The sequence below is a fragment of the Engraulis encrasicolus genome, chromosome 10 (genome assembly GCF_034702125.1).
Source record: "Engraulis encrasicolus isolate BLACKSEA-1 chromosome 10, IST_EnEncr_1.0, whole genome shotgun sequence".
NCBI classification, from domain to species: Eukaryota; Metazoa; Chordata; class Actinopteri; order Clupeiformes; family Engraulidae; genus Engraulis; species Engraulis encrasicolus.
Window position 1 is genome coordinate 17609815 of NC_085866.1, and position 207500 is coordinate 17817314.

Below are 207500 nucleotides of genomic sequence, written 5' to 3' on the forward strand. Positions count from 1 at the left end.
TGTTCTGTTTGACCTGACAGAGTGTTGAACTTTAATATCGTATCACAATTCCTTTACATTGTATCTCAATTGACATATTACATCACCAATATTAGAAAGATCAGCCGCTGAAGAAGGCTTAGGCCTAAACGTCTGTCTGTCTGCCATGCTAACCCAGTATTAAAACTGCAAGAAACTGATCCGGGAGTGCAGCTTTTTTTACAATACGAATACTGGATAGGGGAAATGCTCCCCTTGAGGGAAATGTAGCTTATATCCACGTCGAAGTACATAGGCCCTATGTTTAGTTTAAATCACAATTGTCAACAGTGGCAGTGACATTGACAGTGACATGATCAATTAACTCACCACAGAAATAATTTGAAGTAGTTACTTTTTTAACAAAAACATATTCATTAAAATGCCCCCTTTCTTACCAACCATTTTGCTTCATGTGCTTTTATGTGCTTCATGTTCTTTAATGTGTGGAAATAAAAGACAAACAAAATGTCAAAGAGATTCAAAATGTCAAAGAGATTCACATTTATATACGGATGTCCAAGTAGAGATTCAATGTTAAAACAGCTCCTTTTGGAGAGCTGTCTCTAATCCCACTGTTTGTTGTTCTTTTGTAAGTCCTTATCTAGGCCTATAAGAAGAATAAAGAAAAATATGAGTGTTGATATCTAACAGTACACTTGGTCTATTCAATTGGAATTTCAGTTGGACCACATTTCAAACCCAAAAAGTTAAGTTGGGCAGCACATATTCAGCCATCACTAACACATTGTAAAGACACTTTTCAAGCACTTCAAACATATTCAAGTCAAGTCAGGTTGGTTTTATTGTCAATTTCTTTACATGCACTGGTCATACAAAGAATTTGAAATTACATTTCTTTCTTTCCCATGCAGACATAGACGAATCTAAGGACATAGACAGTATAGACATAGACAGTACTCATACATGGACATAAGACATACTGTATGGGCATAGACAGTGCTCATACAGACATTTAAAGTGCAAGACTGGACAACAGAAGACTTGTAGAGAACATACATTAAGAGGAGGTATTTGTTGTGCTTTTTCTTAAAGTCCTTTATAGCGTTCTGACATAGTAATAGTAGCATTTTGAAGAAAAATAAATATTAAAATAGGTCTATCAAGTACACCAGCAGCGAGTGTGTGTGTGTGTGTGTGTGTTTAGTGCAGGTAGAAAGTGCGGTGTGCGTCTGTGTGTATGAGTTGTGTGTCAGTGTGTGTATGTTTGGGTTTAGTGCAGTGTGTGTGTGTGTGTGTGTGTGTGTGTGTGTGTGTGTATGTGTGTGTGTGTGTGTGTGTGTGTGTGTGTGTGTGTGTGTGTGTGGGTGGGTGTGTGTGTGTGTGTGTGTGTGTGTGTGTGTGTGTGTGTGTGTGTGTGTGTGTGGGTGTGTGTGTGTGTGTGTGTGTGTGTGTGTGTGTGTGTGTGTGTGTGTGTGTGTGGTTAGTGCAGGTAGAAAGTGCGGTGTGCGTCTCTGTGTATGTATGTGTGTGTGTGAGTTGTGTGTCAGTGTGTGTATGTTTGGGTTTAGTGCAGTGTGTGTGTGTGTGTGTGTGTGTGTGTGTGTGTGTGTATGTGTGTGTGTGTGTGTGTGTGTGTGTGTGTGTGTGTGTGTGTGTGTGGTGTGTGTGTGTGTGTGTGTGTGTGTGTGTGTGTGTGTGTGTGTGTGTGTGTGTGTGTGTGTGTGTGTGTGTGTGTGTGTGAGAGAGAGAGTTAGTGCAGGTCGAAAGTTCAGTCACAAATATAGTAGTGCAGGTGGAATGTTCAGTCGCAGATATGGTGGTGGGGATGAGGGGGGGGTTGTCAGTGGCCTGGCTGGCTAGAGGCTGACAATGGAAGGAGAGTGGGTTGAGTGTTCAGTATCTTGATTGCTTGGTGCATTGAGCTGCTTGCAAGCCTGGTGGTACGGGAACGGAGGCGCCAGTACCTCTTTCCAGAGGGCAGGAGGCTGCACAGTTTGTGTACAGGGTGTTGTAACTATATTGTTCTAACCTTAAACTTAATGGGACACTGTGTGAGATTTTTAGTTGTTTATTTCCAGATGCATGCTTCCCATTCATTAATGTTACCTTTTTCATGAATACTTACCACCACCTTAAAATTGTAAGTAGGCCTATTCATTATGACTGAAAAAATTACACTTTTCTAACATGAAAAGGGGAATCTTCTCCATGGTCCGCCATTTTGAATTTCCAGAAATAGCTGCAAAATTAGCTGCAAAAATGACTGTACTTGGACCATAATAGAAAATATTTGTTTATTACTTCGTAAACTTTCATTAAAAGATCAAATTTGGCAATAGGCAGCCCAGTTTCAATTCGCAACATAGTTGCAGTACCTTTTTTGACCATTTCCTGAACAGTGTACCTTTAACATTTAATTTTCAATGTACAAGACATGCAAGAGATTCACAAGAAAATTGTTTGTTGTACTGTAGTAGCCCATCAAAATTGCTGTATAAATGTAAATGTAGGCTACATATTATGTGAATGTGTATTGCAACAGCTGGGGGCCACATTTGGGCCGTGTCTGGGCCGCATGTGGCCCTCTGGCCTCCAATTGAAGAGGCCTGGTTTATACCCTATGGTCCTGATAACTGATGTGTTTTTAATCATTATTAAGGAGACAAAAAGAAAACCTTACACAAATATTAAAACATATAGCTTAGTATACTCGTGTAGGGCAATTAAATAGATCCCTATCATAAATTCAGAGAGATTCTAAGGTCTACTCCTATATCATTGATTAGCCTAAACCCCTTCCATCAGTGAGTTAACTAATAATAATAATAATAATACATTTTATTTTTGAGCGCCTTTCAAAATACCCAAGGACACTTTACAATCAAAAACAAATACATAACAGTAGAGAAAGTATAACAAAGCTTCAGTGAATTAACAATAGGAGAGTAATAAAAATGCAAGAATAAAATAGAAATAAAAGTAACTTACAATAAAATAAATGTTTTTTAAAATAAGAAAAAAGAAGTAGAATGCATTTGAAAATAAAATTAAAATGAGTGGGAAAAATAATATGTAAAATAAAATAAAAAAATAGACTGATAATTAAAATAAGTGGAAGTGCCTGTCAGTGAAGTTAAAAAGCAGAAGAGAAAAGGTGTGTCTTTAGCTTAGATTTGAAAGTAGATAGTGAAGAGCATTGACGAAGTGAAAGTGGAAGAGAATTCCAAAGTTTGGGGCCAACAACACTGAATGCCCTGTCGCCCATGGTGCGCAGGTGTGTGGAGGGAACAGTAAGGAGGAGTGAGTCAGTGGATCGTAGTGTGCGGGTGGGATTGTATGGGGTGAGGAGACTTGTGATGTAGGAGGGTGCAAGGTTGTGCTGGGCCTTGTATACGAGGAGGAGAATTTTGAAATGGATACGTGAATGGATAGGAAACCAGTGTAATTGATAGAGGATAGGGGTAATGTGATGCCAGGGTCTGGTGTGTGTAAGTAATCTAGCTGCTGAGTTTTGAATGTATTGTAGACGGTTTATCAATTTAGTGGGGAGACCAATGAGTAGGGCATTGCAATAATCTAATCTGGAGGTTACGAAAGAGTGAATGAGGGTCTCAGCAGAGGTAGGGGTGAGAGAGGGGCGGAGTCTGGAGATGGTTTTAAGGTGGAAAAATGCAGTTTTGGTGAGGTGTTTAATATGGGATTCAAAGGAGAGCGAAGAGTCGATGATGACGCCCAGATTTTTTACTTCAGAGGAAGTGGAGGTAAAATAGTCAGGGATAGAGAACTGAGAAAGGTTTATCTTTCTAAGTAATGATGGGGTGGCGATGATGATGGCTTCGGTTTTGCTTTGATTAAGTTTAAGAAAATTTTGGGTCATCCAATTACTAATTTCATTGAGGCAAGTTGTTAAGTTAGCAAGGGGGAGTGGATGGGAGGGTTTAGTGTGTATGTAGATTTGGGTGTCATCTGCATAACAATGGAAATTTAGGCCATGTTTTCAGAGAATGTTACCAAGGGGAAGAATATAGATGATGAAGAGTAGGGGGCCTAAAACTGAGCCTTGTGGAACACCATGTGTGAGGAGTGAACTTGGAGACCGGAAATCACCAATAGAGACAAACTGCTCTCTTCCAGTTAGATAGGACCTGAACCATGAGAGTGCAGTACCATTGATGCCCAGTAGGGTTTCCAGCCTTGTGAGAAGGACGTTGTGGCAGACTGTGTCAAAAGCAGCTGTTAAATCAAGTAGCAGGAGGATACTGAAATGGCCTGAATCCGCAGCTAATAAAAGGTCGTTTACGACCTTGACTAGTGCAGTTTCAGTGCTATGCTTAGCCCTGAACCCAGACTGCAGTTCCTCCCATAGGCTAAATGATGTCATGTGTTCTTGAAGCTGTAAGGCCACAGTACGCTCTAGCAGCTTGGAGATGAAGGGAAGGTTTGAGATGGGACGGTAGTTTTTAAAATCATCCGCTGCAGCTCCAGCTTTTTTGAGGATAGGCGTGATGGCTGCAATCTTTAGGGAGTTTGGAACTATGCCTGTCAGGAGAGAAGTGTTAATCATGTTGGTAAGGAGGGGACTGAGAACTGGTAGAGAGGCCTTGACAAGAGAGGAGGGCATAGGGTCAAGGAGACAGGTGGTAGGCCTGGCCTTCGTGGCAAGATCACAGACAGTTTCAATATTAACGGGAGAGAAGGAGGAAAATAGTTGTGGAGGTGGCTGAAGAGAAGGGCTGTCATTTAGAGTGGGGGAGGGGAGAGACTGTAGTTGAATGTAAATGGTGTTAATTTTGTTATTAAAATAATTCAAGAACTCACAGCAGAGATCAGTTGAAGGGGTAAGTGGGAAGGGTTGAGATGGTTTGATAATATTGCTAATAGTGGAGAAGAGTGCTCTGGGATTGCCCTGGCCTGTACTGATAATAGAGCTGTAATACGAGGACTTGGCCTTGTTTAGGGCTTCCTTGTATGCCAGGACATGGTCCTTATAAGCAAGCGCATGAACAGTAAGCCCAGTCTTTTTACTGAGACGCTCAAGCCTACGGCCAGCTGCCTTCATTTCCCTAAGCTCAGAATTAAACCAAGGAGCTGAGTGAGAAAAGGAGACAACACGCGTTTTCAGGGGGGCAAGTTTGTCAAGTGTAGAGGAGAGATTAGAGTTATATGATGACACAAGTTCATCAGAGCACAGGCTGGGAGGCAGCACTAACAGCTGAGATTGTAAAAGCTCTGTTAACTCAGTTATGTTGATGTTTTTAGTATTACGGTATGTGATGGAGCGAAGGGGACGGCGGTGGTGCTGAGGAACAGGGATAGCAAGATGGAAAAGAACAGCTATGTGATCAGAGATTGACAGATTTTTAGGCACAATGTTATATGGTGATGTACCACTGGAGCACACAAGATCTAGTGTGTGACCTTTAGAGTGTGTAGGGAAATGTATGTACTACCAAGTTTACCTGAGGGAAATATTTACGTTTTGCTCAAATTTCTTTTATCATCTGGTAAAAACAAACAAACAGATTTACAATCTGGTTACTGTATGCATGCAAAACATGTAAAGCAAATGATTTGTTGGAGAGATATTAGGCTTCTGTTGTTATGGTAATTAGGATTGAGGGGAACTATGCCCCCTGGGGGTGTTTTACAAAAATGGTATAGTTAGGCCTATATAAACACATATTTCTAATAAACAACACATGCTCTGAAGCCACAGACTTCACTGTTCATACAGTATTATGGTATTCTGCTTAACAATGTTTACACTTATTTAGGCCGGCTTATGTCTGAGAATTAGACTGAAAATTCCAATGGCAAGGAAGAATGGCTACAAGCTGTCATTTGTACCATCAACTGTGGCTATTTTTAACAAATAACTGATTATAATAACAGAGAGTAGATAAGCTCTATGTGCTCCTCGATAGTATTTTAGCAGTAGTATTCTGTTGATTTTAACATTTTAAACAGTAACACAGTGCTTCGTAATTCAGCCTAGGAAGCTCTGTGTACTGCTCTAGCAATAAATAATATGGTAAATTTGAATAGTCTCTTAATTTTTAACTGAGTAATGAGATTTAATTTTATTCCACAGGTTTTATCTATCTTTTATCTACACACCCATATTTATGTATTTATTCTTTATTGTGTTGACTGTGATGTGTGTTTATCTTGTGTGTCCTTGTGCGTCCTTATGCCACCACCAAAGCAAATGATCCATTTTATGTAAGTTTAATGGACAATAAAGAATTCTAAGTCTAAGTCTTACCATGTGAATCTGTTCTCTTCCAGTATGTTATCTCCGTCGCCTTTTCTGGTGTAATTAGTATCGTATATACCCTTCTAGTATCATGGTGCTTTGCAGAGACCAAAAGTAATGCTGGCTTGGTGGCGTGAGGCCTGCCGTGACTTAAAAGACGCATGAGCTTGGGTAACAGAAAAGGAAAACAGCAGCACAGCATTTTTATGACACGGAAGCACAAGGTACAAGCCTCTGCAAAAATACTGTCAACTCAACTCACGCAATTCAGTCTCCCTCTCTCTCTCATTTTGTATTATCTTGAATCAGCTTCTTAACTTTTCCATCTCTATTCAGTGTGTTGTCATTACATCATGGATAACGGTGTGTTTTCTGAGCCCAATTTCTTGATAAAAGACACCGACTGTGGCGGACTTCTTTTTCTGTGATCAGCCAAAGGGAGCACTGAGGCAGACAACACACGTCACAATTAGCCCAATGAAATGACTGAAGAGAAACAGACCGACAGACGGGAAAGGCAGCTGCTTTTCTGGGCCCTCTCCTCAGAAGTGTTTGCTGCAACAGCCAGGCATGGCTTACTGGTGACACTATCCACAACACCTTCCACTGACAGAAAGACAGATGGGGAGATTACAAAATGACACTACAAATTGCAGGGGCATGACAATTGTTTGGTAGTGAAAATGCTGATGCAATAGAAGACCAATACATGCTGCTGAGAGATGGAATGTGAAATAATGGCAGTGTATGATACTGCTTTGTAGCCCAACAGGCCAGACCATTCATTTGAAATGACCTAATGTGGTCTGGTAAAAACAGGCTACTGCTTTGCACCGCTAGTGGCCACTTTATGAGCAGATTTGCTTCTCAGGTCATTGCTCAGTCCACTATTTGTGGTGATTGTCCTGCTTCTCCCATCTTAATGTTAGTGTTATGTCTCTGTCTGGCCACTGGGTTGTTGATGTGTGTGTGTGTGTGTCTCTCTTTTTGTCTCTGCTCAGCACTGCTAGGCTCAGCAGGGGCGGAGGGATTCGCCTGGCAACTCACTGTACAAAGCAGCCTGTGTTGCCCTGGCAACCCCCACAGCCAGTCAGAGTGGGCAGTGTGTTTGAGGGGGGAGGAGTTGAGAGGGAGTCAAGAAGAGAAAGCTGCAGAGAGAGAGAGAGAGAGAGAGAGAGAGAGAGAGAGAGAGAGAGAGAGAGAGAGAGAGAGAGAGAGAGAGAGAGAGAGAGAGAGAGATGGAGCTAAGAATGGTGAGAGGGTGGAGAAACACTGGTGACCTTTCACTAGTCTTTCAATGGTCACTGTAGAGCAGTCATTCTCAAATTGTGGGCCGGGGCCCACTGGTGGGCCCTGAAGGTATTCCAAGTGGGCCTTGAAATAATTTTCTAAAAATCAATATCACACGTTTGTGTGTGTTGCTATTGGTTTATTTGGGTTTTATTTTGTATTGGATTAAAGGTGGGCCTCGAACCTGTGTGAAAATTTCAAGTGGGCCCCAAGTTGGAAAAGATTGGGGACCCCTGCTGTAGAGTAACCGTTAGAATAAGAGGAAGGCTGTGCAGGAAAGACATCAGTCAGACTTTTGCATTTTTGGAACATGAGCTATCAATGAAATACACCAACTGTGTCATCATTTTATTCAATAAACAACACACATGTTAAAGTTGCAAAAAATGTAGGTATGGCATCCATTGCCAAATAGGGTAGTGAATGACACTAGGCACCTTACTTAAAATAAGTGGCACAAAAAGACGCAAATAACTATTTGTGCATCCAGTGACACATTCAGTTGACATATTTGAACCACTGAACTGTCTGATTTATTTTGGGAGCAAACAAACAAATGTTTGGGGCAGCCATGGCCTAGTGGTTAAGGAGATGGGAAGAGGGTTGCAGGTTCGAATCCCACTATTTCACTCCATGGCTGAGGTGCCCTTGAGCAAGGCACCTAACCCCACACTGCTCCAGGGACTGTAACCAATACCCTGTGCTGATAATACTGTAACTGTAAGTCGCTTTGGATAAAAAGCATCAGCTAAGTGTAATGTAATGTAATTACATTTACAGCTGACCACGGAAAAAATAACCACTAAGGTGGAGGCAGTGAAGCTGCAGTTGTAGCCTACTATTATTGGCACCAGAGTGTGCAGTATAAACACTTCTACAGCACTGATCAGTACAAACTTGCAGCACCCCCTATTGATTGTAGGTAGAACTACACTAAGAAGAGTCCTGAGGAATAAGGGCAGGGCTGGAGGGAAGAAGCAAGACTAAAGCCTGGGTTATGCTCCGAACTAGGCTGTCTGCATGTGGGACGGGTGCGTGTGTGTGTGTTTTGTCTCTAAGAGAGCGAGCAAGAAAGACAGAGAGAGTGTGTGTAATTATGTGTGTGTGTGGGGGGGGGGTGTCTCTAAGAGAGCGAGCAAGAAAGAGAGAGAGTGTGTGTAATTATGTGTGTGTGTGGGGGGGGTTGTCTAAGAGAGCGAGCAAGAAAGAGAGAGAGTGTGTGTAATTATGTGTGTGTGTGGGGGGGGTTGTCTAAGAGAGCGAGCGAGAAAGAGAGAGAGTGTGTGTATTTATGTGTATGTGTGTGTGTGGGGGGGGAGGGATTGGGGGTTTGTACGAAAGTGTAAAATAAAGAATTTGTATGGGTTAGGAACCTGAAGGCCATGATGATGTAAGAGAGATCAGTAACTGAGTGTGGCAACCAGAAGGACAAATGACACAACAGTGCATGGCTCAGGGCTAGGTGGCAGCTATATCAGATTACCCTAGCTGAGAGGTGAAAGGTAATATGAACCTCTGTGTGTGTGTGTGTGCGTGTGTGTGCGTGCGTGTATGCGCGTGTGTGTGCGTGTGTGTGTGTGTGTGTGTGCGTGTGTGCGTGCGTGCGTGCGTGCGTGCGTGCGTGCGTGTGTGTGTATGTGTGTGTTCGTGTCCGTGCGTGCACTGTGCGTGTGTGTTCGTGTGTGTGTGTGTGTGTGTGTGTGTGTGTGTGTCTGCGTGCATGCATTTGTGTGTACTATGTGTGTGGTCCCTAACATAAGACCATAAATAGGTTATTCACAGTATACAGTACTACTGTATACTGTGAATAACCTATCTATGGTCTTGTGTTATTATTCACACACCCGACAGAAACAAAAATGTGTGCACACACACACACACACACACGCACACACACACACACACACACACACACACACACACACACACACACACACACACACACACACACACACACACACACACACACACACACACACCCACACACACACACACACACACACACACACACACACACACACACACACACACACACACACACACACACACACACACAAACACACACACACACACACACACTGTCTGAAGCCTGAATGTCTGATCATTTACCCAAAATATCTGCATTCCAGCGGCAACATCCAAATTGGCGCGGCTGCTTAAGAGGCCAGGGCCGGCTAATCTCTATCAAGCCAGAAATGCTTTGCTGTCGAGAGAGCAGAGAGAGCAGAGGACCAGACCCAATTCACCCCACCACATCACACGCTCCGCCCAGCGCCAGATCTTCACTTCCTCCCACAGTCCCAAATGTCATGACCAAATCCATAATTGGGAGTATGACATGAATACATTGCTCTGCCCCAGTAACCGCCCAGGGAGCTGCACCACTTAAGCCTGTGCAAGAAAACATGGTAAGACTTCATCAGGACAGATCAGGACACATATCCACAGTACAATGACATATAATAATAATGGCTTATAATAATAACAAATAACTTAGCTATGCTGCATGATAGTAATTCATACTTAATATGCTTGTCCTTGTCTAGGATGTTTCAAGGTTTTCCAGAGAACCACAGACATGCACATCAATGTAGCCAATGCTGAAATGCATACCATACACACTTCAAATCTCTCTCGGTCACTCTGTCTCTCTGTCTCTGTCTCTGTCTCTCTCTCTCTCTCTCTCTCTCCCATAGAAATGAACTCCCTTTAGCCATGTATCATGCACACTTGCAGGCAGCTTTGTCCAGATGCTGCAGTGCACAGGTCATAGGCATGAGCCCAGGCCACTGTTTGACTGTGCAGGATATCCGTCCATGTGTAACGGGACAGCAGCAAATTGTGGGCCCTCTGCGCAATCAGCTCCAAGTGACGCCCCAGCCATATATCTACAGAAATCGCTCTGTGTGGGCCCCCTATACACATGGGGCCCTGGTGTCCCAGCCAGGGTTGCCAGATGAGGCTGACGATTTCCAGCCCAAAAAATGCTCAAAACCTGCCTGGAAGCACTAAATCCCGCCCAATTCTATTGATTTCTATGGGCAAAATTGGGCAGGTTTTCCTGCAAAATGCCATTTTGACCCGCACACGGCCATCCTAAGCAGCCCATTTGGGCGGGAAACAGCCCAATCTGGCGACCCCTGCATGGGTAGGGCTGGAGGGAGAGCAGCGGCAGCATGAGGCAATAATCTTCACATGTCTCCATGTGCACCAGAAGAACCCAATAGCAGAGTTTATTCATGTGTACCCAAAAAAATCAGAAAGTGGATGGATGAGTCTGTTATAGGCCTAGTTTCCATTTGACTATTCATAATGGAGTAGCAGTATGATACAACATTACATACGCTCAGCAGTTATTTTCATCCATATCGATTTACAGATATTTAGTTACAGGGTTTTGGTTACTGTCCCTGTGGGGAAATGAATCCAAAACTATTCAGAGAATGGGTAAATTAATCCGTTATACTTGTCATTTTACTCTGCTGTCTTACAAAGTCAAAGCGCAGTAACTACGTCGACATTGAAACAGAGGAAAATGCCTTCAAAGCCTAGGAAAGGGTGGATACTGTAAATTGCAAATTTCACGTAACAATTTCTGTAAAACAAGACACATTTAGGATAGGGCTTTGTCACAAGATACAGGAGGTGCACTGAAGACCATTTTCAGTCTAAACTCAATTTTGTCAAAAAATATGTAGTTAGTGTAGGCCTACTTTGCCTTTGAATGGCATTATGGAGGATGATACTACATTACATTACGCTCAGCAGTCACTTTCATTCAAATCGATTTACTGATATTTAGTTACAGGGTATTGGTTACTGTCCCTGTGGGGAAATGTAGGGTCTCCTCTCTATGCGGTATGTACTGTGGTGTCTCTTTACTGTTCCTCTCTTTATGGGTAGGATCAGGGCCGTCGTTAGGCCTATTTTAGGGGGGCTTTAGCCCACCCTTTAAGGATTTTGAAAAAAAAAAGTTATTTTTTTTTTTTTTTAACATTTTTCCAAAAACAAATGCAGTAAAGCACTGAATACAAACCAATGCCACTTATATCCAACTGCACAGCAATAAAAGCAGGGTGCACAGCAATATGTTATGCGGGGGGGAAACAGGTAGAGGATTGTGCTTTGTGACTAACAACACCTTGAGAAAAGTGTAATTACTTACGGATGAAATCTTCAGACCCAAAGTACCAATTTTCACTCACAATACCCGTGTAATAAATCAATTTGACAATGTCTTGAAATTATAGTTGAGCTTTAATATTTGTCTTAACAGTTTGAAAACACACATGAACTGATTAAAATAGCTACTAATGGAGTAAAAATGACCAAATATCTGCCGGGGATGCATAGTTTTCCAAGTAAGGAACCTGTTTGAATGAATCGCTTCCTGACCACTGCTTCTCCTGGAGACGCGCAGTTAATAACTCCTTAAAGTTCCTAGTACTTGTGTAAATTGTGCTCTCGGCATTTTTATTTAATAATTTTAACTTCCGTACATAATATTCATCAGTTGAAACATTTTGAAATGTTTTGTTTAGCTTACATATAAAGAATGTTCATTAAAATGTGAATTAAAAAAATAAATCACTGTAACTAGTGTTTAAAAATCGGTATGGTGCTCTTAAAATAATTGTTCAAGAAGACGCTTTTGCACACCTCTGTAGGAGGGCAGGTGCGTAGGATATTATCCCAGTGGGGTTGTCATTCAAGTGTAAAGAAATCCTGCATACTGTCCATTCCACCAACAAACTTTAATACAACATGAAGAAGGTCGGTTGACCGAAACAATGTATTAATGTTTGTTGGTGGAATGGACAGTGTGCGGGATTTCTTTGCTCTTAAAATAATATATTCATAGACAAAACCTTAGCAGGTGAGCTGAAAAAATTTGGTGCGTGCTGCGCGCACATTTTTTTCCTCTGGGGCTAAGCCCCCCCTGTCTCTCAAACCTAGTGACAGATCTGGGTAGGATGCAAAGCTACAGCTGCGATGACCTTGGACCTGTCATTGCACCATTGTGTATGGGGACTTGGTCATGAGGACCATCACCGTTGGTATATTTTAACTTGCCCCTCTAAAAAAGAAATGTGTTGCATCTATTTTCTGTGCATATTGTGTAGATCTGGACATATTTTTTGCATGATGTTGCGACTCGACAAACAGACAAAAGCTGAGGAGCACAGAGCATGTGGGGAGCAGGGAGAGGCTGAGAAAAAGACATCTTGAAACTCCTGAGTACACTGTACTTGAATAACCTTCAGTTTACCGTGTGGGGAATCCTAGACCTTCTTCAGAGGAACCTAAAAGTTCTCAGAGGGAGAGGTTGGGAGAAGAAGAGGAAGACATTGGTTTTGGGAAGAACCTGAGGTTTTCTTGAAAGTTCTTCAAGGAACCCAAGAATCCAAAGCTTCTTTTAGGAACCTTCGATTGCCACTAACCCCTAAAGGTTCTCTGAGGAACTAATTGGGATTCTCCCCAGAACTTTTAGGTTCTCCAGATAACTTCTAGGGTTCCACAGTGCCACTGAAATTCAGAGGAAGTGCACAATTGTTTACACTAGAGCGTGGAATGCAGCAGCACGGGACACACACAGGCCTGACCTTCACCTGCAGGCACAATGGGTCCAATATGCAGAGACCTGGACAGAGCTCTGGCCTACTTGGCTCCAATATGTGGGGATTTTGGAATCAGCAGGGCTCATCTCTCTAGCATTACCACAAGGAAATGAGCATCATTGTTGGCACGCATGGCAGACCCGCAGTGGCTTGCATGCAAGTTGTAGGCGACCTGTAGGAAAATCACCACAGTCAAATCACTCAGCAATTTTTTATTTACTTATTTTTGCACTATGGGACCAACAGAAACGTGCATTTAGACAAAGGTTTTAATACTTAAAATGGCAAGCAATATTTCCATTAATATTCAGTAGGGCATATTTTTCCTCTACAGTAAGAGTTTGCTGATGCTATAAGACCTCTCAGAAGTTTCAGAAGTCCATATTAAGGTGGGGCACTGTGGCGCAGTGCTTGGATGTGGCTTGGATGCCCAAGGGCATGCCCTAGGCACCCAGGGTTCAAATCCGGCCTGGGTCGTTTGCCGTCCCTACCCCGTCTCTCTCTCCACACTCGCTTCCTCGCGCTCTTCACTGTCCTGTCTGAAATAAAGGCGAAAAAGCCCATAAAAAATACATTAAAAAAAGAAGTCCATACAAAATGCCTTCAGTTCACCACTGGCAATGCCCCTGGCCAACACCAAAAGCCTACCATTGGCTTTTTAAATGTGTTCACACTGTAGAATACTCACCCTCGCACACACATACTGTACACTTAAAATACAAACATCACAAATAATGAATACAAACACAGCATCGAAAATGTATTCTCATGCTAGTCATGTGGAATACAGTAGGTCTTGTTGATGGTCTTGAAAGGACATGCAGCAGAAAATACAGTATATACATAAAATGTAGCAGTCAATTTTCCCTCTTTTGCTTCTGGTGAAATCGTTGCAGATACAGGTACATTACGTTTCACAGAACGAATTACATGCAATCAAGTAGTTTTTGAATACATCATCATACACCAATCAGGTTTGGGCACATTAGTCATGATGCTGTTTAGTAAGGCAGGTCATTGGATTACTCTCCCACTGGACATTTGGCCATTGTTTTCCCATTTACCCTTCATTAGAGGTCACCCATGTCTGTGTCCATGTGTCCTCTATCTCTCACACACAAGCACAAGCACACACTCTCACTCTCTCTCCCTAACACACACACACTCTCACTCTCTCTCCCTAATACACACACACTCTCACTCTCTCTCCCTAACACACACACACTCTCACTCTCTCTCCCTAATACACACCTTTGTCCTTAAGTTTCTCTGGCCTGCCTGAGTTTTCTTTTTGTGTCATTGTGGTTTCGTTCACCATGTATATAATATGAAATGCAACAACATAAAAAACAACAACATAATATGGTAACATTAGACAATAATTGAATCTTTAGAATGACTTGATTATTTTCCCCATCAGTTTTATTTTCCTCATTATTTTACTTTCTTATTTTATTAGTTCATATATATATATTTTTTTACAGGCCTGAGTGTTCTGAGACCATGGTGTATGGTGATATTTTATGATGTATAATAACATGGTGATATAATATTATTATTATGAATTATTATTCAGCAAATGATTTTCATACTTGCATAAACAATGCATATTTTTATTATTATTGTTATTATTGTTGTTATTATTATAATTATTATAATTATTATTATTAGGCCTATTATTAGGCCTATTATTATTATTATTATTTTTATTATTTATTCAACAACTGATTTCCATACAGCAGTGAAACTGGAAGTAATAGTTGATATAGAATATCCATGACATCATAGATCAGGCAAGGTTCAATTCAATGGTTCTTTTATTAAGTAACAGCATCAAACAACAACAAGTGATGTCATAATGGTGAGTAGAACTCAACTGAGTGAAAAGTGGAATTCTTGCTCACTCTGCCTGGCGTTTGTTTAGGTCAGTTGATAACAATTTTATTGCTGCTCTCATGTGGTTTTTCTGTTTCTTGTCCTGCTGCTTGACAGCAGGGCAAGACAGAAATGCAAAACTCTCGAAGAAACTTACAAAAAAAGTTAACAGATACACCTTGGCTCAAATATGGAGAAAACTGAACTCTTTAGGAATAAATGTGGCTGAAGATAAACTTAGGAAGGATGAACAATCCATGAGGAATCTCCGGATGCTCCTCATAACAGAACTTGCGATGGCTGAGCTTTACAAGACAGGAACTGAACTAAAAGGAAAAAGGAAGAAAAAATCTGATGCAGACGCTGAGAACGGAAATGTGACCAATGGTGTCCAAACCATCACTGCAGAAGGAGAGCTGGAGGAAGGAAAGATTGTCATCACTCCTCAGGGTGAGCAGAAGACCTATCACTCAAGATTACAAGATATTTATAGTCATGTTCGCATTAAAAAAATTCATAAGCAATGAAAAGGGGTTTGTTTAGCTCAAAAGTCCTAAAAAGTAAAAACTGAAGAATGAAATGTAAAACATGTAGAAAAAGTCTCCAAGGTGAAAAATGAATAAATCCATAAATAAATAAACTGACTCACTGACAACAACAAACAAACAAAGTAAATTAAAAAAAAAAAACGTCAGTGAAAGAATCAGCACTGACTAATTGCATTTCATACCACATCACGTCTTCCAGGACTGCGTGTGGCGCTTGCTGAGACAGAGGTACAACAGCTGGTGGACATGGACACAATGGCAATAGGAAGTACGTACAACAGAACTCCTCTCAGTAAAGCAGATCTAGATTAGAATGGAGTACACTAAGTACAGTAGTACTTAAGCAGTCACATGTTGTGCATTTTCTTTATTTCATACTGTGTATGTGCTACTACTTCAGAAATGCTGCTCTTTTTGGCCAATGCTTAATTGAAATGTGATGACCCTGGTAAAAATAAAGGATGAATAAAAAACCTAAAATAATAATAATTAAAGGAAAAAATTCAATTGAAATCACTAAATTATCCCTTTTAATATCCAGATGTGGAAAACGGTGCAGGAGAACGTGCTGGGGCTCTGGGGGTTGAGAAGCAGGCAGGAGAGACCATACGCCGGGCAGATGGTCCCGTTCTGCTTCGCCTCCCTGCTGCCCCTAAGAAGAAGTTCTCCTCCATCCCCACCAGGAGGAACGCCTGCTCCACTCCCATCAACAGATACTACACCATCCCCAGGAGCTGGCAGGACCAGTGGGCAGACATCAGCAACAGCGGCTTGTAGGCGAATACAGGAACTGATCAACTGGCTTTGGACTCGGACTTCGATTAACTGGATATAGATTTGGATATGGACTTGGCTGACACACGATGAACTGGTTTTGGACTTGGGACTTCGATGATCTGGATATGGATTTGAATATGGACTTGGCGGACACATGATCGACTGGCTTTGGACTCGGATTTGGATTAACTGGACATGAATGTGGATATGGACTTGACAAATGATTAACTGGTTTTGGACTTGGGACTTTGATTAATGGATTTGAATATGGACTTGGCTGACACATGATGAACTGGTTTTGGACTTCGATTAACTGGATATGATTTGGGATTGGATGAACTGGGTGTAGACTTTTGGATTTTGAATATTTGCATTTAATAAAATAATAATAATAATAAAAAAATAACAATATTTTGAAGTTCATGGGTCTTGTGTTCATTGAAAGAGCTGACAGGTGCCCCAGTGACAAATGTCAGTCACATTGGATGAGGATGAAGTCAATTCAGGTCAAGTCTGGTTTATTTATAGACCCTATTTCATACACAATGAGGCAGCCCAATGTGCTTTACAAGTAATAATGAAGATAGAACAATGTAAATATAGGATTAAGACAAATCGACGGCGATGCTGTGGAGAGAGTGAGCAGCACCAAGTTCCTTGGAGTGCACATCAGCGACGACCTCTCTTGGACCACCAACACTACATCACTGGCGAAGAAGGCCCATCAGCGTCTCTACTTCCTGCGCAAACTAAAGAAGGCAAGTGCTACACCCTCCATCATGACAACATTCTACAGAGGAACCATAGAGAGCGTCGTGTCCAACTGCATCACAGTGTGGGGAGGAAGCTGCACGGAGAAAAACAGGAAGACACTCCAGCGTGTTGTGAACACAGCGAAGAAGATCATTGGAGTACCACTCCCCTCCCTGCAGGACATTTACACCACACGCCTCACCCGGAAAGCACTGATGATCATCAAAGACACAAGCCACCCTGCACACAAACTGTTCAGCCTCCTGCCCTCTGGAAAGAGGTACAGGCGCCTCCGTTCCCGTACCACCAGGCTGGCGAGCAGCACAATGCACCAAGCGATCAAGATGCTGAACACTCAACCCACTCTCCCTCCACTGTCAGCCTCTAGCCAGCAAGGCCACTGACCCCCCCCCCCCATCCCCCACCACCATATCTGCGACTGAACATTCCACCTGCACTACTATACTTGTGACTGAACTTTCAACCTGCACTAACTCAAAACATGCACACACACACACACACACACACACACACACACACACACATACACACACACACAAGCACACTGCACTTTCTGCACTAAACCCAAACATAAACACACTGACACACACACACACACAGACACACGAACACACACACAGACGCACACCGCACCTTCTACCTGCACTAAACACATACACACACACACACACACACACACACACACACACACACACACACACACACACACACACACACACACACACACACACAAACACACACACACACACACACACACACACACACACACACACACACACACACACACACACACACACACTGCTGCTGGTGTACTTGACAAACCTTTTTAATATTTATTTTTCTTCAAAATGCTACTATTACCATGTCTAGAACGCTATAAAGGACTTTTTTAGGAAAAGCACAAAAGCACAACAATACCTCTTAATGTATGTCCTCTACAAGTCTTCTGTTGTCCAGTCTTGCACTTTAAATGTCTGTATGAGCACTGTCTATGTCCATACTGTCTTAAGTCCATGTATAAGTACTGTCTATGTCTATACTGTCTATGTCCTTACCTAGATTAGTCTATGTCTGTATGGGAAAGCAAGAAATGTAATTTCAAATTCTTTGTATGACCAGTGCATGTAAAGAAATTGACAATAAAACCTACTTGACCTTGAACTTGAAATGACAAAATGGCAAAAACAATATTAAAAAAATGTAAAAAACCAAAAAAAACGGAAATAACCGTAGTAGTAATAACAAATTAGATTAAGATTGGATATAAACATGGATAAAGGGGGTGCGGTTCTAATGTGCAAGGGTAGGAGCAAGGAAGCTGGATCTAACAAGAAGCGTCATTTTGTTTCCTTTCCGGTATCCACCTTATGTCGGGTGAACGCCCCTTTAGGAGACCTTCGGTTAGGAGACCTGAGGTTGAGAATCAATGAAGTCCCCTTAGCGCTGTAGATGGCGGTAGCGCACGTCTTGCGCAAACACCTCAAAAAGAGAAGAAGAAGTGGGGGACAACGCCCCCTTAGGAGACCCAACTTGAGCACACGCTTTTGCATTGAGTGGGCGTGTTTTGCGATATCTTGGTCTAATTCAGTATTTTTGGTAGGAGGTTCCAGAGTCTGACTGCATAGGCCTACAAGCTTCCTCTCTCCCTACATTGATATGTTTTTCTATATCTGTGCTCTCTATTGTCATTCCCCCTACCAGTCACCCTCCCCTTGCTTCTGAATTCCCTCAGGACTTCTGTGCACATACAAAATGGTGATGAAGGCGAGGCATGTGGTGGTGGTGACATGTGCTTCTTTCTCTGTGTCTCTCTTTATTTCCCTCTGTGCAGTGATATAACATTCATGCGTTTTCTTCCCAATTCTTCAAATGAAAACTGGCATTGACGGGTAATGTGTTCAAGGTCTTGTGAGAAATCTTGTATGCAGTGTAGGCTATGACCGGCCTGCCCTGTTGTGTTTCCTCTTGTCTCGTAAACTATCCTGCTTTATGCTCTATCCACATGATTAAATCATTTGATCATTTTATAATATTGCTATTTTTGAGTAATTCCACTTCTTTCCTGTTACGTCATAAACAGGTTAAGCTTCAATGTTCATTTCTCTTTTCCTTTTGCTACTCTGTCACCCCTTGTTTATTTATCATAATTAGTCCACACGTTTTCTCTAGTTTGTAAGCACATACAGTATATTCACATGTTGTGTCCTTCTCATTTATCTGCCTGTGTCTTATAGTGCTCGGGTGTGGTAGTGGAGGCGGCGTATGAACAGCTAGGAGCCTCTTTATTGCTCATATGCACCAAGGGATCAAACATGCACGACAGCTGGTCAAACAACATGCACTCATCAGCCTCTCCAAAGGCACACACACACACACACACGCACACACGCACGCACACACACACACACACACACACACACACACACACACACACACACACACACACACACACACACACACACACACACACACACACAGACAGAGAGAGAGAGAGAGAGAGAGAGTGAGAGAGAGAGAGAGAGAGAGAGAGAGAGAGAGAGAGAGAGAGAGAGAGAGAGAGAGAGAGTACTGTACAGAGGCGTTTTCCCGAGTGGCTTTAACAGTGCCCTTGTATCTGGCCCAGAGGTCATGGTCATTTAAAATTTTAAACACCCTGTAACCAAGGTGACTAAAAAGCCTACGCAAGACAATAGCACTACACGGCACAATATTTGAGCTCTCAACTCTTTGTTGTCACTGGCCCATTAGTGTTTTAATGATTAAAAAACAAACCGATTTTGCATAGGCTTATAACAAGCAGGGGTGAATTCAAGACGCATCCAGTATTGACATCATGATGGCAATTGTGTACAGAAGAGCAGGAGAATGGATCAACCCACATCTGGGAGGGAAGATGAGGAGTAGTAAGAAAGTGTGATATTAGGGGAATCAGTGAAAAAGTGACCATGGCAATTCGACTTGGAATTCAAGTCTAAAGAAATCCCCCACACTTTCCATTCCACCAACAAACTTCTTTACCTGAAGAAGGTCGGATGACCGAAACGTATCAAAGTTTGTTGGTGGAATGGACAGTGTGCAGTTTTTCTTTACACTTGAATGACAACCGCACTGGAATAACATCCTACGCACCTGCCCAACTACAGAGGTGTGCAAAAGCGTCTTTGTTGAACAATTCGACTTGGAATAGCAGCAGGAATAGGAACAAACAGGCCTGCTTCTGCAAAGGAGTGGCAACAGGTCGAGAGTGAATATGACTGCAGAGTCGAGGCGCATAAGAGAAAACAGGATGCTTCTTACCCCACACCTTGTGATCAGCCAGTGTGGGAGCCTGAGAGAGACAGAGGGAGACAGAGAAGGGACAGACACACACATACAGTATATACATACACTGTCAAGTAGGCACAAACAGGCTTCTGACAACTCCCTCCACTTCCATTATCACCACTTCTTTGACATCAAAGCAAGTGGCATCTCTGAATGAACATCCTGGCATAGTAGTCAATCAGAGGTAACTAAAAGAGTGGCAGATGGCTTGTGTGAATCCATGTGTTACCCTGTGTGCAGTATGCTCTCCAATCCAATCTGTGACACAACCCTAAAGTTTTTAATTGTCTTGACTGCCCCCTTGTGGCTCATGCTCTTTTTTTTCTTTCTTACATCCAGTGTGTGTATGTGTTGGCTAAGATGGAACGTCTTACAGGAAGACATTTAACATGAGACATGAGACATTTAATTCAGAATGAACTCAATTATGTTCTGAATAAAATGAATTCCGCTTTGAAAACACCATGTGAACACATCACAATTCAGAATTAAATGAAAGTGCAATGTAAACTTGGCAGAACTATTCTGCTTCTGAATTAAAGTAAGAGGAGTAGTAAGTGTGAGATTAATTCGGAATTAACAATATTATGTAAACGTGGTCTATGAGGTGGTGGATGCATGTCAAACTACTTTCTCCTGTCCTTTCCTGTAGCTTCTGGTCTTGGTGTTGTGCCAGCTCTGTGGAGAAAAAAATAGGTTTTTTTTTTGCTTCAAACAGTTCTATTTTACATTTCTATTACACCCGTTCCTGGGTCTGGTGGACCCGTTGCATTTGGGGGGCTTATCAATAACTAAACGGTTTGACACAATACTGATCAGAAGTTAAACGGAGAATGCAGAGGGTGTAATATGTGGGAATAAAGTGCAGATATTGTTGGGTCCAATATGTGCTTTGAGTGGGGGACTAGTGACGGGTAGTTCTTTGGCATAAAAAGCGCGCTACGTGACGTTCCTCAGTCAGCTAACCCAATCTGATGCACATGAACCTTCAGTAATGAGAGGACTATTGGACTGGACCATCAATTAGAGAAGCACTCAAAACATCTCATTAGGCACCATGTCTATGTCAGCAATTACTAGTCATCATGGGCAAGAAAACATGTACAACTACACTTGCGTATTCAATGGCATCATGGATTAAAACGAGAGACCTAATGGATAAGGGAGCAATAGCAACAGAATAAAGATGATAAGAAAGCGTACAAAGAGGGATTAGGCTGCCCTTCCATCTCGCCCCATTCCACAGTGATTTGTTTGTTCAGGGGGTGGCCTCTTTGTGCCTGCATGCTGCCAGCCCAAACTCCCTCCCTGGCCCACAGATCTCCCTCCCACAGATCTTAATGAGCTGCATTCCACCATACTGGCCAAGCAGAAGAACAACAGTCAGCACTTTCAGTTGCTTTTAATTTTTTTCCCACCTTTGATTATCAAACATTGTTTATAACCATTGAATGGGATTCACTGAGATGACAAGAACACAATTAAAAAGCAGGAACACAGTGAAATAAAATGTGGTTACCACAAAGGCATGGATGACATTACAAAGAAGGGAAAGATTAAAAAAACAGTCTGCTTTCAACAGCTTAGACGTAATCAACAGTGACATGGAAAAGGAAAGGTCAAGGTTGCTTGAGGTGAAGAAATTGTGTGACAGGCTAGGCATCAACAACATGAAATCTCAGAGCGATAGACACAGAAACGATCAAAATTGAGCAGATTGATGCAGTGTACACGCATTTCTAACCAGAATCTGTCAGTGTGCATGTGTGCTGCTCATATTTGCTTGTTTCTGCGCCCTCACAAACACGGTGAAAGTTCAGGAAAACCATCGGGGTGAATGAAAAACATTTCCTGCACCTGTCCTGCACTTCTCCATCACTCCAAGACACTGCTTCAGAAGTGATTTATCCCAAGCACTTATATCGATAACAAAAGATAACGCACTGGAAAAATGTATCTATTCAAAGCAATGAAACTCAAAAGAACATTTTTTTTAAGTTCTAAAGAGGAATCACTTTACTGACAAGAAGGCTGAGGGTTACTGGAGGTGAAGCATAGAGAATCTCAAGATGAGAGGAGCACTTCTGTGGAGACACCTCACAGCATTTCATATTATATACATGGTGAACGAAACCACAATGACACAAAAAGAAAACTCAGGCAGACCAGAGAAACTTAAGGACAAAGGTGTGTGTGTGTGTGTGTGTGTGTGTGTGTGTGTGTGTGTGTGTGTGTGTGTGTGTGTGTGTGTGTGTGTGTGTGTGTGTGTGTGTGTGTGCGTGTGTGTGTGTGCAACAGTCTGTCTGAGAGTGTTTGTGGAAGTCATCATACAGTGGACAGTAGACTCAAGCTTTTGATGGAGCAAAAAGCAAAAACAAAGTTCAGACTTTCCAAAGTGTGAGAGCCTACAATTAAAAAACGCTCAAGGCCTCCCTGAAACAGTTATTAATAGTGTTATTGCCCTGTGTTGAAGCAATGGCCAGTAGAAAAGGTACTTGCGCCCTTGAGGAAAACAACAGGTGTAATGCTTCAAATGTAAAGGACAAATACACTGTCTGGGACATTTTACAAAATTCTACTAATCACATCCGATTCAATGAGAAACTCAATTTCCACATTGGCTGTTGGCACATTGACTTGAGAACTTTTCCCCCACCCAGTTACCTATAGGGATCTTTATATTAGCACGGTAGGAACGCTCAGACATCTCCATGAAAGTAGTCTTTGGAACACGGGATGTCTGCTATTAGTTTGCTTCCTGGTACGTGAGCTTTGCACTTTGACATGACAGAGGCAATGCAGTTACTTCTACTAGAAGTCCAGTCTGTCAACATCCAGGCTACAATTCCAGACGACTTGCCTTGCCATTTTAGTTCATATGAGAAGTTACTGTTATTGTTCTAATGAGGACTCTCCGTTTGTGTTATTAACCATGTGTGTTTGCGAAAGACACAGAGATGGCCCCGTTTCGCTACCCCTCTCAGCAGCTGCTCACTCCACTGACGGCCCAGTTGAAGAAACTTGATCATGGAAAACCGTACCAAACAAGTTCTGTCAACCTTTATTAACATGTATGAAGTCTAGAACCTAGGTTCCAGTGTAAAAATGGCTTATGAAGCATCATACGTGCCTATGACCACCAAAAAGCAATATAAAGAAATGGGTGGGGAGAAATAAGCTGCACAATGTTTAGCACTTTCCTTCTCTGTAAATACATATCAGTTGCATCATTCTTGCACAGAATGACACAAAACGGTCTAAGCAGTGTCCCAACGGTCAGCTCCTTAGAGGATAGAGACATGGCTCCGTTCATTACGATGAAAATGGATGTCAAGCGAATTGAGAATCCTATGTCAGACAAGGATACAAAGGACAAAAATAAAGTAAAACAAATCTACAAAAAAAATCAAGGGAACATTATAAAAAAAACAAAAGCAAAAAACATGGTTTAAAATGAAAATATTTCTAATATACAGATCTCCTGCCCCTCATTCAGGTCCTAGATATTTCTTTTCATTAGCTTTTTTTTCCTTCTTAGTCTTATTTTTTTTTTTAACTTAAGATTTTGCTTTCTTGTCTGAAGAGGTCACAGGCTTCCCTGGCAGTCTGGTCTCCAACATGTAATTTATACATCTCAAGGGATTCTTCTCCACGTTCCATCCCTCACCCAAACGTCTAAAGCTCTACCATACCCTATCCCATCCTTACCCCCTCCTATAGACTACACCCTCCCCTTCCCTTCCCATCCCATCCCTCCTCGTCCCTTCCCTTCCCTGCGGCATCCACAGTCCCTACTGGATGTTGGAGGCCGCTGTAGTGGGCTGGCCCCCTCCTACAGGTCACACCGCTGTGCCGCAGCGGTTCTGGAAGAGCTGCTCGATGACGGAGCTGTCGGCCAGCGTGGACACATCGCCCAGGTCGCGCTCGTTGCAGGCGATCTTACGCAGCACGCGCCGCATGATCTTACCTGCCAGAGAAGAGGATTAGATTAGACTCTCTATTGCCCCATAAGGATATTTGTTTTCATATCAGACAGGTCAGTTCCATCAGGATCAGCATTAGTCAGATCGCATATACAAGTACATACATACAGTATAGACACCAGTTACATGTACACATAATCATCCTCATCCATCCACATACTGTATATTATCCATATACTCCTCTCCTCCACAAACTTTTACCATCCCCTCTCATTAACCCAGCTATGCCACCACACATACATTACTCCACATCAAACACATAGATTCACTCATTAGGTAAGATTAGGTAAAGAGCAGGTAAGAGACCACCAGGGGAGAGCAGAGAACAGGTTTTTCAGTAACAAGACCTACTCGAAATAAGACTACTAGAAAGTCCTATATCAACACTCCATTTGCCAATTATAAATTCATACCCACACACATTTCTTCAGTAGACAATGTGAACTTTTTTAAAGTCATTCAATTTACCTGATCTTGTTTTGGGAAGGCCTGGTGCGTTCTGGATGTAATCAGGCGTAGCAATGGCACCGATCTTTTCTCTCACTGTAGGAGAGAAACCACATCAGACCTCAGAGAAAGCTTACAGCAGCAATCTGCATTGTCCTACACAACTTGTTGGAAGACTTGTTGCTTGTTTGTCTGTCTGTCAGCAGGATAACTCAAAAAGTTATGAACGGATTTGGAAGAAACACTGTGGAGTTACTGGAAATGACAAAAGGAACAAGTTTAAACTTTGGTGGTGATCTGGATCACGATCCGTAAAAAAAATAAAATCTTCATTGCGGGACAGGGCAAATTTTGACATTCCAGTTTCTAACTCCACAATAAGGGCGCGATCACACAGAACGCGGATTTTACAGTAGGAGGCGGATGTATTCTATTGTTTGTCAATGAAAATGAGCGGATTACGCGTCTGATATCAGCGCAAGGCGGGTTGCGGATTCTCCGCCTCTCCGCACCGGGCGGATCGAGTTGAAAAAAGTTCAACTCAAGGCGGAAAACCCGCGGCGGATTTCCAGATGTTCGATAGGAGACCGTTATCAACATTCACATCAGATTCCCTATCCAACGTTAGGAGAGCAAGGAAAGAGCTCGTCTTCTATTAATTTTACATAGATGAATGGACAAAGCATTTTGTGTATGTTTTCACATCATTTAATGACACAACACCATCGGTTAGGCTACGTTGCGAGTGACAGTTGTCGTTACGTTGCCTAGTCACCGCATTCGAATAGGCAGTGGATCCGCGCTTGGGTGTGGTCAGTTCTGATTAATCAGCTGGACGCGCATCGCGGATTGTAGGCAGAAACCCGCGTCCGGTGTGATCGCGCCCTAAGAAGGGGGAAACACTTGAAAAAAAAAAATAGGGTGTAACAGTCAAATGTCCTTCCTTGGCGGAGGTCTGCACTCTCTGAGTGCATTTCTAGTTGTTACTATAGATCATATTACAACCCCTGGCAAAAAGTATGGAATCAGCTGTTGATGTTCATTCAGTCGTTATAATGTTGTAGAAAGAACAGCGGATTACAGACAAAACAAAAAACTGAAGTCATTTCAAAGGTAATTACCTGGCTTTAAGAAACACTAAAGAAAAACAGCTGTTATGGAATCACTAAATTCCGAAGAAAAAAAATATGTAGGAGAGCTGGTGCAACAAAGTTCTTGAAGTGTTCTTTTGTTTGTTTGTTTTTCACGATTCCACATTTGTTCCTTGGAATTGAGTTTTTCCATATTTTTTACCTTATGCATGCTGTACAAAAGTTACCATTACTTCCTAACACAATCGTTTTTTCTTTCTTTCTTTTAGCCTTAGAGCCATACAGTTGCCTTTTGAAATGACTTCAGTTTTGTGTCATGTCTGTGATCTGCATTTTTCTACAAAATTAAAAGCAACTGAAATAACATCCTCCAAAACAGGTGATTGATTCCATACTTTATTTTGCCAGGGATTGAATTATTACAATAATCAGCAATTCAATAGCAGTTAGAGGCAATTCTAAATTACAATAGCAAATGCATTTCGGAGGGAGCCTCTCTGTATAGCAGACGACTCTGAAAACTCTAACTCCAAATCTAATGCATCATCAATAAGGATGATGATCAGTGGATGCCTCATTTGTCACAGTGCTTGAAGTCTCGACAGGTCTCGGTCAGATCTATTACTACATTTACCACATCCCTATGATCCCAGGGTTGCTAGACATGATTGAAAACAATAAACCACCCAAGCGCTCTGTAGACCCGGGATGTCAAACTCAGGCCCGGGGTACAGATCTGGCCCGCAGTGTCATTTTATTTGCCCAATTTTAGTCTTTTTTAAAAATGTAAATTTGAGTTCGGCCCATGACTTTGTTTCAGATTTTTATTTTGAACTTGTTACACTCCACCACCATGGGCACCTGACCTTGCTGCTTGAGCTCGAGTTAGAGTTTTCAGAGTTGTCTAACAGTTATATATTTATACATTATATATATTTTTTAAACTCCAAATCTAATGCATTGTGGATAAGGATGATGTACTGACCTTACTGCTTGAACTCGAGTTAGAGTTTTCAGAGTTGTCCAACAGTTATATATTTCAAAACTCCAAATCTAATGCATTGTGGATAAGGATGATGTCCTGACCTTGCTGCTTGAGCTGGGCCTCCAGCGTGTGGTTGTAGCTGACTCCATCTCTGAGTGTGACGAAGCAGTAGAGGCTCTCGCCCTTGACGGGGTGCGGCCTGCCCACCACTGCCGCCTCCGCCACGGCTTCATGGGCCACCAGCGCCGACTCCACTTCCGCCGTACTCAACAGGTGGCCTTGAAATCATGAGAGACGTCATATGTAGAGACAGAATATGTCTGTAATGTACAGTGGAATGTAGAATACCATCTGTTTGGAAGGTGCTCAGTGAACGAAAATTTGACAAACAACTACTAAACTACACACAGTCCAATCACTCAAGCTTCAGATGGTTCAGAATCAAGGCGTCAGTTCGAGTAAAAATGCAAGGATAATGCACACACCTCAGACGGTCTAAAGAAAGGCCCAAGACGTCACTGATGAATGGATTTATAAATGGGAGCTCATCAGTGTGTGTATCACCCTTGCAATTCAACTACTAACTACCTCACAATCGGTACCAAGAGCAAAGACAACTTCAGCACAGCTCACCGGACACATTGAGCATGTCGTCTATCCTCCCGGTGATCCAGTAGTATCCATCCTTATCCCTCCGGCACCCTGGAAGAACAATTAGGAAGTCTGTCAGTCCTGTCTCCACTGTAAAATTTGAGTGGTATATCCTGCTGTATTTTTTTAAAGGATTTTTCTTTTTTTTGTGTGTTTTTCGACTTTATTTGATAGGAAAGTGTGAGAGGTGGACAGGAAGCGAATTGGGAGAGACGGGGAGGGGTTGGCAAAGGACCCGGGCCGGGAATCGAACCCGAGTCAGCTGCATAGCAGGCGAGTGCCCTACCGGTTGGCCCTGCCCTATGAAATGATGTTAAGACATGTGCTACTGGGGTGGTCCCTGTACAAAAGCAAGAGTAAAAAAAAGAAGCTCACCGTCTCCTGTGACGTAGTAGCCAGGGAATTTCTTGAAGTAGGTGGTCTCAAACCTGGCCTGGTTCCCATACACCGTCCTCATCACACCAGGCCATGGCTGTTTGAACACCTGTGGGAAGGGTTTAGGGAATTTTGAACCGGAACCTACAGTATAACAGTGTTGTGATGGTTACATACTGTGTACATAATCAGATAAATGAGAAGACGAGGCACAAAGGTAATGGTAATGTACTGTAGAAGGATACAATGGATACAATGGATACAAGGAAACAAGGGAACAAGGGTAGCTTATTATCACACGCATAGAGCCACTTCTGTGAAGCATGCAGCAAATTGAATTGGCCTGTACAAAAAGTGTGCGGGGGGGGGGGGGGGTTCAACTATTAAGCGTTCTATGAGTTCATAATTCTGAAAGAATCTTTTCCTCAGTCTTTATGTCCTTGCCTTAAGACAGCAGAGACTCCTTACAGACTTTAGTTTCTAAACAGTCCATGGTTAGGATGGGATTTGGGCTTAGGACTTCACTCTCCTTGTGTATAAATCCTTCAGAGGTGCACAGATACACGGCTCAGCAGACTCTTTGTAATGCATTAGTCGCACAATATGGAGTTTCCATCCCATGTTGTAATGCACAATGTTAAGACACTGATGCTGATGCATAGAGGGATTTCAGAATGGGTGTTGAAACTCTGAATTTCCTCAACAGGTTTACGAAATACAATCGTAGTTGGGATTTTTTTTTTTTGATGTTTGTTGTCCAAGACAAGTCATTACTGAAATGTACCCCAAGGCATCTTAAACTTTCTAAAATCTCTACAGGATGATCAGATTGCAGTTGGGAGTGGAGTTCTCCTTTTGTTTTCGGTAGGCCACCATCATTTCTATGGTTTTCCTGACGTTTAGTGCCAAATAGTTGACCTGGCACCACTGTGTTATGTCCCTCCACTTGTTTCAGGCATTCATGTCCATTATTGTTCCTGATCAGGCCCACAACCACAGTGCCATCAGCAAACTTTATAATGGACGTCTGACTGCAAATGCAGGACACACTTTTCGGACACATGCTGCGGATCCGAGAATCGGTACAAGCACACAATTATAGCAGTGTGTGCATTGGCAAAATCACTCCTAAAAGGCATTACACTTGAAACTCACAGAGTGGTACACAATGCTCACTGACATACTCACACAATACCAGTTCAAGATATGAGAGTACGTAGACTTACTAGGTAACCCTCATTTGGTCCCTCCAGCTCCTCACCCGACTCATTCAGAATGGCAGGAACTACACCAAAGAATGGAAATGTCTGTAAGGGGGAAACAAATAGCTGTTACACCACTGGGTCCATATCTGGGTGGTCATTAAAACATTCTTAGGAACATATTCTTAGCTGAACTGCGCAGTGCGCTCACTATTCAAAATAACATGTATTAGAGATTACGTTTAATTCAGCATATTCTCTTTTTTTTGTTGATGAAGTCACTTTCCGCTCATAAATCAGGAATCTCTTCCAGGAGGGGAAAGACTCACCGCTGATCCCGGCTTCATGGGTGTGGCTGCAGGAAGTGGTGTCAACACGTGTCCACCCTACAACACACACAAAACATTTGGGTCATCATATTTTTAGATCAGCACCCCCCAAGTCATAGTGATTTATCATCTCTTACACACATATTGGCCCAAATATAAGACGATGCTAAATAAGATGATCCCCTTTTTGCAAGTTCAAGTTTTTTAAAGACCAAAATTTAGTTTCTGTGCTTTGAGAAAATCGTCCATGACCACTTTATAATAGAGCACAGAGATGGCTACTCAGCAGAGATTCCTGGCATTTCATTGTTCACTTGGAGACAGGCACCACTCTCTTGCAGAGATGATCATTGAATGGCTTTTGTTGACAACAGCATACAAAACATACAGGTGGTTCGTCTAACTGGCATTATTTTCTGTGCATCAGTTTTAAATGGCAGAGTCAGGTGGCCAGCGAAAGCAAAGGGAGCAAAAGCAGAAGCGTGAGTAAAAGCAGAGCGATGAGTCACAATTGAAAGGTGCTTTTTTCCGACTCGTGCTGTCCGTCAGCTCTGCGTTGACATTGACAGCTGACAGACGTCTGATTAGCTTTAATAAATTAACGAGGATAGAATCTATACATTTTATGTGGAAAAGACTATTTCTTGACCTCTCCATTATTGAGCGTTGTGGCATAATTGTAAAGGTCGATGTCCGAATCATTCAGGTTGTTGTCGCCATTTTGTTTAGTCCGCAAACACAAGATGATCTTCCTATTTAAAGTGTTATACTTAGAACAAATCTATTACATTTGGGCAAATGCTGTTTTATAATATAAAATATTCCATAGAATCTAAATAATGAAACACCTTCAATAATGAGGACACATGGAATACAACTGGGACAAAACAAAAAGTATGTTGTCTGTGTGTTGGGGAAGAGAGAGACTTATGGACAGAGAAGAACAGACAGGGGGGAGAGCAAAAGAGAGAGAGAGAGAGAGAGAGAGAGAGAGAGAGAGAGAGAGAGAGAGAGAGAGAGAGAGAGAGAGAGATGATGTCCCCCTAAATAGTGTGCCCATTTCTAACCGTTTCTGTCTGCCAGAAGGTATCCACCACAGGGCACCTCCTCTCCCCGACCACGTTGTAGTACCACTGCCACGCCTCAGGGTTGATGGGCTCACCCACCGTGCCCAGAACCTTCAGGGAGTCTCGCTTGCATCTGTGGAACACACAAAACAAAACTCTGGACTCAAGAACATTAAGGCCCTGTACTTTTAGAACTCAATGCCCTTTTTACACACACAGAAACTAGGGGTGTGCAAAATAATCGTCATATCGATGCATCGTGATACTTACTCTCACGATACAATGCATCGATTCATGACAAGGTATCGTGATACTTATTTTCTCAATATACTGCATGGATTCATGACAATTGATTATTTGATAACAATAAAATTCGATTTGCCACGGGTTATATTGTTCAGTAGAGAATAGGTGATATTTCTGTTGTGATGTAAGCTCTCTCCCAGATGATAGAATGCTTAAATAGAATGAACTGACTTAAGAAAGCTACACAGCAACTGACAAATAAACTGTATTTTACACATTTACTGAAGTAAATATCGCAATGCATCACAGTAGTACATGAATCGCAATGCATCGTGATAGAATCGCATCGTGGCATGTGTATCGTGATGCGCATCGAATCGTGAACCCTTTGCCAATACCCACCCCTAACAGAAACACATACACACACATTCAAATGCATACAAACAGGCATACAAACAAATGACAAAGTTAGAAACATTGCCTCTTTCCTGAACTCACTTCTGCACAGGCTCACTGCCGTACTTCATGAGGAGGCGGATGGCAGTTGGGGCGGTGTAGAACTTGGTGACGTGGTACTTGTCCACAATCTCCCACATGCGGCTCACCTCTGGGTAGGTGGGTAGACCCTCAAACTGGGTTGGGGAAAATGAAAAGGTAAAGCCACATGTCATGTACAGCTGGGGTATGTCTGTTCCATTTTAAACTACTTTTAACTTTTGTACAACAGACGAGAGAAATTGTCTTTGGCATTTTTGTTTTCCGTGAAATCACCTTTTACCATGTTCACCAACACAAACGTAGATCTCATACACACATTCATATGTTTAAAATGGGACTTGCCCCCCTCCCTCCCTCCCTCCCTCACCAAAACGCTGGTGGCCCCGTTGGCCAGAGGGCCGTAGGTGATGTAAGAGTGGCCTGTAATCCAGCCGATGTCCGCCGTGCACCAGTAGACGTCAGACGGCTGATAGTCGAACACCAGCTTGAAGGTGGTGGCCGTGTATAGCATGTAGCCACTCACTGTATGCAGCACGCCCTGATGAGACGAGGGCCAATACAGAGAGACAGACAGAGAGAGAGAAAAGAACGGAGAGGAAGATCAACTTAAGGTTGGAATAGGGGATGATGGTAAAGGATGGAAGAACTAACATGACATTATGTTTGAAAGCTGCGACTGTACAACTATGAAATGGCAGAAATAGGGGGCAGCAAACGGGAAGGCAGGTCCAACACTATAAGGCCAGAGGTATAATTAGCATAAATCCCAAATAAGGACAGAATGGCTACTGGAATAAGCTGCAGCACATCAGTACGTACATTCCATAAGTTTCTTTACAAAAAAAAGCTTAAAATCTTAAACTAAAACCATGCAATTACTCGGAAGAAGACCTATTGAGGCAGTCAGACTTACAAGAGTAGAGTTTTGGGGTGGGTTTGGGAGAAAGTGTGATTGAGTGGAAGGTGATAAAAGAGTGGGGTGTCTGAAGCTAAGCTGGTGTAATATGGAGGAAAAAGGGGGTGCGTAATACTTTTGGTTTCCCTGTGGAGCCACTTGTGTAAAGGATAAAGAGGGGGTCCTCTGAGTCACACCACTCGGGCTCACACTCATCCGACACTCCACACATCAGCGTGTGCCAACACAGATCCACCTCCGGATTCCAAGACACCTACAACGCAATGGAGACACAGAAACAGAGAGTTCACAAGAACACCACACTTTCAACATCTCCACACAGAATTAACCAGCCGGGGGTTATTGTGTGTGTTCGGCTGTGACAGAGAGAGATATAGAGTGTGAGTGACAATGGCCATGCATATGCTTGGAACACCAAGAAAATGTACGGCTGTACATTTTCAGCGACAACAAGACTTGATTTCCAAAGCAAAAACTGAACAAAGGAAATATTTCTGATCTGTTATTGATGGCATGCTCATTGATGGCCAACACCCATCTGCTAATTCTATGTCTGCCCAGGAGGGCACAAGGAGAACGACTGAAAGAACAGTCCCTGGAAAACGCAAACTGTGCAGCTATGATCAATGCTACCCAACTACTACTCGATCTAACCAGAAAGAGTGTTCTGATTATATTCTCCATTGTCTAGCCGAGCCAACTTTAAGTACCAGAGGAAAGGAAAAACATTAAAACAGAGAGAGTGAGGGAGAGAGACGTACATGCTCAGATAAGACAACGGTAACTAACAATGACAAAAAAAAATGCAGAAACATATGGTGAATGTCTACACACTGCAGGTTAGGTTTTGTTCAGAGGGCGAGTGAGAAAGAAAAGATCATGCTCAGATCAGACAAAGCACAGTAACTAATGATAAATAAGTTGCAGTAATACTGCATTGGTAAATGTCCACTACTCGTTTCAGACAGAAGACGCCAACTAAGGGGTACCTCATGCAACTTCCTAATTGTTACACTTTTGCGTCCCAGAGAAATAAACGACCATAAAATCCTTGCAATAACAGAACATGCATAATTTTAAATTAACATGTCGCCCATCATCAACCTTACAGTAGATATAGGCAACTATTGTTTATTAAATTGCATAATTGTACAGTTAATATCAAAACCTGTAAAGCACTTTGTGACTGTTTTGTCTGTGAAAGGCGCTATACCAATAATCTTACTTACTTACACTGTGAATGGCACATTTCAGAGGTGCTCATATGTTTACATACCCCAACATACCCTACGCTTTCTTGGCGATTTCTCACAAAATATGAAGAATTACACAAAACCTTTTTTTCACTCATTGCTAGTGACTGGCATAAGACATTTATTAGCAATTTTCTGTGTTCACGCTTTCAAAAGCATGATCACAACCCAAACTACCCAAATGGCCCTGTTCAAAAGTTTACATACCCTAGTTTCTGATGCTGAATATGGCCCTGTTTAACATCAGGGACCGCTCTAAATTGTTTGTGGTAGTTGTGGATAAGGCTCTTAATGTTCTCAGATGACAAAACAGCACATTCTTCCTGGCAGAATGGTTGTTTCCTATAATATTTTGGGTGTCTTGCTGGAACCTCACATTTGAGGTTTCCCCTGAATGGCTCAATGATGTTGAGATCAGGAGAGTGAAACGGTCGCTCAAAAACTTCATTTTATTCTTTCTGAAGCTAATGACGGGTTGATTTGGCTTTCTGTGTTGAAATATTGTCATGTTGGCATGTCCAAACAATGGACCATGTGCAGTTTCAAGGCTGATGTGTGTCAAGTTTCCTCCAGTATTTTTCACAGGGCAATGTATTCATCATTCTGTGAGTATGGACCAAAAGTATAGTGTATTTGTAACTCAAATGTCCCCATTGACATCAGTAGTCCATGACCATGTTTCACAGAAGGGATGGTGTAACTTTCATCATAGGCTCTGTTGACTGTTCTCCAAATGGTACTGTTAATAGTGGCTGAAAAAAGTTCCATATTGAGCTCATTTTTCCAAATGACTTTGTCACAAGCATTCTGATGCTTCTCACTATGCTATTTGGTGTATCATATGCGAAATAACATGTCTGCATTTTTGTAGTAATGGCTTTCTCCTGGCAACCGCCAACATCTTTCCTCAAGTGCCTCTTTGCTGTACAGTTTAAAACATTTTTTCATGTTGTCCTATATTTCACCTGAAGTTATTTTTTGGTTGTCCTATGCCTCCTGAACAATGTCCCTTGCAACGATCATTGCAGTGCAATGATTCCCTTGCCCAATGGCTTGATTCCAACCAAACCCTCTCATATTGCATTTCTGAATTGAAATTCCAACATTGCCAACATGACAATATTTTGACACAGAAAGCCAAATCAACCCGTCATTAGCTTCAGAAAGAATAAAATGAAGGTTTTTGAGCGACCATCTCACTCATCTCAACATCATTGAGCCACTCAGGGGAAACCTCAAATATGAGGTTCCAGCAAGACACCTTAAGATATTATAGGAAACAACCATTCTGCCAGGAAGAATGTGCTGTTTTGTCATCTGAGAATATTAAGAGCCTTATCCACAACTACCACAAACAATTTAGAGCGGTCCTTGATGTTAAACAGGGCCATATTCAGCATCAGAAACTAGGGTATGTAAACTTTTGAACAGGGTCATTTGGGTAGTTTGGATTGTGATCATGCTTTTGAAAGAGTAAACACAGAATATTGCTAATAAATGTCTTAAGCCAGTCACTAGCAATGAGTGAAAAAAAAGGTTTTGTGTAATCCTTCATATTTTGTGAGAAATCGCAGAGAAAGCGTATATTCTGCTGGGGTATGTAAACATATGAGCACCACTGTATAGTATGATCACACATATGCGCTGCATTCCCATTCAATTTACATTTGATTAGATCACTTGGCACTGACGTGGCACAGGGTTCACCCTAGTTGCCATCTTCTTTCTGAAGCGAGTAGTGGACATTTACCAATGCAGCATTATTGCAATTTATTAGTCCAAAATTTCTAAAGATGAAAATGTAGTGATTCAGTGGAATCATCCCTAAATCCAAGACAGAGACAACAAAACAAGACCAGAAAGCTCTTATTCACTAAAAAGTGTTGCTGACACAGGCTGGATGGTTTGTAAAAAATGCACTGGCCATGGATATAGAGCATTGCAGAGCAACAGAGTAGGGGTCAAGTGGGACTCTAATCATATTATAATCTTGATTGAGAGGATGATCAGCATTATTACATCATTCATATAAATACTAATAATACAAAAATATTCACAAGTCAGGGTTTGGGACCAGTGTGGTAAAAGAAAGGTGGTATTTTAACATCACACTTTGGTCCTGTATAGGACATGCATGACACTAACTATGCTTGGGCTGTGTCAAATAATCAGTTTGTAAAGTAGAGTAGAGAACAGAGCTAGTGAGGGTAACCAGCCATGATGCTCTGGAGACCAGACGGGACAGGTGTTACAGGACAGACAAGAAAACAAGACACTCAGTGAGACTGAGAGAGCCAAACATTGTGTGAGCTGTCTGTGAGCCCGATGTTGTGAAAATATATACTAGGGGTGGGAATTAACACAATAACAATTAATATCAATGAAATTAACTGATTAATAAAAATATGAACTCATTTTATTCATGTAACAATTGCAGAGCACAGAACTAGCAAGTGTTCTACAAGCCTCTACTACGGTCTGGCTGTTTTAGATCCTACTGCTACCTTCCCATACACTTAATATAACTTCTTGTAAAGTTTAGTTTTTCATTTCCTTTATGTACACTGACATTGACTCAGCTGGCTTAGCAGAAATTTAATTTTAAACCATTTCATCCTGGCAACATTAACTACTGGTCTGTTCACCACTAGACATCTCCCCTGCTCTGCTCAGGCTTCCTGCACCGTTGACACCCAAAGACTGCTCATCCCCATGACAACACAAACTTCCTCTAACTAACAAAATACAGTTCCTGTACACCGTAGCATTTTCAGATGTGGAGAAATGACTGTTTATTAGGCAAGTGCCAAGACTAACGTTTCCACGCTGTCATGTTTTCTTCAGAGTCTGTTGAACTCTGCTGAAACGTTTTGGCACTTGTCCAATAACACAGTCATTTTTCCACATCTGAAGATGCTCTGGTGACTCTTCCTCGCCTGCTATTACTAGTCCTTTCCCGTGGCGCATCAGATTGTGAAGTACAGGAGCACGGAGGATATCTCCCGTTTCTACAGTTCCTGTACATTTTGTGCTACATAATTGCTTACTGCCAAGTTGCTGTCATTTCAAATAAAACAAAAAAATTAATAAGTAAATTAAATAAAACAATTTGATGAAAATATAGACAATTAAAAAATAGATTAATTGATAATATTTAAGTTGTGTATTTCTCCCACCCCTAATACATAAATATACACAACATAAGACAAGAAAATAACACAGTGGAAGAACAGGGTCTATGTGAAATACCTGTGCAGCGGGGCGGACCCTCGTTACTCTTTCTTTCTGTTTCTCCTGCTAGAAAAGGGGTTAATGGAAAGGTTATTTCAACACAAAACTGGAAAAAGGGGGGGAGAAAGAGGGTCACATGGTAACAATTTAAAATGCAGGATCTAACACATAGCACCAGTTTGCATGCTGACACACGTCCTCAGTGATATCAGACCATGTGGTCTCGAGTACCAGGGAGAGCGTCTGTGAACATGTGAAGGGTCTATGGCATCAAACCCCCCAGTCTTAAATGTTACCCGTCATGTCAGGGGTGTATTGCAACCAAACAATAACCCAAATTAAGGTGAAAACAGAAGGCTTGCATACAGAAACAGAACAAGAAAAGAGTCACAAGTCACAAAATAAAACAACACATATAAAAATAAAGAAACATGTATATGTACATTTAGGGAAAAGGTTGTTACAGAAGTTAGTTTGGTGGCAAAGAAAACAAAATGGGCAAAAAAAGGCCAACGAAATAGTGTTAAACAACAAACGTGGAGCCCGAGAGAAGAGAATGTGGAAGGAGGCGAGGGGGCAGGCTCTCACCTGGAGGTCTGGGCAGGGTCGCTTGGCAGGCGGGGACTGGGAGCCAGGAGACGCAGCCTCGTCTTTACACAGGTGCTTGAGCATAATGCACTTTTTCAGACAAACACCCCTGTGTGTGTGCATGCATGCAGATTGGAGTGGGTGGGCGAGGTTGGGAATTAAAAGGGAGAGACGAATGAAAATTAATTTGTCACTTCAAAAGCTCAACAAGTGCCATAGATAATGATTTTGCAACGTGTTGCGCAATATCTTGCAAACTACATCAGACTGTTATGTAGGGTATGGTAAGTGGAGTGTCTGCATAGCTCTTACTTGTCCCTGCATTTCTGCAGAGCATCATCCGCAATCACCTTCAGGTTGATCAGCTTATCTCCTCTATAAAAGCCATCTGAGAATGGAAGAGGACGGGACACCCAACAAGGAGAAACAATATTAGTACATATACAACCAATCACACCTACTGTACAAAGCAAAACATAAGATGCATGTGAGATGCATGTAAGATGCATGTGCAGTGTGAGGTCCTAAACATTCAGCAGCGGGAAAACTGTTTGACACGCAATGCAGAGTTAATGTGTAGTCAGCGGCCTGCAGTAAAGGAGGGCAGTAATGAGGCATGACCACCCTTCAGTCAAAACCAAAGCCCCTCAACTAAATGGGGTTTGATGCTAAGCAGATTAGCTGCTCACCAAATCCACACTGTGGTGAGGAGTGCAGTTTGAGGAGTGAGCTCCCAAAATCGGATCACCTTCAAAGTTTAGATCAAAGCTTTTTTGATAATTACTGTCAAAATATTAATTCACAGCAACTACTCAGACAAGATGGACAGTGGCCATTAGATGAGCCCTTTTAACCTTCGGACAAAACAAAATCAAGGTCAAATGTCAAAATGATTATTTTTGTCAGAACTCTAATTTACTAAAAAAATAACACCAATATTTCCTTTTTCTTTCTGTATGACACAATCCTATCAGTTGGAATAAATAAAATGTTCTGTGCTGGTTGTGGCATTCCCTTCTGATTATTGTTACTTACCAGCAGTGATGAGCAATGAACATTGCGAGTCCATGATTCTCTCACACAGGGACTCTGCAGAAAATCCAGCAAACTGAACCGCAAAAACACACACACACACACACCTCAAGGTTTTGCCTCATTCCTCATATTCTACCGGAAAAATGATCAATTCTGTCGGGTTGCATCTACTTTTGAGCCAAGTGTTAATATGCCTGGCTCTCACCAGATCTGTGTAATTCAGAACAGCTTCCCCAAGGGCAGCTTCAAGAGGTCTACTCAAAGGTCTCGTGAGCATCACTATTTGGGGAGCTTTGACTAGGAATGAAGTCGACTAATCAGGATCGCCTGGTGGCATTGCCGTTGACGTTATCCTGAAGCGATTGTTTCTGGCAATGGCGCCTTGCGGAACTTGTGAAGAACAGATCTTGCGAGAGCCAGGTTCATTTCACTGTTGTACACCGCTGTAGATTTAAGAGGCCACTTACCACAATGGAGTGCACTGCTCCAATGCGGGCACAGGCCAGCATAGCCACAACCAGCTCCACCACCATGGGCATGTAGATGGACACGCGGTCCCCCTTCTTCACACCTGTGGGATGACCAGGATAGGGAAATACGTCAGGCAGGTCATGTCAGAAATATTTTACCAACAACAATTAAAAAAAAAAAAAAAAAGTTATGTTTAAGCATATCCAATCACAATACAGTAGCACTATGTTACAGGCTCCAGGTTACTTGTAGCATTTTAATGGCAGTGAACTATTTTGTTGTGCTAGTTTGGAAAAACATGACAAATCACATCACCCCTCTACACACAAACCTTGGGACTTGAGGACATTGGCAAACTTGCAGACTTGCTGCAGAAGCTCTCTGTATGTTATTTTCATCTCATCTCCAGGCTCATTCCCTTCCCTGTTGACAAATACAAATATTCACAATATCTATGAGCAGACGGTCAACGATACATATTTGGATTATTATCACAATGTTGTATCATGTAAAAACAGCTTTATTTTCAACTGCCTGTGGCAAAAGTTCGTTTTTTTTACTTTTTATAATACTTTCTACAGTATATTTTTTTCTTATCTTTTCTCTTCAGCACATGAAGGAAAGTTCTTCATAATACTGTGCTAGACGAATCATATTGCTATAGCTATTTCTTTAATGTTGTTGTTGATAAATCTGGGTGCTAATTTTCTAATATAATAGGCAAGTGTTACAGGCAAGTACTGTAGAACACGTTCTGTGACATTTCTGACATTGTGCTGTTTAGCAGGGAGGAGACAACAATGATTTACTACTGGCTTATTGCGGGTGCGGTTTTGCAACACGGGTGAAGCAATCGCTTTAACTGGAAGCTCCCTGGTGCATTTGTCTAGAAATTTATGTGGCTCTTGGCAGCGAGTCCAGAGCAGAGGTTGGCTATGCCCAGAGTCATCCAGGACCTCCCTCTATTTCTAGAGCAATGCAGGACTCACAATAAGCCAAGAGTTACCTAGATACCAACATAATAACCTGGGTATTGTACAAGTCATTTAAAATGAAAAAGTCTTAAAACATTGTATGTGTGCCCTTTACACACACAAGTACATACAACAACAACAACAAAACACATTCAAATACGATACCCATTGACGCATAAACTGAAACTCCAAACGATGCAACAAAATGTAGGAATGCATTGCATCAATTGCTGCATTTGGGAGCAGCACTGCCAACTATTATTTGGATATGAATAATATAAGCTACCTTTATATGCCTAGGCATTGCATACTACTGGTAGAAACACCTAGACATACGTACACCCAATTGCATGGTAGCTGGTAGCGGTCAGTAAAGCACAGGGTAGCACACTCAACATCAAATGAAGAGCTTTGTTGCAAAATTATGTATATCTATTTTGGAACATTTTGGGAAATTGATATTTTTGTATTGGGCATTCCATTGCATTGTATTGCAAAATGCATATTATATAGGTCTTAAAAGTATGTTATCAAGTATTTGCATGGCAAGAATTCACACATAGATGATAGGACTTCTGAACAGTCATTTCCAATAATACAATGCAAAAGTAAAAAAAAATAGTGAATACATCATTTTGCAACGAAACACTTCAAATGTAGATCTTCTGCATCAACATCCAGCAGGCCACCAGAGTCTACAGCTTTATAACCCAAGTCTTGCCATGGGGAAGGGATGTCTTGATGGAGTAACTTCAGCCGTTACAAGGAGATGTCGTAATCTCTCTCACCAACACAAAGCCTCCTTTGATTGGTTGCCTGGACCGCTGCTGCTGCTGTAACAGCAATTGCATTTTCAGGGCAGCAGAATACATGGGCGTAGTGCAGAGGACACATGCTTCCCTGTGTTCCAAACACAGAGCAAGGCCTGTTTTAACCAAGCTCAATTCTGTTTCGTGCATTCTACTAATGACAATTGGTTGAAATAAACAATGCCCTTTGGGATGTTGCAACACACACAAGAATTAAGGCAAAGAATGTCATGGCATCCCAAGCACAAATTTCTACCCTCACCACCCATATCAGCTGTTTACACAGCAACACTGCTCCTGATGGCCTAACTGCCCAATACCAGAGCGAGCGTGGGGGAAGCAGCCAAAAGCTGTCACCCAACCACCACCACCACCACCACCACCACCACACACACACAAACACACACACACACACTTAGTTCCACACATAAAAGACAGGAGCACAGGCAAAGGTGCCAGTATATTTCTATGACTTCTGCCTAAGAGCAGATTAGCTGCCTTATGTCCAATCAGAACAGCAAAAGAAAGCCCAAATGCCCATTCAGTTGCGGCATAATACAGACAAAACAGTGACTTTAGGATGCAACTCAGTCTAGCTTTTAGCACGCATGTCACATGAGAAAATGATTCACCCTAGCTGGCATAACTATTTAAATTGCTCCTTAGAGGTCCAGGCAGTGTGTATCATTTTGTTCAAAATTTGTGCTGTTCAGTGTCATCATTTAAATGTGTGCTCATGCCACCACTGATACCTTATCTAAATCACTAGTGGGGAGGAGTGTACAACAATCAGTGGCTTCTGTCCCCTATCAAATTGCCTGCTTTAGTCAATCGACACCACTGACTATCAGCACAGTGGCTCAATTGAGGAAAGAGAGCGCATCCACAAAGTAATAAGTAATGCTGTCTTATCTAAAAAAAAAAATGGTGTGAGGGTTTAAGTCTACAAGCACTGATTCAGGAAGAGTCAAAACTATAATAAGACTAGAATATATTTTTGAATAAGCCAACGTGTAAGATGAAGGCATCTAATTAAAATGACAACAGGGGTAGTTACATCTGAAATGTGGCATAGTGTAGAGAGTAGAGACTGCCACCTAATGCCATGTCTTGTTTGGTGATGCAAAAAATCCTGTGCTGCAGCACAGTACCTTTGGTGTGATGTTTAAATATAAGAAAACTTATAAAAAAAATGAATGAACGAGATCATCAAGACAATCAATAGGCCTATGGCAATCTAATCTACAATGGTGTGTAAGGTGCAGTGAAGATAAATGACCAGGCAAACAGGTGATTATGAAATCTAAACTGAGCTGGCAGGAAGAATAAAACAACACCTTCAGTCAAGTCCAAAGTCCATAAAGGAAATGACACAATGCCTTAAAATATTTGCTTCTTGCACACATACCAGTAAAAAGCGATTCTGTCGCCCAGTTTCTTCTCGTGCACATTGCGATCCAGCACATTGTAGCAGATATTGGTAGTGGCCCCTTCCATGCATTTGATGAATATCTCTCCCTTAGTGACATCGAAGTTGTAGTTCAGAAACTGCCCTGTATGCTTTGTCTTCCAGAAGAAGTCTTTAGCAATGTCACCCCAGAACTCTATAAAACAAACAAACAAATAATAATAATAATAATTTTAGCCATAATATACAACATCTTTCCCATTCTCATTGGTAAGACAAATGTCGCTAATAGAAACCCATTACTTCCACGTCAATGTATTTTTGTTGTTTTATACCAGTGGCTGGCTGACAGAACTACAAGCTTCATTTGACATACCATTAACTTCGAGCCTGTTAATATTGCCACTGTGTGCCTGACCTGCTGTAAGTTATTATTTATTACACCACATTTATAACGGCACGGCGGGTGAAGAAGCGCCGAAAAAATATGATAATACGGAAGGGTGCAAATGAATGAACCTCGAATGACATGGGGGACCCTTCCATGTCATTGCAAGGGGACTAGCTGGCTAGTTAACTCAGCCTTGGGACTGAGTGAAAGTTCTTGCCCCGAATGGATGAAAATAGAAACCTACCGTCAGGGTTCTCAATCGAATTCACATACATGTCCTTGTATTTCTCAAATGTGGCTACATGAGCCTCTTTCTTCAAATCTCCGCTCGCATGAAATACATCTTCCCCTGGTGCTTTGTCCGGGATCATCTTGTTTATCTGGGGACAGCTATGAGTTCACCTCTGTCAAGTCTGTGGGAACAAAACCGTAATAAGCAGACTTGCCAAATCAATTTCCCGGATAACCGGTATATGTCCCACGGAGATTTGATAACTTTATCTGCTTTTCATTGATTATGTTCTAATTGCTTAGCATGCCAATGGGTAAGGTCGCAATAGGGCTATTCAGTTAGCCACTACTTCACTAGCAAGGAACTGTCAGCTAACTTGCAGCGTCTCTCTAGGTTTGCTGATTAAACTCAACACAACTTCCTTCCACCAAGTAATTTAAGTTTTTATTAATGATAATGTTTGGGTGCATGTACCTCCATCTCTAGTAATACGTAGCTTCATGCACATGGTCAACAGGGAAGACAATGCATTGAACATCTGTTAGCAAGCCAGTCGCCAATTACGACCCCTATGTTATGGCTAGCACTCGGCTGTCAAAAAGCGCGAGATCAGGCCGTTAGCAAAAACCTTACGCTCTATACATTGATCATGATCAAACTCCCACCTTTTCAGTTTAACTGCAGGTACCTAACACTGTGCACCAGGATAACCATCGAACCCCTAACTCAACTCGGTTTCAATGCTCAAAACGCTCTTTTCTCTTCCGTCTGATTTACAAGACAACAACACTTGCAGCAGCAGCACTGCTAGACGAACACAGACCAGTAACCTACATGCTCGCTCCACCCATATTTTTCATCCGTAAACTCTCAGTGGCCCCGATGGAACAAAAAGTGACCAATTGGCTGAGTGAAAAAAATGACGCAATCAAAACGTCATACCTCACAAGCGCAAAGACTCGGAGAAATGTCAGATTACTAAATAAAATTTCCACTATGCAATGGCTTTTTCTCCATAAGTAGACCTATGACTTTAACCATACAGTGCCTTGATCATACAACAGGGCTGAAATAGATGTAGTAGGCCTAGGCCAGGGGTTGGCAATTATTTTGGACTAAGGGACACATTGGGTTTTATTAGGCCTATATAGCCTATTAGCCAAAGGGCCGCAGATGTCTTGCATTGGCCTACTTCCATTATGTGAATATAGTGATAATAGTAATAATAATGATGATGATGATGATGATGATGATGATGATGATGATGATACTAATAATACTACTACTACGACTACTAATAATAATAATAAGGATGTATGCCATATACACATCCGACTTCAATTACCACACAAAGACCTGCCACATGCAAAAATTCTCAGATGATACAGCTATTGTGGGGTGCATCAATGATTGCCAGGAAGGAGAGTAGGGTACTGGTGGATAACTTTTTCAGATGGTGCCAAAACACAGCTGCAGCTGAATTCCACCAAAACCAAGTAGATGGTGACTGACTTCAGAAGGACCACCCCACCGTTGGCGGCGGTCTCTATCGAGGGGGAGACAGTGAGACAGTCAGCACCATACAAGTACCTAGGAGTACAGCTGGACATAAACTGGACTGGGCTGCTAACTCAGCTGCACTCTACAGGAAAGGTCAGAGCAGGCTCTTCTTCCTCAGGAAGATGAGATCCTCCAAGGTCTGCAACAGACTCCTACTGATATTTACCAGTCTGCCATGGCTAGTGTCCTGTCCTATAGTATTGCCTGCTTGGGTAGTAGAATTAGGGAAAAGGATGCTGGATGCCTAGACAGGCTGGTGAGGAAAGCTGGGTCTGTGGTGGGCATGGAACGGGAGGCTCTCACTACAACTGTTGAGAAGAGGACCCTGAGCAGACTGGACTCCATACTTGACAATGACAGTCTCCCCCTGCACCTGTTTCTGGCCAATCAGAGAAGTTTGTTCAGACTACAGACTGTGCTATCCCCTGCCGGACAGACAGACTATGGAAGTCCTTTGTCCAAAGGGCCATCCAGCTCTTCAACACCAAACAGAAGCATACACTGAAAGAGATCATCATCGGTGACTGGAGTGCATAAACGACCCATAAGGCAATTGTGCAGAGACATGGATGGCTGTACAGTACTCAATGAGTGCTATATGTTTACTGCAATGTGCAATATGTATTTTTTGTATTGAGTGTATGTTTTAATATTTGTGTATTTATGCAAGCTGTGTGTGTGTGTGTGTGTGTGTGTGTGTGTGTGTGTGTGTGTGTGTGTGTGTGTGTGTGTGTGTGTGTGTGTGTGTGTGTGTGTGTGTGTGAGAGAGAGAGTGATAGAGAGAGAGAGAGAGAGAGAGAGAGAGAGAGAGAGAGAGAGAGAGAGAGAGAGAGAAAGAGAGAGAGAGAGAGAGAGAGAGAGAGAGAGGGAGAGAGAGAGAGAGAGAGAGAGAGAGAGAACTGATAAGAGGCTATTTGCTGTACTTTAATGTGTGCTATGTTTACTGCAATGTACAATAATGTATATTAGGTGTTAGTGTATGTCAGAGAGTCAGAGTGTACTTTATTATCCCCAGGGAAATTTGTCTTGGGCTTCACTTTATTATTAACACCATACAGCCTTAGTCGTCTTAAAAAGTACATCTATGTGGACCTGCCATGTAAGTGCACTGTCCATAAAGACACCAAGGTATTTGTGGGAGGAAACCTGCATATGGGGGTGTCATGTATCAGTACTGGGCTTGTGTTGGAGACTGCTCTTGTGTCAAATATAATTTCCTGAGTTTTACTGACATTGACAACAAGATGGTGGGCACCACACCAGTCCACAAACTGTTTTATCTCTGAGTGGTATGATGCTGTATCCTGATCTTTGTATAGTAGCCCCAGGATTGCAGTGTCGTCTGAGAATTTGACAATGTTGTTGTATGTAGTACAGTATGTAGTTGTATGTCTGTATTTGTGAATTTATGTAAGCTGTCAGACACCTCAATTTCCCCCGGGATTAATAAAAGTCAAGTCAAGTCAAGTCAAGTCAAGTAGGTTTATTGTCAATTTCTTTACATGCACTGGTCATACAAAGAATTTGAAATTACTTTTCTTGCTTTCCCATACAGACATAGACTAATCTAGGTAAGGACATAGACAGTACTTATACATGGACTTAAGACAGTATGGACATAGACAGTGCTCATACAGACATTTAAAGTGCAAGACTGGACAACAGAAGACTTGTAGAGGACATACATTAAGAGGTATTTGTTGTGCTTTTGTGCTTTTCCTAAAAAAGTCCTTTATAGCGTTCTGACATGGTAATAGTAGCATTTTGAAGAAAAATAAATATTAAAAGGTCTGTCAAGTACACCAGCAGCAGTGTGTGTGTGTGTGTGTGTGTGTGTGTGTGTGTGTGTGTGTGTGTGTGTGTGTGTGTGTGTGTGTGTGTGTGTGTGTGTGTGTGTATGTGTTTAGTGCAGGTAGAAGGTGCGTTGTGCGTCTTGTGTGTGTGTTCGTGTGTCTGTGTGTGTGTGTGTGTGTGTGTGTGTGTCAGTGTGTGTATGTTTGGGTTAGTGCAGAAAGTGCAGTGTGCTTGTGTGTGTGTGTGTGTGTGTGTGTGTGTGTGTGTGTGTGTGTGTGTGTGTGTGTGTGTGTGTGTGTGTGTGTGTGTGTGTGTGTGTGTGTGTGTGTGTGTGTGTGCATGTTGTGAGTTAGTGCAGGTTGAAAGTTCAGTCACAAGTATAGTACTGCAGGTGGAATGTTCAGTCGCAGATATGGTGGTGGGGGATGGGGGGGGGGTTGTCAGTGGCCTTGCTGGCTAGAGGCTGACATTGGAGGGAGAGTGGGTTGAGTGTTCAGCATCTTGATCGCTTGGTGCATTGTGCTGCTCGCCAGCCTGGTGGTACGGGAACGGAGGCGCCTGTACCTCTTTCCAGAGGGCAGGAGGCTGAACAGTTTGTGTGCAGGGTGGCTTGTGTCTTTGATGATCATCAGTGCTTTCCGGGTGAGGCGTGTGGTGTAAATGTCCTGCAGGGAGGGGAGTGGTACTCCAATGATCTTCTTCGCTGTGTTCACAACACGCTGGAGTGTCTTCCTGTTTTTCTCCGTGCAGCTTCCTCCCCACACTGTGATGCAGTTGGACACGACGCTCTCTATGGTTCCTCTGTAGAATGTTGTCATGATGGAGGGTGTAGCACTTGCCTTCTTTAGTTTGCGCAGGAAGTAGTAAAAGTACTCTACTCTACCTTTTTGCCTTTATTCCTGCATATCGTAATTAAATTAATTCAGATGAATGATAATATAGCCGACATACTTGATTAACCTTAAACCACTAATTTGCCCTGTTGGAGGTGAGAAAGTCACTTTGGATTTGAATGTTGTCTTTTTGTTTAAAGCCCTGCAGGCCAGGGGAAATGGCTCAGAGGGCTGCATATGGCCCCTGGGCCTGACTTAGCCCACCTTTGGCCTAGGCTATAAGTAGTGAAGGGCAAATTAAGTTTGTTGAAAGTCTCAACGTTTTAGGCACATTAATTTTTGAAGAATTGGATTAGTACTTGAAGTTTTAGTGGTAGGGGGGGGACCTCTCCTGGTGAGAAGCCATGACTACAACTGAGACACCAAGTGAAAACATCAACCCCACTCAAAGATTTGAGTAGAGAAACTTTATTGATCCCCGCAGAGAAATTAAGGCGTCAAGTAGCTTACATAAATACACATAATGCACACACAGACATTTCAAGACACATTACATTACATTACATTGCACTTAGCTAACGCTTTCATTTTTCATTCAAAGCGACTTACAGTTATTATTTTTCAGGGTATTGGTTACAGTCCCTGGAGCAATGTGGGGTTAGGTGCCTTGCTCAAGGGCACTTCAGCCATGGATGGGGATGTAGGGAGAGGTCAGGGTAGATTCGAACCTGCAACCCCTAGATTGAAAGACCAACTCTCTAACCACTAGGCCACGGCTGCCCCGACACATAACACAGGTAAGTCAGGGAGGGAAAATAAAAACTGGAAACTGGAAATAATAATAATAATTTTACAAAATAATAAATAAATATTAAAAAATAACACTTAAAAATTCATTATGTGAGTTGAGGTAGACAAGAGGTTACATGACCAAGAATGAGTGTTGACAGATAAGTCTGAGATACCTATAGTATTCTGCCCTACAATCTATGAACGCAGTAACTCTGAAAACGGCAAACTGAGAAAAAAGGCTTCAAAGTTTCCCATATGGCGCGACATCTGTGTTGTCGGTAAATTGGTGGTGACACTTCCTGGTAATGCTTGTTTAGGATAGAAATTTAATGCACACAAAAAAAAACAAAAAAACAACATTTATGTGTCTTTTTGCCACAATAAACAGAGTTACTGCGTTCTTGGCTGGTATTACTGCCACAAAATGGAGTTACTGCAGGAGTTACTGCGTTCTTGGCTAGTATTACTGTCTACTCCCAAACCAGTCCCATTGGAACGTGCAGCAGTAACTCGCCGACTTACTGCGTTTTTGTTTTGTACGACATAACCTTTAATACAACAAGCAGTAACTTTTTTTTGGTCATTTTTGCACTTTCAAAATGAGTTTTCTCCAAAACGGGACGGTGTTGGACCACCATTTTTTGACACAAGACAAATGAGGTAGTTTAAAACCCATTTCTGATATAAAAAAAAAATCGACCATTTTGAGACTGCGTTCTTGTTTTGCACGGCAGTATTGTGATGTAGACTTGTATTGTAAAGTAGAGTTCATGTAGAGTAGACAGAACTAAGGCACAAATATTATTCAACGAAGAACATAAATGCCCTTAAGAAGACAAAGGATTGTTGAAATAGGCTGTGCTACTTTCATTCTAATAGTAGTCTTTAAGTAGGCTACTCATTAATGCCGGCCACTGCAACACAATGTAATACCACCCCCTCATTCTGTACTACACACTTCTCATGAAACATGCCATCATGATGAGGCATCAGAAAACACTTCTGGCTATTGGGTTTCTTTGCATGCTGTAAAATTCAAAGAAAGGGCTTTCCAGGACAGTGATCACAGTTACTTTGCCTGCATGCAGCCATACATCACAAATCAACTGGTACCAAAGTACAACACCTTTACACTGTCAGAACAGACTAAATGAAACCAAGAGCAAATAACAAAAACAGACATTAAAATGCAAGTATATTGTAGAAAGGCCGGATAGATTTGTTTAATTTGGCTGACCAGCAGCTTTGCAAAACAACTTTGTTATCACATTCTTCTTGCACACAGCCTTGGAGGTCTGAAGGAAACGCATAGGGGCGCGCCTGGACATCCTCTTCTGCTTGATGTGCTTGCTGCCCTCAGCCCCCTCCTGTGTTTTCTGCAGTGGTTCCTTCAACAGGTCAGGTACTGGAGGCTGGATGATGGGCAGAAGGTTGAAGCAAGGGATGGCCTTGTAAACCCTCAGCTACAGAGGAAAATAAATAAAAGACAAAAAAAATCAATGAAGTGCTGTTGCCATACATCACAAAAACATTTAACAGATGTTCTCCAAGAAGGTTGAGGAAATCAACCCATTTCAAACTAGAAGCACCCAGAGAGTGCAAACCTCCGCCAAGGCCATGGGGTTACATCCATTTTTTTTCCATTTCAAGTGCTTCTGCCTTATTTTTGTAGAGTAAGAAACAGAAATGCCAAAACTTGCCCTATCTCGCAATTGTGAAGAATGTTTTTAAGAATTCATGGTCACCACCAAAATGTAATAATTCCTTCCTTTTGCCTTGAACTTCTTGAATATCTGAACCTCTAAGGTTTGTGTGCTCTTTAGTCCAAGGTATTGTACATGTAGAGTCAAGAATGAGAGAAAATTCTCTGATTTAAATGTCAGGACAAGAGGAAAAAAACCATGCAAAACTAAAAACGAAAAAAAAAAAGTGGCATAATCCATTTCATCGTTCAAGCCTGGAAATACCATTCATGAACATGAATTTCAGCATGAAATTTAAGCAACCACTTTACAATGATGTCAACAGTTTCATCTTTCGACACAACCCTTGTTTTTTTAGTGCAGTGAAGTGTAAAGAGGTAATGAGAGTACATGTAGGTGTCAGTACAAGTATAAGGATATCACTTTCATCATTAGTCTTGTTGACAACTTCATGATTTGCACATCTTAACAAGCTTAGACATCATAGAGTCCAGAACATCTCAGGCGAAAGGTTCAGACTATGGAATACTGTACCTGTTCACGGCTGCTGAAGGAAGACTGGAGGTCTGGAGGGTAGGTGGGTAGATGATGCCTCACTTTGGGCTTGTACGTTTGTCCCAAAATGATGCTCTCCTTCAAAAGTCCCACATTTAAAGAGCGTAAGACAAAACAAACAAACAGGGGGGAAAAAACTACATTTTGCCCCTTTGCCACATTGAATGCCCAATACTTCAGTCAATATTACACTAAACTTACTCAAGCCAAACTGGTCAGTAACACATGTGCCACCCCCATTTTTGATAGAGCATTTGCTGTGTTATCTAATTAGATTTTTTGGAATCTACATGGATGAGAAGCATGACAAATAATGGATTTAACTACTATCAGCAGAAACAACTGTGATGAGAATTGGTGATGGATTTTCACAAAGTGGCTGTATACCTCTGAACAGCACCAAGACAACTTCACAACTTTGGACATTTGAAATGCATCCTGATTCGATGCGTTACATACTGTAGCTGTTGCTGTGGCTGGGTGTAATGTTTGATTGGACTGTTCATTAGGCTTACATCTGCAGGCCGCCAGACTTAATGCTTCAGATGCATGTTTCCCAGTTGAATGGCGTGAACCTACTGTACCTGCTTTCCCTTCACAGCCCACTTCTTCCAGGTCTGTTCAATCTGCTCATCAGTGTATTTGGCAATGCGCGGGTCTGTGGTCACCAGTTCCAGGTTATCAGCAGCACTTGAAGACGCTTGCTTCCTTTGCAAACTTAGGGCGTGCAAAATACGCCTGGTACAGCTACATTAGGGATTGAGATGGGCAACGATTATAAATATTTTTTAGCATTTACAGAGCAAATTTAACAAAGAAAAAACATTCACATCTGTCTAGAGCAGTGTTTCTCAACGGGGGTGGTACAGCCCCCCAGGGGGCGTTGGGGAGCTCTAGGGGGGCGTTCAGAAGGATACAGCTGATAGGGGCGGTGCTTAGTTGCCATTGGGGGGTTTTAGTCTTTTGAATTTTTAATACTAAGGGGGGTGTTGTCAGGCTTATGATGAGGTCAAGGGGGCGTTGGGAGGCTTGTGATGATGACAAGGGGGCGTTTGCTCAAAAAAGGTTGAGAACCACTGGTCTAGAGGACATGTGTGTTCAGGATTAGCAAAGTTACATGAAAACTGGAAATCATTCCTTGCATTCATTCCTCAAATGGCAAGTTCATACCTTGTTGGCAAGTGTACAACTATTAGTGTGTCATTTTCATGTACTGTATTGTATGTCCATGGAGACTTACTGCCAGTGTGGTCGGCTACCCCGATTGAGCACCTTCAGCGTTTGGGAAGAGCCTATCCGGCGTAGATCTATGGGCAGGTCCCAGGGGAATGCCATTGGGTTACCCACACGCCATTGTGCCTGCCCAAATGTACCTGAAAAGTGTTACATTTTTAAAAGTGAAGCTTCAACGTTAGTTACACAATTCAATCTGATTGCTTACATTGTCAACTGTACATTAAAGGGAGAGTGAGGTAAGTATAGGGTAAGTTGTGCCACCCTCTGTATCTACAGTAGGTAACCTGTAACAAGTAAATGTTACTTGTGTAGGCCTACCTTTTGAGTACTTTTCATGATCATGCTTTTTATATTGTTTTGTCTGAACAGTTATAGATAATTTTTAAACATGTCAAGTTAGTGCTTAAGTAAACAATATTATGAGTCTATACAATTTGCATGATGTTGGCTCAAAACTGAAGAGAAATGCATTTTTTTCCAAATGGTGTGGTAGGGGTAATTTGTGCCATATGGCATTTTACTGACATTGCCCCCAATGTGCCATGGTCATCCCACTGAATCTACCCCACTCTATGTAGACTACATTTCATTTCTTTGGCAGGGCAAAAACAGACAGGCCAAACCCCGAAGAGTTTTCGACCAGTTCTGTTGCTGACCAGACAGGACCATTGCAGGAGGAGCCAACTCATGCCAAAAGTCTTGAAGCTGATCCAGACCCAGGAGAGCCACCCACTTCAGCAGAAGCAAATCCAGAGCATTCATCAAGTGACAAAATCTTTGGTCCTCCATTTGGGTTACGTATCTCCAGTATAGCCATGTATCCATTTACGAAAGCACCAGCAAGAAAGGTCAATTCAAAAAGAAAGAAAGTAAAATTACTACAAGTAATTACTGACACACCTAAGAATAGGACACACGAGAGGGCACAGGAAGAAAAAGAAGATAAAATGGCTGAACAGGAAAACAAGAGTTCAAAAGAGTTCATGAAGCAATAGGGCTTGGTTAAGAAACATCTTGCCATTTAAAAAAAAAACCTTAAAATAAACAATATGTGAGAAATTTTGTAAGTGTGAAAAAGTATTACCGTTTCTGACACCAAACGTTTTTGCATCACTAATCAGTGACACAATTTACCCCAAAGCATTCTGGTCAATTGCTCAACTTACCCCACATGTGCGGCAAGTTGTGCCAAAGTACCCCATTTTTTCAGATAACTATAGACTTAATAAATTGACTTTTGATGTGAGATATAAATATATTTCTTAAACACTGTATCTCACATCCAAGCAATGTTTCCAGAGATGCACGACATCCTGAAATATGTGTCGTCCATGTATTAGATGGAATCATAACTATCACAGCCTCTGGCATTATTTACCCCACTCTCTCTGAATCCAAAGCAATTTACAGTATAATAATATAACTTAACAGTGTGATATTAACAGAGGCCTACAGAATTATTACAGGGTATCTGCACATTTTTCATCACCCAATTTAATGCTTTTTAATACCATTTTTAATACCTCCAACATTAAAATTAATACCACTACACGGGTGTGCGTGTGTGTGTTAGTTACATGGTATAATATTGCTATTGTTATTACATTGCTATAATGTAATGTAATACATACATTCACACTGATAACTGTTATTTTATTCGCATTGCCTGCTCTCTAGTCACTTTCTGCAACAGATGCAGATCCAGAGGTTTCTGTATGTTGCGGGAGTTTTCATGAAATCGGCCCCTTCCTTAGATAATTTATTATAATTTCAAATCAAGTAGCCAGCATCTGTGTAACTCCATGTGCTAAAATATTCTTTCAGTTGATCTGGCTGCTGCATAGGTGGGCCCAAACTCTATTACCCTAGTCATTTTTGTGCTTAATTTAACCATAGAGCTGACAACAAAAAAGAGTGAGCTGGCGCGCACACACACACTACCCATTAGTTTAAAACATCATTAACCAAAAGTCATCCAAAACTGAAACAATTACAAAATTGTGTATATTTGAAAAGTTTGATGACATTTCATGAAATACCTTAAATATAAAAAATAAAAATATACCAACAATTCATCTTTTATAATGGATAAATAGTGATAAATAGTAGAGTGCAGTGCACCTTAGTCTAGGAGAGATAACACCTGTGGCGTCAAAAGGGTTAAAAAGGACCGACTGCTCAGCTCTGGACTGCTCCTCCTGTTTGTTCCCCCCAGCTACATCAGAGACAGTAGCTATTAGTACGCGTTCTACTTTCAGTTTAGCAAGTCGTTCTTCAGAGTGGGAGCAAAGGAACAGCAGCAGTGGAACTTAATATGAATTTCACAAACATTTCCCTAACCGCGTACACGCGGCGACTGGAATAGCGATGCGAACACCACGCGGTTACCGATTTGGACGATCCTCGCATACCCACATTGCAACATTTAGCCTCGTAGAAAACACTCCGTTACTCGCCCGATTTATGCTACATTTTACACGCATTTCCACCTCTTGCAACTTCACAACACCCGTGCTCACTTCGGATTGCATAAGCATCTGACAGCATCAAATAATACGCCACGAAGCTCGAGGACACTTTGAAGTAGCATATTGTATGAATGCATTCATCATGCATTCATGAAATTATAGGCCTATGCGTTAGCAAACACAAACCTAAACGAGAGGGCATGGCTAACATTAGGAGAAGGAGCATTATAGAGCACAAGCAGGCTAGATGACGAGATACAAAGTTTGAAAACAAAGCAGTCATTTTAAGACTTACGCTTTCGACGAGTAAACTGGTACCACAGATATAGCTTCCACGCTGCATATTAGTTGATGGAATTTAACAAGTTTCACTTTCAACTGTACTGCGGTCAGTCACACGCACTGTGGTGGATGGGATTTAGCCTACTTTTAGTCAGCCATCGCCATCATCCAGTAGGGGGATCCGAACGATAGGGTCTGCTACCCAGGCAGGCGGGCCTTTCACTATCGAGTGTATTGTTTACCCCAGGCATGACTGACAGTCTCGAAACCTTGTTGCCGCCTTATAGTTATGAAACAATGTTTTTACGGAAGACTGTCCAGGCTATTTTAATTACTAAATTGTGTCTGGGTGAAATTTAATGCCAGGCCTTTTCATATTTAATGCCACACCTCAAAAAATAGCTAAATGTAATGCTTTTCACGGCCTTAAATCACATGTTCTAAATTTAATGCTTTTTAATACTTTTTAATGCACCGCGGGGACCCTGTATTAGAGTTTGAAGACTTATATCGTTCATAACTTCGCAAAAACCTACGTACACCTCCCAAGTATGTCCGATCATGAACTGTTCAGTCATGGTCACAAAATCAGCAGTGATTAACATTCCTTGAATTATTATTCCTAGAACACACACCCACGTAGCCTCCAGCGATGGTCCACACACGCACATTACAATCTAATCCCGCTGTAACAATGAGATGGAAGCGTTCCACATACTCCACGCTGACGACGCTCTTCACATGGCAGCGCCAGGAGCTTAGCAGAGGAGGAGGGAGCAGGGACACAGTCCAGCCGTCAATCACCTGCTAACAGGAACATGCAGACATCAGCATCACCAATTAGCAAATCATTCCATATGAGGATGATAATCATAATAGCACACAGGGATGCATTATATTGTTACCGTTGACATATAGATATAAACGTCATTGATGATTACGTTGATACTGAAATACTTATCCTAAATACTTATCCTACTGTAAATACTTATACGCTGAAAATGCGTTTGACAATGCATTTTGTATTTTGCATCTGACAAAAGAGTGAAATAAACTCTCTTTCTGCGCCTGTCTGTCTGTCTGTCTGTCTGTCTATCTGTCTGCCTGCCTGTCTGTCTGTCTAGCTGTCTGCCTGTCTGTCTGTCTGTCTGTCTGTCTGTCTGTCTGCCTGCCTGTCTGTCTGTCTGTCTGTCTGTTTATCTGTCTGTCTGCCTGCCTGTCTGTCTGCCCGTCTCTCTGTCTGTCAAGCTGCCCTGATCTCCATCTCCGATCCTTGCCTCTTGTGTAGTCTGTGCCTGTATCCTGCGTGGGCCCTCCAGCCTGCAGTATTTGGGGATGAGGCTGGGTAGGATGAGGCCTCTCTTTGGCTGTGCCGGGGCCTCCTGACCCCCCTGCATGCAGTAGCAGTACTCTGCAATGTCCCATAGCTGCAGAGGACAGAGAAAACATTGACTGCCAAAGGGACCATGGAAAAATGCACAGTAGACATACAGCATGAATTGAATTTCTGTATTAGTAAAGTTACATTAAAATACACGAATTCCATCAAGTTTGATAAAATGTAACTTATATTTTGTATTTTTGTGTTTCATGCAACGTCAAAAAGCTTTTTAACCATTTTTAACCAACTCTCGTTGCCCCTAAAAATGTCAAATGTACGATGGCAATAACAAGTGTAATATTAAGTATTTACTTTCAACTACACAAGGTTTAAGTGTGCTTGTTACTCATCATCATTCCATCACTTTAAAACAGATTCAGAATGGATTATTTCAGAATGGAATTTATCACATGTGATATTGTTGTATAGAAAGAGACAGATTCTGAACCCCCTCTGGCATGTCTACCTAACTTTTGGCGAATCATTCTAAAATTGGAAAAAAAAAGTTGTCAGCAGTAGTCAGGAGTACCGGTATATAGTCTTTAGGCACCATGAAATTTCCTGTAAAACAGCAATATATTTATGAAAAATGTCGGTTACACCAATCGACACAAACTTGTAACTGTGCCTGTATCAATTGGTGTAACGAGTATTTTCCATCTTACTTTCTTGATTTTAGTGCCAGTTTCTTCTGCTAAGCAATATTAACGTTTAATTTTGCGTACGTATGTGAGGTTCGCTTTCAAACTTGCTGTTGTTGTGAAGTAGCAACAAGATAGGTTATATCGGTACCACAATTGTTGGTACAGTATATCACAAAAGTGAATACACCCTCACAGTTTTTGCAGATTTTTGAGTATATCTTTTCATAGGAAAGCACTACAGAAATTTCACTTTGACACAATGATTAGTGACCTTTTAACAACTTATTTAACCACTTAAATTTCCTTTTCACTCAGAAAAAAACAAAATACAGCCATTCATGTTTTTAACATGTACTCACAAAAGTGAGTACACCCCAGATGAAAATCCGGTAGAGAAGGGGCTGTGTTGGCTCGAATCGTCTCGAAATGAATCAAAATGAAAAGGGATGAAAAGGGAGGTCGTCAGTGTGCGTTTCAACCTTTCTTTGCATTGAACTTTTACATTTCGAGTCTGCATCTGGCTTAAATAGATTGGTGTTTGATTTGAATGTAATCCTATGGAGAATATCATGATCTGCTTCAGTACTAACAGTACATGTTGACATTCATGTTTCTTTTAGGTGTATTTCAGATTGCCAATGTTGACAACATTCATGCATCCCCAAACCATGTCAGTCCCACTACCATGCTTGGCTATTGAGAGGATACACTTTTTTTTTTGTAAAACTCACTTGTTTACCACCTCACATGCTTGACACCATCTAAAGCAAATTTGTCTATCTTGGTCTCAAGAGAGATGAACAGACCAAGGATATGGATCACTGGAACCATGTTGTGTGATCTGAAGAGACCAAGATAAACAAATTTGCTTTAGATGGTGTCAAGCATGTGTGGTGGTAAACAAGTGAGTTTTACAAAAAAAGTGTATCCTATCAAAAGCCAAGCATGGTAGTGGGACTGACATGGTTTGGGGATGCATGGCTGCTGTCAACATTGGTAATCTGAAATACACCTAAAAGAAACATGCATGTCAACATGCACTGTTACTACTGAAGCAGATCATGATATTCTCCATAGGATTGCATTCAAATCTCACACCAATCTATTTAAGCCAGATGCAGAGTCAAAATGTAAAAGTTCAATGCAAAAAAAGGTTGAAACGCACACTGATGACCTCCCTTTTCATCCCTTTTCTTTTTCTTTTCTTTCGTTTCATTTCAAGACGATTCGAGCAAACACAGCCCCTTTTCTACCGGATTTTCATCTGGGGTGTACTCACTTTTGTGAGTACATGTTCAAACATTAATGGCTGTATTTTGTTTTTTTCTGAGTGAACAAGAAATTTAACCGGTTAAATAAGTTGTTAAAAGGTCACTAATCACCGTGTCAAAGTGACATTTCTGTAATGCGTTCCTATGAAAAGATATACTCACAAATCTGCAAAAACTGTGAGGGGTGTATTCACTTTCGTGATATACTGTACCTTAACTAGCAAGCTGACTGTTTTTAAGTTGACATTTCCATATGGTGCAGTCACATGTTTAACAGGGTATGTAATATTAATGTGGTAGGTAGGATATGTATAATAGGTCTTATTAGGTCTTCTGATGGAGACCTATCAAAGTTTGTGATCTTGATGTTGTCTGGGTGGGGCTTTTAAAAAAAAAGAAAACTTGTTACAATAGTCGTTCATTTTATAGGGTTTTGTAACATGACATGACACAAACACATCCGACCATGCTTTAAAAAATGTCAAATTATCTGCATTTAGAGTACAGTTACTAAGCTTGTCCTGTACCGTAGCACCTGCATTAATCAGAGATTTCTCTGTGTAATATATTTTTCTGGCATGTGATCTTTTTACGCAAATGAACAAAATGTGTTCTCAAATGTGCGTTGAACCACATTGACGATGTGTCACTCCCTTGACACAATTCCCCAAGTCAGAAATAATGTTTAAATTGTATTACGTTTTCAGCTTTTCACCAAGATATATTGTATTGATGATGGTAGAGTTTGAACGCTGTGCAAAGTCTTTTCCTGCACATCTCAAAGATTCTCAATGAGGTTGAGGTCTGGCCTCTGTAGTAGCCAATCCCTGTGTAAAAATGACGCCTATGCTCCCTCCAGGTAAGAGGGTGTCCAGGCCCTACCGCTGCTCCAATGGTGGGGCACTTTCCTGCTACACCGGCGACACGGGTTTGAGTAGGGCTGAAAGATCGAATCGAAAAACTCGAAAATCGCAATCTCAGACAACCCGATTTTGGGATCGTCAAAGCCAGAAAAATCGTGCTCCTAAACTGATCCATGTTTTGTTTAGTCAATAATTGCATGCTTTGCCTATTGCCCCTGCTTTGTGGTGTAGAAAACACAAGATAGCTCTGATAGACCGGCTCTGTATGAGCTACCAATCAGAAAGCTCCATGCTGCGCGTGAACAAACAGAGCCCCATGCACTGGAACCTAATTTAAAGAAAGGGAAAAATCGTAGTGGAAATCGAAATCGCAATATCTGTCAGAGAAATCGCAATTTTATTTTTTTCTTAAAATCTTTCAGCCCTAGGTTTGAGCATAGATGGGTTTGAGGCCTGCCCAGGTCCTTTGCCGAATCCTCCCCATCTCGCTCCCCATTCGCTTCCTGTCCACCTCTTGTACTGTCCTATCTTCAACCTTTAAGAGTGTGGGTTTTTGAACATTCTATAAAAAGAATGTGTTCTATAACAATGCAAGATTCTAAAATTCCAAATTGTATTGAATGACGCCCAGAATTCTATAGAACTTTCATTGTCCGAACATTCCTGTCACACCGGTGTGACGGTACACTCTTAAAGGTTAATAAAGTCAAAACAACCCAAAACATTTTTTTAAAGGTGTCCAGATGTGCTCTGCTTACCATGATGTATCCCTGGGTGTCGCCGGTGAGCAGCATCTGGTCCTCCAGGTCGGTGGACATGGAGCTGATGGAGGTGCCCTCGCCATGCACCGCTCGAAACTTGCCCAGGAGCCCTCCCTGGTGGTGGATGGACCAGGCGTAGATGTGGCCGTCTGCTGCGCTGGTCAGGAGGATGGCCGTGTCAGGACTCCTCTCTCGCGTACCCAAGAAAAGAGCCTGGGGAGATGAGGCATTAATAACAGGACTATAAACAGGAGCCCTGAATTAAGGAATGGCTATATTGGGAGATATGTATATGCACAGCATGTACCGATACTCTGTGTGTGTGTGTGTGTGTGTGTGTGTGTGTGTGTGTGTGTGTGTGTGTGTGTGTGTGTGTGTGTGTGTGTGTGTGTGTGTGTGTGTGTGTGTGTGTGACATCATTTGCATATCACAAGAGGACACTTTTGGCCTTTGACCTGTTCATGGAGGAATTCTACTGTACTGTAAAAAAAAAACCCTGAAATACCATCCTCTAACATCTGCCATTGAAAGCTGTGGCTATAAATGTGTCCTAATTGTTCTTGTCTTTGGCAGTCTATGCCATGTGCACAGGCTGGCGGTCAGTGGACCTAACATCAGTGGACTAAGTAAAAGAAGGGCCAGACAGGTAGCTAAATACTGCTCAATATCAGCTGTGATAGGGAGCATGTTCATCTGGAAGAGCAAGATGTTTGTTGGTCAAATAGTTGTTGGATTATTCATCACATTTGGTTCCTATCGATATTAACTTGTAATATGGAATCAAATAAAGTACATAAAATGTGTGTGTGTGTGTGTGTGTGTGTGTGTGTGTGTGTGTGTGTGTGTGTGTGTGGTATGAAGATTAAGATTGACACCTTCTCCACAGCAAGCCTTGGCCTCTCCAAATCCTCAGCATTAATGGTTCCTGGCTTAGTCTTCTTGTCCTTTGATTTGGTTTTGAGTGATTTACTGGACCTGTTGTTCTCCAATGAAGACTTGAGACAAACAAAATATCATCTATCACATACTGGACGGTTATACACCTACATGTGAGTTTCAACTTCTAACAGCACACTGACAGATTAGCATAAGTAAGTGAAGATTTCAGGAACCATTTCAAATTGGTGAGACCTTTTCCATCATATTTTATATCCATTTTTGTTGCATGGTTATTATTGCTGAACAGAGGGGATTAAAATGGCCCTATTCAAGTTAATGCAACAGTTGGCAATATACCGTACAGTAGCTCAACTGCTTTCACATCATGCGTGACGCATCAACTTTTTCATGAGCATCGTTTTACATCTATTTAAAAGCAAAGCCCCTGTGAGGGTCTGGATCCTATTCGAAGATGGATTATGACTCCATGGGCCTCTGGGTGTTACTCTGGGTGTTACTAGTTTGCAAAAAGATTCAGGGTTTCAGTTTTCAGATTTCAGATGTTAGAAACCCGATATTGCCGGGGGTTCGGGGGTATATCCCCCTGGGAAAATGAGAAGACACACGTGGTAAAAGGGGCCCAGTAGGCCCGTGCAGTGACCCACCCTTGGTCCTATTGCTACTGACCTGTGTCACCTCGGTCTGGCTGCTGCTTCTCTGACCTGCCTGATGGAAAGGGGAGTGACGCTGGAGTTCACTGTGGCCCTCAGTGTCACCCGTGTCTTCCTCCTCCTCATCATCATCCTCCTCATCAGACTGCATGCTGCCCAGAGTCATGCGAGACTCACAAGCCTCAAAGTTATGGCTGAGGTCAATAACCTGTGGAGGTTGAAGTTTACAGTGACAGTTGAAGTTGAGTTCCCACATTTCTAAGAATTTATTCAAATTTAAGTCCTATGTTCCATGGCGGGGAGAAATGGAATGTTGTCTTAGTTTACTTGGAAATGTGGGAACAAAGAGTTGTGGAACATAGGGCCTATATTTGAATAATTTCTATAAAATGGAGAGCAAGAAACGCAATTTCTAATTCTTTGTATGACCAGTGCATGTAAAGAAATTGACAATAAAACTTGACTTGACTTGACTTGACTTGAAAATGCGGTAACACGGAGCAGCAGGAATAAGCTGTGGGACCAATGGACTGTGGGACCAATGGGCTGTGGGAACATTGAGATGTCCCCATATACAGTACTGTATGTGTAGCAACAATAGCATATCAATGCAATACAGAGCTGTTGTAATCAAAACTTGGACATCAGAGCTTCACATTAGCGTTTTTTGCTCAGCGGCCACAGTGGCTAGTGGTTTTACCAAGTCATTAGCCACTCAGGCTTTCTACTAGCCACAGTTTTTTTCCACAATTATTTTCCTTACCATGGTAAACCAAGAGGATTAGTGACATAAACACATTATTTCATTTCTAAATGTAAATCGGACACATAATAAGTGAAGATACTTTTCCCTTTGAGCTTAAATACAAACAGCTGATGCACAAGGGGCAAACAACAGAATATAGACTATTGTGATGTCTCATAACCACGAATCGTCTACCTGCCTCACTAGTAGCTGGGGAAAGCACATCTACTACTAGCCACAGGCAGGTTTTACCAGCATTTGGCTAGTTGGCAGGTGGGGGTCATCCCTATGTTCCCCAGGTCCTATGTTCCCCTCTACCAGGGAACATAGGACCCTTTTTTCAAAAAAGGGTTCTATGTTCCCCACTGCTTCAAAGTAGACTGCTGCCACATGGCAAAGTGGAGGTTGTTGTTGCACCTCTTAGGTTAGGTTTAGGGACAGTTTTGGTCAGGGCACGAATTGAAAACTCAGAAACATTGCATTACGACAGGTTAGGTTTAGGGATAGTTTTGGGAAGGGCCCAATTTGAAAACCCTTTCTCATACAAAGACCGGGGAACATAGGACCCGGGGAACAAAGGTACGCTCCCGGCAGGTGCCAATGGTTGCCCTGGTTGTGTTACCTCACCCTGTTTGGCATGAGTGGCCGCGGGCTCTCAGAGGCATTGAAGCGACAGAAGGCCCGTCCAGAGTCTATGTTCCACACAATGATGTCACCACTGTATGAGGCGGTGACCAGCATCTTGCCCCCATGAGCGTGCATGGAGTAGATGTCTTCAGCATGGTACTGGTTCCACACGCGATACTCCATCTCCATGTCCTCTTTGATATCTCTGCCGAAGACGTAAAGTAAAGGACAAAAGAGTATTCTTTCTCAAATGTGAAAGGCTGAAGATGATTTTTTGAAAAAAGGTTCGCACACTCCTTTGGATTTTCTTCTTCTTTAAATGATTATTTTTTTTAATTATTTTTTCTTCTTTTTATTCATTCATTCATGGTATCCGAGGAAGTCAGAGAGGTCGAAACGTCATTGCCATTGAATGAATGAATAAAAAGAAGAAAAAATAATTTAAAGAAGAAAAAAATCCAAAGGAGTGTGCGAACCTTTTTTCAAAAAATGTGTAATCTTTTTGTTCAGCACCCGGGATTGTGCACAAGGAACTCTCTATAAAAGGCTGAAGATGAGGAATGCTATAGCAGTCAGGATCCTCATCCTCATTCATTCAGGTCTCCTTCATTCATGTTATCCAAGGGGTTTAGTTGTAAGCAACTGGACTACTTAGTGGTTGAAAGCTTCATTTCTACTCCAATGGATTTTCCTCAGTTTCTGGCTGATGTAAGTGGGAACACCAGTATTTAGACCGGCCCTTTCAGCACTTGACAAGAGTCAAATGTCAAGGTGTGAATGTTAGTTCCCGAGGTCACACCTGTCTAGAGAAAACTGCTCTTGTATTGGAGAAGGAACAAAATACAAGTAAGTCCAGTTGCTTACATACAATACGGAAAAGAGATACATGCTGAACGTAGGTGAGAGCGTATGTTCACTGTGTCTGTGGTTTTGTCTGTGGTTCTTGTTGTTGTATTTCATGCCTGATATGTTGATTGGATTTGCACTAAAATTTCGGAGATGTTTGGAAATGAACCATTGCAAAAATGAGTAGATTATGTTAACGGTCTTGAGAGTAGTCTGGTGTTTCATGGATCTGTTTACTTTTTATTCACAAAAATAAACATACAAAGTGTAAGTGAAAGTACTTAGAGAAATATATCTACTCACAAATACCACATTACTCTTTTGCTCCATCCCGATATATAGATCCTTTGGTTTATGTATAGGATTCCCGTCACCTGGCATGAAACATAAAGACAATGCAAACGGTAAATGAAATGAGATCGTCTGATGTTGACTAGGCAACCAGCAGGATGTGATGTTACCTCATTTTCGTAACGTAGGGGCAGCGTCAGTAGCAGGGCTCCATTGTTGAAGTTCCACAAGCGAATAGTTCCATCCTTGGAGCCGGTGATGAGGCGCCTCATAGGCCCATCGAAGGACATGGCGGTCACTTCCACCGCCCTCTCTGGGGATGTCTGGAACTGCATGACCTTTTCGCCTGTCATGATATCCCAAACACTGATGACACCATTATGACACCCGCTTACCACCTTAAAAGCAGACAGATGAAATGATCAAAGGTCAACCACACATGTAATTCAATGTACTGTATTGATGCCCTTACTGTAGAGTACACAATGTTTTGAAAAAAATGCATGTTTCTGTGAATAACATATTTGAACTAAATTATTGCTCAAATTATCGGATGGTGATCAGTGTTTTGGACATTCTGACCTGTTTGAAGTTGGAGTTGTAGAGAGCAGTACACAGGGAGTGCTCATGGGACGTCTTCATTTTGTCAATGGAGTCCACGTCATCTACCACTCCATGGAGAACACCAATCTGTGTTGGAAAAATATCACATTGTACACCAAAACAGCTACTGTACAATATGCTGTCAACGAGACTAATTTCCTCCCAGAAGACCCCAAAAAGACATTAGTGTAAATTGACTGGAGGTTTACAGATGGTAAGGTCAGGCTAAGTAAACATTGTCCAGTAAACTTTTCCCCAGTCAAAACTCCTGAACATTAGGGAATACAGCTCTGTGGAAGAAATGCAAGCATTAGCAGGTGACTGCATGAAACATAGAACTCTTATTCAATAAAGTCCTGAATTAAGAATGCAAACAGTAAAAGGAGGCAACTTCATTGTTTTCTCCACATAGGCGGGGGATGCGGGGGGGGGGGGGGGGGGGTGCATGGAATAGACACACCAAAGCAAGAGGCCACAAGTGGAAGAAAAGGACAGGAGGTACTAGTTTGACTTGGACCGTAAGTTTTAATCTCTTTAACTAGGTATGCCACATATGGAAATCCAGCCCGGTGATCCTTATTGGCCTGTTTCCAACTCGTTGAAGCTCCCCAAATAGGGCGGAGCAGGGCATTCAGATACAGGATGTTCAGAAACAGGACATGCAGAAACAGGACATGGGCCAAGTTTACATGATGTAATTCAGAATTAAATAGTTCTGTCGAGTTTACGTTGCACTTTCATTTAATTCCTAACTGTGGAGTGTTTACATGATGTATTCAAAGCAGAATTACTATTCATTCAGAATTGAAATGAGTTAATTCTGAATTAAATGTCCCATGTAAACGAGGCCATACAGGCCATTGTTTCCGGCGACTGCGTGAATGTGAACGTATTCAATTCATTTCCAAAAGGAATGCAATGCAGTGAGTCGTCGTTGGAGTTGTGGTGCAGCAATTCAGACAGCTGCGCTACGTCAAGAAGATCCCAAAACTTGACAAACACTGTAGAAAGACAGGACATTCGACCTACAGACATTCCCCGTCTTGCTTTGCGGAACCACATATACGTATATGCCAAGAGCCAAGCATCATGTTCAAATCAGAACATTTTGTCAGTGCCGTAAGATAATTCTACTCAATGTTGGACTTATTCTACCAAATACTGTAGTGTGAATGGTAAAATATTTTCACTGATAAAGATTATGATCTTTTTGGAGCATATTCAGAATATATTGACTTAATTCCTCTCACCAGGAAGGTGCTCATGACTAGCGTGTGTGTGTCTGGATTGTAATGGGAATTGAAGATTGGGAAGCGGCCCATGGGCATGTTCCTGGAGTGGATACTCTGGAGGCACGCACAGTCCTGCAGGTCCCACACGCGGACATTCTATCAAGTAAAAAGAAACACGCACACACGCAGACACCAACAACAACAACACCAACAACAAAGGAAGAAATAATTACTGTAATAACTGATCTTATTTTTTTAGCGAAACAGTAAGTCAAGACTTTTAGCAAGTTTTCAAGCCTTTTGGCAAGGCTTTCATCGTGTATGACCTAAACATTTTATATCCACATTTGTTGTCGCTTGGCGTCATAAAAATGCTTAGATGAATAGATTCAGGTGAAGTGAATTACCTTGTCTTTGGAGATGCTGATGATCTTGTTAATTTTGCCATTGACAAAAATATTAGTGACAGCCGCAGAGTGACCCTTCATTTGGCAGGTGGCACAGTTGGTGACATATGGGTTCCAAACCCTAACAATTCGGTCAAAGCCTCCGGTCACTGAAAGAGAAGGTAATTTAGTGGTTTAGGAGTTCGTACAACTTTGTTGTGCTTATTCCTCATTCCAAGGAGCATCTTCAGTTCTGCAACATTTTGGAAATGGTATATGAGTTAATACACTTATTTTGGCCTTTCCCTTCCCTTCAGAACTTGAAAAAGAGGTTACATTTTTAAAGTGTGAGAGAGTAATAACACCTTACTAGAAACAGAGCTAACTGAGTAGAACGGAAGATGCTGAAGAGTCAAACGTTTTAAAGTGCAAAGAAGTCAAGCTGCTTACAGCTAAGCTCCGTGGGTAACATGCCCTGCCTGTGTGAAAGAGAATCTTCACAGACCTAGGCTAGGCCCTACTGTATAATTTCATGATTTCTGAACTAGACTGTATGTTGAACTGAAAGTAATTTTTTATTATTCTTTGCAAGTTAAGCTTGGAGAAACTTGAGTTATATATTCTGCAATTAATGAATAAGTCCGCATCTTAGTCAGCATATTAATTGCAAGCTAGGAGTTAAACATTGCATGTCTGTCAACTGTGTAGAGTAGTATTAACAATTTAAAATTACTTGGCACGGCAGATGAATTTTTCAATTCTGCATCTTGGTACAATTCTGCATTTTTTTAATGTTCTCCCCATTTGGCCAGTCAGGGGCCTCCTGGCACGCCTCTAGGTTATCCTTACAGCAAACTCCCGAATGAGTCGCAGCTGTGCTAGCAAGTGAGCTATGATTCACAATGCCCACTACACCCTATAATGCCCACTACACCCCAGACAAGACGAGGGAAATTATAGTGGACTTTAGAAAACATCCTCCTCCCCTACAGCCTCTGCACATTAAAGGGACAGAGGTGGTGAGGGCTGAAAGTCATAAATTCCTAGGCATGCAAGTAACATCAAACCTGAGCTGGAGTCTGAACACCACATCCATCGTGAAAAAAGCCCAGCAAAGGCTGTACTTTATTAGGATGCTTAGGAAGGCTGGACTGAATTACCACCCTCTTACCCAGGCCTACAGAGGACTTGTAGAGAGCATCCTCACAACAGGCATCACTGTCTGGTATGGCAACATCACTCAGGCTGAAAGGAAGTCTTTGCAACGAATAATCAAGACTGCAGAGAGGATTATAGGCACAGCACTTCCCTCCATGGACTCCATATATGTACAGCACAGCCATAGGAAAGCAGAGAGATTCATTAAAGACCAACTCCATCCAGCTAACTCTCTGTTCAAACACAAGAACTGCACATACAAACTGAGACACAGTAGAGCGGACAGCATTCCTACCAGAAAAGCAAGGTTTTTCAACAGTTTCTTCCCAGCAACAGTGAGACTGATGGCAAAAAAGAACATTTGATCCACCTTTTTTATTATTCTTTTGACCTCTTTGATTTTTATCACTTTTTAATGTATTTTGTCTTCCTATTTTTCTATTTAATTCTATTTATTGACTCAGATGGCCTGCACAAGAGCTCCTATGTGCTTGGACTACTAGTTTATGCACAAATGGCAAATAAAGTACTTTGAACTTTGAACTTTGAACTTTTGAATGCTCTCTGGTAGCACACTGCCATCGTGGACTGCCAGACTGGATTGTACGTCAACCAACTGCTGCCTCATCAAATAGCAAGAAAGGATATAACACATATGCAGAAGCAGAGGTAGTTTAGAGTGCAAAGCCAACTACTACACAATGTGGTAGCAGCTTACCATAGCTTCCACTCACCTATGATGTTAAACTCTGCAGAGTAATCAAAACATAGGATCCCCTTTCTCAGCTGAAATGCAGAGTTGCTAAAGAAAATGCAAAAACACACACAATACTGTATATGTAACCTTGGGGGTTCACATCAAACTTTGTCCTCTCATCCAATCCTGTGGCCTCTGTTCTCTTGCCTTAGTGACGCACCCCCTCTGTAGAGAAAACAATCAAACTTCCCCACTGTCAAACCTGCACAGAGGCTTTCTCCCATTCAACATTACAATAGCAAAAGAGAGAACGGTGATGTTGAGTTATGTTTTTGCAAGATATTGAATAAAAACACGGATCATCAATGACTTTGATCCCCGCGTGACAAATACCAAAGGCCACAGGAAAGGATGAGAGGATGACTTTTTCACCCTTGATAAAACACAGCCCAACAACCCCACCTCTGTCCCTTGGCTTTCTCTGTTTGGGTCTTTTAAATCATGTTGTGCAAAAGAATGCCCAAAAAAAGCTGCTTTATAGTATTCTACAGTGCATCAAAATTGCATTTTTTTGTGCTTTGTTTATGTTCTCTCTCTCTCTCTCTCTCTCTCTCTCTCTCTCTCTCTCTCTCTCTCTCTCTCTCTCTCTCTCTCTGTGCGTGTGTGCGTATGTGTGAACATGGCTACCGTAAAAAAGGCTACAAGAGATACAGATATGCTGTGAAAGGAGCCACATATTAGACATACTAGACTTTGGCCTTGGGTGAATGGGGAATGCTGGTCAGCACCATGGCAGTATTGTCGGATGCACAGCAGGTGGCGACAGCATTCAGCTCTGGTAAGAAGCGGATCTGATGGCACCACTCATTGTGCAGGGCCTGTTCCCAAGAAAGACCAACGTTCACAAAAAAGGGGAAACATAACAAGTTAAGTGACAAATCTGAGCGTACTGGAAGTTATATAACGCGATCCAGTGCACCTTGTAAACCAAAGGAGATAAAAGAAAACAAACCCAGTACAAAGCTCTAAAAAATCTCTCACTCTTGAGCTCTCTTTAACATATAGAAAAAAACCCTACATAAATATGCACTCACCACTTTAAAACAGAGGTAGCATTTAGACGTATTCTTCAGCAGAGCTGGCACGGCAAGTCGAGTCCTTCCGCCTAACAGAGTGGAGAACACATCTCAGTTCCTTCTGACTGGCACTTTCTTAATAAAACATGTACACACACGCACACGCACGCACACGCACACGCACACACACACACACACACACACACACACACACACACACACACACACACACACACACACACACACACACACACACACACACACACACACACACACGGTCTGTATAACACATGGGAAGTGGAGCTACCTGGCTTTATAGACTTGATGGCTCCACTGTTGAACAGCCCGTAGTGAAGCACGTCATGGGAGATGAAAACTAAGATGGCACCATCCACATCCCCCACAGAGAAGATGGCTTTGGTCCCATCCGTCCTAAAGGGCAGTCATTATATTACACATGCCTACTGTATGCAACACTACGTCAAAGATGACCTCCCTTTATTCAACACTGCTTGGCATAGATATCCGCACGACAGTAGAATTGACCTTCAAATGATGTGAAAGATGCAATGTACAGAGAACAATGTATTGTTCATTTAAAAATGTTAATGTTACCATTTTAAATACATGTATATGCTGTTTATATTTTCTTACTGTTCCAATCACATGACCTACCAGTAGTCCATGACCACCACGTAGCCCTCGAGGCCCGTGAGGGAGAATACAATGTCACATTTGTTAGCGCTGATATCAAAGAACTCTGAGAAGAAAGATAAACACCAATACAGTCAGTCAGATGGACACAGATACGGTTAGTTAGTCAGTCAGTCAGTCAGGAAGACAGAGGGAGAGAGAGAGGGAGAGAGAGAGAGGGAGAGAGACAGAGACAGAGACAGAGACAGAGCGAGTCAACGAATTAACCTCTCTGAAAGAAAGACCTGACGTGACAACTCTGGTAAGGTGGGAAACTTCACTGTGTACGAACGAACACACGCACGCACGCACGCACGCACGCACAAACGCAAACAAACACACAAATACACACACACACCAACATCTCGTCCAGTGGAGGCCAGAGCCAGCAGGTTCAGGTTGCTGAGGCAGATCATGTCAGTCACCCAGACGGGCTGTGAATGAGGAACCAGCTGTGTCCGCTTCATGTGGTCCAGCTGGGGGACGGAAAGAGAACAGAAAGAGAAAGAGAAGCATCACTCCAACACATTACATTTCAGCTAGGGATGCCACAAACCGCACCGAAAACCGAAACCGTACAATTCACACACATACCGAACCGAATCGTACAACCCATCGCAAACCGCAATTCATGTACTGCCCAGAAAAATATGTAAAACATATTCTAGACAGATCTAGAACAGATTCTAGGAGTATCTTATCCAGTCTCTCTGATTAAAACATTAGCGTATAAGACCAAATCAGAGGATGACACAATTAAAATCACACCATTTTCACATTATAAGCCTATACAAACCATATGTAGGATATTTAGTGATAAGTCCGATTCTATTAGCCAGTGCACCATTTATCATGAACTAAAAAAAAAGAACCGTAGAGAACCGAAAACCGTGACCTTGACACCGTGATATGAACCGAACCGTGAATTTTGTGAACCGTACCACCCCTAATTTCAGCACATACAACATTGCACACATAGCCTCATAATGCACACCGTTCCACCAGTGGAATGCTGAAATAGTCCTTGTAAAGACTTAACTGCCATAGCACCACCAGAGATTCTTTAAGTATAGAGATATGCTAATGTAATAGGTTACTATGGGCACCTAGCGTGACCAGGTTCTGGTCTGCCTAAAGGGGCGTGACATAATACTCCTAGCATTGACTAGAACAGTCCTTAGGTCTGCCTAAAGGGGGATTCCCCCCCCTCCTTGCAATTACGGAACCCGGAAACAATGGGCCAATGGAACCTCTCTCTCTACTCTCTCTGGTACTACTGGACATTACACAGAGCCTTTAGCGATGCACTACAACTTCTGTTATCACCACATTTAGAATGGGCCATGTCTCAAAGAGTTTTAGGTATGCATTCTTGGACAACAGCCTCAAATTCACGGGCACCACAAGTTCTGGGGAATATGCGTGGGATAGACGGGAGGTTTTAATTTTTGGACCTGAGAGAGCATGCTGAGGATAGGGGGATGGAGTTAGTGGAGTAGAGTAAGTCATGAAGGTCAAGATGTAATCTGTATGTGATGGTGAGAATTTCTAAATTCTGTATTGAAAAAGAAGCCAATGGAGGGAGCTGAGAATGGAGGTAATGTGAAAGTATCTTGGCAGCAGCATTTTGAAAGAACTAAACTAATTTGATCACTCAACGTCAATTGGGAAATACAGATAAAACACAAGCCGGCCGTGCTTTCACCTATTCCCTATACTACAGCACAAAATATGGTCCCTGCCTTTCTGACTTAAAATCAAACTCTTTGCCTTGGGTTACCTTTTTGTGAATTAAATGAGTTATAAATATATAATCAGCAGTTTGATAACGGGAAAAGAAACCAACATACAATAAGGAAGTTCTATCTTCTTTGGTCTGTCCAGTGTACGCACACACACACACACACACACACACACACACACACACACACACACACGGTCACACACGCACACGCACACGCACACACGCAAGGGACTGACATTGATTGTGCGCGTGAGCTTGAACCTCTCACTCCAGTAGTTAAGGATGCCATCACGGCTGACGGTCAGGTAGCGGCCGTGCATCCTGGTCTTGGGCACCGCCCCTTTCTCCCCCACCTTCTTATCCGCCTGCGGGGCCTGATACGGGTGGAACTGGATCCGAACTATGGGTTCACAGTGAGCACTGAAATGCAAAAATACCCACTAATCAGAAATCACATCTCAAATCTTTGATTTCAAATCAGAAATCTTTACACCTCAAATGTAAAGTACATGCAAGATGATGCGATCTGGTATTCCATTCCATTCCAGTACAGCTGACGTTTTTGTCCAAAGCAACTTAGTTATTTACGAGGTAATGATTAGTGTGCCTGGAGAAGTGCAGGAGTTGGGCCATGGAGGGAGGAAGGGAGGACTGAAACGTAAAAATACCCACTAATTAGAAATCACGTCAAATACACCTCAAACATAAAGTAGATGCAAATTGATGCGATCTGGTATCGCATTCCATTCCACAGTTATTTACGGGGTAATGATTAGTGTGCCTTGAGAGGTGCAGGAGTTGGGTGCCTAGCTCAAGGGCATTTCAGCCATGGAGGGAGGAAGGGAGGGGTAAGGGTGGGGATTGAACCAGCAACCCTGTGATTACAGTCCAACCCCCTAACCATTACTCTACCGTTGCGCCTGCCTGGTTTGTATTTTGTGTTCTGTGACACCTTTTGTGAACCTCCAGGACAAAATTCCTTTGGGACCAAATGAATATCTGATTCTTGAATGTTAAAGACAGTTAAACTTCTTAGGATGGGAACACCAAACTGCTACAAAGCAGACCGCTGGGGACGCAGACCCATTCCTATCCAAGGAAGTTTAAGTGTTACAGATACCACAGCAATCTTCTCTGTACACAGATATGACCACGAATCTCATTCCCACTATGGCATGTGGCAGGTTTGACTGCTCACCTGTAGGTGTCCATGTTCTACTATGTAACAATGTGGGTCGGCTTTGTCTGTGCTTTGCCACTTTGCAGACTGTCTATGCATTGAGAGTTGTGAATGAATCAATGGATTAATAAATGGATTGATGAATGAATGGATGAATGAATGAATGAATGAATGAATGAATGAATGAATGAATGAATGAATGAATGAATACAAAACGATTAAATGAATCAATGGATTAATGAATGAATGTACTGTACGTTGTTTTTGACAGAAAGTAATGGTATGAGTTTCTGTCCAAACAAGAAGTGATGCCACTTACACAGGGACCACCTTCAGAGGCTTGGGGAAGTAGAGAGGTCTGTTCTGTTTCTGCAGTGAGTCTTTCTCTCTGTACTCCAACAACATGTAGTTCAGATACTCATCCTAAGGTGCAACAAGGGATTACAAAGGTTTAAGTTTGTCCCAGCTCTAGATTTTATTCCATCATAGAGACTGTTAATGTTGCTGTCTCAATGTTTCTGAGTGATCATTCCATCAATGTTTTTTCTTTCTTTTGGCAGTTTTTCAGCCACTGCACTGTAGTGTGTAAATATTAACTGTGGGCATATATCCAGGGATCAATGGATGAAAATAAAATAAATTAAATCCTACTAAACAATCAGGAATATATCCTTTGGACCAAGTCCTGTGTGTCTTCTCAAAACAAATGTTGGGGGTTGTGCTTCTTTACCAAGGAGGCACTGTCCCCTGATATTCCCACTGTTATGTCCGAGTAACTTGCGCTTAGTGGACAGGATACATTAGTACAGGACAATAATAAATGTGGCATTCTGGATGGATGGGGGAGCAGATATTTTTTTTTACACTTTTTGTTGTCTGTGTTCCAGGCCAGAGAGGGAGGTGGGAGCATGCACATGTGCAACATTATGAATGCAAATTCAATGTTCATCCTCATGTTATGACCATTTGTATTACGCAGCCTTTATTTGGTAAGCAAAAGTATTGGGACAAATCATCTTAAAGGACATACAGTAAAATGTAATACTTAGTGGCATATCCCTTGTTTTTAAATTCTCATGCCTCGTGTTGTGGTATACCTCAGAACCTCATTGTAAGTGACCTTTACAATGCTGTATAAAATATTATAATGGCTTGCTCAGCACATAAATTGCCTTCAAATAAAACAATACCAAAATCCTTGATTGGTAAGTACAATACATGTACTGTACTATGTACGTACAGTTGTGGTGTCAACAATGATCGATCCGGCAAGGCAATCCAATGCGGGGCATGGACGATCCAATTCAATGCGGCAAGTTCCAGAATCCATGCAGCAATTTTTTTAAGTTTCAATTACTTTCGTGGATATTTCGGGAGCCAATGAATGTTAAATTAAATAAAAGTACTTCAAAGCATTGCAAGCCTGATACAGACTGATCCAGACTGATACAGAAAACAGCCAATAAATTGTTGCTCAGTATCTGACTACTTGTATTGCCTCATCATGACTGATGAAACATTTGCTTTTCTTTCAGAAGAAATGTTATGCATTGCAATGCATTGTAGAATTTAGTCGGATCGGATCGAATTACATAGAATTGAACCGAATCGCTACCTCCCGAATCGTGATCGAAGCGAATCGTGAGGGCAGTGCAAATTCACACCACTAACGTACAGTATGCACAGAATAAGTAGGCCTAGGCTATAACAATGTTGTACAAAAACCATGTATGTCGTTGAACACCCACCCAATCCACAGTGCCATCACAGTTTGTGTCCACTTTCATGAAGAGAATATCCAGGTCCTCTTCTTCAACGTTACCCATGATCTTTTTCATTGCATCGCGAAATTCCTCCATATCCAGACCTAATACCATTGGACAAGGGCAAGACACCCCACAAGAGCGAGAGAGAGAGAGAGAGAGAGAGAGAGAGAGAGAGAGAGAGAGAGAGAGAGAAGGAACAGCAAACAAAGTAAATTGTCAAATTGGAAATTGGCCCTTTTAATGACAATTTGAAGGGCTAAGATCACTATGCTGTCACTTTGTCTGTGCTGTTAGCATGTTGCATTTTGTTGACATTGTGTGTTGTGTGTGGCAGCTCTCTGATGACCTGACTGTCGCCAGATGAGAGGTTTCTGCCTTGCTCCACAAACATTCATCTCGAACTATGACATACGCTTAGGTCTGCGAAGGCGTTGATATCTCAAAAAATCCTTGCACGTGATTGGAGAAACCGCTTGTCTGACATTCAGAGGTGCTACTTTAACTGTTACTGCTACTTTATCTGTTGAAATTACAGAATCAATGTCGATGAGTGAGTCCATGCGAGCAGTCATTGTTGTCTGAAACAACTGTCGCCTTCCACTTTCTTTTCAATTCACCACTAAGTTGAAAGTTTGACTAGTGTATGGTTGTGTTCGTGATGGCGCATTTCGTATGCGGTCATAATTTTTTAACCAGAATGCACTGTAATTTCACAGTGTGCATGCGCACTGCACCGACTACCCGTCTCCTGTGACATCCCAAATGAGCCCAGTATCACTGGGAAATCTCTGAAAATCCTGCGATCCCGATTGGTTCGGTTGCATGGTGGTTTGGGAGCTGGGCAATGCATCTAAAATGCACCCAGATGCTTGAGTAAACGCACAAAGTTGAGTGGAAATAGACAAGGAGCTGGCGAGAGAAATATTAACTCTGAGAAGGTCCAAGACGAATTCCCATCGGGGCCAATAAAAGAATCTACATCAATAAAAACATAACATTACAAGAATGTCAGAGCTAAAAAAAAAAACTGCTAAAGCGCAAAAAAAGGATTTAAAAAAGGTAGAAAAACTAGAGTTCAGCAGAAAATAAGGAGCATTATTAATGTATTTTGGTGATATTGATGTGATAGTGGAGTGACATTAGAGAAGAGAGAATGAACCGGCCTCCTCCTCCATCCGTGTCAGCCTCGTGGAACATGGCCTCGATGCGGCGGAGGTGCTCATCATTAATCTGCTCCTCCATGCGGCCCTGACCCTCCTCCTTTGCGGACTCCGCTGACTCGTTATTGCCATACTGCTGGGCACACATCATTAAGTTTCCATGGCAATAATTCAGTCACATCACCAGTGGTTAAAAATTATTTAAAAAAACAATCACAAGCTACACATCACATAATTGTATTCAATTGTTTTCTCTCTCAAAGAAAGTACCTGAGGTCCATTATTTTTGTTCCTGTCTGCATCAGACGGGGGCCTAAGATCACACATGGAACAGTTAGGATAATAAGAATAAGAAGAAGGCAATTTATTTGATATACAATGTCTTCCTTAACATCCAAGCTGAATGACGTAAAATTGCACATCACACCAGTACTTAGGTCATTACACTGGCTTCCAGTGAGATTTAAAATTGAGTTTAAAACCCTTCTGATAGTTTATAAGCCACAGCATATTCATGAATAGATGTCTAGGTCTTCAGAATGTCCTCTACTGGTTCTGCCTAGGGTCAGGTCTAAACAGTGTGAAATGGCATATACATCTCTGCCCCAAAAGGCAAGCCCGCTTCCAGCATTTTCTGTGAGAATGCAATCTAGTTTTAAACAGAAATGTAAAACAGCTTTATTCTCATCTGCTTTTGGTAGTTAGTAAATGACACTATCAATACAAATACAATATAGTTTTTTCTTCTCTTCTCTCTATTCTTTGGCACATTGAATGACATACAGTATATGTATGATAATGTACTATAAAAATATTTTTGATTGATTGATTGATTGCAGAATATTAGAAATCGCTTACCAAACCTCATTGCCAACAAGGTCATTCATCGAAGCAAGCATGATGTTATGGGCTTCAGATTCCTCCGACCTGCCTTGAATGGTCAGGTATATCACAATAATAGAACATTATCAAGTGCCAAAATTCCATAATGTCTTACACATCTATGATGTCACTGAGGGAGACCATAGTGACAATAGAAGACAGGATATGTGAGAGAGGGGACCATTGGGAAATTAGCCAGCGAGCCAAAGGCCGATAAGGGGCTGAACCTCACTTCGTCGGTTGTCTACCCATGTAATATGAAGGGGGTGCCCAGTGAAATCCCTTGGCTTGGACAATTTGAGATATTAAACCTTTTATGTTGGGATGTGGTGCAGTCTTGGCTTACATCAATTATCTGACAGTCTTCAAATTATGTTCACCAGACACTCATATAGCATTCTCATTTTGTTATTTTAAGCATGGATACAGGTAAATGTCTGTGGTGAGAGGCCTGATGGTGGGAAATGAGCATTAATGGGGGTGGGAGTGGGGGGGCATCATACTGGGGATGGATCTTTCAACCAAAAGATTGTTAATTCTCTTAGGTTGTGTGCCAAAGGCCAATATTGGGCTGAATATGGCTCCTTCAGTTTAAGTTTAATTTTCTCTGCTGTTTGTAGTGTCCCAAGGTGAGCCAATTAAGGTAGGCGAGGATGCCTGGTGGTATTCCATTAGCAATTATAGATATTATTAACCCTTCCATCTTTGATATGCTGCAGTCAGCCCATATCTGTTTGGACACTCTTAATAAGCATGTTCACCAAAGGCTCTATGGCATAACTTACTTATTTTCGTGATCGTCTCCATGAAATTTGCAAGGCCTCAAGATGGGGTGTGGCCATAACGTGGAGGTGGTACATTCATTTTTGAGGGCTGGGCCTTGGCCCAAAAACCTTATTCTGACTTTGAGTGTTAAGGTGAGTCTCAGTTTATATAACATAATTCTGTTGTCACACTGAACTTAACAGCAAACCATTAAGTGAAAGTGAAAGCCCATTGGGAAACTCCAACTCCTATTGTCATTGTGACACAGCACTCCACAGCACACAAGTGAACACTGCACACAACAAAATTGCATTTATGCCTCACCCGTGCAAGGGGGCAGCGCTCAGTGGCGCCCCATGGGGAGCAGTGCGGTGCGACGGTACCATGCTCAGGGTACCTCAGTCATGGAGGAGGATGGGGGAGAGCACTGGTTGATTACTCCCCCCACCAACCTGGCGGGTCGGGAGTCGAACCGGCAACCTCTGGGATGCAAGTCTGACGCCCTAACTGCTCACCCATGACTGCCCAGTACAAGAAAACTTGGTTTGAGATGAAAACCCAAAGCAGGGGTTTAGAAGAATGATTCCTACAAATGCCTCCTGTAAGACATTGAGTGCATCTTAATATGCGTCCTTGTCTCCTCCACTTGCGCTTGTCTCCTCGCCCCGCCTCCTGGCCCCTCCTCCGTGGAGAAAACGATAAAGTTTCCCAGCTGTCAGCCTAGCCACAACAACTTTTGAGGGACTGTTTTTCATTCACCATAACAATTGCACACGAGAAAGAGACTCTACAATTGAGCTTTTGCAAGATATTGAAATATAATGCTGTTGTCAGTGATGTCATCATGACGAGAAGCGAGTGGAGGAGGCAAGTGGAGGAGGCAAGGTCCCATATTAAGATGCACTCATTGATCATATTGCAAAGGAGGAGCGCAAGAAGCTCAATGATGACTAAAAGAAACATTTTGAGGCCGTCATCACTGTCTAATGTTAAATATGTCCAAATATTAAGGAGAGGTACCATCATTTTTCTATTAAATAATAAATATCTTCAGACCCAAGTGAAGTATTCTGGTGGTTCCGTTCTGTATATTTCCATTTATTTTTGTAGATATCAAAAATTTTGGAAATTCAATTAAGGGGTGCCAATACTGCTGGCAGGACTTAGGCCTACTTTCCTATCAATATTCAGAAAATTAGTTTTTTTTCCCCCCACTTCATATGTTCCCATTATTTGGAGATATGGGCCATTAAAGGGTTAAGACATAGGAAATATCCCAAGGCACCTTCTTAGACTACCTAAAATCTATCAGATGAAGCAAAGAAAAACTAAATAAAAATATCCAGGTCCAACTCCATGGCTTCCAGACTAAAGGACTCAGGTCAGATTTGAACCCTTGAGGTGTTGTCCATATTCTGTGAATAAGAACAGAGTGCCACAGTTCCATCTTTTGTCTTTCACTAGTGACCTAAAACACATACACAGTAGCCTAACGTGCCTGCACATACTGTACAGGGTATAGTACAGTGTGAAGTGCGTTAATTGGTTATTAAAAGTCCTGACAGGCAAAATGTAGAGGTTCTGTGTCAAGTCTCTAGCGAACAGAAAGATGCTGCCTAGAATTATTTGAATTTACATGAATCACATCACAAGCCAGCTTCCTGTACTCGGTTTGTCACCTCTCTGAATCCCATGGCTCTGATTCAAGGTACGCCTATTCAAAATCTACCGAGGAATGGCATGGTATCGCAATGGCCATCCAAGCCCCCAGACCTCAACATAATTGAGATGTATGCATAGTCCTAAAGTCTGTTTATTCTAGGGAGGCAAGAAACATCACTGTAATCAAGGCACTTGAGTAACTGGCCGACCAATAGTCTACCCACGAGTTACCCTGTTTTTATGGGAGGTGTCAGACAGCAAAAGTAGGCTCTACCAATTATTGAAGGTATCATTTATTTGGGGTGGCCTTTATTAAAATGCACATAAATGTTGGTTGTCAAATAATTTCACATCTGAAATGTTTTAAGACATACACACACACACAGCTGATAATAATAATGTCATGTGCTGAGTGGAAATAAAAATAACACTTTCACATGTAAATACAGGTTTATTGTTTGTAAGAAACAGACCAGTTAAAACTATTTAAAAAGTAAAAACTAACAACCTGCAAGTACAAAAGGGGACATAAAAGGACAGTGAGTGAGCATACAAAAGATAGAAAAAGAAAATTGAAAGCAGTAGTGGCCCATTGGCCCCACAGTGCACAAGTATCTCTCTGCAGATTGTTCTGGAAGGCCACAGAAGGCAATCACGCCCACCATACCCCTCACACTGGAAGAAAATGTCACTATTCTTGAATGTGCATCCTTGGCTTCACCGCCCTTCAAAAAAGAAGAAATCTAAGATGCCCCAACTATAACCACACACGCACACACACGGCAAAATTAAAACTCAAAACCAGGGGTAGACACATCCAATTGGCACAAAATACACCGTACGGGTGAAGTAACACAATGAAACAAACACCTTCCTAAGTTGTTAATGTTGAAGTGATTGTGCTCAAGCAAGATTTCCTTTGCAATCAAGCATCCAAGGGAGTGTTTCCTCACAAAGTATTTGGGTGAAAATCTAGATGTCATATGTTGATACCATCATCTATAGAGTATAGGCAGGTTTAACCTGGGTAGTCATTGCACAAGTAACAGGCAGCTTTAGTATATGGGGATGCAAAAGCATGCTCCTTAACTGGAGTTGTGTGTGGTAGTGGAGGGTGGACATGGTGCACAGATGGGGGAAAAGAACAAAAAAAAAAAACATACATTCCAATAAACATAACTTCATTAAATAGTGAGTGGAATTAACTCTAGGAAATGAACTTCTTAAAAAGGCAACTAAATAACATTTGACATCCATAGTAAAGAGCATTCCCCTTGACGTCTATTGCAAAAAGGGGAACCAACTGCAACATTCGAAAGCCACACCACTCTGGTCTGTATCAGATATAATCAAGAAACACTTTCAAGGCAGTTTCAACAGAGTTGAACAGACGTCTTAGACTCTGGCCTGCGAATAAAGGCTCTGGCAGTATTTTTTTCTTGTAAAGGCAAGTTTTGGCCAAAGAATGTATTAGAGACCGCTGATTCTAGTTTGCTTTGGGAATTAGAAAGAAAAATGTGCCCTGCACTCTTGCATAACTTCTCACAATGCATCAAATGCTTTGGCAAAAAGGTTTAAGTCCCATCACTGGGTTTCACCAAAGCAGGCTGCTAAAATGTTTAAACAGGATTGCATTTCTGCACAAACATACCATGAAAATTTGGTGGGGAAAAAAATCATGATGCACCACAATGGACTAAATTATGTAAACCTCAAAATTTGAGGGTGTGAGACTGGGTTGGATTTACAACATTGCAGGTACAAGACAATTTGAGAACGATGTGTGCCGTGAACAAAGAAAGGCCAAGAAAATAAAGGAGAAAAAAGTTGAATCTCACAAATAATCTTCTCCTCTCAACATGGGGCGGCACTGAAGATGGTCTTGTCCCTGTGCTCCACATTGGGATCTGGCCACAGAGCTGCCAGTGGGGTCTTCACAGGGAGTTCTTCAAGCTCATCAACGCGGCACACTTCTAAAACACGGTTGGATGCAACAGTTCAATTGGAAAGACTAATTCTTCCAAAAGGCACAAAGCCTTCAGAATTGATTTGTTTTTTTAAAACTGCTTGTGGGAAGAGGGGTGTCCAAAAGAAAGAGGTGGTTGGAGGAGGCGACAGGAGCGACGCCTGGTCCAGTAAGAGGTCTTAAAACTCCTCCTGGTCTTCAGACTCCGCATCGGGTATCACAAAGCCCTCCTAGGAGAAGAACATTTATATTAGGGATGTCAACAATTAATCGATCAATCGGTAATCTATAAAATTTTTTAATTAAATCACCAACACAACTGGCAAGAGACACCGGTGAAATGGGCACAGAGGAGTGTGAAGAGGGGAAACATTTCAATCACCTTTGGATTAAGGAATACATAGAAATGATTATTTATTTGTTTCAATTTTTGTTTTAATCTTAAGATTTAATCGTTCTTGGGGTGGGGGGCATTGAGATTTGAGGGGAAAAAAATGCCACGCATCAATTAGGCCTATCAACTAGGGTAACAATGAATTAATGGATAATTTGCATCCCTAGTTTATATTGAGAGCGTAGATAGCACATTCAGCAATGACACGGCTCAACAACCTACATTTATGCACTGAGCTGTGCCATCAGCAATCCCTGGACTTGTATGCACCTAGAAAGTAGCTCTTGCCTTCACACCGTCTATATCCTGCCCAAAGATGATAATTCAATTTCAAGAATGAATTAGTTGAATTAACAGGCATGACAGTTATGTATGGGACACACCAGGGTCATAAGGGGAGATAAACTGTGCAAGAGCCTTTCACCACCCAAACTCTTAACAGTCATCTCGCTTTCTATACAAAGTAAATTGCTCCCGCTTTTTTTTTTGCAAAGAGTGTGTACAGTACAATTGCACATTTAATTTCACACAACACACATCTAGGGTGGGGCTCAATTTTTGAATATTCAATATGTGTTCGAATTCAGAGTAGTCCTTTTGAATTCGAAAATTCAAAAATCAGTCTCGAAATCTACACTCAAATGCAGACCCACATAAAATTCTATATGGGCCTCCCTTCCTGTGTTGAGTGACAATGAAGATAAGTACAAAGTTCATTACATTTCTAAATTTGCTCAGTAAATATGAATGGATCGTCTTTCATTTTCAACACAACAGGCGTGTCAGAAAGTCCCACATACACTGTTTACAGTGTTACGCCCCAAAACATGTAATGGCCCCATGGGGATAACAACAGAACCAAACTTGAACTTGAAGTACAAAAAACACCTTTAAAAGACAACCCATCGTGTGGGTTTTATTTAAGTACACAGAGACAAGACACCACACAGACAGCCTCTGAAGATCCTTCAGTTCCTTCAGCATTTAAAAACCTTTTCATTGCACAGCCAGGTGCCATCAATTAAGCCACTCCCAGACTCCTGGCTAATTGAACAAGCTGGGGGACAAGGCAAAACAGGATATGCACGACGATATGCCAGACCTAGTGATCAGTGTTGCCAGGTGTAGAACGAGAACTAAGCAACTAGTGTTGCCAGGTGTAGAACGAGAAATAAGCAGTTTTGGGCTGTCTTAGGGGGAAAAAAGCCAAAAACAGCTGCTTATAATAATTTATTAACCCTTTTTCCTTGAAAGGGAACTTAAAGTGTTGGGTAGGGAAATATAAACTATAAATGAAAAAGTGATAAAATAGAAATGGAGATTCATTTAAATTCACGATTTTATCTCATTTTAAAATTTAATTTCCGTTTTTTTCGGCCGAAAGATTAAGATTTGGGTAGAAATCGGCGCTTATCAAAAAAAACGTGCAGAAAACCGTGATATCAATTTTCATCAAGAAAACCGCACATTTTTTCCAAAACCACCCAGCCCTATTCCGAATCGATTCAATCCATTCCCTTCTTGGTGCCAGGATTTCCCCAAAAAGATGCTGTTGCCTGTTTTTATATAAAAATGTCAACGGGCTGGGTCTTGACAGTGTTAACAGATTGCTAATTTGTAATAAGTAGGCCTAGGCCTAATTGACTAATACCTACTGGGTATTTTCCATAGACCTAAATTAAACAAAAAGAACAAAAAAAAAAACAAAAAAAAAAGATTTTGTACCCTGTGAATCGATTATGTGAATTTTAAATGGTATTGATCGATTATCGATTAAATCGATTATTTCACCCAGCCCTGATTGTAACAGGTGCGTTTTAGCCCCCTACGTGGGATATTTAAGCCAGATTTTTTTATAAGTGGGTTTTAAAACTGTTTATATGGAAATGGAAGGCCAAAACCAATGTAAACAGGAGAAAAAAATACCCAAATTTAAAAATATCCAGCTGTTGGATGGTGAACAGGTATTGCAACTATGCTGCCTATTGTCAAATTTCATCTTTTCATTAATATTTACAAAGTAATTAAAAGGGGCTCCAGGTAGGATTAAAAGTTCAATTAATCACGATCCCGAGTCAGCCGACGCTTATACGAGTCTTTAGTAAGTGAGCGATGGCTCTCGTGATCACATCCACGGTTCGCTGTCAGAAAACCCCACATGCAACTTTTGACAGTGTCAGACTGAATGAGTGTCATGGGAAACACTTTTCATTTGAAACATCACTTTGCATACCGTATTCAGATTTGAATCAACTGCTGGCATTCTGTGGTGCAAAACAGTCTCATAGTGAGTTTATTTGAACAGCATTTTTTAATTACAGTGTAGATTTTGAGACAGGCATGCCACAGGCAGCGCACAAATAAATGACGCCATCCTTCCTAGTTCCTATTTAAGTAAGATGTATTAGTATGACCAAGGTACAGTAGGTTTTGCAGCTAAAAATACATTTCTGGAAATTCAAAATGGCAGACAATGGAGAAAAATCCCCTTTTCATGTATGAAAATTACGACTTTCCCGATCATAATGAACACTTAGAATTTGGTGGTGGTGGTCAGTATTTGTGGAAAAGGTCAAATTTGCGAATGGGCAGCAGGAATTCTGTAAATAAACTGCAAATAGTATGTGCACCTTTAAAAACATCCCATTGACCTGTTGGAAATTAAATTGGCTCCAATTGATTTGAATTTCATAAGATTACATCAACTTGGCCAGGCTGACTGGTTATGGAAGTCACAGGAAGCATAGGCTGGCATGCACATTAGAACAGCGTGTTCTGTTTGTGCTCTGGGCTGTATGGTCATAACCGAGACCCCGCTTTCATTACCACCAAACACTAACTGAACTGCTAGTTCAATCTCATAATCAATCTAAGGTGCCAGTTACATACGCAGAAATGTTTAAATGGGAATATTTTTAATCAATTTACATACGAACAAGGCATGTAGATAATAAAAATAAAATAGAAACTCCACTGTGACAAGTGCATTTAAAAAAAAAACACTTAGTAACTGTGCAGCAGCTTTCACTGCTCACCATGGCACACACTAAAATTACCCTCCAAGACATCTTAAAAAGCCGTTTCCTCTCTTATAACATTAGCCCTTTCAGTGTTTTACAGAGCAAATACTTCTCAACCCTTCAAATATGTTGCATCACAACTTTATTTTCTATGAACACTTCAATACAAAAAATAAAAACAATCTTTATTATACTGCACTAGAAGATAATGCCTTGTCCACTGGATACTGCCGACTATCTTGTTATATTTCAAGCCTGTCTGGGGATGTCTTTTTGCCAGCTGATGGCAGCATTGGCATTCACTGGCTCTGAAACATGAGGAAAAGGTCATCTTTAGACAGTGCACAAATTACCATTGTTCTAAACTTGCAATCGTTTAACTTTGTACAGTAAGGCAAAGATTTTAAATTTAAATTGTGTTTGGTGCTCTGCAAAAGTCTGTTAGAAGAACAATGCTGTCAGTGATGCCACCAACATGCTACGATCGAGTCTGCGACACTCATTCAACCAGTGCGCGCAATCACCACCAGTAGACATTTACCGTATTTTGCGGACCATTAGACGCATATAAAATCATAAAATATTGTCAAAAACTGCCAGAGCGTCTTATAAGCCAGTGCGTCCAATGTGTGAAAAAAATCATGGCCGCGAGACTCTTTTGATATTTTATAACGACTTTGGGGGGAATCGGGTCTGCACGTTATGAAAAAAATACTGTTGCATATTATTTGTTTGATGCAGAGTTATGATGGCGTACGCGCTCTCGTTGACATGGTTGTGTGCATGGTTGCATGCATTCGCCAGACGTTATTGCAGTAAAGCATGTGAAAAGCGTGGAAGGGCCATTGACTGGTATTTCAGTGTCCTTGACTGAAACAAGTTGCAAGACTCCACACTTCAACATCCTTTGCGATCGGCACAACAGTGATTCTTATCAGAAAGCTATTGTGCCTACGCACAGACCCTAGTTAAATTACAAACATTAGCAAACATTGAAAAAAATCAGACAACAACAGTCGGGTAGGTTTATGAAAGCGGAGTTGAGAAGTTCTGCGAAAATGCATTGTCACGTCGGAGAAAGATGTTTGCTACTGTGCGACAACACTACCACTATTTCATGACTGCCTGAACGTCTTCGTCATGGATGAATGGGCAACAATATTTTTTCCAGCCAGGATTGCACCGAAAAGTTTTCCTGGTGAACCAGAAGCTATGTGTTGACGCCCAGGGGGCTGGGCTACACAAACCTTCTGGTGCACCTGTGATTCGCTCTCCTCCTCCGTTTACGAAATAAACGGGGCAGCTCGACGAATCAGGATCGTAGGGAGGGATTTCAGTGGGTATGACGTTTATCGAACGCAACACCCTCCCCCAGGGTAGTTTGGCTGTGCCCGCCCCCTCCCTGAATCACAACAGTAATGGCGGCGTGCGAGGAGTTATCATGCGTCTGGATGGAAGCAGCAATTTCAGCGGTGTTATCCAAAATACCTCAAGTTGATTTTCTAAAGGACGTTGTTCCGTTTTGGTTCCCGACCTGGCGGCTGACGTGACGACACGTCCTACGTCACAAAGCTTCAACGTGAGTGGTCGAAGTGTCATGTCATTCATATGAGGTTGCTCCAACCGCGTGCAAGCATCTTTTGACTAAACCCCGCCTGCGGAGACGTGTGAAAGGGCAGTGTGCCAGTAGCCTGTTACTTACAGGCTACTGGTTCACCAGGAAACCGAAAAGTAGGCTACTCCTGTTAAAAAAAGGGCACGGGTGGCCGACGCTGTGCCTGCGCGTGTGTGTGTGGGAGGGAGGGGAGGGAGAGACGCAGAGCAGATATCAAGGAGAGATGAGGGTCGCGACTCCTGAAATACCAGGCGATTCTTTTTCAATGTTCTATGAATCTGTTGCTGAATAGCCTACATTTAATGTGTTTAAACATTTGTTTTCTATGAAAGAACATGCATAAAATTCAGTGATGGCTTCATGTCATACTTTAAGAAACTGCTCGAAAGCGCTAGGTTGTGATATTCGGCAACGTTTGATATTGCGTGTATTCGGCCACGCATGTTGTTTTTTGTGCATTCTTAACAACAACAGCATTAGTTATGAAATTAGTTATGAAGTGCGTCCTATGATGCAGTGCGTCTTGTGTGTGAAAAAAGTCACGGTCCTTAGTGGTGCGTCTTTTAACCCAGTGCGTCTTTTGGTCCCGAAAATACGGTAAACTCCACGCTGACCTGATGCTTGTTGTCTCCTTATCTCTCCGCTCTCTAGCATCCGTCTGAACGTTGCAGGCTGGAAAGGCTAAATAACAACATCCGCTCCCTGTTAAAATGTGCATTTCATATTGTCACCAAATGTTTGCGATTTCTTCTTGCAATGCATCCGACCCCTGATCTAGAGACACAGCATGGCAAACCCACATACACAAAGCAAGTCCACTTCTTTCAATTAAAGTCATTAGTCAGAATACCGATTCAACGTAACTATGGCAGCACTGGTTCTCACATAGCCTTGGAATGAATTCATCTGAATAACTAATGTACAACGTAAGTCCAAGTTTTATTGTAATGAGCAATTCGGAGCAGATTGTTGTCACATTATTCGCAAGTTAGATCTTAATCAGGACAGCATGGCCAGCACAACTCATAGCATGCCCTGCTTGTTAAAGGAGAAGTCCAGTTTTTTTAACATTAAGGCCATTTTCTGAGTGGTCTGCAATGTTTTAGAGTCCCCCTCACCGTTTATTTCATGTTTGCTGCAGTCTCTGTTATTTGGCTTATTTGGATTTGATCTCAACCAGCTTTAGAATGGCCGTCTATGGGCACCTGCAACTCTGTTCTTAAAATCACCTTTAACATTTGTTTTCAAGAATATGCAACTCACCAAGTGTTCAGTAGTATTCACTGGTGTTCCTTAACAATTTTTGTAGCGAAATATGGCATCTGTCGTGTTTTATGTGTGTTTTATGTAGCAATTTGTAAGTTAAGTTTCACTTTCACTTTCTTTCACAAAATAGCAAATAAAAAATGACAGAAGCCACATTTTGCCTTGACACTTGTTAGGGACTGCTAGTGAACACCCCTAACCACTTTGAGAGCTGTAGACTTCCAAAAACAAATGTTTAAGGTGATTTTAAGAACAGAGTTGCAGGTGCCCATAGACGGCCATTCTAAAGCTGGTTGAGATAAAATCCAAATCAGCCAAATAACAGAGAGTGCAGCAAACATGAAATAAACGGTGAGGGGGACTCTAAAACATTGCAGACCACTCAGAAAATGGCCTTAATGTTAAAAAAACTGGACTTCTCCTTTAAGCAACTTTGCTCAAAGAGATAACCAGCTACAATTTGCTGCTTGGCTGCGGCCTAGTTTTCAAGACAGCACCCTCAGCTGTTCATTACAAAAATGTTTTTTTGAGTCACCATATTTTGTGGGTGCCCTAATCGACATCATTAATGGAACTTGTGTTAATACCTGACAGGGTCCCCACTTTCCCTGACCATAAAACAGAATTTCCATGATCTACTGTAAAAGGAAATGCCCAACATATTGATTTGGGGTCTCCTGGGTCCTGCATTTACCAGGCATGTTTGCCTGAACTGAGAAGCTTCTTGAAGTTATTGCACTATAGAATGTTGTACAGTTTAAAACGGCAAGTGATTTAGGGGAAAAAAAGAAAGAAAAAAAAAAACAGATAGATAGTATGTTTTGTTATTGCACAATATGCTCTCCACAAAATTCCATATTACCTCACTGCACGTGCAAAATGGTCAAGTGCTATGATTGCTATGAAGCTATGATTTTCCATTCCTGGAAAAGCCTTTATCGAAATTCCATGATATTCCAGGAATTCTATGACCAGTCAGAAACAAGCGTGTCTGCGCGATGATGCAGACAGTCACGCAGTTATTTCCCCCCCCTCTGCAGTGATTTGGTGGGCACCCCTGAAAATGTGACTGCCCGCAGACAGTTACGCAGTTAACGACAGCAGGAGTCGCTGTGATTAACTTTTTTCTCGAGCGCTCTGGTCGAGAGGACCACTTCCTTGTTCTAACCTCCGCCCGGCATTAAATAAGTTGCCCGTGCTTTGAAGTTTAATTTACATGGAGACAAAGACAACACGTGCACTTGCAAGTTACGACGCTGAAGTTATATCGAGTGTTTCCATAGAGGCATTTTGCTTCGTGTGACCTGTTCTCGACAATGAGCCACTTCCTTGTTCCGAACTACCACGGTGGCTGCTGCTAGTGCCATCAAAAATGCAGGTTTACATTTATTAAATGTTTAATTTCATTGTCGTCGAGCCTGTGTAGCTGTATAGCTACAAAACAACAGACATGTATAGTTTACTCCTTGTATTGAAGGTAGCTTAACAATCATCTCACTGCCCCTACCATTGTGCAGACCTACACCACGCTTCAAAATAGGGCATCAATCAAAATTAACTGCGTTGTTCTTGCGAAAAGCTCACTGCAACACACTGCTGGTTGAGTATACAAGGCCCTTTATTGTGACAATTTACATGCAAGTTACCAGCTACCAGCAACTTCCAGAAATAGTCAACCAAATAAGTAGAGCTCTCAAAGATGACAAACAGGATAAGCAAGAACGAAATATGGAAAACCATTTGCTAGAGGCATTTTCTGGGACACTACACTTCCAAACAACATGCACGTATTAAATCAATAAGAGATGAGCCGGCCATCCAAATAAAAATACTGTAGTATAAGCTCCTCTAAAAGGGGCCATGTCACTCAAATAATTGCATTTTGTGAATAATCATTTCAGTGTACTGCACTCTAACACTATAAAGGCTGAAAACACCAGGACGCCAACAGCAGACCCAGAGGAAATCATTCTGAAAGTGAAGACAGGACAGAAATGGCATTTTAACACATGGCCAAATGGTTCCTGCTACACCTGCTCTTAAAATCAAACTGAAATGCTGTTCGTTAAAAAAGAAATAACCAACCGACTTTTCTTTCCATCACTGCTAGCCAGCAACCAAAGAAAAATCTGCATGTGTAACTGTAGCATTTTGGATTAGGTGGGATACACCTCTTTTTAACTTTTTCAACCATGCACTGTACAGATACATTTTAGCATCTCTTTCATAGGTACAGCAAGATGGAAGAACAAGACAAACTGAGACACATGATTGAAGATTTGCAATGTCTGCCACAGTTTCGCACAAGTTGCTTTGGGGGTGAGGGGGTTGGTACCCAGTTACCTTTGTGTTTGTGGATGTACCAAGCAAGTCAGAGGTGGCCTTTGTTCGGGGGAGTTGAGAGGCATGAGTGCAGAACATAGTAGAATATGTAGGTAGGGCAACTTAAACCTTGAATTTAACTAAACACAGACAGTGGCAGGAAGACAGGACAGGAGTAATCTGTTCATGTTTCTTCGCACCCGTTATTAACCTGGCATTTTGCACTAGCTGTAGCGTAGGCATCAAAGTAGGGTCTCCGGAAGGCAAAATAAAGGGTGTTGCTGTAATGTAGCCAAGAATGAGGTTGTAAAAGTGTCACGAAAGTTTCCAAGCTCTCATTGTACAGGACAGACAATTTCATGACATGCATGAAAAATGGCTATACTGTTCATCTATAAGTTACAAATTAGACATCAGACTTACGGAAATAAAACAGCATCAACTGAAACTTTTTGTTTCAGTTGATGCAATGTCTCGTGGTGAAGAAAGACGTTCACTGAAACATCAACGGCACTTTAGCACATTTCATAACTAGTCAAATTTTCAAATAGCAAAATACATTCAGGCTATAACCTCCCATAACCAATAATATAAATGTATAACACACCGTGTGATATTTCTGGCGAAGTTCTTACTCTTAGATATAAAATTTGTGGTTTGTTGCCAAAATGTGAGGTTTCATGCCAGGGAATTCGCTCTCTTAAGGAATTGGGAAAGTTATTGCATCTCTCTTCTTGCCACTCAATTTGCGGTGCATGCGCACAAATGTGTAAACAAAGATTGTCCTTATAGAGTTTGTTTGTTCGTTTGTTTACATTTATGGCCAAATACGCTACTGTGGCTATTTCATGGCCAGTACAGGTAATAAAATTCACTTCACACTAAAAATCAACACTAGTATAAGTAATTGAATAAATACATTAAATAAGTTTGCTCACATCAACACATTTTAAAAAGTTCAAAACATTTAAAGGTGGAACCTTATTAAAAACACCAAAAATAGTGTCTTCTTTAAAAAAACTGTTGTCTTTTCCTTCTAAGAGCAGGGCAAGATAGAATATGCTTTGTCCTTATATAGAAAGTCTTTTCCACGGAAATGACTAGACGGCAGATATGCACAAGCCATAAGCAGCACAATCCAAGTTACTAAACTCAGCTAATAAGAAAAGGCACATTGTTGTGGAAAATTGAGTGCTGAGGGTAGTTGTGGGGAAAGTTGTGGGACTGGAAAGTCATCCATCCTGAAGCAGACATTAGGTCCCTCGTACTTGAGCCAAACTACAGTGTTATGTTGAATCTGAGGCTGAAAAACCCCACTTGGTCAGCTGCCTTCACTGACAAATTGTCACACATCTCATCACCACTGGACCTGACTAGCATGTTTGCGCTCATTTGACCTAAATGACATAAATGTGACCTACACGTGTTGGTCCTCTGTTTTTAGAGCCATACCAACAACTACGGTACTCATGAAAAAGATCACATTTGTCAATGGGCAGCATAAATGAACATAGCAAAAAAAAAGGTAATATGTGCATGTGTTGCAAACTTTTCAGTACTGCTGAAAGTCCACCCCATTTCTCCACTTCCGAATACTTGAGGTAATTGCACGCATGAAAAGCCATACTCACGTCTGTGGCATAGAGAATATCGATGATCTTCTGCAGCGTTTCATCTCCTTCCCCTTCCTTCTCTTGGCAAATCAGCTCAATGTTTCGCAACTTGCCAAAATAAAAGTCCCGCTCCTTCTCCATGTCTTGAATTGTGGACTTCAGTAGATTAAGCTGTGTGATGGGAGAGAAAAAAAAGAATCCATGAAGTGACAGGCTAGCTACATGACCAGGTCAACTACGGCATAGAGGTAGAAAATAACACTAGAGAGGACCCCGCCCCCCTTTTTACGGCAATCTGTAACGACCATTATCTGTAGGTAGATCGGAAAAATGGAAATAAACGGAGAACGAGGCTCACCTCTGTCAAAAATGGCTTAATCATGTGAAAATGGCCATCAACACACTATACAAGGACAATAGTTGAAGTGTATGTTCATAAAAGAGATTATTTGATTTTTAAATGTATTTTATCGACTCATATGATTTAAGTAGATATTTAGCCTGACATTTCAAATCTGGTCTTTGATTAAAGTGTTACTTCATATTTACACAGTTTTAGTCAATTTCTTGACAGGGGTGGGTGTGTTCTCCATTGACTTGCATTGCCTGAAGGTACTTACACTACCTACGGAAGTTGGGAAGCTCCAGCTGCCATTTCCCAGTACTGTCGCAAATGGCTGTGTCCTCTCTAGTGTTATTTTCTACCTCTATGAACTACGGCTACCACAGCAGCAGGTAACCTTCTGTGTATAGGGTGCGGGCCAGGGCAGATTTTGTGATAAGCCACAAAACAGTAAAGCTTATTGGGCAACAACAGTAGATTTTAACGTTTTTTTCCCCATCCAGTCACATTATGGTAATGAGCAATCACAGTTTGCCAAACAATCGGAGCGTTGAATTGTAGTGACATTGTTGATGTTTCTAGTCATAACCAAAATGGGCCACAGAGCTTTTTGGGTGTTTCATCACTTCAGTAGCTCGGAAGCAGAGGTGTATAAACTAGAAGTAAAAGCAAAGTAGGAACTCCAATTGGATACTCCATAAGTACAGGAGAATAACTAACAACATTCTAATGCAAGTACAAGACTAGTAGACATCATGAATTTACCTATACCTCTAATTTTATACACCTGAGCTCTGTATAGGGTGACCACCTGCTAATAAGCCCCAAAACATTGCTGAATATATTCATGAATCACCCATCGTGTTTTCCCCCTATTTCCCTGTCAGCTAATTTTAATGAATTCATCATAAATACGCTGACTGCTAGTGCATATATTTGTTGGTAATTGCGCGGAAATGCAGTTCGTTCCTCCTCAATTTTGGCTTCTTATGTAGTGGTTCTGTGTTAGTCTATGAAAAGAAAGTCGCTTCCAGGCACTGTTTCAATCTACATTCAAGCAAGTGGCAAATCTACTTCCGGGTACCCTAGTTGTCTCAACTCTGAATACCATGGCTCTGGTTATACCTCCTGGATAAGCTCTGCCCTCTCTTCGTCTCCACTGCTGCCGGGCCTCCGTGTGGCTCCAGGGGCCATCTTGGGAGCTACCTTAGCTGAAGGGCGTGGGGGAGCTGCAAACACAAAGAAAAAAGGGAGGAGACATTCTGTTAAGATTGCCAAGACAATCCACTGGTCATTTGGAAAATAATAAAGCCTTTATCAGCAATGACTACTCAACAAGTCAATAATGCAGTGACAATACATACAGCCAACCTAGCTTGAGTGAAGTATTTTTTTTGGAATGGCCACCACAAAGCCTTGATCGAAATTATGTTGAGCGTCTATAGGCTGAGCTTAAAGGGCATGTGTGTACAAGGCAGCCAACAACTGTGGCCCAATTACACCAGGTCTGTGAGGAGGAAAAATCCTGCCAACTATTGATGACCGCTTGTACAATAGAAGGACATCCAAACCTTTTGACTCACATCATACAGTTTCAAGGGAATTGCACTAAATTCGAATGGAATGTTGGCAAAATGTACGAGTTAACACCCAATCTGACTTTCAGCAAACGAAAATGTTAGTAGTCATCTAAATCAGGGAAGGTTTAATCTGATTTAAATGTCTTCAGGCATAAAAACACAATTATTTTCTTCCCTCGAAAATGGATATCGACTTCTGGTCCAACTGAATGCTGGAGTAAACTGGAGTTTGAGATGAAAAATCAAGTTATAGTTTATTGAATGTCTAAGGTACGGTCCGATTCTGTAGGTTTTATTGATGAATATGGTATTCGTCTTGAATATTTTCAAATTATTTAAAGCCCAAGTACAAAAGAATGTCAGTAAATGCACGGTGGTGACTCAAATTCCCAATACTAAATTAAACAATGTACAGAGAAATGAAAGAAGCACTGATGACTGAAGTGTACACTGGTAATAAAACTTGAACCCATTTAAGAATACATATTGAAGTACAAAAGCATTTCAGAAATACAGAGATATTGCCTGGCCCTTCTGACAGTCATCACTGCCTAATCAAAATGTTAGAATTTTAACACCAAACTTTTAATCCAACCTAAACTCCTCAGCCATCCAGATTTTGAGGTACACCTGTGAAAATCTTTTTTACCTGCAGCCATGACCTTCTTGGGCTTGTTAAGGGCTGGCGGTGCTGGAGAGGGCACGGCGCCGGAGTCCTGACCCTGCCGCGCTTCCACGGGGTCGTACTCTCTGCCATCATAGTTGGCATCAAAGAACTTCTTAAACCACTGGACAAACTCAAAGTTGTCCTGGAACTTGCCTTTAACTAACTTGTCCACAGGAATAATCTGGAGGAAATAGAAAGAGGATGTTAAACCGCTGGCCTCATGACACACAACCACAAAAACATAAATGGCACAAGACAAGTATAAGTCAACCAATCATCAAAGTATGATTGAAGGCATAGACAAACTAGATTTTTCAATATATAATTTTAACTAGTCATAACATGCATAATGATGAGGTGGGGGCAGGGGCACTGACAGCTTTGGCCGGGCCCAGGACAAAGTCATCTGATTGGACCCCACGCAAAGTAATGGGAACCCATTTCCGGGGGCCAACTTTCCCTGGTCCCAGGACAACTGACCCCTTACCCCCCCTGTCAGCATCCCTGGTTGGGGGACACTAGACACACTGGACTACAAGGACTACTAGGGGAAAATGCTGAGTATAATCATAACTAGATAGCAACAGAGTGCTATGTGGGAACTCCCTTGCTACTTTCTGATCTGAAAGACTTGGCTTGAATGCCATGCCAAAGCGGTAGGCTGAGTTAAGGAGACAATCCGAGAGCGGGGAGGGGTGGAAAGATGACGATGTATTACTCGACAAATGGAGGCCTGTAGTTTGTGTGAATACAACTGACATGATTTGGCTATGGGCTACGATTCGAACAAGCCAAATGATACATTAATAATGCCAACTAATTGGTGATGCAAAACGTCAACTAAACCACACTGAGAAATTGATTAGCTGGTGTCCAGACTATATCTCACTTGTTTAACATAGAGGGCAAATCGTTTGAGTCTATGCTGCACTAAAAAGGCAATGTGAATTAACTACAGATTTTGTCAAAATTGAGCTTAGACTGAAAATGGTTTTCATTATACCTAATTTGTCTTGTGACAACACGCTTATGGCCCAAATATGTCCCGTTTTTAGAGATAGTGGAATGTCAAATTTGATGCAACTACAATATCCAACCTAATATCAAGGCTTTGAAGACATTTTTCTCAGTTTCATTGTTGGTGTAGTTACTGCACTTTGGCTTTGTGGGGCCAACGTTTTCTGATGGTGAGCAGTGTGGAGCCTGGCTATGACCAGCCTATCAGGTACATTTCAAATGAGATTCAGCCTGGAAACCGTCTATTCATTTTCTTGTTGGGGAGGTGGTGGGGTTTAAGATTGAGCAGTAAACATGGCTTAGACTAGACTATATTCAGCTGTTTTTTGGGTGCTACGCATGTCCATTATTCCCATGTAGCCCACAGACAGCCAATAAAAGCCAAATGCTGTTCCTCTTTTAAAATTAACTTTTGATCTGAACCATTTAGAACACCTTCTAAAGCTTGATCAAAAGATTATTTCGCATTTGGTGTTACCATGGCAATTCCGGAAAAAGAAAAAGAAATGACAAGCTTCTGTTTGTTGAAGTAAGCTCATGTCTTGGCCTCCCTCTCCCTTCTGTGATGGGGTTCCAAAACCCATGTGAACATTTTGGCCATGGTTTCCAAGTTATCCACTACATCAGAGTGAGCATGCAAGGTAGCATGGAAGTCTGAGTGTGTCCATTGTCCAACTCAATATCTCGAGTTTTATTCAATATCTCGCAAAGGCACAATTCAAAGGTCCTTTTCTAATTTGTAATCTGGATGTTGAATGGGGAAAAATCCCCCAAAAGTTGTCGTTATCTCCATGAAGGCGGGGCGTCAGCAAAGTACGAGGCCACAAAAATAAGGAGAGGACGGGAGGTTATCGAGTTGAACATGGTGTGCATTTGACCCTCTCAAATCACCCTGTAACTACATCCTGTGTGTAATTTTTTTGCAATTTATTTCCAGAATAGATGGTGCCCATTCACAAAAGTTCTTTTTCATGAACATTCACTACCACCATTTGTATGTATTCAATATAGACTGGAATGAAAAAGTGAATCCAATCACCTAAATGCAATCAATCATTTTTAATTAAACGTCATAGACTCTTTGGCTACAAAACCTACTATGGTCTGACAAGTAAATATTGTTTTATCAATTAGTAAATACTCATGAATGGTCAAATTAGTAAATGGATAGTATATGTAGATTAGCTTCTATAATTACACACTGTACTTCAAACACTTAAGTTAGGTGAACTTCAGAGGATAAAAACTGAGATGTTATTGTATACGGAAATCTATTGTCTATATAAATAAATATTGTGCATACAGGCTACTGATCAGCTCAGTCACAATATTTAGACTTGTGAATAGTGACATGTACATGTTTTAACAGTTAATGATTTGATGATTTGGATTGACTGGTGGGACATCTAATAACAGTACAGGAAACCTTTTAATGCCAAAAATGTGACAAAAAACAGACACACCATGTTGACATTTAGCAAGTCGGCCTATTGTACAGTCACACTTACTTTATCGACACCCATTCTTTTGAAACCAGCTTGAAGTATCTTGAAATTCTGAATGTATTCATGTTCAAGCTTGGCTGCAAATTTGACCTTCTTCAGTGGGACACAGCCAGGAAACAGCATATCCATGAACTGGCAATATACTGCTCCTGAGTTTTGGAGGGATAAAAAACAAATGTTTAACAGTTTAATTCATACAACAACGTAGCTAACAAGCAGTAACATCTTGATGCTGTAATGTGCTGCTTAGCCTACCTGAACACAGATGTTCAATCTTGGAAATGCTGAATTGAAGGGATTCGTTGATCCACGCCAGCATATCATGACGACTCAAATTGTCGCTGGTCACAGAGGTCGAGTACACATTTACAGCCATATGTAAGCTGCAAATAAACAAAAACGTACACTTGAGCCAAAAATGAGAACAAGGTGCAAAATGAAATGTCATCAGATCAGTAAGTGGTAGTAGTGAATGTGATCCGCTTAAGGTTATACATGTGGGAAATACAGATAGGTGGGTGAAACCATTCATTCAATTACAGGCACAAAACAAACACAACCAATCCATTTGCATGGGCCTAGGCAACCCTAGAAGCAACCCTCTCGCTGGTTGTGCAGTTGGGCTAACCTGCTGTTTGTGTGTTTTTTAGAGGCGTTTTGTGGCGTAGCCAACAAGCTAGCAACAGGAGAGGATTATTATACTCGTGAGGCCGGCTAATGACGTTGAGTAGGTCTACGGTAGCCAAGGTATTAATTGTACAGTAAACTCAACCCTCTCGTGTGAACCGTTTGGTACTCTGGTTAGGCCTAGTTATCGTTCAGCAACTTTCGTGTAACTAGTTTTCGCCCGGTCTTACAACTGGCATAAGGCGGCGCTACGCCAGTTAGCTGTCTATGTGATATCAGAGGCTAATAATAACATTAACCTCTTTCTTCTATGGACCCACAGAGACTCCCATTCGTAACAGCATACGATTTAAACCCCCAAGCCTTGCTGGTGCTATGCCATCTAAACATATGACAAAATCATCTAAAATCATACTGAAATCCATCCACCCCACACCCTCTTGTTAGCCAACTTGGCTGCCGTTAGCTTGCTAAGTTGCAGTTTGACTGAACGGCTAACGCTAACGAGCTAGTTTCCTCAATTTAAGATCAGCTTGTTACGTTTTCTAAATTCGCATCAGGGTTCCAAAAATGTCTAAGTGTTGATTTCCTGTCATAGCGCTGAAGATGGGCTATGTATTTTACCTGGTTGTTGCGGAAGTGCCGATTTATTAGTGAAGAAAAGAAAGACACATAAAAGAAGCGTGGATGCCGCTAGTTCCTCCCTTGGTATTTCACCCGTTCTTGCCGGCGGGTCCTCCTATGATACTGCCAAAGACGTTACGCAGCGCGATGAGTTTGCATAAATGACGTCACCACGCAGAGGTCCCACGTAGGATCTGAATCTCTGCTCTGGTTCTTCTCTGACCAAACTCAGTCAGGGTGTGCCATAGGCCTACATCAAGCTATATTTTTTACAGGGTGTGCGACAGGCCTACATCAAACCACATTTTACAAATTATCTTATATGCTGTAGGCAGCATGCATAGATAAACTAATTGGGTCAGGTAGGTAGGATATAGGCTACTGATGAATAAAATGAAAAGCACTTAGAGCACCGACCTAGCAGCAAGTATGTCCCCGGCCTTTTGAGGGTATTAAGTGCAATTGGTTGCCAAAGGCCAGGGACATGCTTGCTTTGAGGCTTAAATTATGCATGCAAGTGTAACGGAGGCTAACTAGCACAGAGTTGGCGTGGAACGTTGGTAAACCTCCCTCCGATAGCTTCATACAGTCTCGTGCCGTTGGGCCGAGAGACTAGTCTCTTGGCCCAGCGGTATCGTACTGTGTCTCCCATTGCCGAACCGTTGTAGTTGACGAGGTCGCACGTTCGATCCCAGAGGGGGGTGAACAGGTGCAAGATGACCTCCGTCACAGTGGTGCCGTGACCCGGATTGGAGTGAGGTTTAAGGGGGAGAGTGTAACGGAGGCTAACTAGCACAGAGTTGGCGTGGAACGTTGGTAAACCTCCCTCCGATAGCTTCATACAGTCTTGTGCCGTTGGGCCGAGAGACTAGTCTCTTGGCCCAGCGGTATCGTACTGTGTCTCCCATTGCCGAACCGTTGTAGTTGACGAGGTCGCACGTTCGATCCCCGAGGGGGGTGAACAGGTGCAAGATGACCTCCGTCACACAACCATGTGCGAGCGAGCTCGTGCACACATAGCCTACTTGCTGCAGAATGATCAAAGCTCAATGTACAATACTGGAGGTATAATGTAAGGGGATGCATATCGCCAACTGTCTCATCAATTGTTCCCATCATTGTTTGACTCTACAGCGACCTCAACATGGAATTCAGAAGAGCGCCCCTCACAATTCTGTCATTAGGTGTTCCACTTCAGCCCGCCACTTGGGGCTGGAATCCGCCACCTCCTAGTCAAGCTACCGATACTTTGGGAGGGAGATCTTACTAACATTCCATGCCACACTCTGCTAGTTGGACCCCTAAATCTCACTCCCATCCGGGTCATGGCACCAGTGTAACTAAGGTGTTTCTTCGCAGTCCGCCACTCTGGGCTCGGACCCGCCACCTCCAAGTCAACGTATGGGTAGAGGCACAGCACCATTCTGCTGGGCTAAAGGAGCAGTTTGATAGCTCAGCGCTACTGATACTGTATGAGGCTTCGGGAGGGAGGTTTTACTAACGCTCCATGCCACACTCTGCTAGTTGACCTCCGTTACACAAAAAGTGCATCCTACAGCATGTTCCCAGCATAAGGCCTAGGCCTGGTGTGTTGGAATAAAAATGGGTCATGATGTTTGCCTGTTCCGCTACAGTTTTCTCGCCATGTCCTGCAGACAGGCTATGGAGGTCCTTTGTCCCCAGGGCCAACACCACACAGAAGGACACATCGAAAGAGATCGTTATAGGTGACTGGACTGCAAACCAACCCCCCCCCCCTCACCCCCCACTTGCATACGTACAGTATCTGCACGCTTCTCCTCACTGTTTCCCCCACACCAGGCCACGCCCTCCTAGTCAAGCCAGAGCAATACACATTTTGTTTCTGAGCTCCTGAAAAATCAGGAACTCCTCCCACTATGTCGGGAAGCAAACAACCGCAAACCAAGGGAGGCGGGTCAACCATGGCGTTTGGGAAATGTTAATTGTTATTCTCTTGGTCAGACCAAGTCTCGAGTTGAGGAGATTTGAAAGTAGATGATAAATCTGCAATCAACCAGGACAACTTTTCTGCACTAGGACTCTGCACTAGGATAATTACTGTACTGCAATGAGTTCTTCTTCAATACAGTCATACAGGACAATCAATTTTTGTATGCTGAAGTGTGTGTGTGAGAGAGAGTGTGTAGAGGTGGAGCGCAGCCACACAGTGTGCAACTTGTGATCCCCCATCTTTTTTTTGTCAATGGATTTTTGTCATGGACTAGGTATGCACAGTGACTTCTGACACTCCTGGAAACATTTTGGACACCATTTCACTTCAGAGCTTTTGGCTGCTCTGTGCCACATACCGTAGCTATGGCACATGTGGTGATGAGTCACTGTTATACTTCTCATCATTACAGCTGTGTGTGTGTGTGTGTGTGTGTGTGTGTGTGTGTGTGTGTGTGTGTGTGTGTGTGAGTGAGTGAGTGAGTGAGTGAGTGAGTGAGTGAGTGAGTGAGAGAGAGAGACAGAGCGAGATAGAGAGAGAGAGAGAGAGAGAGAGAGAGAGAGAGAGAGAGAGAGAGAGAGACATCAGCCTTTGGCTGAATGTATGTTAGAGTGAGCTACCTATATATGGTTAATGTGTAATGATGTGTTATGTCTTATGTATTCTGCATTTATGTTTGCATGCAACTGGACACCTTAATTTCCATTTGGGATTAACCAATTATACTCTGCTCTACTCTCTATTCTGCTTTTGAGAGTACAAGGCAAGCTAGACAGGTTTTGGAGAATCTTGAATATATTTTGAGACCGTCTTGAAAATAAGGCTGGTAAACTGTTGGACTTTGAAATTAATATTGCAGTATATTCACAGCCAACATTAATTGTACAGATAGGCTACGCCCATTACATAGAGGCTGAGTCACTCAGAATGAAATACAGGGGGAATAATTACTTAATATTACATTTAATATCGAATTGCCATTCATTACCCATAGATGTGTGTATATACAAGACATATTTCTCCAATTAAAATCATTTTATAGGTACTGTATGACAGTGTTTCCCAACCTTTTTTGACTCGAGTACCCCCTAAGCCTTTTTGTTGTACCATGAGTACCCCCTATCCCATGCTCTCTCTATATATACCTTTATCCCAGTATGACTATACTCTATTCAATTGTCATTATCACATTTTTCCGCGTACCCCCTGACGTGTGCTCGCGTACCCCTAGTGGTACACGTACCCCTGGTTGGGAAACACTGCTGTATGAGACAAAGAAATACAGTGGTGCTCATATGTTTACATACCCCAGCAGAATAAACGCGTTCTTGGCCATTTCTCACAAAATATGAAGGATTTCACAAAACCTTTTTTTTCACTCATTGCTAGTGACTGGCTTAAGACATTTATTAGCAATATTCTGTGTTTACTCTTTCAAAAGCATGATCACAACCCAAACTACCCAAATGACCCTGTTCAAAAGTTTACATACCCTAGATTCTGATGCTGAATATGGGCCTGTTTAACATCAATGACCGCTCTAAATTGTTTGTGGTAGTTGTCGATATGGCTCTTAATTTTCTCAGATGACAAAACAGCACATTCTTCCTGGCAGAATGGTTGTTTCCCTTAATATCTTTGAGTGTCTTGCTGGAACCTCACATTTGTGGTTTCCCCTGAGTGGCTCTATGATGTTGAGATCAGGAGAGTGAGATGGTCGCTCAAAAACTTAATTTTATTCTTTCTGAAGCTAATGACGGGTTGATTTGGCTTTCTGTGTCGAAATATTGACATGTTGGCACTGTTGGAATTTCAATTCAGAAATGCAATATGAGGGGTTCGGTTGGAATCAAGCCATTGGGCAAGGGAATCATTGCATTGCAATGGTCATTGCAAGGGGAATTGTTCAGGAGGCATAGGACAACCAAAAAATAACTTCAGGTGAAATATAGAACAACATGAAAAAAATGTTTTAAGCTGTACAGCAAAGAGGCACTTGAGGAAAGATGAGCTGTTGGGGGTTGCCAGGAGAAAGCCATTACTACAAAATTGCAAACATGTTATTTTGCATATGATACACCAAATAGTATAGTGAGAAGCATCAGAATGCCTGTGACAAAGTCATTTGGAAAATTTAGATCAATATGGAACTTTTTTCAGCCACTATAACAGTACCATTTGGAGAACAGTCAACGGAGCCTGTGATGAAAGTAACTCCATGCCCTCTGTGAAACATGGTCATGGACCACAGATGTCATGGGGACATTTGAGTTACAAATGCACTATACTTTTGGTCCATACTCACAGAATGATGAATACATTGCCCTGTGAAAAATATTGGAGGAAACTTGACACTCATCAGCCTTGAAACTGCACATGGTCCATTGTTTGGACATGCCAACATGAACATATTTCAACACAGAAAGCCAAATCAACCCGTCATTAGCTTCAGAAAGAATACAATTAAGTTTTTGAGCAACCGTCTCACTCATCTGATCTCAACATCATTGAGCCACTCAGGGGAAACCACAAATGTGAGGTTCCAGCAAGACTCAAAGATATTATAGGAAACTACCATTCTGCCAGGAAAGGTGTGCTGTTTTGTCATCTGAGAAAATTAAGAGCCTTATCTACAACTACCACAAACAATTTAGAGCAGTCCCTGATGTTAAACAGTGCCCTATTCAGCATCAGAAACTAGGGTATGTAAACTTTTGAACAGGGTCATTTGGGTAGTTTGGGTTGTGATCATGCTTTTGAAAGAGTAAACACAGAAGATTGCTAATAAATGTCTTAAGCCAGTCACTAGCAATGAGTGAAAAAAAAGGTTTTGTGAAATCCTTCATATTTTGTGAGAAATACACAAAATTTGTGTCTTTTCGAAGTGGACCAGTTTACTTTCCAGATGCCAAAAGATGTCATATCTGGGCCTACAACAATTTATGCATATGAAGAAACTGACAATTAAGTTGACTTTAAATCAAAAGCACATGGTTAAGGCAGTGGCAGTAAGACAATGGGGCCACCAGAGGGCAGGCAGAAATGTAAACAAAGGATGACAACAGACAGGTACACTTCTCCATACACATTTAACTCCTCCATACTGTCAACAATTTGGATTTTGTCGACTAGCTCTATAATGGTCGTCTATGGACATGTCCAAATTTGTTCTTATTTTTTATTTGCCATTTTGTGAATGAAAGAAAAAAAAATGTAGGCTATTCACAACATGCCAAATAAAACATGACAGAAGCCATGTTTTCTCTACAAAACATGTTATGGGATGCCAGTGAAGACCACTAAACAAATGTTTAGGCTGGTTTTAAGAACAGATTTGGACATGCCAATTAAGACGACCATTATAAAGCCAGTTGAGACAAAATCCTGGGTCCTCCTTTAAGTTCTCTTCAGTCTATTTCAACATTTGTTGCCTTTTACTGCAACTGCCCCAAATCCTTTGAGACACGTTATTTTTTTGCCCAAGTGTCCAGGTGTGGAAAATGGGAATAGACCTATCATAAACAACTTGGAGCTGTAATTTCAGCAAAATGTGGTTGTACAAATCAGGGGGCTGACATTGTTTGCAACCTACTTTTCAGTTAAAAAATGAACAATAAAAGAATAAATATTTATTATTAATAATAATATATAGGCCTGTACATGAGGTTAAATTCAAAACTTTGTTGCACTTTCGTGTATCACGTTGTCATTAACTTATAGCACAAATATAGCATTTGTGGTTGTAACATGGCATTTTCAAGAGGTATAGAATAGTCTACGTACTTATGCAATGTAGTCAAGAGGGACTTTGTGAAAATTGTGCACTTCCAGGCAAGTTTTTGAATTCTGGTCCCTTGGCCCAGGGTCTATAGGTATGGGCCCTTGGTTTCCAAAAATCAGTGGATACAAGTTGGGGCACCTCCCCCTAGGCCTAACTGGTAAAAATAACTTCCAAAATGTCTCCTTCCAATAATGGGAAAGGTTATATCTAAGCTTCTTTTTACTTTTAGTAGTATTATTTATATATAATATAATTATATATATATAAATAAAAATACAAAATTGACTTATTTATTTCAGATGTGTTTGAAAAAAGCAATACAATTCACGCACTACCTGCCCATTTTCAGGCCATCATCAACATCATTTTTTGTTTGAAAATGGTCCACATCTCTGAAGTGAAATAATATGCTATAAACAGTGGCCGAACGGGTAGATAAGCTAGAAGTCAAAACTAATGTGATCATATCTTACTAAGGTTTATAAAGTCATATTTTTTCCACGGTCATGTTTACATTTGTTGGCCAGATAGGCCTATTGCAAGTGGCCAGAGGCGATTCTAGGGTCAGGTGGGGCCGCAAGCGAAAATGCAAAAGAAAGACCATTTGAACCAAAATCGGCACTACTGTGGTAAAGTGTGGGCTGTTATTCACTGTCTAGGGGCTATAGGGGCCCCAAGCGGCTGCCTGTTTTGCCTGTTGGCAAGACACGCCTCTGCAAGTGGCTGTGGGATGGTCAGGAGAATCATCCCTTGCCTCGTGGCCCGCTCTATTGGAGTACTGTAATAGTCCCTACATTTTTTTTTTTTACTACCATTACACTTCACTGCTATGACATTACAAAGAGCCATTAGTAATACATAACAACTTGGCCATTGCCATTCTGTTAACAGAGGCCATGTTTTAATAGGTTCATAGGTATTGCAACTATGCTGCTCATTGAAACTGGGCTGCCTACTGCCCAATTTGATCTTTTCATGAATATTTACTAGTATGGCCAAAATGAAGCAAGTTTTGCAGCTAAAAATGTCTTTCTGGATTTCTAATTTCAAATTCAAAATGGCAGGCAATGATGAAGATCGCCCTTTTCATGTATGAAAAGTGCAATTTTTCCAGTCATGATTAATACTTAGAATTTGGTGGTGGGTGTAAGTAATCATGAAAAAGGTAACATATATATATAAATAGGCGGCATGAATTCTGGAAAAAAGCTTCTAAAATATAACACAGTGCACATTTAAGCCCTCCCCACACTGGCTTTGACAAAGTGCAACAAATTGCTTTGCCAACTTGACTGCATACACAGGCCACAAGCACAGACCGAGGACGAGGAAGAGTAAGAGTATTGAAAAGAACCCCCGGCTCCAGTCTGAGGACAAGAAGCAGACAAAAACGGGCTGAAAATTCTCCTGATGGACTATGATACAGAACCCTAACTCAAATAAAACACATTTCACACCGATTCATTATCTCAAACCAGCAATGTATTTGGAGGTATATATTTAGTTAGTGTGAATGCAATCTTAAGCATAGTCAAACTCCTGAGATTCACCAGCTTGTTCACCTAACCAACATGTACAATTATACATTACATTACACTTCGTCCATAGCAACTCACAATTATTTACAAGGTACTGGTTACAGTCTCTGGAGCAATATGGAATTACATGCCTTGCTCAAGGGCACTTCAGTTTCCAACCTGCAACCCACCGAAGTCCACAGCCCTAACCATTAGGTCACGACTGCCATGTACAGCAATATCACAAGATATATTACATGGATAAATTAAAATCTCACACAACATTACAAATATGTGATTATGCATGTGAAGCCAATTAATAACAGATTCATAACTGACACAAGCACGTCAACATGTTCCTGTAAATAGATTTAAAAGATCATAAATTAATTGCAAATGAGTAGGTGTATACTAAAATCAAACTGACCCATCACATAAATGGATAGATTAAAACATCATTAAAATAATCATCTGAGCCAGGGATGGGCAACTTTCATGATAAGGAGGGCCACATCTTTTTCATATTGACCATCGGAGGGCCGGGTGACCACGGATCTGACTACAACTTGCAGATTCGTCCTCTGTCAGCCAACAGTATAATTTCAACATATTGACTCACTAGTGGTTTAATAAAAGTCTGCTCATTATTTGCTCATTATTAAATATGGTTTATCTACGGGCCGCACTGAGTGAGGAAGCGGGCCGCATGTGGCCCCCGGGCTTCCAGTTGCCCATCCCTGATCTGAGCATTCAATAAAAAAAAATACGGCAATATACAAAATGCAAGTACAAAAATCACAGCCCAGTAAAACCCTAACGAGTTTAAAAAAAATCACTACCAAACAATTGCATTCATTATTAAAAAATACTACATTATGGACACTATTTACAAAAAAATGTTTAAAAAGTTAAAAGTATACAAATTCATATTTTCTGTCAGCAGACACTACTCAGCATCCCACAGTGTTGCTGGTGGTGACTGAGGCCATGTCATGACAGGCAAAATAGTCCTTCAGAGGGGCGAAGAGGTGCCTGATCACCGGAACACTCCAGGACTTCCCCAGGACCTTCTGCCTCTGCTGCCTGCCCATATTCTTGACGTCCGTGTAGTGTTTCGGAAAGCCAAAAATTCTAAGGGCAAAGTGCGAAAAGCAAAACATTAGTCTGAAGTTCAAGTTCAGGGTCCCATACTACAAAGCTGGTTCAGGAGTAAAGCAGGTTAATTTAAGAAGTAAATCATCTACGTAATAGAAGAGCCTGGAGTCCAGGGTCATTTATCAAGCGTTATTAGGCACAAATCTGTGAGTAAAACATGCGTGCCATCTTTTCCTGAGCAAAGTGTGGGATTTATGAGCATGTACTTGAACATAGAAACATGGCTAAATCTACGCACACCCCAGACCATGCGTGCGAGTGGAAGAAACATGAAATTGCACATAATATTGGCCATGCCCTATACAGTATGCTTTGAATTGCAGTGGAGTATGACGGTGTACTATTTGGCAGTGTTTACATCCATGTGTGTCTCCTTCTTTCACGTCTTTTGAAACACTGTCCTCCTGTCAAAAGCACCTCCACTTCTGCCGCTCTGCAGCACTTGCCACCAGCACTTCGTTTGGCACGTGTGTTCATGTGTGTCCAAACAGGGTGGCGCCTTCAAATTAACATGCATTTGAATGTGTTTTAATACCATATATGGTTACTTGGAGACATTTTGGGATGCAAATTACCCCGAGTGCGCGCGTTCACAGTGATTTGGAAGATGTGGGATTTATCATGTAGAGGTGTGCGTAGGAGCAGCCAACACACGCTTAATGAATCCCAAATTTTCTGTACTTGCGACCATTCTATATTTCATTCATAGGACACAATTTAGAAGGCATTCTAAGAACTGATGATAAATGAGGCCCCAGGACTCCAAAAAAAGAAAAAAAAAGAAAATGAGCACCCCAGGCTCTTCTGTTAGATGTTTTACCTCTTAACTTAACCTGCTTTGTGGGCCGCAGGTTTGTTATTGTCCCCAAAAAAGGGCAACCAAATGTGCAACAAGACAACACGCACACAGAAGAAAACAGATAGCACAGGACAGGCCATAATTTGGTCTACTGTTGTGCCACATTTTAAAAAAATTAAACATATTTATTAATCTCTGAATTTAACTTACTTCTCTAGCTCTGTGATCCACAGATTGTCATCTTTTCCATTCATGGTCACGGGAAACAAATCATCGTTGGCGCCTTGCTTCAAGGAATTCGACCTTGTTGTTATGGTGCGCACTTTGGTAAACTGTTAATAAAATGATGTATACATGATCACATTTGACACTTGATATGAGGAATTAAAAAGGTGTTTTAGTAGGTAAAATGTGTGCATGATGACACTTGACATTATAAATGAATAGAGTGTTATGATAAACAATTCAGCATAACATGTTGTTAGTTGGTGAAATTATGGCATTTTTCCTCTCTTTCACAAATTTAGGATTAAGTTTCACCCAAGATAACACTTGAGATAAACGGTCTCTTTGGACTTAGTCCTTAACCAGAAGTTTATCAAAGTTTGTTCACATGTACATATTTGGACAATTTACTGACCTTGGCTGTGCGACCAATTTCCAGGCATTCCTGAAGGCTCAGCTTATCGTTCTGACTGGCAATGATGGGCCTGATAACATAGTAATTCATACAGAATTTCACTCAGACAGACAACATAAGAACACCCACAAATAATATCCAATAAAGACCAATACGACACATAGCCATCTACTGAAGTACATTGTGTTGATGAACAACAAATAAAGCCCCAGTTCAAAGATCCATGCACAGCTCCTAAGTGCTGGTAAACACAAGAGTGTTCAATATAGTCGCGCACACTTATTTGACTTTTTGTTTGCTTATTCAGAGCTGAATAAACAAGCAAAAAGTCAAATAAGTATTGTGGTAAACTTCTTTCTTTTGAAACAAATAAAGCCCATTACAAACCCACTGAAATGAAACCTCACAAACCTGTTCATTCCGGGAAGGTTACCCCAGAAGCAGCGAGCCCTGTGGGCAGGACTGACTCTAGCTGCGTCAATAAGAACAGGGTTGCACTGCAAACACACATAAGGATTGCACAGACAGTCAGGCAAAACTCACTCATCATGAACGTTCAACATTAATACTGAGCTAAACAATCAGGTCTGCAATGCATTGCAAACACACACACACACACACACACACACACACACACACACACACACACACACACACACACACACACACACACACACACACACACACACACACACACACACACACACACACACACACACACACACAGGTTGCATTGTCAGTCATGCAAGACTAGCTGACAGGGCTGCACTGGGGGAGAAATGGCTCGGGCACTTTTGGCTTAGAGGTGCCCCTCATAATTAACGGCGCAGAACTGACTCACCAGTGGGCCCGACCCCTATTTTCAGAAATGTAGGAAAAAAAAGTGCTCGAAGGAGTGGAAAGGCACTATATACAGTCCATTTACCATTCCATTTAACCACTGAAACAAAGAGCGTCACCTCCAGAAAACGACAGATGTCCGTTTTGTCCCGATGCATCATGAAGGACACGTTCTCAAAGAGCCAGAAGAAAGGCTTTGGGTCGTCCTCTTTGGGCCTCAAGATGTTGAGGATTCGATAGAAGTCAAAGAACAGCCTGCCGGTTCCCTCTGAAGGACAGTGAAGACAGACCAGGTTTACATCATAACAGAGCAAATGTGACACTGTAATGGATCAATAATGGTTGTATTTCACAACTGTGTTGATTGGCTGACCTGCACCTGATGCTAAGTGTGCCACCACATGGAGAGCAGAATAAAAAAAGGTGTCGAGTGCCTGTGCGGTTGCTTCAAGTTTCTTTATAATTATTATTACCTCCGCCAAGGAATGCCTTATGACAAGACGTACTGCTTTGACTTAATGTATTTACTTATAATACTTTCTTATGGTAGGAATTTTCGATATGTGACAGGCAAATGAATATGAGCGAGAACATGGGAACCTACCAAATAATCCTTTTCTTGCAGGGTTGACAATGGACAGGTCATTGCATGGACTTCCACCGATAAGGAGGTCAAATGGGCCCCACTTCTGAATCTGGAAGAGAGACATTTTATTAAATGAACTTGCACATGTGGGTAGCACTTTTATTGATGTTAATATTACCTCCGCCAAAGAGGTTATGTTTTCAGCCGCATCGTTTTGTTTGTCTGTTCGTTTGTTTGTCTGTCTGTCTGTCAACAGGATAACTCAAAAAGTTATGAACCGATTTTGATAAAATTTTATGGAGTTGTTGGAAATGACAAAAGGAACAAGTGATAACATTTTGGTGGTGATCTGCATCACACATTTTGTTAGTTCTATTATAGGCATAGGATTCCACAGCGTGTAGATCAGTGACGTGCGGTCACGTTTATGGCTGGTGAGGCACTGACTTTTCCCAATATCAGATTTTCAAATATCTATTAGTAAATATTTGCCAAATAGGCCTACTAGTTCCATGTCATAGCTTTCTTAACATAAGGTAGGCCTCATATTAATAGATATCTCTCTCACTCACTCACACACACGCACGCGCGCACGCGCACACACACACACACACACACACACACACACACACACACACACACACACACACACACACACAAACACAAACACAAACACGTTATGGCATGAGTGATCCTATGGCCTTGGCGGAGGTTCTCACTGTCTGAGTGCTTCTAGTTATCACTTTAATGCAATAAACAATTTGTTGTATCAGCTACCAGTAAGCGATTTCCACTCCTTGCGGATTTGAACGAAATGAATGCCATTGATATATCAATGACTAAAAGGCTATTAGATCATTTTACACATTTATTTCATGACCACCTAGTACCCTCATAGTGATAGAAAATCCCATGAAAATGGAAAATTTGAAGCATCACATTGGATTAGTTGGGTTTAAAGGCTGCAAAAAAAACACACCACTAACTTACGTGTTCTTTCGTGATGGCCCTCACGTCATCCACATACTCAATTTTTCCATCATGGGCCACCATAGATACAGCAATGGACTCGTCATCAACCTCAGATGCCACATATGTCTCGACTTTGAAACCCAAGTCTTTCAAGACCAAATAACCTTAAAAAGGAAAAATAAATAAACAAAGCCATAAAGTTACACTCCAATTCAATGTGACGTGTTTGTCATTTTGAAAAGTGAAAAACAAACAAACAAGGGACCCCCATCACCAGGGGCCTATACAACAAAGCTGGTTCAGGAGCAAACCAGGTTAAGTGAAGAGGGAAATCATCTAATAGAAGAGTCTGGAGTCCTCATTTTCTGAAGACAATAAGGACCCCAGCTCTTCTATTTAATGATTTACCTCTTCACTTAACCTGGTTTACTCCGGAACCAACTTCTTAGTATACCCCTCAAGACAGATACAGCATGATCATTATACCAACAACTAAGGCTGTAACGATACACCCAACCCACGATTCGGTTTGTATCACGATATATGACCCACGGTTCGATATGCCCCACGATTTCACACAAAAAAAAATGTAAGAAAAAAAACAAGAAGGAATAAATTATATATATACTTTGTAATTAATATCTTTTTTGCATTTACCTGCCTGCATTAATTTTGTAGGTTTACACGGCTGAATGATGTTGCAGATAGGCCTATAGGCTACTGCAACCTGTTCCCAGGTGTTGACATCATATAATAAGGGATATTAGGGATATTAGTTCACCAAGGAAAAAGGCTTATAAATAGGCTAAGACCATATGTTGAGAGAGAGAGAGAGAGAGAGAGAGAGAGAGAGAGAGAGAGAGAGAGAGAGAGATGGTCAGGGTGTATAGTCATTGGCAGCTGTCTTACTTTAATTAGCCTAATATCCAAACATTAAAACAACACTGGCCATAGCCTATATCGTCAGGAAATATGTTGTATTAAGTTAGGTTACTTAAAGAAATGCAACACTTAATTTTGATTAAGTTAAATATTTCCGTAGCTTTTTTTTGATCGTGCAGCAGCGCCTGCACGTAGCCTACAATCAAAACTCGAAATGAACCTCAGTTAGTTCTCACTGCTACGTAACGCACACATTGTTCGTTTTGTTTTGTGGTTTGACATTTTATCAAGAGCGAGAATGAATGCAGAGGCTGAAATGGAGCATGCTTTCTGCTTATGTAGGCGGTAATTTTACAATATAGCCTTACATTAATGTGGGAAGAAATAATGCTGCCTAATATCCTGCCTATCGACCTCAACGTTCGTCCGACTTAAGGCACCTCCCTACAAGCGATTCCAGGCTGGTTTATAGGCAGGCGGAGCATCTCGTGCGCTCGCTCTCTCGCGCTCTCTCTCTCTCCGCTCCAACGTCAAACTCCACTCGCAATACATCGCCCATGCATGAGTAAAAAAATCTTGACACGTTTATAAAAGCCTTCTTGGTCTGTTGTTCATTTGGCCTTGGCCTTCACCTTCCGATGTTTGCCAAAGTTTTTCGTCTCACGGAGGTTGCTCAGGCAATGGATAACAACAACGTGTTGGTTGGAAGGAGCATGTTATATATGAGAAAGGGGTGAATGGAACTGTTACTCGAACGTGTGCGCCCTTTTTCTACTGGTCTTTTTAAGCGCTTATGCAAACTCTTGCCTGTATGTTGCATGTTATGTTCTACACTGAGGGGTAACAACTTTAAAAGGGCACATCGCGATTCTGTGAGGAAGCTTCGCGATAGGGGTTCGTGGGTCTGCGTACCGCGATCCCTCGGTTCGATGCAATATCGTTACAGCCTTACCAACAACCTTTAAAAGGTGAGCGAGACCAACCTGTGGCTATGCCGTCAAACAAGGAGAGCACTCTAAGAGGCCGTCGCTGGTTCGCTGGTATAGAAGGGTAAACTCGATGAGGTTCCTGAAAGTTTATAAAAAAAAATAAAAAAAAAACATTCTATTAAAAAGGTTTCAACAAACGCGATACTGAACTCACTGGCAATGTCCCCATCGCAGCTTTATGAATGATCATAGCTTTTGCAGCGACAGTTCTTCAAAACATCCCAACATGTGTGGGTGTTTATTTGTGTGTATTTGTGTTGTGTTTACTATGAACATCCTCTTTAGTTGTAAAGTTAACACATTGTTCATACACCAACTTACAGTGAAATCTAGAATTGAGTTATTCTATAAGTCGCTGATAAATGACTTAGGCCTTAGATATACTGCAGATATGCTAAAGCAATATCATCCTAAAATATATCTTAGATCCTCAGTTTCCTCTACTGGTTGTGCCTAGGGTAAAATCCAGGCAGGGTGAAAAAGCATTTCGCCATTGTGCTGCCAAATGCTGAAACCCGCTTCTCTTTCTTTTCTTTTTAGCACATTGAATGACAGTTATGCATGATGATGTACTACACAAATCCTACTGTGTTTGCTATTGCGATAACTTACAAATGCCAAGCCACTGTCATTGGCAAAGAATTCTTGGACCCGGATGCTCCAATCCTGCCGTGGCTTCAGTGAGCCGCCTGCAGAACTGGGCTCACACAAGTAGCAGATCCAGGGATCCATCTCCTTCAGCTTCTCAAAGGTACCAGAGCCCACAAGGATATTCAGGCAGTCCACACAGTATGACCTATGGAGTCACAGGAAGGACATTTGTTTTCAGACAGTTCATATAGTATTGGCGAAATGGTGCTCTGCTGTGAGCTGTGTGATCACTCTCAAACGGGAATCATGTTCATTTGCAACCCATCTATCAGAAATATTATAGTTGAATACAAGTAGTGATTAGATTATTTTTAATTGCCAGCCCCCATACCAAATGGTGATAAGAGAGAAATGGAAAATACATGAATGCAGAAGGCCACACAAACGTACCGGCAGCAGTTGTGATTTCCACACAGGATAACTTCCAATCCATAACAGCATACAGTACAGTAGGACTGATAACCATCTTCATCGTAGCGATAAAGTGTTTCAGTGAAATTATCCTGGGACAAGACAAGAGTTGCAAATTGAGTAAAACATAGAAGTCATGCATCTGTGAATTCTTCAACATGATTTGTCAACCTCATTTTTCCCCTTAACTGATACATACTGTTCACAATGTCATGGACACTGCTAGGGGTGGGCGATATGACAATATGACGAGAAAAAGAAAATCTCAAATCTGCCAAAGTGGAGTAATCATATATATCGTCTTGCAGTGAGGATGTTCACTATCAGTATCAGAGTGATGTCTACTTAGTGTTGTTGTCTTCACTTTTATTATTTACATTATTGCATTTCAATTGTGCACTTTATGAGTGTCATTAGTGTGTTTACATTTAATGAATTGCTGATTACAAATTGCAAGTATTTAAAATGACTGTTTTTGTTTTAATGTTTTTATTTTTTCAATGGAAGATTGTGATAAAACATTTTTTTTTAAAATCGGAGTCAAGATTTTATGTTAAAAAATCATGATATGACTTTTTTTGCCATATCGCCCACCCCTAGACACAGCTTATTTTTTTTAGTTTTGCTTCATTCCCTGTAGGCTTCAGCTGTGGCTCAAATGGCTAGCGCACTGACTGTTACGGCAAAGACCCGGGTCCGATTCCGGACTGAAGTCTTTTCCCGATCCTCCTCTCTCTCTTTCACCCATTACTGCCCTATCTCCTCTCAAACTGCACTATGCAATATACTGTAAAAAGGAAAGAACCCAGGCGCCATCCCTGTCAAAAAAATCAGGCAAGTCCACTGTGATTGGTAATATTAAGAAACATGTACTGGTCCGGGATCTAAACCTTTGAGTGCATGCAAAAGAACAATTTACAACACCAACCAATAGGGCACATGATGTCCACAAAAGATCAAGATTGACCAGAGTGGTGCCAACCCAAACTGACCTTGCACTTTGAACAAAGGCCACCTTCAAATAATGGATGGAAGATGGAAATCTGAGAAGTTCCACAGGACAGGCAGAAGTCTTCATGGGAGGAGAAAGAGAAGTGAAAGAGCAGGGTAAGCAGGCCTTTGTAAGTAAGGGGAAAACACTTCCAAAAGACAAAATTTCTCACCGACCAACAGACTGTGTCTAAGGTTGGGTACAACAATTAAATAAAATGCAGATGCTGATTTTGTTCTTTATTATTTAAGTCATTGGTGATAACATAAATTGGAGGCGTTAAGTTGTACCCTATAAAGTTTTCAAAGTGTTTAAGGTATATTAAATGTATATCCTTATCCTTACTTTATTTGTCAGCAGTGAAACACATACATATATACATCCATCTGTCTGAAATTCTGTCAACTTGTTTTCCAATTGTTGTTTGCTATACTTTCTAAATGCATGCATGCCAAGGGTAGTAGGCAGTGCGCACACTGGATGTAAAATTTGTATTCATTTTAAAAGATGCGATGTGTGATTTTAACAGGTTATTTATTAAAAATATACGCTGACAATTCACAAGTTTGATCGTTCTCATAAACAAAATAATATTTACTGGTCTGACCAGAATATTTTTTGTAGACAAAGACGTCTATGAATACAAAAAAAATCACATTTTCATGGAGACATTCCATCCATTCATGTATGGTAAGTGTTCATCTCCAAGCCATGATGAATACTTAGAAATTGATGGTGGTATTTGTGCATGGTATTTGTATATGGGGGCATTTATACAAATGAACGATGGAGGTCCATACAAGCTCATGCAAGATTAACAGCTGACAAATGTGAACAAAGTGTCAATTAAGTAAGGGTTAACGTTCGGCGAGAAGGTCGCTACCGTGGAATAGCAGCACGACAGAGAGAATCTTTAGACCCCGACGCGGAGCGGAGCGTTCTCTCTGAAGTGCTGCTATTCCACAAAGCGACCGACTCGCCGAAAGTTAACCCGCTTATTATATGGATATACTTAAATGATTCACACATGGCGGGGACATTTCTTTAGGCCTATTTAATGTTAAGATTGTTGCTGCGCAAAACAAAACAGTGCCGTTGTGGAAAACCGCTAGGCAACAGCTAGGTAGCCAGGACAACAAGTGTTGTCTATCACAGCAGCTGATTAGAGTCTTGTTGAAAAGTCGCTTTAGCAGTGAAAAGTCTTGTTACCATTGACAGCAGCGGTCTGTTATAGACCAACCCGTCCGTTATCGAAAAATAACAGACGTGCGAACGTTGGGGAGCCCCGTTGAAATGAATGGAGCATTCGACCGATGACGTCACACCATATAATAAACAAAGATAAAAATAATGATTGTATATGTTTACTTACCTTCAATATTCTTGCCTTTGATCAAAACCTCCTGCACCATTTCCTCTGAAAAACAATTTTGGGACGTGAAAAACAATTCTATTACCGGTATTCAGTGGCGACTTAGTCTTAAAACAGCATGGTACACATGAAATGATCTTGCAGGAGTGCCCATTTGTTAGGAAGGTAGCATAGGACTCACCTCTAGTGAAATCTGGCTCTGGTTCTGCCTCTGGTTCCTGCTGATCTTCCGTGGCTTTTTCCGTGGCTTTTTCCGTGGGTTTGTCCACAGATTTGTCCATGGATTTGTCCAAGGATCGCTTCAGAGACTTCTCCTTCTTCTGCCCAGGTGTCAATTTCTTGGGACGACCTCGCTTTTGCACACTAGGAGACTTCGTTCCAGATCCATCAAGCGGTTTCTTCTCCTTTTTCGTGGCATTACTTGCCAAGTTCAATTTATTCAGAGACACAGAGACTTGTTTCAAGGTGGATGGGGTATCTACATTCTGTTGACCGTCTACGGGTGGTGGTGGATGATTTTTCACACGCTTCTTACGTTTGCGGGTTTTTTCTGCAATTTTGGGAAAATGTATTTAGAAATATAGCTTTAATTAGAGTCGTACACAGATACTTGTACATTCACACTTAAGTGTCACTTCTTAATTACGTACCTGTGGGTATAACTTTGCCGTTGGGCTTGAAGCCGTCTGGCCCAGAGGGCTTGAACCCATCAAAAGCCCAATCTAGCATATGCCGGAGAATTTCATCCTTGTTGTCAGTCCTCAGCGAGAACTCCTTCGCAGAACGCTCTGAGGCTTTCTGAAAGCACACAAGCAGGTCCATCAGTTAGCTAAACTACAAATGCGACACCACAACCCACTTCGGAGAAAGACTGTGGTCTTGGAAAAACTTGGGACGGCGTTGGTATACAGTGCATCCGGAAAGTATTCACAGCGCTTCACTTTTTCCGCATTTTATTACGTTACAGCCTTATTCCAAATTGTATTAAATTACTTTCTGTCCTCAAAATCTAACATAAATACCTTATTATGACCATGTGAAAAAAAGAGTTCTCGAGAGTTTATGAAAATGTATTAAATATAAAAAACAAAGAAATCCTATGGAGAGTATCATGATCTGCTTCTGTAGTCACAGTGCATGTTGACATGCATGCTTCTTTAGGTGTAATTCAGATTTCCAATGTTGATGGCATTCATACATCCCCAAACGTCCCACAACCATGATTGACTAGCCAGATGATGCACTTTTTTGTAAAATTCACTTGTTTACCACCACATATGCTTGACGCCATCTAAAGAAAATTAGTTTATCTTGGTCTCAAGAGAGATGAACAGACCAAGGATATGGATCACTGGAACCATGTTGTGTGGTCTGATGAGACCAAGATAAATAAATTTGCTTTAGATCAGGCATGAAAACGGGTCAGGGGTGAAAAAGGTGAGAAAAGTGCGGCGTGGCGCGGTGGCACGGAGCGGCGCGTGTGCTGCAGCGGTGCGCACGCAGGTGTGGTGTGCAGTGGTGTTTTTGGAGGACAGTGTTGTATGTTGTATACTAAGGGGGTCTGGGGGCATAGTCTCCCATGGGAGAAAATGTAGCTAAAACCATCTTTAAATGATGAATTTTGAGCATACTGTAGTGACCCAGGGACAGTGAACTTAAGAAGAACTGCCAACCATCTTCGTTACTTCATGATTGTCATGCTGTCATGTCTGATGAGGGGGGCAGATAGAGAGAGAGAGAGAGAGAGAGAGAGAGAGAGAGAGAGAGAGAGAGAGAGAGAGAGAGAGATAGATAGATAGATAGATAGATAGATAGATAGATAGTTTTGTTTTGGTTCTCAGCCTTTAAAAAAAAATCCCCCTTGACCTCATAATACACTTCCTAACACCCCATTGACCTCATCAAAACCCTGCCAATGCCCCCCTTAAAAATAAATAAAATACAGCTCCAGGCCTTTTTATTAGAATACCATGAAAAAGTTGATTTATTTCCATAATTCCATCAATAATGTTGAACTGTCATGGATTGTAGATTCATGGCCCAGTTTTTTAACTATTCCAATCATTATTTTTTTTCTTTTTATATACATTGGCCTTCCAGCTCAAAATGGTCATAATGAGGTGTTTATGTTACATTTTGAGGACAGAGATTAATTTAATACTGTTGAAAGATTGGAACTTCGGGAGAGGCCTAAAAGACGTCTGCCCATAAACAACAACGCAAAGTTGCTAAAGTTACTCCCATTAGACATACAGACATATAAAGACCAGAGCAGATAGCCATCATTGGGCTTTTTTGAGGAAAAAATGTTCAATGAGTTGAGAGAGAGAGGGGGACAGGAGGAGAGTTATCCCCTGACGGCCCCTTGACCATATCAAGAACTTCCGGATGATATCAACCACAAAAAACTCCTATAAAAAGCCCTGTAAAACTAGAGAACGAGCTTCCTTTGGCTTCTTTTTTGCCTTTGGTCGCCGATGCTCTTCTCTCTTCTGCGCTGGGGCCCCTTTCCTGTATGCTGCGTTATGGGACAATTGCGAAATGGGGCTTTTAGCGGAGGAGAGAGACAGCGGTTCCTTAAGCGGCGTACACACACATTACTAGCTTCTCGCTTGCTCGCCCTCTCGCCACTCTTTCATGGAACGTTCGTTGAAAGTTCCCGCGGCTTTAACTGCCAATGAACAGGCGAGAAGCACCGAACTCTGCATTCCAATTGGTTACTCGCTTACTCGCCTCGCTCAAAGTTAAAATATTTTCAACTCGGGATCCGCCCACATCGCATCGCTTGTACAGAACTCGCCTACTCGTCTGCGAGTCTCGCTCGAACACATTGACATTCTATTGACTTCATTCGTTGAGCGAGTAACTAGTGGCGACATGTGTGTACAGCCCTTTAGTTCTACTTTTTTCTGTAGAGCTCTGATTGAATGCTTTTGCGCTTTTGACTTATATTTTGCCGCTGCTGTTAGTCTTATTTCTTTTGAACTCTAAGTTCTTATTTTTTGTTGACTGTAGAACACTCTCTTCAGGGTTCCCACTCAAATTCAGATAGAAAATTCCATGACTTTCCAGACCCAAAAAACAGAATTTCCATGACCATTTCGGTAAAAAGAAGTGTGAAAACTGAAGATTATCTTTACCCCTAGAGACGACACCGAGTCACCGCCAGACTTCAGTGGGCTCATTGCATTCTAAAATGTTGCACATTACAGCACAAAACTAAACTGTCTCTGGCGAAGCGTTGTAGTATAACCAGTAAGAAACAATGTTATACACCAAACAAAAAAGTTTTTTCTTTTACACAACTGTTAAGAAAATTCCATGATATTCTATGACTGTGCATGCAAAATGGTACAATTCCATGACTTTCCATGACTGGAAAAACATTTAGGAAATTCCATGACCTGTGGGAACCCTGTCTCTTAAAAAGTAGAGGACTTATTCAATCCTCTTACTACTTTGTATTGGATTCTTGTAAACCTGCTATTGCTAAGTCAATAAACCGAAGACCAGTTTGGTCGTTTCGCAAACTTGAACCATATAGTGTGCTATTTTTTGGATCTCTCTTCTGAAAAGACTCTTTAAATATTGGTCATACAAACCGTGGAGTAGGGAAACTGCTTCACAGAGACAGAGGACTGATACAGTATGCATCAGATAGAAGGACACAGTGTTCTTGGTGAGTAGAGCCATTTTTTATTCGCTGGATAGGGGAAGATTTGTTCTGCTCGAAGAGATTTATTGGTTTAGTCAAAGGCAAATATCAATATAGTTGAGTTGCATTTGTTTGTCTACTTTAGACACTGGTGTTTCAAGGCAAGAATTTTTTCATTGGACTTGAAGACTTACTAACACAAAGGTCTGGACTAGTACCAAGTAAATCAAGGGTTCAAGGATCAAATGAGATCAAGGATCAAGTGAGATCAAGGATCAAGCAACCAAGCAATTCAGGGCAGTTTTGAGTTCAAGGATCAAGCAACTGGCACCTAAGGGTGAAGGGTATTCCTGAGACAAAGATATTGCTATCAAGGCAAAAAAAAAAGACAAGAGCAACTACCTTTTCAGACGACTCCCGACCCAGTTTGTTTGTATCACCCAGGCACAGCTCCAACTGTACCACGAAACTGTATCACGAGACGACCCAAGGCCAGGCCATCGCTTTGTGTGTAAAACCAGGAAACCATAATCTCTGAGTTGAGTGTTCTTTTCCTGTTGAGCGAGGCGAATGTCTCCGCTGAACCCAAGATATTAACAAGGGTGACAAATACAGAGACGAAACTAGCTTCTTCTTTTTGGTGAAGCAGAAAATCCTGTATCCACTTAGAAATATAAGAGAAATGTAGAAAATAGACACCTGTGGGTCACTTTGATCCAGAAAACACAGATAATACAAAGAGGAGCTGATCTCAAGGAGTGATTGAATTGGTTCCTCTTGCTTCAGAGCATCTGAACTGGGTGAGTGAAAAATACTCTATTTTAAATAATTGTAAGACTCATAAGTATTAAGTCTGTATTATGTTGAGAGCTGGTCAATAGGAATCACTCACAAGAAAAATAACCATAAGGTTTAAGAACTGAATAGTTTATACAACTCAGAGTAATAAGGAGTTTAACTGTTCAAACTAATACAGTATTGCCAAGATTGAGAAAAAACTGCTGTGTTATTAGTATTAAATAATACAGAAATGGGTAGTAGAACGATATAACCATTGAGATAACCTGCAGAATATAAGTTGTGTCACGGTTGTGAAGTTGTGCTATTGTGCTGTTATTATAAATAATTAATTAAATATTATTGTTATTGCAACAATTATACTAGTAAGATAGTACAGTGCAAGGTAATTGTATAACAATATACCTTAACCACTTAACTGTCAAAACCTGCTGGCGGGTTTGAGATTCTATAGAACTCCATTGTTGTAGAAATCTACTGAGTTCTAAGTGGTGTATGTTACATAATTATATTGTTATTATTATTGGAATAAACATACAGATTGCACTAATAATAATAATACTAACACTAAGAATAATAACAATAGCATTTGGTTAACAAGTCAGTGCGGGCGTTCTTCTAGGCTCCTCTTTCTATTTTTCCCTCTTTTCTCACAAATACAATTTGGAATAAGGCTGAAAAAGTGAAGCGCTGTGAATACTTTCCGGATGCACTGTATAAACAATAAAATGCATTATCACCTGGAGGGACTGCATGATGGCAGCCTTGTACTGGGCCAGGGTGGCAAGAGACTTGTGGCAGAAGAAATCGGGGAAAGCAGAGAAGGGATTCAGTCCACGAATATGCATCTGTAGGGAGGAACCACAGATGTAAATGAATTAGCTCTGTAGCTAACCCTGGAACTAGAATTGTCTTGTACATGGCCCCTGTCAAATAAACTAATACATGAAATGAAATTGAACCTTTTAGCATTTCTTGGTAAATCTGTATAAAATAAATACAGCAAGTTAAAAAAAAACACAGTCTTAAGTACAATGAACACCCACCCTGGAGACCAGGCCATCTCCAAACCATCTGATTTTGCGGACGGAGTGTTTGGTATCCTTTGTTCTCCAAGGCAGCACCTCCCCAGGCCATGAGGAGTAGCCAGTCACATTACCCCAGACCAGCTCGCCAACCTCGTAGCCCTGTCCATCCTGTTTTGCAGAGCAGAGATGTATGAAAATGGGGGTAGAATTGTCAATAGGCTCTTTTCCACTGCCGGTTTTCTGGTAGGCCTACAGCTGGACATGGCATGACTCAGCCGCCACTTTTTTGCTTTTCTATTGGCCACGACAGCTCAATTGTAAAGCAAAAAGTGCCGGCTGAGTCGCGTCATCTCGATCTGTAGGCCTACCAGAAAACCGGTAGTGGAAAAGAGCATTTTGTTAGCTTTCAGTAACAGTTCCACACGCATATTTGTGAAACTGAAAAATGGTAGTGTTGGACTAGGAATAGACGACATCACCCATCAAAATAATGACTTGCTGCCATGGATGACATTCACTGACGATAGAGTTGATGTGTACTGCTGGTAAGAGACGCAACAAACAAAAATCTTGATTTGTATTAAAATGAGGAATTTCTACCTGGTATGGGTACCCTTCTTTTTGCACCTCAGGTGTTGATGTATTGTTCTGCAGAAGTTTAACAAAAACAAAAAAACAAAAATCAACTGTCAGACACACAGATACACACAAACACACAAATATACACACAGACACAAAAATCGCAGGAGGACAGTGAACAGATTAAGTGCAAGAAAAATAAGCAATGGTACCTTGTTGTAAGACACATCTGTCCAAATGATCGCCTCCTCGTCACTATCAGAATCCTCTATGACGATGGATTCAGATGTGGCTATGACTGCAGCAGAGAAATGGCAGAAATGTATTATGAGAATTGAATTCCACAATAAAAGCTTACAACATTAAGGACTATCGTTTGGATGCTCTCTGGCAAATCATACAGATGCCATTACCATCATCATCATCTTCATCCTCAGTCTCTTTGTCAACATCCATAGGAGAAAGTTCTGTCAAACATGAAAACCACAAAATGGTAAGGCATACATAGTAATACATAGGTTTCCCGTTTACAAACATTGGTGATGTGAGGAGGGGCAAGATGCTGAGCAGCCAACCACGTCAGCGCTTTTTAAGTGACAGTTCAGTGCAGTTTCCAAAGGTCAGATGTTGAAGAGTGCGCAGCCAGGGGCGCACAGACAGGGATCGTTTACTAAGGGGAAACCAATGTATAGGATTCATACATTCATGATGCAGTCTCTCCATTTTTCCATTAAAAGTATCCTTTTTTCCACATGAGAACACAGGCCTATACTACAAAGCTGGTTCAGAAGTAAACCAGGTTAAGTTTAAGTTAACCTCATAACCAGCTTAAGTTAACCTCTTAACCTGGTTTACTCCTGAACCAGCTCTGTAGTATAGGCTCTAGATGTGTGACCACCAGACATGCAGTATCTGTGATTGCCAATCGTACCATCTGTGCTGCTGCAGACCTCCAGGTCCTCTTCAGTGCTTCTCACCACTGCCACATCCTTCTGGCTCTCTCCAGTCCCCTGAAATACCTGCAACCAGGGATCTAAATTAACTTTTTTTCATCACCAACCAAAATGCCTAGTAGATATTAATCTCACTAGCCAAGCACACACTCACTAATTGGTCAAAGTGGCTAGTAAGTTGGTCTTTCCTACCAGCCAAACTGAATTTTCACCATTTGACCAGTTGGCTGGTGTTAATTTAGGGCCCTGCCTGCAACAGTGGTTAAGTTGTAGTAGATATTATTGTATGAACTAACATGAAGGACAGTGTGAAATAGATCCAGGTTTTTTTTTGTCGCAGCCAACATGTATTTGGAGAATGTCTTTAAGTGACAAAACTTTAAATCCCTTATACACACCCGTTCAAAGACCTTGTCCTTTGTTAAGACTCTAGGAAAAGCCAAAAACTTGAGGACGAGTTTGGAGAACAGGGAACTCTTTCCCATCCTCGTCAGTGCTTTTTTCCAATGACAATCCACATCTGCCTCAATGTCCACGTTGTCTGAGAGCTGATACTCAAGGAAGTCATCTGTGAGTTGAGTGACCTCATCTGGGTCCTGGCAAAACCCTATCTGACTGGCAATGTCCACCACTGCTTTGCTTGTCACAACTACCCTACCCTCTGGTTTCAGGATGCCAGAGATATTTGTAAAGGCCGCACTGCTAAGGGGTAAGGTCTTGGTAATACTTGATGTGACCGCTACGTAGAAGGCAACTGTTGTTTTATAAAATTCTTCCATTAAATCAGCCACTTCTGCCTTGTGGTTTGACAAAAACTCATCAACCTGCCGACCCAGTTTGGCCTTGTGCATGGGAAGAAGTTCCTCCTTGTCATGAAGAAGAGTCTCATCCCACTTCCTGAGGAAGCGTGCACTCCCTGACGGGGAGAGGAAACTAGAGGTGTAGAGCTTCAGCAAGCCAGTAGCGTCCTGGAGCACCTTCCCCACCTTGGGACCTTCCTCCAGGGTCTCTTGGTAAGTAGCCAGAGGCTCCAAGGCAAAGCTCAGGAACATGAACACGAGCTGCAGTCTGCGATCCATAAGCAAGGAATGGATGCTAGCCATTTCCTCATCCCCTTCCTCCCGGGAATGGAAGTATTCCGTCAGCGCTGACCACCGCTTGGAAATCTTACACACAGACCTAATGAAGAGCAAGCTCTGTGTAGTTACGGCATGATCCGTGTTCAGCTTTGCTAAGTCACAGAAAAACTGCCTCAATGTGCCGTTATTGCCCGAGGAAAAGACATGGGAGGACAGCTTTCTGATAAGTTCTATGATCTGGTCATGGAGTCCTGTCGCTGCAAGGCCGTCATGACAGGCCTGCCCAGTTAAAACAGCAAGGCCACCAAATGACACAATTGATGTGTTTATTGCCCTCAGGCCCAAAGTCAATGCCCTGCTCCGTTCAAGATCCAGGTTGCAGTAGAATGCGGCACAGTTTGTGAGGGGAACATCAAACCTCTTCAGTGTCTCTAGCAAACTTGTCAGCTCAGTTGCTTCCATGTTCTCCACAGGCTGGATAACATCAAGCAGCCGCACACAATACTGTCCAGCGGTTTGGTCAAAGAATCCAATCAGAATGACATTTCCCCGTTCTTCCTCTCCCAGTTCCACATCCCCATACACGTACAAACAGTAGGCCGTGTCTGAACAGATAGCCGTAATGTCCTTGGCGTCCCCCAGAGATAAGGGTGGGCTGGAGGCGGTGAATGGTTCCGGCCTGTGTCTCTGGATGAACTTGAGTGTGGCCGCGCTGTAGTTGGGACAATCTGTTGAGTCCGAAGTGTCCATGCTGGTCTCAGTGGAGTGACTCAGTGGAGAGGAATCTTCAGATTTATTGGGCGCGTCATCTTGGCATTGGACTGCAACACAGGAAAACAGTTAGTTAGCCGATGTTCGTGAGACAGTAATATGTGAATTTCAGGAGATACAGCCTTTGTTATCTTGTATGCCTTCACCATGCTTTTAAGGGCTTAAGAAGTAAGACACAAATATTCTTTTGTTTTACAATGCTCCTTCTGTGGACCATGCTTCAATGTTAACTTGCAAATGTTCATTGTAAACTTGAAGAATATTTTAACTACAGTAGAGTTGGTGGCACATGTACCGTAGAGCAATACAAATTGAAAATACACAAAAGTAAAATACCTATAGGACAATGAGTGGGCAGAACAAACACAGATCAACAATACAAGGGACATTTTTTTATTTAAAAGAAATGTGACATTTTTAATAAATATCATTCCTAACTTAGGGAATTGTGTCTGTCAAGTGAGTCGACCATAGTCAATGTGGTCCGTTACATTGCACCTTTGAGAAGAGTTTGTTCATTGGTGCAATAAGAAAATGTACCGGAAAAATACATTTCACAAAAGGACCCCTGCTTAACATGCGTACTACTGGACAAGCTTAGTAATAGTCTCAGAAAACCTGTTATAAACATGGACTACAGGGCTCCAGAGTGCGACCAATTTGGTCGCATATGCGCCCATTTTTTTCAATGGTGCGCCTAAAAAATATTTTTAGGCGCACCGGTGCGACCAGCCATCAGTAGAACAAAACAATTACCAAACAGCCGTTTTAATCGACCTGAAATGAATAGTCATTCTACAGTAGTGGCCCATCATCACACAATAAAACGTGTCGATGCGGTCATTTCTTTAACTCCGCTGAACTACCGGTAGCTTTCTCCCCCTTCCTCTTTCACAGGCAGCCCGACGTTTCAGAATAGAATGTTCGACTTCGCTCAACTATCCGAGTTCACATGTGCCAGCGAGTTTTGTGTTCTCAACCATTCGAGTTTTGCAACGGTCGAGAGAGTTACAATCACGGTAAAAACAGCAAAATGACTTGAGGATATTTTAAACACGAGAGAGTCACACTCACGGGGAAAAACTAAATGGCTTGAGCGGATATTAAACATTGCCACACAAAAACGCAGACGTGTGCGGATAATTTCCCGTTTCAGCCGCGTGCAGAGCTGGCCAAACAACAGGTGACGCACTAGTCTGTCGGGAATTCTGTGAGAGTTTTTTGATAGCGACTAGGGCAGGCTACATACTGCCTATCAGTCGGAGGCATCGTTCATGCACCTCGAGACAGCACGAGAGAGAGGGAGAGAGAGAGAGAGAGAGTGAGCGAGCGAGCGAGCGCACTAGCGCTGTCGTGTCTGTTCGTAGCGATAAGATACCATGCAGAGGGAGAGCGCTCCAAAACGGGGAAATAGACAAAACCCAATTCACCTCAGATTCCACTGTAAACATAGGCTAGGCTATTTGTGTCTAATGATTTTAAAAATCATAACATTTTTAGCAGGGTTTGTTAAAAAAAATCTATCCATCCATCTATCCATACATCCATCCATCTATCTATCTTCATATTGTAACTCTGTGCTTGTGCCGTGTGCGTAGCCTTATTGCAGAAAAGGCTGGTATGTTGATCTTACTAGTCAAACACATAGCCTACTGACCAAAAGGCTACTAATTTGGTATTTTCTACCAGCCAAACTGCTTGTAGCCAAGATGTGTTAGTTAGGTAGCCTACTGTCATGTCTTTTATAAGGAGCACATTTGGAAGACTAGCCTATAGCACATAAAAGGCTCCAGGTCTTTTAAAATATAGCAGTAATAATAATTATTATTATTATTATTATTATTATTATTATTATATTATTGTTGCTATTATTATTGCTATTGTTATTATTATTATTTTTATTATTATTTAAAGCTGAGGTGCGTGTGTGTATGGGGTGGTGAAAACATTTGGGTGCACCTAAATTTTGTGCTGGTGCACCTACAAAATTTTTTTAGGCGCACCAGTGCAACCAGTGCAAAAAGTTAGTCTGGAGCCCTGGACTACCATAGCGAAAATGGAAACCAAAGTAACCATTTCAATGTTACATACAATCACTGTTTTCTCTTTCATGACAACTGTATAACTACATAGCAAGCAGCAACTGGTCTGCTGTGCCTTCAAGTAGGGATGAGCTCTCTAGCTCTCCAACTACTACACATGGTGGCCAAGAGAACATTCATTCCCCCTGAATTAAATCATCAAGTCTTCTACTGACTAACAGATGATTCATAAAATGTTGCCCAGCATTTCTTTAAAATAAATTGTTATAAGAAAAGGCTTACCATCTAAATCCATCTGGTTATCGCTTGGGTTCTGAGTAGGCAACGGTAAATTACTACATGTCTGTCCATCCAACTTCTGGTTGAAGAAGTCCTTGAACCACAGCAGAAGATGGAAGGCATCTTTGGATTGACCTTGAATCAAAGTCTCCACTGGGATTGTCTGTAAATAAGGAGACGCCACAATAAATCACGCTGTATGATCAAAGAGACGCTGTTGAAGTTCTTTAGCGTGAATAACAGAAAACCAGCCCAACAATAAAACACAGCCATGCTTTATGCCTGAGTCAGAATTACATATCAGTAGATTTAAAACAAGATACAAACCCTTTATAAACCCTTCATAACAACCACTGCATGGTAATGTAATTACATGCCCATTACATAAACTCTTACAAATGTTAGAAATGGTTAGACTGTCTGCTACACATTGAAATTTCAGGCATACTTTTAGACATACTGTCATAATCTTGAAATTATCGTCAATAACACAATCATAGTGAGTTAGTTTAAAGAAATTAGTTGTATTGACACTGATTATAAACACAATCTTGTCAATTGCTTATTTTGAAAAGTCTACAAACTCCAAACACATCGTAAATGTATCAAGTCTTCTGATTCTGAAGTCAGCATTATCTTTTGGATGCATGAAATTGGAGGCTCACATGTGCAAATGCTCCCTGCACCCTTGGCAATAGCTCTTCTGCAAACACACAGGCCCCATATCCAAAGCCACTCATCCAATTGCCTGTATGAGCACTCCGTATCTGAATTGGTGATTGTAGATCAGTGTTTCCCAACCTTTTTGCCCCGCGTACTCCTTAAGACATTTTGTCATATGACAACTACCCCTCTCACTCATGTTCTACATCTGTTCCTCTATACCAATGTGATTATACTATTTGTTATCATTACATTTTTCTGCATACCGCCTGAGGTGTGCTTGCGTACCCCTAGTGGTACACGTACCCCTGGTTGGGAAACACTGTTGTAGAGCAGAGTCACAGCCACAGTACTGTTGAGTGTAGAGAAACGCCTGCAAACATTATAACATTTATCACCCACCCCCTCCCTCCCAGTATCAACAAGCAACGAGTCTTCCAACAGAAACCAATGAGATTTTCAAAACATATTGCTTCTTCCTCTACAAAAAAAGACACCTGCATCATACCTTCGCAATCCCATTCTTCCTGAAAGCAACTTGAAGAAGACTGTAGTTGTGGAGAATGTCCAGTTCTTGCTGTGCCTGGAACTTGACCCGCTCCAAGTTTACAGAGCCAGGAAAGAGAAGGTTTATCAGCTGGCAGAAGGGAGCACCTGTAGATCAGAGGAAATCAGTCATCTGGCCACTTTGCTACTCTCTCTCTTGGCATAGGGTGACAGATTTTTGTAGTCTGAAACCGGGACACTTCGTGCGTGACTGAAGGACAATATTTGGTGGGCGGGTCTGGGGGTCCTCCCCCAGGAAAATTCGTACTTTTTAGATGCCATTTCCTGCATTCTAATCAATTTTAGAGGGAGGGATGACAAATCGCAACTGACTCCTTCAGACTTTCTATACAAGTGCTGGTTGCCATTAATTGTGGCCAGTAAACATGTAATCTTTTCCATATATTTACCCCGATAGACATGGCACAATGTAGTGGGTGGCCAAAACCGGGACATGTTTGTGTCCCGAGAGGGTTTGCTCGGGACCTGGGACACACAACTCCAAACCGGGACTGTCCCGGTCAAACCGGGACGTCTAGTCACCCTATCTTGGCAACACTTTCCCCCCTCACTAACCCCAGCACTACAACCACTCAACAAAACCAGTCAAATGACTTTCCCAAAGAACAACTTCAGCAAATTATTACATTGCAAAAAAAAAAAAAACATACAACCTGGCCATCGCCCTGGAGGAGTGTTTCTAGTCAGTCAAAATGATTCATTTAGCAATGAAACATTTAGAGAAGACATTCAGACACTATTCATACTAATAATTATTACTTTGCCATCAACCGGAAGTCATCCAGGAGGTTTTTACCTGAGCATATCTGGTCCACCTTGGTGAAGCCTGACGTCAGTAATTGATTAATCCAGTGAAGCAACTCATTTTCAGTGAGCTGCTCACTTGGCGCTAGTTCCACTTCCACAACCATCTTCGCCCCTATAGGAAAGAAAAAAACAAGACAACCATGTAATAAATGAAAGACAGCATTAGCTTGCCCCTTGATAGGCACATAACAAGCATAACTCGTTCAGCAATGACAACACAGTCTACAAAAGCGCAATAGAAAAGCACAGAGCAGATAACTGTCAGAGAAGGGACAACAAACGTGTTCTTTGACTCAACAACCATTTGAACCCATCTGCCTTCTGTAGTATGTAGGCTGCACACAGTACTGTTAGACATGCTGACGTCTAATGAGCACAAACATGGCAATTCGATTCTGCATTGTGCGCTTTTAACAGCGCCATGGGTTCTCCAACGCAAAGGTAAACAGACACACTTGATGTGAATAATCAATCCTACTACCACTTGGCCAACAAGGGACGATTCTGGCAATGTGACCCAATGCAAACAATCTAATACCGCTCGCGTGAGAAAAAAAATGTGTATAGAATCTGATCTTACAGTAACTCTCGTGCCCGGTTATAGCCCATGGTTGTTTCTAGCTTTGCCGCGAAAGAAAAGGGAAGGAAAAATATTGGCCAATCAAGTTATGGCCAACCCCAGAGCCCCGATAAAAAAAACAGTAAAGGAACAAGGAAACAGACGAGCAGCCATGTTGGACTTTGAATTCTGGGAAAGGGGCATTTAAATCTTGGGGCCCCATCAACACGAGGACAAAGGAGATCCACATCTAGTTTTGGTAAAAGTGTTACAACGCCTAATAAGTGTTGTTGATAGATGCAGGCCTAATGATTAGTTTTCTCTCTTTTTTCCCAATTGGTATGGTATGCATCGAGTTGGCTTCAATCCGCACAGCTAGTCTATTAAAAAACAATGTTCAGTGTTTAAAATGTCTACAAAGATTTCGTTAAAAATAGAGTTGATATTTGCAAACCAATATACATAAAACAAACGAGCACCGAAACTGCGTGGACGTGTGTTAGATGAACAGCTGATCAGTCTGTAACCAGTCCTGTTTAATAAAATAATAGACTATTATTCCAAAGGGGGGTAGCCTACTAAACTCTTGGAAACCTCAAACTTTGTCGCACTGTCACAGTAGCTAGCAGCTCCACGCATTGAAACATTGCAAATAAAAAGACCTGTCTTCGATAGCCTACGTCATATTGAAAACGGCTTACAAATGAGGAAAAAGTAAACATAAGCTAATGCAAGTCAAACGTGCCTGTCTATGTTCTATTATTTTGATGTAAACAACACGTGTTTCTGAACACAGATTCTAGTAGTCACATGTTGACGTGGGCACTGAGATATTCTGTGTGGGCATCCGTTTCGAGTTTACATAACAAGGTACCCTAACAACGTTATCAATAACCATCCATATACTGAGGAAATCGATAGAGCAACTTACCACCATCCGAGCCTCGATGGGACTGTTTTTCAATTCGGGTACCCACGAACTTTTACGCGTCCTCCCCCTGACCTTTAGAATGGTCGCCTTCCATTGGCTAATCAAAACGCGAGATCGTAGACAAAGTGTGAAGAATCTGACTGGCTAGTTTGTAGGATCTGGGTGGGAACGTCGCGCTCAACGTTCGTTTGGTGGGCCTAGCCTTGAAGCCTTTCGTCCGTTAATGAAGAATCGAAACGTACTCGTAGTTGCACCAAGTATTCTCTTGGTTCTACACTAGAACCAAGGAAATCATTGAATCGCAACAATGTATCAGTGTGTGAACCGAAAAGTAACCTAGCTGATGCGGTTAGCTACACTGTATCTCTTCCATCCGATGCCCTGTTCTGGACCGCAGGGAACACGGAGCGTCCAGCGTCAGTAAATTGACTAGATGTTACCGACATTAAATAAACTCAATGGAAAGGCAAACGCGTGTTTACATAAAATAACCTGAAATGTAGACTATGGTCTATGTCTCCGTCGGCATATGGTTACACTTTCCAAAACGATTGAAAGGAAAACGCAGAACGGAAAGGACATTTCTGCGATAGAACAGCGCCAATTTATAATGGCCCGTCTCATTGCCCTTGCTTAGTCTGATAGGCTAGTCATATTGCCAATAACATTTTAAATAGGACAGCGCTGCTGAAAAAGGGGCGCGCAGGGATGCTGGTTGCGGACACGCATCCTTTCAAAGACAATGTTGGATCGCCATGGATTTGATAATTCCATATGCCTTGCCTACGATTGCTGCCTGCTCCGTCAAGGCAAAGAGCGTGTGTTTACTGTAGGCTACGACGGAAATGTAGAGACTTTCTCTACACAGGCAGAGCTGATGGCGAACTTTCTTTTTTTAAAAGTAAAAAAAAAACCGCAACATTTTGGAGTGTTAATAAAAACTGGTTTCGCGTTTGCAATTTGAGAAGAACTTGGATGTCTTTCTCTCCTTTCACTTTCGCCCGTGCGTTTATGGCAGCCTTCGACAAGGTAGCCTATTCGTCGATGTTTGGGCTATTTTTGAAAGGGATGGAGACATAGGCCTAGCATTTATTAAACAAAATAGGCCTAGTAGGCCTATGTGAATTTATATTTTTGAAAACCGACACAAATTTTGTTTGTGACCAGCCGTGTTCTTGATTATCTTTCTCCCAATTAGCCCTAAACAAGTCAACCACCAGGCTACGCGGTCGTGCGTAATGCGTGCGCCGAGATAAATTACACTATGGCCTAGTTCTACTGGCAAGAAGCTAGAGCTCATGGGGCCCGATAGGCAGCAGAGTTGAGTTCCTACTGAATCTTTGTGTATGTGAAAATCTGAAAAGATAGCCTATGCAGGCCTACCAAAAAAATCAGTGTACCAATCCATGCATGGAGAAGTTTTCGCAGGCTTTTTTTAGATGGGCCTACTCTGAATGAAATGGAGGTGGAATCGGAATGAAACATTAATAATATGAACAATGCAAGAATTACATTTTAATTATGAGAACATTTCCCAGTGAAGGCCATCATCACCACCACCACACAAATTATTGTCCACTTCACATCCAGTCATGGCTGGATCGGCCATAGGGCATACTGGGCATTTGCCTGGTGGACTGCTGATCATTTTGGCGTGGCCCTCCCCTCTGTATCAGTCCTCATGCTGCTACAACCATCCAGTCTGAGGTGGAATTTTGGCTCTTGTGGTCAAAAGAGCTCATTCTAGATGCCTAAAGGTAGATTTGTACTCAGCGTTAGTCCGTGAATACTCAACATGCCCAAATAGCTGTCAGCTGTCACTGTCACGTGACCCAAAATGGCACCACGTCCATAGTAAGGATAGTAAAGATAGGATGGCTTACCTACATGGTGTAGAGTAGAGTATCATTTATTGATCCCAGGGGGAAATGAAGGTGTCAAGTAGCATACACACATACGTAAATACAAAAAGACATTACCCACGTGACATTACACATATACACATACATTAACCAAATATAGCTCACTCTTACATACATTTAGCCAAGGCATCTCTCTCTCTCACACACACACACACACACACACACACACACACACACACACACACACACACACACACACACACACACACACACACACACACACACACACACACACAAACACACCATTATAAAGTGTCCACTGCGTTGCATGTGCCTTAGCTGAGTGGCACTGGAATCCAAGACAAAGTGTCCAGGAGTGTCAGACTGTCACACTGTCCATAGCATTCCTTGGAAAAAGATTGGGGTAGCACAAGTCGCCCGCTATGTCTCTCCACACACACACACACTCACACACACCCACATCCCCCCTCCCACACACACACACACACACACACACACACACACACACACACACACACACACACACACACACGCTTAAACATTGTGTACATTTCAAGTGAAGAGAATGCGAGGGATAAGAGTCCAGGTAGAAGCACAGAGAGCATGCACATAAAGTGATAAAGTGTGCAGGAGTGGGGTTTGTTTATGCAGTTCAGTCCCCTTTGACGATCTCTCTCTCTCTCTCTCTCTGTCCTTCTGTGCGATGTTGAATAGCTGGATGGCCCTGGGTACAAAGGACCTCCGTAGCCTGTCTGTCTTGCATGAGATGGTGCACAGTCTGTAACTGAACAGGCTTCTCTGGTTATCAAAGACTGGGTACAGGGGGTGCTTGTGGTTGTCCAATATAGAGTCCAATCTGCTCAGAGCTCTCCTCTCCGCTGTGGTAGTGAGAGCCTCCAGTCATCAGCGCATAGTACGGCATGGCTGCAAGGAGAGTCACTTTCTTCTTCTACGGACAGTACTGTCTGGATGCATGGTAAAGTGCAATGCTACTATCACCAGGGTTGGAGCGTGGAACAGGTCACAGGACACCATTATTTTTTGTCAGCTGTCCTTAACCCTCTTCAACTTATGCTGAATGACAGCTACATTTAATTTGGCCACTGAACATTGACAACCGGACATCCTCTTTCAACCAATTTTGCAGCGTTTCCGTCTCATTTCTTTAATTAATCATGGTGTCACACCTACTGCCCCTGCGCACCGTGTCCTACCCCTGTACTACACCGTGGCCAATGCATTTTCCAGCAAGTGATACCTCTTATCCATTCTACACTCTTTGGTCCATAGCAACCCAGTATGTTGCCATATGTCTATAATATAATCTTACGGTCTCTGATGTTCACTTCTGCATCTTGAGCAGTGTTTGGCACTTTTTGATTCCTATATAATAAATGTGTACAGGTTGCTTGGCTTCCACTGCCCTGTCCAATGTATTCTGCTCAATGTGTAATCAAACCCTTCTAACCTCTGGCTATTCAGTGCTTACCTTCAGGGAAGCCAACAGGAGGGTGGACAAAAAGGTCAGCTGTTCCGGGCCCAGGGAGAGAGTGTTGCCAGAATTGGGTCTTTACTACATTTTAAGTATGGGGTGGGGAGCCCTTTGTGATGACCTTTGCACTTCAGCACTTACCTCTCAAACTTTTTTTTGCCAAAAAACACAATAATGTGTGTACTATACAGGAGAAGATATATCTGGCACATCTGTCACAGCAAGATCTCTCCCTGTCGTTTTTTTTAACTACACAGTCCCCCCCCCCCTCTCTGTGTCATGCCATGCCAAAGGAAGGCTACGTCTTAGGTTGGTGAACATATTATTCACTGACATGTTATGGTTAGGAATGGGTTTTGGTCTAGGCACATTTGACAAATTCACAAGCATGGCCATAGTAGCCTACCATAACCAAGAATAGCGACGCGTGACCACACATGGAGTTGCATGTGCCACATCGTTGACCCAGATTGGTTATGATAAGGATGGGTTTAAAAAAAAAACTGCAATGCTTCTTTGTTTAACTTTTATTTTGACAAGTTGCCGTCCTTTCATCTTCCATGTTCATGAAAGTTTTGGTATGAATGTCTAATTAAACGGTCAGGAATGCTTCATGCAAAGTTTTTAACAGCTGCTATGACACGTCAAATAAAGTGTTGCCTTATTCTGCACAGCTCTCTCAGTCTCATCCAGCTGCTATTTCCCCATCGTCCCACACACCAGCCTTTCCTAAATAATAATAATAATAATAATAATGCATTTTATTTAAAAGCGCCTTTCAAAAAACTCAAGGACACTGTACAGAGAGAGGCAAAATAAAACAAGACAGATAAACAAAGATGAACAAAAAATAAATATATAGAAAATAAATAAAAAATAAAATAAAACAAAATACATCATAAAGAATAGGCTAATTGAAATAGATGAGTTTTAAGTCTTGATTTGAACAGGGGTAAAGACTCAATGTTGCGGATGACAGGGGGAAGTGCATTCCACAGCTGAGGAGCAGAGCAACTGAAAGCTCTGTTCCCCATGGTGCTGAGACGGGCAGAAGGGACAGAGAGGAGAATGGAGGAAGAGGAACGGAGGGGGCGGGAGGGAATAGCAATGTGAATAAGATTAGATAGATAAGGAGGGGCAAGATTGTGGATAGCCTTGAAGGTGTGGAGAAGTATTTTAAAGTGAATTCTAAATTTGATAGGGAGCCAGTGGAGATGTTGGAGTGCATGGGGTAATATGGTGACAGGAAGGGGTTTTAGTTATGATGCGGGCAGCTGAGTTCTGGACCAGTTGGAGCTTGTGGAGAGATTTTTGAGGGAGACCAAAGAGGAGAGAATTACAGTAATCAATGCGAGAGGTGACAAGACTGTGTATAAGGATGGAGGTAGAATGGGAGGTGAGAGAGGGGCGGAGACGGTTAATGTTGCGTAGGTGGAAATAAGCAGACCGTGTGATGTTGTTAATGTGGGAGAGGAAGGATAGAGAGCCATCAAGCATGACACCCAAACTCTTAACTTGAGGGGAGGGGGAGACAGGAGAGCTATCAATTGAGAAGGCGAAACTATTTGCTTTGGATAAGGTGGATTTGGTGCCTATAAGTAGGACTTCAGTTTTGTTCGAATTCAGTTTCAAAAAATTTGAGGTGAACCAGGATTTGATTTCAGAAAGACAGGTGGTGAGGGAGGGGGGAGGGAGAGTGTCAGAGGGTTTGCCAGATAAATAGAGCTGGGTGTCATCAGCATAGCAATGGAAATTAATTTTGAATTTCTGGAAGATATTACCAAGGGGAAGGAGGTAGGTGATGAAGAGGAGGGGCCCCAGAACAGAACCTTGAGGCACACCAGAGGTGACAGGGGAGGGCTTGGATTTAAAAGACTTCATTTGAATAAATTGAGAACGGCCAGAGAGATAAGAATGGAACCAGTCAAGGGGTGTGTTACTTATGCCAATTGAGGAGAGTCTGTGGAGAAGGATGGAATGCGAGATGGTGTCAAAGGCTGCACTGAGGTCAAGGAGAATGACAATAGAGAGTAGGCCAGAGTCAGCAGCCATGAGCAGGTCATTAGTGATTTTAACTAGGGCTGTTTCTGTGCTATGTCGGGGGCGAAAACCAGACTGGAAGTGCTCATAGAGGGAGTTAAGAGTTAGATGGGAATGGAGTTGAGAAGCTACAATTTTTTCTAGAATTTTGGAGATGAACGGAAGGTTGGAGATTGCTCCCTCTTTCTCTCTCCATTTCAGTTTTTTCTGCCTTCTGTTTCTTCCCCTCTCTTCCTTCCACTTTCTTGGTCCACAACTTCCCTCTCACCCCATGGTGCGATGCCAGACCAATAATATTTTGTGCTGCGTAGCTTACACATAATACACAGAGTGCACATAATGACCATTACAAGATAAACATAAGCACACCACCACCACCACAGGTCAAACATCCAGCACTGCCATGACCAAGAAGCAAAGACACAAGCAAGAACAGTAAAAACATGAATGGGCATTCATTTTATTGTTCAAAACAGTCGTCTGGGCACTGGACTGCTACGCCGGCGACCTGGGTTCGATTCCTGACTCGGGTCATTTCCTTCCCCATCTCTCTCTCCTACTCATTCCCTGTCCCACTCTTTGTTGTCCTGTCAGAATAAAGTTGACATAAAAAACATAACTACACTACAGTAGCCTACATACAAATACATACATACTGTACGTTGCAGGTGTTCAGGTGCAGCTGGTTGGTCCAGCACCATCCCAGAAAGTCCTCCACCAGACCCCTGTACCCTGTAGTAATTTGTGATCCAGGTTACCGGGCCAGGCTCCACACCCATCCTCAGCCGTTTATTTCTCAGCAGCGGGAGTTGAATGGTTCTCATGATTCTCACAGCACAACCACCCTTGTCCAAGTGAGAGTCAGGGCTTGACAATTCACTTTTTTGCTCCCCAGCCACTATGGCTAATAGTTTTCTGTAATGACCACTAGTTACTCAGCTTTTCAACTAGTCAGTTTTGTCATCATTTAGTTATTTTGTATTATCATGATGTGGTAAGCCTATGTCTAGGGGCAAGATGAACCTCTAATATACAGTTGCTGTAAGTTGTTTCCAGTAGCATAAGTGAGGGGGAGCGATGGATCATTTGTCCATCCTTCAAACTACTGTAAATGGGACAGTGAAATGAAAACAGCTGGCTCAAGGTGTACTTCATCATGTATACAGCAGAGGGCTCTGAAGCGTAGTTGAAGTGGTTACAACATACATAGTGGAAAATAAAAGCCCCGCTCCAGCCACTTTTAATAACCTTTAAGCTTTAATGATCATTTAAATCCAATGTATTAAGAGTATGTATTTTCCTTTATTGGACATCAAAATAAGAACACAACAAAAAGGTGTGGAAGGTAGCTTCTCATCAGTTTTATTGACAGTTTTCAAGAATATATTGATCAGGTAAAAAATGGTTTAAAAATAAACATGTGTTTTTTATGTTAAAAAAGAAAGTTGTATATTTCTATGTTTTATTCTTAGAATAAAACTACAGCTATGGTTAAAAAAACAACTAAATATTAATACAGAACTTGCACAAAGGTAAAACAAAACAAAATATTAAAACCCAAATATATTCATATACCACAATATAAAATCAGAGCCTACTGCAAACTATTTTTAAAGCTCCTTTTTTCCTCTAATTTGTATATAAAACACACCAGAAAAATGTTGAACAAGAGTAAAAGTGGTAAGTAACGAATATGATCTCTGTGAGGCAGAAATCCCACATGGCTGAGAAAAACAGTTTGCCTTCCAAAGTGTGTCACTACTAATTTACCTGACAGAGACCTGTTACAGTTCAAAATTTCAGTAAAAATGCACAAATTCTGAGGTTCATCAGGAGGCATCAATCATTCCTCCACAAAACAACTGCAACAGGGCTGAGAAGTGAAATTTAGAACTTTGGTAGTGTGCAAAGGAGTTACAAGTTTACAAATTAGTACACTTGACAATGATCAGTCAATAACTCTAATGTCTGTTTGGTCCGATAAAAATGTAAAGTGATAAAAAATGACGCTCACATGTTGAAAATAAAGTATGCTGACGTTGAACATAAAATAACCAGTATAAGAAAATAAGCTAATTACATCATTAGCAGGCAAGTAAAAAATAAGTACACGTTTTTTTCTTCAATATAAAAAGCTTCAGCAGAGTGCTATCTTTAAGGCAAATCTAACACCTTTCAATCTCCTCAACATTTCTACGTATGTAATGTATGACAGGATAGATCTTAAAAGATGCTAAAAAAGCGGTTTGTTGATTCACTGCCAAACGCCAATGTTCTGTCATTTTCAGTTGGTCTTAATAAAAACAGTGGCGAGTTGTAAACATTGGTTTTGTCAAAAGACCTGATACAGTACAGTACAACAGCTCAGTAAAATGCACAATGATACATGATTTGTCAAAACAATGTTAAGACATTCCCATGAATGTTAACACATACATGTAGATAATGCCCTTTTGTGGAAATAATGTAAATGAGTCATGTTTCGGAACTTTGCACACACACGCACACAGACACACACACACACAGACACACACACGCACACACAAGGAGGAACAAACCAGGACATCACTGGATGGGTATAATGCACTTGGACATTTGAAATTGTAATAACTATACATGTGATTTAAATACTATATTTATTTGTTTGGCCGTCCATTCTGTCATATACCTTCCACTGAAATGCACTGCTAGGATGCATCTCTTTAACCTTCAAACTAGTCAGCACTTTGGATGCTATAGCTCACGTGAGATCACGTGTCATTCTGGCAAAGGCATAACGTGCCAGGGAAAACAATGTTCACATGCTGTCAAGACACTACTGATAGTAGCAATGGTATACTCTTTTTTGCATTAATAACGATTTCAAGTAGTTGTCTAGAAATGGGCATAAATTCACACATCAATCATCCATTTATGAGAAAATATTCAATTTGGATCATTATTTTCATTAAAAAATTAAATGAAAAATGCCACAAATGTCAACAGTATAAAGAAATAAAACGGCCTTTTCTCTGAATTCCAACGATTTGCTTTTTTTTTCAAAATAGGGGATATGGGCTGGTTCTCGAGAGATGGACTTAGTTGCTATGGGAATGCACTGCCAGTGCCCATGACTGAGGGACCTGTGTAGAAAGTGTGTGTGTGTGTGTGTGTGTGTGTGTGTGTGTGTGTGTGTGTGTGTGTGTGTGTGTGTGTGTGTGTGTGTGTGTGTGTGTGTGTGTGTGTGTGTGCGTGTGTGCGCGCGTGTGTGTGTGTGCGTGCGACAATGTAGCACAGGAAGAGGAGCAGGGCTCGGAGGATGAGGGACTCTTTACTCGCAGGCAAAGTAGTCCTTCAGAGGGGCAAAGAGGTGGCGAATGACCGGCACACTCCACGACCGGCCCAGGAGCTTCTGCCGAGCACCCCGGCCCATGTTGGAAACATCCGTGTAGTGGACAGGAAAGCCAAAGATCCTAGGGAGATGAGCACACAAAAATCAGGATTTCAGTAAAGACTCAAAACCTGACACAAGAATCTGTCGGGCTAATCGCATGGCAACACTGTGTGGTGGCGACAGGGCGTCCACACTGCTGTGGCCCATTCACACGTGACTGGTGACATGTGACTGACCTTAAAGCCATACTGTTCCATTTCATGGAAATAAGATCAAGCACCTCTTCTTCAGTTAAATAATTTAGTTTTACCTTTCTTCCGTTCTTTCAGCCATTCTCTTAGCCTGGTGATATTACTTCTCGTTACCACTCAGCTATAGCACATGTGATGAATCACTCTTACTGTATACTTCTCATCACCAGCTGCTAGCTGGACCCTTAAGATTCAATGATGATGTATGAGGTAAAACTTGCACTGCTAGACACAGAGAAAGGCTGGGGGTCCAGGAGAAAGGTAGAACTCAATCATTTAACTCAAGGGGAGGAGTAAAATGAGCCATTTACTAAATGGTACAGCAGTGGTTCTCAAACTTTTCCCATCATTCCCCCCTTTGGAGGGTCTGGATGCGTCCAAGTCCCCCCAAGCAACAGCAGTAGACTGTCATGCAGACTGATTTTACAATCGCTGCACTGCACATGACCAAAGGAAAGGTGACTGGTGAGATAAATTAAGCACATTAAGCACGCGCTTGGTGAGATCTCCGCAATCAGAAAGCCCGCGCTTGGTGAGATCTCCGCTAACAGAAAGCCAACCGTTGTATACCTAAAGCTCATGCGTAACAAGTAGGCTATGGTGTTTTAAAAAGCCATTTGAGTCATTATTTTAAGAAGGCCGGCTGCTGCATCAGCTGCTGCATAAAGGTAAAAGCTTAGGATATCCGTGAAAGGTTGATTGTAAATTGGAAAGCCTGTGAAAAACACTGATAGAGGAGGTCACCGGAACATCTTCAGGTGTGGATATTTTACTGTTAATTTGTACAAGTGCCAAGACTATCGACGTTGCCACGTCTTCGTCAGAGTCAATCGAAGTAAAATATCAACACCTGAAGAGGCTCCGGTCACTATGTCTGCATAGCCGTGACGCACCAGATGGCACAGGAGCGTGGAGGATAGGCTACTTTTCTTTCTCGTTGATAGACTTTTGTCTTCTGCGCTTATGTGTGAAGAACTATAACAACAACTAAATAAAAACAAAACGTTTGATGCGACTCGAGGGAGAAAAAAGTTTACTCCAAAATAGGTGGTTTGCACTACAGAGGTAGCTATCCCTGTACCTTTGGAGTAAAACAGCTGACGTGTAATTTCATTGGGAGAAAAAATATGAATGGCTGAGCAACTTGCCATCTGAGGATGCAGCTTATTGTGCAACTCAAACTTTAGTTTCCTTACAAAGGGCTTTACTGACTGGGAGAATTATGACAAAAGAGGCATGATACCAAAGCATAGCCATTCAAAGGGAACAGGCTGAGTTGGCTGAAAACTACAACATATTTATTATACATGTAGGCCTACATATTTACTATTTAACATTAGGCCTATACATTCATATAGGAGGGCCCTATATATAGGCCTATGTAGCCTATATTTATTTATTTTATGAATTATTTTTCAATATACAGTATACTTTATATTAATAAAAAAATCCATGCGCGCATCATGGACCTCGCCTACTTCACAGGGCTGGCTACGGCCATGGGTGTGCCCTCTTAGATCAACCAGAAACAGAATAAGTTCCTTAGAAAAGGAATGAAACAAAGTCCTTCAGTTGGTCACAACAGAACCGTATGGGCAGCTCTGGAATACTTACCTCCAGAGCATATTAATACATAGATAGGACAGCAACAAAAATGAAAGTGTGAGAGAGATGGGGTAAAGTTGGAAAATAACCCATGTAATGAATGCTTTACCAACTCAGCTCCGGCCCCCGCCTGTTTTCATCCATCTGATTTTGCCACAATGATCTTAAAATATTACTATTGGTCTATTAACTCAAACTCGCTCTGTCTGCTCCCAGTACAAATGAAGATTACATTAGATAGATAAAACGTATTGTCTGTAACACACGAAACAGAAAATTGTCTTTGGCGTAGATAAGCATGTATGACTCACCTCTCCAGTTCGGTGCACCACAAAATGTCCTCCTTCCCATTCATCAGCACTGGGAAGTGTTGGTCCTTGCCCTGTTTAATGGAGTTGGAGCGGGTGGTGATGGTACGCACCTTTCCAAACTGCACATATGGGAGGAGTCCCAAGGGAATCAAATTATTATTGAGTCAGCAATGAAATAAACAACATTCATAGCTGTATATGTTAGGTGTTGAAAGTAGTTAACCTAGTAAACCTGCCTAGTGGCCAACAATATTTTTGCCTGATGAGTTAGTCAAGCCCTGATCCATTAATCACAATTCAATTTCAGACTACTTCAAAACAGACTATTTCTTACAAGTGCATTGATGAGAACTAGAGTAAGGACCGTATTTCTTCATGACACATCTCTTACCTTAGCAACCCGCCCATGCTCTAGGCAGTCTTGAAGCTCTAGCTTGTCCATGCCAGAAGCACACAGGGGCCTTGAATTGGGGAAATGTAATTGATTTAATATCTGATATTAATGTCAAGGCAACAGCATCAGTTTCAAAGGGCAACTGTTATGCACTATATTGGTTTTGGATAAGGGCATACAGTATTTGACAATGTCAGAAATTCTGATCAGTCTACCCCATCACTAGTAACCTGGCTGTCACCAGATGAATGAAGTTCCACACATTCATCTCAGACGGACTTCAAGGCCATAAAACATATTCAACAAAATAGTTTCAATAGCACAATCCTCTTTGTGATTTCCTGCTGCGAGCTAGCAAAGTTGGCAAATTTCCAACAGTTGCTTCTCTGCTATGTCGCATCAATGAAAATCCCGCCCGTCAAACCTTATTGTTAAATTATTTTTTGTTATCGTAGTCCTTCCCATCGTGTTGATCCCAGACAGCTGTGTGGAGCTCAGAGGAACACCACATAGAGCTTGTAATAAAAAACCCACATGTTTCCCAGGCTGAATTGCCATGAAGCTGTAGTTAAATACCATGGTTGCAAATGTGAATAGACTCACTGTGGCACAGTCAGAGCTGTGGGAAATGCACTTGTAAGGAGGCTGCCATACCTCTTCATGCCAGGCAGATTTCCCCAGAAGTAGCGTGCACGGTGAGCAGCAGACACCTCAATGGCATCGATCATGACAGGGTTACACTGGACAAGCACAAACACATATGCAGTTTCAAACAGTGCAGGGTAGTTACAAGAGGAACATATTTCAATTTGCAAATGTACTGTATGTCTAACATCTCATCTAACATATGTCTAACATACATATCCTTTAAACCAGGGGTGTCAAACTCATTTTGGTCCGGGGGCCGCATACAACCCAAGTGGACCTCAAGCGGGCCGCATTAGTAACATCATCGCAAAAAAAAAACGTAAAGCAGAGGATTAGTGTTCAGTACTATCACGTTTTAAGTGTGTTGAATATGTAGAAAGCAATGCAATACTGATAATCCTATGCAAAATTTCCTTGACTTCATTCATTCATTGCCAACCGTCAATGAATTAAATATGGGAAAGTTCATTTTAGCAAGGGGTCTGGGGGTTTCCCCCCAGAAAATTTTGTATTTCTTAGAATGCGTGAAAATGCAGGAAATTACATCTAATATCCCGTTTCCAGTTTCAGCTTAATAGGAACCAATACAAATCCAATTATATTCATTATTTAATTACAACCAATACCAATACAATACGAATAAGAAGTATTAACATTTTATCTCTATATATGATATCTATAATATAATTTATAAATGGTGAGTTTATACTGTAACAGGCATTTGATAAAGCTCATATATAATAGAAGTGCGATGTGCACTTTACTACATATACAGTATAACAGAGGGACCATTGGGTTAATGTCATGCAGGTCTCGATTTTGCCACGATTGGCGTAATTGCGCATTTCGGTTATTTCATTCAATTTTTTTAAAATTTATTTATTTCATTGAAAAAAAAAAAAGAACATCCGGGCCGGATGGAACCCTCTGGTGGGCCGGATGCGGCCCGCGGGCCATACGTTTGACACCCCTGCTTTAAACAAAACTTTGGAGTAAACTGCATATGGAAATAATCCACAAAGTTGAAAAAGAATCTGCAGGTAAAGTGAAAGTGAAAGCCCATTGGGAAACTCCCAACTCCCATTGTCATTGTGACACAGCACTCCACAACACACAAGTGAATACAACGAAATTGCATTCATGCCTCAGCCGTGCAAGGGAGCAGCCCTCAATGGCACCCCAAGGGAGCAGTTCAGCGGGATGGTACCATGCTCAGGGTACCTCAGTCATGGAGGAGGATGGGGGAGAGCACTGGCGGGTCGGGAGTCGAACCGGCAACCTTTGAGCTACAAGTCTGACGCGCTAACCGCATACCCATGACTGCCCATGTAATGCGACATACTGTATACCACCACCTAGAACCCAAGAAGTTTGCAATGTGGTCTTGTGAGTAGACATATCTAGATGAAAGCCATTAAGACATTTGTTTGCCATGTATATCTGTGCTGTATGCAATGATGTATTCTTCTGTAGGTATTGCAATGGTGCAGTCTTTCAAAAACTCAGTTGTTTACATGAGAGGTTAAGTTGAATACGTCTAGAGAGCTACCATCTGCCAAAGTCATATTCCTTGTAAAGTACATGTCAGAGTACTTGACCAGTAAAGCTGATTCTAGACAGAGCCAAGGCACCCCGGGAACTGAAAGACCAAATGGCTCTGTGTTGTCTGTTTGTTGTTGATGCATAGTTCTGAGTTGTCAAATGTAAAGCCTTGCTCTCTAATGATATTTTTTAAATTTCCATTCAAAGTCTATTTAAAATTTAATTTAAAAACCTCTACGTGATGCAAATGCAATCAAACATGTAACTAACTGCCTACACCCAAGCGTCCCATGTGCTCTCATGATTAAAAGAAAGGCATACCTCTAAGAAGCGCGAGATGTCTCTCTTGTCATTGACCCCCATGGCCACCACGTTCTCAAACATCCAGAAGAAGGGCCGGTTCTCTCCCTCCTTGGGCTTCGCTTCACTAAGCAGCCGGTAGAACTCGAAGAAAAGTCGTCCAGTGCCCTCTGCAGAGCAACACAAGAGGTGTCAAAAGTGAAAGTAAATTCATGGTGTACGTGCAACACTAGCACATTATATTATAGTTATTACAGCATTTACTCCATTGTGCCTAATGAGGTAGATCAGGGGTGTCAAACTCATTTTGGTCTGGGGGCCACATACAACCCATGTGGACCTCAAGCGGGCCGCATTAGTAACATCATTGCAAAAAAAACCCTTAAAGGGAGAGGCAGAGGATTAATTTTCAGTACTATCGCGTTATCTTTATCATGTTTTAAAAGTGTGTTCAATATGAAGAAAGCAATGCAATACTGATAATCCTATGCAAAATTTCATTGATTTCATTAATTCATTGCCAACCGTCGATGAATAAAATACAGGACAGTTGTATTTCTTAGATGTAATTTCCTGCATTTTAATGCATTTTAACATCCCGTTTCCCGCGGGCCGTATGTTTGACACCCCTGAGGTAGATAGACTGTGTTGTTACTGAAAATCACTTAACAGCCAACAAGAACCCACCACAAACTTATTCCAACCAGCGCAGTCAGCACAAGTACACAGGTCTACGTTTTACTCAGGAAAGTTACCTGTGCTAGAAGGAAACTGTGTTTCTTTTGTCTACGCTTACTTTAACACCTCTGAATATCACATAGCACAGCAGTTCAAATCTCACAGTGTCTGATGCTGATTGCAAAACAGTCTAAGAGTATATTTCTGGTAATGGAAAACACATCACACAAGAACTAGCAAATATTTTGTGAAATCACTTTGGCAAGGTTAAAGAGCACAGGAATTTACCATAGAGGCCTTTTCTAGCAGGGTTAACGATGGAGAGATCATTGCATGGGCTTCCTCCAATCACCAGGTCAAACGGACCCCATTCAGCCATCTGTGTAATACAAATCACAGGTTAACACAAGTGCATTGCGCAGATTGCGAAAGTACATTTTGTTGCGGGAGCGAAGTAGCAAAATACAGTCTCTTACGTCAATCATTAAACTTGAAATCAAAATGAGTTTGCTGCCATGTGTGAATAATGTAGTATAGCCAATAAGCCGAATAGCACAATTCAGAGAGATCTACTTCACATCAGGGTCCTGCATCTCTCTGTTGAGTGCTATTCCCTGACAGGGACCTTCTCACCGAACGTTATCCCTTACATATCATGTATAACCCACAATCTCTACTGTTGGCCAAATTTGTATTGTGTATTCGTTATACTGCACCTTTTTATACAAAACATTTTGTGCATACACACACCGCTCATGCGTAAACACACTAGTCTGGCCTTGCTATCCATAAGCTTCCACTCAATTCACATGTCCCTTCTCGTTACAGTCTAGGTCGGGTTTTTCAGGACAAGATCAGTGAACAGGGGAAGGTCGAGAGAGGGGGGTGAACGATAACGTATTTCATACAAGCAGATTTTTACTCATCACAAGCAAACCTTAGCAATTGGGTAAAATCAGATGAACAATTTAAACTTCAGCCTAGTTCACCTCTCTCATCTGAACTAGTTTCTCCATTCGGCAGTCCCCAGCCCCTCTGCATGAGATTAGTGTGAGGGTATGATAAGACCAGGCTGCATACACACCTTCTCTCAGCCCCCTTGGAGGCCCCTTGGTGGGCCCCACAAAAGCGTTGAATGGTTGAATGAGTTGTGGGGATTTACCCCTGGCCCAGTCTTTGCTTTGTAACCAGCCCCACCAAGCACTGTCACTGCCATGCCAAGAGCAAACCTGCAGCTGGGCCTTAAGTGCTGAGGATCAGGGTGGGGACATGGCGTAGGGAGAACGGTGATGTAGTTATGCACTAGTCATGTGGTGCTTATGTCATGACTGCTTCTGTCTGTGTGTTTTGGCTAATGAGTAAGATGTGAATGAGATCTGTCTATCTCCCTCTAAATGTGTGTGTGTGTGTGTGTGTGTGTGTGTGTGTGTGTGTGTGTGTGTGTGTGTGTGTGTGTGTGTGTGTGTGTGTGCGTGTGCGTGTCAAATGTTTTTTTACTCTAATTTATTTCCTTCTTTCTTCCCTGTTTCCTTTCATTTACATTTGTTAACTTTGTGAAGCACATTGAGTTGCATCTGTGTATGAAATGCACTATATAAATAAACTTGCCTTGCCTTGCCTGTGTGTGTGTGCGCGTGCGCGTGCATGTACGGTACAGTTCCAAAGAAATGGAGACTTAATAGCAACCTCATTGCTGATTTACACACGTCAACGGCACAGAGGGTTGTAAAAATCCACTCAAGTTCTCTTTCCAGGGAACTGCTGGCCACCACACTGTGTGTGTGGGCGGACTATCATATCTGCCTTCATATCTTTCTGCTCATACGCTGGACAAAAAAAGCAAAACAAAAAAACGGTTCCGCACCGACAGCACACAGAAGGTTGGTGTGAATTTGCTGTAAAAATGTATTTTAGGCTGTTCCCATACTTCTAGTCTTGCTGGTGTGTGTGTGTGTGTGTGTGCGCGCACGTGGATGTGTTTGTATGCGCTTTGACGTTTACACAGTGAGACTGCAGCACAGACACACACATACCTGCAAACTCAGGAGGGTTGAAAAATGTGACAAACTAATCGCTGCATCGCGGCGGCGAGTCTGTAGAGATTGCTCTCGCTATTCCCGGTTAAATGATCAGACATAAGGGAACCAAATTTACCGGTAGTTCTCTGCTAATCTGCCAATTTTTAGCGCAGTCAGGCCCTGCCTACTGTCATTCTAACACATTTTCTCACTCTGAAGTATCCAATACCGTTGTGGTCAAGTGTCAATTTGCTATTTGTTTTCACAAGTGGATGTAGCTAATGAAACCATTCACAATTCTCAAACCCTGCTCACATCCCATTTAGTTTTGAAACAGTGATTTGGACAGCCGGTAATTTGTAAAAGGAAAGCGATAGTACCAAGGTAGAAGATAATGACAGGGGGATACGTGTGTTTCGCAACCACCGTTTCATTCACCGTTTCGTTTCGGATCTAGACGATTCACGTAAGTGACCTATTTTCAGATCAAAACGCCGAAAGGTGACAAGTTTGCAGGTATGCACACAGGCACCAACTGCAACTGTTTTCAGAGCTTAAAACTGCTCTAGTGTGAACAAAGGTAAGAAACATTCCGAATTTACTACGTACACCATTGGTAAGGCTGATATGGGAATAGCCTCATGTCAAGCTTGTAATGTCGTATGTACGTCTACATTGACAACAATAGCTTCTTATTCCAGTACTTTCACTTACATCCTTCCGAGAGATGTTGCGCACATCATGGACATACTGGATCTTTCCTTCGTGTCGCACAGCGCCTACTGATATGGAATCCTCACACACCTCAGAGGCGATGTACAAGTCCACCTTGAAGCCCAGGTCTCTTAGCACCAAGTAGCCTGTGGGGACAGAACAAGACAGTATGTTGTTATGCAAGTATGTTGTATGTTGTTAGTATGTTGTTATGCAGGAACTTTGTGCTGTGATAAATTGTAAAATTGCACAGGAAAACCTGAAATATTATGTGGCGATATAATGTAAACGTCGTGTAAGTCCTTAAGTTTTATCCTTTACCTTTTAATTAAAACTGGACACACACACACACACACACACACACACACACACACACACACACACACACACACACACACACACACACACACAGAGAAGCTCAGAAGTGTCTCTCACCAGTGGCAATGCCATCGAAAAGGGACAGCACGCGAATGGGACGTCTCTGTTCAGCTGGGACTGCAGGATAGCTTTTGGGACTTTCCTACACCATAAACACACACAGTGGCCCCAACATTATACCAACAGTTACCGATTTTATTAAACCAACTGCTTAAAGTCAGACTTTGCCAAGCGAAATTTGCCCTTTTTGCATGGTTTTTTATCACTGTACAGCACATTGAATTACTATGTGTATAAAATGCGCTTTAGAAATAAAATTGCCTTGCCGTGCCTTAATTAATTGCTTAAATTATTCCCAAAATGCAACTAGAACTCAACCTGCAAAATGAGTGAATGCTAATAAAATGCTGTACACATTGTCCCAAAATATATAGAAACTTTATATGATTGTTAAGTCTGTGTTTATGTCAAGTGCAATTGGATTTACAGACATTGATTTACGGCTTTGTCACTGCCTTTGCTCAAACTGACATGCATTCTGGTCCCGACACTGCTGACAACGCATGTCACACATAGCTGTATTGAAGCGGTCTGCACACTGTGTATTAACTCCAAAAATACTTCATTTCATTTAAATATATGGCAACGTTTCGATCCAACAGAGGGATCTTCCTCAGGCCTGAGGAAGATCCCTCTTCCTCTTCCTCAGGCTTGAGGAAGATCCCTCTGTTGGATCGAAACGTTGCCATATGTTTAAATGAAATGAAGTATTTTTGGAGTTAATACACAGTGTGCAGACCGCTTCATCACACTACCTACTACTTTTTGTCTGGCACCTGGACAACTACCTGTGGATGTGCGCACCCTACCTCCAAACACACAGCTGTATTTTTTTTTTGCATGCATTTTCACTGGCAACATTCACTTTCAGAGGCTGTTGCTGGACTTATGACAGAATTTAGACATCCGTTTGAGAATATGCAGACAGATGATGTCTGAAGTGTGCACATATTTTTGAGACGCTATGCATACTTAAACCCAATTCGCACAGGATAAATATTACCTATGGACCCCTGGTAATTCGCAATTACCCCCGGACCTCCGTGATTTCTCGGGGCGCATTTGGACAGGATTAATAAACGTCTGTTATTTACTCAATTCACAGACATTACAAGGGGGTACAGACGGCGCGCCTATGTGAAATGACCCCAGGACGTCTGTGTTTCGCCGATATACAGTAGGTAATTTGCGGCGGAATTATTACCTCGCAAATTGCGGACATGGCACATTCGCACAGGACTAAGAACTCAGACATTCTCCGTAATTATTCCGAATTACCGGGGGTGCATAGGTAATAAAAGTCCCGTCCGAATCGGGCTTTAGAGCAATAGACTCATTGAGAGAGGAAAAAAAAAATTAAATGTTCACTTTATGCAGTAAAGGGTGCATTTCAGTTATACAGTTTTGTACACCGCTCTGAAGAGGGAACCAGTCCACATTTCAAATTCAGTCTCACAAAAACAAAGAATGAGAAGATGAGTTCAGTGCTCAACACTTACAAACTCCTGCCCGTTGTCGTGGACAAAGAACTCCTGTAGCTTGAGGCTCCAGTCATGCCGCCGCTGTAGGACGCCATATTTTTGTGACGGCTGGCACATGTAGCAGCGCCAGGGGTCCAGGTCACGTGCACTGTTGGCTGCACCCGCGCCCACCAGGATGTCCAGACAATCCACACAGAAACACCTGTTGAGCAAAGATGATTGTGATAGTGTTGTGTGGAACCGAATGCACCAAAGCTAAGGCAAGCAGGCCTACTGTATGTAATCTCCCCAAACTATCAAATATATCGAAACATAAAGCCACTGGCACCTTGGCTATTTGGGCTGGTAGTGAATTGCACCACATTGTAGCGTATTACTTTCAAAATGAATAGTCACTTCATCTGCATTTGGACCAACATTTCACACACATCTGATGGAATGTATATCAGACTATTCCAAATACATGCAGGGGTGATAGTGAAAAAAATCCTGAGCCTGACCTTTTTTCCCTGCTCTAACGGCAACGATAAGATACTGCATAGTGACGTAACGTAGGCCTATTTTGACACATTATTCAAACATTTAATAGCCTGTGTATGACCATTATTCAAGCCTGATAGTAGGCCTAGAAGAAAACCCTGAACCTGTAACACTTTCTGAGAAAAGAATAACCTAATGGCTAATTATTATCAATGTTTTTATTTTTGCAAACTCTGTCAAGCCTGAAATCAGGCATGGAGCCTGAATACTATCAGCCCTGTGCATGGAAGTCTAAGGGCCGAGTGGAAGGGAGGTGTTGTTTAGGACCTCATAGCAGGGTGACTTAAAAAGGGGATGTTACCTGCAGCAGTTGGCATTTCCACAGAGCAGCACCTCTCTGCCCCCACAGCACACCGTGCAATAAGACTGATAGCCATCGTCATCGTACATGTAGGACATCTCTAGGTACACGTCCTGGAAACACACAGACCACAGAGTGGACAGTTACTCACATGGCTACATTCTAGGTGTCAGACATACAGGTAGAAGTAATTACTCACTCTAAAGATGACAGAGCAATAACGTAGGTAGGTAGGGCAAGCAACCTTTACAAAAGCAGCAATTACTGTACTGAGAGAAATACGTAGCTTGTTTGTGCCGCCATAAATGTAGCAAATCCAAGCTGAAGCAGGTGTCATATTCCTTACTGCTTTGAACTACATTTTATTCTCTGTTGTCATCTTCAGAGCTGTTTCACCTCAAACTACTGAGGAAGGTCTGGTGACCGAAAACGTTTTGCACTGTTGGGTAGCACCTTGATCACTTGTACATATGTAAAGCAATAAATCAATTATTGCATCGGCTGCTGGTGTGCGAGTTCTACTCTTTGCTTCTGTGGATTATCACCTCAAACTACAAAGTTTTTTTTCCCACTTGTCTGAACACCTTATTTATACACAATAATAAACTGTCCTCAGTCCAAGCTAATAAAGAGATGAGGAGTTAGAACACAGCTATCAGTAAAGCACATTGAGGTGCACATGTTGTATGAAATGCGCTTGCGTATGAAATACGCTTGCCTTACTAACATGCTGTACCAGACAAAGTGGCGGGTGGTAAAGCCGAGTGATTGTACTTCAACGGCCGTGTCTGTGTGTGTGTGTGCATGTGCGTGCTTGTGTGTGTGCGTGTGCGTGCATGTGCACGTGCATGTGCACGTGCATGTGTGTGTGATTGTTGTCAATATCTTATTATATGTTCAGTTTTAAATGCACACTGGAGACTGGTCTGGAGACTGGTGGGCTGTCGTGGCTCAGTGGTTAGAGCACTGGGTTGGCAACCCAAGGGTTCCCGGTTCAGTGCCCGACCGAACCACGGCTGAAGTGCCCTTGAGCAAGGCACCTAACCCCCACATTGCTTCCCGGGCGCCGCTCAGCAGGCAGCCCACTGCTACGGACCAGTGTGTGTACTTCAATGTGATTCACTAGTCCAAATGGGATAAATGCAGAGAAAGAATTTCCCCTACCTAGGGGACCAAAATTGGCTCCAATTGGTCAAACGCAATTTCAAACTTCTGTGCTAACGCTGTAACATAGATTTTTGACAATAAAGTACACTTGACTTGACTTGAGTGGGGACAAACTACATGAACTCAGCAGAGCTCTAGGATCCACCACAGTACATAACGTACAACAAACATCCATTTAAGACTAAATGTGGTCATGCTTGCAATCACAAACAGTATACTACTTGACCCTTGCTTTATTGACTGAGGCTTGTGATAGTGCAGTGGCCTTCTCACCTTGCATGTCTGGCACAGTCCTCCTTCAAAAAGCGGGTGGAAGGTCGCAATACGCATTTTCCCACAGGACAGACAAAAGTCTGAGTCATCAGAAAAGAAGAGACAGCTTTTTATTAACCACAATATTTGACTATGGGTAACAGTGAATTCACAGAAACATAATACATCATCACATATCAGGACATGACTTCCTCAATGTACCTTCAATGCTGCAGGAATTCTTCATGACTTCATGAACCATTTGCTCTGCAAAAAAAACAAAACAACAGGTAACATTTTAGAATACAGTTCACATAGCCACCGGCATAAGTTTGCTTGACTGACTTACAAAGCATGTGTAATTGCCTTATTACAATTATATCAATTATTACAATTATATCAATTATATCAATAAAGAGGGCCTTATTGGCAGTGAACAAGACATTTGTGAATACACAACTAATAAATGATTGATTTTGCTTAGCACAGTTCATATAAGTTATGTATACAGAACAAGAACAAACAGGTAAGAGCGTACCGTCACACCGGTGTGACAGGAATGTTCGGGCAGTGAACGTTCTATAGAATTCTGGGCGTCATTCAATACAATTTGGAATTTTAGAATCTTGCATTGTTATAGAACGCATTCTTTTTATAGAATGTTCAAAAACCCACCCTCTTAAAGGTTAAATGTCACCAAATGTGGTGGTAAAAGGTGCTGCTACTTCACCACCAAGCTCAATTGGCTCTGATGGTTGATTGCAGACAAAAAACTAATATGATTTTATGTGTCAGCCATGAAGGTCATTATATACATCACATACAGCTCATGTGTGAGGGCAAATGAAATACGGGAAGCTCAATATAGCAAGATCATTGAATCCCAGTTTGAAAGATGACTTGTGTTAGTAGGTAAGGTATTTCATTGATGCCCATTGTGAAGGCTTGTGAAGAGAGTGGGCTTTACGAAGGGGGGCGTGACCTCATCGGGGAGTTAATTTTCAAGAAGCTCGGAGCAGCTCGTACAGGTGAGGAATCCGTCTGATGACGGGGAACTCACTGCCGAGGCCATAACTACAAGAACACTTAATCGAAAACCATGAAACCATTCTGTCGAAAACTGCCTCGAGATTCTGTGTCCAAAGATATTGCAGAAAATGGCTTGTTATGAGTGGGTCTTGGCTAGTGTAACAGCACATATAAGTGCATCAGTAGTAAAATCTCCCACTCGTCAGGCACATATTGTCCTGAAGAGAGGCACTATGACCTCAGGTGAGCCCTCTGACCTCTGCTGTACACGTCCTCTGTGCCAGTCTTGGTCTTGCACATGCTCATCCTCTGTCTCTTTGCCATCGGGAAGTAATCGGACAGGCTGACGTCAAGCACCTGCGAGGTCAAGGCACCGTTTTCTGTAAGAGAGAGAGAGAGAGAGAGAGAGAGAGAGAGAGAGAGAGAGAGAGAGAGAGTTACCATTGAGCAGTTGAAGAAGATAACATTTGTTGAATGAAAAAAAAACATCACACAAATCTGACAGAGTTTTATCAATACAACAATCAATATATTTATACAATAATTGTAATCCTTTAATTGGTTTGCTGCTTCAAGTTCCTGTCTTATTGCCGGGCTACAAAGAAATGTATTATGGACCAAATATCTAACCCATTTTCTTTTTTGTCCTGATTTCTGTAAGAACTTTGTGTTACCCTTCGCACTATAGGGAATTTAGCTTGCGCAGTAAAATTTAGTAGATTCCTGAGTAACAAGGTAAAGGCAGAATGACAGATCATTCAAGTTTCTAGTGATTTGGTGAGCATCAAAATAGCCTTTCACAAAACAAAACAAAGCAGTATTCCACAGTAGCTTGAGCACTGTGCCGTCACACAGTCAGTAGTGAGTAACATGGCACAGGAGTACTGTACAGTCTGTACATTGTACTGTACAGTCTACAGCCGTTACCAACACGTCACTATGCACATTATCACTAATGCAATCTTAGACATCACCACATAACAGTCACAGGACAAAGCAGTGACACGGTCTGGAGAATAATAAGCTCAGCTGTCACAGCTACCATCCACAGTGACTTGATGGCTGTGAAAACTTTTATTTGTCATTCCGCTGGGAAAGGATCAGCCTATAGCAGGGATAGGGAACCCTTTTCATTTGAGGGGCCACTTCAAACTTTAGAAAGTCCTCCAAGGGCCGTACTATGAACACAAACCAGTATTCCCCCCTGTACTTCAGGCCTATATTAACTAAGGTGGCCAACTTTACAACAGACTTCACCTTCACTAGGTCCCCTGAAAATATAACTTAATTGTATGGCAAATGTGTTTTCTCAGATTGCTTTGCAAAACATGCCATATTTCATGTGAAACTGCATAACATTAAATTTCAATACAAAGGGGGGTCATTGGCAGGCTTATGATGAGGTCAAGGGGGTGGTTGCTCAAAAGAGGTTGGAACCACTGGCCTATAGTATCCGTCCAGCTCACCTGAGTTCTCGGAGGGTTTGAGACCCTCCTGTCCTTTGGGCAGGAAGCCGCCATTGGCCCACTCCAGCATGGGCTTCACCTGGTCCTCGGGGCTTTCCGGGTCGCAGGGCGGGAATGTCTTCTCCGCACGTGTTCTAGCCACCTGGTTGCCATGGTAATGGAAGACACAAACAGGAAATGAGACAAAAGTGACGAGCTGATGATAGCAATTCATCATGTGTGACAGCACAATCTAGAAAAAAAAGAAGTAAGAAAGACACACAAACACATTCTGCATGTCGCATTAAAAATCTAAGGAGTGTCAAGTCCACATGTTTCCTGCAGGTACAGGATTAGAGTTCAATCCTCCTGTGGTCTAGAGACTGCAAACAATGCAGCTCCCAATACTTGGATGGATAATGGACTGGATGGGAAACAATAAAGAAATCTGTGGTGCTTTTAGTAATACTGAGTCTACCTGAAGTTTAGCCAAGCTACGTTCGACCCACATCAATATTAGGTTGGGTCTATAAAGGCGACATAGGCAAGAGAGACGGGGTCTTACAGATTGTCTCTTTGAACCTTTTGCACACATGTGGATATTACCCAGACACATGGATACAACCAATCACCTCAACAAACTTTTTTGTTACACCCACCCAAAGACTCTACCCTTCGCTGTAATTTGCAGGCCAGCATTAGGAGTGGGCGCTCACCTGAATCTGATCATAACAACACGTCCCTGCAGTGAAATTATATTGGCAGTCTAGACTTCTTGGCTACTCTAAATTAGTGCAACCGCATGTCGTTAAGATGTATAAATTTAGCCATCTCTCCCAGCAGGCTGCCTTTAAGTTGGCACAGCAGTGTAGACAGACTGGTGGCAAATGAGACCCTGGGGATTGAATTAGGATGGAGATGTGATGTGCGGATCTGAGTTGTCAGACAAACACATGTCAGGCTCTAAGATTTGACAGTAAATTCAGAATACATTCATATTTAAAATGAGTGAGAATGAATGAGGATCACAAAGCAACCATTTGGAAATCTGAAAAGTTTGACCTATTTTCGTGTGAGTTGGTTAAAATAGAGAGATAGAAACCGTTCAGGGGAATTCCTACAGTATGACTGTATGACAGAGTTCCTTATTGGTAACTGTCACAGAAAACACACACACACACACACACACACACACACACACACACACACACACACACACACACACACACACACACACACACACACACACACACACACACACACACACACACACACAGACCTTCTCACCAATGCACCTGCTGTTGAGGTATCTGTGGCCAAGCTCCCTGGGGAACAGTAAGCAGGTGTGTGGGGGCCTCCTTTATGGCCCTGGGAGAGACAGGCTGGCGCACGGTACGTGTTTGCCTTGTGGATATCACTATATCCTCTGTTTGGAATACCAACGGATGTGCTTCCCAGGATCTCATACATAGAAGCCCAGTATCTATCTCTCTCTCGTTCCCTCGCTCCCTCTCTTTCTCTCATTCTCTCGCTCTCTCTCTCTCTCCACACTGGCCAGCTCAGTTTATTAATGACTATAACCATCAGTGAGCTCAGTCAACAAATTGTGTGTGTGTGTGTGTGTGTGTGTGTGTGTGTGTGTGTGTGTGTGTGTGTGTGTGTGTGTGTGTGTGTGTGTGTGTGTGTGTGTGTGTGTGTGTGTTCAGGCGGTTGCTTCTGTGAAAGGGCTTTCTTTTCCCAGTGTCCGCACTTACATCCAGGGCTGAGAAGATGGCTCGGCGGTACGATGCCAGCTTGGTGTAGGAGGACTGGTTGAAGTACTTAGGGAAGGCAGTGATGGACTCAAGCTTATCTGCAGACACCTAAGAGCAGTGGAGGGATTTATCTGTTAATACATGGCCCCTGCTATAAATGTGCTGTTAGCAGAATGGCAATGACTAAGTCATAAAATGGGCTCTTTGTAAAGCCATAGTAATGTACTTAGTACTATAATAGTAAGCCTTTTCAATGACTCGTGCAGCGTTCCACTGGTGAAACGGCGCTCATTATGAGGCTACATTCTTTATACTCTAAATCAAAGGACTATAGAGACACTATATGACTCTAAATCATAGGACTATAGAGAATCAAAGATGGCAACCTGGCCTCACGTAACCCCGAATTCTAATGAAAGTGTTTCTATTCCCCATTACTCCAAACCAAATCTGGTAACAATCCAAGTAGGGATGGGCATAATTAACCGATTAACCGATGATTGATCATTAAACATTTAGTCGAAGAAATTAATTTTCGCCGACGAACCGTTAAACAAAATCAAAACAAAAACTTGAATGTAGGTTGTTCTGCCTTCCATTTAATTCCATGCCTGAGTTTAGTTTCTCTCACGTAAATCCTATGGTGAATACCGCCACCTAGTGGACTTTCTCGCTGTACTGCGCCTTAAGCGCAACTCTACTTCCTGGTTAGTTGCAGCCAGTTTTTTCAAGTGTTTTCTGCCGTAAAGCAACCGGACTTCATCTCTCCCGCAATTAATATCTTTTCACACTTGAGCCTTGGACAATATAAGTATGTAAGTGATCATTTTGTGTTGGATATTGTTTGTAACGAAATTGCATTGCTATTTTGAGGTAAATTTCGATCTATTTGGCTCTAGAAATGATGTTTCCTTTGCCTGGAAATGTTGGCTAATCTCATTTTACTTTCGGTTAGAAAATGACAAAGTGTAGGCCTACTGTAATTACTGCAATGTGAATTACAAATACAGTTAATCGACAACGTCCATGTATCACTTGAACACCGCGCATCCAAGCCTGGTAAAAGACGGCGGTGATTCATCTCAACATAGCCTCGCCTCGATGTCTGCACCGTTATGTGCCTTCGTTGTTGGCTCGCAACTTGAAGCCTCCCTCGTTTGCGCATTTCAGGTTTAACTTTTCTTGTTAATCACTTGACACTTGTGTTGTTAATAAAAACAAATCCTCAAAGAAAAACATGATGTTTTTGATGTATTTTTGTTATACAAGAGTATAGGGCATGGTGGGCCTAAATGTGTGCTGTTTTTAATATAAAAATGTTAATGGTTAACCGATTATTAATCATTAATTCTCCCGACGATCGACGAAGAAATTTTCACCGTATGCCCATCCCTAAATCCAACCATCAATGATGGAGTTAGTGACAAACATAGACAGATAAGACAGACAAACACACAGACATTGGAGCATCTGGCTGCAGTAAAATAAATGATAAATTCTGATCAATTAAACAAGTTGGGAATTTCAATTTATTGATGGCAGTTTGATAACCACAGCTCTTGCGATAAACAATAGTGGCCATTTTACTCTGTGCTGAAGACAGGTTTGAGGTATTTCAGTTAAGCTCAATAACTGGAATGCACATAATCAAACTAGATATGTGTATGTCAATAACGTTGACACCTACCTCTGAGAATTTGCCATCGCCAAACCACTGCAGCCACCTCATGCCATGTGTGGCCTGCCGTTTGCCCGTGGCTCTCCAGGTCACCACGATGCCCGGCCACCAGGAGAATCCCTTGATCTTGCCCCAAACCAGCTCGCCAATGCCAAAGCCCTTGTTGTCCTGCAGAGGAGACAAAAGACAATTATACAAAACCCAGAAGCAAGGTTACTATCCGGAGCAAGGAAAAGAGATACACATTACACCTGTTTTAAGGTCCCTACACTGGCTACCTGTGTCTTACAGAATTGCTTTTTAAGCCCTATTGCTTGTTTTTAAATCTCCCAATAACCAAAGGCCCTCGTACCTAGCAGATATGCTCTAGATATATTGCTCACTAGGACCCCTTAGATCTGCAGATTCACTAAAACCGGTTCAAACCACCACTCACACCAAACAGGGAGAGGCTGCATTTATCTTTTATGCAGTCAGACCCTGGAACCCCCGTCCCTCACACATTGAAGCTGCAGCACCCACCCTACCCATTTTTTACGTGAGGTTATTATACCAGGTGCAAAACAGGAGAAAAGTCTTGGACTAATCGTAGACAGTACCCTCTCATTTTCCACTCACATCAGTGTTGTTTGTTGAATTGGTTTTTACAGAGGAGACAAACACATAAGGGGAGATGATAGTTTTAAATCTCTGCCAGAACATCCCTGGAAAGTGTCATATCACATCACATGTTGGAATCTGTTCTAGACGATTGGTTTTTATGGATGGGGCTTCGGGGAAAGTAAAGAACACAAACATGTTTCATTCTAGAGAGCTCCTACATCATCTGTGGTGGATTTCACACTTTTGCCTTGTTACCACCTGACCTAATCACAAGTGAGATCACTAAGCTTCCATACAGTCTTTCAGATCGGAACGATTGTGTAGAACTAAAGGCAGTATGGGAGTTCCCAGGCTAGTCACACATGGTGGTCAAGTTAAAAATTTGATTCCCTAGTAAATAGTATTACAAGTGTGTGATAACGGTAACTAGTGACAACTCGTAATGGAAGCCAAATGAATCCTAGCCTATTTGATATTTGATATTTCCTGTGTACATTGTATTTCTTTACCGGGAGTGATTAAATGAAAGTTCTGAAGTGTCAAATCTGATCTGCAATGTCAACTCTGTGCACCAATTAACCGGCTGGTTAACCACTGGCTATGGCTAAAACTAGAGGCATGGGGAACCTTTTGCCAGGCAGGTTGATCTAGTCCCACACCATTACATATGTAATCCAAAAGGATGCAAAACCACAACATTCTATCTGTGTGTATTTCTCTATTTGAATATGTGTAGTGAGTCATTGGGGAAGGCTTAGCACCATGAACATACACCTGTGCAGGCCTACTACCAGAGGTGCCAAAAGAAAAAGAAAAGCTTAAAAAAGAAACAGTTTCCCTTCAACACAAGCAACTTACCCGAGTAAAAAGTAGACCTGTGCACTTGTCTTACAATCACCTGTGGTGGGTTCTTGTTAGGTCAGTGTTTTATGTATCAATATCATGTGCTAGTGTTGTGCTTACACCAATTTACTTTTACTTTTCACACCTCTGTCCACTTTGGGCAGTTAAACAGTTTGAACTGGTTTAAACACCAGCTGTTGGTTCCACAGGTTCGCCAATGATGCAGTGCCAGACTATGTTTTTCATGTTAGAGGCTTGCCTGCCAGACTAGGCTTACTTTCTTGGTGTGTGTGTAAAACCATAAGCATGTACACAGTATCTTTTGACTTAATCACAGGGTTTCGGTTGGGTGTGCAGTTATTTCACCTCTGTGGGCATGTATTTGAGTCACACTGAACAACAGTGTCCTTCTTTCAGAGAATAATGCATCAATTGGCCCATCTATTTACCCACAGTACTCACACAGCCCATTGCTGTTCAGCTGAAGACTGAGACAGTAAGTGTTTACCATTGACATACTTTGTACAGCCAGGTGGACAAACAAAAGGGATAATAGTGAACAGAATCAACAGGACAAAAGTGCAGGGGACAAGACCAGACAAGTGTGAAGGTAGCTTCCAACAAGAGGGGGTGGAGATTGGTAGTGCTGTGTGTGTGTGTGTGTGTGTGTGTGTGTGTGTGTGTGTGTGTGTGTGTGTGTGTGTGTGTGTGTGTGTGTGTGTGTGTGTGTGTGTGTGTGTGTGTGTCTGGGCAGTAAAAAACTGAATTTAATAACCGATGACTGTACAAATCCCCGAAATATTTTTATTTTGCAAAAATCCCCAAAATATTTTTATTTTGCACAACCCTGGTGCATGTCTAGAGTGTTCATACTATACTAGGGGGTAGGGGGTGGGGGCACGGAGGCTGGGGATGCAGACAGAGTACATCATACTTTAGTACTGAAGACGATCGGGGGAGTGGAGGGGAGGGGAGTAGAGAGCAGGCGATGGGTACTAGGGCTGGGTAAAATAATCGAGTTAATCGATAATCGATCGAATCGAAATTCACATAATCGATTCACAGGGCACAAAATCGATTTTTTGGTTCTTTTTCTTTTTGTTTAATTTAGGTCTATGGAAAATACCCAGTAGGTATTAGTCAATTAGGCCTAGGCCTACTTATTACAAATTAGCAATCTGTTAACACTGTCAAGTCACAGCCCTTTGACATTTTTATATAAAAATAGGCAACAGCATCTTTTGGGGGAAATCTTGGCACCAAGAAGGGAACGGATTGAATCGATTCAGAATTAATCGAATCGAATTGAATCGTGATTAATCGATTCAAAGCCCAAAGAATCGAAATCGAATCGATACAGGAACATGGCTGCGATACCCAGCCCTAATGGGTACATCACCTTATACTCTGGCTGGCTGGTGGCTTCTGTGGAGACCAGGGAGGTGGAGGTGGAGGTGGAGGTGGTGATGCTCTGGGCCGAGTCTTTGGAGTCCTGCTCCAGCAGCTCCAGGGAGGGACTCTCCGGAACCGCCGCCGATGACGACGTCAGACTGGGCTCACTGCAGCCAGACATCTGAGCAGGGGCATATCAAGCAAGCTCAGTGAGCAACTTGTGTCGCTACTAGTCAACAACAAAAAAATCATTTAAAAAGAACAAAACAATACGGGGGAAGGCTGTGTTAAATGTTTTGATTGTAAGAGAGAGAGAGAGAGAGAGTGTGTGTGTGTGTGTGTGTGTGTGTGTGTGTGTGTGTGTGTGTGTGTGTGTGTGTGTGTGTGTGTGTGTGTGTGTGTGTGTGTGTGTGTGTGTGTGTGTGTGCGTGCGCTACTGCTTGCCGACTATTTGATCTGAATTGCAATGAAATAACTAAGTGTAACTTTTAGAATTGTGATATTGTGATATTTCTAATAATAAATTCAAAGAAACTCCACCTTCATTAGTATGTACATATGCTGTATGTATTACCTCCCAAAACATACAATAAGAAAGATGGCCCCCAAATAACAAAAATTGGAACGTCAATAGCAGGTGTTTCCACCATTTGTCCAACTTGACAGTAACTTCTCATAATCCTCAGAAGCCTCATAATGTCCTTCTGTTGTTCAGTCCATTCCACTCTTCCACAAGTGTTTAACTGCCAGATTATGTGGGGTGGACACAATTATCCAGTCTGCTTCAGCTGCTCCCAGACATGCATAGAGGATTGCTGGCCATACCATATGAGGCACTCAGAGTTGCTGAAGTCGAGCTGTGACAAACCCTGGATGATGTGGTGGAGCAATGTCATCAATGAACAGAAATGTGGGGATGTCCTGCCAGAATTGGGGGATGGTGATGGGTCCCATGATGTTTCTGAAGTAAGAACTACAGTGACTGAGCCATTTATAATAACCAATTTGTGTTCTAGTGATTGGTCATGTTTGTCCAGACTGCTTTACCTCCTACACCAATTGAGCCCTCGGATATCTTTGCTTCCAAGTACAGTGCACTGTACACCATTATATGCAAAAAAACCAAATGAATCACCAAATGAATCACCCCAAAAACAATCTCAAAATTCTAGTTAATGAAACCAGCACTACGTGTGACATCCACTGTCTCTCACAATATCCATAACTGTGAGTAGTGCTCAATCAGCTCTTTTGCCTTCAGTGAAGAGCAGAGGAGGCATATATCAATTTATACATCATACGTACAAACATTTAATCTCCACAGCATCCGTTTCAACATCTGTCTCACATTGATTGAATAAAACACTGTGGCTAATTTACTACTCAATATAGCATGAAAGCCCAAGCCTGAACCCGTATTAAATGATAGAAATTCAGCCACAACGCAATTCTAGCGTTGGATCTGGGCAAAGACCTTCAGCTCGACATTTCTGTGTATAGGTGTTTGTATATGTATTTGCTGTAAGTATGCTTGTGTATGCACATCCATTTTGATGTCAGTCTTTTCTTCTTGTATCAGCTCACCAGGGGGCTACTGCGTTCTGCCTTGCCCTGCCGTCCTCGGTCCCTGCTGCGGGGTTTACTGTGTGGGGTCAGGCCGGCCTGGAAGATGGTCCTGGGCCGAGGCCTCTGCCGTAAACTGGACCCACAGCCAGGATGGGTACGTGCCTTCTCCTCCTGGGACAGCATTGGACAAATGTACACAGCACATTTTGAAGACTAAGAATTACATGTTGAATTGACACCGCATAATTCACTCAGTACAATACAGGTAACGAAACTGTGTTGAATGAAAACTCATACAGGATTCAAAAGGGAAAAAACGAATCCTTATCGGTGCAGCCAAGGGATAGCATTAGGGTGATAATACTATTTTACAGCAGCAATGCAAGCAATGCTGCATACAGTATACCGGTGGTCTATTTGATCAATAAAGGATACATACGTACGTGTGCAATTTTACATTCATTAGTAAGCAGATAAGCTGTTTCTTTATATTATTTATATCAGACTTTCCATGGTATTCTTTTTTACCTTTCAGAATAGTTTTCATCCACTCCACGTCCATGTACATCTATACTACTGATCTGCCCTGTTGTATAATCTAATGACATCCTCTTCAACAACACATCTCATTTTTTATTCAACTGGTGTTACAGGAACCTGACTCTCAATAGTTTAAACAAATTTCTTTTCTTTCCTGGAACGGTTTCTTATCTTCATTTTAATTGTGCATTCAGGCCTCTTCGCTTTACACCACACCATGACCACACATTAGGCAAAACGAACTTTCACAACTTTCACTTGACAGCTGGGAACAGGGGAATGACAAACCAGATTTGTTCCTTGACGCCTCACAGCCCCCAGAACCTGTTTGTCTGGCTGCCTCGATGAAATCATTTATTGTGTGAGCTGCAGCTAAAACAACCCCCAAGGCATGCTGTGGCTGCTTAGGCGGCGAGTCAGATTTTTGGATTATGCAATTTCAAAGGCCTGGTATTTTTCATGGGAGACTTCCAGAGGTTCCCTCACACTCAACAAACTCATCATTCTTGCCCCTTTCGCGGAAGACAACCCTACCATGCCTCAGTGGTTACTGTCATACATGGACAAACCTAGTCAAGTTACGGCTGCCATAGTTCTAATGTATCAATATTAGCAGTTACAGTACAAATGCGCAGAATTCTCCCTAAATTGGTTTCTTTGGGATAGTTTTACATTTATAAGAAATCAAACAAAAGTTTAAGAGATATGCCACACCCAGGTCAAATTGAGGGTCTCTCCAAAGTCTTGACAGTGGGTGAAGACGTTTTCCGGGTCACCCAGCCTTTGTCTGAATCTATCAGCACTGACCATAGCATGGCTTCACGTAGTAGCTGCAGTCTACCATCGCCAAAGAAATATTTCGGCCGAAGTGAATTAATTAACTGGAACTGCTCATGGACACGGAATTATTTTCCGTGATGGACACACAGAAGTGCTCTCTCTATACTCCCACAGCTCTATGTTTCCACAGTCTTGTGTTTTCTCAGGATTTTTCTAATTTCAAATATTTTTTCTCAAAAAAAAAAAAACATTTCTTACTGACAGGTTAGGGTTAGGGATTGTTTTGGTCTGGGCACAGCTAGTATTCTTTCATTAATTATATGAATTTGATAGCCTAGCAACCAACTGGAAAAGGTATTTCTCAAAAATATGTCTTTAATGACAGGCTAAGGTTAGGGAATGTTTTGGTCAGGGCACAACTTAAATTGCTATAGCATTATTTTGTTTAGGACTAGCATTTGGTATGTATTTTCTAACGATAGAGTTAACACAGAGCTGTGGTAATAGCCTATAGAAAGCACTTCCGTGTGCCCGTCACGAAAAACAATTCTGTGTCCAGGAGCACAGAATTTTGGCAAAATCCGTGATCCTGGACACGGATTTCGTGTCCTTAACATCCGTGTCCAGGAGCACAGAATTTTTGGAGATCAGGCTGAGTGGTGAGTGCGTTGGCTGTGCTTTTCCGCAATGGAAAATAGTTCCCAATACAAACCGAAATGACCAAGTCAAGCCCTTTGTGTTGATTGGCACCGTCATTTGCACTCTGCACTCTGTGTATCACGTATTACAGCTCTACTTAACATACCGTTTTTGCCATAAGCTTACACTCCAATTCTTATTTCTCCACTGTAGATCTACATGTACCATCAGCATACTACGATAAAATGGAATGGTAGGAGACATCATGAAGGTCATATACAGTCGAAAACTCAGCACAGGCACATATGGACTCTGCACCAGTCTTACTAGATTTACCACTTGCAAAAACATATAATAGCCAGGCTAAGAGTCTAAACCTGCTTAGTGGAACATGCCCCGGGTTGTTGGTTGAGAGTGAGAGTGGTTGAGACTGTACCTCACTGCAGGAGGACTCGTCTTCTGACACCGATCGTTTGCGGATCCTCTTCCTGCTCTCGGACGGCTGGTTCACATTTGCATCTATGGGGATATGGAGACATTACATTCAATACATGTTTTTGGGTTTCGTAGAACAGTGTTTCCCAACCAGGGGTACGTGTACCACTAGGGGTACGCGAGCACACTGCAGGGGGTACTTGGAAAAGTGTTATTATTATAGCAAATGTATACAGCAGCCACATTGCAACACTGTCGTAGAAAACAAAGCTCTAAATTCCTTTTCCCCCCTACATCACCAAGTCAGTGTGAAGTAACGTCAAGCTCTTTTTTTAAGTTTACTGTACAATTAGTGATGTCTTCAAGCTGGAGTAATTTTGTTTCGAAATATCTGGCCATTTACCAAGCTAGGCTGTCACCTGGATTACAAACAGTTCAGCCTCTTCAAGATTCACTAGCATGGTGATTATTCTGCAGAAATAGTAAAAAAAAAAAAAATAAAAAAAAAACATATTTCAGATCTGAATGCAGCGAGCTACCCAGGTTCCAGTGCTCATCAAACCTGCCAAACTCATGATATTCCTACATACCAAAAGTTCCTTTTACACAGGAGTTTTTACACCAACTGAACTATGCCAGATGGGAAAAAAACATCATCTGTGAGCTGTATAATATGACACTGATTTACATAGATGTTGATTTGTCTATGCCAAGTTGCCTAAACCAGAATCCCTGCGCCAGAGTCCCTCTCGTAGCATGGCCAATTATGGGAAAGGTTATGATCAATAACTTCTGTAGCACATTAAACTAGAATACTGAGAATGAAATGAAACGTCACTACATGAAAAGAGGGCTATTTGTTTAAATTCCACTTGTGTACAAATGCTCATCCTTCATAAAAACAGTTTAATATCTAAGCTTTTGTCATTAAAAATTCTAGACAAAAAATCCAACATATACCATCACTGTCCCATCATCCACAAGTATGGTTTATTTAGTCTAGACAATTTTATTTCTTTTTCAAATTGCTGTTTATTTTTTAAAATGGTAAATGATCTTCCTCCCCCTCCCCTTACGCAATTTGTGAGTCTGAGCATACCCACAAATAATACAAGAGCATCATTTAGGGGGGACTGTCTAAGTGTGTTTAGAAAGTCCACTTTTAGGCAAAGGAACACGCTTAGTAGTTTTAAATCAGGTCTTAAGAAATGGCTCAAAGCGGGGCAGCACTGTAGACATTTTTAGTCATTGAGCTTGTTTTGTGTCTAGTTGTTTATTTGATCATATATCTAGTGTATTTTGCTGTTGTAGTTGTTTTTTTAGTCTATATTTTTAACTATGTACTTGACCTTGTAATATACAGTAATGTAGGCCCATTTGCAAATAGTGCACCCATTGTATTATTGTCACATTTTTGTATCATTATTAATTTTAATCCCTTTTTATCCTAACACCTTCCTGCCAGGGCTATAATCTGGCTCAATTGTATGTTGTGCACTGTCCCTGTCAAATAAACAATAAATTAAATGAAATGAATTGTATAACATAGCATTAATTATAAACCAAGATCATTTTAAATACAGTGATCATGTGCAGCCACATCTCTTTTCCACTGCCGGTTTTCTGATAGACCTACAGCTCGATACAGCGCGACTCGGCTGCCATCTTTTTGCTTTTCAATTGAGCTGTGAGTTGGCCTGTGTCGAGCTGTAGGCCTACCAGAAAACCGGCAGTGGAAAAGAGGCAGAAGTGTCCTCGGGAATAATGTACCATTCATCTCGTTATCAGCGGAATTGGTGTGACCAGGGAATGTTAATCTTACAAATTAAGTTAGGCTATGGTGGGAAAATGGTGGTTGTGTGAATGACAGAGACAGAGAGATGGGGTGGGCAGCGTCCTACCTGCGGGCGAAGCAGCGCCTCCATTTTGTTTTGGGCTGAAGGGCGATGGGGGCTCTGCGGCTGCCAGGGGGCTGTTCTCGCTGGTCATCTTTAGGCTGGCGTCCTTCTCCAGGAGACCCTCTGCTGCCAGAGCTTCTCCATTAACTGCAGCCTGGGGGACACAGGAAAGCCACAGTTAGCATGGTGACACCACTCACCACTCAGACTCTCAGACAGAGGTGCACAGGTGTCAAAAGAAGCGAAAATAAAAATGGTCAGCAAAGATGCAATTCATTTTTGTTTAATCAGGTGCACAACACATCCGGACCGGGACTTATGTTTTGATGGTACAACCATCTTCGTCAGAGTCCATGAGGAGTGTGGAGAGAGAAGAACCTAATTATCTAAGGCCGATTACAGATCGGTGGTAAGCTACTTTTACTTTTACTTGTGTAAATATTTCGCAGGGTACTTCTGCTTTTACTTAAGTACACAACTTCAGTACTCCTTCCACCTCTGGTTTTACAGAGTAAAGCGTACCATCATTAAAAGCCCTGACAGTACAAATCAACATGGAGGAGATATAACCATAGGCCATTGACGTCAGCTCATCCACTTCACTGTGTGCTGGGACCTGGGAAACCATAATAGCCTGCAAACTGTGCCAAGCGATTGAATTAGTTCAGCACAATGTACAGACAAGTCTGAGCAGTAGTCCATCCCTCAGGTGCCAAGGCATCCCACCAAATCAGTCGGCGACGTCTGAAGCACATCAATAAATAAAGACTGGGTCAACATGCAGGCGGGGGAGGGAGGGAGGACGGCTGCTATTTATCTAGTCTGGCCCAGAGCGTGGAGGAGTGCACCAAGGAGAAGAGTGGGCTTTGGGTCCTACCCTGGGCTCCGTGCCCAGACAGCTGCTAGCAAACACCTGCAATCTCTGGTCTGCTGCCCTCTGTGGCCAGTCACAAAGGAAAACCATTCAGTGGGAGAGTTCAAAGAAGAGCCAGGTTTACAGTGTTTTTTTTGTAGCAACCATTAAGACACACTTTCATCCATGTGAACGTGTAAGTGTGTTTACACAGACGGAGTGAATGCATGTCATGTTGGCGTGGGTAGTGTTGGCACGGCTATTACACAGTAATATCTTCAATTACACTCCTGTGTGTTTCACCCTGCTATTTCCTCTGCTCCTCCATTCATTGCAGCATGGCTAAACCTCCCATGCACGCAACGGCACACAGGCACAGGCACATGAACATGCACACACACACACACACACACACACACACACACACACACACACACACACACACACAACCCACTTCCTTCACCCGACTGAAGGAATGAACGGCTTGCCAGCATCAGCCATGTTACAACATGACACACCAGAATCAGAGAATGATCCTGTGGAGAATTAGGGCGAACCTCTCTCGACCTGGCAATCACTTTTGTAAGCACTAGCAAACTCCGCCTCACTCAAGCAGCTGTGTCAGTGTGTGTAGGCTTCAGAATCCACACTGTATTCAGAATTTCATCACAGCTATGGCCAAGTGTGTATGTTTGTGGCATGCTCTGCCAATGGGAGGTTAAATGTCTAACATTTCGATTGCCTGACACTGACATTGAAAGACACATGGCAGGAATAGCAAAGGCACACAGACATGATAGAAAACCATTCAACTTCTATGTGGCGATGAGTACTGTGGGCTTGGATTTTTTGAATATTTTTCTAACCCTCCATGACAGGCGTTCATAGTGGGCACTGACTGTACCATTGAAAACAAAATTTGAGGGTCTTTTTTCCTGCACTGTGCAACACTGCAATCAGGTCCAGTGGACAATGGTCTTTATTCTTTTTTGTGTCAGAACTGCTTGTGTGTTTCTGTGTGATATGTGCAGCTTGCTGTGAAAGTGATAGTCCAAAGTGAGACGCCAAACATTAAGTACACTGTACCTAGTGATCCCAAGCCAGTGGCCAGAGGGAGAGGCTCAATCTTGGCTGGTTCAGGAAGCATAGCCATGCCAAGATGACAATAGGGGCTGCTGTCACAAGTATCTGGAATCTTACACTGAAATAGACATCATTCATCTACACAGCTTCTTCACCAGTGAGTCAGTACTACTGTATGTGCACAGATGCATGCTCGAATGAATCTTTGATGAATATATAAGCACACACAAACTCACTATTTTTCGTGTTCAGCACTCTTGGTTTTTTATGTTCGTTTGCTAATTTATATTTTTAAGGTGGCCTTGGACGCACTGAAAGGATACAAAGGATACAAAGACTTGTACACCTACATTGACTGTCACTCTGGAATCGTTGTCCTGCTTCCTCATTCCCAATCTTGCTAGTACAGTGACTAAGCCATTAGAGAAATAAGTGTTGATAATTCAGAGACTGCATTTTGCATGTCTTTCTGTGGCAGTCATTGCTGTCGCGTGCATTCCCACAGCTTTACACCACTGTGATAACATGACCCCTCCTACCAATATCCCCGGCAGGGGAGTGCGGCGTGCAAGCCTTTATGAGGAGGCAGATGGAGAGGGAGAAATCAGAGACAGTGGGAACAGGGGACGATGATCAGGGTTGTGGAGGGAGGGAGTGGCAGTAAGCAGAAAGAGAGAGAAAGAGAGAAAACATAGGTGAAAGAAAAAAAAACCTTTGGCCTGAGGGAGGGCTGAATACGCCTCTCTCATTAGAGAGATTAGAGCTGACTGGGCCCTGTGCGTACACCGTCGCACACCCCACCCATCGCACTCCCCAGTTCCTGCCCTCAACCCTCCAACATGCATTAGACAGGCACACCGCTGCGCTCACAGCCCACCTCTTTCCTGCCTGCTATGGACCCAGTCACCCCACATCCAATTCCTCTGCAGACCCCGCTGTACCCCAGGGTGGCTGGGGGGATGGAGAGGGCTGTCTTGGTCATGGCTGCTGCACCGAGCCCATCTGCCCCCACCAGGCTCTATAGCACACCTCTGAAACCCCAATAGGAAACAGAAGCACTCTGCTATGCAACTAGCCTCGCGAGCCATCCTACATACTTCCGCCAAAGGATTGGCTCCACTACCTGCCCTACAAAGGCAACGTGCAGTAACTACACATTTAGTCAAAATTGAGTTTAGTTTGAAACAGGTCTTTAATTAACCCCCTTTATCTTGCATCAAAACCTTATGGTCCAAATGTGTCCCGCTTTAGAGATACTGCTATGCTAAATTTGCAGTAAGTGCAATATCCAAATTAATAACAAGGATTTGAAGGCATTTTCATCGCCGGCGTAGTTACTGCACTTTGCCTTTGTAGGGCAGCTACGGTAGTCTGGCCGTGCTTCTCTGTGGAGTGCCCGGAGCAGTAGAATTTTGATCGCAACGCCCCCCCCCCAAAAAAAAAAATGGCCAATAAGCGAATACGCCCCCCACATGGGGGCGAAAGGGGGAGGACGATCGTGACAATGACGTACACATCTGCGCCAGAGCCATTGGTCTGCGCTATGTTGTTGTTGAGTAACTGCCAGCGATTGGGTGAGAGGTGTCCAATAATTTCAAACCATAACTGAGTGCAAACTTCCTGCTTCCTACAATCGCTTCAGAGCAAACAAATGCCAGACCATAAATACGAAATGAAATGGTAGTATTATGGGATGGTCAGTACCAGGCTACTATGCAACAGGCTGGGTCAGTATCTAATACTAGTATAGTCACATTGGTTGGTGCTAGGGACTTGCTTGTGCTTTAGCTACCCTATTTCATTCAACTAAATCTTGAGGTTTTTATTTCAAATATTGAGCTCTCAAGACCTAGCTTGCTCTTATATTTCATTTTTGGGGTAAAACAAAATAAATAGTTTAGTTACTGTGATTGTGGTCTGCTGTAGTATAGTGTAGTCAATACATCTTGAAGAGAATGCACCAAATTTACAGTATACTGAGTATACTACGGCAGCCTTTGCAATCTCCCCAAACTGCCACAGATAGCTTAGATAGTTTAAAGTGATACTGTACCATTTTTGGAAATAAGCTCATATTACAGCTAGCCGCCAGCTGGTCTCATAGGACTCAATGTTAACTGATAGATTGGAAGTAAAATTTGAACTGCCATACTCAGAGAACGGCAGGAAGAACAGGAGAAAGGTACGACTCAATCATTTAACTTAAGGGGAGGTGTAATATGAGCTCATTTCCAAAAATGGTACAGTATCACTTTGAGACTTTATGACATATGCACAACTATTGATCTCACTGCCTCTCTGGATGAATCTGTGGCACTTGATTTTCATTCTGTGGCCATGTTCCAGCAGTTGGTTTATGTACGGAACACTGTTTAGAGCATCAACATGAGGAAGAGGTGACAGTAACTGCAGGAATTAGGAATTATCATTCACTCAGGTGTTTTTTAAACACGTACGTAGTTCACTTAAGTTAATGGACCGTCTGGATAAGATTAGATTAGATTTAGACTTTATTTATCCCCAAGGGGAAATTCGTGTCCCAGGTTGCTCTGTATAGATAAAAATAGATTAAAAAGAAATAAAATAGCTAAAAAATTAAACAAGGGTGATCACTATGCAGATAAGTCTCTTTGTCTTCATGACGCCTGAATGATATGCAGGTCCTCAATTCGAGACTCAGACAGCCCATTGTGATATCTGTTTCTAGAAAAAAACCCTCTCTCTCCTTTGCACACACATTAGGGCTGGGCGGTTTTGGAAAAAATTAGCATCACGGTTTTCTTGATGAAAATTGACATCACAGTTTTCTGCACGGTTTTTTGATATGCAACGATTTCCCCCCAAATCTTAATCTTTCTGAGGAAAAGATCTCGAATTAAATGTTAAAATGAGATACAATCATGAATTTAAATTAATCTCCATTTATATTTTATCATTTTGTCATTCCAATAATATTTTCTATAATTTATAGTTTATATTTCCCTATCCAACAAAGTCTCAAATTAGAGAAAATGCAGCATTTCATAAAATAACCTAAAATCTTGACCAGGGTGCCATAGATTTTTCAAGGAAGAAGGGTGAAATGATTATAAACAGCTGTTTTGGGCTTTTTTCCAAGACAGCCCAAAACAGCTTATTTCGGTCTACACCTGGCAACACTAATTGCTTATTTGTCGTTCTACACCTGGCAACACATCCGGCGCGTTGCGCTGCCGCTGGACTAGCTTGTAAACAACAGTGGGACAGAAACGAAACAGACTGAAGACAGACACGGAAAACAAACGGATTTACTTGACATTGTGTGCATATTCTCTTTGAATTAAAGTCGAAATCCAACGTAGAAGGTATTTTGTCCGGTAGTTTGTGTCATATTGCGATGTGTTTCGCTCATATTTTGCCCCCAAATCATTTCAAACAAATAACGTATAGCAATGTAGCAATGTATCTTGTCTGCCCATTGCATTTGAAAGCTATGCTACTTTAGCTTATAAGCAGTCTTAACAGCAGTGCTGCGCGCACAGTTGGGATGGCAATTAAATACATTTAAGAATCAGATAACTGTTGTAGCCTGTTAACATAGCACCACATAGAATTGCCTTTTATTTAACTTTGTGAGATCAAAGGTAGGCTAAATGAATTGAAATGTTTGTCATGATTCATCCATGCCATGTGTGTTCATCATGTTTCACTCTCACTAGCCTCTAGCGCGTAACCAATTATTTTATCAGTTCAGTCAACATCTTACATTGTGTTGACATTCCCTAGTTGAACAGCAACAACAGTGGACTTGAAGAGTGCAGAGTTGAAATGAAGTGTCAGAGACTTATGAATTAGAAGAATCTTTGGAAGTGTGACACGGAGTATGAAGCTCACGCACATAACATAGTAGGCTATAAACAACAACAACAAAACCGTCTCTCATCAAAAAGAGAACCTTGTGTAGTGTAAACCGAGATCACGGTTTTTTAACCGTACACCGCCCAGCTCTAACACACATTCACACGTGGGTGCACGCACGCACGCACACGCACACACACACACGCACACACACACAAACTATAAGACAGCTCATGCACACCCCTTCTCCTGCACTCTGCACGGGTGAGGACTGAAAGGGGTGACGTGGTAGGGTAAGGTGGGGCCATTTCTTGGGCAAAAAAGTGCTACTGATGGATGAAACAGGGGTGAACCAGTTTAGAGGTCTTTCAGTCTGTCTCCACGCCTTTGTGTCCACCCCAGCCCACACACACACACACACACACACACACACACACACACACACACACACACACACACACACACACACACACACACACACACACACACACACACACACACACACACACACACACACACACAAACTCCTCCCTCTCTCTCTCTCTCTCTCTCTCTCTCTCTCTCTCTCTCTCTCTCTCCCTCTCTCTCTCACTCTGTCGGTAGAGGGGCCCCATTAGATTGATCTGAAGTCGGCTTTTGTGAGATTGAAGGACAAAAGAAAGCAGAGTCCAAACAATCTTAGGCAAAAGGCAGGTGCATCAAAATTCCCTTAGAGCACTCTTGCTGCACATTACACAGCCTACTCCATAGTCACAGATTTCTTACTCTAACCAAACACACACACACACACACACACACACACACACACACACACACACACACACACACACACACACACACACACACACACACACACACACACACACACACACACACACACACGGCAACGCACACACTATTAACACTACATGTACATTGTGGTACATTGTGTGCACTGAATCTTACAAATCCATGTGCATGTGCTGTAACTGTATGTCTGCCATAATCAAAGCTTCACAGACTGACTCAGCATGGAAAGCACCACAGCCAAGCCAGAGCTCTGACAGCGCACAGGCATATTTGCACCGTGCACTTCATCTTACAAATCCAAACATGCATGCACGTGCGCAAACACACACACACACACACACACACACACACACACACACACACACACACACACACACACACACACACACACACACACACACACACACACACACACACATACACACACACACAGCTGGGTCAAATACACACTATTAGCACCTTTAAGAGACCAAATCGAAAGTAAAGCACTGTTATGTGACAGTTTCATGACCTGCCAAACGTGTTAAATCCGGGGCCTAGACCAGAGGGAAGGGAAGAGCCCTGTGTTGCCTGTCAGTGCCTCTCCCACTCTCTCCACTGGCTGGGGGGGCGCAGACACCCACTTACTCCCTGTCCTGTCCCAAGGCACTCTGGGAATGTTGATCAGATAAGAGGGCAGATTTGGATCAGACACGCCACCGTGACAAGTGCCAACAGGAGCCTGAAGAGGAAGCAGAGCCCTCTCCCTCTACTCCATTCTCCCTCCAGTTCTCCCGGCACAGCTGTGAGTCGGCTGCCATTAGTAGGTGAAATCCTACAGGGACCACAAATAGGGGCTCTAAAAGCACAGAGTGCATGCAAAGGTAGACAAACATGTAGAGGTCCAAAACAAGACTTATACAGACACCCCACGACTGGCTAAAGCCACTGCCATCTTTATTATTTTATTATATATATTATATTAAATATTTATTAATTTGTTCTGATGTAAGTAAGAGGTTTAGGGGTGACGGAAATGCACACCAATGGCGCGGACATCCACAGTACGTCCACAGAACGTGTCCGTTATCAGTCCGAAACGGTTAGAATGCATGAAAACAAATCATGCCTTGCACACAGGAACGCTGTGTAAGCGTGTCACATGTCCGTCCTGACCGGACATGTCCGCGTTGCTCCTTGAAAATAGAACTCGAGTCTATTTTCCTGCGCAGACGTCCGCGTTCAATGCGCGGCTCCCATTGAAAATGAATGGCTGCTGCCCGCGGATAGAACGTGGACGTTGATTGTGCAGTGTGAAAGGCAGCCCGCGAACCTCTTGGACTTTAGAGACGTTAAGGAAACGTGCCGTCCCTGTGTGCATGTACCATGAGAATTGTGTGCACATCCCAGGGAAAGGTGCAGGACAAAGGCTGGCTGAAGGTTAGGAGTGAGGAGTCCACAGCAGGACCAAATACACAATATCTTATATTGCCACTTTCATTTTGGAGATAGAATAAGACATCAAAACTGTTGTTTTTACACGCAGCCATACATGTACATACAGGACACATACAGGTCTTTCAGTCACCCAATTATTCATGTTCTCTGTGTAGTGCTACCTGGGAAATAATATAGGCCATCCTATAATAATAATAATACTACTAATAATAACAATAATAATATTGTAATAATAATAATGGTAATAATAATAATAATATAGGCTACTCGATGCAAAAGCCACAAGTAAGCTTACCCTCAGACTTTGCAAAGGAATCAGCTATCTGTGAGGTATATTTTTGTTGTAATAAAGCACTGCTGTTTTATAATAGTAATGGTTTTACCATGAAACCAATTATGTATGCAACTATGTGAGACAGAGTTAGCGATAGGGCAGCTGCTGGCACAGTGTTCTGCAGTAATGATTTACACACATCTTCTCATGGTATTCAGCCAGTTTCCCCACACAGCCTACTAGCAATAAATGCAGCCTTCTGCACTGCCTAAGTGATGACCTGCAGGGCAGGTGTTCTCCTTCACCTTAGAGTAGGTGTTCTGCTTCACATCTGGAATCCTGATGATGCTACGATATAGTTGTGTAACGTATGTTGCCATCTAAACACTATCTCTTCTGCATCTGACAAGGATTTAGCCATAGCAAACAAACTGCTCAAGAAGAAGACTATCTATGTCATAACAATGTTGTTATGATCTGGTTGAGTTTCTTTCAGCAAACAATGAGTCAGAACGCCGGCAATCTCATCCACACCAAAGGTCTACAAAACATGCCTCTGAAAAGGTTTTTGCAAACTTGCCAATACATGCTTCAACGCATGTTTCTTCTGTTCTTCCTATGTTCAATTTAATTGGCTGAGCACAAGAGATAAAGTATGTACAGGTATTGGTGGGTTTGCAAAAAGATACTCAATTACCAGGTAGAAACTTATTGATGCTCAATTCCGACAATAACATTTTTCTGTTAAATTTTAAAATGATGAAGGTGAAAGTAAACTATGGCGTGCGTTTCTACCTGGCATATCAATGGCTCCTACCAGAACTTAAGGAGAGATCATCTTACCGTAGCAGTCATCTTGTCACTTTCCGCCATGATAGCGGACGAGTACTTGTTGGATGGCATTACTTGGAAGCTGTGCTTTCTGTCTTCCTTTGCTGGTTGGAGAATCTGTAAGGAATATAAGTGCATAGTAAAAAAGAGGCTCTACTATAACAGAGAAAACAGTTATATTCCAAATGTTGTGAACTACTCTGTCCATGGGGGAATTGCTTGCTCTCCTAATCTTAAATTGGGTGAGCATTCCCTATGCTGCTGCTGTCCCCTGAATCTCTGCTTTTCTTGGTGCTCATGGAAACCAGGGGACTCCTCTGAACAGAGCCATACCGCAAAATCGAATTCATAACAACTCCATAAAGCAATTGCATTCAAAATTTCTTGATGTGTATTTCTTGACTGTAATGGGCCTGACAGAAATGAACATAGTGTAAACCAGTGTGGGCTAAAGAGAGGGTCTTGGGTGGGCAGCGGAGCTATGCTTAAAGATTAATACATTTATAAACATTTATTCAGTCACAGAATGCTTAAATATGCATCATTGTATCATTCATTTCACTTATGATCCAAAATGAAAGTACGACCCTGAATATTTGAAGTATACACTATATTTGGGTTTACACTGAACTGAAACCCAGCTGGGCACAAGAATACCCAAAAACATGTCAGATTTGAGTATTTAAAAAGACAATGCCAAGTCGACATAATAGTAATTTATTCAAAACCACATAGTATATGCATAAATTATCTGCACAAATGTGAGGACATGTTCCCCAATGCACGCTATGAATTGCCCAAAACTGGACTCTGCTGAGGTCTAAAGGTCAACAGACCTATGCCATGTGCCAATACTCCAATATGGGAATCTGTGTCCCATCTTTTAGAAGGCGGGCCCTTAGCGGGTCAGGAAATGAGCGAAAACATCTTTGCCACCAATAAATACATTCAAAACTATTTTCTGTTCATCTTCAAGAATGGTTGTTCTCAAGAAGCAAGCAAAGACTCTTCTCTTTCATGACTATTTACTGCACTGATACCTGAGCTGGCCCAGACCAGGGAAAGACTCTAAGCTAAGGCATGGGTGTATGTGGCATATCTGTCTGTGTGTGTGTGTGTGTGTGTGTGTGTGTGTGTGTGTGTGTGTGTGTGTGTGTGTGTGTGTGTGTACTCTACTTTACCCTGCACTTAAAATCACAAACATAAAATCATTAAAAAAACACTGACCCTACTTAGCATATGCACTTCCTTTTTGAAGTTTCCTGGGCACTTGGTAAGTGTTGTGTATACTATGATTATGTCCTTGATTGTAAGTCGCTTTGGATAAAAGTACCAAATGTAACTTACACTTTGTGCAGAATTATTAGGCAAACTGATTTTTGTCCATTATAGTCTATTTTATCCATAAGTGTTTTCAGCAAATAGTTAACTGCGGGTCCACCTGCACAAAGAGGCTACGATGTAAGTGGAACTATCATGGCATCATAGAGGACACAGCAACTGAAATTCGGAGGTAGCATTAATAGTGTCAGTGCCTGAAATCAAAACAATATGTTTGGAAAATACTTTACAGCCTATAATTAGGCATAGTTAAACAATACACATCATCATCAATCATAATTTGTGTGCCCTACTTCATGAAAGGGAAAATTCCAAGGCATCTACAAGCACAACCAATAAAGAGGCACTGGTGACCTGAGACTGAGACACTGACCCTACTTAGCATATGCACTTCCTTTTTTAAGTTTCCTGGGCACTTGGTAAGTGTTGTGTATACTATGATTATGTCCTTGATTGTAAGTCGCTTTGGATAAAAGTACCAAATGTAACTTACACTTTGTGCAGAATTATTAGGCAAACTGATTTTTGTCCATTATAGTCTATTTTATCCATAAGTGTTTTCAGCAAATAGTTAACTGCGGGTCCACCTGCACAAAGAGGCTACGATGTAAGTGGAACTATCATGGCATCATAGAGGACACAGCAACTGAAATTCGGAGGTAGCATTAATAGTGTCAGTGCCTGAAATCAAAACAATATGTTTGGAAAATACTTTACAGCCTATAATTAGGCATAGTTAAACAATACACATCATCATCAATCATAATTTGTGTGCCCTACTTCATGAAAGGGAAAATTCCAAGGCATCTACAAGCACAACCAATAAAGAGGCACTGGTGACCTGAGACAAGGTGTTCATGAAAAGCAAAAAAGGTGACGTACAGTTGGAAGGCCATAGTGCTGAAAAAAACCTTGAATCATGAGTCTCTGCACCTTCATGACAAGTAAGGAAAGACAATGCAGAAAAGGGGGAAACTGGCATAGACTTGGAACGTCACAGTTGTAAGGGTCGGCTATAATAAAAGGCAGTGAGGGGATTTGTGGAGATGTTGATGGGCATTGTTTTTAATAACAGCAGGGTAGCATGTAATCTTAGGAGTTATTACAATAATGTTCGGGAATGAGCCATAGAGCTAAGATCATTCGTAAAATCAATCATTTACATTGCACTAAAGCCCAAGATTCGTCATTATTGGGAAACGCACCCCTGTGCTTTGACCCAATGTTGAAACCATGGGCTACTAAGAATTATCTGTTATTGTCCATCAAAGAAAGCAATCCTCAGTGTTTTTGTCTTTACCATGTAAATACGAAGGGATAAGCTCAACACCAACATATGACCAAAAATAGATGATGCTGTGTGAAATGGCCATTGAGTGGGATGGACGGCCCATCACTAGGGTTGTGGGTGTGTTCTGACTGTTGTACCAAAAAGCCTGGCTCTTTGGTGTAGCGGTCTGATCCCAAATTTGGTACCCCCGAAGGTCTGAGTTCAAGTCCCAGCGGTGCAACTCTGCTAAGGGACCACAATGGAAATAAGTCTTCAGACTTCTTTGTGTACATAACTGTCTATTTATCCCTTTCAATGTATGGTTATTGTTGCTGTACAATGTTTTTACATCTAATAGACTAAATAAATTCAATTCAATTCAATTCTCACCTTCACTACATTCAGCTATTCAGTGAAACCTTCTGCTGGTCTCCCCATTCCACTGGCCTCTTACATACTAGGGCCGGCAAAGCTTGCTCTTATGCTACTTAATTACAGTATTCAGACAAAGGCCTCTGACTTCAGACCTTTGCATGTGCACACATATGACAAAGCACTGATGATGTCAAACTATGTCACATAGGGTCTGAATCGCTTCAGGAAGTCATGTGAAGAAAAGATGTAATTCCTTAATACCTACCCCCCCCCCCCCACACACACACACATACACAGCCCCTTTGAACCCTGTGACCACAACCCACTCCAAACCCATTAACACCCCAATCCTGTAACCGAGGGCAGATCAGCCAAATACTTCCTGACAGAGATGACAACGCTTGCTTAGAAAGGAGTTACAGTAATGAATATAGTCCACCTATGCACACACACACACACACACACACACACACACACACACACACACACACACACACACACACACACACACACACACACACACACACACACACACACACACACACACACACACACACACATTCACACAGTTGGAAAACATACACAAGACACAGACACAGACAGACACAAAGGCACAGGTACAGACAAAGACACACATACACACAGGCTGGTACACACAAACACACGTGCGCTTCTTGAATGGATGTAGCAAAAAATGATATACACACACACCACACTCTCAAACAGCTATTGAAACCACATGTGCAGACTTAAAACAAACAAAAAATCCCACAAAACAGCTTTGGTCTGACCATATGAATACATTTGAGAGCGCACCACTGCACCTGTATACAGTGTGTGTGTGTGCGTGTGCGTGTGCGTGTGCGTGTGTGTGTGTGTGTGTGTGTGTGTGTGTGTGTGTGCTGTGTGTGTTTCGATACCCAAGCTCAGCACTATTGTTGAGATGAGAGAGCTGGTAGCGTTGAGAGGAAAGTGCACAATAGGAGGTCAGATCAAAGTTGTGTGGTAAGTGTTGGGAGGGAAAGCGCCGGGAGCAGGGAGTTTGCAGAGGAGACAGGGAAGGGGCACCTGCCAGATGGGTAAATCACCCATAGACATCTTGTCCTCCCAGGTCTCCTAACCAAATACGCACAGCACAGTTACATGACAAGTAGACATTACAAGTACAACTCTCATGTACGTAAACGCCATGCTTGTAAGAAATATGTATTGGTATTTGTTTTTGAATTGTTGGAAAAACCCACATCTTTCTTTTTGGCCAGACTCCGCACCTTGAAATATTTGATGACTAGCCTACAATGCCCTGATAATTACAGAACTTTCTGAACCTACAGTCAAAATATGATTCTTGGTCATAGAAAATGTAAAGGAATCGTTTTACATTCGAAGTCAGTAGCCGAAGTATTGAATTCAAAATACACAAGCATTACATCAAGAGAGAGAGAGAACCATTAGGCCTATGCTCCTTCTTATGTTTGGTTTAATAGCCTAGGCCTGCTAAAGTCATTTATTTTAATTAACTTATTAATTAAAGTATTAATTTTAATAATTAATTAGGGTAATTGTGGGCGCAGATCAAATCACAAAATACCCGCGGTTTGGGAAACATGTTTCCAAATAAAGACACTGTTAAAACTTCAAATGCAAAGTTATGCAGTATCATTTCATAAAGAACCTTCCTAAAACAAGGCGACGCATTCCTTTGGGAGGCCCAATACCGCGCACCAAGGAGCTGCGCATCATCAAAAGATATCCCTTCAGTAACTTATTTCCATGCATCCATTAGGGTAATCATTTTGCCAGTGAGCTGGTCATAGTGTTGGCACTCCTGAGAACATAACGTTCATTAGTCAGTGCAGTGCAGTCCTGAGGCGAGGGGAAACAAGGGGAAGACTGCTGAGACGCCTAAAAACCTAACACCAGAATTTCCTGTTCGTGGCATGTTATATGGTGAATCGCATGTCCTTGGCTACCGAATAAGGTGTCGCCAATTCTACCAGAGTAGCCTATTCGTACACAAATAAGACAATTAGTTCTATGGCAACTCCTTGTCATACCGCCTACTATGGCAAATCAGAACTGAAATCAAACTGAGGTTCACTGCCCCGTCTTACCCATTGAACTTCAAACCAGCAGGGCTGCCATAACAAGCATATTGCAAACTTATTTGTCAGGCGTGCTCTACATATTATAATGACAAATTGAGTCTTCTCAGTAGTCTTAAACGTTTCCTTTTGAACATGCGCTTGCTTGTGGCATAGCATGTTGCGATTTATTTTGCAACGGAGAGAGCGCACGCGAAATGCATGCTCAAATCACGCCTTGTTCAAGTTCACCAAACAGCTTTGCACGTGAGCACGCAATTTCAACCAGTTGTGTTCGGCTCATAGTCCTCTTCATTCAAGAACTGACTAAAATGAACATCACCACAGTAATGTAGATTAACCTCATCTCGTTCACTCACAGTCACAACTGGGCAACGTCTCCGCGTGTCCAGTTTGCAAAAAATGTGATTAAGACAATACACGGCACTACAGATTTTTAAGAAATAGCCCATCCACTCTAATTCACTGAGAATTCGGAACCCGTCAATAGTTAGAGATGGATCTCTCGAGGCATCTCCCCATAACACGTACCTTACATAATCCTCAGATTCCACGACCTTTTCCTGCAAATTTACAAGTTTGTCTTCTCCAAATCACCTATCCATCTTACTGTAAAATGACACTGGTTTGCCCCGAAACAACTTTTGCTTATAAAACATGTGGGGAATTAATGTTATTGGTTAAACATACAGCAGGATATCACTGTAGTGTAGGTTTATGGTAACTTGCTCGCTGCCATGCTGGTTAAACTCAGCGAATAACCATAGCGAGTACAGTAGCTAAACTGGTCTATCAAGAAAACTGAAGAATTTACCTGTTGCTGCAGTCGTCGTCTTATTGGGAAAAAAGTTCAGGATTGATTGGTCCCTCCTGCTTTTTGAGCAATTGCCAAGGTGTCACGTCTTGTTACTATCAACTTATCCTTTCTTCCGTGCGCTTTTGTACCTCGAGGCTGAATATGTAAATGGTGTGTAGATTCTTTGGAACTCCACTCTCTTTGCCTCACTTGTCAGGCGTGACTTTTCCCGGGTCTCGAATCGCACTCTTCTCGAATAAAACTATATTTACCTTTATCATGAACCTTTCACGTGAAATTGTGAACATTGAGCATGCCCCTCATGTGGCTCATGTACCAACTGTACCATTCATGTTACATAGCAGTGTTGCACCATTGGCAGCGCGTCATTGCTTTCAATATATGTGATATCAGAGGTAAAGCACAATTCCCTGTTGCCTACTACAGATGGTTCTACTGTAAACAGATGATGGGTGCCATCAAAAGTGCCCTTCGACCCTTGGTTAGATTAACACATCTCATTGAACTCTGAGAAGTCTGGCAGCAGTGCTGGTACTGCCAATTGCATATATAGTAGGTCTATAGTCATTTGAATTGTCATTGTCAATAAACTTTATTTTAAATAAAATTGCCACTGCTTTCTTTTCTTTTTTTAAACTTTTACATTGTGCTTAAAAATATACTGTTATTCTGGGAATTGTTCATAGTCCATGGGGCAATGGAAGGTTAGGTGACTTGCTCAAGGGCCCTTTAGCCTATAATAGGGCTCAAACCTGCAACCCTCAGATCACTACTCTCTTACCTTGGGGCCACAACTGTCCCCTCAAGTTTACCTACAACAGAGCTCACCAAAGCAATATGTCAAAATGAAGTCACTTTGAAATATTATGTTCAAAACTGCACTTGCTACGTTTACACTGATTTTAACAGCCTGCTTTCACACTTCCATAAGGGGAAGAACAATTTCAACAATCACCACACTAGCTTACTGAAGTATAAGCTTTAACATGTAAACACAATATGTTGACACAATAGATGCATAATAAATAGGTTATACTGCACTTTGGGGCATTGTACTGAGTGATGCAATGCTTTGGAGACACAAATAGGCCTACTGCAAAATTCCAGTTATTAAAGGCTACAGCATTTTTCCCACAAGGGTATTACCACACAACCTGGTATAGTGAGCAAGAGGCCTACTTCCAGGGTGTGACCACAGATCAAGACATTGTTTTGCGAAAAGATACATTGTCAATTTATTGTCATTTGTCACATTGCCATTTGTCAAATTAAAGACATGTTAAAATTGGTGACCAACTGGTAGTTTATGTGCTTTCATACATAGAGATGTGTCATTTAAACTCATGGGGGGAAACCCTCAGAATATGGTTGAGTCTAGTACTGCAACTGCAAAATGTGCATGACTGCAGTGCAGAGCATGCAATGATTTGTAGGGGGAATAGGCTACTGCAAAATATTGCATTTTAATATAGTAGGTGTATGCAGTGTTTTGAATAGGAATGCATTGCAATGCAATAAAAAAAATCAACAAGCGCGGAACTGTTGAGACTTCAAGGAACTACAAGCATTTAGGCCAAAAGATAAATGGCACAGAGCAATCCAACTAGATATGTCCTTTAGAGGAGTAGGCCTAGCCTATTTTGTTCCTAATGCAAGTAATTTCCACATATTCGTGTGCATGTTCAGGTTGTGCAAATAATTGGAATGGTAGTTGCGCAGACAAAAATAGCTTAGATAAATGATGTTACTAACGTGATAGATTAAATAAATAAATAAATGACCCACGTCGGAGTGGCGAAAGTGCGAATGCGAAACCAAAGGATATATTTCCATTGACGAACCGGAAATGTCTGTGGAGATGCTTGCTAAATTGTAACAGATCATAACCCGCTTGTAACCGAGTTGTGACAGAATGTTACATTTACAGTTCACAACCGAAACATTGCCTGAAGCGGTGGTCATCGACTTTCAGAATTTGAACAAATTCAGCGAACAGGTAAATGCAACCTATTTCCTACACCCTGTTTAGCTTTATGACAAGGATATGTTTGTTAGTGCAAATCTGTTGTTGTTGTGTTGGGCTACTATTATCACGTATCTAGTTCTACTCCAAAAAGTCAACATTCATTCTGTTGGGGAAGAGTATCGGCTGCATATGCCCTAAATATTTTTTTTAAAAGAAATGGACCTGTTTTCATGGCCTTTGGAAATGCGACCACCAAGTGCTATTAAACCTCATATGAAAACCTTCCCAGTGCAATGATGGGTATGCAATGTATGTAGGGGTCTCCCTAATTGTAGCCTAATAATAATGGCCTACAAGGTTTACCCAGTCATTAGTTTTGGCTACAGCGATGTGTCACAGCTCTAGACGTAGTATGCTAATTCGACGGTCACATGCCAGTCACACGAGCCATACCGACGACCCAGGCTGCTTTTTGTATTTTCGTAATATCCTTTAGCTTTGAATGTTACTTTGAATGTAAAATGTTTGAGGAGTAAAATGCTAGGCCCACTAATGTAATTTGTTAAGTTGTTGAAGTTGTAAAGAGATCCATATCTAATAGGCCTAGCCTATTTAGTAGGCTATTCAGATGCCCTGGGGCAGGCTGCCTACTTTGTTGAAGGTTGTAGTGGGCTAGAACTAACTTTCTAGCCAGTAACTTTCTATCCAGTTCAGTATCTCACTCTAGCAAATTAGGGATTAACTCCAATGAGCCCCACGCGCATTAATTTACAACTCTGCAATGTCCACGAGATGTCTCAAGAGATGTCTATAGCAGGACCTTTCTTTGCAAGGTGGGATGAACATTCAGGCTTCACAATCAGAAGTTGTGATGTAAACAAATACACAAAAGTGGGTCTCAAATGGGAGCGAATAACAATGCAGCTTGTCATTCTGTCGTTAAATTCAGGTTAATCAATGCTGTTAATCATTCATGTCATGCACATTGGTTTTATTGGGTGCACAATACACAACACCTTGCTGTTAAGCAGAATATATTTAAATGTTATCTTCAACTTGTAGACTACGCTTACATTCCTTACAGGTTGAGAACAGTCTATAGCTAACACTTGAAATTCCCATTTTGTTTTCTTTCTACAGCAGTTTGCCCGGCTGACGGAAATACTGTATCAGTTTATGCTGGAGCCAAAACAGGTAAACCATGGCCATGAGTATGTTATTGCATTATGCATAGTAGGCGGGTAAGTAATGGACATAATAGGCAGTCATGGGCAAGTGGCTAGGATGCAGGACCTGTAGCCCTGTAGGGCTTGTCAGCTCTATGTTCCCACAGCCCGATTGGTCCCAAGGCCCATTGGTCCCACAGTGTATTCCTGCTGCTCCATGTTCCCACATTTTTAAGAAATCGTCCAAATATAGGCCCTATGTTCCACAACTCCATGTTCCCACATTTCTGAGTAAACTGAGAGAACGTGTCTTTTCTCCCGGGCCTAAAAAAAAAAAATGTTTAAAATATTAGTGGTGTGGGACCAATGGGCTGTGGGAACATAGACACGCTCCACCTGAGGGTAGCCAGTTCAATTCCCGATGTTGCCAGTTAGGTAGGGGAGTGATTAAACAGTGCAATCATTTAAGTAATACAGGTAGATGACCGCAAGCAAGTCATTGAACTGCAAAAAAGCAAAACAAAAGCACTACTGGTTGTGGTTTCACAGTCTTTTGTTTTTTGTAAGCACTACTCCAAATGCTTAGATGATGCCCATGGGTGGGGGAGTCATAACAGTTATCTGAATTAGTTTAAGTAGTAGATTTTAACTAGTAAATGGTCACTGTTAGAAGTCACATTCTACATGTTAATTATCCTGAACATTCCTGAAAGGTTTTTTATGTACAGTGAATGAGAGAATCTGTCCTTCTTGCAGCCTCCATTACAGAACTGTTTTTTTTTTTTCAATTAATTTGAAATGTGTTTGTGAACAGACGGAGAGGTTCCTCACACAGCTGAATGAGTTTGCTGGCCAGAATGGCATGAGCGCTGGTCCCCTGAGGACCCTGGTGAAGAGCATCCTCCTCCTGCCTCATGGTAAGGACCTCAGACATACGGTACATTCTCCAACTGACATGATACACAAAATTAACCTCTCATACTGTCACATGACTGTGTAACTGTGCGTGTGCACCAGAAATGACTCTGAAATCACTATGAATTTGCTTTGTTTACTCTGGACATGACATTGACATTTTTGATTTAGCTAATCAGGACTCTGGCTTGTCAGCCTGGGACATTCGAAGATATGTCAAAAAAAAGTGAATAAAGAAGCACTCATCAGATTTCATTTTTCATTTTTAATCACCTCACATCACAGACGTTTCGGGCTTACACCCTTCTTCAGTGTGAAATAAGTAATCTGATGAGTGCTTTTCTATTCACTTTCTTTTGAGATTTGAGTTCATTCATTGACGAAGTTTAGCACACAGTGTAAAGTATAAGAAGACAAGGTGTTGAGCGCGCTTCCTGATCCTTCTACATTCGAAGATATGAACATTCCAATTGGTTTTCGCCGAACCACATCATAGCATTACCCTAATATTGACTTTTAACCGCTGAAATTCGCTCTTTTCGCTTTATTCACCGACCCTCCATAGAGAAATAAGGACTTCCGTCGCTCCGGTACCGTAGGCCGCTTTTGGTGAACAAGCACAGTAAGGAGGTTTCAGTGTCCTCACCGTGTGATCTACTTGTACAGTCTTACTTTTGTGCTTGAAAATCAACTGCTTTCTGGTTTGTTGGCTCCGTGCTTTCATGTGTTGTCTAACCACTGTTGCTGCCGATAGACTCATCACACAGACGCAGGACGCAGGCTCTCATAAGTGTGTCCAATAGTACTGTTTTCAAGTTGAGCAGAACGGTCCGGGTGCCCATTACCAGTTACTGTACGTTTGGAAGCTGCGAACCACCCACGTTCGTACCGGGCTCTGAACCTTTCTGTATGTAACCATGTTACCTGGATGAAGTATGAAGTATTTTGTCAGTTCGTGTCCAGTTCCAGAACATTTGAAGTATGAAAATGACAGCCGGTTCGAGATTAGGTGCGAGAATGGGCCTGGTTCTGTCTCGGCCTGAACGGACCTTAGGAGGTAATTGGGGCCTTCTCAGAACAGACTAGACACTGATTCCCTGCTCTTTTTTTATTTAGGTGCCCTCAAGAAAAATCTTACTGCTGACCAAGTAAAAGAAGACCTTCTCAATCTTGGTATTTCACATTTTCATCTTTGTTATTATTCTGAAAAGCTGGCATCGGGTGGTGCCTGAGCAATGGTGATGAACATGTACTCCATGGAAACTGGGTAAACTGCTGGAAGTGGGTTTAACGACTTTCCTGAGTATACTGACTCAAACCCAGTGGTAAACATTCTAATAGAGGGATCCTACTTTAAACCTCTTGTCCTTCTATTACAGGTTTACCAATTTGAAAAAAAGACTATTGATTTAAGGGGTTACAAGCCCATTTCACATAAACATTTCTAGACCCTTTGCCTTGAATGAAGGAATGAAGCAAAATATTCCATATTTGCATGTTTTTCCCCTTGTAGGAGTTGATGAAGACAAAGCAACACATTTTTCAAACCAGGTATTGTCTGACATTTTTATGCTGACTGATTGACTGTTGTGTTGGTAATGCTATCCAGAGATGTTTTACAGTCTTTGTATTTGGCCTCCATCTTTTTGCAGTGGAAAGCCAATTACGCTGGGATCTCCCGAGTGGCTGTTGTACAGACTTTAATGGTTAATCAGCTAGTGGACATGGAATGGAAGTTTGGGGGTTTGTACAAATTATCAACAAGGTCAAATTGTGCTTCAGCTATAGAATAACAGTGGTGCAGAAGGGAAACTGAATGATGTCTTCATTTTGTTTCCAGTGACTGTAGGGACAAGTGAGATTCAAAAGACCGGGAATATCTTTCTACAGGTAAGGGCATATGTTTTTACCCCTCCGATTTTTGCAAGTGGTATGAAGCACATGCCCTCCACCAGTACTACCCCATCAAGCAGAAAGAGCTCTTTTTTGCAGGACGTGTAATCCTGTAACCTAGACCAGTGGTGCTCAAACTGTGGTACATGTACCACTGGTGGTACTTGAGACATCTCTGGTGGTACTTGGAAGAATTCATTTTTGTGCATTGATTTGAAGGCTGATCAAGTTGTTGCAGTCGAAAATTTCTCTTTGGTCTCACATTTTGTAATATTGAACAGTATGAATCTGAAAACATAATGCAGAATAATACTAGGCAAGCAAAATTTAAAAACAAGCATGCACTGAATGTGGCCGTAGCTGTTGATGCTGTTATGAACCTCTCCTGTATTGACTGGCAAAAGTGAATATGGAAGGCCTTTGCTGTGATATTCTAATGTTGGTTGTCAAGGTGGTACTCGGAGAGCTCAATATTTTCTCGCGTGGTACTTAACACAAAAAGTTTGAGAGCCACTGACCTAGACTATACTCTGACCTGACCATCCGTAAGCTCCAGTCATTTTACATGTCCCTCCACGTTATGTTTGGGCTGGGTTTTCTTAGAGGACATTTCATATCATATTAGCAACCATTAGCAATTGGGTAAAATCAGAGGCACATTTCAAGCATCAATAGAGTTTCTCCTCTCTGATCAAATTTAAAGAGGAAGTTTAAACGTACACAGCCAACACGGGTATCTTCACTGTCAAGTCAAGTCAAGTCTGAGGCACATTTCAAGCATCAATAGAGTTTCCCTCTCTGATCAAATTTAAAGAGGAAGTTTAAACGTACACCGCCAACATGGGTATCTTCACTGTCAAGTCAAGTCAAGTCGGCTTTATTGTCAATTTCTTAACATGCACTGATCATACCAAGAATTTGAAACTGGGACTTTATTTTATTTCTTTTTTTAAAAATGTATCGACATTTAATACTATGTACTTACACTGTATATACAGTGCCCTCCATAATTATTGGCACCCCTGGTTGAGATGTGTTTTTTAGCTTCCAATTATTTTATTTTTTTTCTAAATAATATGGGACCTTAATGGAAAAAAAGAGAAAAATCCAACCTTCAAAAAAGTGCATTTATTCAGTGGGGAAAAAATCCCACATAAAGAAATAATTATTTGACATCAAATAATGTGTGTCACAATTATTAGCACCCCTGGTGTTAATATTTTGTACAACCCCCTTTTGCCAACAAAACAGCACCTAATCTTCTCCTATAATGTTTCACAAGATGGGAAAAGACAGAAAGAGGGATCTTCAGCCATTCCTCTTTGCAGAATCTCTCTAAATCATCCAGAGACCTGGGTCCTCTCCTCTGTACTCTCCTCTTCAGCTCACCCCACAGGTTCTCAATGGGGTTGAGGTCAGGGGACTGAGATGGCCATGGGAGGAGCTTGATTTTGTGTCTGGTGAACCATTTCTGTGTAGATTTGGCCATATGTTTAGGGTCATTGTCTTGCTGAAAGACCCAGTGACGACCCAGCTTCAGCTTTCGGGCAGAGGGCAACAGATTTTGATTTAAAATGTCCTGGTATTTCAAAGCATTCATGATTCCATGCACCCTAACAAGGTTCCCAGGGCCTTTGGAAGCGAAACAGCCCCACAGCATCACTGACCCACCCCCATACTTCACAGTGGGTATGAGGTGCTTTTCAGCATGCGCATCTTTCGTGGTACGCCAGACCCACTTAGAGTGTTTGTTGCCAAAAAGCTCAATCTTGGTCTCATCTGACTAAAGCACACGGTCCCAGTTGAAGCCCCAATACCGCTTGGCGAACTCCAGACGCTTGCGTTTATGATTGTGAGTGAGGAAAGGTTTTCTCCGTGCATGCCTCCCAAACAGCTTGTTGGCGTGTAGACAGCGCCTGATGGTTGATTTGGAGACTTTGTGACCCCAGGATGCTACCATTTGTTGTAATTCTGTAACAGTGAGCTCTGGAGATCTTTTGATTTCTCTTACCATCCTCATCACTGTGCGTGATGGCAAAATAAACTTGGGTCCTCGTCCAGGCTTGTTTACCACTGTTCCAGTTGTTTTGAACTTCTTAATTATTCCTCTCACAGTGGATATGGGCAGCTGCAGTTGAGTGGCAATCTTCTTGTAGCCTCTGCCTGACCTGTGAAGGTCGACGCACATCTGCCTCACTTGTATGCTGTGTTCCTTTGTCTTTCCCATGTTTAAGAGTGGATAAGAGAAATGGCCTCAGTGTCACGTCATATTTATACCCCAGGGAAACAGGAAGTGATGAATTACTAATTAAATATTCCTACATACTCTGGTAAACTTTGTAAACTACTGTAGAAATGACAGAAATGCTTCAATTATATTTATTTCCTGGGAATTGTTAAGGGTGCCAATAATTGTGGAACAGGTGATTTAATGAAAAATAATTATTTTTTAGTCAGGTATTTTTTTATTGTCTTACAATTCATTTGAGTTGAAGGCTACATTTTTCTACAATTTTCAGTGTGACAGTATTCTTCTGCAATAAACACTGAATTTATTTTAAGGCTTTTAACACATCTCAACCAGGGGTGCCAATAATTATGGAGGGCACTGTACCTAATCCTACACCAAAGATGCATCTCAAGTGCATTGTGTTACATGTTGTTACATGCTTTGTCAAACTGTAACTAATTATTGTAGCAGGGATTGTAAAATAAAGTGTAGCCCCTTAAAGGGACACTGTTACAGCAGAGAGAAAACAGGAAGAATAGGGTGTAAAACATGTGGGCACAGTGCACTACCTCATTATTTGCCTCATTACTGGGGTAACAACTACTGTGTGTAATATTATAGTTGTATATACTTAATGAATATAGCTCAACTTTTACAGTACAGTTGACACCTCTGACTAAGATCATTCATATTTGACGCCTCCTTTACTATTGCATGTGCTAATTTTTAATTTATTCATCATGTTTTGCAATATTCTGATCCCTAAACAACCATGTATTCTTTTGCATTTCCATTGACATTCACTTTTCAGCTCAAGCTAATCATCAGAAAAGGAAACTCCACAGAAAATGTCTACATGGGTATGTTTTTATTATTAACCTGCAGTGCTCTTTATTTGGACATTGGACTCTCTTGACATGACCATAACTATTATTTAAAGTAGTTTCAACTTCTATGTGTTTACAGAACTGACACTACCTCAGTTCTACAACTTCCTCCATGAGATGGAGAGAGCCAAATCTGCCATGGACTGCTTCAGTTGAGGAGCTCTCTGTTTCAACAGAGCCCACATGTGCCTTTACAATGGACTCTGGCACAAGAGGAGGGGTCTCCTCAATCTCACGTGTGTGGGACCATTTACTTCCGTGCTAGGCTCTAGCATTTCAACCTTTTCATTATGTGAGATCAAGTTTGTTTGCATATATCTATGTCTGTCTTGTGAATGCTTTAATGCTGTATCTTCATAACAAATAACCTGTAAATGTTGGGCTGTGCCTTGTGAGATAAATTATTCTCATGTAAATAATTACTGTAAAAATATTATTGATTATTATTGTTCACACGATCTATGGCAATGTTACACTTTATAGACAGCTAATTAAATGAGCAATTCTTTAACAGTTGTTGTGGTGTTATGTTTAATATGTTTGGCTCTATTGAGAAAACACCTGATAGAATGAAAGAATAGTGATGGGCCCTTTGGAAAAGGGTTGTTGTATATACTTTACACAACAGTTCCTTAATGGTTACAGTTCCTTGATTATGCTGCGTATTATATGGAGCAAATAGTCTTTTCAAAAGCTTTCCATGATTATATAATATAGTTTTTGCATTAGGACTAACTGGTATGTCCCTTGAAGTGGAAGTTGGGAACTGGTGATAAATTGGTTAATAGCATCCGCAATGTTTTCATCAATGGTTTTCATTTACATGCAATGCTAGTGTATATGTAACCAAGGAGCTAGGAATATGGCACTGAGATACACACACTGTTGCTTTCAGCTACCCTATGTTCAACACCATACTGTATGTTCACATGTGAATTGGTAAAGGAATTAAGTAATAGTAACCATAACACAAGGAATAGCCTATACACTACAGTCTATTTCCATAGCCCAGTCTCAACAAAGCCAGTTAGGAAATTTTCCCTTCCCTTTTTGAACAAACGATGGTAACAACTTGGCGTGCCATACAGCCATGGGTCAGGGTCTAAAAGGAAATTTGTGGCCAGTATGGGTTTTTCCCCTGTTAATCATTTCTCACTTTGACATAATGAGACAAATATCTCACTGTGAAAGAAATGACGTGGACTGTGTGTGAGGATGGTAATGGACAAATGTTTTGTCTTCATTTTTAAGAAAAATATTTGCCAGTTAATCTCTGCCCTGCTTCTGTGCAGTAAAGACCACTAGGCAATGTAACGCATCTACCAACAGAATGTGTGCGCATCTTAATGTTCCTGTGAAATTCAGTTTGCATTCTCTCAGGAAAATATCTTTGTGTGTGTGTGTGTGTTAAAAAAAAATCTTTACCACTGCAGCTTGGGGCATGTTATGTCTCGCCAAAAGCCTGCTGCGTGAATCAGTCAAACCTCAGTGATTGAGCAAATATTTGCAACAGGTTCCGCAAACCACCAAGCAATGAATCCTTGCCTTGTCCATCAAGTGAGTGAAGACCGCAGAGCACAATAGGAGTCAACTCAGACAGCAGACGATCAGAGGGAAGGACGTGCAGACAGACGGCCGACAGATCGTGCAGACAAGGAGAGCATTTTGAAAGATAAACGAGGCAAGTAATGGGTACAAAGAGCAGTATACATGTCTATAGGTGGGTGGGGGACTCATTAGTGGTGGACAATGAATGGGGGATGGCCTGGGCACTCTCCAAACAAACAGCCCGTCATGCCTCATGCCCTCCTGGGGTCTCTCTCGCACCACACCCCGTTCATTACAACAGGCTCCATAAAGGAATGTGTCAATCAGGGGCTGGATTCATATGTTGTTGATTGGGATTTTTATTTTTTTTATTTTTTTTTGAACTTCTTTTTATTTTCATTTCCATAGTCATACAGTGCATCATTCACTACATCTCCATTCTTACATATTTCAACCGGGGATACAAACACATCCACAACAAAGAAAGATATAAAGATATATGTAGAGAGAGAAAAGGAGAAAGAAAGGAGAGAATAGAGTGAAAGGGATAGTTATATTAAGTGAAGATGCAATACAGTACGTGTCCAATTATTGATAAATGATTCTAGTTTGTGTTGTAAAAGTGCAGTAACATGTTCCATATGGTACAGTTCTTGAACTCTGTCCCTCCATTGAGTTATTGTGGGGGGAGGATATTGATATAATTTTAAACACCCACATTAGGCACGTTAAATCTCATGGCCAACCTGTGACTTCTTTCACAAAGAGCTACCATTTTGAACACAACCTCAAAAACAGAAGTCAGTTTTGTGCATTGTATTCATGTAGGCCTTCTGTGTCATGTGCTAAATCTTCAGAACCTGGCCTTGTAGCTGAAGGTTGTTGGTTGAATGTCTGGCACTAATGCTTTCTCCCATCCTCCCCTAAGGTACCCTGGACCATGTCCAGTATAGACAATCATGTGCATAACAATAGCAGTGTGTTTACAAATGTGACTACAAATTGATACTTCAAATTAAATCATGGGAAAAATGTAATAATGTCCAGTATGTAATTAATCTATACAAATGATATGGGGCTGTTCAAAAATATCAGTGACTGCACTCTCCTTTGTTACAAAGTTTAAGTAACCACACATGTAGAGAGAGAGCAGCCTCCAGCTCAGCAAGCCAACATACTGCCTGAAACTTAAGAATCGTTTTACTTCAACAGTGCTGTACCATTAAGGACTACAGCGCGTCTGTGGGGAAACTATGGAAACCATACTGGACCACAGTGGTTACTATGGAAACTTGTTCTGAGGTTCCTGTATGCTACTGTAGGTGCAATGACCACTGCCAGTCTGCCCTTGATGTCAAAGTATAGTGTTGGGCTGATTCATTCTGAGATCTATAGAAGGGAAGGGTGAGAAGATTCAGTATCTCAGATATGGATGCCATAAAGAAGCGCACCACCAATGTGTGTATGTGATGTATGAGGAGGTGATGTGGTGCGAAATACTTTGCATATTAACTGCATATGATGAGACACACACCCAGGTTCAGAAAGTAAAAATTCCTATATTTGGTCCAGCCATTTGGCAGATTAACAGGATATATTTTAGCACAGCCTTTTATCCAGGTAGACGAGTTAGCAAGTGCAATTGTGTGTTAAGAGTGCAGATAGAAGAAATAAGCTTAAAGGCGCACTGTGTAGGATTATGGCCAGAGTAGATATTGCAACTATGCTGCTCATTGAAATTGCTGCCTATGCCAAGTTTGATCTTTTCATTAATATTTACTATGTTAATGAATATTTGTAATATTTCCAATGACCAAAGTATAGTGAGCTTTGCTATGTCTATTTCTATGTCTCTGTCTATTTCTTGAAATTCAAAATGGTTGACATGGAGAAGATCCAACTTTTGATGTATGAAAAGTGCAATTTCCCCAATCATTATGAATGCTTAGAATTTGATGGTGGTGGTAAGTATTAGTGAAAAGGGTTAGGGTATTTGTGAATGAATGAATTCTGGAAAGAAAATATTAAAATATTACACAGTGCACCTTTAACCTGAATTGTCCAGCTATGTGTGTAGATTAGGGGTGGTACGGTTCACAAAATTCACGGTTCGGTTCATATCGCGGTGTCAAGGTCACGGTTTTCGGTTCTCTACGGTTCTTTTTTTTTAGTTCATGATAAATGGTGCACTGGCTAATAGAATCGGATTTATCACTAAATATCCTGCATATGGTTTGTATAGGCTTATAATGTGAAAATGGTGTGATTTTAATTGTGTCATCCTCTGATTTGGTCTTATACGCTAATGTTTTAATCAGAGAGACTGGATAAGATACTCCTAGAATCTCTGTTTTACATATTTTTCTGGGCAGTACATGAATTGCGGTTTGCGATGGATTGCACGGTTCGGTTCGGTATGTGTGTGAATTGTACGGTTTCGGTTTTCGGTGCGGTTTGTGCCATCCCTAGTGTAGATATAAAGTAGAAATGTAGATTATGTTTGGATAGAGAGTTTCACCCATCACTACTGGCAAATTTTGGGTGCCCATTCCTCCTAGGTGCAACCAACTCTTTGGTGCTATATATGCCTCTGAAATAATAATGGCTAATACTAATAGGCCTGAAGGGGATGACAAACAGGGAAACTTCTTGAGCAACGTGCCCGGACAACGACTTTGTAGGATTATGCTTAGACTGTTCATCACATAACATTTCTATCAAGAGAACTCGGATTATGTTAGATTAGCCGTTGACAACTTTTTTGAGCCATTCCATCAAAAAATGAATAGCCAATCATGATGTTGCCAGGCAACATTGCTCAAAAAGTTGCCCGGTGTATCATTACCATAAAGGTTGCTGTGATTCCATGTCCATGTTCTGATGCCGTGTCAGCAACGGAACAAGGAATGACTCTAAAAAACATATCAAAATCTTTCAGCTGTCTCACAGTGAGTAAATAGCACTTTTTAAGCCTTGCAGAGCCAAAATATTCAAAAAGTGTTTCTTTTTTTCCCCTTTGCTGCATGTTTGCTTAGCAGAGTAAACTAGTGTAGCTTTTGTGGGTTTTTTTTTTTTTTTTTCAATTTTCGCACAGTTCAGTTGTGTCTGAGTAGAGTGAGTGCTGCTTCTCCTTTCCTCCTCCTCCTCCTCCTCACTCTGGGCCTCACCACAGGCATGGAGCTGCTGTGTGAGATTACTCCATCTGCCCTCTTAGCACTGACAGACAGGAAGTCAGCTCAGCACCCTCTGGCTCCCCTTCCTCTTGCTAAGACATCTCTACTCTACACCACTCTGCTCTTACCCTGGCTTTTTGTTCATTTCTCTTCTAAGATAATGTAATGGTGATCACGCTGGAACATACAGTCACTTTGTTCTAATTAGCAGAGTGATACAGAGAGACAGAAAGAGGGAGACATGGGTTGGCTGTCTGACACACACACACACACACACACACACACACACACACACACACACACACACACACACACACACACACACACACACACACACACACACACACACACACACACACACACACTCCCTCATACAACAGTGCATTACGCTTCTCCTAGCCTTGAATGTACACATTTTCTCTTTCCTTCCATATTCGTCCTGGTTCTCACTCTTGCACAGTTCCAGCAGCACTGAGGGGGTAATTGATGTCTTCCTGTCCCTGAATGTGGGTCTGGAGCCCTCGCTGTACTGGAGAGCTGTGACCACAAGCCCAACGGTGCCATTGGAGGCCTGGGGAACACATGCTGTAGAGACTTCCGGCTGTATTTCACCAAGCTGTGGGTGCTTTATCAGACTACCCCATGCTCTCTCAGGGCCTCCTGGAGGAAAGGGGGAGTCACCCCCCCCCCCCACACACACACACACACACACACACTTACACAATCACCCACACACCCATACTCCTTACCCTCACCCGCTCAAGACAGTTAGTGGAGCCAGTCTGCTTATTTTAAAGCTGGGGAGCCCCCCACCTCCTGTCATATCAACTGTGACAAGCTGATATTCTTGGTTTTTCATGTCCTATGAAAGTACCGTGTGATCTAATGTAAAGTATTAACAAATACATGTATGCATTGCACACGCATACACACACACACAACATGCACACACAGACGGCATACATTAGTTCTCTTGGATTATGCATGCAAAAGACATATGCATGCATACATAAATGCTAAATAGGCATATCTATCTTTAAAATGCATAGCATATATCTGACTCAGTCTTGATGCTTGTACCTCTGTAGAAGTTTGGATGTGGTGATATGCATCAATTTATTAACTCATAACCTTTCTTGATTGACCATTGATGGGCTGAAGGCTAAAGCATTTTGGCATTTTTTTAGTTAAACTATGCTCCGGTTTTTAAATAAGAACACTAAGAAAAAACGCTTTTTCTCTTTATGGAAGAGCTGCCTGAAGTATGACCCATGGCCATCAGGTTTTGACTAGTGGTTCAGCTGGAGATGGAAACTACTGTTGCTTTAATATGCAGGATAACAATTTGAGAGAGAGAGAGAGAGAGAGAGAGAGAGAGAGGTGATTTTAAAGACTTACCACTAGAGGACAGTATTGCACAATTGCTGAAATGTCTCTCCTCTTGTAGATATACAATTTCCACTTTTACACATGTATTGTAAAAATACACCATTTTAAAAAGAACACATTTCAAAACATACAATTAATGTATTTGTGAATATAGCCATATGAAGACAGGTGAGTTAGAAATAGTGTAATGACAGGGTGTCCTCTACTAAAGTTAGTCCATGAGCCAGACCACCGATCGCAATCGAAAGGGTGGGCAAAGTCTTGTTGGTATTTTATTATTGCTATATATGTCCAGTTTATGAATTGGTATGATAACCTTTGCAGAACAGTAGCTTTATCATATTTATCATGCATTTCTTATTTGAACCATTTTACACTAAAAACGCCTAGGCTAATTAGCTAATATCTTGATAAATTGAACATAAAAATTACTGTGAGGTAAATATATTTATAGGAAAAGTTGTTATACAAAATTCTTAGATAGTTCAAAGGGCATGTTACACATATTTCCCACTTAATTTAGTTCAGGCCCTCATTTTCACTGACTTTTCATTTAAGGAAACTTGTAATACAAAACCCACCTGTATTGTAATGTACTGGGAAAATTGTGTGGTGATGCATAGAAGTTTTTTTTTTCACTCTTGAGAAATAAACCCTCATTTTTAAAAGTTATCTTTCATTATCCAAACAAAGTGTAATGTACTTAAATGTGAACTAATTTACATACACACTCGAATTTGATATGTAGACAAAGACCTATTGGATAAAGCAGAGACTACACTTTTTACATCGACTAAGGGTGTTTGGAGAGGATAAAGTCACTTTTTGTACCATGCTGTTGTTGAGGGTGTACTACACTATACAATCCGGTGCCATGCACAGACATTTTTTGGGGTCAGGTGCTCAAGGTGGGGGCGGGGGCATGTGGAACTTCCAGTTTCCTTGCTAGGTTAGAACAGGAGTGGGGGAGCCGTTTTCATTCGTGGGCCACTTCAAATTTTATAAAAGGCTGCACTATGAACACAAATCAGGATTTCCCCCTGCAGTTTAGGTCTATATTGAAGGTGGGCACCTTCACAACAGACCCCACCTCCTCTAAGTCCCCTGAAAACATAACTTAATTGTATTGCAAATTCAATTTCTAAGAGTTCTTTACAAAGCATGTCAAATTCCATGTGAAACTGCATAAGATTAAAATTACATCAGGGGCCGTAAACGGCCCTTGAGACATAAGTTAGATTCCCCACCCTTGTATTATAAACTATATGATATCAGTGGGAATTGTCACATGCTTTTGATCTCAAGAATTTCTACCGTAGATGATCATGCCAATATGGAACACATTGTGACAAAATAGCAAGAACTTTCAAAAAGGGCCTTTTTTTCGTCCAACACTGCGAAGTGGCAGGTGCTTTAGCACCACCAAGTCCGTTCCTAGATCTGTGCATGCCTATGATACAATCACTTGGGTTTGGAAATCCAACAGTAAAAGTAAAGTCCCAAATCAACAGACTGACCCGCTCTGCACTGGGATCACCCCACCTTCCAAGCAACATACTGAAGAGTCCAGAGAGCAGGCCAGTAATGGGGCATAACAGATTACATGTTTCACGATTACATTATTAACAAATCAAAAAATTGAAGAGTTGCATTCCCTTACAGTTACTGCTTCAGTGTCTGGTAATTAAAGTACATTTACTATGTGAAAATAAGTGGTGGTTTCTAGATTCATATGTTATGCTATTCTCAAATTTTGATCATTCCACACATTACCAGAAACCCAGAGAAAACACATAATGTGCATGTGTGTTGGTGTGGCAGTGGCTGTGTGTCTGTGCCTGACAGATGGAGTTGACTCTATGATTCTGCTTGCATTGTCTCCTTCTGCTCAAATATCTACCTTCATATGGCTGTCCCTGCTGGTAACTCTTGTAATATCGTCTGAGTTTCCCAAAAAGTAGTAATAAGTAGTACTTAAGTATGAGGCACCCTTTAGACAATAGCAGGGATAGACATCAATTCAAGTGTATACAATACCTTTTCTTGTACATGCATGCTTGAACATAACACATGTGTGAGGAAAAAGGCCTATATACACTTTTAGTGGTGATGTGTATCCTGATATACTGACAAGGGGCCGCCTCATACTTAAGTTCTTTAACCTACAGTAATTGCATTTGCTGAAATTACTGTAGTTGAGTACTTTGATGAGTAACTTGTAATTTCCAAAGTAGTTATTAAAATGGGTGATTTTATTTTTACTCAAATTACAATTTGGCCCAAGTATTTCACTTATATCTATCTTGAGTACTGAGGAAGGCAAAATTGAAATAAAGGGGAACATCTGTCAGACATGAAGGGAAATTGTGTGTTATTACCATTTACCATAAATGATCTATTTTGGACTAATCTATTGGATGACTCTAGGGCCCGCCGGCCCAATACCATTAGTCCGACAGCCCATAGACGGTACACAATAGAGTTGCAAGCAACTGGCTGAGAATAGTAGAGCACACACCAGGGACTAGATCTGAGGGAGTAGCAACACAGCCTTAAAACTGTTTTTAGAAGATATACAAGACTTATTATTTATTAACAAAACTTATTCATGAATTTAATCTCACAACTGGGAATTAAATGAAATCCACCAGACTATTTCCTTTGGTAGACTTCCCCGCCTTTGAAATTGAAGGTCCCAGACCCAAACACAATGAAATCCAGACCCCTAAATTCAGAGTAATGGGCTGTTGTATCAATGAGCTGACCCTCAGCCCGCAACTTTGCCACAACAGGGCACACAGAATTTTGTTGTCACGATCGAAGCCAGGTTTTTGGAAGATGGCATGTGTAGAGATAGACAGAGGTCACGAAGGGTGCTATTTAAGGAAAGCGATAGAAAGACAAACTGAAAGTAACTAACTTCTACTTAAATTACATTTTTAAAGTATTTTTTAAAGCTTTTACTCAAGTACACTTTTAAAGAGGTAATTATACTTCTACTTTGAGTAGAATTTGAACCAAGTAATGGTATTTCACTGTTTTTACTTAATTACATTCTTTAGTATTCTTTCTACCTCTGATGGCCTCCTACTGCAAATGAGCCTGGCAACAGGCCAATTCACTCTTGGCTGAAAACGCTCAACTACATTATAACAACATTGCTAACAATGCAGGAAGTCTTAGGTAACCGATTAAGACTTGGCCATTACCATTTGGTGACAATAAGGTTATAACAGAGGGACTGCGTTACAACCTTAAAGCCACCCGGTCGAGGTGCACCACATGACAGCCAGGGTACACCACATGACAGTTTTCTTGAACTACTTGTACCCAGTGCGAATTTTCTAATGTAAGGGGGAAGAGGCTAGGTCTACAATAGAAAAATAATGTAAAGTAAATATAAAAAATAATCATAAAAACACAAAAGGACAGTGCAGGCCGTGGAAAGCTCAGAGCCTTAAAGCTCACGATGAGATCAGAGCTCTTTCAAATAGTTTTTCATAAGCTGGGACAGGACTTGGAGCTGTCCATGGATGTATTCATGAAGCATTTAGGTGCCAACTCTACATAGCATCGACAAATACGTAGAACATACATACAACCCGCTACCAGCTTTTCTGCACTCAGCATGGAGAGTGTGAATCAAGCCAACTTCCACCATGTGAGGACTGCCTCCTCATGCATGCTATGTTTGCCAACTATCAGGCTGGCATCTTGAGAGCAAGTCTTCAGCAGCATCCACAAATCCCAAGAACACTTGACCATGGCTGGGCCAACTATGAAAATGACCAGCTCACTATACAGTGAATGCGGCAATCTGCAGCCCCTGAGGCAGTGCTACAACTGATGTCTTGAAAGTGCAGCCATCAATGTAAACTGCAGGATTGCCAATGTCTGAGAAGTAGCTCAAAATGCACAACCCTCTAAAAACTCAAGACATGCGTATATCAGCATGAAGAGGATCATCATGGTGACATATTTACAGATACTTACTGGACTGAGTCAGATCTTGAGGACTGAAATAATGCTCTTTAGCTTATTTTAATATGCTTAATGTGTATTTGTTCATGGTGTTTGTTCATGTTATTCTTGCTATTGCAGGACAAGTTTAATTTTTTTAAAAAAATGATTTCATACGTTTTTATCACATTTTCTCATTCACATATAGCTTAGGTGATTCTATTAGGTCTATTGGTATGGTCTAACAACCTTTTTGGGGTCTTGATTGAAGGGAAAGCATCTCTGAGGAAATGTAAGCACCCTGTGTGGTCAACAAACTGCATAATAACAAAGAACAACGATAGAGTTTTCACATTTCCGTTTTACTGGTCCACCATTTCAACGCATGATCTTTCACTAACTACCTCTTTGCAATGGTTATCATGCCATATTAATGTACAGTATATGGTTATCACATGTTAGTATGTGTTTGTTCATTATGTTTTTTGGTGTTGTTTTGCTGTTGGGGGTAAAAGTAAAAAAAGTTAAAAAAACAAAAAACAAAAAAAAAACATTACAAATCGGATTTCATATGTTATCCTTTTTATCACATTTTGTCATTCACACATTGCTGAGGTGATTCTATTAGGCCTATTAGTGTGGTCTAACAACCCCTGTAGGGTCTTAATAGAAGGGAAAGCATCCCTGAGGTAATTCAAGCACCCTGTGTGGTCAACAAACTACATAATAGTAAAGAACCACAATACCGATTTTCACATTTCCATTTTACTGGTGCACCATTTCAACACATGATAACTACCAAAAAGCTACCTGTTTGCAATGGTTATCATGCCAAAATGTTTACTTGAGATGTCCAAGAAGTCAAAAAAACAGATTAGAACTTGCCCACCTGTTCGATTGCGAGAGGTCAATTTTTGGGTCCTGGCTCAAGGCCTAAGTGCATCTTTTCCTCTAATCAGTTCAGTGTCTACCACTTGCATGGCTTACATTATAGAGGAATAATAATGAACTGATGGTTGAGTTACAGTCAGGAGCATCACGCCTACATATCATAGGTCATGAGTTAGGTGAGCATGCTGAAGACTAACTGGCATGACTGGAATGCAAGTGTGTGATCTTGAGGCTACTATATGGCCCATCTAAAAGGAACCGCAGTTGAGCAACATAATGGAAAGATCACAGGTTCATATCGTGATCACACCACATATATAACACATATAAAGTTCACTCATGGCCAATACTGAGTATTTTATGGTTGTGAGGGAATGGTGATAACGTGGTGAAACTTGCTCTGAGTGACTGGGGAAATAATGCTTACTTTTTACTTTCCTCTTTCTGCTTGGAAAATCAAACCTTCAGCCACTTTGTGACTCACATATTTGAACATTAATTTAGCATGGTTTTTAAGTGTTTTCTGTGTACAGACTGTGCACATTGCATTGATGTGCCTCTTACCACAACTTCATGCCGGCTCTCAAATGTTGGTTCTCTGGTTGTTACCGTAAGACGACCATGTAGCCTCTTTTGATGATGCAATTGTGGAATTAACTGGACGAAACAGTGGAATTTGTGTTTCCAGTCTTAAAAATCTACCAGAAGAGGACATTGCCTTCTTAATACATACTACCAATTCTCTCCCTGGGTTAAGTGGAGCTGTCAGTGCAGGTTTTTGCTCAGCACTACTTCAGTTGTGTAGTTGAAAGTAATACCAAACGCTTTTTATTGCAGTGTTACCATTTGACATTTTCAGGGACAACCAGACATTCATTTTGTAAACAAATGGTTAAAAAGCTATTTGACATCACATGAAACACAGAAATACAAAATATACATTTCATCAAATCTGACAGAAGCATTTAGAATAATGTATTGAACCATTTTATAGTTTCTCATTGTGCTAACTCTTGTTTGTCACTGACCCTTGCACAGTAGTGGGTCTTGAGGCCCTATTTACTTTGGAAGTTTATCACAAAACATAAAAAGATGACAGGTTTGTCCTCCCAAAACAGTACAATGCGCTTCACCTGAAAATGGTGGTTGGGCTGGCCGTAGCACAGCACCCTGACTGCTGCAGCTTTGAAGGCGTTCCACTAACAACCTCCGGCTTTGCCTATGATGTGACCCCAGACTATTCATTTTGTGTTGTAATCTGGTTTGCCAGGCTCTCAAATTCCAAGTGTACATTCATCTCTTCCTTCACAAAAGAAAACCACAAAGTTAAAAAAAATCAGCCTTTTGTTTGCTGGTTTTGGATATAGGAAGGAAGGAATAAAGTCATGTTGGATTTTAGAGTAACTAACTGAACAGATCCTCTCGGTTTGGGGAATAATCACTTCAAAAACCATGTTTGCTTTAGTCTGTTGGCCTGCCGCTGCCAGTGGCTGACATGAGTGCAAAAGTCTTTGAGATGGCGGTTCCATTTTAGCCCTTCCCCCTTTGTTTCTCTTCCCCTTCCACCAATCTCTAACCTCCCTCCCTCCCATGGGGGCAGGTAAGGGAGCAAACGAGATTAGGCCCACTCAGTCTCAGAGGGGGCACCTGTCACGCCACACCTGCTGTTAACACTTGCTGTTTGCACAAACCTGGGATAATTTTTTTTGTGACGAGATGTGTGTGTGTGCGTGCATGTGTGTGTGAATAGGGACTGAAAGGGGTCAAGAGAAAAGGGTGGTTGGGTGGAAGTGTGTGTCTCTGCTTCTTTGTTGGTTAAAATGCTACATGCTCAGGTTCAAGTCCTGTATGCTTTTTTTAAGCATCCTTTGGTCTTTTTTAAAATACGATATAATACTGAAGATTTTCTTTTTATATATATTTTTTTGGGGGCGGGGGGGTTAACCTCTGTTGCGACAGGACAGCGTGAGAGAGACAGGAAGCAAGTGGGGAGAGAGAGATGGGGAAGGATCAGCTAACAACCCGGGCCGGAATTGGACCCGGGTCGCCGGCGCAGTAACCCAGTGGCCCACCGTTAGGCCAGAGATTCTTTAAGTATATAGAGATATGCCAATGTAATAGGTTTCTATGGGCAACTAACGTGACCAGGGTCCGGTCTGCCTAAAGGGGCGTGTCATAATACTCCTAGCATTGAATAAAACAGTCCTTAGGTCTGCCTAGCCCCCCCCCCTTGCAATAATAGAATCCGGAAACAATGGGCCAATGGAACCTCTCTCTCTCTACTCTCTCTGGTTAGGCCATGGCAGGGCCTACTGAAGATGTTCTAAATTCAGGCTCAACAGTTACACTGTTTTGCGATTATTCTCTCCACCTGGTTCAAACATGTTCCACTGTCTACAGGTTCCACCCACATGCTTCTGCTCTGTCTGGAGACTGCCTCTAAACAATGGTTTTTTTTTTTTTAATCACACTCTGCTTGTCATGCTACAGGCTTGTCATTTTAATTTTGGTTAAATTGCCATTGCCAGAATGGAAAAGATTGGTCCCCTCCCCACCACGTTTCAAAATAGTACTGTTGCACACACACGCACACACACAGTTTTGACCTCAGGTGTAGCATGATAGGGTGGTTAGATGTCAAAGGTCAGATAAGTCAATAGCTTTGACAAGACACTGAGACAGATGGACTCATTGGACAGTCTGGAGACGCTATAACGGAGACTATGTGTGTGTCATTAGACGCACCTGCAAGTAGTACCTTTTCTTTCCTTTACTATTCTGCAACTATTAAGCAATTACATCTCTGTGAAGTTGCCCTTCATTTGTGGTGCGCTTTGTTGTGTAATAGACCATTTTCATGCACATACCCCATGCATAATTATCACAAAAGTCTCATATTTATCACAAAACATGATTAAACATTCACATATTTACTATTGACAAAAGTCCGTTTTTTTGTTTCCAGTGCTGCCTAGGTGCAATTCTTCGTTATCTTATCTACTGCTCAGTATTTCCCCCAAAAATACACATTTTGTATTTCTCAATATACTTTTGAATTTTATGAAGCTGAATGTTTAGTTTTTGACCATGAAATTAGCACAAAATTCAAAATTCTTGACTTTGGGCTTGATATTTTAGAATACAACTTTTCCATGGAAATAAATGTACCCTGCTCACATTTGCATCTTGGAGCTATATTACCAAAAGTATTAGCTAAACCGGGATTGACTCACATATGAATTTAACTGCCATCCCTGCCATATGATATCGGGCCACATTTTGCTGCTATTACAGTTTGAATTCATCTGGGATCACTGTCCACAAGATTGAGGAGTGTGTTTATAGGAATTTCCGTCCGTTCTTCCAAGTGCATTGGTGACATCATGAGGATGCCAGGAATCAGCATCAGGATACCAAAACATTTAGGACAATTTCATTTAGGACAATTTCATTTAGGACAATTTAATTTTCCCAAAGTTGTGGTAACAGTTTAGAGTGCACCTCTTCCTCCTCTAACATGTGCCCCAGTGCACAAAGCAAGGTCTGTAAAAACATGGATGACCGTGTATGGTATGGATGAACTTGACTGGCCTGCACAGAGTCCTAACCTGAACACCTTTGGGGATGAATTAGAGCGGAGACTGAGAGCAAGGCCTTCTCGACCAACAGCAGAGTCACCTATGGCCTTACGGAAATTCATTGACACATGAGGCCACCTAAGCGACGTGTTAACTTGTATTCTGGAATTGCCCTCTTTAAGTCTACAGTACAATGCTTAGTCAACTGTGATAACTATGTTCCTGTCCAAAATGTGAAGATGTTGCCATGCATCTCACAACTGTATCAAAATTAAAGTGGCAGGAGCAGGAGCAGGAGCAAGGACTATAGGCAAATACCTCATTGGAGTCTGTTCAGGTTCTCTTGATGACAGTGGCTGATTGAACACTGACCAGGAGGCTTTACCTCCACATTTTCACGGCACGAGAAGATAGATATGTAGTCTTTGCTTGTCTAGCATATTCATGCTTCTCTTCAGATTTGCTAAAGCATACTTCAGCAATGGGTGTTGTGAATGTTGGTTTTCATGTCCCAGGAGTAATGCTGACAAGATGTAACTCCATGACACTCACACACACACACACACGCACGCACGCACGCACGCACGCACGCACACGCACACACACACACACACACACACACACACACACACACACACACACACACACCTGCTTCTTCAGGCTCATGTCATTCATGCACAGTTGATCCATTCATATAAGTGTGAATTGGTACAATTTTCTATTTACATCAGAAGTGTTTTAACAGTATATGATTTACAAACATAATTAAAATGTCATTTGTAATTAAGACTACATGGTGGAATGTAAGATCCTCTGCTTCTATGTCCTATCACGCTAAATACCAATGCACCATCTCATGAAAGGAGAAACAGCATCTCTAATAACCTGCTAAACAACCTCAGAAACAGCTAAGAAATCCGAGCAGTAGCTCTCCAAAAACTCAAATTCAATGGATGTAATAATTGTGAAGAACCTACAAAAGAAGGGACCCTACAGTATGTGAAAATGTAGCTTGACTTGTTTAAATGATCCCAGTAGCTTTTGAATTAATTAATTAAGACATGCTCTAATGATGACTTGAAAAAGATGATAACTCATTTGTATTGACTATTTATGGCAAGCAGCGAAGGATGTTATTTGCATAATTTGGAACATACAGTAAGTGTAGACCATACAGATAGGTCTATCTGCAATAATGGGTGGTATTCTAAATAAACTTTTTTCATCACCAACTAAAATGGCTAGTAGATGTCTTACTACGGTTCAAAGTGGCTCTAGTTGGTCTCCTCTATCAGCAAACTGAAATTTCACCAGTATTTGACCAGTTGGTTGGTGCTAATTTAGAGCCTGGTGGTATTCAGTTATTGATGTATAAATTAGAGTAGGCGACTAGGTGCACTTTAATGTGGCAGGAGGTCTATTTTACTGCCATATGCTTTTACATCTCTGACAATTCAGACATTCAACCATTCGACCACTCATTTTGAACATTTGCATTCATTAATTTGCTACAACCGGTGAAGTCCATCTTGGAAAGAGATGAATTCTGTGTGTTCCCTCAAAGGTGCAGTGCTATCTACAAATTATTAACTCGTGATTCATAAGTGATTCACTATATTGTAGGCCCATTGGACTATTTACATTTAAATAAACTAGCCTACTTAAAATGTGTAAGTAAAAAATGTAGCAATCATTGATTGTTATCTTAAAATGATTAATTTATTATTGATATGTGATTAAATATCATCATTTTATTGTACTTTATAATACACCATAAATTAACCATGTATGGTGGGTGTTTATCTTATTCCTCATTGATGGTTATGTACCTTTAAGAGTGTACCGTCACACCGGTGTGACAGGAATGTTCGGGCAGTGAAAGGTCTATAGAATTCTGGGCGTCATTCATTACAATTTGGAATTTTAGAATCTTGCATTGTTATAGAACACATTCTGTTTATAGAATGTTCAAAAACCCACCCTCTTAAAGATTAATGAATGTTTTATAAGTGATTTAATGTATTATAGGCCTACTTACTTGTGTAAGAAACCTATGTAATCATTCATTTGTTGTTTATAGGCCTAATGATTAAGGCAGGATTTATGAATAATTATTAAATGGTTTATAATAAGTTATTTATTAAGTTATAGTTGCACAATAAAATATCCGTTACATTAAAACATTAGTTAGCAATTTTCAGAATTCCTGCGGCTCACTCACAATTACTTACCGTCATCATCAAATTCTGGAAAAATGACCTGGAAAATTGCACTGTTCACACACGAAAAGCTGGATCTTCTCTATGTAGGCTACACCATTTTGGGTTTCCAGTTATAGACATTTTAGCTGAAAAACTTACTGTACTTTGGGCATAGTGAATATTACTTTATTTTTCAGTAGCCTACATATTCATGAAAAGATCGAATTTATGAATAGGCAGCGCAACTTCAATGAGACAGTGGCAATACCAACTCTGGCCACCATCCTATATACTGTACCTTTAAAAAAGGATCCTCATTAAGTGGGTCTCCAAAAGATGAATAGGGGATCGTTAAATAGCTATTATGGCTTGTGAGTAGTCTGTGGACGCCATAATAATTAGATATGACGTTATGGATCGGTGGGAGTTCAGTTATTTGGTGTTTGAGTGCTGTGGCTGCCCTACTTTCTACCTGAAAACAAGGGAAGATAAATGAGCCAGCAAAGATGGTTGCCTTCTCATTGCAAAACCAAAATTTAATAGCCTTTTCCTTTTTCCCCTTCTGCATTTCGCCTCATTGCCTCACACCATTCTTGTCCCACTGGCGCAATGCAAGTATTTCAGGCCCCCCCTGCAAGCTACCAAGAAAAGCCTCCAAACAAAAAAAGGGCCTAATATCATAAAGAGGGGGCCCGTCTCTTCAAGACAAGGGCCCGTGTGGGGCCCCGGCCTCGTAGGGGCCCCCCTGCCTCGCGGGGGCTGCGGGGGTATACTTTACGCCCCTGTCTTGTCTGCTTGTTGAAGTGAAACTGTCTTTTCTTTTCTTGCAGGACGTTGCTCAACATTTTCACAACACATGATGACAGATCAGCAGTGCTGCTCCCTCCACCCAGTGCAGCTTTTCACCAAATCCTTTCAGGACAGCCTATCATCTCTTTTTCTATCACTACACATGTGATACTGAGCCACTGAGCCCACTGCCCTATGTGAGAGTGTCATGACAGAGCGTGTCTTGAAAAACGCGAATGACCTTTTTTGTTATACAGTAGGCCTACCTGACCCTTTTTAATCCTGCTGGAATGATCTCTAGACCTGCAAACAGATAGTACTAAAATGGGACAGGCTGACAGACGAACATATGGCTGAAGAACAGCACTATACTGTACAGTATGTGTCCCATCCGGCACCTTTGGTATTGGCAAAGGCATACAAAATGGCATGGCAATCAAGGTTTCAAAGGTTGTCTCTGGTGCATTATAGCACTTTTTTTAAAACCATTGCAAAGCGTGCACACTTCATAAGGTCAGCAAGATCATTACATCTATCAAAACATAACAACATAATTATTATAATTCTATTTTGCCAGTTTATAAATGGCCCACTTGTTCTCACAGACTCACCATTAAATTGGACAGAAACACAAAACCCATCTGACCCAGATGCAGGTTCCTGTTTTTCTGCTGGGACGGTTTGACACATTTGCTTTGTCAGCAGTGAATCAAACAGGGGAAGTTTAAAAGTCAATCTGACAAGAAAAGGCACATCATTCTGTGAGATGCCGTTGTATCTAATATGCAAATCTTTGTTTAAGGACAGCAAACACACAGGGGTTGTTTTGTTGTTTTAACTTCCGTTAGAGCATCTATTCACCACATTAAATATAGTCATGATTTCATACAATGCAGATGAAATTGCTACAGTTATACATTTTCAGTTCATGCATGGATTTGCACCAAATTTTTTGTGCAAGACTTTATAATGGGTAAATTAACAAATTTGGAGGCCAACATTTTCAGGATGGCTGACTTCCAAGATGGTCGAGAACTATTAAAGTGCTGCTAAATTACAAGTATTTTATGGGGAATAGTATGATGTCTCCATTGTTGACCCATGGGACATCTCTGATCAATCAATTTGTGCATTACATTATGTACATTACATTTTTAAATTTGAATAAAGAGATCAGAATTAAATAGTTCAGAAACACACTGCCTTGTCATG

The 207500-nt window shown here is 41.7% G+C and overlaps 7 protein-coding genes across 14 annotated transcripts; 2 read left to right on the forward strand and 5 right to left on the reverse strand.

Moving 5' to 3' along the window:
• The first annotated feature begins 15003 nt into the window (after positions 1–15003).
• Positions 15004–16757, forward strand: LOC134457603 (uncharacterized). Its single transcript, XM_063209609.1, has 3 exons — positions 15004–15471; positions 15769–15837; positions 16111–16757. The coding sequence occupies exons 1-3, from the start codon at positions 15102–15104 to the stop codon at positions 16344–16346; spliced, it is 675 nt and encodes a 224-aa protein (XP_063065679.1). The 5' UTR covers positions 15004–15101; the 3' UTR covers positions 16347–16757.
• Positions 16758–24201: 7444 nt separating this feature from the next.
• acss2 (acyl-CoA synthetase short chain family member 2) lies at positions 24202–43461 on the reverse strand. 3 transcript variants are annotated; one of them, XM_063208243.1, is made up of 20 exons: positions 43292–43461; positions 42639–42807; positions 42004–42199; positions 39144–39235; positions 38809–38912; positions 38342–38414; positions 37619–37694; positions 37307–37415; positions 36737–36781; positions 32350–32487; positions 31686–31856; positions 31319–31452; positions 30575–30707; positions 29508–29564; positions 29203–29283; positions 27977–28085; positions 27584–27652; positions 27052–27228; positions 24896–24970; positions 24202–24411 (listed from the first exon to the last, which is right to left on the reverse strand). In XM_063208243.1, the coding sequence occupies exons 2-20, from the start codon at positions 42763–42765 to the stop codon at positions 24284–24286; spliced, it is 2094 nt and encodes a 697-aa protein (XP_063064313.1). In that variant the 5' UTR covers positions 42766–42807; positions 43292–43461; the 3' UTR covers positions 24202–24283. The 3 variants fall into 3 exon arrangements, with proteins under 3 accessions (XP_063064313.1, XP_063064312.1, XP_063064314.1); XM_063208242.1 differs by having other exon boundaries at positions 36737–36784; XM_063208244.1 differs by lacking the exon at positions 36737–36781.
• A 5340-nt stretch (positions 43462–48801) lies between these two features.
• LOC134456731 (WD repeat-containing protein on Y chromosome-like) lies at positions 48802–75462 on the reverse strand. Of its 3 annotated transcripts, none has more exons than XM_063208246.1 (27): positions 75382–75462; positions 74794–74836; positions 74527–74656; positions 73346–73464; positions 71917–72020; positions 70654–70837; positions 69032–69149; positions 68656–68740; positions 68288–68412; positions 67999–68069; positions 67652–67782; positions 66942–67009; positions 65071–65219; positions 64682–64819; positions 63411–63518; positions 62999–63226; positions 62841–62911; positions 61692–61896; positions 60336–60527; positions 59645–59764; positions 58767–58982; positions 55127–55276; positions 54485–54653; positions 51104–51236; positions 50448–50610; positions 49843–49941; positions 48802–49068 (listed from the first exon to the last, which is right to left on the reverse strand). In XM_063208246.1, the coding sequence occupies exons 1-27, from the start codon at positions 75420–75422 to the stop codon at positions 48829–48831; spliced, it is 3600 nt and encodes a 1199-aa protein (XP_063064316.1). In that variant the 5' UTR covers positions 75423–75462; the 3' UTR covers positions 48802–48828. The 3 variants fall into 3 exon arrangements, with proteins under 3 accessions (XP_063064316.1, XP_063064315.1, XP_063064317.1); XM_063208245.1 differs by having other exon boundaries at positions 54485–54656; XM_063208247.1 differs by lacking the exons at positions 48802–49068; positions 49843–49941; positions 50448–50610 and having other exon boundaries at positions 51110–51236; positions 54568–54656.
• Positions 75463–78263: 2801 nt separating this feature from the next.
• Positions 78264–96517, reverse strand: mapre1b (microtubule-associated protein, RP/EB family, member 1b). 2 transcript variants are annotated; one of them, XM_063208248.1, is made up of 7 exons: positions 96392–96517; positions 95396–95523; positions 95144–95289; positions 92601–92799; positions 91497–91600; positions 90047–90199; positions 78264–80028 (listed from the first exon to the last, which is right to left on the reverse strand). In XM_063208248.1, exons 2-7 carry the CDS (start codon positions 95514–95516, stop codon positions 79978–79980), a joined length of 774 nt encoding a protein of 257 aa, XP_063064318.1. In that variant the 5' UTR covers positions 95517–95523; positions 96392–96517; the 3' UTR covers positions 78264–79977. The 2 variants fall into 2 exon arrangements, with proteins under 2 accessions (XP_063064318.1, XP_063064319.1); XM_063208249.1 differs by lacking the exon at positions 78264–80028 and adding an exon at positions 83338–83520 and having other exon boundaries at positions 96392–96515.
• Positions 96518–103604: 7087 nt separating this feature from the next.
• LOC134456735 (uncharacterized) lies at positions 103605–128984 on the reverse strand. Its single transcript, XM_063208252.1, has 25 exons — positions 128661–128984; positions 127160–127282; positions 126305–126450; positions 125137–125296; positions 121361–122862; positions 120941–121028; positions 120423–120476; positions 120222–120307; positions 120031–120078; positions 119449–119598; positions 119143–119250; positions 114600–114747; positions 114131–114499; positions 113950–113994; positions 112579–112658; positions 111566–111678; positions 111137–111320; positions 110519–110603; positions 108672–108817; positions 107700–107790; positions 107215–107363; positions 106667–106752; positions 106256–106325; positions 105826–105947; positions 103605–104792 (listed from the first exon to the last, which is right to left on the reverse strand). Exons 2-25 carry the CDS (start codon positions 127272–127274, stop codon positions 104612–104614), a joined length of 4326 nt encoding a protein of 1441 aa, XP_063064322.1. The 5' UTR covers positions 127275–127282; positions 128661–128984; the 3' UTR covers positions 103605–104611.
• A 6382-nt stretch (positions 128985–135366) lies between these two features.
• dnmt3bb.1 (DNA (cytosine-5-)-methyltransferase 3 beta, duplicate b.1) lies at positions 135367–179899 on the reverse strand. Of its 3 annotated transcripts, none has more exons than XM_063208280.1 (22): positions 179700–179899; positions 173807–173911; positions 164694–164844; positions 162794–162876; positions 160417–160569; positions 158840–159013; positions 156004–156162; positions 154317–154424; positions 152584–152725; positions 151375–151497; positions 150311–150355; positions 150110–150189; positions 148670–148782; positions 147847–148030; positions 146345–146429; positions 145910–146055; positions 143466–143556; positions 142521–142669; positions 140664–140749; positions 140007–140076; positions 139616–139734; positions 135367–137527 (listed from the first exon to the last, which is right to left on the reverse strand). In XM_063208280.1, exons 2-22 carry the CDS (start codon positions 173864–173866, stop codon positions 137386–137388), a joined length of 2463 nt encoding a protein of 820 aa, XP_063064350.1. In that variant the 5' UTR covers positions 173867–173911; positions 179700–179899; the 3' UTR covers positions 135367–137385. The 3 variants fall into 3 exon arrangements, with proteins under 3 accessions (XP_063064350.1, XP_063064348.1, XP_063064349.1); XM_063208278.1 differs by having other exon boundaries at positions 140613–140749; XM_063208279.1 differs by lacking the exon at positions 179700–179899 and adding an exon at positions 179417–179614 and having other exon boundaries at positions 140613–140749.
• Positions 179900–181522: 1623 nt separating this feature from the next.
• On the forward strand, positions 181523–189270 carry commd7 (COMM domain containing 7). Its single transcript, XM_063209610.1, has 9 exons — positions 181523–181698; positions 182809–182862; positions 183649–183751; positions 184866–184922; positions 185263–185300; positions 185402–185492; positions 185590–185639; positions 188684–188732; positions 188839–189270. Exons 1-9 carry the CDS (start codon positions 181615–181617, stop codon positions 188913–188915), a joined length of 603 nt encoding a protein of 200 aa, XP_063065680.1. The 5' UTR covers positions 181523–181614; the 3' UTR covers positions 188916–189270.
• Positions 189271–207500: the final 18230 nt, after the last annotated feature.

Excerpts from the sequence above, each read along its gene's own strand:
- LOC134457603 (XM_063209609.1), top strand. The coding sequence starts at position 15,102 with ATGTGGTTTTTCTGTTTCTTGTCCTGCTGCTTGACAGCAGGGCAAGAC. Across the intron at positions 15,472-15,768 it reads GATTGTCATCACTCCTCAGG|GACTGCGTGTGGCGCTTGCT; the intron begins GTGAGCAGAAGA and ends CACGTCTTCCAG. Across the intron at positions 15,838-16,110 it reads GGACACAATGGCAATAGGAA|ATGTGGAAAACGGTGCAGGA; the intron begins GTACGTACAACA and ends TTTAATATCCAG.
- acss2 (XM_063208242.1), bottom strand. The coding sequence starts at position 42,765 with ATGATCCCGGACAAAGCACCAGGGGAAGATGTATTTCATGCGAGCGGA. Across the intron at positions 39,236-42,003 it reads GACAGAATCGCTTTTTACTG|GGAAGGGAATGAGCCTGGAG; the intron begins GTATGTGTGCAA and ends ATTTGTCAACAG. Across the intron at positions 31,857-32,349 it reads GCTCCACAGGGAAACCAAAA|GGCGTGCTGCATACAGTGAG; the intron begins GTATTACGCACC and ends TCGTCTCATCAG.
- LOC134456731 (XM_063208245.1), bottom strand. The coding sequence starts at position 75,422 with ATGCTTGCTTCGATGAATGACCTTGTTGGCAATGAGGTTTG. Across the intron at positions 61,897-62,840 it reads AAAAGAGTAATGTGGTATTT|AGATATCAAAGAGGACATGG; the intron begins GTGAGTAGATAT and ends CGTCTTCGGCAG. Across the intron at positions 50,611-51,103 it reads GGTAGCCGACCACACTGGCA|CTGTACCAGGCGTATTTTGC; the intron begins GTAAGTCTCCAT and ends TCCCTAATGTAG.
- mapre1b (XM_063208248.1), bottom strand. The coding sequence starts at position 95,516 with ATGGCTGTAAATGTGTACTCGACCTCTGTGACCAGCGACAATTTGAGT. Across the intron at positions 95,290-95,395 it reads GATTGAACATCTGTGTTCAG|GAGCAGTATATTGCCAGTTC; the intron begins GTAGGCTAAGCA and ends TCCAAAACTCAG. Across the intron at positions 90,200-91,496 it reads GGGCAGAGCTTATCCAGGAG|CTTAATCTACTGAAGTCCAC; the intron begins GTATAACCAGAG and ends CCCATCACACAG.
- LOC134456735 (XM_063208252.1), bottom strand. The coding sequence starts at position 127,274 with ATGGTTGTGGAAGTGGAACTAGCGCCAAGTGAGCAGCTCACTGAAAAT. Across the intron at positions 114,748-119,142 it reads CCATCATGCAGTCCCTCCAG|AAAGCCTCAGAGCGTTCTGC; the intron begins GTGATAATGCAT and ends GTGTGCTTTCAG. Across the intron at positions 110,604-111,136 it reads ATGACAGTGGCTTGGCATTT|GAACCTCATCGAGTTTACCC; the intron begins GTAAGTTATCGC and ends ATAAACTTTCAG.
- dnmt3bb.1 (XM_063208278.1), bottom strand. The coding sequence starts at position 173,866 with ATGCCATCCAACAAGTACTCGTCCGCTATCATGGCGGAAAGTGACAAG. Across the intron at positions 162,877-164,693 it reads AGGCGCTGCTTCGCCCGCAG|ATGCAAATGTGAACCAGCCG; the intron begins GTAGGACGCTGC and ends ATATCCCCATAG. Across the intron at positions 159,014-160,416 it reads CAGAACGCAGTAGCCCCCTG|ATGTCTGGCTGCAGTGAGCC; the intron begins GTGAGCTGATAC and ends GCCCCTGCTCAG.
- commd7 (XM_063209610.1), top strand. The coding sequence starts at position 181,615 with ATGTTACATTTACAGTTCACAACCGAAACATTGCCTGAAGCGGTGGTC. Across the intron at positions 185,493-185,589 it reads CATGGAATGGAAGTTTGGGG|TGACTGTAGGGACAAGTGAG; the intron begins GTTTGTACAAAT and ends TTTTGTTTCCAG. Across the intron at positions 188,733-188,838 it reads CACAGAAAATGTCTACATGG|AACTGACACTACCTCAGTTC; the intron begins GTATGTTTTTAT and ends ATGTGTTTACAG.